Source organism: Cinclus cinclus, chromosome 7 (assembly GCF_963662255.1).
Source record: "Cinclus cinclus chromosome 7, bCinCin1.1, whole genome shotgun sequence".
NCBI classification, from domain to species: Eukaryota; Metazoa; Chordata; class Aves; order Passeriformes; family Cinclidae; genus Cinclus; species Cinclus cinclus.
In genome coordinates, this window is record NC_085052.1 from 23,136,109 (window position 1) to 23,424,466 (window position 288,358).

The window sequence follows — 288,358 nt, forward strand, 5'->3', positions numbered from 1 at the left end:
TGAAGCAGAGAAGATTAAATAGTATTTTCACAGGAACAAGTATTAAGGTGCCACAAATGCTTTTGGTCTGGACACCAGATTTTTATGAATATGGGAGTCAGATACTGAAAGTCTCATTATCAGAGCACTGAGAGCAAGAAAGAAAATAACTTTCAAAATTCAGTCTTAATTGTTTCAAGAAAGGATTTCTGTTTCTGAGTAGCTCCTTCTACAACACAGAGAACTGGAAAAGGATTTTAAGGGCCCATGACTTCCAACACTTAACAGTGGTTTGTTGCAGTTCTTGATCTTTCCACTATATTGTGTATTACAGACTACCTGCATCTTGAAATGGCTGACATTACAGAGGGTGTAAAATAAAAATTGGGCTTTAGGACAAGAGTAGAGTAGAAAAGAAACAAAATAAAAATGGCTACTTCTGGCAAATGCCAGCATTTTGGAACTCTTTATAAACTGTCCTCTTGTAACCCCCAGTAATACTCCAAGTGATAGCAAAACAGGTTAAAATTAGAGTAATAATAGTTCATTTCTACTGAAGGTCAGGCATCATTTGAGGATCTCAGTAATTTGCAGCAAATCAGTTCAGCTATACCTCTGCATACCTTACCAGTGCTGCGTTATCACAGAATCTGAACACTGCAGAGGGAAATCCAAATCAAAAATCCAAACCAAAGCCTCTCTAAACCAGCAGAGGCCACAAAATCTGAAGGCAGGTTTGTGGACTTGCTCAAGTTGTCTTCTGTTGCTTACCAAGTATGTCCTGCTACAAATGTACTGCTGACACCGCTGGAAACACAGCAAGGCATCACTTTCAGAAACTGCAGACAGGCAGACCTTGCTAAAAAATTACCTGAAACTGCTGGCTGCTGAATGCCAGAGTGGATCAGCCACTGCTGCTCACAATATCATCAACAGCGAGGATTACAAGTGTTTAAAATCAAATCAGTGATTAATACACAACCACATAGTATGCTTTGTGAAACAAAAAGACTTTACATAATGTCCCAAAATACCTCAGCATTAGATAACAGGGCGAGGAAGGGAGAGATTATGTTTCATCAGCAATGGAAAAAATATCTTTTGAGAGTTTAGATGTGTAAGTGAAGCATAAAGCAAGGAATGGGGCAAACAGGAAAGGCTGCAGTGAATGAGGGACACACCTTGAAAGATTTATCTAGTAGTGATAGCAAGACTGTGAAGCAAAGGGAAACTAAAGCCACATGTAACAGTAAAAGGAGAAAACTTGCAATGCATCCATAATATAGCTCTGACAAACTACAACCTCACTCCTGATCTGACAAAAATTTCAAGGAGCACCTGACAGAACTATGTCTGTGTATGGTTGCATAGCAGAAAAGGGGCTACTGAAAGGAAAAACACAGCAGCAACTGCTGATCAGAAATCCCATTTTGGCTCTGGAAGGCACAGAACTGCCCTATGGAGCCAGGAGTGGAAACATCTCGCTAGAGTTAACCCAGGTAAAGACTCAATGCTTCCTTCCTCCATGGTCAGGAAACAGCTCTGATCACATCCTGTGCAGGACAGTGGAGCAGTGTTAACATCAAACAGGAATTCAAGTGAACTCATGGTAGTTCAAGTCTTGCAGCTCCCAGGGAAGCTCTGCCATGTAAAGACCAGGAGGAGGGGGAGGATATCCAATTGATTTTTACAACTTCACTTGAATTATTTTGCAGCTGTACAATAGTCACTCTAGCACAAAATATGTGGTACCACCCTGACAAATGAGTTCTAAATAATTGAACTGAAAATCAGTCAGATCAGGTTTCAACAGATCACAATATAATTGCAGCTATTAACGACACATTTTTTAGTACAGCACAAGTCAGTGTATAAAAGTATGAGAATTCACCTGAATGCTAGAAATATATTTTCAGGCAGAAGCTCTTCAAGGCCATATAGTTCAGCAGACCCCAAATAAAAGAAATGCACGTTTGCCACCACGGGACCAACCTTGGTGGTTGCTGAGGACATGCAGTTTTTATCACCTTCCTGGAATGGAATTCAGCTCCATGTGTTTGGTTTCTTCAGCAATTGCACTTACTCATCTTTGCTTCACAAAAAAACGAGCAATTGCTGGTACTCTCAAATCCTGTTTTCACAGCAAAGGACAATTTTCTCTCTCTTGCCTTAGGTTCTTTTGGCTGACTTTGTTGGAATTATCCTCTCAAAGCATTATAACTAACAGTTATTTTCATCACAAAAATATAAAACTTACAATCACATTTAAACTCCTTGCACATATTTAGATTTTAAAAAAGCATTTTCAGCCTTTTATTTCTTACACCACCCAAAAAGACAAGTTTGAAACCTAGTACCTTAAGTTTATCATAGTTTATCACAAATATCATCTCAACTTGGTTAAAAAAATCTGATGATTGAGCTAACTGCTGAATGCAAATGGCAAGCATTTGTGGACCAAACAGATTTGAATGAAGGAATAATTTTAATTGATCACTGTTATTGCTAACAAGGTAAGATTAATCTGCAGCAAAATTAGGTGCAAAAGTTGTAAAAAAAGGGGTCACCTTCTATGAAGATCAGTCACCACCTTCAGAAAGCTGCTCATTCCCTGCCTTCAGAGGAACAGCATAGGGAATATTACATAAGGAATGTCATTAACATTTGCACTGAAAAAAACTTCAAAAGGAAAAAAGCCATTGCAAATACAAGTGTGATTTTATCAAGAAACAGATTTTTATTTTTCAAGCTGTTGAAAGAATTTAACATTTTGACAGACTTGTTTCTAATTCTGGAGAAATATGAAGTATGTTTGTAAATTAAGTTAAGAGTAAACTGCTGTCTTTTTTTAAAAAATGAAATTCTAATGTATCTCAGGAAGACAGGAAGGACATGAAGTCATAAAAAAGCCAAATTGGACACTTTGGACTTGGGGTTTGGTGGGAAGGGAGGTGTTTTGTTTTGTGCATTGGGTTTGGTGGGGGTGGAGGTGTTGTTGTTTCAGGCTTGGGTTATTTGTTTTTCTTAACTAACAGCAGCAGTGGTGTAGCTCTTGGACACTCTTTATAGTGTGAGCCAGGGAAGGAAAAGGGTCATAAATGAAGATACTGTATCTTTGAAAGCTTCCTCAGCCCTCCGTGCTATTTTCATCAATATGGTAGACACAGAAAACATCTCAGTGAACACACACCTTCAGCATACAAGGTCCTGTTAATAAAATATATCAATAACATATCATTCACCATAATATGAAGTAAATAGGTAATATAGTACAGAGATTTTTATAGCTTGATTCTTGAAAGTTATTATCTCTCTTCCATTTTCCCACCTACATTTTTAGAACAAAGACTCATATTTTAAAAACTTGTGTGTAGATGTGTCTTAAAAAACCACCTAGAAATTTACACTTCAGACAGGGGGATAAAACCTCTTCATCTTTAACAGGTGCATTTTGTAGAGAAAATAATTGCTTAACTGAATGAGATCTAAGGAAATCTGAAAAAACTTCAATATACATATTCTCACTGTTTTGCAAGCGAGTTAAGTAGTAAGATTAAATAATTTTTTTAAAAAAATTAAAAACCCAAAACATCATCCACACTGAAAATCTACAGGCCAGCTCCAGACCTGAAAATGTTTTAAATTTCTTTAGTCACAGCATGCTTCCACAGTTAACCAGTTTATCCACAGTTTGCTTTAAAAAAAGGATCCATGTGGACAGACAACTGATGAGGTTGTCTAAATAAAAACTTACAATCCTCATCTAAAATTACAGATAATGTAAAAAACAACTACTCTTACAAAAGCTTGTAGGGAATTGTTTGATAAAACAGAGCTGAACAATCTCAGATTAAGCTGGTACTTTCACACTTAAGTAATAGTATCCCCTGTTCACCTGGTTTTTGGATTCATGCTCACATTGTTCGTGTTGTGTTAGCAAAAGCATCTCGTAGTATTCAAAGAGAGAAAGAAGACAAATTGAATAGCTGAGAATTTTACTACCAAATATTATGAAAAATGTACTTTTTCAGGTAAGAACATCAAGACATTTTCTAAACTAAATGACACAGAGTTCACATTGGAAAAAACCAACCAAATGAGTAAAAAACTCACACACATGGGCACAGCAGCCTAAGAAAATTGACAAGAAGAGGCCAAGTACCTTTTCTCTGCTGTTCAGCTTCTGTTGCAGTTCTGGAACCTTCACTGCTTGTTGCACAAAAGTCTGATCTATTTGGTATCTGCATTTTTCACAATATTCTCTTTAGTTTCCAAGCCAGTGCATGATTTTCCAATGTCAGTCTATTTTAACAGAAACTGTCTATGTGAAGTGTAGGCACAGAATTGTAGAAATTACATGGAGCCTTAAAGGTAAGTCCAGAAGAGGTTACAGGATTGTGTTTTAACCATGAATACATCCACCAGAGACAGACCTAGGAGAGCTGTTCAAGACTGCTTAAGGCAATGCTTGCATTCACTACAAAGGATTAGGATATGGCCTCCAAATTTATCAGGCACTGAAAAAGAATCCTTGTCTGAGGTGGAGAGGTTGACAGCTGTCACAGGGTAATTTTGGATCAGGCAAGCACTTGCTGTGCAGTTCAGGTCAATGTAAAAAGAATGCAAAGGTCTGAAAGCAAATAGATATTTGTCAACATATTAACAACAAATCATATTATAAGGTCTACAGTATCTTCAGCCATTTTATGTCAGTTTAGCTGTGGAGAAATAAAGTTCAAAGATTTTTATTTCTAGTTAAGTCTACCTGCAGCCACACATGCTCAACTGTGGCTTGTAAGCATAAGGGTGACATTCTCAGAATTTTTGCTTCTAACATTACTACTTTGAAATTATCTTTAAAATATCCACATAACTACATTCTTTATTTAAACACCTGGACAGGATTACTCTTTCCAGAAAAAGGGGCTAAATTTATGTCTGGCATGAAATATTATAAAAGAAAATGGTATATCAGGAAACTCCTGATCTGAGCAAAAGGCATCTCTTTCTAGTGTTCAATCATGACTTCAGGTCTACTTTGTTGTGACCAGAAGATATGCAATGTGTGGCTGTTACTGACCTGCCAGAACCTGCCTATTCTCATTTTCTTCATCCTCTATTAGACAATGTTACCACGGTGTGGTTTTTTCAAGAGCAGGTAAGGTGCAAGTCCTGTCTTGGGACTAAAGGCTATTACTAATTATGCAAATTACAAGATTTGTCCATCCACAAACTGAGTTCATGCTGAAATTAACTATCTGGCATCTGAGAATAAAGAAAACGATAAAGCAGAAAAGTTAGTACATAATAATTATATTCCCAAGGCTTTCAGATAACTCAATGAAGAGGCTGGACTGCCTGAAGTGTAAAAACTGAGAGCATTCTACAATGTGCTTTTGAGCTAATACTCTCACTTTTCCCCAGTGACACTCCCTAGAAAGTATCAGTGATAGACTCATTCTTCAGTTAAAGCCTCCATCCAATCAACTGCATTTCCCTTTGAAATCCTTAACACCAGTGGACCAGAACATTAAAAATGCTAACACCAACCAGCACCTAACTTCTCGTGTCCTGCAGCTTTTGAACACCTCTGGTATTTATGCATCCAAGGATACACAAGAGCACAAAATAAACTTGCTCTTCTCAAGGTGGGTGTTTGAAACTATCAGGTGGATATGCCAATTTTAGTCAGAAATTCAAACCTTACATGAGGACTCAACTAAACAGAGTCAAAAAGAGCATGAGCTCTACGCACCCATTACACACACAAATGAAGTTACAGAAATTGACCTTTATTTAGTAATCAGTTTCTTTAATTTTTCTTTTTTGATACAAAGTGACATTTTCATTTAGTACAGAAAAATCCATGTCAGAACAGTACCTGTCTGTTTCAGTTGTACCACTGGAGTCTACTCTGATCTCAAACTTTAAAAAACAAACAAAACAAACAAAAAATTGAGATTAAAAAAAAAAACTTCTGTCCCTCACCATGAGAAGAACTTGGACTACTAATTAATCCATACAATTTCATATTTATTAATTTATATATACAGTATTATAATAGTATGATATAATACTGTATAAAATACCATATATATTTTAGATGTTTTCATAGTTCAGAATACTGTATATAGTGTGCAACTACATAAATACTATAAAAAGTATTTTGAACTATAAAATAACAACTGTAAAACAGAATTTAAATTTAGGACCAGATCTTTCTTGAAGAGCTGGGCAAGAAGAATCCCTTTTAATTATAAAAGCTGCAAACAGAAGCAAAATTCCAGCCTGTAGTGTAAAACTAGAAACCGTACGTAATGAAATGTTAGAAACAGTGATGGAGAAGCAGGTCTACTCAAATAGTATTTTAAAAACAATTAAAATACAGTACCCAGGAAATATGGCACAAGAGACAGAAGAAACAGGTACAGAACCTGTGTTAGGAACACAGAGTCAGAAGTGCAAAAAAACCAAAAAGGGAACCGATATAATAGAGTTTGGTACAACAAGTAAATAAGTATTAAAACCAAAACTAAACTTCACTTATTTTTTGACAGTGAAAACACTAACAATTTAGTACCTTTCTAAAGGCTTTTAATCAAAGCCCTAAAACTGTGTCTGCTCTTAAATAAAAACAGTCTACGTGAATGCTACACACTGAAGTACAAAGCTTAAGAATTACCCTGCAAAATTGCACCAACATAAGCTTTCCATATTTACAGTATCTGAAAGTGACAGAAACACAGCATGCTAGGCCTAGTTTATGACTCTACCCCACCAGTACTTAATCCAGGCCCAACAACAAAAAATTATTATTTGCCAACATGTTAAGCTTGGATTGCTTAGATACATTATGACGTTTAAATATTAGCTTCATGCATGAAACAAGAAACGATACCTTTGACAGACAAGCATTGACAGGATACAAACAGTGGTCTGCCCTGTGTAGGAGTGTACTTCCTTTTGAGCTTACTCCCAAGATGTACCGATTCGATCCCACGTTATTACCCGGTGGTCAAGTCAACAATGTGCTTAGAAATGGCCAAAATTGTAACTAAGAGTCACATTGCGCATAAACTCATGTCCGCTCATACTGAGTATTTCACCCCATTTTGGAGAGTCACCTCATTAAGTGAAAGGACAGCAAGTTAAAAAATGAACAAAACAAAACAAAAAGACATTCAAGTAAACAGCAAGAACCAAATACTTTGAAAAGGTTTTTGTAAACGTGTCATTCTACAGGGTTTTGCAGCATTGTTAAATTCATTACTCGTGGACAAGTACACATAGGTCACAGCCCTAGTGACAACTGTCATGTGCACACATACGACGTAGAAGACAAGCTCGGTGAAGTGATCTACCCCTTCCCACATGCCTCGTCAGGTCCTCGTGTGTTCAGTGTTATCATTCCCCTTCATGAAACAGAAATCACTTATGGGTATCTTTATGAAGACAGAAATGAAGGGAGTCCGTTGGATAGAAAGTTGGTTATTTACATCTGGAAAGCAGTTTCACAGCAAAATAAATCTACAGTGGGCCAGCTGGGATCCACAGGACCTTGTTTTGTTCTTGGTCAACGGTCGTCATAATCTGAGTGCAAATGCTTGAAAGGGCTCCTCCCTGGACAATGCCTGGAGAAGAAGAAACCCCACACACAAATGAGACTGGAACAAATAGTGATGAGCAATTATCAAGAGCAGTCTTCTGCATTTATCTGCAAAGTGTTTATCAACAGATCAGAATTAAGCAACTCAACTTAGTACCTGACAGATGCGTGTCTCTCAAAAAAAAAAACAAGCAGAGCAAAGAGATCAAGCATTCAATACACAATTTCTTCTGCTAGCTCCTAAAACAATCCAGGGAAGTCAAGGAACTGATGGCTATAATCAACTAAGACAACTGTTTCGTAAGTGGCCTCCACGTACTATTTTAAGAGGCATCAGGTGGCAAAATTTAAGTCTAAAGATGGTCAGAACCTGCTATAATAAACCTTCTCTGTTCAACATGTGGTGTTAAGAGTTTTATATTTACGGCGTAATAGACATAGAGACTATAGCTGTAGCAACTACACTATTTACAAATATTAGAAGTAAATTATGAGCAGCTCACAGATTGCTGAGCTAAATAAAACAGCAGCGGTTGCTACTCCAATTCTTATCATCGTCTACATTCAAGGAACAAAAGGCCAACAGCAAGCAACTCCCTGAAAATCAATTCTCAAGATAAATGAACACCTTTTATTCTACCCTTGTGAAACATAAAAAGTAAAATGCCACCACTGACACATGAGAGGAGAACATATTGTCTTCAATACTTAAAAACTGAGGAACCTCATGACTTGAGAAATATGCCAGCCAGCTAAGCCTCTGGCTTCAGCTACCACTGATGTTGAAAAAATATGGAGTCTTACACAGCTTAATGCATAATTTTTCTGTTTGAAAAGAGAAAAAATGATGTCACATAAATTTATAATATTTGTCTCTGCAATATATACTACAGTTAATGATATCAGGTGACTTTGGATACAGAACACAGTAACTGAAAAGGTCTATGAAAAGTAACAAATGGCAGGGAAGAAGTGATTCAGATTACACACAGTGTTCACAACTTGGTAGAGGAAGCAAAGCCAACTTGAAAGTCATTAGTCAGAAGTGAACCCCATGAAGGAGTTAAAGGGCTCAGTCGTTAGAGTGTGACCCCTAGCTCCATGACTAACCTACCAGGTACAACATTTGTATCTATCTACTGGCTTCTTTTATGCACAATATTTTAACTTCAACAAGCTTCTATGTCAGTGCAATTTGAACACCAACCCCCTCTGACTACCAGCATCTGGAAGTGTTGATGACAGCTGGAGCCCACTGCACACTGGCACCAACAGAAGGAGGTCCTTCCCACGGGGCATAGGAGAAGATACACGTAAGATTCTCTTGGACTGAGTGCCCCTTCCACTGTCAGGGTGAAACTAAAATGCCACAAATGCCTAAATAAGAAGCAGATGATAACATGTGGTGATGCAATCTGGCCCTGTGCATGTCAAGTTCTCTGTAGGTTTAGTATGTACCGTGTCAAAAACATTTGCATGACTCTTATGTAAGATTTTGTTGAGAACACATGGCTTCTCTCAGAATGCACTATGAGCTCTAAACTAAACACACCCTTTTGTCTCTGCACTTGGCACTTATGACTCAAAATATATCTGTAAGAATCCCATTCTTCAGGGGATGAAAAGCTAGATTTTGGCTAGTTTAGGGTGTTTGTTCTTCTATTTAAATTTTGTTGCCATGCACATCAAGATACATTCAAAAGATTAGAGATAATATTCTAGGTACATGGAACTGCATGGAAATATACTCTGAAATGAACAGAGACAGTCTCCAAACACTGGGGTTTTTTGGTAGTATTTTAGTAGTAAATATACTACAATCCAAGACTGATTTCATAATTTAATATAGTTAAAAAGGCTTCTAAAGTTGAATTTAATTATTCCAAATTACAATGCATGCTCAAAAATCCCTGGACCTTTCTTTCCATTGTTGCAACATTTAAAGTATGTCTCACAAAATCACACAATTACAGAAGGGTTGAGCTTGGAATGGATCTCTGGAAATCATAATTTGTTAATTTAAACTACAAGGAGTTTCTGTTGTTTTGTTTGATTTCTACAATTTAAAAAACTTGTACTCCTTACGTGGCATAAGACTGACAACACTATGTCAAATCATCAAATCTTGACCACACTTTCTATACTACTGGCTAGTAATAAAACCTTTTCAGAAGCTCTTTAGATCATAAGATTATAACATTCAGAACAAAGGAGATTTCTATCTTGACATTTCCTCTCCCGGTAAAATAAAATAACAAATAAAATAACAAAACAGTTATTCAAAAGGGAAGGCAGAGTGAAAAGAAACAAGGAAGGAACACTGACCTTTTGAATTAAAATATAAATGGATTAAATTACCACTGTGTTCCTATTGCAATTTTGATTAAATACTAACCTGTAAAGTACTTGCTATACTCCTGTTCTATTTTTTGAGCTGTTTCAAATTGTTCTTTGGAATGCTTTTGTGTAACTTTGTCTCTCAGGAAGATTGGGTCTTTTTGCTCTCTGGAAAAAAAAAAAAAAAACAAACAAAAGAGAAAAAAAAAACCCACCTTGTATAAGAGTAATTTTTTTAATGGACTTGAATCCATTAAAAGAGTGCCTCTAATTGGGTGAATAGGAAAGGCCAAGTCACATACAAACAGACTCCAAGGCCCAGAGTGCCATCTACTGTGCTTCAGCAGTACCAGCAGAGTCATCACGATCATTTCAGTGCTAACAAATTTATTTGCTCTCAGATCAAGAGAGCATTTCTTTTACGTTTCAGAGACTGGGAAGCAATTGATGAAGAAAGAATATTATTTTTTCCAGTTCATATGAATTGGATCATCATCTCATATACATGCCAGTGCTCCTTACACAAAGCTGGGCACAGCACTCACACCAAGGGCCCTCTTCTAAGGCCTTGTGAAGTATCAAGCATCAAGTAAATACAGTATTTCCATGTTATCAGATCTATGACACATTTTTGAGATGCCTCTTTTTCTATTATAAAAGTTCTTGAAAATAAAATATGAAAAAAACCAGATAAGTACAAATGCTAAAATAATTTTTTAAAAACATAACTACTAAACTAACCTATCACTGCAGTAGAGCATTTCAGATACCGCCAATAGAACTTGTGCTATACCAAAAGGGGTGTTTGGACAAACTTTTGGTGCACACAACAGACAGCCACAATGTGCCACTGCAACTTATACCAATGACTGCCAGAAATCCTTGCTTGACTAGTTTGACATTTGTCACTTTCAAAAAAAAGGAAAAAGCTGTAATGGTCACCATTTCATTTCCAAAGGGGGTCAAGATATGACAGCTCCATTTATCATTTAAGCTCAAAATCCTATAGTGGTAATGAAGTACATCTCATTGCTCTATGTCCTCTTTCTATTTTAAAGTAGTGATACTTATCTTCTTTACTAAACAGATAGTAATCAAATTTACCTACAGATCAAGAATATAAGAAGCCTTCAATTTAAAATACAAAGATAACAGAAGTACAAGATCTCTTAGCAAAAGTGTTTTGCAATATTCACATTGGGACATTCTGCCCCTTCTTGCCAAATCAATCTATCAAAATGTGTGAAGGCTTTCTCAAACGTCAGGGGAGGGACTGGCATTTGCACATACTGTGTTCTGTTCCTGGCTATATTCAAACAGGTATTTCACAATTACTGAAGAAACATAGCCTGAGAAGACCACAGGATATGCCCTTTGTGGCAGAAGGGACTTCCCTTGCTTTGTTTAATGGAGAATGAAGGTGGGAAAGCCGAGGTTATGAATCAACTGGCACTGCATCCATACCCGTGGCCCTTCTAAGATGAAGAACAGCTCTCTGTCATGGTCAATGCTTAATCCTCAATGGATCTCACCCATATCAGTCTGACAATGCACCACAAAGGCTAGCAGGAAAGATCCTCCTGTAGGACATTCAGTTTGGTCTCCATGGATTTCTTTGAAAGATTCACTTAATTGTCATGCAACCCAAATGAAGTTAAGACCATACATCTCACAGTGGGTTTTATGAGGATTAATTTCCCCATTTTACAGAATCACAGAATGTTCTGAGTTGGAAGGGACCCAGAAGGATCATTGAGTCCAGCTCTTCAGTGAGTGGCCCATATAGGGATAGCACCCACAACCTTGGTGCTATTAGCACCAGGCTCTGACCAACTGAGCCAATCTCAGTGGCTGTTTTAAGACATTTAAGATTACTAGGATGAAAGAAACAATAAAAGTAAAACAGACATATTTTAAGCTAGAATAAACATCCCTGAACTATATCCCTCACAGACTTACTTGATTTGTTTAGCATTTTTGTAGCGAATAAAAATTACAATAGGGTAGATATGAACACTGTGGAGCCGTTCGATGGCATGAGGAGCGATGTCAAGCAGACAATGACAATCCTAAGATCAAATGTAAATGCAAAATATTCATTCAGTTAAAAGATCATAAGGACACATGCAAATCCCCCATTTCTTCCCCTACTTAAATCATTGCAACCCAACAGAATTTTGCCATACATGTAGCATTCTGGGACTACTGAGCAATTTTTACCCAAAGGATTTATAACTAAAGAGAAAAGATGAAAAACTGCAAGAAATTGCTTTCACAGTACCAAAAGCATGCATTGATAGAAAAAAAAGTACTTGGAGAACTAATGAAATGAAAACCCAGATTGAAATATATGCAATACGTTTTTTTCAAAGTTCAAGTATTCCTATTAATTTTCTCTTTCAGAAATCATATGCAAACACGAGCATTAATAGGACTTTTCATGTGGTTTGATTGAAAACTGCAAGCAATTAAGAGATTTTAGGTAACACCTGACTCCAGGATTATGATGATCTTTATTATTCTATATGACTGCATTAAATGGAATATGTAAAAAAAAATGAAATCTTTTCTTTGGAGGGGGTAGAGGATGGAATTTAAGATAATTACTTCTAACTTTATTTAGCAATACTGTAGAAGAATACAAACATTTCTAGTTTCCATAAAGGTGAGCTCATTTTAAGTAGTCACATGCAAAAATAAGGCAAAGTTTATTTTATTTAGCAGCCTGGGGAACAGTTCTCTGAATGTCTTAAAGGATGACACTGCTAACATAATTTCCACCCCCCGCCAAGACAAGTATGCAAATTGTACAAAAAACAACAGCATTAAAATTGACTCACCTTTTCTGTTATCTCTTTTATTGAAGCTACAGTTGTCACATCAAAATGTCCACTCCTCCGTTTGTAATCAATAAACAGACAATCCTTCACACCTCGTTCAATGGCTTGCTGGGAAGCTTTCATAACCTCTGTTGCATAGAAGAGATCCCATTTCATTACTATTCCTTAGGCACAGAACAAGGCTAAGAAGACAACATCTGCAAATTCAGATTCTTGGGGTGTTATCTATGTTTGTGTTGTCATTTAGTTAATTTATACAAATATTACTATCATATATTGTAAGCACAAATAAATTAGCTATATTTGCATACTTACCAAGAGGGCATCTGCAAAATTTTCCAGGGGATTCTTTGACCAGCATGTCTTTCACAGCATCAAGTAAAGGTCCTAGAATAAGGACAGGCCTAGGGGAGGTACAGTCCACTTTCTGGACACGCTGATAAGCCAGACTTGCAGAATCTACACACACAGAAGATATTTATTGGTATAAGCATACATTTCTTGGCATTCCTCAAATAAGCAGAAGCATTCTTACAGGAATTATAAGAAGACCTCCTCCGCAAGGGTAAAGGGCCCTTGACAAATGGTCAGTCATTATTGGAATTTTTCCACTAGCTGAAACTAGACATTTTTTATAATTTAACCTACTGTTCAATTAAAAGATTTTAACAACTCACCTTCCCCAGTTATCCCTAAAAGAGTAAACAATACACAATATTTGATATCTCTGGCTTGATATAAGCATTGCAACCAACATGATTTTTCTAAAGGAATGAAGAAATAAAAGTGAAGATTTGGAGGGGTGCACAGGATTTCTGTCTAGACTAAGCAACCTGGACAGAAATTAAATAGTTGAAAAGAAGATCAAACCATGCATCAAAAAGAATCTGCCTCTCCTAATGAAATAGTGATGCTAATAGGACTAGGAAGAAATTATGAAAATATTATTTTGAAACACACTGGCTTGTAATTTAACGCAAAAAAATTGATATTAGAATATTAGAGATCACCATTTGTATTCAGAGCAATTAGAAATTAACATTATTTGTTGCACTGTGCTGATTCAAAATGAAAGAGAAGTAAAGGCAAAGCCCTCCCAAGTGTAACAAAGGTACTTGCCATCTAAGAAAGGAATTGAGTCTGTACTGATTGTATCTAGAGCCAATAAATCTTTTCCATCTTTGGAACCACTTCGCTTATGTTTATGCTTTCTTCTGAAGAATGACCTCCTTGCTGCTGCTGACAATGTCTTAGATGAACTGTTTTCATCTTTAGCCTCAGACATGCTGTGTCTCCTGTAGAATTCCTGATCCATCCTAAAATAAAACAGATAAAATGGCTGGTAATGAAAGTTTTATTTTTAAAATTTTTTGACAGTATTGCAGCTGGTGATGTTGTGCCTGATGCGCCCCAGGACATTGTCATTTCTAGTTTACTATTTAGCAGCATTAAAACCAACTTGATAGAGCAATATATTTAACTCAATGTATATTAAAATATGCCATCCCTAAGATGACATATCTAAGAATTACTATCTCCCAGAAAGAACAGAAGCAAACAAGTCCTTTATACCACATCTCACTAGTCAAGACTTATAGAGAGAAATACTTTTTAAAGATGAATACTGTAACCGAGGTCACTTACATATATTTACTGGGAATCTGCCCTCTTTCCAGCTTCTGAGCATTCTCATCTAGCTGCCAAGCCATCCAACAACCAAAATTTCCCTGTGGTAGAGTGTCATCCACATATAAAATGTCATCTTTCTTAAAGCTTAAATCCTGTTCCATCTCTGCCACACGGTCATAAAGTGTTCTGGAAAGGAAGGCAAACAGACTCTGCAACTGGTCTGCAACAACTCAAGGAAGAACACACCTTTTCTGAAAAAGTTAACAGATTAGTGGCATTCTCTACATCTCAAGAACACAGGAATGAAAAGTGAGGACTTGCTATACTAGACTGTGTACTCACTGTCAGAGAATAGCTGGATAAATCAGTAAATTTCATATCAAATATGTTCTTTCTCTCTCTCATATGATGGTCAGCATATTATTCTAACAGCCTTATGCTGTCATTACCAGTCAGGCTCAAGTACCTGATGTAGAATCCATCTCCAGGAAGCTCTTTTATCTTATTGAACTCTTCTATTCTGTACTGAGTCTTTATTTTGATGTTTTCTCCAGGCTTCAACATTTCAAGATAAGCTTCCTCAGCTGTTTTATTTCGCATGTCAATAGACCCATACTGCAAAACACAAAAATAAATCTTTAGATGTGAAATTGTATTTTAACAAGCAACAGAACTAGGTGAGCTTGTAAAACATGCAAAATGAGTTTGTTTTTCTCACTTGCAGGTTATATATATATATAAGTCTTGTCATTTAACTCTAGTACAGTTTGCACCTTAAGATGTCTAGCGGGAGACTGAGACATTATAGCAGAAAACAAAAACCACAAGTGCAAACAGCAGACAAGTACTGTGAGAGAGCACTTCTTGAAAATGTTTTCCAAATGTAAGATGAGAATTATAATATTCTCACTGAAAAAAACTTGATATTTTTAGGGATAGCAAGTGGTCTGAAGGAAGTCAAACATGATTACAAAGCAAAATCCAGATACCAGAAGTTCAATGGGAGAGTCTCAGTGCTCACTTGTATCTGAGAATCTCACAAAGACTTGTATTTATAACCTTAACACTCCTGACAAGTAGATAAACTTGCTCATTTCAGATACAGAAAGCAGAGTCAAAGATACAATACATGGTTTTTCCTGAACTTTCTTTAGAATTTCATAGTGGTAAGATTAACACTGTTCTCCGTTTTACAGTATCTTTCATATCCTTGCCTTTCTCCTACACACAGCAATTGGATTCAAAGCTTCCCATTTAGAAGAAGGGAGCAGGTGTTAGTAATTACAAGTACACATATGTGAGTCCTTCAAACTTTGGGGTATCTTGTGCTATCTACAGTGATAGTTCTCCAGGATCACATCATCCAGCTCTCATGTGCTGCAGCCAAAATGCAAGTTGGCTTTCTGACCATTCTGACCTGGGTTTTGTGGCAGGAACTCGACACTCACAGAACAGTCCACACTGCAGAATAGCACAGCACTTAGCACCTCCTTCTTTATGCCATCCCAGCCATTCATCGGCACACTGCAGACATTTCTGAAGTGCTTACCTCGAGTATCATGTCACCCAGGACTAGTCCATCAGGTCCTTTTGCTGGGCTGTCATCATCTACATCTGAGACAAATATTCCATACAGGTTTCCACCACATATCTGGATCCCAAGATCGACTTGGGACTTTTTAACAACAACAATTCTAGGTTCAGGGGTCCTTTTGTTTGTGTCCACAGGGCCCCTTTTGACAGAAAGAAGTAACACATGTACTAGAATTGAAAAACTTGCCATGCATGAAATCTACTTTCCATCTGAAGAATATATATTTATATAAACATTATTCAGAATAGGTCACCTACAGAGTCTTAAAGGACAAACGTCACCTTTCCAACTAAACCTATCTTGCAGATAACTTTCTTCACTCACTGTTCATGGTTCAGAAACAGTCTGAAAACATGTACATTTATACCCTGGGGTCCACTCAACTTGCCTGCTGACTTATTCCAACCAGACACAGCATTTACAGAAGTACAATTCCTTTTTTAGTACCCTTCATACCCACCCTGACCATTTATTTTCCTTTAAGACAGAAGTTTCACTCTCTACCTTAAGGAACACCGGGGACTTGTGGTTGGAGTGGTTTGTTTGGATGGGGGTGTCATTGTTCCTTCATCCTGTTCGCTCACAGTGTCGATTACGGAATGATTGTCAGGCGTTGCAGCTCCGCTGCCTTGAGGGGTGGAATGATTACTCACAGGTTCTAAACGAGAACTATGACAGGGGAAAAAAAAAAAATAGAAGAAAAGACTCGTGGGTTAATGCCAAATATTTTCCACTCAAAATTTTTAATTTGGCTATAAGTCAATTTTAAATAAGGGAGATAAAACCCAAACCCTACAATTCAAAAGAACATGCCAAAAACCATATGTTCACCATAAGTCTAAAAGAAAGAAAGCTATGCTTTGGGATGGGCAATTCACAAGGTCATATGCCTTCTCTAATTAATATTGGAAATTCAGATTATAGAAAAAGAAGTAAATTTTTTTTTAAGTATTAAAATGTCATAATCCTAGGAACAAGTCACCTTTGATCTTAGTTTAGTAGATTTAAGGATTGTGCCCAAATAGAAGAGAAAATATATTTGCATGCATCAAGCATTCTTCTTTAGACAAACACAATTTTCAAATCAATCACACTTATCAGCACACATGTGCTCACGTTTGCAAACTTATTAAGTGTACAGAAGTTAGCTACTAGCTAAATAATTGTCTGGACGGGAGAGCTGTCTTTTTCCAGGTCTAGCCAGCCTTACCTTGACCTTGAGTGATTGCCAAGCTGATACATGTGTGGGTTATACTGAGCCAGAATAGTGATGGTGTCACACTGCTGCCCAATGATTAGTCGAGCCTGTTGCTCTGTAGCATTTCTCAAATTTATTCCATTAAACTATGGAAAAATTGCAAAAATTAGAATGTCAAGTCTTCAAATGGAAACTAGCAAGATCATTCTTCCAGTGTCCTAATTAGTGTAATGTCTAAATGCTCAATTATTCCCACTGGAGAAAACAGGAGAATGAAAATGTTGCTCTACAGTGATTTCTAGGGTTTATTCCTTGGAAGAAATCATCATAACTTTCAAGTATTTTGTAATCTGACAAGGAGTTTAACAATATTTTCACTGTTAGAAGACATATGTATTCTGAGCTGTGCTATGATTTTATATCACTGATTGAATACAAGTTGGTTCAGATCACCAATATGAGTAAATTCAGAATTTAAAGATAAATTCAGATCTATTCAGGTCTATTTTAGTATCAGAAACACACTGTGCAACAGAAGGTGCTTTAACATGATGTTACATTTACAAAGCAGCTCTGTACTTTACAAAATTCTACTCCATGTGTTCCTCTAACACAGCAGGCAGAAACATCATGGAGCCTACATGAGAATTTTTTTAACCATCTCAGCTAAGAATATGGCACAGCAACAACAGCACGAAACTTGGTAAAGGCCAGCTGCTTGAAAATGTACCCCCTTACCAGGCAGAGTATGGGATTAGGACTACTTTTTTATCAAGTACTGAAATTAATTAGCTTAAAATTTAATTATAGCTATATAAGACAGGATGCAGATACACCATCAAAAGACATTATTTTTATTATAAAGCCTGAAAATGTCACAACAATTGTAGTTATGGAATATTACAATAGAGAGTACTCTTTGCTACATCTCACAGTGCACAAGGTTTCACAACAAAGTATTTTTGGGGAAGGCAGTTACGGCTGCAGTCATACAAACTGATTTATTAAACCTTAGCAATAGTAAGCAAACAATTACCTCCAGTAACTGATCACCATATTCAAGGCCAGCTTGATGGGCAATGCTCCCACCTGTTACCTTAGAAACAAATATTCCACCATTTTCTCCGCTCACAATGGAAATCCCGAGTGGCTCAGAGCCCTTCTGCACTTTAACATGGCGTGGCTCTTCCATGTAGGGCCTTTTAAGGAGAGAGGTAAAACTGAGTTGGAAAAAAATGTACTTCAGCTACACAATATCAAAGTTACATGCAATATTTATGCCTGTCTGAACAGAAACAATAAAATAGCTTTGAACACTTACTTAAAAAAACCCACTAATTGTCAACAGTCTTAAATGCATTCCTTTAACACCATGCAGTGTACAGTGGCAGAAGTAAATGTACACCAGGTACATGACTGCTCCAAAAATGATGGCAAATATGAATTAGAAATAGAATGGTCATGAAGTTGATGGGAAAAAAGCTTCCAGATGCATATTACATGAAAGTAATTGAACCACTGTATATAATAAGTCATTGTCAAACCATATTCCAGAAAGGTATGTTACAAATACAAATGCTGGGACTCTTCACTGCCAGTGAAAATAAACATAATGAATACTAAGGTGGTAAACCAAAGGACAACAAAGCACAAATATATTTAATATTTGTATGCTGAGAAACACAAATTAGTAATGAAAATTAAGCAGTTGCAAACTCAAGCCATTAAGACAGCAGTTTGCATGGTAGCATTACAATTACCATGCAAATTCTCCTCAGGGCAATTATCCAAACGTAAAAAAAGCACAAAGTGCGCAATACTGCTCGAGAAGGACAACCTTAGATCAGGCCAACCTCAAACTCCTTAGTGATGAGAACCTAGGCCTAGGAGCCACAGGGATTCTCAGAAAAGACCTATTACGGAACAGATATCTGAAAGATGTAGAAGATTTGAGAAGACAAGAACACTTAGAACAGGACAAACAGTAGTAAGACATTAGTAAGTATAACAAGAAAAAGGCTTCTCCAAAACAAAACCCTGATACACTCCCCTTTCCTTCCCCCATACTTGGGATGTACCTGCCTGTACACATGGGGCTGGTCCATTCATGATGTGTATGAAAAAACAGCAGCCTTCTAAAAAGTCCTGGTTTTCACTATTATAAACTTAAGAATGTCTACACAGCAAGAAGCATTACCAGGCTTTAACAATTGAGCTCACCATGAATGAAACAGTTTGTGCACCAGGTGTGGTATATTTTAAAACCATTATACTGCATTTGACATAGATTAGTTTGAATGTTTTCTTTCCTAACATTTCATTATACCATATAGATGTTCTCTAAACTGCACCAACTGCTTAAACTATTTTATTGTGCTGTTCACAGACCAGAAGGGTTAAATAGATTTCACTCACTACCACTGAAGCGAGCGAGGCTGAGGAAGAGCATTTTTGGGAAAAGTAGGATTTGGGGCTGGGGACAGAGGGAAGGGGACATTGTTTCATAACTATGCATACTGCCAGCCTTTGAAGGGATCCTTCTGGTAGCCTTCTGCAGCAGAGGCATAATAGTTTGCCAGCCTATTAGTGCATACGAGATAAAAACCAGTTAGCTGCTGACAGGAATGCAAGTCTGGAACTCAGCCACCTTACATCACTGTTAGAGGTAATGCCCTCAGCAATTGCTTACCAATGTAGTGAACTTATTACTGATGCTCACAATTTTTGCCTGCAACCTAAAGTAACTAAATTCTGAACTTGCAGAGAACTGATTATTTTTTCACTCACTTATGAGCGTATAAGCAATATTATATGAAGTTTCTTCACATCATAAAACTTATAAAGGTATATATCTGCATTAAAAGCTAAAACTGCATATTTCTGAGCTTTTTGTATTATACCTTCCTGCTTTTTCATCTACCACACCCATTTTTAACTTGTTTCAGTTTGGAGTAAGAAAGAATCAAACTATGCAAAGCACACAGGGACCTATCTGAGAATTCTAGTAAGTACAGAATGACAGATAACTATGCCTGTATAGCAAATCAGTAATAAAGTAAAAAAAGGGATAACATTAAAAAAGGTATTTTACTTGATAAGCAGTTTTAACAAAATCAAGTGAAGCACTTTTCTATAATATTCAGACTGCCTGCCAGAATCAAAACTAGACATGGAGTAGAGAAAAAGTTTTAATTGATGAGATCTTTTAATTTTCATTTAAATTAAAATCAACAGAACAAACAGTAACATTGAATATTTTCCATCTACATAATTACTAATATCATCTGGGGAAAGGCCAAGTGAACTATTTGCATTTTGTGGGAAACAGAAAGTTAATAAAACCGCCAAAAATTCAAACATTTCTTAGGATAGATTTAAGTAGCTACTTTCCTAAACTGAGAACTGTTCAATAGTTCATTTTGTTTTAAAAACCCACCACCAAACTTCAGATTTATACTCCTTTTAGAAAGTCAATTCAGACTATACATAAGAACAGCAAGAGTGATGGGGCTGGAACCTGGATGCACTTCAATAACACAATCAACATTAACAAAAATTGTTATTTCCCAGAGCTCAGAACATGTATCTTGTGCTCAAAGACACAAAGGTATAGACTGCCAAAACCCCTTGTTATTCAGCTGAACACTCACTTCATTAGTCATGTGAAAGAGAAAAGACACTCTGACTTGGAATTTGCAAGTGACAACCAGAGGAACATTTATATGAGAACACAAGTTGAGTACATGTAGTACAAGCGTCACACTGAACTAAGAATGTAAATTTACAAAAAAATCTTTACATTTCCTTTCAAAATAACACTGTTCTTTGTATACAAGACATTCTATAATTGCTACAATAATTTAATTGCAAATTCTTCAAACAAGACAAAAGTTTCAAGTAACATCTCATTGATAGCTTTTTATTACTACCAGAAAAGTTAGAATACAGAATATCCTCATAATTTTATCATTCATCACATTTTTATGGTCAGTATTTTTACATAAGTTAAGCATACAAAGGGGTCTTGAAGTCAATAGAAATGTAATCAATTTCAACACATCAGAGCTCCTTTACACTGTCAGAATGGAATTTAGCTGCCTTATTAGAAACAGAAGTGTGATTCAAATTTGTGCCTTACTGTTCTATGCTTTGAATTTGTGTAAATCTTCTCATATATTCAGTCCAGCCAGATCATAATAAAATGAAAACAGACATCCAAGACTGATACTATAAGCAGCATATCTTTGAAATATTCATGGTGAGAAATAAAGTCATTAAACACAAAGCATATGTTTTTAAGAAAGCTATCACATTAGATTCAAATTTTGCAAGCAGCTACACATACACTGAATGTTATTGCTAGCAGTGGTCCATGTACAGACAAAGGGATCAGTCAGAGCAGTGAAACTGTATCTGTACATGTTCTGCACTGTTTGCAGTAAAATTGTATCTGTACTGTTCTTCCACAGTTATGTGCTCAATTTCTCATGTTATCTGGTTATATGGAACCGAGGCACAGTGGTTGGAGCACATATGTATAATGCTAAGGCACCTGACATTTATCTACCATGTGTTACTAGGTCTTAATGTTGTTTAGATTTCCGGAGTACAGAACAAGGCTATCATAAATAAGCATGTGAGGTAGTTGAGCTGAAAGAGTATATTCCAATTTAGACTGGTCTTACTTGGTGTGACCTTTAGTCATCTTTATGAAATCACTTATTCTTAAAATCCACAAAAAGGTCTGTTACATACTTTCTAAATAAAAAACCCATTCAATAACAGGATTTGAGATGCACCTCTGCACCTATATATTTTTCATTTAAATTCAATGTTCATATTCCTTCAGCTTAATAAACACACAAAACTACCTCAGACATATTTGCTTTAAAACCAAAAAAATGTAGGGACCTTACCTATCTTTTCTACGTTCTCCGACAGATACGGGGCTGATGGAAATCCTAGGTAATGTAGAGAGGGAGTTCTGAGACTGGCTGCTGGTGAAGGAAGACGTTTCCAAGTTAAGAGGTGACTGGGGAGGAGTTATCAAGCTGGGACTGCTACATTCTGAGTGTGACAAGGAGCCTAGGAAAAACCAACAGTGGAGTTTTAGTACCCTGCATCTGTCATAGTCAGCAGATCTACCCAGACACAATGAAAGACACCACAGACATCTGAGAGAAGAAAGAGGACTGACTGTTCACTGTCTATCAGTCATGTAAGGGGCTTAGGAAGAGCAGGAAACTCTTTTCAGACAGTGCAAACTTACTGTCCTTAATGACTCTCTCTTAAATCCATCCTAAGTGTGCAAACAACTACTGCCATTTTCAACAGGAGACAAGGTTAGAGACAAGCTACACCATGAGCATGTCTGAAAAGCACGTTAAAGAAAAATAAAAGACAGGAAAGAAGTAAAATAAAAATCTAATATGCAGGTTTGTTTTCAAATAAAGTATTTATGTGCAGCTCTTCCCTTTACATAGGAAGTATATTATGCAACACCTGAAAAAGATAACAGAAGTCCAGCATGAATCCTACACTGAGAGAGGAAAGCTCTGAAATTTCAAACAAGCTTGACATGACTTAGTTTGTATCTTTGCCCTGGTTGTACCCCTCCTAAGTCATCTACAGAACAGGTGCCCTGACAGTTTGGTCCCTTTGAAAAGCTAGAGAAAATAAACCTCAAATTATTAATCACAAATAAAAGATATTTTTCAGAACTGCATTTGCCCAGTTGGAAAAAGCACTGCACACAATACATTAAGGCTGCAGAACATCTGAGTGATGATGGCAGCAAAGAGTTGTTGATTGCTGTCAACAAATTCCTGATTCCACACAGCACTCCATCTACTGCTTGTCTTCAAACATCTTCCACTAAGCAATTCTGAGTGAAGTACTGAAATATTTTCATTGCATTTCAAAGTATAATTTACAATCAGTGATTCAACAGTAAGCAAATAATATACTTAAAGAATGAAAAAAAAATGCAAGTCAGCTCACTGTTAAAATTTTCAAGGCATCATTCTAGAACAAACAACGACTATAAAACATACAGCAATGCTTATTCTTACTTTTGTCTGCACTTTTACTCAGTGATCCAGTACTCAAGTCAGCTATCAGAAAAAATAACTTTCACTAGAACATTTCCTTTCTTTTTTTAACATTTCTCTGGCAAAATATATGTCTTACTTAAAACTGTGGCACAACATGATGTAACAACTGAAAGGGCTTGGTTTTAGCTACCCTGAAAAGAGTATGACTAAAATTTCTTATTAAATAGTTCACCTCTGTCAGAGCCCATCATGGACCTTGGATATCTTGGTGTTAAAGGGATCTTAATTCGTTCTGCTCTGTATTGCAAGTTACTCGAAGAACCTATTTTTAAAACAAGAAAAATTAAAAAGACAGAAGTAAAAGCAACTACAATTAACAAAAAAGTACATTTAGATTGAACTTCTTCAGTGAGCATTAAAGTGGCCTCTAAATGATCAAGGCAAAAGCTTTGATGATTACCCTCATAATAGTGAATGCCATAATTATAGTAAATTATCTTGATTAGAGTGGCAGCATAAACAGAGCACAATGTAGCTACGCAGTACATAAGCACTGTTCCGTTTTTGCATGAAAAAGTATTTTTAGTATTTTCCTACTAAATTAAACTTTACTCCAAGTCTAAGCAAGAATCTAACATTTCTGTTCAGTAAGACTCCATGGAAATTTGCAAAGGGCCTTTAAAGTATTCTGATTACATTCTGCTTGGATGAATACATCACTGATACTGGTTGCAAATTCTTATGCTCCTTTTTGCTGTACTTATAAAGTTACCATGTTCTACTCAATCTTAGATGAAACACAGGAATGCAAACACATGTAAACCCCCTACTTATCTGATAATTTAAAATTTAAATATATTTTTAATGTTAAAACGTCACTGCTACAAACATGCATTTGCTTTGGTATCATTAGGCTAGGCATAAAAAATATTTACATGTCAATCAACTACACTTAAGTATAACTGATTTTCCAAGAATACAATTTACATTTGGCCATTAGTCATCCTTGACTTTTTGTTCAGGGATGCTCCTTTTCTTTCTTCTCACCAGCTCATTGAACTTCAACCTTTGGCCCTGCAACCCATCTCTCTAAGGATATTCTTAAAGAGTAACAGGCATGGAAAGAAGAACCCCTCACACAGAGAGCATTTCAAAGAGACTGTGAAGAACAAATTAAACACAGCAACTTCAAGGCAACACCTTTAGTCATAAACCACAAGAAATGAATCAAAGGAACACTGGAAGCCTTTAGGCTTTGCCAACCATGACAATCCCCTAACGTGGCTACTTAAGGAGTTTGCCATTTATAGTTTTCTCCAACATACAAGAGTCCCACAGGAAATAAATCAGAAAAGCTGGTTACCAAGTCTGGCACTAGATGGCAACGAATTTGAGCCATGAGATGCTCTTGTACGTGAATTTTCAGGGTAGTCATTGGAGTGTTTATGACTTAGGTCCAAACTCAGGCGACCTTGATGCTGGGAACTACATCAAAAGAAAAGCAGAATAGGGCAACAGTTAGAACTGGGCAAAGAACATCAGCAAACAGAAACCAGCCAACAAAAAATTTTGGTTAGCCCATGTGCTGAATGAAACAAATGCTTCTCTTGTTTCCACTTCCACATTGTCCCATCATTTATGAATTATGGGAAGCCAGAAGAAAAATAGCCTTGAAGTACTACAAAATATGAGAAAGCTTGGTTTTGGCAATGACAATAAAAATATCAGAAATGAGTTGATTAAAAAAATTAATTTCTTTGTCAGTATCAGTCAGTGGGGCAGAGGAAAACCTAATGAAAGACATGAAAACAACTGGCACATCATTTATATGCAGTAATGGTTTTGAGATCCCTGCATCAAAATAACACTCAACAGCAGCATGTTTCACTCTGTACTCTACCAAACTACTAGAAGTAATTTTATCATAATGAAAACAAAATTTTAGAGAGATATAAATTTTAAAACACCTGGGATGCAGATGCTGATGACATATTTGGCTGGCAACTGATGGGCAGTTGCTGGTGTGAACTCGATGGCTCCAGGCAGTATAGATTGGATTTCTCATGACAGCAGTCACTGCAGGACACGGTGCTAAGCTTCTTGGTACTGTCCCTGCTTCAGATGATAAAAGCATATTCTTATCAACATTATTAGCATAGAAAGTCCAGATTCCAAATATACCTTAATATTTTATAATTATGTATTTTAACTTTTACATGTATTATAAATAAACATATTAGCATACAAATACATTATTAAGCACCATATGACACTTTTTGATAATACATGCATGTTTAAAGCCTTGTTTAGAATTCTGTAATGAGTCAGTAACAAAGTGGATTACATTACCAAAAATGAAGGCATCACTGCATATGATTTTAATATGTGCTAGTAAATAAAAGATTTTCTGTTTTTCAAGTACAGAAATTTTAAAACCAGGAATGAAAATTCTGTATTTAGTCATCCAACCAGCATGCAAGCTTTTCTTTGGCACTTGAACTGACTGCAGCTATAATTATTACGTTTCCTCTCTTTTGTTGCCTCACAGAGTCCCACCTCTAGTGTGACTTTAAATTTTAGTATTTATTTCTGAAACTTATTACTCAAGCTACTTTTGTAAGTACATTCATCCTTCAGTACTAAACCAAAGCCTACCTTCATTTCCTCTTAAATAAATTGGTCGCATAGAACACAGTAGCAAAAACTTGTTCTCATTTCAAGACACAGACTCATATTGTCCAATATTGTCTAAAGCAGGTTTGACTAGCCTCAGTTATTGTGCAAAAGGAGGATGCTAAGATAAAAGTTAACTACAAGGTTAAAAATAATACTTTTAATACTTTTTTGACTGCCATTAAGAGAGAAAGTGAGAGAAGGGTAAAAAATCAATGAAGAGCAAAAGCTTCTTGGTGTGAGCTACTCTTGAGCATGTCTTGTCAACTGATTGGGGCACCATTGCCTGAAGCTGTCCATTGTTCCAGATACACAGACTATTACATTCATGTTCTCCGTTAAGAATACAATCTTCCATAACTTCTAGAACTTACAGGAGTTTGGAGCTTTACAAGAAGAGAGAATAAACTCATAAAAATCAATATCATCTGATTCAAAATTTAAGATTAATACACAGCTGCTGAAAATTGAAATCTAAAACTACACACTAAAGACTGAGCAATGTATCTAACAACACATTTTCCAAATGCTTCTTGACTATTTCAAATTAACTAGCATACAAATATCCTAATTACCTCCTTAAGCACTCCAATTAGTCAGTTCAGCCAATTCAAAACCTGCTAACATGAACTTCAATAACAAAAACTGTTCAATCATATGATACAAAACGCTGTTTTCTGTTCCACCTGATTATACTGATATATATTAAGCTTCTTGTGAGTCCCCTCTTCAGTATCTTAATACCTCAAACACACTCACATTTATCCTTTCACTTAGATTAAGATCACAGCCACTTTGGGCACTCAACGTCAGATACCCCAAATGTTTTCGACAGGTACAACTTGATCTATTTCACATCCTGAATATCGGATTTTTTCCCCTGGAAGAACTTCAGAAATGAAGCAGTTAAAGCCTGGGATACCTCCATTTACTTTCAAAAATACTGAAAATTACTTTTTTTCTTACTTTTCCTCCTAAAGGACAGGCTACACCCTCTTCTGGACTAATATATTCAGAACTTCTCTGCACAGAAACTCATGAAACATAAATCCTTCAGCCATAAGTTGCTGAGTTTCCTCAGTGATTCTTAAACCAGCTGCACGTTTTTACAGTTCAAAAGCCCAGCACACCATGTTCAGACTACAAGGGACCATGGAAATAGGTTCTGTGAGTCGTGTTTCTTCTGTACTTAACACGATTAATCCCCAATGTGGATAAGTGCCTTGGGGCATTCCTAGAAAGCAGTCTGGAGTTCTGTCACTCACCTGCTGACATGCTGCCAGGGTACAAGGCAGCAGCCACAAAGCCATCGCTGTGCCTAGCAGAACGTTTTGGGGAATATGGCGCCCATTCCTGAAGCTCTGGAGACAGATGCTCCTCACTAGCTGGAGCATATTTCTGCACCTACAAGAACACAGAAATTTGAATACAGGAAGTAGAATATTGAAAAGAATAAAACAGCCAAACTGTGGAACAAAAAGCAACATCAAACTTTCAAGTGTCTGTTCCAGAAAGCGCCACCACAGGGCTTCTTAGACATTTGTCTTTTGATTATGTCCTTCTATTAATTTTCCTCCATCCTACTTTGTTACTATATTTTATTACTTTGTAATCTTCTTAGGCCAATATTTGAAATTTAACTGATACCTTTTGCATCAAGGAAACACTAAGCATATAGTTACATTTCTCCTTTAAAATAACACTTTCATAGAATATTTCAGTCACTATTGTTGCAAATGTTTGCTACAGAAAATCTGGCTAAAAAGCCAGAAAGCATTTTCTTCTAGGCCTGCATTTCCAGATACATGTGGAGTAACCTCTCTTCAACATGCAATTCAGGTTTTAGAACCTCACAACTTTTGTTCTGTATGTAACAAGTGTACACTAGTGAGTTAAGCACATAGGAGAATAGCTCAAACATTGACAGTGATGCAGGAGAGCTACAAGTGCAGGGCTCAGCACATGGTGTTCACACATTTGAAACCTACTACACAAAAAGTGCAACAGATGCACGTAAAAAAATGAAAAACAATTATTGAAAATGTACTTACAGTTTTTATGATAGCAGTATTTTAATTAAATGAAGAGTTACTGAGAGCACAAAGACTCTAAAAGGCAGAGGTACCTTCTTAGAACCAGTACTTGATCATTTTCACGTCTGCACTAGTAATTGTTCCACCTGCTATTCAGGAATTAAGCACACCTAAATTTATCAACTTATCGAAGTACACAAAACTGTGTATATACACATCTAAGTTACATGACAATACCCAATATGGCTACAAATTAAACTACACTGCATTTTGCTATTACAAATATTCTTTCAGAAGTGAATGCACATAGACTGAGCACTACTGTCACAACAGCCTGATGTAGTTCCAACTAACAAGGGCAATTTCACCAGAAAAAAAATTAACATAGTGATTATGCTCACATTTTGAGGCACAGTATCACTTGTTCTCTCCTGCCAACAACTTTAGAGTTACAAAGCTCTGCCTATTTTCTGGGTGGACAGGGGAAAGAGAAGAAAAATAAAAAAAGAATCAGAGAACCTAGTTTTAATTTAATTTTAGAAACAAAAATTAATTGAGACATAAAGTAACCTTAAAAAAAAACCAAAAAAAACCCCAAAAAACCATCATTGTAATTCTATCCTATAATTTTCTTCTTTACCTCAAACCAACACCTACTTGCCACCTGTAACACAGCTTGGGCAGCACATCGACACAACCACAATATGTCCCCAGATATCCTTTGGTCTCTTTAACAGTGAGTGCCAAAACCACCCACTCTGTTCCAGCTAACAAATCTCCTGGGCCTAAGTCCCCACCTACACGTGTCCTTGTCACAGCTGGCAACTCTTGACTCACTCATTCCTCACCATACAAACATTGCTACAATTATAACCAGGGCGGTGCACACGCTCATGGCAATGCATTACAGTGAAGAACGGGACTAGCACTGCTAATGGAGCACCTTGATATTCCATATGAAGCAAACTCCTCCTATTCAAATGTGTTCAATATCTTGATCGTGTTCTGCTGTTACATACATGCTAAAACAGGACATGGGAACATGCCTTCTTCCACTTCTTGCAGTGCAGTTCTTGTGACCTTTGTGTTAGCCATACTGCTCTTCAGACCAAATCTGCTGATAACAGCTACAAAATTAAACTCTTATGCTTTTCTGTCATTTGTTGTGCTGGACATTGTTTATGGTCATAGTAGCTAGTATGGACTCTGCTTTTTTTGTTTGTTTGTTTGTTGGTTTTTTTTGTTTTGTTTTGTTCTATTTTATTGTGCTGGAAGCACTGCTGGTAATAAAAGATAAGTTTTCCTTTTTTTCTGAGCACAAATTACATAGAGGCCTAAAGCTCTCTCCATAACTATTTTTCCCTAAAAATGTCTAGGAATGCATAAGGAATGGAAATAGACAAAACAAAATGGAAGCAGAACCCCCCCTCCCAAAAAAAGGCATAAAAACGTGCCAGTTGTCCTCTTACACCAGTATTTCTGCAGGATATGGCTCTAACCCTGCACTACTTCCAACTCAGCTCTGTATTGCTCCTAAAACTCTCTGAACAAGGTGGGATTATTCAGCTATAAACAAGTAAGGGAAAAGAATGTGAAATTCTAAGTCGTAATGATGGAATTACATTTTAAAAAATAACACCTCAATAAACTTAGGTTTTCAGTTAGAAAATAATAATTTAAAAAATCTCCATCTGCCAGATGAGTACATCTGAGGCAGTAGACCTGAAATAATATAATTGAATATATATTTATATACTTATATATTTTTGTGCTTCCCAGAGCACAAAAAATATTTCTTTCATCCACTCTGTCAGGACACGACCCACCATCTTCTCAGCAGGGTTGTTTATTCTAACAAATAATATGCTGATTTTGAACTTGCATCATATTCTAATAAACAGTTCACCTTCATAGTGTAATGGGCTGAACACCCTTTGAATTTCAGATAAGATGGACAAAATTATTTTCACATATAGAAAGACTTAGAAAAAAAACAAACACTATGGGTGATACACCTTCTTCCACTAAATTGTACAGTGATCTGGACAACCAATCTGACTTTCATAAAACTTCAGAGACCCTATTTTCAGTTCTTCTAAAGCTGATGCTTTGTGTTTTTATTTATGTTCTTTTCAGGCTGTCAAAAACACAGAGCCCAAATATTGCAACAAGCAGCATTAAAACCTCAGGTATGGCAGCTAAGCAGAACACTTTTGGCGTTTGGTGGCAACCACTGCCTGTTACATACTGGAACTCCACATACTGGTTTGTATTTTGTGATACTGCCAAGTGCCAACTGAGCCTGAGTTCAGAGGACCTGAATTCTGAGGATGGGCTACACTTCTCCTGCTCTGGTACATAACTGGGCACTCAAAACCACACTACTAATACACTTCAAGGTTTCTAGTTTTGTGCTTCAATATAACAAGCTTCTACCTGAAGCGCAGGATTAGGAATGGGCACAGGGGTCATTTTATGCCTCAGAGCAGGAGCTGATTTTGGCCGCGGTCTTTTAATCTCTGGCTCTTCAACTCTTTGAAAGCCAATGTCATCTTCACAGGACTTCCTTGAAGACAGGTGAGTGCAGTCGATTCCCTCCTCCCGATAATAATGCCCAGCATTCCTGCTGCGCCCCTTGAGAGTAGCAGAGTCCTGTTTAAGTGCCAAGGAAACTGGAGCTTGAGCAGTGGCTGGGCTGGTGGGTGGTGATCCTGTTGTTACCGTAGACTCTGATGCAGAGCTTGCCTGCTGTTTATGTTTAAATTTGATAGAGTCACTTCTCTTAGGAGGAGTTGGAGGAGTTGAAGCCACTTCAGCTTTTGATGGCTGAGGTGAATGCCCTGTCACCTGATTAGGGGAAAGGTACTCCAGTTTGGGAGGAGTTGGTGGCCTTTTGAAAGTATCAGGGTCAAAGATAGATTTCCTTTGTTTTGGCTTTTTATACACAGAGAACTTTTCTGTTTCAGTTGCTGAGATATTAACCATGACTTTTGGCCAGGTACCACCACTATGCTTAGTTCCATGACCTTTGTCAAACGCTGTCTCAACCATCATACAGTCAGCTCCTGCAGCTTCATAAGGCAGCCTCCTGTTGTCCAAGTCAACAGCTCCATAGCCTTGGTCCCCATATGTCTCTGGGCTGAAGGAGCTGAGACTGTGTTCTGAATTACTATGGCAACTGTGCACCGTGTTCCTACGAGAGTCTACTCGTAATGTGTTACTTGGGAAAGGTTTGTGATCGCAAAATGAAGCGCTGCCCTGATCACCCTGGTCCTTCTTGCCATCCATGATGTCTGGATTGAAAATGTCAGTCTGGGTTGAGCTGTTGAGCTTCAGATTTCTTTTATTTTGTGCTTGTATCTCTGATGCATGAACTCTACAATTTGATATTTTTTCAGAATCCTTCAAATTTTCAAATATATTTTGACCACTCCAAGATGAACTCTGAGGAAAAACCTAAAACAAAAACCACATGTGATCACCTTATTATCATGGCTGGTTTCTCTTTAGTATGAATCATATCCCTGCCTCCTTGGTTTACTATAACTGAATATACACTTAATGTCTTAAAATTCAAAGCACAGAACATCAGATGAAATGAAGCTTGAAAAAATTTTATAATATTTTCAGAACAATTCCCAAAGGGCAACTACACATGGTACCAAAAGTACTCAACTGCACGTGAAGGGATCTGCATTCTACTTCTGCCTCTGCTAAGTGATGCCAGTAAGACAACTTTCATTGCTCATTTCCCCTCACACATTTCATCATCTTACTTTCTTAAAACCTAAAGCTCTCTAGATCTGAAATTACGACTCAAAATCCATGTGACAGGCCCAGAAAAATGGGATTCTAAACTCAAAAAACAAAACAGAATAATATTTTATAGAAATAAGCCTGAAAATCAAAGCCTTGTACTTAATTTTCATGACAGCAAGAGTTCAGTTTTCTCCACAAGTCCCTCCTGAGTAAAAGCACCTTTCTTTAGTCAACAGGCAGTTTATGTTTCATGTACAAAAGTACTGCAGCTCTGAAGCAAAATCCAAGAAGCAGCAAGCAATTGTGGTAGCACTCATTTCATGTGACCAGCAAACAAATAGGAAAGAAGACAGTAAATTAGTCTCATTTCCAACTAGATGGCACAAGAGCCTTACTTTGGAAATAACTGTTGTTGAGGAAGTGTACCACTAGAGAAATGCATCCAGACAAGACAGTTGTCTTTTGCCCCTTTTGATATACTTTTTTTTTTTTCCATTTACTCTTCCTTGAACAACTAGAATAATTCTGCAGAAGCTCAAGAGAACTCTGCAAATTTAGCTTCTGCTACTCACCTTCATGAGTGACAGAGTAAGGGAATCCCTACAGTTTCGTAGCAGAGCTTCACATTCAGTAAGGGACTTGTTATCTAGTGCAATGCCATTGATCTGCAGACAAAAGAAACCACAAGAGATCTGTAAATCAAAGGTAATGGGTAGGGAGGAGTTAACGTAGAGTATCCCTGAGAGAGGGAAAACACTAGTCTATACATATATATGTGACTGAAGTCTGGTTGATGTTCGTGCATTTTCAAGAGTGGAGAACGGACATCTCCTGAGTCCAACCTGCTATTCCTGCAGGGACACAGGGTACCACCACCAGTTCACTACACCCTCTGGGCAGCTGTACCAACAGCAACCATCTCCCCTTTGACAGTGCACGAACCACACCCACCCTGTAAGGCTGCAAATGCAGCCCGGGACAGACTCCCTTCCAGGACAGATGACAGCTGTGATACCAACATTTACAAGACAAAGAATCTCTCATCCAATGAAGGGATGCCTTTTTGGAACTAGTCAATATAAGAATCACAGATTATCACATCATTACATATATAAAAGCCAAGTGTGAAGAATAAGCTAATGCTTCTGACAAAAATGAACTCGGGAAATAAGCTGCACATTATATTCATCATTCAGCATACAAAAACATTAATATAGAATAAATATTCAGTGAGTTTACAAAAAGGACTTAATATTGCAAAAGTAAAAAATTAGACTGTTTGGTGTGAGTAGCATCGATGAAAACACTTCAAAATAAATAAAAATTTTAAAAGGCAAATGCGTTTTTAAGACTTACAGCAATTATTCTATCTCCCACAGTAAGGGAACCCTCTTTGGCAGCTGGGCTTCCGGGCACAACAGCAGCAACAAATATGCCACTTTCTAGACTGACACCACTATCTGAAATACATAAAAAATATTTTGATTCTGCAATTCGAATATATTGCTCAAATGGCATGTTTGACCTGCCTGCATTAGAAAGAAATATGACTACCAATCCACCTGAATTTCAATTTCTGAACACCCTTTCAAAGAAATAACAAGACAGGGAAAACAAAGATTTTGAATATCCCAAAAATTAATATAATCACACAAAAATGGGGTAACTGTGTTTAACAGATGTGTTTACACTCCCATGAACATTCCAAACAGGCAGCTAACTAGAGATAAGTATTTTAAAAAAGAATCAACTAAAACCCACTCAAGGACAAAACCAAAACCTTACTTATGAGAGGAAGCTATTATCAATAACAGCATTCTTGGTTTACTTAAAAAAAAATGAACAAAAACTCCTCTCTAGGAGGCCAATAACATGTAAATGTGATTCAAGCAAAGGCTCAGAGAACATGTATCTTTATGTCAAGCCTTATTTGGCTGAACAAACATGTACCATTTACATCCATCCTTTATAGTTATTACCTTTATGTCCAGAAACATTGATGTGAAGAGGTGTTATCACTCGCCCACCTAAAGACTTCCTTCTTCGAACCACCATATTAATAACACCTCCTCCATTTAGAACAGCTTTTATAACTTGCTTTTTATCCTTATTGGTAAGATCCACATCATTTATCTTCAGCAGCCAATCATTCACTCTGGTAGATATACAGAATTAGGCAGGTCAGTTATAAGCACACTTTGCTGGACACAGCACATGAACAATGTTCCAGGAAAAGGCATGCAACAGAGCTGATCTCAATAAACTCATCCTTCATTATCTGGAGTTATCCATTCCTAAAAAAGCATTAAATAGCAGCTAAATGAAAACCAGGACTGCTAGTCTGCTCTTCACTAGGAGAAGTATATTCTCAAATCACTAATGACTACTTGTTTAAAAGCAATGCTTTTAGAGAAGAGTTGCTAAAAAGCTTCTATCAACACCAGGAATAGCAGATGGTGCCAAATGACCCTTTGCTCTACTCTCCTGTTCTCTTGCCCTCACTCAACAACTTACACTCATGCCTTTCCAAAAATTTAAATAAATAGATCTAGGTTTGAGGAGATAATAATAATGGAGTAAAAAGGGTAGAGTGCAAAAAAAGAACATTTCAAATTCTTTTAAGTGCTGAGTCATACAGTGTTTAAGTTCTGTAATGCTTTTAGGCATCAGTCATCTCAGTGTGATTTCCCTACCAACATTAATAATATACACATGGCAAATGATAAAGAAAAAAGAACTTCAAAATATGAAAATCATGAAGACAATATCCAATATGCTCATATTTAGTTGACTGTGATCAAAAAACCAACAGGTGTCCTCCCAAGTCAGACCCTACCTTAACCGACCATCAGCAATACTTCCTTTGTCTACTTTGGTAACGAAGATTCCGCAGTCTCCAGGGAGGTACGGCTCATTCACACCTTCTGCCACATCAAAACCAAGTGCTTTCAAGTCCATATCATCCTAGTAAACATTAATGACAAGTGATTCCACTGCATTACTGCATGTTTGTGCCATGTACTTATATTTACAGGGTTCCTGCATCAGATAAGTTTTTGGGGCTTTTTTTGTACGTAAGTATATAAACTCCCATTTCCATTAGAATGATCCTTCTCTCTCACATTAAGGCTTAAATAATACAAATGGGGAACTTCACCAAAGAGCAACAAAAAAAGCAGTTGAGCATGTGAAAGAGCCCATTCAGACCCATATAAACTGTTTTAAGGTACAATGTTGGTTGTGTAATTACAAAACAAGGACATGTTTCCCAAGAATGGGGTAAAAAAATAATTGCCAAAGTAAGGAAACAGCATTATGTCCTAGTGGTGAAGTCAGGCAGACCTTTGCTGTGCTATGACTGGAGACCAGAAGTAAACAGGAAAGATGGCTCTAACATTATGGGGGATAATTTCTCAATACAGATTTAGAGGTGGTATTCTACCAAGCCTGACCCAAACCAAATCATTCTTGATATGAAAGGTGACAAAAATCTTCAATAAAGAGATCATTCATTGAAGAAAACAGGGAAATTTTAATGTAGTGCTTGTTTTGGTAAATGATAAGGTCACTGTAAGGAAAAAACTGATCCAAAAGATGGTTAAATTGGTATCATCTGACCACAAACAGATTTCTTATTGCTATTTTCACTGTTAAATAACACACTTCTAACAGTTAGAGAACTCTGCTTGAAGCTGTCTACTGGATAAACCATCTCATCATACTGAAGGGTGATAATACTTGAAATTTAAAATCTAACATGAAAAAAATAAGTAGAGTCAAAAAAGCAGATGTGTAAGTATGGTTCAACTTATCCCCTCAAAATCATAAGAGTGTAATGTCTTTAGGGAGTACAAAAGATGCCTGATAAAAGCTGAAAATAAAGCATGCAAAGTGATCGTGATCTACCAGAAAACAAATTGAGTTAAAGCTGACAAAATATATTAAAAATCTTAAGATTCTTCCAAATATCCTATGTAAGACAATAATTTCCTAGGGAAGAACATGATGCTACCATGAAATAAGGATCAAGTAGAGATAACAGTATTATTACACAGCATCAGTGTTGAAAAGTGATATTATTTCTCTCAGTTTTGAACTGAGTGATTATGTAAAACACAAGTTTAATCAGACAGGTAAGGTTTAAGCAAAAATAAAAGGACTGAAATGTATTCAACTCTATAATCTTGATCTTGGAATTCAAATGCTGGTAGCTCAGCAAAGATGTTTTTCCCTATATTTGATCACGGTTGGCACAGTATTATTACTACAATTTGATAGTAGCAAGTGTAATCCCTATGTTTAGAAAAGAGAAACACATTCAAATGATAAAGTGACATATTTGATCTCAGTGATGCAAACATGTAGAGCAATCTTTGAAGTAAAGAATAACTAAAAAACTGCACATGAATGGAAAATTAATCAGACTGCAATGTTTATCACAGGCACATCATGTGCTAGGCTTGGTAATTAATTTAACAGACAACGGCAAAGCAAAATTATTAGTTATCAGTTAAAACAGAGGAGATGGCAAGGAACAAAATGGATGGAGCTGATCAGAAGTGCTGAAAAATCTTGGTGAAAGGGAAATTATTATCCCAGAAAGAATTTACAGATGGTGATTCTGATGGATCCACGCTGGTACTCAGTTCATCTTATCTTTTCAATATGTATTTGTAAATATAATAATCTAAATATTTTCATGTCAAAAAGGAACATATTAGCGATTTTGTAGGGATGCCCTGTCAGAACGCAGACAGATTGGAAGAGCATAAAAATAGATGAACCCTGAATACTGCAGTAAAATAAAAGGGATTTAATTTGACAGCATTTAATCACTTAAGTTTGTCATTCAGAAATGACAAAGAAATTCTAGTATATACAGAAGCTGTTGGAAATTAATCACAATCTGGAAGATTACCTATGTATTTTATGCGTTCAAAAAAGTTACCATTAACAATGGGATGTACCAACCAAACATTTCACACAGAAGAGTATACCAGAATTACATATATTGCAGCAAATTAAAAGTTTTAGACTACAATGAAAAAAGTGAAATTATATGGAGGGAAATACTAATAGGATAATGGAAGAAAGTAGAGGTTATCTGGATTGCTCAACTTAAGAACTTTACTTAAAAGTGATTTAATTTCCTCTATGGACAAGCAAGAGATTAGCATCTTCTTTCACCCCAGATTTTCAAACTGAACAATAATATTACCCTAAAATATGTGTTTACCATGAATAAGTACTTTCAATACTTTAAAATTTCTAACCAGCAGACCTGAGCAAAAGTAGGAGAAATAATTTAGTGTAAAACATTAACTATTTTATGCATAGATTTTAAGTGTTATTGCCAGTAACAGATTGGCCTCTAACACCACTGCTTCCTTCACATCTTAGGTTTTGGCTGCCTTAGCACTGCCATGTCTGCAGTGAATCACAAACTTAAAGACCACTATACAACATGGACCAGGGTACTCTGCAACATTAGATGTGGGAGCTATTTTTATTTATAATGCATGTGAAGAAAATTATAAAGCTTGTATATAACAACTTGGTTTTATCAAGTGCTTTCATGTAGCTGTAACTGCACTTGCCTCCCTGTGCACCTACAGAGCTCCTTGCCAAACCATACAGAACTAAAATAACCAAAATCTTATTTTAAACCTTACCTAGTGTTTAAAAGACTATAATTGGCTTCAGAGCTATCCAATACACAAGACAATGCAGTGTATGATTTTACTTACTCTGTCTTTTTCAAATTCTACCACTTCTGTTTCCCATTCCAGAGAATCTGTATCTATGGCTGAGTCATGGGAACTATGGGCCATCAATTGACGAAATCTGGCCTCCTTTTCCAATTGATTTTCCATCTTTTCCCTAGGCAAAGAAAATTATTACTTGCAAACACAGACAACATCATTTTAAATCAACTGAAAAATAATGTTGTGATTGTGATAGACATTATATTTGGTTTTCTAAACCAAAACTCCAAGCTGTGTCAAAAATTTCCTTCAGCTTCTGTCTTTCCAATATTCTTAGCCTGCTACCAAATTGACTTTCTATTTCTATATATTGTCTTAACATAGTCTTACATATTTTGCAATATTTTTACATGTACTAGTGCACAACTAGGTTTCTCACATCTTCCAACATGCATTTAATTTATGCTCAGATGAGCTCTATCAGTACGTAGGACATGATAAATACCAGTGGCAAAACCTCTCCCATAAACCAGTGAGCAAACAGTTGAGATGAGCTATGCTGCAGTTAATAGGACTTCAGCAAAAGGATCCCAACATTACTTAAGCGTATCTCCACAGCACAAAGCTTACACTATGAGTCTCATTAGTAAGATAAAACTAATGCTGTCCAGCATAATAACTGAAAATATAGGCAATGCTTCCACACACAGTAACATGGATGCCTGCTGCCCACAGCTGCAACAACAGCTGCTCACTTACGAGCACAGCTAACAAAACAAAGTTTTCATCATAAACTTCCATGCAGCTTGGTCAATTCTCTAACATACTTCAGTTCCTTCAGCTCACGAACAGCATCATTTTTCTGCTTTCTCATGTCATCCAGATTGCGAAGAGCTTCAGCCAAGTCACTCACAGCTCGGTCTCTCTCCCTCCTTAAGTTGTCACACAAAGTTCTTCAAAAGAAAAAGATTGCAATCTAGTTACTTAAAACCCTATGAAAGTAAACTGGTTTTACCACATTGTATAGTTAATGTAAAATTTCAAAGAACAGTTTCAAAAGTTTTCTATCTGCAAAATAGAAAAGGATAAGGAAGAAAAAAATTACATATGCTAGGTCTTAATTCTTCATCCCTTCATCCTTTTCAGAACCTTATTTCTACTTATCTTCTTTAAACTAGCGAGAAAAACCCTTATTTAAGTATTTTCCTTAGTTCCTTAGATATATTTAGTAACAAATATGTTGGATATTTTTTTGTGCATGCCCCCACAAGCAAAGAATTATGTGCAGGACTAGAGCTACAGCAGGATTATTAGTATAGCATGCCTAAAAGATTGCACAACTGGCTGTTCCCACACAGCAGTGCTGTTAGACTCAAGGGTATTTGCTAGAGCCATTTTGGTTATGAAAGCACAGAAAACGACAAAGATCTTGTAAGGAGCCCTCAACATAAAAAAAAAAAAACACCATGTGACAGCTAAGGCAGAGGAAGTGCTGGCAAAACCCAGCCACGGTAGAAGTGCATCAGCTGCACACCAGGTGTTACAGAGATCACTCAGGTACCATCTAGCAAGTGTTTACCGTATGCTTTCCCTTTCTGCAACAATCTTATCCCGCTCTTGAAAGGCCCAATCCCTCCTACACTTGGCTACTTCTGCTTCCTGGACAGCTTCCTTTAGTTCTTGTGACATAGCCTCATATTGCTTCCGAAGCATTTCAATTTCTTTGTTTGCTCTTTCTATGTCTAGGGTAGCAGAATCTTGTATCTAGGAATTAAGAAACACAGATAAGTATTTTAGGTACAATTTTTAGGTACATATGCACAAACAGCTTCTACTATCTGTATGTTGCCTGATGCATTCCATTCTAATGATTTCATGAAAAATACTCATTTATTTTAGCAGCAACTTTGGGGAGAGGGTGGGAGGAAAGATAAAACCTACTGTAATGCATTTCATCCAGTAGCACACAAATTTATACAACTACATGATGAAGAATCTTCACTTCAAAATAACATCAGTGAATGTTTCATATTTCAGAGATTACATTCTGTCCCTCAGTGTTGTTCTGCTTAGCAGACAGAAAAAAAACCTGCAAGTATACTTAGAAATCAGATACACTACCATATGCAACTGCATATAGTACATATATAGTACATATAGACAACACATTTCCCGCATGAACACCCATTATTTACCCTGAGCAAACAATCCCAAGACTTGGGATTCATACAGGTCCCTTAATTCCAAAGCAATGAAATTGAAAAGAAGTTTTTATTTAATGCTTCTTGTTTTAGATAAGAATTATTTTATTCTTAACTTGTCCCTCCAAAATTCCCTGTTTTGAACAAGAGAGATGGTGACAACAGTAAGACAAATACACAAAGAAAACTCCAAGCTTGCAGCACAGTAACACAAGCCAGCTATAACAGTACAGCCTACCAGAAGCTCTGGGCTTGCAAACAACTTGCTTGCGTGTGGTTAATTTCAAGAATATAAATGAAACAAATGAATCTAGATTTATTGACTTACAATTTGGTTATACAAACAGAATCTTAACATGAAGCAAAACTGCATTTCTTCCAAACAAGAATTTCTGTCAGTATGTCCTGAAGAACATACGTGCATGTGGTTTGTTTTTTAGAGTGACTTGAGGAAAAGAGGGGAGACTCCCAATGTGCCCAAACCTTTAATCTCCTGCAAGTTACTGCCCTAACTAAGCTAAGAAAGAAAAAGACATCAGTGAAGACTTGCAATACCTGACGGGCTTGATAATATTCCCTTAGCAGATGGTCTCTCTGGATGATAGCTTCTGTTCTCTCTTTCCTGGCAACATCTCTTTCTTCCTTCACTGTCTCTATATCCTTGCAAGCTTGATCAAGTTCCTTCTGGGCCTCAGCTTTGTCCTTCACTTCATGACAGTATTTTTCCAGTAACTCATTCCTCTCACAAATTGCTCGGTCTCTTTCCACTAGAGCAGAGTTTAGTTCCTAAAACAAGATCCATTGTTTGCAGTAGGTTAAGTTCAGAAGGAAGTAGTTCATCTTTCCAATTCAATTCATGTCATGACACCTTAAAAGCCTAGAGAGTTTACCACTAAAGTTCTGAAAAAATGGGGGCAGATCACATTACATACAAGTAAGTACTAGCAAAGAATATTAAAAGCGGTATTAAAAAATATCACACCATCACATGAGCACAGTGCTTTGTCAAAAGTAAGCAAGTTTCTGGGAGCGCTGATAGCTTTGAGGAACCTAAATGAGATAAGGTTATTAACCAGAAAGACTTGGTGTTTCAGAAAAAAAATGTTGTTAAGTGTGGCAAAGGGTAAGAATACACTGCTTATATTTTTAAACAACTGCTTCAATTTTACAGGACTGAAATAATGTAGATAACTCAGCTACATATGCATCTTACAGCTTCTCCATAAGTATTAAAGGAACATTAAAGTTATATGCCGTGAAGATACCAATGTGCTACTGAGTGTTGAAGATAAAACTACAGTATTCTATAAAGCAGAATGACAGTGTATATTAAATTAAACTTCGCATTAAAAGAATGGGTCTTTGAAACAATCCAATTTCATGCCACTACATTTTCAGATGGCTCAGGTCTCTAGAAGCATTCAGTCAATGGCTACAAAGAAGTCCTCTTACACATAGGCACTCCTTGCTGGAAACTACTGATGTTCTCATTGCTAAAAGTTCACCAGAGACAGCTGACATCTCAAAAGCAAAATAAAGAAAGGGCTGAAGTGCTTAAAGATAGAGAGACACCATGTCATAAAGTGATTTTCATGCTATTTACCTTTACAGGTGGCAAAGAATAAAATGGAATATTTAAAGCACAGATGACAATTGCACTTTGCTGTGCTAACAGAATTGTTTTTGAGTTGCATCTAATTAAGGTTAGTCATACTATTAACAATGACATTAAGAGTGCCATTGTTGCTGTAGAGTAGCAGAGGAGCACTGAATTAATGACTCACTCTGTAAGTGAATCTCAATTACCATAACAGCCAAGTGCTTTCAACACCAGTAGGTCCTTCCTTGCTCAGCAGCTCTGAAGAGAGAAAAATCCCTGAACTGCCTGTTGGTGTAGACAAGTTTTAGTACTGAAAACAGCATTTTGCAAAGTTTAACTACAGTTTGTATAAAATGCGCATTCAAACATGTGTATAAAACACAAAAATATTAAGTCTTTTCTCACAAGCAGCTGAGATGAAAGTCACTAAGGCAGAGGGAAAGTTCTCAGCAAGACTTTCACTAAGCAATAATTTCATTCAATCCTTTGAAGTGACTGGAACAAATACACACTACCACAGTTTAATCCAGCATGCTCAGTATAAACTATCTGAATAGGAGCAGCCATTGCCTCCAGTGGCCACTGGTAAAATTTCACCTCCTTTTCCTATGGCATTTGCACAAAATTACAACTAAACAGCACAGAGGAATGCGCCATTTGGCACTGAGTAGAACAGCTTCTGTTTGAAAACACTAGAGCAGTTTGAGTTGAAGGATTCTGAATTTGTGAATTACTTTTATGTTTTAAGGAAGTTCTCACATCTGAATATAACATAAGGACAAAATATAACAGATCTGTTAAACTGAGGGGAAAACCAACTATCACTGAGATGAAACATATCATGATGAAACATAAGTATTTGCCAGAGCAAAAGATTGTGGCAAACAAAAAAACACCATTGGAAAAAGGAGAGAGGGAAATCTCTTAACATCCAATCCCTGTGAGCGGGTGAGTTCATGAGAACGTAATCCAAAATTGTCCATTAGTACAACAAAAATGAGATTTCTTCTCTAACTTTTAAATACCAGAAAAGTCACACATTTTAGATGTCTATTGAACAAATAAGTTTGGGAACGTGTGACTAATAAAAGCTTATATGTCTACCTTGGAAATTAACTGTCTGAACTCATCAGTAGTTTCACAGATACAATGCTTTAAAAAACCAACCTCTTCTGCATTTCAGGTGCTTTACAATTTCTCCGGGATACCAAAGCCCCACTAGCAAACACAGGCTTCAGGGAAGAAACTACATTTAAAATTACCTAAATGAGTTCAGTGCTGTTTAAAACAATCAATGACCACTACATAATAGGGCACTTAAAGGTGCCACACACCACAAGAAGAGTGAAAACCATTAAGCTGCCTTTCCAGAGAGCACCAGGAAAACTGCGCACTGAGAGGATGTACCCACTTACAGAGGACTTATTTCAGGATACTATTTCAAGTGAACTGATACACTGATCATACACTTTTTTAGTGTTTCAAACACTTTCCTTACCAGATCTACAAAATCCCTTACACATTGAACAAGGCTGCAGCAAGCCAGTACAATGTGACACAAGAAATACCTATTTACAAGCAGAAGAGTCATAGCTATAGGAAAGGAAAATGGGAACAAAAAGATGACCCAAGTATGGCTATTTTACACCTTTTAGAACATTACAGCAGCAGTTATTTCTGCTAACTGAAGGACCAGTTCTGGGGGTGAAGTGAAGCACGTGTCTCTGCCCTGTCAGCACCACATGCCCCAGTCCTAGGCTCTTGGCTGATTCCTGTTCAAACATCCCTTTAAGTCAATACCCATGTATTTAAAATTTTAATTCTCTGCCCCTTAAGGCACTTTGGTAAATTAGTCATAGTGCCACAATGACAGATGTAACAAACTGGAGCAGAATGACTAACTGTGGCTATTTCTGTGAGTATTCCTAACCTGATCCCACTGAAATTAATAGGCATTTCTATTGGCTTAAATGCTTTGATCAAAGTAGAAGAGGTATGAGGCATATTAAAACCTCACTCACTATAGAGCTGAATTACCGAGCTGACAAATATGCAGGGCTGGACAATACAATTTCTTAAAACCAGAATTTTGTCATACTTAGAAGCTCTGATGCCACATGTCACAGTACACATGTTCCTCAAAAAGTGGTGTTATTTATGTAAAAGAAAGCTCCACCCTATTTTTTTTTTGTGAGAATATTTTGTTCAGAGGTAATGTTGTGAAAAGAATGAGATTTATAGGCAATAGAATACATTTGCTTGTATCTATTTCATGCTGAATTAAGCATTTGTAAACCAAAAGTCAAGTGAATGCACGTCAGAGGAAATGAAACTGAGCAGCAAACTGTGTTCTGTAAATCACAACGGCTTCCTTCTGACATGGCTGTGATATAAACATTTCAAGACCATATTGCTGAAAAATAGGAAATTCCGGTTTCATACACTTTAAGGTGTGCCTGAATTCTAAAGAAAAAAAAAATCTTCAAAATATCCTCTAACTTATAGGCAGTAAAAGGGCAAATGAGTAAGAACATGCATGTCAGCACAGGCTCTGTATAAGTATTTGAGATGGCTTGATCATGTACGTTCTTAAGCCATTACAGATAGTATACCACTACAGAGATATACTTTATGTAACCACTGTAGAGGTTAAAGGTTTAATATAGTGAATATTTAGAGCTATATTATTATAGAGAGCATTACTTAAGAAGATATAAAAGACTTAAAAAAGACTATAAAAGACAGAAAGGAAAGGATTTATAATATGCAGGACAGAATTAAGTCCAGTGTTCAAGCTAACTTCAACCAGCAGGTACACTGTTCAAACATGGAAATTGACAGTAAAAAGGACTGGCATAAGAAAATATCAGAACACAATTTTCTTTTTGCAGTGGATTCCTATTTTCATTCATCAGTCACACATTCCTGATTCCAGCATCAACAACGTATACTCATTTCCCTTCTTCACTAAAACAATAGCTTAGTACCTGTCTTAAAGCTTCCATCTCTTCACTGGCCACTCGCTTCTCAGAGGAGGTGTTCTTCAGCTTGGACTCCGCAAGCTCCAGCTCTGTTTGAAGCTTATCTACCTCTTTGATTACTTGATCTCTCTCACTCATGATGAGGCGGTACTCATTGAAAACCGAATCCCTTTCTTCCTTGTACTTTTCTGCATCCTTGGTTGCTTTCAGCTGCATTGTTTTGAACCTTGTCACCTCTGACTGTAATCGCTCCATCTCTCTCTGCAACTCTTTGTTTTGTGCTGTGGCGCTACTTAGTTCCTGCTGTACTGATTCAAACCTAAAAATAAGCAGAAACACTGGTAAGACACTTGTTACTCATTTTCATGCATTAAGAATTTGGCTGGGTAACCAAATGTATTGGTAAAACATAACCATGGAGGTTACTTGTTAGAAAATGTATTCTCTCTCTGTGCTGCAAATAACCACTGCTTCAGGGATGTTAGTGAACCTTAAGGAATATTATAGAACCTCTTTAACCATAACAACTATATGGAATCATTTACAAACGTGGAGAAAAATATTTTTTGTTTTGATCTGTGGGAGTTGTGTACCACCTCTAACAGTCAATGAAAACATTCTTAACACACCCATGGATGCTCTCTGCAGTCCTCGCATGTGCTGATGCCCTTCCTACCCCATATGGTTAATTGTGTAGGCTTGGTACCAAGGAGCAGAGAGGGGGCAAGTGTGCTGTGAGTGTCTGTGCCCTTCTACTTGAACACATGCAGCATGTGCGGCAGCACCTTCTCAGTGAAGCAAGACACCCAAACATCTGCAGCCAGGGAACTCTGCCAGCAGCCCAAAGCCCTGTCTCCCAGTCCCCCATAGTCTGCAATTCTGATGCCATGAAAAGTTATTTTAGGCTTGAGATGATCTTTATTTGCAAAACACCTTTAGAAATTATATTCCTCTATTGATTTGCTTTTAGTATTTAAATAAGGAGATACATACACAGGCTCACCATGAGTTGTTTGGAACAAAGTCTGAGGTTTAATAAAATTCTGATTATATTTGGCTCCTATATCTACAACTAAAATTAAACATGGGTTGAAAAGCAGAGTATCCATTTCTCATACAAGCTAAACAATGGTTAAAATTACTCCTACAATTCCAAAACAGTAAATGGGAAACCCTTTCCTAAAGAAAAGGCACCATTTCTCCAAATCAGAGTCCCCACCACACATTCTAGAACCTTCCAGAAAATTTTATATAAATGAACATGCTTACTCATCACAGCAAGATTACATACGCCATAGGAAAATTTCACAAAAAATATTAGAAAGGTGTTTGTGATTTAACACAATGGAAATAAGATTCTACATTAGAACTGGTAAATCAAAGGTATCAAAATTCGGTTCTACCTCCTAAGAGAGGATGAATATTGCTGCTGGAAATGAATTGCTGTGTCCCTTTGCTTCATTAGCATGTCAATCTGCTTCTGGAGACGTCTGTTCTCCTCCTCAGCCTGCTCCAGGCGGCTCAGATCTGTGTTGTGGCTGGCGATCTTCTCGTTGTAGCGTTTCCTCAGGGCGTCGTAGTCCTTCTTCACACCCTCCAGCTTGTCCATTGCTGTATCATAAAGCTTATTCAGGATCTCCGATGATCCATTTTGCTTCATAACCTTAAAAAAATGCCAGAAACTCTTATCAATAACCTTTAATGTTAATCAGTTCAAGAAATTTGATTTAAAATATATACATAAGGAATAAAATTAGGACAAAAATATATTAACCGATTTTAGCAATCATTCTTTTTAATGAACTGAGGAAAGACTGAGCCTCTTTTAAGTGCCACTGTTACTCTAAGCATTATTTCATCTGCTTTCTGTTGAGTTAAAATTCTGCTTTATCACAAGGGCACAAGTGTATGAAAATCTCTCTCTAATGGCAATTGTTATTTTACATGTTATTTGACATGTTGTTTTAGAAGTACTTGCTGTTTTAACAAAATGTAATCACTACTTGATGACCAAGATGATAGTGGCAATTAAGGAGATGCCCACAAGGTGGCATTCATGATAGGTCGCTTGTATCCTCTGAATTAATTAAATAATTAAAAACATTATGAGAATAAAATCTACCCAAAATATCTTATATACTCAGGCATATTCTTTTAATATTCATATATTTCATACAATATTTCATCTGAGAACTTCCCACAGAGGTTTGTGTTTCAAAAACCATACATAAAAGATGAACAGGAGAAAAATCCATTTAAACATGAATATAGCCTGACCTGAATCTCAGTTTTAAATTAATTTACATCAACGTAGGCATCTTGCTGTAAATTGCAACACTGATGATACATGACCAGCAACAACATAAGAAAGCCCTAATGAGTGTCAGCCATTCTAGTCCTTGTACATTCTCAAAAGAGCAAAAAATATGTCTAAAATAATGCCTAAAGCCTTTTTCTTTTTTTTTTTTTTTTTTTTTTTCAAATTCTATGCTCCTTTTTTCTGGTTTTGTCTTTTAAATTGAAATCTGTCCCTGATGGAGCAATGGGAAGAAACAGGAATGCTCTATATAGAGAGGTCCCAGGAATTTTTTAACTCTTGCATTAGTCCACAGAGATAAGTCCCTAACTATCTGAAAATAAAAAGTATTAAAGAATTAGAAGAAAAACAGAAGAAAACATGAGCTCTATAAAAATTTGAAACCCAACACACAGGAGCTATCCTGCACAATTTGGCTCCTCATTTTTGTGTCTTGACATAGTCGAGTAAGGACCAGTTCCTGAACACAGAGGAACCTGGATGCCTGCAGACCAGAAGGGAAAGGGAGAGCAAGAGGCTGCCCACTCTTCACTGTCACTCAAGAAAGCCATTTTCCTGAAGACTACTTCCCAAATGAGTTTAAGAACAGGTTTGAGAACAAATTATTTAGGAATTCAAACAAAAACAAACCACTTCTCACTGTCTAAAGCATATATGGAATGTATTTATGTTGAAAACACACTAAATAATTAGAGAAAAGACAGACTAATACACAAGAAATTGGATGGAATTCAGCATAAACTTGCTAACACAGATTTGCCAGAGGAAGATGGACACACCAGTGCAATAAATGTCTCCCATTCAAAATCCCAAAGAAAGAAAGTAAATAGGCCCAGCTGGCCCAAGGAACACAGCCATGGCAACATGAAACTCCATATGTGAGCAGCAGAAACTTAAGCTGGTCAGCTGCTACACAGCAAATCCATGACAATCCCACACAAAGGGTAATTTGATCAAAAGCTTTTGCTCTCTGAGGCCACCAAGACGTATTTTGTTATGGACTGACAACAGAACAACACGTCAGAGGGATCAGCACAGAGTTAGACTAATTCATACGAGAAATTACAGGGACAAGATAAGACTTTTGGCACCCCTTCAAGACACCATGAATCATTCTGACAAGCTGAGAAATGGAGTTGCACAATTTTCCCACTAAGAGTCACATGCATCATTTTCTTTAAGGTTTAATCATGATGTTGACATGAGACTGGATTTCTTTAAATCAATCCTGACAATGACACTTCAGCCTCCTTCTGTGCTTCCACATAATTCCAAATTCAGGACAAAATGGCAAAACGGAATAGCCTTCTCTGAGAGGTTTTGCATCCCTGCTTTGCAGACTAGGAAACAGGCACAGACCTATTAAGCTATTTGCCCAAGCTGACACAGTAAACCATTTCTGTTATCTTCTGAACCAAGCCACTAAACAGCTCCACAGCAGAACTCGCAAGACTGTGTTAGAAAAATGGATAAAAAGGAAGAACAAATCTTCTCTCTTCTTTGCACTACCTTCAAGCACCTCCTTAAAGTACCATTCAGCACATCCAGCTTGCTTTGACCTTTGCCCCTCCTACCCTGGCAAATAATTATTTTGGCTTGCATAGATTTTGCTTCTGAAGCCTAATGTTCGACTTGCAGGTTTGCCGTGAATCAGCCTACACACAGAGAACCCAGATACTCTGTTTAACCATTCCACATGTCACTGTAACAATTCTAGCTAAATGAACACACCTTTTCATAGATGGACTGTGAACCTGATACAACCAGTCGCTCCTTAGCATTACACTTTTTTAAATTTTCAGAATATGTGAATAACACTGACCAGAAGACAGCCTGTGTTATAAAGTTCTGAAATGTACAACTCTTCCAGTCCTGACAATTTCGTCTCTTTTTGTTTCAAGTTCAAAACATTAATCAACCTTTTGTGATTCTTCTCAAAAAACCAAGAACAAACATAGCATGCAAGTTTATAGGAAGTCCTGTCCCATAAAATACCCTAGGAAAACAGGATCTTTTTAATCACTCTGCAACTTTAATCTAGATTTCTGATGCCTTTTACCCATTTTAAAAAATATCATACAAATACAATCTTCATGTACACTTTTTCATCTCTGCATTTAAATACTCTTTTTTTTTTTTTTCCAGCTAGACGAAGAAAATGAATTAGTAATGAAGATGTCATTTTCTCCCCTAATACTGTACACGGTAAGAAGGCCGTTAGGGAACCAGCAAGGCACTGAAGGCCAACGCCGCACGTTGAGATTTCTCCACGCAAGGAAGAGGGCTCCATCTGTTGCAGCACACACTCCGCAGGCTGCGCTCACCTGCTGCTGCTGGCTGCGCAGGTCTGTTATCTCCTTCTGATCCTCGTCGTGGAGCCTCTTCATCTCCTCACAGGACTGCTGCAGGTGGTTGTGCTCCCGCACCAGCTGCGTGTTTTTCCTTTTCAGGGTGTCCATGTCCTCCTTCAGCTGGGACTGGTCGCTCAGCAGCCGACTGTGCAACGTGCTGTCAGGGCACACAGAAAACACTCTTAGGGGCCAGCTCGCAAGGACAAAGTCCTGGAGTCATTCGTCGCAAGCGTGAGTTTCCTACCAAGAAAGCAGGTCAAACTAACTCAATTCTGCATGTTTGTGTATTCCAAGGACCAGGAACAAAATTAGAAAAACAGGGACCTAAGTATGAAAACATACAGACATACACAGCGCTCTTAAACCTGATCAGAAGAGATGATGGATTTAAGCAACCTGTCAATGCCATTTCACAGCTATTAAAACAAACACAAATAGCAAAATATGATGATTATTGAGATAATAGGAATTATCCCACCAATCATTTCCACTTTCTCCCTTCCACTTTCATCAGCCCAGCAGCAGCTAAACAAAACGCAGATGAAAATGCCAAAAAATCTCCTTGAGTGCTACTGTTTTAAAAACAAATATACCCACCAAACTATCAAAAAAATTCCACAAACAACAGAAACACGCTATGTACGTTTCAACTACACTCAAGATAAAAATTCCCTCCAAAGTTCATTATGCCAGCTATAATTATTGAAAGAAATACACTGTCACTTAAACAACTGAAAGCCCCATGAGGAGGTCATTATTCAGATTAAAATTCAAACTACACGCCTAAAATTAGACTAAAACAATGCTGGAAAAGAGCAGATAGGTCAACTGAATGTATTTTACTTCTTCAGATCAAAAAAGTAACTTTTGGATACTGACAAGTATTTCTATTGCTGAAGCAGAATTCTACTTAAACTCTCATACTTGCTGGTAAATATTTAAATATGCATTTATACATAAAAAATTTGCATTCTGAGATACATTGTATTTCTTCCTTATGAAGTGAAATACCAACATTTCCTGCACAGAATGACTAAATCATTAGAAATTTCCTTAAAATTAGAACAACCTGCTTAAAAGAAGCATTTTCACAAATCATATTCCCACAATTAAGCATATGGAATATTTACATGTAGGTTACTAATCTGCTGTCATTCAGATGTCAGTAGAAATGATAAATTCTTTAGAAGGCAGACTTTTTTTAAAGAAAGAACACAAGGTTTTAATAACTATCACAGGAGAAAATAACGGTCTAATTAAACCTGGGTTAAAATTTCCACAAATTGTCACGAGAGCTATCACAATCTATTAAAAGAGAGTAAGAAATTCCATTCTCTTGTATTGTATTCTGCTTTCTAGCCTGACAGTAAACTGTTAGATTGCAACTTCAAATCAGTAATTGGGCTTTCTTTTTTTGATCCCATGAAGACACTGGGGATTTCTAACTCCTAAAAGTAAAACAGGCAAACCTTGATCATTTCAAACGGGCCAGAAATGTTTTATCTGATGCAAGCATTGATCTTGCAATTTAAGTGGAAAAACAGCAATAAAAAATTACTTGATTACCATGTTCTAATACTATTTGATCTAGCACAGAGTGGTAAACTCTTACCTTGTACAGCTTTACTAATACTTACTGATAAAAATCTGCCTCTTTTGCTGCTTCTTCACACCTTTTCAGTGTCTTGGTGTGTTGGTTCTGCAGAGACTGTAGGTCTGACATGGCCTTCATACACTGAATCTTCAGCCTTTCATAATCATGGTTTGGTTTTGGACTAGGCCTAGCACGGAAAAAGAATATGAGACCAAACATCAGGTACTAGAATGAATGAAAAGCCTGGGAAATTATTATCCAATTAAAAAAAATGCTATCACACAACTGTTGATATTTAGGTTATAATATGCATTAATTTAAATACTGACCAGTTCCCATAAAGATGCAACCACTAATAAAAAGTCACTGACTTGAACTTAAATTAGTTTTATATTGTGATGTAACATCTAATAATGGGATGATTTTGTCTAATTATCATTAACATGGCCAAAAATAGTAGTGAAGCTGCACATCCCTCTCTTCTGAGCAGCAACCCTACCACAGACCAGAAGCTCCATTGATACAAGAAGAGTCCATCCCAGCACACTCTGCTTTCCTGTGCCACCACGTTCAACTCACAGTGACAAAGCCCAGACCTGCAGGGAGGGCAGGGCAGGAAGAGGCTGCCCAAGTCAGCTGGGTGTGCATGGAGACCTGGGCTAAACAAAGCTTCTCACAGGCAGCAGCTGGAGCACCTTGTCCATAACTCCCTAGGAAAACAGTCAGGCTTGAGAGAAAGACTTCCAGTGGGATATCAAACACATATCTGTGCTGGCAGAGTTCGACCTGTTAGACCAAGGCATTGTGCTGAGTTACACACCTGATTGTGCTCTACCATATTCTTTTAAGCTACTATAAATAATGAGAAAATATGTCAGAATCTACCTCATATTTCCATAAGGTAATTATTTAAACAAAATTCGGGTTATTAGAAATCTCCAAAGCAAGATCATCTCCAACAATCATTTTTCAGTAAACTGAACAAAACAAAAGCCAAAAATCAGTCAAAATAAACTTTTTACTCAAATTTCTTTTGGATGATTAGGAGATAATTTTTTATAAAATAATCTACATGGTCAAACAATTAATCATCATAGATTATGTCCAGAATGTATGGTACTTGTACATGATACATTTATTTGTAGATTAGAATTAATTAGATTTGTATATCATGCTAGAAACTAAATTAGCAGGATTATATCTTCTTGCTTTGTAGCACTAAGCTTCTATAGGAGATTCTGAATTGAACTGTTCCTCCTCTGAACAGTCACAGGATTTTTGCACCATTGAATTTTCTAGTTTCAAAAGAAGCTTCTGACATCTGTCTCTGTATTGTCTCCTGGGTATCTTATAACCCCACAGGCAAGGAGAAACAAAAACAAGCAAACCACCAAAAGAGAAAATTAATGACTCCAAAAGAAAACAATTGCTTTCTAATTTAACTCTGCTTGTTCTCATATCAGATTTGCTCCATTGCTGCACAGATGACTCTTCTCCCCTCAAACCTCGAACTCCCCCAAATGGCGTCTCTGCAAGCACAGCCTGAAAAGCAATCAGAGTTTTCTTTGCTTCACACAAAAAAAACCAGCAACATGGATTCTGGAACTGAAATGCAGCTGGAAATTGAATCAAAGTGAAAATAGTTTTGCACCACTGCAGTGGTAAGAGTTGTTAAAAAATGATAATGAAAGACAAAACTTAAAAAAGCCAAATGCCAGCCACATCTGGTTCACAGATTTTCAGGGGGTGTGTGTATGATATAAGGTACTTTTTAGAAACTCGGTTGCATCTGGTTGCTGAATAGTGAGGCCCTCAATTGTAATTCCTCCTTTTCTCCTTTCTCTAGAGAAGTGCTTCTGGGGGAAAACAAAACAAAAACCCCTTCCTTGATTAATAAACTTAACCAACAATTACGACCCAAAATCATGTAAAGTAACCAAATGTTCAAGTCATGTCTACAGGGGTGTCTTTTATGGTATTTTTAAATTAATTCTTTAGGGGTACCAAAAGTAGTGTTTTACTCACACAGTATTGTGGACATCACACCACAACTAGTGAAGGGTTATTCTTTTAAAATACAGATATAGTTAGCATAAATTAAACTTGATTTGAAATGTTTACACCCTTGACAGAATCACTAAAACCCAAGTTATTGATTTAAATTAGACCTTAGGGTGAAATTATTGAAAGTAGATACCATCTGTCCACCACAGTCTTAAATGACAGCATTAACTGGAGTACAGTTTAATTCTCAGCTGCAACTTTAAGCTTACTGAGACCTATTAACAGATGTTCATATTAAACTATTAGACCAGTCTGAAAGCTATGGTGAAACCTGTTCTACAAGTCTAGCATCCATCACATGTGTTTCATATACTGCTGAAGTAACACTGACATTATTCTTAAAGAAACAAACAAACAAACAAAAGAACAAAAAACAAACCAAAAAAACCACAACCAAAACTAAACAAGCAATCAAAACCCAAACCAACATTAAAATATCCAACAAACCACCTATAAACATATGGAGACCATGTAGGTAACTACACAAGTTAGCCAACCTACACAGTGAGGAAGGACCAACAATGCCACCAGTAACATTCTGCATTCTACCTCATCTACAGGAAATAAAAGCCACATGGATATCCAAGGCCATATGTTCCACACTGCTGTTCCAAGGCTTTATGTCTCAGCAAGAAAAACAAGAATAAGAGAAGGAGGAATTCTGGTCAGAAGTCAAAAATCAAAACTGCTGTGAGACAACAGTCCATTCAACTGCATGTAGTGGCTGACTTTTGTTTAAGCAAGACCAACACAGTTTTATGCTAAAATGCTCCAGAAAATGCAAAAAATTATAATTTCAGTAAAGGAGAAGTATTAGTTACTGCTTTGGAAGCACTTGTTCAAACATTAACAAAATTTAAAATGCTAGTGTCAAAGGCTCAACTGTTTTTCTGATATTTGTATAAGAACTGCAAAAGTCCTTCATGCTATAGTGGAATTACCCAGGCCATAAAACAGGGCCACAGGGAGACTGACATTTACATGTATCTGATGCTCACATAAAAGCTAATGCCAACCACAGGTCCAATTTTGTGGGCAATCCTACCTAACAGCTTCCAAGGAGTTATCATTTACTACTGTAATTGCAACAATTACAGATTACACACAAAATAGTCTTTTAAGAGAGACAATTTTTAGGAGGTTTATTTGTGGTTGTCTTGTACCTTAATGTGAGTAATAACAGCAGGTTTAAGTCTATAAAGTGCAACTTGAGCATGCTAAATTATTTGGTCAAATCTTCACTTAAGCTCCAGCACACGTGCACACATACAGTCACTGTCAATCCACAGGCACAGCATGAGCAATCCTACTCCTCTCCAGCAGGATGGCACATGCTGATCTGATTCTGCACCTCACAATCCACGGCTGTGGCTCCTCTACCACTGCTCTAGACTTAGTCAACATTTGCTTTGGAAGACAGCTCTCTGTTTTTCAACCTCCTGAGCCAGCACAGCCCAGACTGCAAATGTGCTGTGAGCTGTTGTGAAGCATCCAAGCTGATGTGGTGTTAAGGTCTGCTTCTGCACCACCTGTGTTTGGTACAGCCATAGTTGCAGCAGCACACACAGCCAGGAAAATAAACTCAGGGTAGTAAAAGTCACCCTCCACATAATCATCTCTCAGCTTTCACACTTCATGTGAAAGCCCACATGTCTGGACTTTGACTTCTGGAAGGATGAAGATTAGTTTTATAAGAGGAAAGAATTCAAAAAGCAAAACAAATACCAGTAAGATTTCAAAAAACCATAAATACGTATGCAGATGGGAGCAGTAGTTACTTTTACACTAAAGGAAAAGAACGTCAACTAATAATCTTCATTCATTTCCCACTCCTCAGACATCTGATTGTTTGGAAGCCAGCATTCTTAATCTCATATGTACTGTCCAGGGACTGCCCAAATACAAGGTTTTTTTTGATGGGTTGTTCTTGAAGCTGTAAACATTCATGTTTTATCCAACATACAAATCCTACACTGAAAGCAAAGGGTTGATTTGACAAAGAGAAAGCTAGGGCAGTGTAGAGGACAGCTCATCAGAACTTTATTAATAGCATCCGGGATTATGCAGAAGATTATTGTGAGCTATAAAATCCTCTATGCCTAAGCTCTAGTAACTTCAAAGAAGAAATCCTTCTATTTAACTAAGTAACTGGAAGCTGTGCAAAAGATGTTGACATTTGACAATCTTTTCCTTTCCCATCCCCGCACTGCTTTGAAATGGTTACAGAGAACATGATGCTCTTAAATGAGCCCTCAGAACTCAAGGAGGGGGGAAGGGGGCATTAAGATGAGAAGCTACTGAGTTTATAGCATCTTCAGATTCTCTCAATGCCAGTCCACAGGTTCAAATCTTAACCTTCTCATACAGACAAGAAGTTTCATTAACCACCTGACCCCATACGGACGCAGTTGATTAAGTAACGAACAAGCACAAAACATTAAAGTTTAGAAAAGGTACACATGATGGCAACACCTCCCAGAAAATCTGTTCTTTGCTCTTATTTCAGATTCAGTGACACAGTTTTTTTCCAAGGTTCTATACCTGTACAAGCAAAAAGTGCCCTGTGTACCCAGACACATTTAAACATCAGCAGATCTTTCATCCTTCAAATTCAAACTAATTCTATTGCCAACCCTTATTTACAATTAACTCATACTTGGAGTATTGTTTTCCTCACAACATACCAGCCCCCAAATTAGAATGAGCTAGACAAGCCTGCAGGCTGTTAAATGACTTAAAAAGCATGTTTAGTGGAGGTGAATTCCTTATTCTTTACATATTTCTGCTACAAGTTCCCCAACATATGTATACCAGAAAGTTGATCTTCTAAAATATACTTACTCCACTCAGCAGAAATCCAAACCTCTCCCTCCTTGTACAGGAATAGCAATAGGAATAGCTGAATTTTTTTTTTTCCTCCCCTCATTTCTGTTCTCTAGCCAAGTATTCAGGGCTATTTCCCTTTCTTCTCTCTTGTTTTCAGAACACTAAATACTTCATCCACTGTCTTCTTTCTCTTGCTACAACTAAGCCCACATAGAGATGAAACCTTCTCCTCTCAGTCCCACAGAATTATTGCTGGACAAAGTGGGAACAGGTACTCAACAAGAAGCTCTGAAACATGGATGTGGCCACTTCACCAGGATGCAAGTAGGTTACAGGCAACATATACATTGCAAGCTCCTTAATGCCTCCCAGGCAAGCAGGTGTCAAGACACTTGAAAACACTACTGAAGATTAAATGAAAATGCTGCATTTCCTTTCTGTTTACCTGCAGTCATCGAAGGTTGACCCAGGAGATGAAAGTGCAAGTTGCTTGCGCAGCTCATCCCTCTCTCGAGTCACCTGCCGGAGCTGATATAAAATAGTCTCCAGCTTCTCACTCATTTGTCTCGTGTCTATCACGGGTGGGGGAGATGATGCTTTACCAGTCGTACCTGATGAAGAGATAAATACTTGGCAGTGAGCAAATGCCTCAAAAGAACAATACAACTCCACCAAAAAAGTTAACACTAATTTTAAAAAATCCTCCTATTTCCATCTGCAGAATCCAGTTCAAAAATGAAGCAATTCATGTAAGTTTTCATTAGTGACTTGAAAGAAGAATATCTCCAGTCAGTTCCCATGCTAGCAGAAATGCCCTGCATTGCAAGTTCAGTTTGCATGGGGAGGTCCCTTGCTTACTCAGGAACTTAGAAACAGCTTAAAAGGCAAGGTAAGTTAGCAGTAACAATTGCAAAGACCTCAGAAACTGACATACTAACAGAAGGCATAGGTAAAAAAGTTATTTCAAATAAAGAACAATGCCCATACTTTTAAAAAAAACAACAAAAAACCAACAACAAAAAAGCCCCACAAAAAACTAGTAAAATTCACCCGCATCAATTTATTCCAGTGATAGTAAAGAAACTGCTACAGCACAGAAGCTCTTTTTCTAGAAGCACTGAAATACCATTCTGCCACGGGCTACAGATAACATTTACTTTTAATACAATTCTGTGCTTTCACATGTCACAATTTTTCAGTCTAGCATGTGAAGTTAAGGATTTCACTTACCAACAAATCATGAAAACTGGCTTTCATTTTTAACAACACTGGCTAACACAAGCACATTACAATCACTGCAACTGGACTACACATCAAATTTCCTCTAAGGGGCAGTGCATTGAAGTGTTTTGTGGGACTTTTTAATTCTCAGCTTTCCTAATATCAGAGCTGAACAATGATGGCTACTGTCCTCTCAGACACCTGTGAGAGCACAACAATGTCTCCTTCCCAAGAGAAGAGAGTGTGGTATATCACTTACTAACAATTGCTGACAAGTAATTCAACCCTAATTTTAGTTCTACTCATTTAAAATTAAGTTATAAATGCAGTTTTATAAGAGCAGACTCAAAGATACAAGTCATATATGTGAAGGTTAAGGGCTTAAATGTATACAGTGATTATTTTCTACCCAAATGAGAAGCTGTAGAAATAGTTTGCAAAGTTATACAACTTAAACAAGTTGCTGACATAAGTATTAACTTGTTAGTATGTACCTTTATTAGGCCTTTTTTAGTTAATTAAGCAACAAAAGAATAGAAAAGTAACGGTCTCCACTCACTGTCTTTTCAAAGAAAGAAAATCACTATTATTCCACTGGATCAAATGTTAATGAATTGCAAGGATTGGTTTTGTATCCCTAAACCCAGTTCTTGAAGGAATTGAAGAATGTAAAAACCCCTTCCAACTTTTCAGCAGAACTACCTGTGTTTTGAAGTTCCCACACCAAAATAACTGCAATGTAAGGGCTATCATATGTACACCATCTACAATAATAAGATCCCTGTTTTTATACCTTCCAACAGCTACTGTAATGAGAATTTACGAGCACAGACTGCTCTTTTTAATCTAACTATTGCCTAATAATGTATGCAAATGCTGTAATAGCAAAGTGAAGAAATAAAAAGTAGCAGGAAGAACAGGCATTCTGGAAAAAGACACAAACTCACATCACTCTGAAGAATTCTCAATGGAGGCTGCTTTTCCTACCACTTTGTTTCACTCCTGCATCCAGACAAAGCCCCTTTATCCATAGGGACTAAGGATTTCACACTTCCAAAATGGAATTATCCTTTCTTTTAGATGAGAAATATTCTACGTATTTTTATGGCAAGAAACCAGTAATATTAGACATGATACAGGGGATATAGAGAATAAATGAAGGAAATTACTAAATAGATACGAAGAGTCAGAATATGTGTTCGTTCATTTGAAAGAGTTTGGAGACATCAATGAAAAAAGAATTTCATAAACAAACTGAAAGGTAAAGGCAGACAAATCAAATGCAGGTACTGAGAAGCTGTATGGTCTCTGATAAAATCAGTGGCAACCTGCACATCATCTCATTTGAGCTGACACATCAGAGGATGTGTAACATGGAAAAAATCCCCTCCTCATCCTTACAGAGAGGTTCAAAAGCTTGTATCATCCTGGGGCTACTTGCAAGCAAAACAGATGAACAGGATGCAAGAGGTCAAGAGGAAGGAGGAAATGAATCAGGAAGGCTGCTGTGCTTTACAGGGAGGGAAGGGATGAACAATGCCCATCACTACCAGTGCTAACACAGCAACAGTCCCACGGACAAGGTCTGCTGCACAAGACCTAGACAGGCACCCAACAGCTGCCCTGTAAAAGCAGGCCAGAGATCTACTCCTCTCTCTGCTCCTCAGCCTCCCCTGACAGCTTTAACAGCATCCAAGTGACAATCTTCTTCAGGCAAGAACATTTGTGCACAGTCGCAAAATTGTGCCAAGAAAGAAACGTCTGCTTTAAATAAAGACGGGCTAATTAGCCTTAGGAAAGAAGCTTTTTCATGATTGTGAAATCATTTGTCTTAGTACCAAAAGGGGCTATTTTTCATTACTTGTCAATTTTTACAAGTACATCAACAGATACTTTCATCTCTAATGCAATGATGACACACCAGCCACAAGATGTACACCTGTTGAGTGCTGTAAAAACACAGATCAATATAATCCAGTTCTTCCCACTCCTATCCTTAGAAGATTCAAAATTTACCTCTGCTTGATTTTCCATCATGCTTGCATTTTCAACAGTTGTACAAAAGGTCTTAAAAAGCTTTAATCAGATTTCTGAATGCTTAAAATAGGCACATACATTCAGTAAAATCCTTTTTCACCAGATAAAATCCAGTCTTGGTTTCTTTTAAAGGAGCTTTTATAGCTGACTGCTAAAATCCTTTTATTGCACCTGACATCTTGATGCACAGAAGGAAAGTGACCTGTGCTTCCAGCTTCATATTCTTTTTCCATCTGACTGCGTATTTTACACATAAGTACTTCCTTTTTGTACTTCAACCAGTCAAACTGATCTTAAAATGCACAAGCCTGAAGGCTAAATCTCCATTATCCAAATTATGCCACCTTTCAGTAACTCACCTTCTTTCTCAGACAACCCAGATTCCTGAAAAGGCATTTACACTTGGCATGTCCTGCCAAGTGTAACTCATTCATCTGCTTTGATAAGCCTCAAAACTCATTTCTCAGGTGGGTTGCACTCAGGTTCTGAGGATTTGACTGCCTGGAAGTCCCTCCCTGGGCAGTGCCCAGGTGAGCAGCACTCACTGGGTCCTGGAGCAGCTGACAGCAGGGGTGTGTCGTGGGGAGAGAATGCACTGCACCCATAATGCAGCACAATCCCTAAGACCTGGGTCTGCACTGACTTAAGCCAAAGGGAGACTTTGAAGGATTTCCCTCACTGGTTGTATAAAAGAAAAGCTTTAAAAACAGAAGCTAGAGCAATTATATCATCCCCATTATAGCCCAAACATTGGACTTCACAGAAACCATGAAGATCCATTACTATACCACATAATGAATATAACTCTTGATGATTATTCTAATCAACAAGGATTGAAAAGATAATACATCCACATAGAAACTACTGCTTCAGAGGTTAACTTCAAATGTGGGGAAGGGGTAGCATATTTTTTGAAGAATAATAGAACATTTTAACAGAAACAGGGATGTAAAACTTATGAGCCTGTCCAAAATGTATCATAATGCCAAATTAATATAATGTTGAGATAAGAAAATGGGTACCACTGCATAAACAGCCAATTTTATGAAATATCATTAATGTATTTTGAATTATAATAAACTTCTTGGTCTTTGAGAAATACAGTTGTATGACAGATTCAACTAATTCAGAAAGCAAACTGTCACAAGCTAACAGAATACCTTAATTCTACAATGGTTTTTCTTAAACAAATAAATTTGTACTCCTTTCCGCTTGAAAACAAACAGGAGACTATTCATTGTACAGTCAAGCCTTTCCAAAATCAGCAGAGATATTCAGGATATTATTTCTTTACAACCTCATAAATAATGACAGAAAATGTTAATACTTGGAAGGTGTATTGCAAAGCATGATGAACAGGGTGTCTCCCCAAGCTAGGGAAGGTATCAAAAATAAAGATTTGTGCCTGGTGTAGGAAAATGCATTCTAAAATATTTACTGTCCTTCAATAATTTATGAGAGCTAGAAGAGGGTAACATTCTAAATTACATTCTAGTTATCATTTAGATACATTTCTTCAGATGTATCTTTTGAAGTGATCATGAAACAGCAGAGAGCACAGAACAGAACTGCATGCAGGTAAAATAAAACATCAGAAAAAACAAGCAGCAGTACACTGAGGAAAGAAAAATGAAAGGTAAATAATGAACTGTAGAAACAACTTCATCTGACAGACAGAAAACCTAATAGATTATGGAAGCAGTGACAACCACACAAGGACAAAAGCATGGGTAGCATTTCAGTATATTGTTTTAATTCAGAATATAAAAACCTAAACAAAGCCAGCAGCCTCTAAAATAAACTTTCTACTTCAGTAAGTTTAAGACTACAGAAAAAAACTGAACAGCTGTTCTAGAAAGGTCAATGTGAAAAAAAATCTACAACCTAATACAAAAACCCAGTAGAGGAGATGGGGGGCAGCAGGGGAAGGGCAGACACATCCATTTGAAAAGTCCTTGTAGGATTTTGCTGAGCTGAAATACAACTGAGAGTAAAATCTGTTACCATGACCAAAGCATGTACAGCTGAAGCTTCTGGGTTTGAATTTACAGGAGCACTCTGGCTCAAACCCTACCTTTGTCAGGCTTAAACCTGAATATATAAAGACTGGAAATACAACTCACACTGAAGTGTCCACACTGAACCCAAAGGGGACAGTGGCAATGGCCACCAGCTGCACACCAACCAAGGGGATGAGACTCCTCCAGCACTCCATCCTCCACATCTCCTGTAGCAGTTGTGAGCACTGACTCACCCCATCAACCTCACAGCTCCAAAAGAAAACCACTATCACCAAAAGGATTTCCTAAATGCACAGACTGATAAAGGGTCTCAAGGAGTAGTAAAAGACACCGTGCTCCAAAGGTGCTGTCTGGAGTGCAGGAGATGGGTATTCACATACACTATTTCCATTCAAATTATTGCAGACCAACCAAATCTTCAGAAATTCCTACATGGACTTGCCAAAAGTTAAGAAGATACTATAAGAAGCAAAACACCATTATGTGGTCAGCTCTTTTATTAGTGATTCTCTCACCACAAAACTCCCACTGTCCCTTCTCCAAGACTGCATCAGTATAAATGAGCAAAGTTAACTTTTTTATTGTTACACTGGTTTTTTTTGAAACAGGGCATGGGTACCTTTGAAGAGAAAGTAGTTGAGAGAACCCTGTGCATGACTAATGTTGAACCACAGCTGCGTGCAAATGGACACCAAAGAAGACAGCAATAACACAATAAATATATACAGAATGCTTAATACTTAAGAGATGTTTATTAACAAACATACTGAAAATCACCTAGAGATTAAGGATCAATCCTAGAGACAGTTACATGATTCACAGAGTAAAATCAGAGAGCAAAGTTTACTTTAAGTGTGTGGAAGAACATTTATTTCAAAGTTAAAACTCCTGTTTTCAGCAAACTAAATAGGTAGTTTACAATATGGGAAAAAAACCTATATGAAGAGTTTAATTCAATCACTGAGACCACGTTTTACAAGAAAATGACTTCTGAATAGAAAGAGTGATTAGTGAGGAGGCAGAACTAGAAGGCAGTTACTGCTGTACAGAAAAGGACTGATGTGGTGTACTGTTAGTGCTCCTAGTATCTTTCCTTAGTCATTCTTGGCCTTTCAACAAGTGTAATATTGTCACTTTTCCCTTGGTGTTAACTGTTGAGGTGTCTGTAGCAAATATAAACTTTGTGTCAGTAAAAAAAACAAAAAAGGCAAATACAATGAGACACTACTATAGGCTGTCAGGGAAAATAAATAACTCTTTCAAGCAAGGATAGACTGTTTATTTTTGACTGCAAGGCCATCATAAACCACACCTGCAACTGCACAGCCCTGTGAATAGTGAAAACAATTACTTTGTTACATCCAGCTGTAGAAAGTATGAAGCAATAAACCGAAATCACAACATGAAAGGACACTTGTGAAAATGGCTGACATGAAAATGAGGAGTGAAAGACTAACATTGTTGGGAAGGAATCTGATGGGAGGGTGGGAATATTTGCTTTGGAAGTAAGAATTACGGCTCTCAGATGACGCAACTTGAAATGCAATTAGTAAAAAATTATCTGTAAATAGCCTATCAGGCTGATAAGCTAAAAAATGTTAAGCAAGGAAATAGTGTCAGTTGAAGTCAAAGTTGGACAACTTGGTAGAGACAGATCTATGAGCACCTGATGGCTGCAAGGAAAGGCATAAAACTGTAGAACCAGTGGTGGTGCTCATTACAGATTGCTGTCCATGGCACAGGGCTTCAAACTAGACGATCTTTAATGTCCCTTCCAACCCAAACCATTCTATGATTCTATGTAAGCAAAATGTAGCACAGTGATATGAACAGAGAAGAGTAAGAAAAAACACTTTTGATGAAAAAGCGATACCATTTCCAAAGAACTGAACAGCTGGAAAAATAATAGTCTGTAAACAGAGAAAGGTGCTAATATGCAATGTGGAATGAAGAGGACACAAGACTGGCAGCTGTAATCAAAACAATGCAAAGAGGTCTGGCTGTGGAAAGAAGAAATTTACACATGTGAAAAGATGGAAGGTCTTTTCCATTCCAAAATTCATCTAACTACGAACTCAGTATACTTTAAAAGAATGGGAGAGTATGCAATGCCTCTCCGTTAAAAACTCATAATAAAAACTAATATGGAGGATCTTGTCAGAGTCACAGCCTGTCACCTACATGCAAGCTGTTGTGTTCCATTAAAAAACATTTCCTAAAACCATACCAGAACAACCCCCAAACACCTGTGCATTGAGGAGGGGACGGAAAAAACATTTTAAAAGCACTAAATAAAAACTGTGAAGCTTCATTACAGTACTAGGATAGGTAAAACAAATGGCTTGATTCTAGAAACTATAATCCTGTCATGGCATGAAATGTCAAATTATCAAGTGCACTATACAAACTGACACTTTTAAAAATAATTTTTAAAAAAGGGTTCTTGATTCTGTGTTCTATTCCTCTCTGTTATCGTGACTGGTCAAGTGGGAGACTTGCCAGGGATTGTCACATATTGTGTTACTGGTTTCTATCCAATTCCTAAGGGACACTGTTGTTCTGTGCTTGGCACAACAGGCACTGAGTCTCCATAAATAATTGTTCTGATATCAGACACAGGACTGTAGTTCTGTACAGAGAGTTTGCTGGGCTCAGGGAGTGGGCAGATGAAGGATGCTTTTATTTACACACAAAAATCTTTGTCATTGGCCAAGAGCAAAGGGAAAGGAAATATAGATAAAGACCATGACAATTTAAGGAGGATTTGCTCCTTTGAGGGGACAAAGCTGTGGCTGACAGACAGTGGTGGTATCACACCATTGCAGCAGTTTATATTGTACCTCTTTTGGAAATAAATTGTGAATATTTGCTCTCCATACCAGCAAAACTACCTGTTTTACATGCATGGCATGAATTTTATTAATATGTCAGAAAGAAATGGAGGCAAGCAAAAGAGAAAAAATACACTGCCATCTAAATTAATTTTGAACAATGAGGAAAATACACAAGAAAAACCTGCTGTCACTCTGCACTTTTATTTACATACAGATACAAATTAATAAAAAGGCAGAGTTTCTCCTCCAAGGCTGCTAATTTGCCATTACACAGGGAGAGAAACTGGCTTCCACTCAACTGCTTATGCTATCACACACATATGAGGATGGAAGTTCATTCTTACATCCCTCATTCTCTGCAAGCCCCAAGAGGCAGGGAAAGAGAAAAAGCTTGGATGACAGCACAGTACTCTGAATAGACTAGCCCTAAGCTCATCTCTGAGTCACATTAGGCAAACTGCATCACTCCTTGCTCTGCTCCTATATTGACATTACTGAAGACTAAGTCCAGAATATCCATTTGCTCCCCACACAGAAGCTGCTGGATTACTGTTCATTCATCTATGCTGCTCCTCTTCATGCTTGTTGCACTCTTGGCTTTCAACTGCAAATACACCCAGGACATGGGTACACCATGGATTTATACAGTGATCAAACTATGTTGTCTTATCTTTCTCTCTTCCTTTCAAAATCCTAACACTATGCTTTATTTATTGGACTGAGACTGAGCCCATGCTCAGAACTATCTTTTAAAAACAATCTTAGTTCTATGTGAGATCAGTTCTTAGATCAGAGTCTTTTTCTGGAGAATAAGCCTATTGTTCTATACCTTAGCTTCATCAATTAACTCAAACTCAGGATAGCTGTAAAATGTATAACAGCATCTCCATTTCGCAACTTCCTGACTTCCTTGGATGTATTTCAGAAAATGATCATTTAATTAAAAATGCTGGCAGCAGAAACCATCTCTAACAATAGCTATGGTAATTAAGGTTTGGGAAGAAAAGACAAAGCACATGGACATATGAGTCTCTAGTTACATTTATGAACTGTGGAGTCTAAGGACTACATATGAAAGATGTTATTATTTCTCCTAATTAAACAATCCGAAGCTTAACTATCTGAAGATTTATCTGGGTGTAATTAGTGGCCTCAAAACCTTCTGCATTTCCCCTAAAAAGTCAAATGTGCCAATCTGTTTCTGATCTACTCAACAAACAGAATCACAGTATTAATTGCAAACCAGTGTTTTGAACATAGCTATAATAAAATAGATCCCTCACCTTTCCTATGAGGAAGGTCTGTGTGAGTGGGGAAGTAAAAATACTCCTTTATATACATGCGTGTGCACATAAAACTATCAATGTCAAACTGAACATATTCAAAAGCTTGCACTGTCTCCAGACCACGATGTATTTACCTTTTTTCACTGATGCATTCATTTCATAGGTTAAACTTGCCATGTACACTGCACAGATTTACCCTTGCAAAAGTTTTTTCATTGAGGTGGACAGAGTGGGGGAAAGATGCATGTGAAATTCCTAAAATGCTACAGCACCTCAGTATTTGCTGGTATTCCATTCAAACAAGCCATATAAAGCCTTAGGGGAGCTGGCACGCAGGCAGATTTAGTTACGATGTTTTGTCATTCAATAAATCAGTCAGTATTAAAATAATCTTTGAAGTGACTTGCAAAGATGTGTATTAGTATATGTCAGTTATTAAGCAATTTTTATATTGATACTGGACCACAAAAAAATATTGTTTCTTCTAGAACAAGGCGTGAGGGTGAGAAAACAGTTGGAGCAAAAATCAGACTCATTAATAACAAGTCTATAATCACACCATAAAATAAACATGCCAGCTTCAAACAAAGAATTCCCCTGGCTGTTTATCTCTTACATATTAAATACTAAGATCACATGAATAATTTGAACAAAACAAAATTACAGAGAACAGTAGATCACAATTTTTGTTTATAGCAGGGCACTTAACTTTCAGGTCATAAAACAACTTTGATTACTGCAAACTCCAACAATATAAATCAATTCTGAGAACAGCCTCTTATGTCAAGTGCACAAATTCAGTATGAACTTCAGGATCTTAAAATATGAACAAAACATAGTTTGAGGGAAGGACTGTAAAAAATTAAACAAAATTAGGATTTAATGTGCCGCTCCTTTTTAAAATGAGGAATATGGAACTAGAAAAGACCATCTGCATTTCTCCTATCTCAGCCATTACTTCATCCAATTATCCCACAGACTTACTGGATTTCATTTTAGAATAGTTATCTTCTTTGGAAGGTGCCTTTCTGAGTCTGGTTGCCCTAAAAATTTAGGAACTTTTTACTTTCTATTTCCAGTCCCCAGTTTATTCGCAGCAAATTAAATCTACCCTTCCTTCAGGTAGCAGCATTCCAAGTGTGGTCTTGATTAAAATCCAACCAACATGTCACAGCTTCCAGTATTTTCAGTAAACAGTTCATTCAGGGCTAAAATCTTGTTCCTGCTTGCTGGAGTTAAAAGTTCAACTCAGTGTCTGCAACAGATGTCCACCCACATCCTTAAAAAGACAACTGACTTGCCTGGCACTGTCAGGGAAGTCTCCAGATGCCTGACACAACACTGGAACTTTAAATACCCAAGAGCCTGCATTCCCTATCCAGGGCAAATGACTTTTACACGGATTTCACAACAGAAGGTATTTGTAAAATAAAGATGAGGAAAACTGACAGCTAATAGAGCTGCTTCAAGATCGTCTTGTGGACAAAACACTTCTAATAATGTTTCCTATACCGCCAATTTTTTTTCTGAGTATTTTGCCTTTCCTAATGATTTTTAAAACAGAGAAAATGAAGCAATTAATTCAACACAGGAAAAAAATACTAAAGCTTGCAGCCACTGTTAAAGGTTTAGAAGGCTATGGCCGTGGCTAACATTATTTATAACTTCTCTGATGCTTTTGACTCTGACCACGGTTTTCACATCTACATAAATACATACATACACATATACACAAGCTCATATATATTTTCATATGCCCAGACTTGTGTAAACACAATGTTGCCATTTTTGAATCATTTTACTAAGTAACACAAATATAGTTACATCATTTAATATATCCAAATGTAACAGATTTTACAGGCAGCAACTGCAGCCAGCCATGGAAAGGCTTAGCTTGCACTGCACAAAAGTACACTTGTTCCTGCTGAAGATGGATGGTTACATCTTATAGTTGAACTCCTTTGATTTTACAAGCAGGATCCCTCTATCTTTCCCTGAGGCAACCTTAAACTTGCTGTCCCAGTTCTCAAACGACACACCAAGTTCTTATATTAATACTTGACTCACCAATGCTGCTCAAGGAACTGCTGCTTTCAGAGTCAGAAGGCATTATGGACAGCACACTGTAAGTAGACCCTAGAATCAGGAAAACAAAAGCAGTATTATTTTTTCTCCCTCTTTTCCTCTCTCAAAACAGAGCTATGATTCATTTCCTTGATATTGTAGATGTCAAATAAATTTACTAAAATCACTAAAATTTTTCAGATTACTAAATTAGAACACACATTGTTGAAACATAAAAGTCAAACAGGCGAAGGAAGTACAATCTATAAATGAACATTGCACTGTGCGCTGGGTAGAAAATCATTTTGGAAAACATGGTAAGAATGAGTTCAGCAAAATATTAAATACATCGTTTCTTTCAGATTGAATGAACACACAAAGTTTCATGAGTATAATAGGAAGATCAGGAGTGATACTTGTGACAATAGTGGCCATCTATTTTGGTATGGCATGTCTTTACATGTACCAACTCCTAATTTATTGTGTAACTGATTTGTATTCTTAATCTCAAACTTCATGCAGGTTTAAAAATTTCATTTAATTTGTAAATAAAATTTGCTTATATCCATTTGCAACTTTCAGTATCTGGTCTTAAAAGCAAGGACCCACAAAGCAGCAAATTTTCTCATGTATAAATAGATCAACAGACAGTGAAGCCTTTCATTTTAGCTGTTTTAGAAGTATGCTAGATTTTATTTACCAGAAGAACTAGAAGGACAGGTCCTACTTCAAAGCATTAACTAAACAGCTCCACCATCCCTCACAGACAGGATAAACACACCATAGAAACAACAGGGAATGATTATGTACAAAAGCCATTAGAAATCCAGTCTACTTTCAGCACTCTCTAGGATGCAAGAGCTGTCCTCACAACAGCCAAGCTCTAAGACAGTTGCAATACTTTCAGGAGCCTGCTTTCCTATAGTCCCTCCTTCTTATATGCCACTATTTCTTTCTTCTAATTTCTTTTAAATTAAGAAATAAAAGCTGAGAAGCAGCAGGAGTAATTGCACAGAATAGACTGAAGGAAGGATAGGCTAATAAATAAGAAAGAAATTGGGTTTTGTCCATCTCCTCTACTTCTTACTAGGGAAAAGCACAACATCTGTAACTACTATGGTGTTAGATGAATGAAAGGCAAGATGTGATAAAATAATTCTACTAACGCAAGTAATAACAAAAAAATCAATTAAAAAAAGAAAAAAAAAGAATTGAAAAAAGTTGGAAGAGCTGCATCTGAAGTAGATTGCTTCATCTGACAAATCCCTACGGAAAATTATTTTAAATATATTGGTTAAAAATAATTCTATTCAATTGTAGGGAATGTAATTTTTTTGTTTGGTTCAAATTTTTAAACAAAACACAACAAGCATGTCACTGTCAGGCTTCAGAAAAAAATTTGCACATTTTTGCTTCTATTTCAGACATTTTCAAATAATAATAATTTAAGCTGTATTCCTACTTAATTAATGCTTATTGTAAACAAAATAATTTCCACATTAGTTATATTTAACCTCCTTGCATATTCTAAACTCATATGACTTGCAGCATTTCAAGTCTGGACCTATACTGATTAGAATCAGGAAAGTTGAAAAAACAAATCAATATATTAAAGAGAGTAGGACATCTTTATGACAGACAACGTGTACTGAGATCCTACCAAAACTGCGTGGGACTCAGGCACAACAAAATCTTGTGCCAGGAAGTGACACTTAATTATACTCAGCAACTAAAGGCAAAATCGCCCAGTTCCTCCAAGAGATTCCATAGGAGTTCCACACCTAGAGAAACCTGTAGTGATTGTTAGCTGCTTTTGCTTTTAAGAGTGAAGAAATAAAAGGCTCAAAATCTCATCATCTTAACTGATCTTCACTTTATTTATCTTCAAGACACTAATCCTCTCTGTCTTATTGTCCTGCATTACAAGTCAGAAATGGGACTTAAAATGAATTAAATTTTCCTCTCTGGAATGGACAGAAAGGTTTTGTGAAGCTGACTTCATCAGTGGAGAAATATGACTCTCCAAAGCAGTGCTCTTAAACCATTAGCTCATATTTGTAGACGCAAGATCCGGTATGCATGGCACTCTATCAAGAAAATCTACAATTGTGAAGAGGGGAGGAATCATCTGACCTGTTCATAATTCCTCACTTCCAACAACAACAACACTCTACTAATATTGTCTAGTTTTGTTTTGTTTTTAAACTACACAGGGTACAAGTTCATTATCTGTAACAAGTGCCACCTTTGTCATCAGAAGCAGTATTGGTAAGTGTCAGCAACAACAACCAGAGGTCTCTACACAGCTGTCACAAAATTAAAATTCATCTTTAGGTACTGTAATGACACACATCCTTGTACTAAATCCAGGCAAAGTGGCATTGTGCTTGGCATATTTTGGTTGATCAAACTAGCAATACACCATTGGTACCTGCAAATACTCCAATAAATATTTCCCCACTCATTAGGACGCCTCTTCACGCAAAAGCAAACACTCAAACTCATCCCAACAGCAATTCAGATATGGGTTTTAAAAAAGAAAAAAAAAAAGAAAGAAAAGGCACAGGCTACTTTGTACAACCAAAGGCACTGGAACATCCTGTTTATTTGTGAGCTGCACATCCACGGTATTCTAATGAATTTGTTGAAAAATCACCCTCCCTCAAAAGAATTTTCCACCTTTATTTCCCATTCTTAATCTTTTCTGACTGCCCATCTTGTCAAATTGCACAAAAAAATATTGAGTTTAGAACACTAAACTCAATAAGAAGCTATAAATACTTCCTTAGACAAATGTTGAAAGTGCTTCACACCTAGTTCATGTGCCTTTCACCACACTTTTCCAAATAGTTGAATTTAATATTTTTCTGCCAGTATTCACTTTGCATACTAAAATCCCCCAGTGGTAAAACTTGCTACATTTGATTTCAATTCACTGATTTATAATAATTGCTGACATGTTCCTAAAGTTAAAAATTGCACCTTGAAATGACAGGATTCTGAGAAACACGGTAAAACCAACACCTACTTAAAAATAAAAATAAGAAAAAACCCCAAACCAAACAACTACATCAACAAAAAACCCAAACCAATCAAATAAGAAAAGAACCCAAAAAGCACAAGCAAACCAAAAGGCAAACATATCTTCTTCAGATACACATTCATACAGAAAGGGAAAATACATAACCATCCTGTCTTTACATGGCAGACTTGCTTTCTCTTTTACTCATCCAGACATAAGCTTTGGATCAGTCCCCGGCTGTATTAAACTGCTTTGGCAGAGCACAGGGATTTAGAAACTGCTACAGTATATACTTGAGAACCTTAAGAATCTCATTTCCTTCTATTTTCAACAACTAGAGCAAGTCAAATTTCTTTAAGTTATTACTGTCTTCATTAATCAGATTATAGGAAGGCCACTTAAGAACTCGCAAATCCAGGAAAGGAACTCATTGCTTAAGTGTGGAAGTGATCTCCAGGGACAACACAAAACTGTGTTCCAGTTTGCCTTCATCTTTCACACAACAGCCACACAGAAAGAGTGACATGTATTCTCCTTGCTATGAAAGACAATGATGGAAGAAAGAGGAAAAAAAAGAACAGAGAAGAGTTGCATATCCTAAGAAGACAGCAACTGTCTAAACCAGCAATACCCTCATCAGCAGTACCAAATCAAGACTGGTAGAATTAAACAAGTCACACAAAATTAAAACAGAACATTTCTCTCTTCTGTCTTTCTTGCTTCTGAATTGTGAAACACCACATAACACTGGACACCACCTGCTCTTCAAGGAGAGACTAAAGAAAGCCAAGTCAGCTAACCTCCAAATAATGTCTCCAAAACAAGCTTGTAATTGGTGCCTTCTGTAAGAAAGTAGTACTAGGGATCAAATATCGTATCTTCTGGGATCTTATTGAATGACTTGTGAGAAAAATTACAGTGTTCAAATAAGAGAGAAGCTGTCAATTGCCAGTACTACATAGCAACTGTTCATCCTCTATACAAATACAAATACACAGGCTCTGTTCATAGCTCTAAAGCACAGTGCATCCAAAGGGACAGGAGTAGCAAAAGAAGGGATAGGGATTCATCCTTACAAAATTCATTGCACATATGTTTTCAATCCTCTAACTCTTCCCCCACCCCCCCTTATCTATAATTCAACTCAAAGAAGGCTATTTCTTCTTCCAAACTCATTACATGAAGTACCCTGTATTGCAATAGCTCCTCTCTCAGAGAAACACGCTCAGCACAAGGCCAAAGAGACAAGTATACTGAACCTGCTTCAGTGTGTGAAGAACATGGGCTTTATTCAAGGAGCATGAGGTGTCTGATCCAAGATGGGGAGTGCTCAGATCTTGGCTGCACAGCTCTTGGTAGGTCATCCATCTTTAGGGAGTGCACTTAGATCTGCAGTATGGCTGACTCCTAAATTAAACATGATTTCTAACTAGGAACACTTAGCTTACTGTAGGAGCGAGACTGGAAGGAGCCTTTGCCTGTGCAAATTTCCTTCACTACTTCTCCATGTTTAAAGATGAGGTTCAACAACCCTCCATGCTCCTCTGCTGCAAAATTCCATTGTTAATTAAATTCTGCTCTTCCTCCCACCTCCCTTTGCAGTGCAGTGACCATCAGCTGATTCAACTTATTGTCAGCAAATTATTTTTGTGATGGAAATCCAATGTACCGGATGAGAGGGCAGCACAACAAACATTGCTTTATCCACATCTCCATGCACCAAACCAAACTGACATTGGCAGGACTCCTACACGCTGGGGGGGAGCAGTTGTTTGACTACAACAAAATTCTGGAAATCACCCAGAATTCAATGTTCCCTTTGCCTTTACAACAACAAAATTGCCCAAGGAGCTCAAGAGCACATGGATCTGCCATGCTCTGTCTCTGAAGATATTCATTCTTTGGCAGCCTGTGCAGTCAGGTTTGTCACGAACTACAAGGCATGGTCACTGCCTGCAAGTTGTGTGACATTCAGACACCAAATTCTCATACAAAACCTTCAGTTGCACATTTGCTTCCATCTGTGTCACACCTATTTCAGATATTTCACAGTCATTTACCTTGAAGATATGAGCAACTCCAAGAACAAAGGTACAAACTTAGCTGCAAAGGTCAAATAAAAGTAGATGCCATCTTGCCAAAAGTTTGCTATTTCTTCCCCGCCTGCTTTTAAACACAGCTTTGGTTTTTATTCTGCATATTCTGTCTATTTTTAGGACACCAGGAAAGCTAAATGAATGTGAAGTGGCTTTTTAAATAATTAAGCAGGTAAAAAAAAAAATCACATTTTTTTTATTTCCCATATAGCTCAGTCTGTAACAGTTTTACAGAAATGGTGAGGGTCAAAAAGTTTTTTTCTTTTTCAACAGAAAAAACTTCTTAGAACAAGCTATCAAGTAAATATTTAGATGTTAATATTAAGAGTGTCATTTGGGAAAATACAGATGCTTTATTTTTTAAGTCAATCTTGAATTCTAAGTGATTGAAAATACATTCTTGTTAAGGACAAAACACTCCACACATGAAAAAGGACTGGGGTATCTTTCTCTGAACATTTAGTAAAATGAACCTAAAATGAGGTTTAAGTGATAATTATAATTTGACAATTTATGTTAAGGCCTAGATTCAAAAACTTAAGTTACCTGCCAGAGGCCAGAGACATCAGTAAAGATGCCCTGAATTCAGTTCCTAGTTGTTAGTCAGTACAGCACTGGATCTTCAGCTATTAAAAACAACACTAGACAAATACCCATAAAATTCCTATTTTCTTATCAACATCTGAACATGAGAAATATTTACTTTTATAGGGTCATGCACAACAGGAAGAGAAAAGAATAACTGATTATGGATTCTTCAACCACAATGTTTAGTACAGACAGGAAAAAATTGCATTAAAAACCAACTTTTAGAAAAAAATCCAGTGTGGGTAGGTGAAACATTGCCCCATATTTCAGCTCATGTGGATTGCACAGGTTATACAGCTCATTATCAATGCAGCAGTGCTGTCTTCTAAAACATGAACATTACAGCTGACTGTAATCTTGTCCAACAACTACAGATATTTTTATGAATTATTTTTAACACAAATGCTTTAACAATTCCCATTAACGTATTCTGAGGAATCCATTCAGCTTCACTGGTAAAAAGGGAAAGGTATTCATTTTTTCTTTCTTCTAGCTTTCAGGAACGTTTCAGTTGTTTGCTGGAATATGTATGATAAGCCAAAGATGAAAAATAAAGAAAAAATTATAAAACATAATAAAAAGGGCTTTTTTTTACCCTCTCCTGATACTATCTACCTTTTCTAAACTCACATGAGTACAACTTAATCTTATAAAGCTTTTTATCTCCTCTGAATATCCTGGTTTCTACAACCCTAGCACACTGACATGGGCCAAGCTTCTTTTTCTAACAAGAACCAGAACAAAGTAGTTGGAACGCTCCTCTCAGGAAGCAGCCCATTACCACTGGAGACCCAAGGCAGCAACTGATTCAAGAAGTTACTTACACAACACCTCCTCAAACCAGCCTGCTCTTTCTAGTCTGGAATCTCCATTTTGCTACAAGTTCCAAACCAGTTCACATCTACTGCTCTCAGGACTTCAGCAGATGTATCAACACAACCAGTCAAATTTGGACTGTGTGGGAGGCACTGCTGAACGTGCCTCCTTTGAAATTACAGTCATGTTGGGAGATTTGACTTTTCCAAATCGTGCATCTCTCAAAAAAGTCGTTCATGTTACTTCGTGTGAAATCTGGCATAATGCTTGAGAAACTTCCTTGCAACCTTGAAAGGAGACACATACTCACCAAGTAAACCTTAAAAAAATGAACTCTCCTTATATTGCTCTTTACAGCATGCTTCAATATTCAACCCTCACTCAGAAAAATACAAGAAGAAAAAAATGTCCCAAGATGGTTTCATTAAGGTATGTTACAAAAGGGTTTTAAACTCAACTTTATTGTGTTGTTACAATGAAAAAAACTACACACATTGTCATACAGAGCATTCATACTCAAGGTTCTTTGTCTCTGTTTACAGCAGTTCTAATTTAAAGTGCTAAGAGAAAAGATATATCTAAGCTAAATCATTTAATTTTGAATCTTCGTGTTGCCTTGGCAAGTTAATTTTATTTTTCAACATTCAACTTCACTTAAGATAGCAAAAGGAAGAAGTAAAACCTGTTATTTTTTCCCCCTCCTAGAGCAATAGATCAGGAAATCCTACTGCCAGCAGTAATTCCATATTAAAAAGATATATATTTCTTCTGTAGACACAGAGTACAAGACTCTGCTCAGTAAAAGAGATGTCAGTCCTTGTTACCCACAGACTTCAGGCCCAAGTCCTTTTCAGGACATCTGCAATTACTGGGAGGTCATCAGAACTGCGTGAATGCTACTTGCACACACCAAATACCACAGACAAAGGAAATTTCAAATCCATGGCTAAGTGACCAAGACCCCTCCCCAAACCCAGATTAAACAGATTGGAGCAATCATTTTTTGTGCATCTTTCCAGAAACGTATCAGTTTTCACAAAGCTAATAGCTTAACCAGACAACTCTTGCAATTTCCAAGCACTGCTAGGAACTCAGAAGAAGGGGTAGACAAAGTAACAATATCAATTAAGAATATACTTGATCCACAGACTCTCCTTTTTCAGAAGACAAACACACAGATACAAAAAAGAAACTGCACCTACGCTCTCATTCAAACAACACAATCGAGTACATCCTCAATTGCTCTGCTGTACTGAGTGATTATTACAGGAGCCTATTTACAAAAATAGTTTCTTGCAGAAATCCTCAGGTGTGAACTTCATGCCTCTTCTGGTTTCAGCTGCACCACCCACAAGAACTCATCGCTCATCAGAGGTAACCTTCAGCTGTGATGGGGCAGGAACAGCCCCATAACCTCACCCACTGGCACAGGCACCGCCAGCTTGTGTGCGAGCAGAGCGCTCCCTGACACACACAGGGAATACACAGAAAAATAGTGCTTATGCTTCCTAAAGGCAAAAGTAACACATGTAACTAAACAGAACAAAAAGCCATCCTCCCCCAAGTACCAGAGCGCTCATGCATACAAATGCTCACTCTACCTGGGAGCTAAGAGCAGAGAGTGCTGGAAAAAAGGGAACTCATCTGGAAGCAATGGTAGCTCCAATTCTTGCTTTCTGCCTCTTCTCTGGAGGACAGAGTGCTGCTACTTTCCCTTCTCTAGGTCACAGCAGGACAAGGAGGAGTCAATGGTCTCAGCCTCTGCTGTGGCTTGATAGAGAGGGGAGGCAGCCACACGGTGCTTGCAATGCTGAAGGAGTTTCCTTGCTTAGACATAGATATTTCTAGTGGCATCTTCTAGCTTCTTAATGAAAAGACCCTGTTTGGAGACTAAATCCATTTGAGTGTCTAGAAAGGATTTTTCCTACATAGCAGGGATGTCGTGCTAGATGGGTCTTCTAGCCTTTTTGCAGTTATTATTCTGGCAGAAAGCAAATGTAACTGCTGTAAGCGCAGCAAGTCACCTAGTGGCCAATGACTTACTTAGGACCTTTTAAACCAACAGCTCTGGGTTACCAAGCAAGCAGTTGCCAAGTGCTTACAAGGAATAGGTGGGAACTTGAGGTCGTAGTGATAGGCAGGAAGATCTTACTAAGGGGAGGATTTTTAGAACCCAAATTTTGACCCTAAGAGTAACTGTAAGGGGGCAGGGGGGAAAGGGGGGGGCAATGCCTGCAATACAGGAAATATCAATTCTGGAAAAAGTTCTAAAGCTTAATGCACTCACAGTGTACTGATAAAAGCCTGAAATCATACTCTGACAGGAAGCAGTAGCTTTAGCATTACATGACAGCACACGCTGAGCTATATGGAGTGTAGCCGACTTCCTTGGAGGCTGTGGAAGAGACACAGGCTAAAAATTCCGCAAATGCACTTGACGTACAGCATGCTACTCCAAATGCAAATATAACACCATAGTCCACTAAGACAGTGACAGGAGAGAAGAAGAAAGAAAGAAAACAAGACTACAACACAGAAGAAATAGAACACAGCATATCAGAAAGCAGAAGTCAGAGCTGCTGAGCAGGGAAAGAGTGGCCTCTCACCCAAGAGACGTGACTAAGACAATGAACAAGTCAAGGCTTGTCCTGATTTGGAAGTCACCTGCCTGTTAGAAAGGTCTGATTTCTCCTTAACCATCTCTCATCTTCATTTTGGAGCAGAGGAGCAAATGAAGATGCTGCCTCCACATCAGCATCACTTGTCAGGCATGAAGATTGAGTGGGGACAGTTTTAACATTCAGGTTCACCTGACTGCAGCACAAACGTGCCCTAAATAAACATGCCAGATGGCTGGGAGTAGCAAACTACAACACTTTGCAACCTCTTCATTTAACCAAATAAACAGCCACATTTCACTGATTGCAGAGCAGCAACAGAAGAGGCAGTAAATATTGTGTCTCCAAAGGCAGCCATGAATAGGCTTTGCCATGCAGGCTTCACGGCTGGCTTTGACACCTGTTCAGAATATTGGCTTTCTTTACACCTTCTTCATTCAACAGTTCTGCAGATACTGGGGATTTTCCCAAAAGAGGTGGTGTCAATAAAACCAGCTGCCATCAGGATCAAGTGTTCCATTGTGCTCCCAATTTCAACAACAGCTATGAGAATAGTGATGTCAAGGGTGTGCAGAGGAGAGAAAAAACATGAGGAGCATGGCAATGAGTTTAAGCAAAAAAAAAAAAAAAAAAGGTAAACATTCATTGCATCCTTTGTTTTCCTCACATACACAGTTTCCAGCATGAACTCTGACACACAGTTAAGCACTGATTAAACTATAATCAAAACCAAGTCCTATTAACTAAGAAAAAGTTTCCCCCTAAACTTGAGAAGGATCACTGTTTACCACAGGATTAAAACCTCCCATCATGAATTACAGCCATCTTTGATAATGCAGCTCCTCCACATTTTCACCACGTTTTTCTTTATTCTCTCATAGTACTGCTGCTGTTACAGAGATATTCTTATTCTACACTATCATTAGATAAGTCAAGAATATTCAAGATACTTAAATTACAAACAAGTAGATTACATTCAATCACAATTTTTCCACATCCACCTATTATTAAATTGCTGCATGATTTTAATATTAAGAATACAAAGTAGAGAGAGGAAAAAAAAAAAAAGGAAAGTCTAATTCTGAAACTGATGTAAAAGCAAACAGATGACTGGAGCTCAGCTCAACACCTCCATCCTTCCTAAGAGTGCTGTAAATGACAAATTCCTCATGGGAAATACTACATCTTCTCTCAGCTTGGATAATATCTTCCAAAAATTGGCATTTTGAGTATGTTAGAAGATATATCAAAATCAACTGTGAATATTAATTTGGATCCATTAGAAAGTAGTCCACATTTCAAAATCCACAATGCAACAAATCCCAAAAGGGTTTTAATTTGTACAAAAGCATATAACTATCTCTTTTCTTTCACAAATAACATCACAGGAAAACTTCAAAGAAAATTTAAATTCTTCAACTGAAAAGAGGATTGATAACTTATAGCTCTTTAAATCATTGCTCTCCCCTCCTGTGCTACCCTTTATCCTGATGGGAAAATAAATCCTGCAATTTTTAACTTAAGGGATAAATTTTCTTTTTAATTAGAGATGCTTGTGCTGATGATGTTTTTTTTAAAATACAGAGATCCTTCCAGAAATATTTAATAAATCATTACTTCAAAAAAAATGCACAGAATTAAGATAATCGAAATAAGTGAGGGAAAAGAAATCCAAGCCACTGCAGAGATCCTGAAAGTAAAAATCCCAAAAAAAACAAACAAAAAAAGCCAAACACCCAACAACTTGTTTCCAACCAGAGGAAACATTTACAACTTCACAGACCTTCACAGAGGCCCAGACTTTTTTGATCAGGAGCAAAGTCAGATTACCTACTGCTACTAATGCTACTGTCTTCAGCATGAGGACGATGGGATGAACCAGAAAGATTTAATTTCATGAGCACTCATTTTTTTGGCATGTTCTCTGTATGTATCCAGTTACGTATCCTCACAGGTGAGAGTCTGAGGTTCATCATATTTATTTATCTTTCAGCTTCACAAAGCATGCTTTTCTCCATCTCTAGAAATATTACCAGAGGGAAGGGTCTCAATGCACAAATGTACATTAACACTTGAGAAAACAAACAAATAACACCCCACACAAACCCCCTTCACCCATTCAAATAGAGCTCCTATCTCAGTCCCCTGCACTATTAACAAGTCCAAGCATCACAGTCCTATAATACAATAAGCAATATATTAAAGTTGTTACCTTCAGGTAGGCTAATAGTAAAAAAAAAAAAAAAAAAAAAAAAGTTGGTGACTCACCACCAGCTCCACTTACATAAAACCCTGGAGCTGATCAATATTTGCAACTATCCAAGACACAGTGGGCAGAAACACCCTTCCAGGCATACAAGAAAAGATTTACAATTCAAAACCAAGCTCAGTTTGTATATAAGAACATCTGGAACATGTTCATTCATCCAGAAGTTTGAGTGCTTTTTTGATGATGTTATCAGACAGCAATTATGATATGTAGAGAGAAGCCATCAGGAAAGAAAGTTTTGAAAAATTAAACCCTGAATATCTGAGCTACCATGGCCCTTTGAAGAGATAAGCAACACCCCTTTATTAAAAATCTGTATCTGGGAAATATTGCTTAGAACAGTAAGAACAAGCCCTGCCTGGTTGCAGAACTTAACTCCCTCCTGCCACTTCTATGCTGAACCCCTGTAATCATTCCTAGAAGTGCAAATACTAACCACTACTATTAATCACTTGACATTTGGGCATAGTAGATCAGCATCATCTGGTTTTTCAAGGCAAGATGATTCTAGTCACAACTTAAGTGTTTTTAAAATGCCACCTCCCTGGTTCCTCAGCTTGAACAAAAAAGGACAAGCATTTGCACAGATTAAATGATCACTCACTGATTCATGCCTGCATGGCAGCTAGTGCTCCCTGGCCAGAATTAATCAGAAACAAAGTGTGGGTGGATTGGGAATTGGGATGCTTTGTCACACACAGAGACACAACTGCACATTTATCACCTACACAAATTAAGAGCAGATACAAATAAAAGCAATATCCAGCAAATAAATAGCAGTGATAATGGACAGCTAAAGAGAACACAGAATGATTCAAAGAAATTGTGGAGAAAAAGCATCCAGACTGAAAGACTATACACAAAACAACCATTATGTTTTACTGACACATCTGGTGAGGCACTGGAATTTGCTTTGTGTTTTCAAAAGTACAGTGATCTCCCAAAGCATACCCCTTCTATTGGATAGGAAAAACAAAAAACTACTAGAACTAGTGGAAACAGGATAAGGAAATCCACATTGGCAGCAGCAAAGTTATTCTTGGTCCATTAGGACACTGGAAAGCAACAACCACGCTCCATGTTCCCCCTACTAGTAGGAATCAGAGCCCTAAGGAAGCTGCTGACCCCAGAACTATTCTCATCCCTCCACAATGAAGGCATATTCTCTCTCTTCCTTACATCTCACTGCAGGAACCAATCTCTCCCCGCTCATCATCATCTTTCACAACTGTCTGAGACACTGTTTATCCTCTTATTGAAGCCAATCTCTATAATTTTCCTACTTTTGATTTCTTGTTTGTCTTAGCAAAAAAAAAAAAAAAAAAAAAAGAATTTTCATTATTGTGGTGAGGGGGAGCTCTTATGATTTGTATTTTTAGAGAAGAGAAAGAAAAGCTGCGTTCTGAAAGCAAACAGACCAACTTTTATAGGACCAGAAACATATCATATGATATGTTTCAAACATATGATAATGCTTCGAACACCCAGCACTTCATCAATATCCCCATTTCCTACCCAGAAATCTAGTATTCTATTTTGAAAACCAGAAAACATGTCCATATCTTCTACTTTTCAAGAAATGAAGTAAGGAAAACACTTGCATACCTTTTCTTGTTTTCTGGGTTTTTTTTTGTTTTTTTTTTTTTTTGTATTTTTTTTTTTAATATATAATACTGTACTTGGAATGTATGTTCATTAAGTGGAAAAACTGAAGTCTTAACTGGCAACAAGAGACAGCACAAATACAGGTGGATTGCATATTTAATTCCATTTACCAAGGTGTTTTTTCTGTGTTATGAGTTAAACAAACAGATGTCACTTGGAACAAATAACAACAATTTTCTGTTGCAAGCCTTGGCACAGAAGAGTAAACTGGGTTAATTTCTTTAAAACTAAATTACAAATATAATTAAGAGCGTCACTGTCACAGAAGCAAGATTATGTTTAGGCATACCTTCCCAAAACTATGAACTGCTAAAAAAAAAGCCAACCTCTATACTTGAGGTCAAGATCATCAGTATCTTATGCCAAGTGCTGTAGTCTACGCCAACAAGAGCATGAATATGGATCTAGTGATGACTGAAAGCATTATTACTGGTTTTAAAATTCCAGATTAGAGTTTGTTAAAACACACTATGTCCATAGACTGTACATATATTGTTCTTCCCACAAACAATGAAAATGAATAAGGATAACAGATGGGTTTCGACAGCCAGAAGTTTTAGCCAGGAATATTCAACATGAAAAGAGCAGAAGTCAACCCTAACAACAGTTAAATTACTGCGTATTTTCCCAAAATTAATGGGAAGCAGAAAGGTTTCTGTGAAACAGAATCACTCCTAGTAGCTCAGTCTGTTCTCTAGTGGCTATCCATATACCATGGCATTTCAGTGGGTGACACAGGCACAGAAAAAGAGGATAAAAAAGAATGGGGAATAGGGTATTTGCAATATTACATGCTAATTAACAGCAGGAATAGGTCTAGAGAAAATGGTGGGGTGTGAAAGAAACTGTTCACCTTTTGAGGAGTAATACCAATGTTAACACATTCTTTAGTGATTCACTCCTTATGCCAAACTTCCAGGGCATTGAAGGAACCTCCTGTGTCCCTGTGAACAGAAGGTCTAAGCACAGATGGCATGAAGTGAAAGTAATGCAAAGAACGAGGGCAGGAGGGATAAGTAGGAAAGTTTTCTCTACTGCACTCTGAACTGTGTTGTGGCAGAAGAGCTCTCCTGCCATTGTGACAGCTCAGCCTGAAACACAGCTCCCAACTTCACACATCCACAAGAAGCAGGTATAGTATAAGAAAAATCCAGAAACCAAATCACAGTCACGTAAGGCATGATAAATCTTTAATTGGTTGACACCTTTTTCATGCAGTTTGGCATTAAATTAAATTATGCTAACACCTAGACAATAAAACACCAATTTGAAAACCAAAAATTAATGTTAGCACATTGACTTTTTTCTAGTAAAAAACTTCCAGCAAGAAAAAAAATATCCAGGATAGAACAGCCTACAGTTGCAATGTAGCACGCATATGTTCTCTATGAGTCTAGTCAAGCAACATTAATGCTCTGAAGCGTATTTTGAGAGGAATAAGATTCATGACCCAGAAACCCTAAAGAACAAACCACAACTTCGGTTTTTAAAAAGTCCTGTGTTTAGGTGTGAACGGCAGAAAATCTGTCAGCATGGCTTGTGCACACAAAAAAGCCCTGGAATGATACAGCCCACTCTTGTTACCAAGACAGAAGCTCCAGTATGGCAGTATTGTGGTTGTTAAAAAGGCAGCCAAATAAAATTCTGCTCATTGTCTGAATCGAAATACTACAGAGGAATGTTGCAAAAATTTTCTAAAAAGGATATTTAAGAGTGTTTTTAAATTGCTGGACAAAGGGACAAAGTTGAGAACCCAGAGAAACATCTCCAACTGGAGCCAATGTTAATTTGTCTCGATATTCCTGTTTCTGCTCAAACAACAAATGCTGTAATGCGAAACACAGCAAAAGCAAAATTTACTTCCCAAATAAATTGTATGTCTCACATAAATTAAGTTCTATGTCAGTGAAACAAACAGTAAAGGCACATTAACCCTGTCCTTGCATTTCCCTGCAGATGGAAAAAGCTGCTGACCTCAAATCTTAGTCTTCACACAAGGTGGCTGAGATCCCCATTCTATTTATTTTTCATCAAAACAGACAGATCTCTTTATAACTTGCAGAAGACACAGGCTCCTCGGAAGCTGAGCCTCAGCACAGCACCAGCAGAAGACAACTGCTGTGCACTATCTAATGATTATTTTCATATTTTTCTTTTCTTTTTTGTTTTGTTTTGTTCAATGTGGAATAAGAAGCTAATATGCAGGATGAAATGGTACATGTTTCAAAACTTTGAACCTTGTTAATTTATTGCAATTTGCTCATTTTGAAATATGTTCTCACAACTGAAATACTGCAGTAATTATTGCATCAGTTAAAGAACTGAGAATGGGTATTATTTTGGCTTCATACATCCACTAAAAGCATAATCTCCTTTGTCTAAATGTCTCGCAATGGTATACGTTACAGATGTGTCTAAAAACCTGTGTGTGTATATACAGTTACAAAAAACTCTGGAAAATGTTTCAACATCAACTACACATCTCACTTTTCTCATTAAAATTATATTTTAAAGTAAGTTCAATTATGAATTACAGTTTCATAAAAAAACAACAGCTCTGAAGTGCAGCCCCACTTATGCCCTCAATACACCAGGTCTTCTAGAAGAGCCTGGCAAGCTTCAGAATTGATGATTTCAGCCATGCCCCATTTGACAAACACATTGGTGCAGAACCAACATTGTGCCAATAAATTACTTCCACAGCAAAAGTTATGCCCCTCACTTCATCCAAAATATAGGCTGTAGCATGCACAAAACACAGCAACTTCCACCTGATTCTGCAGCTGCAAGCTCAAGACTTCCTTACATAGACTGCCAATTCAAACTCTCCCATGGGATTTCCAGGAAAAGCTCCACAGGATTTTAAAACAAATAATAAAATAATTGAGGGTGTGAGAATGATGATACAGAAATGAAAACACCATGTCTGAGGATAGTGATTCTCAAAACCTCTATCTAATTACAACTCACTTCAGAAAACCCAGATGTCAAAGCTAGGTTTGCAATGCTTTCATTTTCCAGCCTCACCTCCTGATAAGACTATATCCTCTATATGTGATTATAAATGGAGCAAGGTATAAATTGATACATCACACTTGCATGTCCAGGACTTCAGCATCACACTTAGAAGGATCTTTTCTTTCTATCAAATTCTATATGACACATGCAGACCAATGACATGCTTGAATTTTTGACATGCCATTTTAGCTATTGGCAACCTGTTACCAGAAATCACTTAGTTTGTCTCTACAAAAGTTGACTGCCTAGGAATCCACCTAAAAAAAGCTATCCAACTGCTACAGGTTCTCTACAAAACTATAAAGGTAATGTGGTTCAAGGAGAAATTACTTCGCAGCACATATATGATCACAGAACATATATCCTGCATTGGGATGGACACAACACAGACACAAATAGTTGTCTTGGAAGGGGAAAAAAAAATAATTTTTTTCCCCCACATTTTGTTTTTGAAGAGTCTCCACACAAACACAGGAAGCCCAGGCTGTTGGGACTTCAGCTGAAGAGCTTCCCATGCTGCTGACTGAACACAGAAAGAGGGAAGTAGGTTATGACAATACCACAATCAAACCACTAGAAAACTCCGATTTTGGCCACAAAATGTTTCACTTCTTCATTCTGCACAATTCTTCACATGAACTTTATAAAGTAAAGGCAGGATTGAATATTCAACTTTAATTTATCAGTCAAAATGTTCTTCCTTCTTTAAAGGAGTTTTGGCAATTTATTTCCATTAGTTTCTGATTGTAAACAGCAATTTGCTGTATTTTACAGCCAACTTACCACAAAATATGGCTGAAATAAATCTATCCACTGTTCATCTAATCACAGATCAATGGTATGAAAAATCAAATAAAGGAATTACAAAAGAAAAAAAGAAACATCACTCCAAATTTTTCTACAACCTTTAACCATTTCCCTCCCAAAACCAAACAGAAAGCCAGAGGAATACTGACAAAGAACCCATCAAGATACTCAACACCTATGCAACCACTCAACTTTCCAATACCTTTCAGTGAAGCTTTCCAGTAATCCATTTCTGCTCCTGCTCTCTTCCAGCTCATCTTCCTTCTCAACTCCAAAGATTACAGGTTGATCATACAGACAGTATCTCATATATGCTGCTCCCAAATCCTCCCAACCCAGCTAAGCTTTGTCATTATCACGTTGTTATTGTCTTCCTCATCAAGTCCATGTTCCACAAACAGGTCCCTGATTAAAGACAGACAAATTTGCTTAATAACCATAGTCATTATCACTTGGTTTCAGGTGCTGCCTGCGTAACACTTCATTTTCCTTATTTCTACTGTGTTATAGCTATAATTGTATTTGTTGCCTTCTTCAGCATTGCTTTTGGGATAAATGACATCAGCAAGCAAGCTCATAACATGAAATAAGCCTTAAGATGAAGTAAATACAAGCTTGAAAACAAGTTTGAATAAGAAACTATCAAAAAAAGCACACAGGAAGTGTTATTACAAGCAACCATATCACTTTTGCCAAGCACTGTGTATGTACCAACATATATTCTATGACTATGCTCAAACAATTGAGCTCAGTCCCTGTGATTTAAAAAAATAAACTAATGCTGTGGTGTGGAGGGGGGCTAAAGAAATTATAGCTCTGTATGCTCAACAACCAAGTAATACTGGAACACTGCTAGTCAAGCTGCAGAATGAACTTATATTCAAGTGGCAAGGAAGTTATAAAATCAGCACTGACAATCCTAACAGCAGTGTCTGAATAAATGAAACACAGATTCATGTCTTGCATGCCAATCAATTTAGATACAGGTTCAAAATACTTCATGTGCTTCCTGGCATGGCAATATTCTTTTAAAGTAACATCTCTGTAACTATCCAGACTTTTGGTTTCCAAATACTTGGAATCATAAGACAGTGTGCATTATCAACACTTTTCTGTTTAAAATTTTATTCTTGATAACAGGACATTTATCAACACAGATCTGGAGAAGGCATTTCAATATTAGTTTTAACTATAAATGAGTAGAACCCTTTGTCCAAGAGTGGCTGAGGAGAAGCAAAAAACCAACAAACAAAAAACAAAACCAGAAAAAACCCTCCGAAGAAACAAACAACAAAACCCCCACCCTAACTAACTAACCAACCAGACAAACCCAAAGCACTTTCCAGTAAGCTTTTACAAGAACCACCAGCGGTATAAACGGAAAGGTAAGCGGATGTGCTGCAGTGGCACAGACTGAGGAGTACTAGCGGCGTGCTGGAGGCAGCGCGGAACCCGCAGCAGACAGACAGACAGCCCCGCAGCAGGCAGGCAGACAGACAGACAGCCCCGCAGCCGGCAGACAGACAGACAGACAGCCCCGCAGCAGGCAGACAGACAGACAGACAGCCCCGCAGCAGGCAGACAGACAGACAGCCCCGCAACAGGCAGGCAGACAGACAGCCCCGCAGCAGGCAGGCAGACAGACAGCCCCGCAGCAGGCAGACAGACAGACAGCCCCGCAGCAGGCAGGCAGACAGACAGACAGCCCCGCAACAGGCAGGCAGACAGACAGCCCCGCAGCAGGCAGACAGACAGCCCCGCAGCAGGCAGGCAGACAGACAGACAGCCCCGCAGCAGGCAGGCAGACAGACAGACAGACAGACAGACAGCCCCGCTAGGGCCCGGACCCCGCCGCCGGTGGGAAGCGGCCGCACGGCGCAGCCCGGGCACAACAAAGGGCTCTTGTTCCAGGGCAGCGGCGGACGGCGGCTGAACCAGTTGGCCCAGTACCCTACCGCGGTCTGTGGGACATCAAAGGGCGGCTGTGACCTAAGCAGACAATCAGGATGTGTGGGTGTAGAGTTACAGAGCTCCAAGAGGTCACTCACGGATGAATTTTAGCGCCGCAGCACAAGCCCTTTATAAAGCAGTTACTGGCTTTGCGCAACCGGCCTGAGGGCTGACCCCAGATCCGGGCAAGCGACTGCAACTCTGCTTCAGTTCTTTTTCTGCATAAAGTTTACTGCAAAAATAAAGCGCAAATCCTGAGATGAGCTAAGTAACTTAAATTTAGCTAAGTAACAATTTTAGTTTGCAAAGGACAGATACTGTGTTACCTTCTCTCAAAGAACCACGTAACCAAGTTAACGAGACGCCGATGAGAGAAGGAGGGAGCAGGGTAATTAGCAAGGACAACAATCACGCCCTGCTGCCAGACACCCGAGCCGCAGCAGTAAGGTGCAACACACCAGCACAAGGTAAGGCTTGAACAAAGTCAGTTCTCCATGTACGGCGTAAACCAAAATTCAAAAGGTACCTCCTTCCACAGAAGCCCAGCTGTGCTCTGTCCCCTGCTGAAGACACCACCAGCATCAACACGATCATCCCACCACACTGCCCTGTCCTTCTCACCACCTCAGTCCCAAGGTGCTGTCACAGGACTATTTCCTCTCAGTTCTGCTGCTCCTTCAGACACAACTCTCTCCTCGTTTAACCACAGGATCAAATATGCACGTCAAATTAATAAAGACAGACATGAAGCAAGAAAAACTTGGACCAAGTTCACAACACCTCTATACCATACCAGTCATTTAATCACATAAAGATGAAAAGTTCCTAGATGATGCTGGAGTAAAAATATCAGACCAGATTTTTTCTTTGCTCTTACTACGGCTCTAGCAGTACAGCTAAAGATCACTTGCTAATCAGAGATTGGTTTGAGTCAGGTTCTCTGAACAGTTACACAGCCTTGTGGCAGACCTTCGTACAATCCTGTACTTGGGGATTCGTAGTGACAACAGCCCACATAGAAATCTGCATATTTTTCTATTTTCAAAATACATTATCTCTGGGTAAAAAAGCAATTAATTTTCCCAATTAAAAAAAATATTAAAAATTATTATCCCATAATTCAGGTGCTAAACTAAAGTTTTAAATAAAAACACTGAAATATTGAGGTTTGAAAAATATCTTCATGCTTTTGCTTCAGTCCAGCATCTTCTTTCACATTTAAGATTATTCCCCTATACAGTACTCAACAGCAGCAAGCAGTCACCAGCCAGGGCATTTAACTTCCAAATGCTGCCAAACTGGAATGCAACTGACACTATGAGAAAGCAAATTTTGTTTGCAAATTATCGTATCAGGAACTCGGGCACTGGTTTAACAACATTAGGGTCATACTTAATCATCTTAACTCACGCAAGCAGCAGTATCTGAATACAACCCAAGAGACAAAGTGTGCTCTTGCTAAAGAGGAGCATATGCTCATGCACCTCGTTAAACTGAACTGAATCTTTCAAGTGGTGCTGTTTGAGGAAGGTCTCTAGGACTTCTTCCTTTTATTTTTCTTCCCCCTCTTTTTTTTTTTTTTTAAGAAAGAAGAAGTGATCTTATTGAAACTCACTTCAGCTGAAGAAAAATCTCTAGGGACCAAACCACTGTTTTTACAAGTAGAAAAAAAAAGAAGCAAATAAAACAAACAAAGAAAAAAAAAATCCAACACCAAAGTTACATTGTAGCACTTGACATGAGATTCATCAAAATGAAACAAAAGTGTGTATTTTCCTCCTTCTTCTCTTCTTACACAGCTCACTGAAGTGGACAGAATTTTCTCTGTTTTCACCAAAATGCATCCTGAGAGTTCCCAGAATGTTGTAATCGTTAATTCGTGCACATTTCATTAAATATTTGCAAACCATGACTTTTAGGAACAGATCTATTTCAGTCAGGACACCATCAGATCATAAGAGTTAAATGTAACAACCTTACCATGGATAGTTCAAGCCCTGTATGGTAGTTCAAGAACTGAACCATACATTTGTGAAAAACATTTTATTTTACAGAATAAAATTTAATTAATTTCACTAATTGGACTATTATACACCCAACTTAAAGGGATTTAGTATGTTCATGTCAGAGCTATGTACAACAGCAGTAAATCTCAAAACATAGAACAGTACTATTTCTCATAGCATTCAATAACCTTTGAAATGTTACTGTGATCACAAAAGTAATTTCTACTGCTTTTAGCTTTAATTAAAAAGCCAAAGAGCAATAAGCAAGATGACAGAAGCCAAGACTAAGATGAAGAGAGAAATAAACCAGATGGCATGAACATATATTTATATATACTTAAGTTATTCACAAATTATGAAAAAAAAATATCAGAATCTTTTCATTTGCCCTATAATCAGTGTTCTTTTCTAAAAGAGTTTTCCGATATTTTTATGTAAAGAGGATTGTGAATTCTAATTAAGATATAGCTGTCAGCCAGGATCCTCCATCATACAATTAACTTTAAATCCAGCCTCTAGCTGAGTGGGGGACAGATGGAGATAGACAGTTGTAATTATAAAGTCCATCAGCACTAAGCCACCGGGAGAGGCTGCAGGCTTTCCTGTACTTCTGCTTTGTATAGGGTGGTAGGCTATTTTTATCAAAATATACCAGGAAGACACAGCTACTGTGATGGAGTCACAGCACTTTTATCTTGAGCTTGCATCTTATACTTTAAGGCACTAATTTTGAAAAAAAAAAAATTACAGCTGCATTCTCATTTCTGCAGGCTGCACTGTCTCACAGAGTGCTGGAGTAGATATTGCATTCCTAGCTTCATTTCTGTCCTTCAGAATCAACTCAAACTTCCCCAACAGTAAAACTATTTCACCACTATTCTGAACCTGTAAAGTGAGATTGACTGTTGAAAAAACATAACTTTGAACCTAAATTCTTAAAAAGAAAAAAAAAAAAGTTGAAGGTGCACCTTGGCACATACTTTCTGTTTTTGTAACACATGTTCTGCTCTGCCATGGTGTTTGCATGCACATCATAGTTTCCTCCAAATGATGGAAACCTCTCCACAAGTCTTCAACTCATTAATGTCACTAAAAAACATGCATTCATGGAAAATCACAATTTTTGTAAATTTTGAGATAAAAGAGAATAATATCATGATCCATCTAAGAATCAACTTTTCACATGAATTTCATAATCCTAGATCTAAACATGGTATATCTATCCTTCTATATCTATCCTTCTATAATTTCTTACAGCAAGAGTAATGAAGAGGAATATCCAATAGCAAAGCCTAAGACATAGTTTGGCATTTTCCACTAACCACAAACCTACAAACAGTTTCTGCTTAGTGTCTGAAAACAGTACTAAAATTGCACATTTTAAACGTTACTATATTTCCATTTAAGACCTGCAAGTAGCATTTAAGCATAGCAAAAAAAGAATATTTTATCTTCATATAATGCAGTCAACTCACATCCCACCATCATACATTGAACCATTTGCTTATCTGAAAGCAGCAGCAGTGATGAAATTTGCATTAACCATTTTACACAATTATCCCATCCAAGCTGGGGAAATCAGATACACCTCCCATGTACCGCAAAGAGCTTTCTTTAGGAGTTTTACACAGAAATTGAGAAAGGAATCATAAAATAGACAGATGTAATGGTGGTAAAATGTTCAGGCCCAAACTCTTAACTCTAGGGTCATGAAGTGACAAATTAAAGAACACAAGAGTTAAGGGTATTCATGCACATTTTAAATTATGGATTACTGAGTATCTGACCATGCCGAAGACCTGGACGACAACACATCCTGACCTTTATGTTCAAAATAATACACTAAAACCTGATGTACTTTACTAGAGTGGCAACTTTACAGTACAAGCTAAGTAAAAAGCTCTTTAAAACATTTATTATGTGCGGTAAGTAATTCTTTGTGCAAACTCTAACTTTCAGTGAGGACAATCTCAGCTATTTTAACTGACTTGGTATCAAAGCACACGGGAGAAGTTCATAGCCACCACAGGAGAGGAAGTTCAGCAAGTTTGCTCTCACTTTTCTCAGCCTTCTTCTCCACATCTCAGCCCTGAATCTCTAGAAAGATCACCACCACTCCCCCCATGCCGCAAACCTCAGAGACCCCGAGCCCAGACCTGACCCCGAGCTCACAGAACACCTGACTTGCAAGGCAAGTTGAAAACACTCAAATCCCACCCAGCCTGAGCCCATGAAAGGTCACTTAGGTCTTCCAATGAACTCAGGGCTGAATCAAGCAGATATCATTTCCCATTATATATTTTTCCTGATTTTCATACGAAGGAAGGCAGTCCTTTCCATCAGTGGCCTCATACTTCATCAACAATGCATTGTTCACATCCTGCTCTGAATACACCTCCTTTCCCTCTTCTCCATGGCAGAGAAGTCCTTCAGAGATGATCATTCCATGAACAAGATTCTCACACTTCGCTCCATGATGTTTATTCCTTATTTTTGCACTAGGAAACTAAGGCACAGCAATTACCATCAGTAATGCTGGATGTTCAGCTTAGACAGTCACAGAATGGCTGAAAAACAATCATCAGAAGGCAGCTGGCAAAGAAAGCTTCTCTCTGAAGTGCCATTTTTAAAGAGCATCACTTGAAGCTGAAATGAGTTTTCATATTAAGATGAAATGAGAATTTTTTCCTTAAGCATTAGCCAGTTCACTCTTAATGAAGCTGTTAATGAACGCAGACCTAGAGCTGTTTGGAAGACTCAGAATGGCATGAAGCCATTTCCAGACAAAAATGCAGATACACACTATATCTCATAGTGTGTACAGATTTAAACTTTTTAAGACTCCATATTACTTTATTTAAATCCTAATCTTGATCTGAAAAAAAAATTACAGGGAGAACTATATATATTTTGTTGTTTTCATTATGATAATTAGTCTATGCTTACTGAAAACTAGTCTTTGGGTAATTCCTGTTTAGGAAGAAGTCTGTAAATTTCTCGAGGCTGATATAAAATGAAGACAAAAAAGTGCCACAAAGCATTTTCTTTGATGTGTTTTGAAAAAGAAGGGAAAAACCCCCTGTATGTTTAGCAAGATCTGTGATAGGAATAAACATTTTGGCAAACCCAAGTTTTACATGGAGAATGCTTCAGACATGCATATTTAAGATATGCTTATTAAAATACCCACACGATACAAATAAATCTATTGGAGCAGAAAGAATACCCATCATAATTCACTTCTGTTCTCTAATAAGAGAACTCAAGATAAATTTTATTTCTTCAAGGACTTTCAAAAACCTTTCAGGAAATGCCTAGCCCCTGGTGTACCTTGCAATCCAATCATCAGACATGGGTGATTTGTTTCCTCTTCCCAACATGCCATACCATTTATTACGTTTACTTATAAATATACAGAACAACTCCAGTAACCAAAATAAGTTTGTAACATGAATATCAGAAATCTGTGTTCGATGTAATTTTCACAGATCAAAATTTACATATTTTACAGAAAATGAGAACTTTTGAATCTCACTGAAGAAGCTGTGCTTAATATAACGATGTCTCTTAAGATAATATGGAGTTATTTGTCCCATTAGGCTCTTTCTTATACATTTATCTCCTACGAAGCATATAGGCAACAGAGGTAACAGGTCCTCTACCACAACCATCATGAACAGACACCAAGTACTCAGTGGGAAGACTGAGAAGCTGTCTTCACAATATACCACATGTCAACTGAAAAACACGAGGACAGCAGAAAATGGAGAACAGAGATTAGCCAGCCAAATGAGACTCCTCTCCATGGGCTAACAATGTTCTGTTGAAATCAAGCAAATGAAGCACACTCTTGATTATTTTCTCAAACAGATCACATACAATGCAGATACCATCTACATTAGACACTACTTAGAATTAAATTAAAGGCCAAGGCCTCATGATCTAATCCATAAGGTCAGAAATCCAACAGCTTCAGTGACCCAAATTCACCTCCTCTCGTTGTTTTAAGACCAGGGAATTATTCAAGAACATGTATAATCTCTCAAAAGCTGTTATTTCACCACAATGTGCAATAAAATGCTTTTAGCTATTGCTGTGCATTTGCATCCTACACAAATGCATGCCACCATACTACAGCCAAGCCTTAATTTAGGGGTGCACTGTAGGAACAAGTCAAAATATTTTGACAGGGGAAAACAAGTTTTTAAAAGTCTTACCTACTTTATATATATATATATATATATATATATATACACACACATCTATTTTAAAGTATTTCTTGTTAAAAAAGAAGCACATGTTAAAAATTTCCACACGCCAATGTACACATACAATACAACTGGTAAGATGAATTCATGTAACTTTTTATGTGGATTTCCTCCATCAGCTACTACAATTCTCAGATAGGATCCAGTTCATGTGCCCATGAGAAAGTTAAACAGATACAGGGCAAAACCAATAAACCTCACACTGTATTGTTACAATGCAGAGTTGCAGAAGAAGAAAAAGAACTTTCCAGAGACGCTGGTAAAGTGTGGTGTAGCACCCTGAAATTCCTTACAACAGAGCACAGGGCAACAAAGTGGTGCTCACCACTGTAGCCAGGCAACAGCCACTGCAATCCTTCCAGTTCCACCAGTGTATGCCTTTACCTTCTGCAAATCACGGGTACAGAGGAAATCACGGGCACCAAAAGACAAGCTCAGTATTAAAACCATACTAACAACCTGGCATTTTGCAGCACTTAAGAAATTTGCTATAGTTGGCTCTAACATTAAATTGAGATTTGACATTCTAGAGAATATAATGAGGTACTCCCTGACAAATGAAATTTTATGCAAGTCATGTATGCACAGCATATGACTGAAAATCAACTCAGCCAGAGATAGAAAAACAGCTCAGCATTTACACTGTCTTTTCTTCCAGTCCAGCACACACTAGACACAGGTTTCAGCTGAACAGTGTTGTGCAGAACAGGACTGACACCAGCCTTGACAGACAAGTTTTTCTTGTATGTTTTTACTGATTGTCATAGTAATACCAATGCTCCTGATGTCCTACAAAGTCCTAAAATCCCGAGGCAAAAAGTATCTCTGACCTTACTGTCTGAAACTACTACTCCATGTTAACAAGGAAAGTTCTGCTCAGCCAAAACACTGCTCTGACACCTGTAGCAGTGCAGCCCTTGAAATACTCCTGATTACCTCAAAAATAGGAAAACAGGAAAGGTTCATGAACCAGGATAATATGGGAATATATCTGAAATACAGCATATCTTCAAGTGCTGGTCTACACATTTTCAAGGCCAGCAATTTAGAAAAATATCTCACTATATATATATATATATATATATATATATATATATCTCAAAGTTTGTCTGCAGTCTATACCCAAGCCAGCCTTGGGTTTCTCAATAGGGAGGGAGGCAGGGTTAACCCATGAAGGCAAATTAATCAGACCCTTAACCAAAAGTGCTCAATGCATCTTACAAAAAAAATGTCCTTTCCCAATATGCCCTAAAGGTAACTAGAAGCCTCAAAACATTACATTTCCCCACCAAAAAACAAAAAGCAAGGACTGATTGTGCACTGTCAGAGCAGCAAAGGAAAGCTATGGCAACATATCTAAATAGAGAGGGGAAAATAGGCAGCCTGAGCATCCTAAGATTGATTATTGCCAGAGAAAACAGAAAAGGGATTGAACAGGCTAGATTTTTAATATACCCCTCATTAAAAGAGGGGGGAAAAATACCAATAGCTCAAGGTGAAAATAACAATTGAAAGTGAATGGCCTCTTGAGAACACCTCTTTTGTGATCTTGAGAGGGTTGAGTACTGCTTTTTGTGCTTTCATTATTATTAAAATACAGGTACACCTACAGAGTTTGTTCAGAGTCCAGCCCTACATGAGAAGAACATGATGGAACAATAACAAAGCAGTTTATCAATTACAAAGGAAAGCCTACTGTTATGACTTTTTGTTGGGTTGTTGTTCGTTTGCTTTGTTTTTCTTTAAGATCTTAGCATTTTATACTCTTTTTTAACCACACCTACTTAAGTCAAATGGCCTTTAAACTCAAAGAACAAAAACACACCCTACATTCAATTAAAGCTTAAGCAAGCTCTCAAATAACATCATTCTCTCTCATAAAAGCATTCAGGAAAAAAAAAAAACAGACTAGAAATTCATGACTACTTTAAATATTGAGAAGTGAAGTTAATAACTGGGTATTTTTGTTGTGCTGATGCATTTAGCCTAGATAACCTGATTTCACCACCATTAAACACACACACTTGCTCACCACCTGAAAAACACATCATCATAACCGAAATGCGAATTAGACCTCCTTAAAAATCACTGCAAGTGTTCAAAAGATTATGCATGAAGTGTTTAAGAGAACTTTAAAGCTCAATATCAAGATTTCCTGAAAGAAGCCATTAAAACAACATCTGTCAATCTTCTGTCAACTTCTATTTGAAGAACTCCCAACAACACAATCAAGCCCTCTTTCTGCAACAGGATCATAACTGTGGAAGGCAAACTCAGATTACATAAGTGCTCCAAAAAGAGCTAGATCACATAGTTACCCAAGCCTCAAAATTCCCCCTACAGTGACTTTTCCACAAAAGCACGTAAGAGAGGAAAGCTATCCACAAGAAAACCAAATACAAACAAGGAACAGAAACAATAAAGAAGAAAAATACAGTTTTATGCTTATTTAAAGACCTCATGAACATCTATGTAATAATTTAGGCAGCTTGGTAATTTTGATAAGGATATGTTCTACACCAGCTTTATTTTCCCTAACCCAAAAGTTCTGATTGTTCTACAGAAAATCATACTTATACTTGTCAGCTGGTCTGTGTCAGGAAAAGAGAATATAGTTGAAAAGGGATTTTGGTGCACCACCATCAAAAGAACACAGTTCACTTATACCAAAAGTGAGTTCACAATTCCCACTACATTTTACATGCATCTTCAAGGAAAGCACCTTTCTTCCTACACCCCAGCTATTTCTTCCCACACAAACTCCATTTTGAGCACTACAGAGCAGAAAACAACCATCAGCCTCACTTTCTGAGGTACAAGACGTACATTACTGGTGACATTGTTCCACTCAACAGAGCTTAGTATGCAAGGCCTGGATTCTGCCAACATTTGCACATGCCCAACCTGATACATAGAAACGGGGATTACTCACATGCTGGAAGGTAAGCACATGAATAACGAACGTGATCGTGAATCAGCAACGATGTGCAGGTATAATAAAAAGCTGAAACAAATGAGATTTTTAGGAAAATTAATTTTGAAGTAAGTTTAAAGAACATTGGCTTCGAGGGTTTGGAGGTGGGGAAGAAGAGTTTTTTGGTTTATCATCCAATACATAAAAGGTCTGCAAAAAACCAACCCCTCAACTCTCCAATTGAAACACAATGGTTTTACATTCTCACTTGCTTCTTATCTCCAGCTTCAGTTCAGCAAATCTTAATCGGGGTGATACAGCCTATTTAAAATGCAATGCTTTCATCAGGCAACTAGAAAAAAAAATATTGTTTTCTAAAATACAAAGAGCAGCTCTCCAGAACAAAGATATTAATGCTGTGAACCAGCAAGCTGCTGAGCAGCTCAACCCATGAACTGTGAAATTAGAGGTTTTGGAAGCTGGGAGGAAGATGAAGGTGGTGCTATAGATATGAAACAGACTGCCTTTAACTTCCTCTGACACCCGTTTGGGTAAGAAGGGCCTTACAGCTGTAGTATGTTACTCTGCACTGTCCAGTAATCATACATTGTCAAGAAAAAATATTGTTCAGTGTTCACCCCAAGTGGCCAAGTGCTTCCATCAGTTCTTGCTATCACCACAATCTGAAGCCTGGGAAGGTACCCCATGGAGATCAGAGTCTCTTGCACAACAGCTGATGACAGGAGTTCCCAGACTTAACCTTATTTGTTAGCTACAACAGGAGCGGATGCTGGTATTACCCCATCATCACCAACACACCTGCCAGTGCACCACCTGTGACAAGCAAGTATTGCACACCACACATTGTGCTCTGGCTACTCTGAATTGGTTTCTAAGTAACAGCACTATGGTGCTGTTATTGAAGGATCAATATTTTAGTGATTCTGTCTTCCATTGACAAGAATTAATATACCTGAGTATCACTGAGAGCTCCCACATATGGCCCTTTTGGAAGAGCCAGGCTCCAACATTAGAGACAGACTAACAACACTGATCTCTTGAGAGGACAGCATCCTTCTTGTCTGCTTCTTTTAGACAAGCATTGTTAGCCTCGAGCCAAGCTCAGTCACTGCAAACTTGCCAGCTCCTACATCAGAATGATTCAGTTCTAAATTGCCACTGTTCACCAAAAAGCAGCCAACAACTTGCATCTTGAAGGTCACAAACAATGTTTCACCACAAACTACTCAATATAATTTGGTAGCCTAGATGTCTCAACTACATGACTACAGCTCTTGTCACAAAAAGGTTATATCCACTAACATGTTTTTCTGTCTCCATCAATACTACGAACAGTTTACATAAAGAAATGTTTTAGCATTAATATATGTACAGCATTTTACAATTCTTCTTATGAAAAGAACCCACAACAGGAACTAATTGCTCCATGCTAACACCCAGTATGTGCTGGTGACTTATCATGGTTTAACCCCAGCCAAAGCCAGCATTGAACAGCTCTCAAAGATGCCTCTGTCCTTGGGATTTTGCAACATAAGGAATCGTTACAAACAGTTTATCAAAACATAGCAATATCTTTCTAACGATTGGAGTTTTGAATAAGGAATTTTAATGCTAGAAAATAATTAAAGTAACAATTACCAGGAGCAAGGAAAACTAACAAGTAAAAATAAAGAAATGAAGGTAAAAATACCCCAGAAAGTGGCAAATGCAAGCAGTAAATGGGAAAAGAAAAAAAAAACAACAACAAAAACCAAACCAAAACAAAAAAACAACAAAAAACAAACAAAAAAAACCAAAAAACCCAAAAAAACAAACACTTTGTTCATGTTACAGACTGCTGAGAGAACTGCAAAGCCCAAGTCACTACTTGTGTAGTGGCTTGGTTTTCACTAGCTAGACAAGGGGTCCAAAAAAATCTGAAAAAAAACAGGACTGGTAACAGCTACAAGACAACAGTGAGATTGAGAATGGTAGTTAAAACAAGCTAAAGATCTGAAACCTCTGAGACAGGCAATGTTCAAGCTTTAACAAGTAAGTAGCAAGTTACAGAAAGCTCTTGGCTTTCCTTCGTGATCATGTCTAATTTTGTAAGACACACCAAATCCTGCATGTGTCCAAAGCAACTTGATAGCTGGATGCACCAACACCACAAAAATGGTTATTATTCCATTCACTCTGGTGAAAACAACATCCCCAGGAACTTACTGTGGCCAGCTTTCTTTCCAGTCCCTCCCTGAGCACAGCAAAAATGTAATTGAGAACTACCACTCTTGGGATTTATGAACTACTAAAACATTCATTTCCTTCTTAGGAATTGAGAGCCTACTTCCATGAACTTACTACTATTGGACGTTTCATTGGGAATACCCATCCGGACACTTGCCAGAATCTTCCCGCATTTTTTCAGCCCGGCAATTCCACAAGATACCAAGAATCTGAGATCATCAGAAGACACAGGTACTGCTAAATTACTGCTGGGTATTTTATCAGTTTAATTACTGCTCAGTGCTGCTGAGAAGCTGCACTCTTCCAAAGGTGACTTCTGAACGCTGCCTGCTTTTTCATCAACATGACTTAAGAAATGCTGCAACACGACTTGCGTAGCTACCCTGGGAACTAATAATAGGTCTGGAAAAACCCAAACATACTGCTCTACTTCTCCCACTCTTCAATTTTCAGTGACAGGAGGGAGTATAAATTGTACTTAATTGCAAAATTGTCAGTTCAGTCCTTGAGTCAGTAAATCATGTTTTTACAATTTCTCCTCATTCTCTCCTCTCTCCTTTCCCAGGGAATGCACACTTACAGCACGAATTCTCACCTCCTTGAGAAGAGTGTCTTCTCCCCCTACCTCACCCCAGAGCCTCCAAGCTCCCCTTCCTTCCACCTCGCTCCTATAGGAGAGCACATCCTGCCTCCCTATCTCATATCCTTCCTCCAGAGCCTCTCAGCTCCTCATTAGCACAAATTCTCATTCCAGCTCCTTTAGCCAGTCACTGGCCAATGTTTTGTGGGGACCAGTCAAGACTTTGTGGGAGATGGGAAACAAGAAACAAAATGTGGAGGTCCCAGCACCAGGCCCATGCAGTCATTATTCCAACTCTTCAAGGTCAGCCCTGGAACTACTGCATCTCCTGTAGGTCTCCTGTGATGCTGCCAGAGAAGTGGGTCCCAGCTGCCTATTTCCTAAATCCATCCTTACAGAGCTTGTCTTTTGTGTTTGGTTTTAAATATGCTGAAAGACTTTGAAATATTTAAAATTTTGTGATTTCAAATCCCACATTGTCTGAAAAAGATGGGTCATTTTTTATATACAAAGCAGACAGAAGAAGTTGAGATAATCCTCTAAAAAGAGAAAAAGGCTGAAATTTTTTTCTCTACTCCTAAAAATGCACATTTACTTTTTGACTGGGAATTAACACTTTATGTCTGACCAAACACAGTTAGAAAAAATAAGTCTTAATAAATAACAGAAGAAAAATTTTCAAAGTCAATCTACAACCATCTTCTTTCTTTTCTGCTCCTTTAAAGATATTTTTAAATATGCAATCAATTTTGAGTTCTAAAACTTAAATTCTCATCTTGAAACTGGTAAAGAAAACACCTTTAAAGCCTAACACATGCTCACTGACCTCAGCTGGAGGGGTACAGAAGACTAACTGCTAATAAAAAAAGAAAACTGTGAACCTAAAATTTTAATAACTGTGCAAGCTGCAATGAAGCTTTTTTTTCAGCAACCTACTCAGTTTCAAGATAAAGTGCACCTCTGTAGCCCCACAAGTTCATCTTCAAAACAAATTCCAAGCTCAACAACCAAACATGCCTTTTCCCCATCTTTGTAATAGCACAAAAATATAAGTACAAAGCTCTATGTTATCTGAAGCAATTTGAAGACTACATAGCTTCCTCATATTTCTGTTCTGGTCTTTTCATTGCATGTAAAGAAAATACATCTTCATAGCACTTGTCACAGTGAAGTACTTTCCACTGCATTATTGTCATGGACACTTTTTACAACACAAAATTCACATTATAGCAATAGTAAGAATGAAACATTCTCTGGTTAGCAAGATTCCTAAGAGACGCCTGAATGCTCAGAAGTAATTTATTTCCATCTTAGAAAGGATATGGAATTCCATCTGGATAAGGATTTCCCAGACGTATGATGGAGGTCATTTGCCAAATCAGGTATTTAATGGCAATATATAAGTTCAGCCCCAAGTAAACAAACAAAAACACTTGGCATACTACTTAAAGAATTCATCCATGTGCAAAATACCAGCCAAGAAACCACTCTCACACAGGCAGAGCCAATTTCTGTCAAATGGTTACAAAGAAGTGCAATGTAGTAATCAAAGGTTTTACTCAAGGAAGAACTGAAGTGTCCAAACATGATTAAATGAAACAGAAAATCCCACTTGGTTTTAGCTTCTGCTTTACAGAAGGTGATTTTACACTCTTAACTAACATTGTTGGCATACTTTATTTCTAATTTGAGAAAACTTTAAAAAGTTACATTTTAGTGGAGAGACTATACAGTTTTAGGTTTAAAATCAGTAATTAGAAGGTCCTATAGAAGACAAACATATTTAAATGGTGACTGAACAGGGGGAAATCTTTTTTATCTATATAGATAAAAAAGCTCTTTGTAAAGTAGAGACAGAGTGAAAAAAATCTTTCAGCAGCTACCAAGACCCCAGTTATTTCCCTTGAGCAGTCTGCCCAGCTGTTTACTTCCCTCTGTGTGGCACAGATAAATACTTATGAAAGTGTCAGCTCTACATTGTCCAGCCAGTCACAAGAGCTGCTGGTATAAATAACAACCTGAGCTCCCATCAGAGTTCACACAACACCTTTAAAGCTCAAAAGGAGGCAATATTTAAACTGAGAAGGAAGAAAACACAAAGTAATGGTACATGTTGCACACATTAAAATGGATGAAGAAACACTCATCCTACTGTAGTGAGTGGTCTGTATGCTGACTTCTCAAACTTTGAACAAAATTATGTTGCTAAATCATCTTCTCATTTCCCTCTCAACAGCAGCACACTGGAAAACAAGAAATTAGCGAACACCACTACAAGACATTATTGATTATAAATAATTTTCGTCTGCAACAAGTATTCAGCTGACATGCATTTTATTAGCCTCCTCTTCCAAACAGTACTATAATTATGTGCACCACTGTAAGGTATCATTTTTACATACACTAATGGTAATATAAAAAACTTATTCAACTATAGGATCAATCAAAGGGATGTTTGAGACATATATTTCTGCTTTTAAGAATAAAGGCATTTTACATAACATGGACTGCTTCACTTTGATATTTTAAATACATAATCCAACACTTCTCACTGCCACATACACATCTTACTTCCTGCCAAAAAACAAAAAGTAACTTGACTCATCCACCTACAATATCTCCAGCGAAAAGGAGTAAAACTCCCAAATGGCACAAGAAGAGCAGAGGGGTGGTCAAACTTCCTAAAGGGAGATATTAGAATAAAACTGATTGCAATAAAATGGCCAAATACATGTTCAAACAAGAACCTTTCTATCACAGTTATCCTCAAACATTAACTCTTTGTAAAACACATCCAGGACAAACTCCCACAAAGACCAGGAATTACCAGAGACTTTCTGTGGACACACAAGCAGTCCCATGACTAATTACCATGAGACCCCTTCAGGGGGGTGCTGGAATATATACAACAGTATTTGAAGGCTCAGGTTCATTACCTTTCTATGGTTTACTATTAATTAAGCCTAGTGTCATCCATCTCCGGTGAACTAACTTTTAAGCATGTTTATTACAAGGATAACAAATCCATAGCTCTTCAAGTTGGCTCTCTATTACTGCTGATAAATGAAAGCAATAACATTTTGATACTCATTACATCAGAGAAACACCCTTCCTTTTCCATACAGATGTTAGTTTAACTCAGATTAAGCCTCCTGAACACACTCAGTCAAAGAGGATACAGCTCACTTTGACAATCAAACTACTCTTCCCTCAAAAACTGAGCGCTGTGAGACATTCTTCACTTCCAACTTGCATTTTTTAAATGAAGACTATTGCTACATCCAACATATACTTCATTTTTTTTCTACCTTTCATGTTTTATACCTTTGATTTTAAGCCCAGGGAGCACTGGTAGCCTGGTACCACTAATTAATTCATCTTCTCAACAGGACAAGCATAAGCTTTACTGTAACCATACAAAGTTATCATGGGTGCCATTCTGGAAGGCAGAGAGTGCCCTCATCTCCCATTGATGTCAGACCACAATGTTTCAAGTATTGAGGTCTATTGTTCAGTCCATTTCTCCCCCACCATGTGAGGTCCTGCCATACATGAATTAGAAAAGGCCATACACTACACCACACTGAAATAAAACAAAACCTAAGACCCCCAAGCATTTGTGTTTATGGAACTCTTACCATCCACCGCATAATTCAAGTAAGGGCAGAGTACACAGTGCAACCACACATGCAAAGACTATTTTCCAGACAGAAGCAGCTCTTAGATAGCTTTATTTTCTGAAAGAAATTGCATAGTTTGTAAGAGTAAGGAAGCCCTCCCAATGCATTCACGTCGGTAAATAGGTAGTGCCCTGTAAATCCTGAATCCAGTAACAACACCAAAGAGAGCCCCACATTTCACAGTCAACTTGGTCACACTGGAAAAGAATACCTACCTACACATCGCTATAATACAGAATTACCATTTATTCCAATTTCTCATTTAGAAACCAAGCTGTACTCGCAAGGCCTTAGGTACTGGCACCTATTATTATTTGAAAGCTTTGGTTTGCACACACAAAAGTAGGCTGCGACTTGTTTTGGAGAGAGGAGAATAGGGAAAGACCTCTGGACCAAAGCCCAGCTTACTAAGGGAGGCATTTTACACCCAAAATATTCTCATCTGAATTTGCAGTTAAATCAATGTTCTAACTTTTTCTGTTCAATGCTCTTCCCTGTTCTAACCACCAAGAACACTTACAATAGTATAGCCTCAAACAAACACATGGCAGTCCCGAGGAGAAGAGTTACAATATTTACTCAAAGGCACATCTGCTGGAGTCCTGCCAGCCGACCAACTCCGGCAGAGGGGCTGCACGGGAGTTTCAGTTTTGCCCGGTCAAGAAGCGGCCGTGTAACACCACCGGCGCTGGTGCTCGAGGGAGAAAAGCCCCCTTCGGGTTCGGTTTCCCCGAGCCCCCAGGCGACACCCGACTTTGGGGAACGGCAGCAACAGCAAGAACCAGGCTAGGCTGGCCTCTCCAAAGGGCAAGGAGCAGCATCCGCGGCACCTCTCGGGGACCAGCACCAGCTCTCCCGACAGGAGAGAAAGCGAAAGGGTCGGAAGCACAAAATAAGCATCGAGAGCGCGAGAGCGAACACGGGACAGTTTTATTCTCCACCGGAAAAGGAGGACCCCCGCCCGCTGCCTTCCCACCTGGGTGCGGGGGGCCCCGAGGGGCCCGCGCTGCCCCGGCGGGGGTGGGCGGGGGCAGCCGCTGATCTCCTCCCGCTCCCGCCCCGCGGCCCCGGCCCCACTCACCCGCCGTCTCGGCCGCGGCCGGCGTCCCCGCCACGCCGTTCAGGTAGAGGATGGAGAGCAGGTGGGGCTGCGTCTTCTCCAGGGCCACCCGCAGGTCCTGGAAGTGGTCCCGTTCCTTGCCCAGCAGCAGGGCGATGAGCAGCTCGGCCTTCCCGCCGCCCGCAGCCTCCAGGTCGCGCAGGTCGCGGGGGCCGAGGGCGCCGGCGGCCTCCAGCAGCTCCACCACCTTGTCCACCTCGGTCATGGCCTGCGCCAGGCTCTGCCGACACTGGGCGAGCAGCTCCTTGTGCTTCGGCTCCATGGCCGCTGCAGGGCCGCCGCCGCCGCCGGCCAAACTTCGCCCGCCCCCGGCCCCGCCGCTCCGCCACCGCCGCCCCCGGGGAGGCGCGGGCCGAGGCGGGGCGGGCGCCGCCGGCCGCTCTCCTCCGGCACCCGGCGCCCCCGCAGCGGCCTCCGGCGAAACTTAGTCCGGAAAGCAGGAGCGGAGCTGGGCCGAGGGCGGCTTTGCCTTCTCCTCCTCCTCCTCCTCCAGCAGGCGGGGGGCGAGCCGCCGTCAGGGGCTGCTGCTCCTCTTCCTCCTCTGTCTGGCGCCCCGCTCGCCTCCTTTCCGCCCCCCCCGGGCGGCGAAACAACTTCTCTTCCTCCTCCTCCTCCTCCTCCTCCTCTCGCCTGCCCGCGGGAGCGGACCGCCGGGAGCGGGAGCCGCGGGGAGCGCCGCCGCTTCCCGGCACCCCGCACCCCCGCGGGGCAGTCGGGATAACTTCTCGCCGCGGCCACACGGCCGGGAGGGGGTGCGGGGAGACGGGCTCAGCTCCAGGCGCCTCCTTTCATCGGCGGGCGCACGCAGCCATATTGGCTACACAAAGCTGCCGCCTGCGCCGAGACGGGGCCGCGGCACCGCATCGCCCGCCGTTCCCCCGGCCCGTTCTGGCCCGGCCCGGCCGCCGCCCGCCCCCCGGCCGTCAGTCAGGGCCGCCCGCCGGCCCCCGTGCGGCACGGAGCGGGGCGGGCCGGGGGAAGGACCCGCGGCGCGGCCTGCGGGAGGTTCTGCCGCTCCTCCCTCCGGGGCCCCGCCGGGCCAGGACGGGGTGCCCGGCCCGGGTGTCTCGGCGGCGAAACAAAGGCGGCGCTGCCGCGTTGGTGACGGGCCGGAGCCGGGCGGGCCGCGCCGCTGCCCTCTCCCGAAGGCGGGAGCCGCCGCCTGTTGAGGCTGCCGGCGTCTGCCCCGGGCGGCAGCTTCAGGCGTCAAGATTTATTTCGTCCTAAACCGGGAAAAGCTAAACATCAAAATAATAACGGACTGCTTAGGGGCTCCGTCCGTTAGAATTTGCAAAAACAAAAAGTTTGCAAGCGAGATCTGAATACTAGTAATAGCTGTTGGCTCATTTTCCTTGTAAATTTCTTCAGCGTTTCATGAATGACCAGACACCAGGTAATTTACAAATAGATGTGGCCCTACTCAGCCGTAGCAGGACGCAACTTGATGCAACTGTCCTTTTTTAGCAGGACGCCAAACGTTGCTGTTTAGCAAAGAAATAGGAGAGTAACAACATTTTTGCCAGAAAGGAAACGGGCTGCCAACATCACTTGCACCAAATGTTGCCTTAGTTTGCAAACAGCAAGGCAAACAGACTGCAGAATGACCACAAGCAGTTCTCATCCTAAATTTACATTAACACACCCTTTGGAAGAATTCAGGTGCTGAACTGAGTTTCAAGCTACTTTATGTAGCTCAGAAGATGATGATTTCTCCCTCGTGGAAACACCTTGGGTTACATGCATAATTGTGCTATGCATTCTGCTTCTGGTGAAGGCTGCTAGAGAATAAGGGGAGTTGGGGAATTATTCTCAACCTTAAGTCGTTATTCACAACAATACTTGAAAACTATGGGGAGATTTTGAAACAAGTATTTTCACATTTGGTCCATTCATTTTTATTTAATGCTCTTGTAGACTAATTTCTTCTAATTTTGCATCCATGTTTTTTTTTCAACAACCTTCTTTGCTATACAAAATACACAGAAATTACCTTTGTTGTCTAATTTCTAATGTTGCAAATTCCTGCAAACTGTGTTAGTTCTAGTCTATTTGAATTTATCAGAAAATCTGCCTATTTCTCTCTCTAGTAAGTTGGGCAGTTTAGCTGGTCAAGTAACTGTACATTCCACAAGTTCTAGTTAACCAGTGTGCATTAATTGTTGGCTTCACAGCACGGGTAAGAAGTGAAAGCTGCCTGGTGTCACCCACTGGAGCAGACCCTCCCCTGGCCAGTGCCAAGGGCAAGTCCCTCTGTGCCTGCCACAGGACACTGTGCAATGGAAAGCTTTTGGAAGGCACATGCACAGAAGACTGAAGAAAGATTGCACATTATTCAACTATGTCCTCTTTTTAAAGACTTTCTAATCTCAGCTAATCTCCTTTAACAACATTGTTTTATTGTGTATGTGCTTAAATAGTTTCCTGTACAGGAAAGGAAACATGCCATCAAATTTCATTATGAGGTATTATATAAAGAACCCTGCTTTAGGTCGAAGCAGCAGTTCTCTGCTACTTGAACTAATAAAGACAATCTTGGTTTCTGTCCTCTGCCTGACTCGGCACTGAAGTGCACCTTTCACCAGGGGTCATACAGGAATGGCATTGTTCAGGCAGGGCATAACTTGGCTATCTTGAGTCTCGTTTCAGAATCTAGAGGGAAGTGTTGGCTCTGGGTATAACTGCTCCTGACTGTCCCAGAAGCGTGTTTTAATCCTTTGCCTTCCCTTCAAAATAAAACGTTCATCTTCTCATCATGCCTTGCCTGCCCCACCTTTTGCCTGCAGATCCACATTGCCTGCTGTCCTTCTCAGGCAGTGCCAGGTATCAGGTAAATCCCTGTTGTACCGGGCTTCTTTCTTTCTTTCTGGCAATGCAGTTTCTACCTTTTTGTCATATCTGAGTCTCTAACACTCCATTTGTCCTGTGAATGGTTAAGCCTGCTCTCAGAAAAATTCAGATAAATTTCTCATGGCATAAATGTCTCTTCTATGGGTCCAGCTGTAAGACCCTTGCCTGTCTAAGAGATGGACCTTGCTGTTACCTCAGTTTACTTAACACAGTGTAGACCTTCTCTAGCAAGTGCAGGGAAAGTCTTCCTTTCCATATGTAAGACATAGATATACTCTGAAGACTCAAATTATGAAATGGATGCAAATTTATAACGCCAAAAGTTTGTACAGTGACCCAAATTCAGGTCACTACAGTACCCCAGAATGCTGGTATTTTCTGATAGGACACCCTTTAGACATATCTAGGCTTTAAAACAGCTTCTTACACTCATTTTAATGGAACTTTTCATTGGATAATAGTCTTCTATGCAAAATTAGTTGTCACTCCTCAAACATCTCCTCCTCTGCACCTGCCTTCTTACTGCTGCCCAAGTCTCAGCAGCAGCTCTGCTGCTGTAGGTTTCCTGATAAATCCCTCCTCAAAATCCTGTTTAAACCAATCACAGATTCTAATGGCCAAAAGTAGAGGGCTTTCTTTAAGATGAGAAGATTTAAAATTAATTTTAAACACATGGGAGACATTTAATTTGCTTTCTGGTATTGGAGCCCTTAGGATACAGGTCTTCAGGCTCCAGTGGCAGTCGTGTATCCTAGAAATGGCTTTGTAACAAAAGCTACACTTTTCATGTAATCATATGATTCAAACAACCATGTTTTAGAGAAAAATATTGAGAGATTTATCATAAGTTAATGGAAGGAAGGTTATGCAATCTGCAAGATGGGCATATGAAAAACACAAATAATCACCAATTTAAGATTAGAGCTCTTCAGGTACAACATGAACACTACAGAGACTTTGCCATGGGTGTAACACAAAACACTAGCAGCTAAGCAGTTCTCAACAGCAGCTTATTTTTTTCACATTAATGTAACTGATGGAGAATTAACTAGCACTTGCAAGATAGTAAGGTGCTGGTTTAACATGCCAGCAGATGAAAGGATCTCATTTAGCCATTAAAAATCCCCCAAAACCATAATGTGAGCAGTCTGGGCAGAGCCCAGGCAAAATATTTCACCTGGCAGTATTGTTTCCAGGAATGGGCTATGCCCATAAATTCTGAGATCCTCAAAGCTCCTGCTGATGCTGCAGACTGAGGGAGTTGCTGTTGGACACTCACAGAAGCACAGGGATCACTTATCTTCCCAAACATGTGTAACTGTGAACTTCAGGAACATGGTTGAGCTCTTTCTCCACTGAACTTCTGTGACATGCCATATGAGGGAAAACAGACATTGCCACTTTTTGACTTTGTTTGTTTTTGTTTGGTTGAGTTGTTTTGGTTTTTTCCACCTGCAGCCATAAAACCTACCAGTCACTTCATCTTGAACTGCACTAGGCAGTTTTCAGATAAAAATTATGGTCTTTTCCCACTCTGGGCAAATTAAAATGAAGATGAGACAGTTATTTCAGTCAGCTTCAGCAAGCTTCAACAGAAAGAAAACACAATCTTTTCCTAAGTTTTTAGAATTTCCCCATGGCTGTTCGAAAAGCAAATAAAAAACTTGTTTTACTTAATCAACTTGTTAAAAGAGAGAGAAATAAAAGGCCTTCTTCAAGGGCAGAATAGCTGGCAGGAAGGGTGTTTTTTTGGCGTGAGGAGGGGGAGAAGAAAAGGATAGGTAAATCTTTTCCTCCTGGAGTTGTGAATACACACAATCACTGATTGTGAGATGATTTATACCAATCATTTGCTTTTACTTCTTTTAGCACTAACGGGGAGATAAAAGCAAATGGGTGCCCTAAACATCCATGGACAACTTCTATAAACAAGCCATGCACAAACCGGGAGCTTGGAAGGAGAAAACCTGCACTGCAGTTGAAGAAGATAGTCAAATATAATAGTAAAGATTCCAGAGAATGCCTCAGCATGTTTTCGTCATCTTCATTGGTTTTCTGTCAGCAATGAGTATTTTCAAACTGGATTTGAATCTATAGGCTCTTGAAGAAGTAAAGGTTCCATCTCTCAGCTCTGCTAGGAATTACATGTGTACTTTTAACAGCAAGTAGTTCCCCTGGTCACTGATGTACAAGGGTTTAAGAATTGAATCCATATCAGTTACAAGGGAAGTTTTCCAGGGACTCCAGGGGCAGTGCTTTGATCATGGCACAACTGAAGTCAAACAACATGGCTCCAGAAAAGTCAATCTTCCTAGAAAATTCCAGGATAGTCCAAGTATCTCTAGTCCAAGCCCAAAGGGCTCCCTGAGGGAATGGAGACAGGCATGCATGAGAAGGGATGTTCTCTCTGTTTCTCTAGATACCGTACAAAATCTGTCCTTCCACACATGCCTGAAGAGCTCATCCCACAGCTCATCTATTTTGCAATGCTTAAGCCAATGGGATAACAGAGGTGGCAGCCCATTTCCTAAAAAACCCCAGAACCCAGCAGATCCACATTTGAGAACAGACCAATACTCAGACGTGGTTGGACTACAAAAAGCTCATTATGTGTGGAAAAAGATAAACAGAATTGTAGGGAGCTGGAGGGGATTATTACTGCTTCATAATAAATGCTCTAGCATTCTGAATTCATCTGGTTTATGATACAGGAGAAGCATTTCTAGTGTACTTTCATGAATTTTTCAGAGTTTTACAAATGCCTGTAAAAACCAGACAAAAGTAGATGGTCAGAACATTGAAAAATATGCTGGATTTGCAGCAAATTTTGTGTTACAGTCATAGCAAAGATTTGAACTACTACTTGACAGTAGCAGTGATATATGGATGTGTTTACATAAATACTGCATGAATTCCATATGCTTCTGATTTGAGAAGAAATTTTTACTTTTCATATTGCAGTATATTCCTTGGGCAGGAGACAGAAATTATTTTTGTAGGAGAAAAACAGAACACTGGGATGACAGTGATAATGAAGTCAAAGAGAAACCCTTGTACAACTTGCTGTAGTCAATTTGCTCACACAAAGCAGACCATGGACCAAGATGAAACTTAAGACTGAATGGTGTTTAAAATGGAAAAAAATACTGGACTTAACTAAAATCAGTTCTGAAAACAGTAACGAATGTGAAATGAAGTAACTCCTAAATTACACTCTCATTTGAAAGGCAAAAGTACTACCACCTCTGCTTCAGCCTACATGCCTCAGAGGGATGGGAAAGCCATCAGAGAGTTCCAGAATGAAATAATGTCTCAGCTTGGCACAGTGGCAGCTGCATTACTAGCTTCCACAAGGTTTGGTCATCCAGTTTAAAATGAACTACAGATCTTCAACCTACCTTTATTTTCCCCCCACATAACACAAATGTAAAAATTAAACATTCAATATTTCAAGTTAGTATTTTTTTAAAAAAGGCACAAAAGTAATTTAGAACTTATATTTTTATAAATACCAATATTTGTCAGAATTGAACAACAAACAAACAACTCCCAAAACAAACAGAAAATCTCTACCTCAATACTAAATGGAAAAGAGCATATCCAGCATGGCCCAGAATAAGGAAAAACATCTAAGATGAAGTCCTGAGTGGCATGGAAGCCTTAAAAAGATTTTAGGTTAAAATTTTTCTTTTTTAATCAAGTCTGCAGCAATAATATTTAGAGATGTGTTGTTCAACTGTTTGAAGCATATAAAGATGCATTAACTGGTGGGAGTTTGATGGATAGGAATATTTAATATAATGCATATATCAAAGCTCATCCAGTTCTGAGTTCTCTAATTGGTTTCCAGGGGACTTGGATTAAGCCCCAGTTTGGTAATAAAAAGACTGTGCAAAAGAATAACTGAAATAAAAAGTCTCCAGATCTGCTAGGGATATTCCATGAAGGATAAATACACTTCATCAGCAAGGCAAGCCAAATATTATCCTTTTTACCATGGGCTATTTGTACTTTTAGAATTTTTTTTCCCTTAATGCATCTTCAGAGCTGCCACCCTCCCCTTCCACAATCCTAAATGGCAGCCAAGAGCTCCACTGCTTTGCCCTCTCCTTTTCCATCTGAAGTCAGTGTGTGTCTTGCAGGGACTTCAAGAGCACCAACTACTAGCCTTTTTGAGTTTCTTTGGAAGATGAAAGAATGAAAGGAACTATACACAGCAGATGCTAATCACATTCTTTAATCCCCACATCCTGGCAATGTTATTCACTAAGTACTACTCATAACATGTCTGTTTTCACAAGCATAGTCCCTTCACTCACCTTGATGATTCTATCATCTCCTCTCACAACCATATCGCTCAGGACAGACTATTCTAATTTAATAGTCTTTAACAGACTGAATCTAATGTACAGAGACTCTAAAGAATTCCCCAGGTTTTATAAGTCTTTGGCAGCAACAGTTAAATGATTTTACATTGTCAGCTACTTCCCAAGCTGCTGTGCTACTCATCCTTCCCCACACTTAGTTTCAACAGAATACATACAAGTACAAGCAAGGGTGAAGACATTTGTTCCAGCGAAGTAGGAAGGCTGAGGAATAAAGCAGAAACAGGCTAAAGACAAAAGTAAATGGAGATCTAAAGCCCTGGATTCAGTTTTTAGTGCTTACAAAGAGCCACACGAAGCAGGCAGGGATGCCTTTCATTTCAGTTTAAAATTCAAATATATTACCTTATTATATAAGGTCTTTTTTTTTTTTTCAAAAGTTATTTGACCATAGCTGTAATTTTGATGGCAGTAAATTTCCACATCCAGATGTGCTGAGGAGATGTTTCTTCCTTGAGTGGTTTAATTATCCTCCAGGCAAGTGTTCACAGTAACCTTGCATGGCTGAGCTGAACCCAGCCAGTGGCATAGTATGGTTGACACAGCACTGCTGCAGGGAAGCAGTGTCACCAGCAGTGACAGTCACTATGGGTCCAGAAGGGACGAATCTGGGAGAAACAAGGACAAGGAGACAGAAATAAATGCAAAGGGAACTAGAAAATGCACAGCAGTAGCTTAAGTCAGAAGAACTATATATCTTCTGAAAAATAAGTTTAAAGAAAATCTCTGATGTAACTGGGAAATATCTGCAGGAGTGGGAAAGCTGGGAGAATGGCATATGGGAAAGGGAGCAAGTTACTGTGTGGAGTTGTCAAGGTACCTACACATACAGGAGACATTTTAACATCACTGAACTGGAAAACTGCAGCAGGGCAGAGTAGGGGATGAGATGTGTCCTTCCTTCCCATTAGAGACCCCTACCCACTGCGCCCTACAGAAATGAGTCACACACTGTCCTTGCTTCAAGCCTGAACCATGACATTGCCAGAGCCATCCTCATCACTCCAAACACCATCAGTGGTTTACCATGGGGATGCTGTCAATCAACCTGAGCCAAAGAATCCCCTGCCTGTGACACATCAGGATGAATCACACCACACTAATCAATTCCCAGAAATCAAACAAACCCTGGAATAATAAATCAAGAAAAGCAATTTCAAAGTCTCACAACTAATTCTGACATTTCCTGGGACTCATGAAGTTTACCAGCAAAATTTCAAGATTTCTTTTGCATTTTCTTGGCAGTTAATTTTATTTTGCTTTTAAAAATCTAGTAAATTTAACATTTAAAAGGGATGCCCACTGAGAAAATTGCCGTATGTATCAAAAAATTAAGCAACCAACCTACACTTTCACAAAAAGGAGAATATTATGCCTGTGATTCATAATCCAGGTACCTGGATTACTTTTGCAACAGCTTCATTTCTGGCAAACACTGTCTCCACCTGAGTAAACACCTCTATCATGGAGGAGAAAGAACTTGGTATGAAATCTTGGGGGGTACTCCAGCTTTCTGTGGACCCTGAAAGTCACAATGAGAGGGGTACCTGCACATCCTCTTTTACCCATGGACTAAGATTCCTCTGCACTATCTGGTTCTGAAACCAACATAAAAATGAAGACAGTTTGGAATGAATGTCTGCCACCACAGTGCTACGATCAACAGCAAAAACAGAGAAATCTACATAGAATACCTTTCCTTCACAGACTTCTTTGCATTAACCTGTCTGCTCTTCATAGAGTCTGCTTTCTTCTAGGAAGAGACACAACAAAATTAATCTAATGGATGCAATTTCTGTCTCTTGCCCCAGTACCACGACTTACATATTTTTAAAAACACCTCAGCTAAGGATTTTCCAGGAATATTTTTGATCCATCTGCAGGTATCAACACAGTTTAAAAGATTCCTCTTTGCCTGCTAATTATAGCAGGCACATGAGCTGCACCAGAACCCATCAGGAACAGCAGTTTTTACACTTAACAGTAGCAATCACTGTAGTTCAGCAGTTGTAATTATGCACAGTTGGTAGAAAGAGGTTTATAACTAAACAGATACAATATGTGAAGGAATTAATTCAGAGTTATTGCTCATTATTAACAGTCATCTACAAAATGAATGATGATTTAACTGTTATTTGTCACAGCCACTAAGAGCAATTCCCATGACAAATGACAAAATTTTGGTTCTCAGGAATGAGTGAATACCTGTCTTTTGCCCAGCTATTTCCATTACTTCACTAGGACTCCCTAAAGAGATTACGAATATCTGTGCATCACTTTACCCAGCTGCCTTCTGTTTCTTCCCCAAGCAGATCTGAAGTTCTACTCTGCTTCCATACACATTTGCTTATTTCTGCACTTTCTGTCTTTTCAGCTTTTTTCCCCTCTATCCTCAACACCTGCAGAAACCACCATATTCCTGTACAGCATCAGTCCTATCTACTGTCCTTGCTTCCAAAAGGAGCATGCAATTATTCCTGATCCCAAAGTCTTGGACTCACAGGACAGACTCTCGGGATGCAGAAACACCTTTTACCCTCTGATGCACACAAGTAAGGGTGGTGGTTAAGGCAATGCAGTCAGAGCTGCTCAAGGCCCACAGCACCCCTAAGCACAGCCAGCCAATGCCAGGTTCTCACCACTGTGAATTGAGTCACAAATCTGACAGGAACTAACAAACTACAGGCACCCTCGTGGCATTCAGAGATTCGAGTGGAAGTCATCTTTCATAAATCTTGCTGGTTTGAGCTGACTATACACAGAGAAGACCACCTGTTTTATATTATTTCCAGTCCTAACCATTGGTTTCTTGCATCGATCAGCATCACCTTCTGTTTTTAAAGCAGCCTTGCCTTGGAGCTGTGCAGCAGCTGAAGGACGTGAGACACTCCCGAGCCAGCTGCCAGAACTTCACGCTTCAGAGCAGCTCTCAGAGCTGGATTTCAGCGCTCGCTGGAGACCGAATGCAGATTGGAACGATCTCAGCTGCCTGGAAAACGCTGCCACAGAAGACACGGCCCCGCTCACTGCAGATTCACTGCTCCATCACTTTCCAGGAACAACTCAGAACATGCTTTTAGGGATGACTAGAGCCATAAGTACTGCTTGTGGTTTGTTTGTTTTTAAAGCCAGATAGACAAAAGATAGGCAAGTGAAAATTTTACTAATTAATAAAAAGCATATATGGACTCTGCTCTCTCCTTAAGAATAAAGTCCCTTTATCTCCTTCCTCACGCACGTAATTTTAACAGGTAGCTTTCCCTCTCGTAGTTACATCTCAGTCCTGATATTGCAAAAACCCCATTTTTAATAGAAAAAAATAAAGACGCTACCCAATAACTCTTTTCTCAAAAGAAAATGCTGCTCTCTAGTGGAAAATGACAACGTGATCTTATTCCATTAGAAGGAATGTTATAAAATATTCATTTTATCAGTTAGAAGAAACTTTGATTCATTTTCACAAGCACTGAACAAAAAAGTAGCAGGGATGGGTTTGTTTTCTGAGTCTTTCAGACTGGCCTGTGAGATTCTGGTATTCATTCCTCAAGAGAAACTTGCTATGCATTTCTATCACTGGAATAATCACATCCAAATAACCTGCCAAGTTAAAATTAACATATAATTTGGTCCCTTTTAGATTTTCTGTTCTTAGACAATATAATAATAGGCCAGTTTTTCTTATTTTTTTTTCCCCCAACATACTTAATTATCAACACTTTCCCAGGTCTGAATACAAATCTTAGCCAACCATTTCGAAGACAGATTAGTTACCCACACAGAATAATTTAGGCAAATATGCAAATACTATGGAAATCTTTGTCCTGTTTGCTATGGGTTTCTAAAGACATTCCTGTCTACAAGCACAGTGATACAAAATTGAGAAATTCCTGTTGCAGTGGTTCCTTCAACTTCTGCTGAAACAGTGACAAATGGTCAGACATCAAGGAGTATTTCTCCTGAAACAGCCAAATTTTATCCTGCTTCTGGTTTATTTATAAAACATAGCATTCATATGGTTTCCTTTTCTTTTTTTCTTTAAGCATAGAAAAGCAAATAAGAGAATAGCACCTCTGTACTAAATTTCTTCAGGTTATGGACCAAAGCAGCACAATTCTGGATTTACTTCCAACATTCCATAGTTTTAACAGGAAACTTATATAGCATGCAGAGTTGTTTTCTTCTCTCTCTGCAGATAAGAGACCTGCGTGAAGCAGTTTCCTGATAAACACACCAAGAAACTACTTCATTTAATGAGAAGTTAAAATTTGTTTTAAAACAGATGGAAAAAATGAAGAGGATGAGAAAGCAGGATATGGACATCTGAAAACAAATTTACTTCTCGAAAATTTACACTCCACTAATTTCCATCAGCACAATAATTAGAAAATAGAGGAAAATGTGAAAAAGAGTATTTATTTTTAAAAAATTGAACCCAAACTAAAGCTAAAAAAATTTAATAAAAATGCAAATTTTAATATTCCAAAGTTCAATTTCTTGACTGTTAAAACTAACACTTTAGAAAAGCTGCTTACAAGTGAAATCCAACAGATAATTTGTTTACTGACTGTACAGAGAGCTCAAACAATAATTACTAATTCACAGTGCTCTTGTAAACAATCTATTTTTGGTTGAAACACCCATGAGGCTCAGAGCATGCTCTGAGGACAAGACATAGTAACTTTAAACAAGATAGGTTTTATATTACTTATTCATTTATGTTCTCAATACCTGAGATTTAAGCTTCATAATTCTCTTTCTTACTAACTAAGCAAATAAAAGAAATGGAGGTTAGCTCATCCATAAATTAATTATCCAGCAATATGACAGCACTCATAAATAAACACAAGGTTCATACATTCTTTACCTCTGCCTCTTTTTATTGTCATATTTAAGACAGTGATAAAAGATGTAATTTTATTCTTAATTTTAGAACATACGAGAGAGTGAACCCACCATTCAAATAGCTTATTTTTCTATATTTACAAAAAAATCCAAAACCAAACAAAAAAACCTCCCAGACCAACCAACAAAAAAAAAAAAAAAAAAAGGAAAGATGTGGTTATCTGTTCCAATACAAACTCCACCCATTTAGACCTTGAGAAGAATCTTTATTCACAAAAATGTCAAGCACTGTCAGTAGAATTTCCCATGATACAACAAAGTACTAACCACAGGAAAGGTTTATAGATCTTCTCTCCATGAAGCCCCTACTCATGTTAAATTTACACCTTGTAAAAGAAATAGATAAATGAGTAAGTGGCAATCTCACTGAGATCACAAAGAAAACTTGAATTTATTCTGAAATTTCTATGGCTAAAACAGAGATAGCAAAAGATACGTAGTTTTTAGAGCAAATAAATGCACTACGTTCTCCATCTTCACCCTGCCAAAATCTAGGCAGACATAGATCTTAGCATCACACTGAAAATACAAATTAATTTGAGAATTGCTGTGTTGAATATCAGATCTTGTCTGCATGGAGGGTTACTTTAAAAACAGACACAGTGGTACCTTAAGACTTAAACCAATAGATTTACAGTCTCTGAAGGTAGCCTTACACTTTTGGTGGACATAAAAACTGCAGCACAAACCTGTTCATTTTGAAATGCTAGAATACTCAGCAGCATCGTTTTTACTTCATGAGGGCATAACTTCAGCTCCTTTCTCTACTTCATTTCTCTCCAACCTTGACCCATGTCATGGGCATACTGAGTATCCAAACACTGGTGGCTAAACACTGAAATTATTTGAGATCTATATTCATTCTGAAAACTGCTTTAGTGGACTAAAGCTGAAGATGCTTCCAAATTATTTCATGGCAATGCATAAAAACAGTGTCCCCTCCAACTTCTACTTTATATAATAAATTCAAAGTAGGTTGCTCAGATGATCCTGCTCAATTAGGAAACATTCCCAAACCTAAGACTGCTGGAAGTTACTGATTCCAGCAGTTAGACAGCTGCTGTCATATGAAAAGCTAACTGTAATTGGCAGTATTCTAACAACAGTCTTCTCAGAATTTAGTAGTAACCACAATGTACAGCTTCCTATAGATATGGTCCCAAAACAGAATCCTGGGGAGGAAAATAATTTACTGGATAATAACTTGGGATAAAGAAAAACCAATTAAAACTACCAAAAGCAAAGAGCAAATATTTCAAACACTTTGAACAGCACTCCTGAATTCACGATGAATTAAAGACTCAGTTCCAGCTTTCTGAAGTTCCTGTTCTTAACAGCTGTAGACTGACCTTTGCAGCTCCTGTTGAAAGGGCACTTCCAAAAGCACTCTGGGCAAGCTCTCAGAATTCTCTTGCAATTTTATTTTTGTTTTTTAGTAAAATCTGAACACGAGTGTAATAAATAATGAGTTAATAACAGCTTGCACCCATTAACAGTAACAGGAAAAGCTAACACTATCACATGAAAAAGGAAATGTTATCAGGTGAAATTCACTTGAAATTCGTTTCCACTTTCTGGTGCACTCTCTCCTTTCAGGGTCTGTACTAACCACAGGTGGTGAACAATTGGGCAATTCTTTTGATATTATTTAACTTACCAATTCAGTTATATTGAGATACACAGAACCAATAATACACTTTGTTTAATTTAAATTATGTTTGCTTACTATTTCTTGGTTTGCTATCTTTTTTTATGTCCAAGTTCTACGTAACAATGGGAATATGAAATTCATTATGATCAAATATCAGAGGCCGCCTGGGAGGAGTTGATTCCTTATCTGCTTTGTGTAAGAGTTTAAAGAGTCCTGTTCCAATATTCATTGGAATTCCCATGATGATGCACTCAGAAACACCTAGGAAAAAAACAAAAACTCAGTGAACATTTTGAACAGTAAGGATTTATAAAACTACTTTCATTTGCTCAATCTGTTTTGTGTTGCCTAGAAAATGTTGAACTTGACCTGTAAGGACCAAGGCCTCTTCACTAGACAAAGTTTTAAATGCTATGGTCATCAGACCAGTACTTTAACAGTGTTAAATTCTATAGGAAAACTCAACCTAACCCAAACATCTTCTCCAGTAACAAAAGCCCTTCAGAAGGTTTGTTTTTAGAGAAGACACGTTCCATGCAGTGCTCATAGCAGAAGATATGAGGCAAATTTACTTCATGTTCATTCTCTGAGTCAGTGCTAAGGCTTCAGTCAAACATGGCAGGGTTCCCTTGAAACCTCTGCAAGTTCCCAGTGAGAAAGGCACAGAACTACTTGAGCTATAATGCTCCTGGCATTTTCACTACTCAAAAAGTGCTTGTTTTAGAGGGAAAGATGGAGTCTGTCCCGATGATTTTTGGTGGTTATAACATTTTCACTGAGATGTGCTGACACATTTATATTCCAGATCTACCAATGTGCACTCCTCCAGCGAATGTTCCACACTCAAAACAAGCTCTCAGATACCAGTGTTTCTCTCTCAGCATGCTGTTATGATCTAAATGTCATTTTTGTACATTCTCAGAAGTGTAACTAGATCATCCTTCACATAAATGTTTAAAAAGGTAAAAATAAATAGCTGTACCTTTGAATGCACAAAGGATGAAATAAATTTGTTTAAAATTCTGACTTGATTCAAAATTGAATGTATATGAATGAAGATTCAGAAAATACTGTGCACAAAGCACTGTTTGAAACTGGCTACACTAAGACTACCTAGACATACACACAAACTAGTTAACTTTAACACATGCATATTTCTATACTTCATTAGCACCCAGAAACGCCCAATGAGCAATTCCAGCTCCAGGAGGGTAGGCATTGCATAAATAGATCTTGAAAAAGGTAAAACCTGCTTTATTTCTTTTCTCCATTTAACCTATAAGACAGACTTTTAAACAATTCAGTCCCAAAATGTATGCAGCTTAAAGGAGAAGAAAATCTGAAATGAATGGGGGCAAAGGCATTAAAAAACCCCAAAATTATTTCAATTCCAAATATTAGAGCACATGGCAAAAATACAAAATAAAGAGACAAACAGAATGCCAGAACTCATTTACTGAGTTTTCTGTTTGCTCTATGTATGTGGACATGCATACACTTGTGCACATGTAGCCACATATTTTCAAAATTTACCAGATTCTTTCATGAACTCACTAAGATAATACAGTGGCTCTAACATAATTAAAACTCAGGACCAGATACATTTAAAAAAAAATTTCTGACAACAAGTATCTTGTCTGCTCTTAATGAACTGAATACTGAGCAACAAGACGTCTAATTAAAAAACAAAGACCCACAATTTTCATCGATTTAGATTATATCTAAATGAAGAAGTGAAGAACTTAGCTTTTCTGTTTATTTCTAGGTGCAAGTGCCAAATTACCTAAGCAAACAGGTAAGAGTATAATCTTCAGCTAGGCTGAGATATACCTGTCTTGCTACTTCTTAGCAGGAATGAAAATGAAACCAAAATACTGAGTGAGGCATTAGATTTATTCAACAGCTCTAGGTGCTGAAGATACACAGACTTTCACAACTGAATAAACAGAATCATTGATAGTGGAACAAATTTCCTAGTATTTCACTGAGATCTAGGGTGAGAAGCAAAGCCAAATTATGCAAAGTCTACTTTAAGAAACATCCAACAAATATCCAACTGACTTAAAGATCTCAGTCGGAGATTACAAGTAGAGAAACATCCAACAGACTTCTAGAAATTCCAGGACGAATTAGCTTCAGACCTGAAGTTTTTGACATACCAGCTGAACAGGAAGCTTAACAAAGACAAAACTCCAGTGCTTTGAAGAGGTTTACAGGTGTTGGGTAAGGACCACAAACTGGAATAGATTTTGCAATACCTACCACAAACAGAATCCTTCTGTCCAAAGTAAGCAGCATCAAAGAGATGGTCTGCAGTCTTTTCAAAAGAAGCCAGCATCAACACACTTTCCTTCATTTTTGCCAGGCCAAACCTGGTAATGCCCAGCACTTCACCCTTGATTGATGGAAAAACCCAAAGAGTAAGCCTGAGTAAATAAAGAAACTATCTACAATACAGTATTGTCATAATACATTGATCCCCAGTTGAACATCCTGAAGGTTAATAGTTTGTTAGTAATCAATATTTACATAAAACAAAAGTCATTCTTCATATACAACATAAGCTGCTATAAATGGCTAATACATCTTGAATATTGAATAGACCTCAAGTATTGAAAAAATTGAAAGAAACATGGCCATGAGAAAAACCCCCACAGTTATAAGCTGGCTGCTGAGCTATAAACTTCAGTGGGGTCTGAGAATACTATGCTGAATCTATTGCCTATTATCTTCAGAAAAATCTGACTTCAGCTGTCAGGAGATTACGGAAGATGCTAAATCTTCACTTTTTCACTCTCCAGAAAAAAAGGTAATTTGCTTTTTAAACTAACTTGACTTATTTGTGCCTATGTTTTAGAAACATCCTAATTATATCAGATTGTATGTAGAAGCCTAAGTCAGAAGTACAGGCAAAAGAATACATGGTAGGAGCCCACCCAGTTTAAAACATGGCACTCTGACGTCCTTTTCTACTGCTGTGCTGCAGCTTCACAAGGTCAGCCCTGGGGACTGCTGCAGCTCAGTACAACAAAACTCTGCAGTTTTGGAACAAATCAGAACTCCACCCATTTCACCCAAATTAAACCCTTACACTATGGCAGGCAAATTGCAAAATCTTACTTCATTACGTGTACTCAACTCTAAAAACCATACTGGATGTGAAAGAAAGAAAATCAATCAGTAGAAAGCAGATATGATTTTGTACTAGCACGTTGTGTAAGACTGTTCATGTCAGCTGATTCTATGTGATGTCTGTATCCTTTGCCTCTCACATATGGTGCAGCTGTTACAAACTACCCCCCATGGGGTTTTCTGCACAGCAAGCCTTAACCTGCATGCATGGCTACCCAAACAGTTGTTTGTCACATCATCACTTTCAGGATTCCTATTTTCAATATGACATTATCATTCCCTACTCATTATATCAATTTGTTTTCAGTCAAAGTAGATCCCCCCTCCCCCAAAGAATGACAGTAATTAGGCATTCTGTGTAAAATACAAATAACAATATTAGGACAGTCGAACTTTGAATTCTTTAAGTCCAGAATGAATTTCCATCTCCCAAGCTCACCTACCTTTCTATACAAATTAATTTTATCATGTTTGAAACAGGCCAATGTAACATTTAGAAAAAGCGTAGTACAAACCTTGTAAGTCATTAGATCAGACAATAACATAACATGTCTCCTGTCAATGCTCATGCCATGGTTCACCATCGTATATTGAATCTCGTTGATAATGGTGGTCCGAGCAGCTTCAATTCCCAGAGTTTTCTCTACCTACACAAAACAGTGTTACGTGATTCTTGCATGTTACATGAATGAAGAATCAAGTGCCTGGAGCAAGTATATTCCTGGAATAAATACCATCTGATAGCATACTGATATTCCATTTCTATGACTACCCTTTTAAATGTTTCCATGTGAAAAATATTTATAGAAACAGCTTCTTTGAAGTGAACAGCGCTGCCAGTGAATTACTCTTTTGTGTTAATGCATTCTGACACATATTAGTGCAATCAGGCTTCATTCCATATCAACTGCTGCATCTGAGCACATAAAAGCACTTATAATAAAGATGCTATGGGGAAAACCCCACAGCACCCATTTAGACATTACCTCGTAAGTGTTGTTAGAGGATGTTTTTATTCCTTTCACTCCATGAGTAGCCATAACAGCTCGTAGATTATCACCTTCAACCAGAAGTTTGTATTTTTCCTTTCCACTTTGTTCATCAACATGAATAACAGCTCGGGAAACCTCTGGTATGCCTTGCACTACAACCTTCACAAAACAAAGAAACCCCTAGTAACTTGGATGTATACAGTATCACAGTATTAAAGGGTGACACTTACTGCATTCAAACCTATTGAGAAGGTCTATTATGTGGAGTAAAGGCTCACTCAAAACATATATGAGTAAGATTTCTTGCTTTTAAATACACTAGTGCAACACTAACACTGTACTATAAACCTTACTCACTATCTACATTTTTTATTTTATGTCAGATGTTCCCGTACTCAGGTTTGGGTGTCTGAATGGTGGCAGACCCATACAAATAAAAGGGCAAGCTGCTAACAATAAAGGTTCACTTATCTCTGTTTTTAAAATCCAGAGTGGACAGTCTCCTCACATAAAACTGAAAAAAATGCCAGATACTGTCATGTAGTTCAATTTTAATGCAGCTGGAAGCATATGTAACTATTTCATACAACTGCTGCGCTTGGAATGCTTCAGTAAATGTTGTAAGGGAAGTACCAAAGCTTCCATTTTATTGGCAAATATTAGTAAAGGATGGCTTAGTTTCAACAGCAAGGCAGTGCCACCATAATCTAAGAGTTACTGACCCAGCCTGTCTTCCCCACCAATACAGACAATAATTATTTCATCTTGCCACCAGGGAACAAATTATTACTACTGATTACCTCCCACGAAAGCATGAGACAGCCTTTGCTTTTACCTTTGGTAGTTCTTCCTTGAGGGACTGCAATACATAATACATGGAACTCTTGCTATTTTCACGAGGGGTCACACATACAACTGCTTCTCCATGGACAGCAACATCCCCAGGCTTCACTCTGAGTTTAGAGATGCAAATCGAGTAGCGCACAGTCTCTGCATTCACCTGTGGCAAAAGGCAACCAGCAAACATCAGGGTTATTGCAGCAGGTATCAACATGCTCAAGTAATTGGAGCAGTCCTTCAACAGATGATAAACAGGGAAAATGCAGGGAAAAAATCTCCAGATATTCTCTTCTAAATTAATCTTCTAAATTGCATGAAATAGTATCCTATGCTGAGGGTACCAGCCTGTACCAATGGACAGAAACAGCATCCCTGTGTTTAGCAAGACAAATGTATGTTCTCTCATTTCCAAATAAAGGGGAAATTACTCACTTTGCAAGGAAAAAAAAAAAAATGGACCCTTCCAGATGTGAAGTAGTCACATAACATCCATCATTCACTTCCTTTTTTTCTAGCTTCCCCTGGTGATTACTGACACAGGATTAAGAGACCCTTTGTAACATATCCAAGGTAATATCTGTGCAAGAACTGAACAACTCACCTCTAATCTCAGTAGTCTAATGCGCTCTAAAGACAGCTTCACTAGGATGAAACAGTCATCTGGAAGAAACACTTCCTCAATATATTCAGAAATCTTTAAGAGACAAGGACAAAACAGTTAGCAGGCAAAAATGGCAAAAATGCCCCATGGCAATTTGCTAAGGCTTACGTTTAAAGCATTAGCAATAATACAATTTTCTTACCTCTCCTAACAAAGTTTTCTCAATTCTTCCTTTTACCAGACGGGCAAAATCAGGATCATCATCTTTGTCCAACTGTGCTGTTATAATAGGGGTGCTACAAGAATAAACACACACATACAAAAACCCAGCTAGGAAATTGCTTGGCTAGAAGACAGATGGCAACTTGAATTACAGCCTGCCTTATGGAATTTCTCTCATCTAGAGCAGTATTTAGTAAGATAGAGAGACCTTCAGCTTCCTCAGGTGTAATTAAAAACAATGACTGTTCAGGTACTTCAGGCTGGCAAAAACAAGCAAACACAGAAGTACTAGTGACTGTTTTCATGGCATATGTTATTCTCATATTATCTAAGCATGGCTTCACACATACCTAGAAATAGGTATGCTTCAAGTACTGCTAAGCACCAAAGCACTTCACAATAGATGAGACATCTACGGAAATATTTTACTTAACAAATAATCACTTTCCTTTATTTGATTTTCTCTCTGGACTTAAGTACCACAACTGGGCAGACACGAGATTTTTCTTGTTTGAGTATTTGCACTGAATGATGTCTAGTATATTGCTGAGGACAGGGAAATGCTATCATGTATTGCAAATTTATCCATTAGGTTTCACTTGGGCAAAGGAAAAAAAACCCAAACAAATCAAAACAATGCTAGTACCTAATAGCCTTTGAAGCATTAATGATTTCTTTGATTCTTGGCACACCCAAAGTAATGTTCATTGAAGCAACACCAGCAAAATGGAAAGTCTTCAGAGTCATCTGCGTGCCAGGCTCACCAATACTCTGTGCACAAAGAGCTCCTACTGCTGAACCAGGCTCCATCTGTGCCCTGAAAAAAATGATAGAGGTATGGAACTGAACAGGATATAAGATCCCAAGCAAGCAATGACGGAAACTATTCTGGTAGATAGATGAGAAGTTTCTTAATAAAATATTTTAGTAAACAAACAAATGAGAGGTTGAAAGGTCACCAATACTTTAAGACTGATCTCACGCAAAGCAAGAGGATGCCCTGTCATATAAGGATTCCACAAATGCAGTATAACTTCCACAACAGATTACAAAATGCTTGTCCCCTTCCTCCTATGAATGAAGCACTAGATCCAGGATTCTCTCTTCAGGTAAATCCCACATACTAACATCTACTTATTACAGTAAAAATGATAATTCACGTCTAAAAACACTGAAGACAAATGTAAACAAGTACTACTAATAAGGGAAAGCAAAAAGCTAGTAATTGCTTTAAAATAGTTAGGAACTTAACATATACATGAATTTTCTAGAAGAATAAACCTTTAGGAAACAATTGATGCAGGTGGCCACAAAGGAGAGACCACCCATGGCTGCATGTGAATGTATAAATCCAATGAGTTGAAATAATCTAAGTAATTGAAATCAATCTCAATGGATAAAGAGATTAGAACAGCCAGACTAGCATTATGTTGGTAGAAACCAAGAACAACAAACAAAAGGATCCTATGAGTGCATAACAGATCAAAGAACATTTTAGAACAAAGTGCAGTGTAACTCCTCAGACTGTGTATATCATGAAAAGCTATCAGGATTCATATGAATTTGAAACTCGTCCATTTAGACTTGGTTCTGCATGGATTTATTGAAGGGTTTCAAAAACCTCCTGCAAGAGGGGGAGGAAAGAAACATGTCTGGCAGTGGGTGTAAGAATGTGAAGTGTTTAAACAATATCCTCCCTTACTCTGACTCCTACCACTTTTGGCTTTTACCAGTATCTGCTGTCAAAACACAGTCTGTGGATATAAGTAATGAGTAGCTAAAGGCTAAAATTGTGCTTGTTGGTACAATTACTACTACTTCAGAAGGAAGGTTCTTAAACACAAGCAGATAGCTTTGCATGCTCAAGAAATATAAAATGAAACATGAAGAATTTTTTTACAGTGAAAAGGACACCGGACTCTATTAATGAAAGATCTGATTTTTACTCAAGACAAATGTAAAAAACCTGTCAGACCTCTAGAACTTTTGTACAAGACTCAACTCTGCCTTAACAAGCCCACCTGTAGACAGTGATGCCTTTTTTTCTTTTTGCATCCTACCTTTGTCTTGCAATGTTTATGTCATTGGAGCCAATTGTTTGTAATTTTTTGTACTGCATTCACAACAGAACCAACATTCATACAGTAAAAATAGCAAACTAAACCCCTACATTACCAACAAGACAGCAGCACTGAGAACACAGCAGGGTAAATACTCACCTCATGTATTTGTCTCTACAAGTCTCTAGAAACTTCTCTAGTTGTGTTGGAGTAATCCTATCCAACTGATATAAAACTCTTGGCTGAAAAGAGAATGGAATAGTTGGAAAAGCAACAACCTATGATGATTAAAAATAACTACACCATTACCCCACTGGAACTATTTACCTCTGTTGTGCCATTGTCATTAATTCCATATTTGTCCCTAGTTTTTTTTATCTTCTCAGAAACGCTTTTGATGAATTTTTTTATTTCCTGAAATCACATTAAAACCACAGTAAGAAAAGACATGGTCTCCATTTTGAAGTCTTCAACACTAAGTTATTTACTTAAAGCTCCAAATATTTACAATAAATTAATAATGCACAATAGGAAGAGAGGAACATCAAAATTTAGACAAACACATAAATTAGAGTTCAGCAAACCAGATTCACTTTCGTGTAGTAGTAATACATAAGGACTATGGTTCACACTGAATAAAAGAATCCTTCCTGAGCACACACTAACAGGTGAAGATATCTGACTTGGGTTGATCCTTCCTACCTACCCACCACTTAATCAAAGTGATTTAAAAACTTAAAAAAAAAAAAACAAAAAACAAACAAACAAAAAAATAAACAAAAAAAACCCAACTCAAAATTCTTATTTTTTGGTGACACAAATACATTCTCACTCTTTTCTCAACATTCAAAATAGTCAAAATGGAAAGACTGTGGCAAGAGAGGAAGAATATATCTGCTGGATAGATTCCAGAGATTTGAGATGCACATTATTTGTGAGAAAAACAATCTCAAAACCATTATATACATGTCAGTCTCTACCTAATGTAATTCAAATAACTCTATGGTTTGGAAAGATCTTGTAGATAATTGCATTTAACACATCATAGTACATAGACCTTTCAACCTCTTACCAGGCTTACCCAAAAGAAGTTCTAATAGACTTTACTGGAACAGAAACTGAAACAATACTGTTAGAAAAATATCCAACATTTATTCTATAAAAGCTCATTTGTTCACTACACTTTCAGTATAGACATGTACACTAGAAGTCATGAAATATGAGACCTGTGACTAAACTCTTTCACAAATGTGGACTCAGTGCAAGTCATTACCATAGCACAAGGTTATAAAAAAAAAAATAAAAAAAAAGCGAGGGGAAATCCTTCCCATCTATTTCAACCACGATTTAGGAAAGCCTCCACAGAGAAACAAATACTTTGATTATTTTTAGAGTCCTTTTAAACTCCTTCTAGCCCATTTGTCCTACCTAACAAACACTGATGGATTCACCTCTTCTGCACTGGGTCCTGGACTCAGTGCAACCACTGCAGTCAGCTGAGCACTGACAATTAGTTCAAAATTGAGTTAGTATCTGAGGGATTGCCTTTTGTTTTCTTTCCACAGCTGAGTTTACAGAATCATTATGAAAACACTTCTATTACATTCTAACAGAATTCTAATTCCTACTGGCATTCAAGGTATTTCCAGAGGGTATGTTATTTTCTGTGAATACCAGAACTGAGTTCAAAAGGAAGAATGGACAACAGAAGTGCTGCTGGAATGGATGCTTCAAAGTTACTTCCCCACTTGGATGACAGGATGCATTCTTTTGTTTTTGCCCCTTTTTTTTGCCCTGCAGTAAGTAGCATTATTCACAAATAATATATTTGGACATTTTAAAGGCTTTTGACTCCAAAATACTTGCAAAAAATTGATAATATGATTTACTTCCTAAAATAATGATTAGGCAACAATACAGTATTAGAAAAGCTAATCTTTTCACTACAGGTACATAACAAAAAGGAATGTTGCAGGACTTGCAGAAGACTTTTCCTCTCTGACAGTGCCAGAGTTCCAAAGTACTCAAAAAAAAGTCAATTGTTATATATAATTCTGAATAAGGTACTCAAACTACATGTTATTTCTATACACCAGAGCCAAAAGGTGGAAGACAAATCTCTAAAGACATTTTTTCATTGTCCAATTTTTATTCATACAGAAGACCTTAAAAGAGGAAATTGCTTATTCTGCGCAGCTTCCAGATATCTGTTGGCAGTTTATCCAAACTATGGATTAATTTTTGCTACAAATGGAATAAAAATATAGCTCACTCTTTGCTCAGCCTCTCTCTTTCTCTCTCTGGATTTATAATCTTTAGTGCAACACTGTATTCTACGAGCAAAGCTATGTAACTTTCAGAGTGGACTCATAAAACCATTGGTTTTTTTTCACAACTTCTAAATCCATGAAGTGTTAGTCTGGAGCAGGTTAGCAAAACGGCACCACATGGGCTGAGTAAGATGTAGCTCAACACAGGCCTTGTCAGCTCCTACAGAGCTGCTGCTCAGCTGGAAGGGCAGCCCAGGGTGCAAACCACGCTCTCCCAGGGTTTGTATCAGGTGTCCCAGCAGCCAGGTCAGTGGGATCACATACACACCAGCAGCACTGCTTGTACTGCAATCCCAGCAGTGAAGAAGCCACTGGAATACACAGTGACACAAACAATGCCATGAGATTCAGCCAAAATCTGCTCCACTTCAGGCAGATCCAGCAGGCAACTCTGCATATGGCAGCATTGACTGGCTGTGTGCTGAGTTTTCCTGTGTCTGTACCACATTCCCAGCACTCCTATTCCATCATCTCAAAAAAAGCACAGAAAAATGACTGACTTTTTTAAATTGTGAGGGCTTTTAATGATTTCCCCAATTCCAATGAGAAAAAAAAATCCCTTCACCTGCACCTTATTATACTCAAACATGTTAAAACATTAACATTTTTAACTGTGCCAACCAACAATATATTTTCTCATCAGCTGAATTCCCTCTAGCAAGTGCAGAGTGCAGGAAGAAAGAATGCTGCCTGCTTGGATGAGGCTATTTAGACATACTGAGCTCTGGACTGGAGTGGATAAGCCCATTATAGGAACCTCCTGCTAAAATAACAGCACTAAGCAGCATCTCTGCTCTGGAATGGAAAAGCAGAGGAAGGGAAAGGAAAATATCAAAAAAAGATGCTCACATCCCTAGAGACTGAAAGAATGACTTTTAGAAAGAAGTGTCAAGTACTGAAAGAAAGCTTCCTCAAAATCCTTCAATTTAGCAATAGGTATTAATTAACATGTCAGTTTTCACATTAAGAAAGTTAAATAATTGTGATGAACACCTATGCCATATTTTAACAAGCAGTAATGGATGTATGCTAATCAATTACATTAGCACTATACACACATCTTCAGCTAAAAAGCACTAACATTAATGCTCACACAGTGCACACACATGCTAAGATTACCTCATTATATTTTTCATAACCTGTCTCAGTTAATGTCTTCAAGGATGAACAGATAAAAAAAGGAAGAAGAAAAAGTGACTATCTAAAACTTAAAAATCTTAAGCTAATTACCACTAAGGTTACATAGCCATATTTACGCTTCTGAAATTACTAATTATTTAAACTTTCATGATATGATTTAAAAGACGTATACTTCAAATAACAGCTTTATCCCCAGACTCTGATATTAAATTATTTGATTTCTTTTCCTTCAGACTTGCAGTTAACATTTACAGCATATTTCAAATATGGATATAACTACTTTTTCAACTCAACTCTGTCCATAGAAGTGCAATTCAGGTTTACCTTGTGCTCTGAAACACTCTGATCTATTAAAAGAAAGGCCTTCAAACACAGGTCATTAAATTAATCTTGTTCTCATCACTGCCAGTAATTAGAAAGTTAATTAAGGTAACAGCTTTTTGTGGAGGTAAGGTTAATTCTACAGGCAGGTTATTCTACACTTTTGATCAGTCATTGTCAAGGAAGTCTTGAGAGTGGCTGCCCTCATAAATATTGAAATTGCCCAATGCTCTTTCAAAGAAATTGGATTTTACAATTCCATGTGCAAGCAGTCATGTGAACCTTCACTCACCCTTAAAGGCCAGGTAAGTAGTCTCCAGACAGGCTAAAGTCCTGTCCTTAATTCATAAAGAAAGGTTAATGACAGTGTGATAAGGAAGTGAGATAACTACCTGCAGAAAGCTGTCTTGGCAGCAAAGAAATTCATTCTTCTTCATGATGGACTCAGATGTTAACACCAATTCATTTTTGCTAAGGGCTGGTTCACTTCGGCATGGATAGACCGCCTTCACAGGAAAAAAACACAACTTCTTCACACACAGCACATGCACAAAAACTCCATTGCAGAGACAGAACAGATATGTAGAACTGAGTAACAGCATTCTTTATTTCTGGTTGTGTCTTTCTGTAGTTTGTTTAATGGGGTTTGTTTTTGGTTTACTATAGTGTATTAGACTACTGTGAAAAGGAGAGCCACATCCACTCCTCCTTATTTCTGCAAATCTGAACATATACACCCAGACATTTCTAGATCTACCTATTGATTACACTCATATTACAGAAATCTAAACAGTTACTTCAGCAAAAGGCTTTCTCTGGGGGAAGGGGGTCACAACACACCAACCATCCAACCACAAAACCAAAACTGAACAATACAAGTCTTCAAACATCACAGTATTACTGAACAACCACCAGCCAGTTCAACTCAAGGAACATTCACGTCTTGATTTAACAGAGAATTAACCTGTGCAATGTATACCAAACTAGTACCCAAATAAACCAGTAGTAATTTATCTAGTGAGCTGGATATTAGACCCTAAAACTATCTTCAAGAACACAAAGAAATTCTCTGTACACAAATTGCTCTGTTTCACCAGAAAAAAAAAAAAATCTATTAGCCTTAGAATACACCTGCTGGAAGACTGACCAGGACCATTCAAAAAAGGCAACTTGAAAATAAACACTTCCAGTGAAACAATTTTCCCCATTATTTACTACTTTGTTCTCCATGCTTAGCAGTATTTTCACACTTTCAAAAAGGATTTCAGCAATTTTTACCCTGATATTGTCTAGAACTCGCTTGAATTCCAGTGGTTCATCCTTCCCTTCCATAGCTGCAGGATCCAAGCCATCTCCTCCATAAATAAATTGTATAATGTCACCAGTAGAACTTCTGACTGTTAAATCATACTGTGAGCAAAGATCTTCAAGGGATTTCACCAGACGTCTCTGAAAGGGAAAAAAAATATACAAGGAAAGTAAAATGGATCCTTTTAAAAACAGCTGTTGATTTTTAATACAAGAAGTACAGAAAATGGACTTGGGAAATAAATCTGACAGTGATGAGCAGGCATGAAAACCTATTTAAAATCATATATTACCCCTCAGGCTTTACTGTACATTTCACAGAACATAAAAGTCAACAAGATTTCACGCAACAACACAATACTCCATATTTAGAATTTCATTGTATAGAAAACATAATGACCTAATGCTAAGCTGCAAAAACCTATGGTTGTTCGAGGGACTTATTTGGGTTTGTTTTTTTTTTAACATAACACTCATATTCTTCCAAGCAGATTTATTTCTCAAGGGGTACAATACTTTTACAATATGAAAGCAGAACCACTCAATGTATCTGCTTCTCCTACATTAACTCTTTATATTGGCAAGTCCCTTAATTACCATATTCCTTCCCAAAAAGAAAGCACGCTAGGAAACATTTCAGGTTAAAAACATTTTTACTTGAAAGATGGACTTCATTGTTCCTTGAAAGCAAATTAGATCACCTAAACGAGACCATAAATTGGTATTTTTTTCTCACTGATAAGAAAAAAGGTAAGATAAAATAAATGTTAATAGACTTTTTTTTTAAAATTTCCAAGTCTAAGCGCTACAATTCATTGTTATAGGAAGAAAGTTGAAGAGAAAAAAATATTTTGCAGGTTGCTTATTATGTTTATATATATCCTGCACACATTACAAGATTACTTCATTAGTTCTGGAGACAAATGGTCTAATTAGTCACCCACCTGAAAAGGTGGGGTCTTTTCTGTCTTTGTACAGTTACTTGTGTATCTTGGAATGTGCTCCCAGCCCCAAACTATCTTGGATTTTCTACTGTCTGTTACACTGGGAAGAAGGCTATAATTTAAATACTACTTAAATGTTGGAACAGAAATTTTAAGACTGCACGTAACAGCAGGAAGCTTTGTTGGAGGAACATTTATTTATAGCCAAAGACACCAAAATCTTGCAGAACCAGTCTAAATCTATATGGCCAAAGTGCCTCTTAAGTGGAGAGAACAGACACTGAAAGGGAGCTTTAGCATTTCTGTTACCACTCACATCAGGTTTAAGAACATGCTACACAGAAAGTAGTCGTCAACAATTGCACAGAACAAGGATTTTTACAACCCATATTCAAGAGGAAACAGATTAATACAAGCATGTTATTGCTACCATTGGCTGAGGTCTCATTTACTAACTCCACATCTCCTGGAGAACAGATCAAGCCATGTATTTCACAGTACAAATTACTCTGTCACACTGAAAACACACAATGCTTGCTCTTCTCCCTGACCTGTCACTTCAACATGCACATGAGAAATACCCACATCTTTCAAGACTGATAAAATCCTCACTCTGCTGACGGTTACCTGCATATACCCAGTTTCAGCTGTTTTTACAGCTGTATCAACCAGACCTTCTCGACCAGCCATTGTGTGGAAAAAAAATTCAGTGGGAGTCAATCCAGAATAGAAGCTGTTTGCAACAAAGCCTTTTGCTGCAGGGAGCTGCAGAGAATAGTGGAAAAAACACAGTTTAAAAAAAATGCAATGCACATTCTATATGTCACAGAAAGACATGGTGCATGTCATTGAAATTCCTTCTGAAAGTTAGCCAATACCCCCAGCAACACAGGACAATCATCTCAGCTCTCAAGTTCCATATTTGTATTTTAGATGTGAATAAAGGTTTCAGAAACCCTTGCCTAGTTCTTCCAAACTAATTTTAACAGTTTCCACTTCCTCCTACAAAACTTGTCACACTTCCAGGTATTCCTTCCCAACACTACACCAACACTTCCATTAAACCTGCAGAAATTGAAAATGCAGTTAAGAACATTCATTTTGCTACAGTAGTGCAAAGGTATTTGCTGAAGACTAAGGATTCCAGGAAAATACAACTGGAGAAAAATTCCAGGAAAATATAACTGGTATACAATTATTTTTTTGGAATGGTTTGCCCTCACCCCTGAGCAAAGTTGATGCCAATGAAGTTTACGCAGGCATCCCTTCAAGTCAAAAATCACTTTCTGTTGTTATTTAACAGTCAATGCTTTCTAAATCAGAAAAAAAGCTAGAGCTAAATTTTGTCTTCTCACCTAAACCATTAGATGTTGTTTCTTTTTCTACTTAATCAGTATGTTACAGAGCTCAGAAGTTGAAATTTGGAGATTTAGTCACATATGCAAGTGTCATAGCTATCACCTGACACTTAGCTAACACACTATCTAGACTATGGGCTTATACCAAGAACCTTTGTTAGCATTCATTAGATTTTAAATAGCACTTTAAAAGAAATTAATCTCACTGAATTATATTAACAAGTGCATGAGAGTCATTACTGCTTCATGTAGGACCAAAATGAAGCACTAAGAGTAAGCCATGGTACCTACCCTGGTGGATAATGAGAAAAACCAGAATGGTTTATCTGGCATGTCTCACCTGTTTTTATTATAAAGACACCCACACACATTGAGCAGTTTTCCTGGGAAGTATTAGTGCAGTCAAACGTAACACCAGTGAGAAACCTTAACAAATTATTTTCAGAAGTCTCAATAGAACCAGAAATGTATCATCACTTCACTTTAATTTTACTAAATTAGAAAGGTCAATGCAAGGCTTTGCTGTAAAAAGTCAAGTAACTAGATATCCTATGGCAGTTCAGAACACTGTTGTTAACTCCCAAATGACACAAAACATTTTACATTGACCATATTTGATCCTTCTCCTTCAGCACATCATGACAACACATTTTCTCATGCATTCTTCTCAAAATGGCTAAAGGAAACTTGTTTCACTTCCCTTCACAGTCTGTTGTAAATGTCCAGAATTACCTTAGAATGCTTCTCAAAGTGAGGCAAGGACCTGTTCTCAAACCCATCGGGAACACGGGACCCACTGATGGCCTGCTGCCCTACACAAGCAATCATCTGGGATATGTTAATGAAGGAGCCTGCAAAGACAGATGGGAAAAGAAAGCCCCTCACTCACAAATGAGGAATATATTGCTTCCCTCATTAGCTATCTTCACCTCCACGAAGGTCAATTATTTAGCCTCATAACTGCTCAACAACACAAAACTGCAAGAGTTAGAGAAGCTTTTCTGTTACTCGTCCTGTTCATTGCAGCATTTATGCAAAGGCTGGCAATTAAGTCTATGCTACAGCCAACAACTTTCCTTTTTTTTTTCTTTTGGGTCATAGACATTCAGTGCCATTATTTGGCTCCAGTCATTATATTATCCTGTCTTCTATTACGGATTGTGTTTTATACAGCCCTTGATCCTAACCTAAATATTTTGTTTCATAATTTCTTCAAAATACTTCAACATATTTTTCATACAGGGTTCAGTGTCTACCAGGACATCTAGAGCAACTTAAGTCCCAGAGAATTAAGTCACTAACTCAGTTTTATTTGGTGAATATGTTTGCAAACAATGCCTCCCCATCACCCCCACAAAAACTATGCACGTAACAAATTTGTATTAGATGTCAGTACTTTTTCAGAACACAACATGTCGCTATAAGGCTTTCCACTATTTATTAGACAGCTAAAAAAGGCAAAAATTATTTCTTCAAATTCTTAAAGGAAACAAATGAAAGCTCACACAAGAATTTGAGAGACCCTGTAGCACCTTCCAGTACCTAAAGAGGGCCTACAAGAAAGACAGAGGGACTTTACACAAGGGCATGTAATGATAGAAGAGGAGGAATTACTTTAAACTATCAGAGGGCAGGTTTAGATTAGACATCAGGAAGAAATTCTTCATTATGGGGCTGGTGAGGCACTGGAACAGGTTGCTCAGAGAAGCTGTGGACATCCCATCCTGGTCTGGTAGAAGGTGTCCCAATCCATGGTGGGGGGGGATGGAACTAGATGACCTTTAAAGTCCTTTCCAAATAATTCCACAATTCTAAGAAATGTTAGTTCCAATACTAAATGTATCATTTACAGATGATTTTTCTATGTGATAGAAATATTTGAAGTAGAAACACAATTGAAAACTTTTTACTCATTTATTAGTTCAAGTCCTAAGAACATCCAAAATTCCAACAACATGTTTTGCAACTTGTACCAAAAATTAAGACACAAGAATATCAGAACATCAGCTTGATTTTAACTAACTATACCCAACCTGTACTTAATGAGCCACTTATAACAGCTATGATATGAACTTGCACAACGGACAGTATAAAACAAGCTATAAAGATGGAACCACTAAGTTTCACATAAGTGAAAGAGTGAGCAACCTACATGCCAAGTTCAGCTGTCCCTACCTTTAGAACCACAGAGAGCCATAATCAGGGGACTGTTACTCTTGTCCAGTTCTCTAAGACAGGCACTGCCAGCATGATCTCTGATAACAGACAGTTCTTTAAGGATTAAGGCCTGAAATACAGTATTTTAGAGGTTCAGAATTTGCTAAAAATCACTTACACAAACATATCACTCCCAGCAAAACCTTCAGTAGTCAAAGGGAACTCAAAATACAATAAAGACAAAGAAAGACAGCTGCTGTTTCAAGTAAAACAATGCTGTATTTCAGTCTGCCTAACTTGCAATTTGCTGAAGAAAATGTCTTTGTTGGGATAAGACAGGGGTATCCAGGATCATGATATTCTCTTATCAGCATCAAAAACATCAGCTAAATCGAGCATTGCACTATGCTCTAAGTCGCACTGTACTACATGGAAGATGTAAAAAATCTTGATCAATGTAATCAACTCCATTCCAATTACCTGTGTAATTCTATTCTCTTGTATCAACCCAATACATCCTGGAGGATTTCAGTTGTTCTGTGTTTAGCTAACATTTTTAGCTGCATACAAACACTTAGTCTATATGGACTTGGCTCAAGTTACATGTCTAGGGACTGTATTTGCTTGTATTTCTAGGTTTCAAATGACAACTTTAGATTTTGCAATGTCTAAGAATATATTTGTGAAGCCCCTACTCCAAATGGATAGTGAATTAAATTAAAATTTTTACCTCTAGTGTCTCCTCTGCAGTACAACCAGGTTGCTGCTGTAGCTTACCAGTGTTCAGAGCTTCAATATACTCATCACATTTCTTATAGCCAGCATTCAGGAGCTCATACTTAGCTTTTAACAGGCCCTGCCCAGGGGTTACATCACCAATTCCAATTGAAAAGCCACGATTAGCTATTATTAAAAAAAAAAAATAAAAAATGATAGTCCAATCTCATATAGAGAAAAACAAATTAAACCCAGGAAATATTATTGGGAACTTTCAATTTTGCCTCCCATCATGTGACCATCACAAGCACTTGATAATCACAGTAAGTTGTTTCACTGTCTGCCAGCTTCAAAACAAGCTTATTCTTTTAGAAGCACAACACATCATATTTGAAGCAAAAATCTTGCTTATTCTCTATTTCTGCATTAAAGTACTATTTTAAAAGGAAATGTACTTACAAAGATAGACTGGAGCAAGTCTGGCCAGACGTGACATGGCATCTGCAGCCTCCACCTGGCCCCAGTCCCTCAGTAAAATGTAGAAGATGTTGTTCTTGGATCCTGACCCCAGTGTTCCTTTGTCCATACTGCCACTCATTAACTCGCTGTTTTGAATTGTGACATCTAGAAATGAAAAGGCAGAAAGAATTCACCAGTTTTCTAAAATATTCACTAACCACTAATAATCACTTACAGAGAGAATTCTTAAATGGAAGTTCCGCCCATGCTCAGTATTTTCAATGTGGTGAATTTAGGTATCTTCTTGAAGCACAAGTCACTGCTCTATCACTTATTATACCAAATCAAAACATGATACCAGATTTTCTTGAGAATTTTTGAGAATTTGCAGAGAACTGTCTAAAGAGAACTATTGTGTCTTCAGCAATGAATTTTTTTCAGAGAACTGAACACAGCCAACAACAAAATCTAAGTTTTCCACATCATGTGCTCGTTAAATTCAGAAAATGGAAACTCTTCCTGTATCTTCTAAAATTCATCGCCTGTGAAATAAAGATGTCTTATGTTCACAGGAGTGTGAGGAGGATTGCTTTGTGCCCTTTTGTCCTACAATATTTAGAGGCTGAAAAAAAAGTTCCACCATGTCTACAACCAACATCATAGCACAGAGTGTTCATCTACAGAAATCACTCAATCATCTGTAGAGTGGACTTGAATGCTAACTGGGAAATTCTTTCTTGAGGCAACATTGCATGACAGAATTAGTGTAAATCAATGGTTCCTCAACTTACACTTGTGAGCAGCAAGGAATCAGCCTAACCCTGCCTGCTCAAGTTCCTTTCCAACAGTCATGACATAATTTAATTAATTAAGAAACTAAATTAAATTAATTTGATTAATTTCTAAGCAAAGTCTTGCTCATCTCCTACAGCCTTTTCAACCGTGGTGCTTTGCATTCCATCTGCCACTGACGTCCCTAACTGGAAGGGCATGAATGGCTTGATATCCTAGGGATTTATCCTCCCTGCATAATATAACTCTTTTCAGTGTTTGACTTCCAATCCCTGCATTACTACCCTCTGTCAAGAGACTAAATTTTTCCACCTGCCCTCTGAACAACACCTCCCAAGCTTTGCTTTCCTCTCTCTCACCTTCAAACACTAAGTTAACATTGTGACAAGCTGAGCTCAAACAAAAGACATTTTAGTTTAAGAAAATTTGTTTAGCATGACTTCAACTCTTGAGAAAAACGGCAAGATTTTATTTTTCATTTCGAGAACACTTATGCAAAGTACTGCTTCAAGGCCTACAATAAGATCAATCATTTCTATAATTTCTTTGAAGACTTCCAAAACATGGCTTTAGAAGTGTCACTCACAAGAATCATTGTAACACAGGTCTTCCCCTTTGCCACAATACTGTTTGCCCTTTGTTCGTAAGTTGGCTTTTACAGGACAATCATCACTGGGTTTGAGAATGAGGCTGAAAACCTGTTTTCCTGTCCAGAGTGTTACAGGCTGAGAGAAACAGAAGAAGAATAAAGATTAAAAGTTTATGCTACAACTACAGAAAAAGAGCATGCAATAATTTAATTGTAAAATTGCCTAATACACTGAATAGGTCTACAGAGAATCATGCTTGTAGAAATGCATAGTAGCACTCCTTTGAAAAATATTATCATCTTTCATAGATTTAAACCCCCAGAGTGCTGAATGAATATCCTTTACAACAGGGTACGTGCACACACTCAGAGACATGCTCCATTGCTCCCTCTTACTGCCATGCTCCCCTTTCTGACTAGAAAAGAGAAATAACCTCAAAGATGCTGCTGTCATTCATTTCTCAAAGAGGCTGCAACATTCACAATTACTTCTTTATGAAGCACCTTTGATTTAAAACTTGAGTTTAAAGATTCATGTAACATCACCATGGGTCAAGAACACACATAGAGAAAATCTTAGTAACATGAAAAAAATAGTTTGACACACCTTCAGAATTGCTGGGGGTGGAAGACGAACTTTGATCTTTTCATCCTTGCCTACCAGGATAGAAGCAATAATTTGACAGGCTTTGGCTCGATCAAAAAAGGTATCTTTCAATGTAAGAAGATAGGCACCTGGAATGAAAAAAAGTATTATGACAGACTAAATTTAGATTCTGTTTAAAAGCTATTGCATACTCAGTGTCAATCATTTCATTCTAACACTAATCAGCTACTTACTATGCAAAACAACAGTAGTTTAGACAGCTTTAGTTGCAAATCGCTTCCAGAATTATTTTTAATTGCTCCAACTAAATGTCTAAAAATTAGGAACTGTCTATTTCTGTAACCTGCTCTATTGCATTCAGACTATTTCATAAGTGAAATAAGGCCTTAATGTTTATTTTTGTACACTTTCTTCCTTATGTTCATTGAACATTTCCCAAAGAATTAAAGACATTAAAGGTACATACTATAGGCTAAAGCTAATGTTTGTTCAGTGAAATCAACTCCTCTACCATAATCATAAGCAGTTTACATCATGTACTGAACGCAGACAAAGATCTCAAATACTCACTTGTAGAAAAACACAGAAAAATACACTCAAAGGTAGTAATAACTGCAGCTACAAATGTAGACAGCATCAGAAATTATTCTGAGGGCATAATTATATTTCAGGAAAGCAGAGGCCATATTGAATAATGTCATTTTGACTTGTGAAAGGAGAAAGTTTTTAATTAATATAAAAAATCTCTGTAAAAGGGAAATGATTCTGATGGAACAACTGTTAGATCACACAGCTCTGAAATAAGCTTATACACACCTGTGAGGAAATCCTGAATGGCAGCAATAAGAGGTTCTCCATTTCTTGGTGTCACCAAGTTGGCTTTAGTCTGTACGACAAAATGATATGCACTTGAAGACACTGACGTTCCACTTGCTATTCAAAAGAGAACCTACCATTTAAGGCATTTATTTTATGGTGAAATGGTCATATGTTATGGTCAAAGCTTATTCTAAATCTAACTACATCTTTCTTCAAAAAGATAGAAAAAAATAAGCCACAAGTTTCAGTTCACTTCAGTTCATGTACATCTATTGACAATAGACTTGAGAAAAGTTACTGGAAATTACATATTCTGTTTCCGTAGCAGAAGTGCCAAATAATTTGATGTGTTTTGGTAGGACAGGGAAGGGAAGACCAGCTAGCTTTGAGAACAGAGGAAAGGAAAAGAGATGTTACATTCACTACAGGGATCTACTGGAATGCTGCAAGTTGTGTGGTCCCTTCTGATGGGTAACAATAAGACACCTCTAGCCCCATGATCTTATATTTTACTCAAACTACTGCTCCAGTTAATCACCTCCACCCACGGAGCAGTTTTGTCTGAACCCATTCCCACACAGATCTGAATCACACACTGGGGGTGTTCTTTTTAAGCTCCCAAGTCAGATCTGTGAACTCCTACAGGCTGCAGCCAACAACTGTATGGGTACATCTGAAGCAGGAGTGGCATTTGGTAACCCAAAAGGAGCAATGGATTGGTGAACCCTCAGCTTGGTGCTACTGACTCACACCACAGACCACAGCTTGCAACCATCACATCCCTACTTATCTACCTTCCCTTCTCCCTTTTGACCCTGCCCTATGAGCCTACTCTCTCCTGCCTTCTCTAGGAAGCTGCCTTCTCCAGTACAAGCCCAGTATCATTGCCTCACTTCTAGCTGGTCCGTCTATCTGCAATTCCCAGGTTGTCAGATCAGAAGCAAATGATGGATCTGCTGGTAACAGAGCAACCCCAGCCTGGCAGCAATCCCTAAGGACAGTCAGGCAGAAATATACTGATGACATTTCCCCCAGACTTTAAGCCTAAGGCTATTAGATTACCAGGGTCTAACAGTCCTAATTTATTCCGAAGTTCTTTATGCAGAGTTTTCAGGCAGCTTCAAAGTTGTAAATTACCCAGTAATATCGACAGTATTTCAGATTTCACATACAAGCTAAGAACTAAAGGGCTTAGCCCATCTGCCACCAGCAAAATCCCAACATGAGTATTTTATATCTACCTACCCCCATTAAAACAAGTGCTTCTGCTTTTGCTTCTTCTGTCTGAGGAAGGTGAAGGTTCATCTCATCTCCATCAAAGTCTGCATTGTATGGTGTACAGACACATTCATTGAACCTGAATGTCCTATGAGGTTTCACTCTAGCCTGGAAAAGGGAAAAAAAAAAAAAAAAAAAAAAGATGCACACACAGTTGGGCATGGCTAATGAAAAACCAGTGCTTTCATGCAGATATTATCATTATATTACAGATGAGTCAAAATTCCTGATCACAGGATTTCACTCAACCAGGAACTGACAGAAACTGTATTCATGTTATATTACAGAAATGTAGCTAATAATTTTCATTATGAAGAATTTATAAAAAGCACAGAAGACAACATGCTTTGTAGAGATTGCATCAACTCCACAAGAACGAAATGCTCACACAAGAAGAGATAGCGAGGTCAATTATGGCTCTTGGCAGAAGTGTGCACACAGCATCCTGCCTGTGCACACATCAATTCCCATGCACAGGCACAACTGCACTGCATTCATCCCTGCTCCACACACCGTTTGAGCAGGAGCTGTGTATTTTTGATTGTGCGAGACAGAACCAAGCAGTGAGGGCCAAGTGCCTAATATTCCAGGCTGCACTGTCTGTGCCAGCCTGTGTGCACTCACAATGTGAGCCATGATGCTCAGCTTGTGCAGTGAGGGCTGCCGGTTGAACAGGACAATGTCACCGTCTATCAGATGTCGCTCCACAATGTCACCAAACTTCAGCTCCTGGGCCATCTTCTCTCGGTTCCCGTATTTCAAAAATCTTCATAGCAAAAGATCACAATGCAGTCAGAAAATACACAAACAGCAGACAGAAAGACAGCTGAAAATTAATTCTGTGCTTATAATGCCAACTTTTCCATTAAATGCCGGAGTATTTGTATTACAACAACCAGAAGATGCAACTGGCATGGATTGAACAACAGTTGCTGTTATTATAAGCAATGAATGTATTTTGACATTAGTCAACAAAGCTTCACTGATTAGAACATTAAGTAAGAAAAAAGTCCATTTGTAAATAAACAGAATTTATTTCAATTGTATCAGAGCATAGAAAGTTTCACTCATGCATTACCTGTTCTTCCTACCCATATACTGACTGCAGATTAGCTCTCACGTGAAAACAGCCAGTACATCTTGCCCAAAACCACCTGTCTTCACTTGTGTCTATACTACACCCTCTATCACAGTTAAGACACACAGTCATAAAAGAATATAAATCTAATTGCAGTTCAGTATCATTAGTATGTGCACTTTAATGCAAGAGACTATTTAAAAAAATTGTACACTAAACCTGAGAACATAAAACCAACTCTTTTTCTACTGCCCTTTATGAAAGATTCTAAAAATAAATTTTAATCTCTGCATACATCACTGCCTTCACGCAGCAGCAAGAACAAGTTGATGGGGAGAAATAAAAAATTGAATCATTACAGATAAACATGATACCTTTTCATCTGGGTGTGTCTTTGCTGTATGAAGTTTGCTCCAGGATGAACATCAGGACCATTACAGACAAGTTTCCTCATAAAATTAATGTTTGCTTTGTTCACCTGTTGCACAAAGACTCCAATCAGAAACAAACAGAATATGTTTCAGGATCTTATTTTTACTGGTAGCTTGTATGTTCTCAATGTTTAGGCTCAACTGAAAATCTCCGCCCCAGCCGCTGAGGGGAACTCACAGAAAGGAATAGAGGAGAAAAACTATCAGCTTATCTTTGAGCAGAATATTAGAGGGAAATTAAATTAAAAATATGGAAGGGAAACTTAGAAATAAAATTACCCAACCACTGCCTCATACAAATCAATGAATGAGTTGAAAAAATAGGAAGCAAAATTCTTAATTCTAGAGATCTAACTCCTTACACCACACCTTGCCTATATCAGTCAGCACTTATAGCTGATACAGCACTTGCCTATATCCAGTACGACACATCTTTATTTGCCAGCAGCAACAGAACTGGCAAAGCATCATTAAATGACATTTCAAATATAAGGCAATACATTCACTCCCTTCTAGAGTGAATAAAGAAACAACACTGAGGTCTGGCTTGGAAAAAAAGAAAAAGAATAGAAAACATTTTTGAGTCCTACACTACTTACCTTTTCAGGAAACGTCAATATTTTAGCAACATGAATAGGCACTGCTACTTCGTCTATTCTTAAGTTAGGATCAGGTGAAATGACTGTTCTGCCAGAAAAATCCACTCTCTTTCCAGACAGATTGCCTCTAAACCGACCTAACAAAACAGTTAAAACTCTTTAAATAAACGTGGTTTTCAATATGTTATGTGTTAAGACAGCACATTAGAAGCTCTTTCAAGGCACAGCACTGAAGTGCAACACAACAGTAGCAGAGAGACACTTTGCAATAGCAAAGATTTGTGGTTCAATTGTAAAAAAAAAAAAAAAAAAACAAAAAAAAACTAAAGCAATTTTTTAGACAAACCTTGCTTTCCCTTAAGTCTCTGAACAAAACCTCTGGTCCATTTTTTAGGTGCCATGTTGAGGGGTATTCCAGAGAGCTCACTATTAATGTACAGGGCACACTGCAGTTGAAGAAAATCCCAGTCTTCCATAATCATCTGTGTTTTAGCTCCTGATATCCTATGCTAAACAAAATAGTCATCCAATTCAGAAAATAAATATAATATATATTAAACTAGCCAATAACTTTTTGTTATGAGTACAACTCTACCTTTGCAAATAATATCATGAAACTTCCATTGATTGGAATGAAAAAAGGAAAATAACTCTTAACAGGATGCATAATGATATAGCATAAAGCCCATCACAAGGGAACCCAGCAAAAAAAACCTTAAGTCTTGACTAATATGGGCTTTGAAGAAATGCTCACAAAATTAGGTATTTGTTTAAATTACATTTTTCCCAATCCACTTAAGTTTATATAACTTAACAGACAATAAAATCAGTAGTTAATAATTTTTCAGTCATGGAAGAGTTTGTACTCAACTCATTTTGTCTGCCTGCCAAAGGGACAGTTTTGAAAAGTGTGAAAAGTATTATTCTGGTGAGAAGTGCTCTTCTAAACAAATCATAAAATGTCAAATTATCTATTAGTCTCAATCTGATGACTATGCTAAACGAAACCTGATTTCTCAAGAATAGATGGTGGAATAAATAAAGCACAAAGATGTAAAAAAAGAGGAAGGTCTAAAATAAAAAAAAAAACAACAGAAATCAATAGGTGTAATATTTTCATTGTAAGTGACTACTCAAGAATTGTGACAGTCATGGGAGAAGAGAAAAAGAAAAAATAAGAAAAACAGTTAACAGACCAGAGCTGAAATGGAAAATCATTTCCCACAAGAACCCCAGCAGGCGTTCAGCAGATCTTACACTGCAAGCAGCCAGTCAGTCAGCTCAATCTGAAGTGAGCTTCTCCTATCTTTCAGTAAAATGGCCAGTGACAGAGAAATACAGCACCAGACTGTAAGCACTAAACCCACTTGCTATATTCAATTTGACACAAATCTTTCTGAAGGTAACAGTCTCGGAGCGTGAAGGCTGACTCACCTTTTTTATTACATCATTGAGGAAAATGATCTCTGTCAGTTTCATGGTCAAATCGTCCTCATTGGTGCCAGACTTCAAATCACTCACAACTGAGGGTCTGATACACAGTGGAGGCACCAGGAGTCGTGTGAGGATCAAATCTGAAGGTTTACCTGCTTGTGGGTTCATCAGAAGTAGAGGGATGTCTTCTGCTGGGATTCTTTTAAAGAGGTTCAATACTACCAAAGGATTCAAGTTTTCCTACAAAATCCATTGGGAAAATGGGGAGAAGAAGCGATCATGTCAAGTTTCAATGCTTCCCTCTTCCCCTTATTTTACTCATGTTCAGAAATAGCCTTTTCCAAAGGCAAATAGAGAACTATTAGTGCAAACAAAACTATGTTTTAGCTTATTTATTCTGAACCAATGCTTTTAGCATCTCAGCTGTTAACTTGCTAGAGATTCTTTCCTTCAATTTTTTCCCTAAATATGTGTGTTCACTTCTTATTGTGTTGCTCTCCTGTCTCAAGAGTCAATGGAGAGCATTTCATCAGTAGACAAAGCAACTCAATTAATATCCTACAACAAACTTACAGTACGTTGTATTCATTTTATTAGTAAAAGATCACACAATTACCACACTTCCTAGACATTTTTCAAAGCCTAGTTTTTCTCATCTTGGTACAGCTAGTGCCACATTCACTACTTTTTCCATCCAAATATGTACCTGGAGATCTTTGCAGCTTGCAAAGAGCAGAAGGAAACAAAACTGCATACATTGAAAAGCTAATGAAACAAAAAGTTAGCAAATCAAGCCTCCTCTCTCCTTCTCAACATTAAGAGCTTCTGAAGAAAAAAATGTGTATACTGGAATTAATAGCAGAGTTACAGTGAATCTATTCATACATGCAAACTTTATATGGTTTTCTTCCGTGTTTCTTCTTTGTCTAGTTTACAGAACCATAACACACCAAGAACATCCTTTTCTTTACAGGCAGATCATGATGTATCAGAACATGCTAATAAACAATTTCTCATTTAGCAAAGTCAACATTATTGCACTGGATACAAACATTTCATGTATATTTTGATACACATGTATCATATTTTTCATGTATATTTTTGATACAAAATTCTTGGATCACCAGAAGACTTTAACTGATACATTGCAAACCTTTAAGGAGTTATTTTTCATGCACACAAAATGGCAAAAAATTTAGGTTATAATAAAATTCACCTGAGCTCTTCCCAGTAAGGGTTCTACTTCTTTGTTATATTCAATGGCAGTTTCAAAGGACTGGAGAAAAGTAGATACTATTGGATCTACAACTTTCTTATTTGTCTTGTACTTTTCATGTATTATTTTCAACAAACCACACTTCTTCACAGTTCCTGCAAGCAATTAAATACAGATTATCTTGGGATTTTATTTCAAAACAACAAAAACATCAAACAAAACAAAACACCACCAAAACTTAAGTTACAGTTCAAAAACAAGCTAAACCTTCAATGAACACAAGAACAAAATAAAACTTTATCAGCTTTATTAACCAGTTTCCTGAACTCACAGAACAACCAAAGGACAATCAAGTTATACCTTTTTATATGGATGGCTTGGTGTATCTACATGGTGGTGCATCTGCTGAGGCTGAAAGTAGATGGTTTAGCCCACACTTAAATTCAGCTTCACCTTATTCACAGCAAATATTTCTAAAGCAGAAGTTCCCACACTAAAAACAGGACTAAGAAGGCCATTTATGTATCATACCAGTATCTTCTGAAGTAATTTTGGAAGTGAATTTTCAGAAAAATCTGACAAGTATTTCCCTGTCATGCAGGTAATGTTATTCATGAAACTTCCACAGTCTAGTCCAGACATTCAATTTTTTCTACTGAAGTGTTCTGACCCATCACATAACTTCTCTAAATGCCTAGTGTTTATGACCCCTGTGTGTAGATATGGCACTTACGATACAGAAGCTCTCCTTTTACTGAGTTGTTGAACATTTCAACAAAGAACCCACAATTTTCATGACTTGAAAGTTCTAAGTTATGGATTAACCATGTGCTATGATTCTGTAATACTTCAAGTCCTTAAAGAGCAGTAACACATGATCAGTGTAGATGAAAAAAAGGACATATTTTGAAAGCCAGATACAAACTCTTACAAAAATACTCCACCCTGAAGAAGGAATAATCTTAAGTAAGATAGCACAATGATGAAAAACAATGCTCACTCAAAATTACAAATGCTACCGAATGCATTGATCACTGCCAATAGCTCCCAATATTTTTAATGACATGTTAAAAGGGGTTTTTTGGTCATTATTCAAGTATCAAATATTGGTTGAAGCATGAAATAATACAAGCAACTAGGAAAAATGTCTATATCCACACAAATGAGATGTGAACAAGCATGTGTCTGGCCCTAAAATGCAACTGCCTGTTTCTTAACGAAGGCCAAAGAGAACACCCATTAGCTGTGCAATGAACAAGCATATTCAAGATTTGGATCCTAACACAGCCATCAAGGTGAAAACCATCAGAGCAGAGAACTTCACAAACTGCTCATGTCTATACTCACCATTAAAGGCCCCACAGTAAGGACAAGTGCTTTTCTTTCTGCACTTCTCAGACACTTTCTTTTTTAGTCCTCTCTTCTGAAGATATGTAAGGCCAGGTCGTTTTAGGTAATCTAAAAACTGCTTTCTTTCTTCCACTGACAGCATGATGCGGCAACAGGTTTTGCAGATCATCTTAAATGTAAACATGTATAAACATGTTTGTAGTTGTTTGAGAGACACATTCAAAGATGTAACCTCTTGAACTACAGCTTAAATTCTTCAACATAGTGCATTTTTTAAAATTAAATACTACTGTCTTGACTGAAAGACCAATTCACATATTGGAATACAAATTAAAAAACACACGAGAAAAAGAAAAATACAGTCAAGGAGGCAAATATATAATTAAGCTCTGCAGGACCTTAAAAATCATAGAAAGCTAACAGAGCTTTGATTTACTGGGATGTTCTAAAAGGCAAATTATCCTTCATATATTTAATTCAAACTGCAGAAAAATAATAGATTAAATTTATCAGTCTGAGATTACATAGAACATCACTAAAACTAGTCTTTAAACACATGTATTTTACAACAGAAAATGTACATAAAGGTAAATTAATAATGCAACCTTATTTCTGTCTTCTCAATTACTTTCAAGGCATCATCTTTCCTGAAAATGTCCTTTTATAGATCATGTTTACCTGTAAGATGCCTATCACAGCTTTGAAGTACCCAACATGAAAACATGGTAGTTCTAAGTCAATGTACCCGTAATGCCCTAAACAATCAGCCAGACTTTTCCCACAGGTTTCACAGGGACGGTCTTTTTCACTGGTTCCCTTTGGGAGAAAGAGAACACACACGTAAAGAAAAAAAAAAAGATAGCTGTAATTGACAGGATAGATACAAAATATAACAGTTCAGAAGCTAATCAGGAATGCTAGTAGCAGAGCCACTCCTTTCCCCCAGCATCAGAAGCACATTATAGCATTACAGTCACTCTGACCCCTAGTGAAAATATTTTTTATACACAGCTCCTGCTGACACCATTGATCTGGACTCACACAGCTCTTGCAAGTGATCTGCAGCCCATTAATCTACATTGTGGCATTTCGGTGTCCCAGCAGTTTGGCAGAAAATCAAGTTACTTCCTGCCTCAAGAGACTAGTAGTCTATGAAATTCAAGCAAAGACTCATGCTCAAGTGAGCATGATTACTTTGGACAAACAGTACATTCCAGTGACCCCGACACTTTTTTAACCACTTCAGCAATTCCCCAGAAAGAGTTTGGAAAACAAAATGAAGGTTCTCACCATGCGATGGTCCAGCACTCCATACTGCAGCGGAGAGTGATGGTTGTCCTGACTATACAAATTTTTGCTGACCACTTGAATGTGAGCTTGCTGCCGCATCTCCTCTGGAGATTTCATGCCAAAACAGATGTGGCTTCTAGAACAGGGAATTTCAGATGTATGCATGGGCATATATACATATGCAAAACCATTTATAACAAATGACAAGCATACCTACATGCAAATATCACAGAACCATAGAACCAATTAGGTTGAAAAAGACCTTGGAGATTACTGACCCCAACCTATGACCAAACATCGCCTCGTCCATTAGACCATGGTAATTGAGAGCAACATCGAGTCTTTCTGTAAACACCTCCAGGGACGGTGACTCCACCACCTCCTCTCTAGGCAGACCACTGAAAGCCTAACTACCGTTTCTGTGAAGAAATTCTCCCTGATGTCCAAACTAAACCTTCCCTAGTGCAACTTAAGGCTGTGCCCTCTCATCCTGTAACTGGTTGCCTAGGAGAAGAGACCAATTCCCAGCTGGTTACATCCTCCTTTCATGTGCGTGCAGAGAGTGTCACCGTCTGCCCTGAGCCTCCTTTTCTCCAAGCGGAACACCCCTGCTCCCTCAGATGCTCCTCCTAGGGCTATTGTTCCAGACCAGCTTCGTTATTCTTCTCAGGACCCCAAAGAATGCGAAAACAATGCAAAAGTGTCTAGGTTGATTCACAACATTGCTGAAACAGGTTCTTTCCACATAACTATATAAAAAAATAAAGCTGCATTACGGGCAGTTGGTGGGTTTTATCTGAATGATTTATCGACCTTCCTGGGCATCCTCACAGCTAGACACGGGCACAGCCACCCGTGTGGGAGAACCCAGCCTATGCCAGCGCTCCGAGAAGCGGAGCAGCCGTGCCGTGAGCACACCGCGGCCCTCCACGCCAACACTCTCCTCCCAGCTGCGGCTACAGCGGTTCTGCCCCCCGCGATCTTGCTGCTCCCCGCCTCAGCCCCCAGGCACCGCCCGGCCCCCACTCACATTTTCTTGGCCACATCGGTCTCCCTGAACTGCTCCTTCACCATCGCGGCGGCGGCGCGGCTGGGCCCGCGCGGCTGAACCCGGGAGCTGCGCTGGGCCGGGCCGGGCCGGAGCGGTCAGCGCGGCCTCCGCCCGCAGCGCCCCCTGCCGGCACCGCCGCTCCGGCTCAGCCCGCGCAGCCCCTCCGGCACCCACCCTATTCCCGCGCGCGGTCCGGGCTCAGCAAAGACAATGCTTCTCGTGTGCAGGTGCAACCGCCTGACCCTATCACCCTCGGGCTATTACCCGGCACCACGGAGCTAAACCCGGCTCCGCTCCCTGACGCCTCTTCGTGTCTATGCACGTGAATGGGAGTCCCCCTCAGTGGTCCCCTCCCGAGGCTGACAAGGCCCAGCTTCCTAAGCCCTAAGGAACTCCTCAGACAGGGCTGCGCCGCCACGTTCAGCCCGTGGCTCTGCGTGTCCCCACAGCAGCCTGGGGACCCGCAGGGCGCCCGCGGCAGCGCCAGCACACGGCGGGACTGAGCGCGGCCGAGATGGCCACGCGGCGCTCACAGAGCTGAGCCGTCCCCTGACGGGACGCAGAGTACTCCCCGCCCGGGCTCCCCCACCAGGCACACAAAAGGCATGCCCACCACTCCTTGCTGCCCGGTCCGGCCCTAAAAAGGACAGCCCCACATATAACTCCACCCCTGCCGGAAGGACCCTGCGCCGCCTTATGATTGGCTGCGGGGGGGACCCCGATCCTTTTCTCTTCCGGTCGCAGGAGCTGCCGCCGCCGCCATGGTGAGTGTCTGGGCCGGGCCTTGCCATCCGTCCCGCGCCTCCGCCATCCGCGCCCCTCCGCGCACCCGCACGGCCTCGGCCCGCCCTCCCGGCCCGCCTGCACCCGCCCGCGGGGGTATGGCGGGCACCGAGCCTGCGCTCCTGTGGCCGGCCCGCCGCGCGTCTGTGCCCGCTGGTAGCAGCGAGCTGCGGGGTGAGGGCCGCACAGTCTGTTCGGGTGCGCCGTGTCCGTGCTCGGTCAGAGCAGCCGCGGGCTCGGATAGTGCGGCACCGGTGCGCTGCTGCTCTGGGGGTGCTAGGGGGCTGCCGTGGGTCACGCCCGCCTTTATCGCGGCTGCTCCGGTCTGAAATCCTTGTGGAAATGGCGATGTGCAGGGTTTTGAGAGAAGCTTGCTCATTGCGTTAGAAAGAGCATGGCCAGCAGCTCGGGGCAGCTGATCTGCTCTTTTTTCTCAGCGTGGTTTCCAGTTTTGGGCTCGTCAGTCCGGTACAGACATTGAGCTCCAGGAGAGTTCCAGTGGAGGGCAGTGAGGATGACTGGGGGGACTGGAGCGTTTCTCTTAGGAAGAATGCCTGAGAGCGCCGAACGTCTTCAGCTCAAGAAGAGATGATAGGAAGGCGACCTTATCAGTGCCTATCAGTGTTTGAAGGGAGGTATCAAAGGATGGAGCCAGACTCTGCTTAGTGGTGCCAGGAAATAGTAGTCTAGACAAGGGCAGAAACTGATGCACGAAAAATTCCACCTGAACGTTAGGGAAAGCTTCTTTACTGTTCCACTGCATGGTCACTCACTGACTTTATATGCTCACTTCCCTTTCACCCTGCCCTTTACCCCCAACCCTCTGCATGTCCTTACTCTGAGGTCAGGTACTAACACACCAAGTACCATGCCAAGTGTGTAATGTACTGAAAAAACTCAGTAAGCTTATGTAACACTAACCTGTTTTTTCTTTCAGCCAGGAGCATCCAGGAGTCTTGGGTGCTCCCTTGTCTTTGGGGTGGGAAGCCTTAGAGGTGGCAACATTTGGGCTTAGAAGGAAACTTCTGTTGTATTGTTACGTACTTGGGATTGAGATCCATGTCTTGTAGTAAAAGCTGCTTTAGCTTTTCACAGGACGGTAGCAAAGGTGTGTATATTGCTGTGGTGATGCTGGGGATGATGTTGGATGCTGGGGATGAGTTGGTCAGTTTCTCACTGTATTACCTAAAGGTGTTTTCTGTGGCCCAAGATCAGCCCACTTGGGTTATGAGCTCACTGTCTGTATCTGAGGCTCTTGACTGTTGTGGTACTGTGCATTATTTATGTGTGTGTTAAGCTTCTCTTGCATTTGTAATTATTGTTTTGTTTTATTTAATGACACAGAATGACACGGTGACCATCAGAACCAGGAAGTTCATGACCAACAGACTTCTGCAGCGCAAGCAGATGGTAAAAGACTACAAAAGATTGCCTTTATTTGTTTGGTGGTTCTGGGTGGGAAGAAGGTTTAACCACTATTGATATGAGGCCCTTAAAATCTCTATAGAGTTCTTAAATTAAGAATTGTAGGAGCCTATGGGTTTAAATGTGTTGATGTGTGCTCAAGGTAAGGCTTGATGGTGAAGTTGTCCCAGCTTGAGACTGGATGTTGGGGAAAATTTCTGCACCAAAAGGATTATTAAGCATTGGAATAGGCTCCTCTGGGAAGTTGACAAGTCATCCTCCCTGGAAGTATTTAAAAGGCATGTGGGTGTAGCTCTTGAGAACATGACTTAGTGCCATTGAGACACCTGATGGGGTTGGATTTCCTATTGGATTTAATTACTTTAAAGGTATTTTTCAGTCTAAATGACTCAGTGAAACAGGAAACTTTTGAATGCTTTTGTATCAAATGAATAGTAGTTTCTGCTGCTAAGGTGGGTTTAAGTGTTGAACTCATGGTGGGACTGTATGCTGGATATTGACCTTTTATCAACTTGTTAAAATTCTTTCTTAGGTTATTGATGTTCTTCATCCTGGGAAGGCCACAGTCCCCAAAACAGAAATCAGGGAAAAGCTGGCAAAAATGTACAAGACAACCCCTGATGTAATTTTCGTCTTTGGCTTCAGAACTCACTTTGGTGGTGGCAAGACAACCGGTTTTGGCATGATCTATGATTCCCTGGACTATGCAAAGAAAAATGAACCAAAGCACAGGCTTGCCAGGGTATGTTGTTTTCTGGTATCTTGAAAGAAGGACAGTTTGGAATTGTTCAGTTACTCAGGATTTGCATGTGTAAAAACTCTTAAGGTTTGTGAAAGTGTGGATATATGAGACCTCCTGAAATAACACGTTACCTTTTGCATTTGCAGAATAGGCTAAGTGTGTTTTTTTATTCTCTATTACAAGGGATTTGGGAATATTCTATATTACAAGGGAAGGCAAAACTAGTACCAGAGGTGTTTAGCAGTAACTTTTAACAGAATACTAATAGAGGTCTAGAATAAGCATAAGAAATGGGGCTGATCCATGTGCTACTTCAATGTTATGTGTTGAATCATTCATTAGTTAATGATCTTGCTATTTAGTTACTATTTCAAATTTAAATTGCCTTTGAACATTTGAGAAATCATTGGACTTGAAGTGTTGTTAGTAGAGAAACAATGTTAAAAACACTTTGAACTGTTTTTTAATAGCACGGCTTGTATGAAAAGAAAAAGACTTCCAGGAAGCAGCGGAAGGAGCGTAAGAACAGAATGAAGAAAGTCAGGGGCACAGCCAAGGCAAATGTTGGTGCTGGCAAGAAGGTAGGATGAGAATATCTTTTAAGCTAGAGTGAGCACATGCCTTTGAAATGTTGTTTAGGAATTCTTCAACGGAATAACATTGTTTTTCTTCTATTTTTCACCTGTTCTGCTGGATAACAGAAGGTAAACTGTGTGTTGTATAGCTTGTCATTGGCTCAGTAGCTTAGTTTTGCTCCTCACTGCTGCCAGCCTAGCTGATATGAAATGAAACAATGCTTCCTAAATTACTGTTTCCTATGTCACTTGAACTAAAGTTAAACTTCATGATTCTAACAATATTGCTCTAATCACATAATTCAGTCTGGCAGTACACACATGAGGTAATGTTAACACTTGTCACTCAGGCTGCCTAAACCCCTCATGCTTACTCCACCAGTTACTGTTGGTATGTTGTTACTTACTGAGGTAAGTTTGGTACGGATGTGCGGTGTAGGCAGTGAGCACTGTGTGTAAATAGAAATGAGGTAGTATACCTTGGGGTTTGAGGGACTGACACCCATGGCAGTGCAGTCTTTATCTGGTGAGGCTAGAGTGATGCAGCCCTCCTGGGCTGTGGCTAGCACGTGATACAAGCAGGTTGGAGGGAGGGCAGATTTCCTCTATCATAAAACAGAACCAAAACTGAAAATAGGTTGCGTAGCAAGCCGATGGCTTTCCTTTGGTGTTCCATCTTCTGATAAATATTGGATAAGCTGTACAGGCAAGTGGGTTTTTTTCAGGTGTTTAAACAAGGGGACAAAGGGTAATTGATTTTAATACTTAGTTCTGTAGCTGTGAAAATACCTTGTTATCTTCAACTTTAGTAATCTTCACTTCTGCTTTTTTCCTACTTTCTTGGAACTCTCCATCAGAAATGAAGTATCTGCAGGTACTGGAAATGAGCATGGATTTGGTGCCTGATTTATGCATCACTGAAATGTGTCTGTCATTTTAATTGAAGCACTGTACTGCCTTGTATGCATGTTTGATTTAAACTTCAGATCTGTAGTGTCAGGGTTCACTTAATTACATAATTAATTTTATTCATGTGACTAGGAAGTAAAATTTGGCTAGCAGCAAACCAGACTTTTTGAAACTAGTTTGGATCAACTTTAACATAATTCCCAGTGAGAAGAAATCCAAGAAACCCAGTGTTGTTGCCTTGAGGCATTGGTTCTGTCAACTCAGGATCTGATTCAAAGTAGTACAGTGCAATTGCATGTGGAACTTGATCGTTGTGTTAAAGTAGTGTTGTACATGAAAGCTAAGTCACATCACGCTTGGTGCATTTGAGATGGTGCTTGGAAATAGCACAGTTGTCAGTTGTCAGCACTGAAGTGTATTTAACTATTGCCCCTCAGTATTCCAAGACACAAATGATGGTGGAGTTGGAAATCTCAATGAAATTAGATATTGTAGTTAGTGTGGAAGTGAAGTTCTTGTTATCCCTGGATGGAAAGGAACCAGTTTCACTGACAGTTACTAGATCAGGGAACTACTCTACTAGAAAACATGAGGAGCCTTCTTCCTTTGTGCTTTAATGCACAATCATGAAGTCCTACAATGGTTTATGGCACAAAATCAGCATTTGGTATATTAGTAACACCTAATGTACACACTTCTGTCAATGGCAGAGGAGTCATTTCATGTTGCACCAATCCCGCTCGTACAGAGGAACTTCCTCTTTTAAGATTTTTTCACCTGAAGGTAGCTGTTGTGGAGTGTTAATAAAAAGTGAACAAATTACTTGAATTATTAATGGTGTCCAGTTCATAGAAGCTCTCTTAAAGCATATCAACAGTTCAGAAATTAAAGGCAAGGATCATGCCCCGTGGTAATTATGTAGGAGATGTGACTTGTGTATCAAGTGCTTGTCAAACTAACATGCATTCTTAGTAGTAGGTGAACTGTCAGAGATCTTTTGATGTCTGTTAAAATGATCTTTCAGTTAATAGTTCTGCATGTGTTAGATGTGACTTGTTGACCAGATTTATTAATCTTTGTTGTTGTCACTTAGGGCAAATTATTTCGTGCACTTCCTGAACAACTTACTTGAGAAGAATTCTGTGTTTCATTATAAAACATTTGTGAAGTACACTAAGTTTTGTCTTCAGAAATGCATGTTCAAAGATCATGTTGTGGTGTTGTTCATCATCCTTATCACACCTATGTGGAGAAATTTTTATTAGGAGCCCTGGAATACATTTTTGAGTCCCCTTAGAGAATAACCTGAGAATTATTTTATCTTGTAAATGTGCCAGTACTTGATTCTGAGAAATGTTCAGGCAAGTGTATATTATTCTAAAAGTTACATATGATGTAGTCATGAAAAACTCAGACATAACTATCCTGATGTCTTGTTTTCTTTCATGCTTCCTTTCACTTACTACTCCTTTAGAATTCCCATTCTGTTTTCCTGCAGTTTCAAGAGAAGTGTTTTAAAGTATTTTGTGTTACTTAATATATTCTATGGCTCTGGAGCTTGCTGAGCTTGCTAAAATTTTCAACAAGTATATGTGGGTGTGCCTCACCTGGTTTTTGCATTCAAAATAGTGATACTGAAAGGCAAAAAAAAAAAAAACCACCACCCTCCTTTTAATGTCACAGATGTAGCTGTGTCAGTCTTTGAGAGGTGTGGCTGTCAAGCAGAAGTGTGCATGGATAAGCACTTTGAAGCCATTCTAGCTGTAGGTCTAATTGAACATGCAGTTAGTTGCATTCTGAGCATTAGTTAAGCTCTAAATAGCTGGTGAGTTTAAGGGAGTAAGTGAAATCTTAAGTCTTCAGTCTCTGCAGTAGCCAAATTTCAAGGGTTTCCTCTCACATTTCAGTGTTAATTGAAAGAAGCGCTTTGAGTGTGACTAAAATCCCTCAAAGCTCAATTTTCTACAGTAGTAGAATTTAGATGAAATTCTTACTAATTGATGCTTTCTCTTTTTCAGTAAATGAGCATTCTTCGGGTGGAAAACGGATAACAGGTATGCCTTCAGAATGCTTTGTAAGGGCAGGCATTGAGCACTGCAGTTATTGTGATTACAAGTCTGAGGTTGATTTATGCAAAGACTGTGATACTTGTGCACATGTAGAACCCAGTGCAAGAGTTTAAGGCGAAGAATATTTACAAATCATTTACACTTACTACTGAGTTGGTACCTCATGTGACTTTGACTTGCATGACATACCTGATTAGTATAAAGACTGAAACAATGCATCAAGTACTTCAGACTTACTGTTACTCAGGTTGCTGATTTAGTCTTACTGTGAACAAGGCTTATGTTTTTCACTTGTAGGTGTGCTAAAGAGGATAGACGTTTGAGTTTGATTGTCTAAAATAGATTAAAGTAGCATGAGACCTAATTTTTGGAATGGATATGTGTTGTCTTCTTACAGGCACTCATTTTGAGTAAAATACATACAAGCAAACAGGATACTCTTAACAGACAAGTCAGACTACATTTTTATATCTTTACTGCAGAAACCTAAGTGCTGCGGTCAATAACTGCCCCAGAAAAAAGCTTGGTTTTATTACAAATGGTCTGAGTGACTCAGTTGGAAGGAACTTAAACAGTATGTCTGAGCTGATATAGTGAGTGTGATGTCTTAAGCAAAAGCTGTCAAAGCTTGTTGATCTCTTCTACAGAATTGCTATAATTTAGGCTCATTTATTACCATAGCAGTGCTGGGAAATTTTGAACTTTATGCTCTTACAAGAAGAGCAGTGTGGTTCACTTCACTTGTTTGGGAAACGTTTCAGGCTTTATAAAAGTACAAGTGTAAAAATTGTTTTAATTGTGTATCAGTGGTCTGTTTTTTCCTTTACAGGCAGCATCATTCTATGAAGAAGTATAGAATGAATTATTCTGGAAAGCAGAAGCTGCTCATCTGACTTTAACATCAAATAAACTCTTGTCAATAAAATACTAGTTTGCCTTTTAATTTTGATTTCAAAGCTACCATTTTGTAAAGTTGGAGAAATTCAGTGTAGGTGTACTGTTTACATTGGATTAAAATCTTTTCATAATTAACCAAGTCTTGTTTTGAGTATCAATTTGCAGTGATCCACAGCTTCCTACAGGTAGTAGCAGGAGCTAATACCAAGCAGGCAGTGTTGGAGGTAGACATGCCTTTGTTCAAACTGTGGTTTGGAAAGTCCTTTTGTTTGGCTGCCTGTTTTATATAGACCTGTAGAACACAGTGGAAGGGAGAACAAAGCATGCAGACAGAGACACCTAGAGCTGCCTACTTGCACAGTTAAGATATTCACTAATGAAGGCATTAGGAATTGTCTTTTGTTTCTGGGTTGTCAGAACAGGCTCTGGGGTCTGTCTCTGGCCTGCAAGCTATTTGGCACACCCCTAAGTTTTCATCTGGTACTGTTAAAGGAGCCATTTAAGATAGAAGTGTGGGCAATTGGGTGAAGGTGATTTGAGGAGTATCGAAAACAGAAATTCTGTACTGGAAATAAGGCTCTGACTTTTTATCCTAGATGCAGTATTTTTGATTTGCACTACTTTTGTACTGGGCAGCACGCTGTAAGACAGGTAAAGTGCTTCTAGTGTTTGAGGGAGAAAATCAGCACTACCACAGCTAAGAGTTGCTCAAGGGTTTGGAAGGGGATGTTGTACAAGATCTGCCAAGTATAGAGGAAGCACTTAATGCCTCTTGTAGTACCTTCAATCTGAGTTTTGAGCTAGTGGGATTGCTGCTGTCTGTGTTCAGCATCACGCTGTTAGCTGTACAGCCCATAGCTGTAGTGCTGCAGTAAACCCCATATATGATGTTGAGCATGAAAGGAGAGAGGAGTGATGCTGTTTAGTGTAATTGAACAATCACTAGGGGGTGGTGTGAACACAGCAATACAAATACAAGGAAGACATGCAGCAGTTTTTCATAGAATAGGCTGAAAGGAGGCCAAGTTGTCCCCTGCCAAAGAGGTCAATTTCTTTGAAAACATGCATTAAAAATAGTTATGTGAGGGAGCTGAGACTTGAAGTGATATGCTTGTTTCACTCTTGGTTTGAATTCAGTGGAAACCATCTGTTTCAGTGACGAGCATAGAGTTACTGTTTTCCAAATGTTTACTACTTGGAAGCTGTAGAGTGCTGGCACAAATTCTAGTTGCTCTTTTCAGAAGCCACCTTACCTTAGTTCTATGCAGTATAGAAGGGATCTATAAATAAGTACTTGCATAAAGGTATGTGGCATAAAGTGCCATGTGTAGGATTGATGTTTTGAGTTTACATAGTAAACAGTACTGTTCCAGGGGTGTCTGCCTCTAGAAGAAATTATGTCTGGAATTGGAGTACTGAAGGTTTCCTTCTTCAGCTCTGTAATGTCTTAGATTTTATTTAATACAGATTTGTGTATGTGGGTAGTACAGTAACTGTGAAGCAGATGGATTGAAGTAGTTACAGTGTGGTGCCATATTTTGATATTTGATGCCCCATTTTGATTGGAGATTGATAGCAAAAAAAAAAAAAAAAAAGTGTAGTGGCTCCATATAGCAGGTGAGTCTTGTTGTGTGGTTAGGTTATAACCTCATTATCCTTAAGCTGTCTTCTGGTCTTGGAATGTGAGGCAATAAGTGCAAAAATTAGGGAAGGGGTCAAAATGACATGGGTCTAGAATTAACTCCAAATCACATCAGGCTCTTGGGGTTTTCCCTCTTATTCTGCAGCATTCTCTGTTGCCTTTTCTCCTGTGAGTCTGCCTGGAAAATGTCAAGCAACCAAAGAGCTGTCACTGGAATCTTTGTGCTTCAGCAGTTGGGAATTTTACACAGATCTTCATGTGAGGTTGGCTCTGCCAGTGTTTTTCCTCTGCACTCCAGTGTAAGCAAGGTGTAGCAGGTGTTCTGTAATTCAGAGGTTTAATGCACGAGTCGTGCTGTGAACACTAGGTTAATCCCCTTTCCTGTGGGAGGTAAAACAATTAAGTGGAGCAGGAGTCTTCACTTTTTTCTGCTGTGTGCTGAAGGAGCCCTTTATTTCCTGCGGATCCTGGCACATCCCATCGTTTAAAGGTAGTATTGTCACTAGCCTGCTTGGCCTGGCCCTCATATTTCAGTAGCTCAAGAATTTTATCTATTTAACAGCAGTCTGGAACCAGATTAGAAGATTAAGGAATTTTGGAGAACAACTTTTAAATTAATACGGTGGCGAGCAATCTCAAATTTATATAGGTGGGAAGACTTGTATTAATCACTGTTTACAGGGGCTAGGGCTTGTTGGAGTTGCAGGCAGAGAAAATGTTGGTCTTTTCCTGTAGGAAGGACTCAAAATTACATAGTAGGTCTACTAAGAACAGTGATTACTGTCTTGGCTGTGCAAAAAAAAAGAGAACTTTGATAACGATGAAAGATGGCAAAATTTGGCACCACCTGGGTGCAATGAGGTGGTTTTGTCTAGGGACCAGCTTGTAACAAGTTTGAGAACAAATATTGAGGGGAAGAAGTGAAGCTGATACCAGCAGTGGCTTGAAATAAATGAGGCATAGTATGCTTTTGAGAAGGCTGCAGTACCAACAGCTGAATGGGCAATGGGGGTTCTTTCTATTGATAGACAATATGTCATTTAAGGACTGAAGTATGTAGGTCACTATCAAATCTGTTTGTAACAGGCAGAAGAAATCAACTTGTTCATATTATTCTGGTCAGTTCCTATAAAAAATAATTTTAATGCCATTGGTTTCTTATACAGAGGAAATAGAACATTGTCCAGTAGCAGCTGTTGATATTAGATTGATACAATAAGTTTGAAATTCCTATTGTAAGTGCTTTCTGCTCTATGTGCTTCTATATGAGCAAAACAAGATCTTAGCAGCTGTTGATATTAGACTGATACAATAAGTTTGAAATTCCTATTGTAAGTGCTTTCTGCTCTCTGTGATTCTATATGAGCAAAACAAGCTCTAGTGAACATTTTTGGATGGTTATTTTGATACTGCTAAGAGATGAGGTAAGAATAGTTCATTATTTTTCTATGAACACTGGCAAAATTTCATCTGAGCAGGTGAATTTTCTAATATAGGCAGCAAAAATTTCTTATCAATGTCCGTAACAGAATAGCAGTAAGATAAAATTGGTTCTATGAACATATTTGTTGTAATGCATCTAAGGTGCAAATCAGAAAGGTTCAAGTAAACTTTTATACATCAGTGTCAGGAGCAGGCACATCCAAGTACATTTGTGTCTTTGGACCCCTTTGTTATAAGGGGATTAAATGGAAACTTGGGTTTGTTGCTAACATTTTTAATTCTAGTTATGTCTTAAAAATATTCCCTGTGGAGTTTTGTCCACATCTTGAATTCTGTAAGTTTCCTCTTAATTTATTCCTCTTTGTAAAGGCTGTGGCTAATGAAACAGCTGCAGAAGTGGCTAAAAGACATCCTGTGTGCTAGAAGGTAACTGTGATTTCCAAGAGCTGGCCATTGGCAGCCCAAAGTTCCATCTTCTTTCTGTGGTTGCTGTTCATACACAGAGATCTTGGGTAAAGTCAAGTAATGTGCTGGAGCAGAGGATTCAGAGCACCTGTGCCTTCTCTTAATATAGGAGATGTTGCACAGCCAGCGAAAATGAAGAGTGCAATGCTTCACTGGGGTGGATGATAAGGGTTTGTGCTTGTGTTCATTGGGTTAAAATACAGCTGTTATTTAATGAAGCTGGCCAGGCTGCACACTGACCCCCATTAGGAGAAACATGCTTCGCTGCCTTTCATGATGATCTGATTTGATTGTACTGGAGCTGCTACCCTGCTATCATTTTCTGTCAATTTTTGCTAGCCTGTTTGTTAAGCCAGGCATCATTTGTGTTGATTTGATAACAGGTTTCAATCACTGATAATAAAACTTTTCTGTGACAGATGACCTCAGATCCATATCTCCTGCACAGTGTTGGTTGCAAGTAGAAAATTGGGACTGACACTTTACTTTTTCAATGTTTTCTGTCTGATTGAACAGCCAATGTAAAAATAACCATCAAAACAGCTTAATATTTTTAAAGTAAGAGAGTGGAAACAGTTGAATTTTTAAAATGTTAGTCAGTAGTTGTTGCATAGCTTGTTTCCTATTCTCTTCATAGTGTGATGGATCCTGCTACAGACAAGAGGTAAAATTAAGCTGCCTTTTTTTTAGGTAAGTAGAAGTGTATTAGAAAGTATGAGAACTGAGAAATTTCATGGTTTATTTATAATCTACTATTTATTTTTTATTGTAGCGAGGTTGATTTAGGCCCTACTTCAGGGATTTACAAAAGGAAAGAATAATGTAAGGACCTAGGACTGAGAGAAACTGCTTCCTATTCACACATTAATATTAATTTGATTGTTTTTTGAGGACTTAATCAAACTAAGAATATATTATTTTTAGCATTGAAGTGCATAGTGCTTGTAAAAACAAACACTGAAGGACTGTACTCATGCATAAACCACAGAAAACAGGGTGAAATTGAATTGTCCAGGGACTAAGAAATGCTGAAAAATAAACACCTGTCTCACTAATGCATCTTGTTTTTTTCATTTTTATTGAACATGAAAATCTTCATGTGTGTTAATGTCTATTAGTTGCCTTTTGTAACTTTGACTTGTGCTTTTGACAAAAATAAATCTCCCCTCAGCACGGTGAATGATTGTTTAAAAATGCTTTATTTTGGTTCAACAGTGTGTTGGCTCCTGGCAATGCTTTGTTGGTATGAAGTGTCTGATGACCTAGCTGAAAGCCTCAGTGTAAGACTAAAGGATACTTTTACAGAAGCTTTAACATGGGGTGCTGCACGGACAGACTTTGGGGAGCCTCCTTATAAAATCCTGTCCTGCTGAAGGCAAGCGAGGCGCTCTGGTGGTCCTGGCAGGATGTCATTCAATGGCCTTGCAATTTCCTGGACAACGCCCCTCATACCTGCTTTAAGGTCAGCCCTGGTCAGCCCTCAGTCAGATCATTGGGCAAGATGATAATTGTAATTCCCTTCCAACTGAAATAGTCTATGCTACGTATTTGTACAGAAGTGTATTTGCACTTACGCCTTTAAAACAGAGGTACTTAAAAAAATATCCTCCTACTTTATTCTTCTGTGCTTTGTGTGTGAAGTGGGAGCACTGGAACATTCCAGATGTACTGTGTGGGGGGTTAATTTTTGTCAGTGATGATAAACATAATTTTTTACCCTTTTAGCCTCACAGCTCAGCTGTTCCCATATCTGGCTGCCTAACTAGGGGCATTCTTCTCTGAGGTTTGTAACTTGAGTCCCTGTGTTCATTAGTGGAGTTCACTGGCCTATAGCATAAACACCATGTCCTTTAAATACTTGGTGTGATTACTGCTGATTTGAATGTTTTAGAAGTGGCAGAAGCTAGTTAGTTCTTCAATCTTTGATCTTGTGCTGTCCCCTTAAAGACTCCAGAGGTTTCTTTAACCACTACTTAGCCAAGAGAATATCTTGTCTTTGTTCAAGCTGCCTGTTGCATATGGACCCAGTGGCTTTTTGTTTATTTTATTTGTACTGCTTGCAGGTGCTTTTTCTATCTTTACCTTCCCACAGAACGTGTAAGAATAATAATAATAATAGCAAAGCTCATATAAAGCAATTTATTTATCAGTGTCTTTCCTAGTGGTTTATCAGTGTTCCACTGGGACCTCTGTGGGTACAAGTGCCAAAAAACCCAGCAGAAACCTGAGACTGCTGTCTGCAGGGTTGAGGGAAGTTTATAAAGCATTTTGTACTGCTGTTACATGGATGAAAGGAGATAGACTTCCCAGGTATATCAAGATACTTCACTTCTTCAGTCCTACATTACTGTGTTATTTAGCAAAGATAACAAAATAATTTCTGTTGTAGAGAAGCTTCTCTTGTTTACCTGAGCTTAGTTCTCCTAGACTATTTTTTTCTTCTTTTTTTTTTTTTTTTTTCAATTATTTTACCACCTAAATAGCTCTCTTGGGATATGAAGTGCAGGAGCATGTGCAAAGTTTTTTCCATGGGGCTTGCTGATTAATCAAACTGTTTTTATCTGGCCATTTTTAATCTATACAAACTTCAAGAGCAAACACCTTGCTTTTCAGTAAAGGCACATAAAACAAAACATCCTAGATTCTGAAAGAAGTTGTGCAAAGTAATCCTTTAGCCAGCAGGGGACTGTAGAACCACGTATCACACAGTTAGGCAAAAATGTTCTGTCACAAAGGGTAGGGGAAAAACCCATGTACCAAACTATGTAGTCGAGATAGTTCTCTTAAATATGGTAAAATACTGAAAAGGGAGGGCGCTTTTCATTGTTTCTTTCTCATTAAGGAATTTAATTTGCCTCAGGTTCCCCTTGTCGATGAAAATCTATGGGAATTTTGTTTACATTTTGAAGCACATTGCCAAGAATAGTACTTCATATGGTAAATATACTGAACCTTTTGGGGAAATGACAACACTGCAGAAATGGTGGCACATTCCCTAAAGGAAAACATACTTCATTTGTAATGAACATTATGTCTGCAGAAACTAATGGCACAACCTCCTATTCAGTTTATGTAAAATAAAACAGGCCCATATGTTGCTGCATTTAGGGTTTGGATGTTTAAATTAAATGTTGTTTAATGAATATTCAAGTCCATTTGCTCAGAAGTTGTGCACAGCGTAGCATCTTTCTCCTCTGTCTTTGGTCTTACCTAGAGTATTAAACCATTTCAAGAGGGTGCTAAAGCTGAGGCATCTGTTTCTAACTAAAACTTGGGTGTATAAAACATCAGAGCAGATGAGAGGGTAAAAGAAAGACATACAGTAAGAGGATCATATTATTTTCTGTTTTGTAATTAAGACTGAGGATGGTTTGATATACATGGCACCCTCTTAAGAAATGGGAACATTCACTGTTCTATTACAGCAGCTGCAGTTTGGGTATTATTGTGGCACGTTCACTCCCCTCCCACTTCCTGCAGGAGCTCATTCAACTTCTGTTTGTGTGAGCAGATGCCGGGGCTGTGCTGGGATACCTCAGCAAACTGCTTTCCAGGGACGTGTGTGTCTGTGTGGGGCTTTAGGGCTCTAGGTCTCCACGCCTGCGGTGGGCACATTGACTAGAGCACTCCATAAAAGCTGGAGTTCCCATACTGGCACTAACAAGGTCTCATCTTTGATCATCTACCCCCTGCTCAAAGTCAAGTAGAAATAGTAGTAGTCTGGAAGAATTCCTCTGGAAGCCAGATCTGTCCTTTTGTCTGCCCTGAAATACATCAGGCATTTATCATCAAAGGTGAGCAGTTACTTTGAGTTAGGGAAGGAATGACTTCTATAAAGGGGTGGTTGAATTCACTCTCATTGTGCATTTACTTGCTTCTATTTGATCGATTTTTTAATTCATGAAGGCACTCCTAGATATGTTTAAATTAATATCTTTTCAGGAAAATTTCTCAGTAAGAAAATGTGACATATATACTTAAATGTTTTCATGAACTTTATCTCTGAGTCCAGAAATTGACGGCCCTATCCTCTTTTCTTAATGGCATGGAAAAAAAATGTCATTAGAAGACAGCTGGAATGTAAACACAAATCACAATAATTGGCTTTTATGTATTTTCATGAGGGTTCTTCAGATGCTTGTTTTTACTGCACAAGTGCAATATTGTAGATATACAGTGAAGTCCTCTTCAGAGAATAATTGATACATGGATAAAATACTCAAAAACATTCCTTAATGCTGTAAATCCAAATGAAGGCTGATGGTACTATAATATGAGAAAAACAAATACGCAAACTCTCAAATTCTTTAAAATTCTGTTATTTGCTACATCTTCCCTGGCCTAAAGAATTACAAGGTCTCTTCTGAGCTGAGTTGTAAAGCATTAGTGCAAAAGAAAACAAGAAATTGCCTGTCCAAGGAAGTGTCACCTGAAGATAGTTAACCTGTTCTGGACATGTCTGTACACAAAAATTCACCAGTTACCTGTATCTTTTAGAGTATTTGTTGGGGATCTCCAATTAGAAAAAGAAATCTCTACGTAGATAAAAAAATGGAGTTAACGATACCATCACCTGCAATGTGAATTTCTGAGATGAACCATACTTTAATTCTACTTAATCTCTAATTTAACAGGAAATTACTCTGACTACTGCACAGTAGTGAGACACAGTTCTACCTTGAAATACTGTTTTTAGTTTGCATCTCAGTTCTGAACTCTTAAAGCTTGAAGTACATAGAAAAATATCTTTTTCTTTTAAAACCTTTATATGATAGGGAAAGCCTTAGTAGGATAAGTACTTATTTTTAAAATGTATCTACATGTTAAATATTTTTCTTATACGGTCTTTCTATGTATATTCAGTGAGTATGTTGAATCACTGCAGTGCAAGAGTTCTGGATTTTAGCAGCTGTTATGTCTTTGGAGCCAACCTAGGACCACAAAGGGAAATGAACTGTCCCAAGTTTGTCATCAGTGGGACTGTTCAGTGGTTGCCACCAGCTACTAAGCCCTCTGTGTGCACAGGGACAACCAAAAAAATCCCCAGAATGCTGGGATGTATTTTGACCCAAACTGCACTGCAGGTGAGTGTATGTGTGCATGCTAAAATTTCAGGTAATCTGTTCCTTTTGGCTGTAAGATAAATACAGTCTGGGCCATTTTATATTGATAGGATCATGAAGTACACATGGCCTGAAAAAAGAAAACAGCCTTCCAAATTTCCAGTGTCTGTTTGACTTCAAGTTTCTAGACCTCTCTACCCTACACCATACTGGTGATTTCAGAATTTAACTGACGATTCCCATTTTGTTTTTCTATGTTTCTTCTTTTGAAGGACTCCCACCCTTCACCAGTTGCAAGCTGTTTAAATTGCAGAGCAAAGTATTCTCCAAACACCAGGAATATATGAAAGGCTCGCCTTTTTTTTTTCCTTCTGCTATCATGCTTTAAAACAGACTAGCTCTTTCTTCCTCACCTTTCTTCTTGTCAGCTATAGCAAACACAAACTGTCCCTAAGGAGAAAACAAACACTTGCTGTGGTATGCAAACACTCCATGACTTCATGACATCAGTGCTAACATGGCTTGTTTCAGCACCAATTTAAAACTCATTCTCCTGCACCTTATGCCATCTCTTCCTGCCTATCTATCCAGATTCTTTCAGGTTTGTCATATTAATCTGGCACCCACCCCTTTGAAAGCTAAAATGCGTTATCCCCCCCTTTCTGCAGTAGTCTGCATGTTAAAACATGGAAATATTTCTGCATCCTCCTTTGCGCTCTATAGGAAAGATGAAAGAGACCATGGAGAACAATTGTACATCATGGATCTAGCCCTCAGGATAGGAATGGTACTGATGACAACCTGTCAAAATGCTAAACTTGTGTTGTTGTTTGGATGAAAGAGAGAATGCAAATGAGGGATAAGGAGAAGATAAAAGCTTCAGGATGGCAAAGGGGATTTTCCAGCAACAGAATAGCAAACACTGTCAGAGTACTTGTGATTACAAGTCATATAGCCCTCCACAGTTGGGAGCCAGAAATGTCTCCTCCTCATTTACACTTCTTCCCAAAGACTTTGTAATGCCTGAAAGAAAATAAATCTAGACAGATTCCACAAGCTACAGAAGGAAGATTGGCTTTTAAAAGTCTTAGAAGAGACTCATGGAGCCTGTTGTGTACTACCTGCCAGGAGCTCTCTGCTGTAGACTATGAAAGTTTATGAATTTTCAATACGTTTTGGGCTTGTATATATGACAAATTCACATAATTTAAAAAAGAAATTGGTGTGTAATTGAAAAAATTAATAAATTGGTAAAGAGATATAATGACTTCATGTTGGTGCTCTTGCTTTCAGATCAATCTCTAAGAAGTTAGCTATATCAGACAGTTAAATCAACACTGTTTTCTGTAATAATGGTGACCTTTAGGAGTATAACTGACAGGAGTAGTAAGGCTGCAGTTGACTGCTTTGGGAGACTAAAAGACATAATAATGCCTAAATTTGTTACATGTATTTTCATGCTTTACTCTAGACAAGAATGAATATGCCATAAAACTTAGACTTTTTTCTGAAATATTGTCAGTAATTATGCTACCTATGAAGAAAGCCATTCCCTTGATTACATGGGTACTTTTAGGGAGGGAGGAATTCTGTTTCCCACCCAGCTTTTAGGCATTGCAGAGCCAATACAATCAAAAAGGGGTAAGCAGCTCTAGGTAGAATCACTACTAAAAGAAAAGCAGATTCTCCCCAGTCCTATCTTTGTCTGTGCTATTTTTCCCCACTGCCTTGAAGCTAGGGCATTAAAAGAAGCTGTATACAAGGAACTGAGAAGAATCAGAGCACAGCAGTCTTTCTTGATTTATTATTTCATTCATTAATCCATATATAAAAAGCAATCTAGGATAAGGTTCAGAAATCCTCACTCCTGACAGGTTCACACATATTTGATAAACGATTTCGGTGTAAGAGACTTGTAGGGCATCTGCAATAAGTTCTGCTGAGATCTATTTCTCAAAACATTTTTGCGGTTTCATATCAAATTAGAGGATATCTCATAAATGGATGATTGAATTTCTATCACTTGGATACAGGTGGAGGAATATAAACAGCCAGCACCTTAAGAAACCCTTAGCTTCAGGACAGTCAATTTCAAAATTTTCCTTGGAATAGCTTCCTGTTTCCTTTCAGCCCAAAGCAGTTAATTGCCATTGAGAGGTTTGACACAAACTTTTGTGTCAGCCACAGAATCTCATTGGAACAAGTTGCTTAAAGAAGCTGTGGATGCCCCATCACTGGAAATGTTCAAGGCCAGGTTGCATGGGGAATTAAGCAACCTGGTCTACTGGAAGGTGTCCCTCCCCATGGCAGGGCTGTTGGAACAAGATTATGTTTAAGATTCCTTCCAACCCAAATTATTCTATGATGATGCTAAAATCTGAACTTTAAAAATAAGCATTACATTCATCTTCTAAGTATGTAAGACCCAGCGGCTCAATTTTATCTCATTTTTTTTGATTTCTTTGTTGAGGCAGTGACAGTTAAATTAGACAATTCTATTTCTCAAAAAAATTGTTATAAAATGTCTCCCTGAGATGAGATGTAAACTCAGGGATCCTGGGTTCTAATACAAGTTTCGCTGTAACATCACTTCTATCTCTGCTGTGAACATGGTGTGCTGTAGATCTCAATCATGTGTTTAAATTCTCTCTGGATTTACAGATTATTGCTGTTGTGCAGAGGAATTCTTTTTACTCCACTTGAGTAATATGCCCCAGCCTCATGCAGCCAGGCAGTATTTAGCAGAAAGTCATTACAGCTGTTTTGTTTGCATATAGCTTTCATTCCTCATATTTTAATGCCTGGACAGTATTAGCTCAATTAGTCTAATGAACAAGTAAGTCTTCTGATATTTACTATCTAGTTAGTTTATTGGCCTAGATGTAACATGCTAGGTCTATCTGTGCAGTGTATCTAGCCAAGTCTCTTCTGATGAACTTTTCTATTTTGGCTCAGCACTTTTTGCAAAATAATGAATGGGCTACATTTTGCATCTGTCTTCCTAAAGGATGTCAAAGCAAAATATTCCCCTAGAAAAGTTGATACTCTTGCCCTTCTAAACTCCCAACCAAACAACTCTAAATCCCTTCTATGTAGGGCAATCTGCATGTGTTGGATTACTAAAATGAACTAATATAAAGAGCCATCTTTTGATTTCCAGATGATACATAGCATGCAACAACACTATCAAATATATACCAAGGATCATAAAATGCTTTACTATATGCTCCTCTTTCTCCAAATGGAATCAAAGAATTAATGCTTAATAGATATTAGTTCTATTACTATTATCTACTTGGAAGTGCTGAGGTTTTACTGAGAGGAGCTCATACCAAGACACATGCACTGTGTACAGAAACGATGAGAAAAAATGTGATATGGAACTAGAGTACCTCATACTGTCTCTTAACAAGCAGAATGATAAATTCAATCACACTTTTTTTTTTCTCCGTATTTGTTCTATGAAAAATAAAATAGGTATTTTAACAAAAACCTCCTCCTCCTCCCTGCAGGCTGAAGACCCTCACAGGTTGGCCAGCATAGCCCCAAGGCGAAAGCTGGTTGCTCCAGCAAGTGCTGGTTCTGTGCCAGGCCCAGCTGATGCCCATTCCCAGGGTTAGCAGGGCAGTGATGCAGTACACCTGCTTTTCATCACAGCCAGGTGAGGCAGGGAGCTTTTCTTGCTGCCAGGTGGGGGGGCTTGGCTTTCCTACCCCGATGGCTGCTCAGACCCTGCGGGCCCCAAGAAAGGAGGAGCAGGAATGGGTAGCTGAGCATTCATGGGTTCATTTCTCCTGCATAAGAAGGTAGAAGAGTGACTGCTTAACTAAGATGTTTCTGAATGCTCTTGGGATTAATCATTTATCCTGAGATTCAAGGAGAGCAGCCCTAAGGAGTCCTGAGCACAGATAAAGGTAGGAAAACTCTGGGATTTCTGTTTAAGACTGTAGGAACTTCATTGCTTTTATTCAGGAGTTGGAAATGCTTAAAATAGAGAGCAGAAAGTTAAAGGTGTGAGTGCAATAGTGTCTCTCCTTTTAAGTTAAAAGAGGCTGTTTGTCTTGCCTCTAAACTTGAACTTGTCCTTTCCAATGTCAAAAGTGAGCAAATCAGCAGGTAGTAAAGTAAAAAGGACGTGATGTTACATGAGGAAGTAAATATATTAGGAAAAAATATTTCTAAGTAAGGCTGCTTTTAGTAAGTTGTTATATACTCACTGGGGCGGCTGTGTAGCTTTGCTGCAAGTTGTTTTAGTTGGTGATGCCCTGCAGAACTGTAGGGTTTAAGCTGAAGACATTTAAGAATTAATAGTTTAATGCATGGGTGACTGCAAAATTACTGATTCCTTCCTTCCCCCCCCCCAGTGTTGCAAGGAGTGTTGCGAATTCCAGGGAAGTCTCAGGGTTTGCTATATGATGTTAGTGCATGTGGTTTAATGAGTTTGCCTTGAAGAAAATTTCTATTGCCTTCTGGTCCTGATTTACACAAACAATGAAAGACATCAAGGCTCCTGAAGATGGAAATTGGATATTTCTTGGATTATATTGGATATATTGTGGTCATAGGGGCTAAAGTTATGGTTAAGCCCTGTAACAACTACAAGGACCTGTTCACAGAACTTGATAGTATAGTCTGAAAGGTGCCCTGAGCAAGGGATGCACTGCATATTTTTTTATTGAAATAGTTGCTAGAGCAATTCATTGACTCACTCATAAGAGGCAATGGGCATAATGGGCTATTTTAGATTTGGGGCCTTTTTCTGCTCTACATCATCATCACTGGCAGTGATGCTGAATGAGCCATCCCAAATAACTAGCTACTAGAAGCTAAAGCAATTCGTGAATCCTCTCAGAAATGTTTGGGGAAGCCTTGGGTAGAAGTGCAAATAGGTATAAGAAAAAAAGCAGCCTCTTATTATTGCATATATTATTTACATTCATAGCCTATGAAATTGATTAGTGTGGTGTCATAGTTACTTGTTTGTGCCACACTGATGAAATGAGAAAATGCGTAACTGAAATGCAAAAATGGGAGATAGTCCTTGGGTACCTGTTGCTTCCTGGCTTTTGGGAAGTTATTTATACTTTGGTAGGAGACCAGAGAGAGACCTGGCCTTTCATATTACTAAGTCTAAGGAGTCTTGACATTAATTATGTCAGGTCTCAGCTTCACTAAATTGTTAACTGCTGTTTTATTTCACGAAAGTGGATAATATATACTGAATGACTCTGCTGTTAGGGGTAGGAATATGATACTGTTTCAGGTATTCAAATAATCATTGTTGTGTTTCAGGGTTAACATATCATAGTAAGTGGTTAGAAAAACAGCAAACAACTGTCTAAACTTTTCTTGTAAAATTTCAGGGAACTAATTCAATCATGATACACAGTTGAATACAAAGTTCAACCAATGAACTGAAATGAACCTTTGTAAACGGAGAGATAAGAGGGAAAGTTTTATCCTGCTGATAACATTTTGTGAAGTTGTATGGTGTCCTAAAGAGGACAGCCTATATTGTTAGGTGCTTCTAATGTACTGCAAAATCTGGTAGTGTGTTTCATTCTTGTACAAGTGCTCCTTTTTATGGTGTGCCAGCATGTCAATGTGTTGGAAAGCTGTTCTGACTGCTGCACTGGTAGTATTGACTGACTGGGATCAATAATGGTGCAATCAAATAAGAGTACAAGCACTGCTTACCCTTCAGCTTCGCCTCTGGCTTTGGCAAAATGGAAACATTTCCGTTTCTGAAATTTTCACTTTCAGGGCCTTTCATTCTCAGCTAGTGCTGCTTTTTCTTTCCTCCTGGAGTTCTCTGTCAGCTATGGTAATACACCTCTAAACCAAGTCTAAATCCTGCTTTGTAAACATTTATAGATGTTTATAAATTTGCCCCAACATTTCCTGTTGTTTCTGTGTGTTAATATAGTAATTTCTGATTTCTTCTACTTCATCAATATACACTCACATAAATTCATGTGGCAGTTTAGAACCAATTAAAATTTATAAGCCACAAATAGTGAGTGAAATTCTGAGGATTAATTTACTCAGTGAAGTATTAATCTGTGTAATGTAGTAGGTTATCCTTCAGTAAACCTGGTTATATGGAGATAGGGAGATAGATTTCCTTGCATGTTTTACTGTAAATGCAGTAATTGGTCCCACTGGGCTGTTGAACTTGAATGGTTACAGCCAGCAGTACCACTGCACCGTTGGTATGAACTCCAGGTACAAGAACCAAGTTGTGTTTATCTAGCAGCACCCATCTTGCTTATTCATTCCCCGCTCAGACTTGGAGTTCAGGGGAAAAAAAAAAAAAAGTTAAACTTGAAAACAAATGAAATCTTTGATGTGAATATCAGGAAGTACAGCCTGTTATCTTTACCTGCCCAAATCTCTGCTTTTAAAGAAGCGATGGAGAAGGGATTGTAAAAGGGCAGCAATGATCAAAAATTGCATAATACATTTGGCAGAAGCAAGTTCCTCCATAAAGCTTGTGAGTTAGGATCCTTTTACACTTAGAAAACCTAATTGATCAAGCCTAGAAAATCTGACTTTAGTTAATGGGTTTTTAACTATCATTTATTCAGCTAATGATCTTGCTGATAGGGAGCAGGGACAGAAAGAGGTTGTAGTTTATGAAGGCTCACAGGAAAAGCTAGTGTCTTATCCAATGGTTTAATTTAGATCCTGTCCTTTCTGCTTCAAGATGTGCTTCCTTTCATCAGCTTCTGCCTTCTTCCTGAGTTATTAACTGTGAGCTTGCAATGGTAAACCCACTGGAACTCATGTGTGTTTAAAAAAAATATAAGCTGGGGAAAAAAGGGAGTCTGGAAGGATAATTTTTTCTTTCTTTTGGAAAGACCCAGCCAGGGAAGGCAAATGAATAAATAAATATGCTGTAGGAACTTGTGTTTTGGGAGCCCTGAGGTTTCAGGATTGAATTGCAGTAAAATTCCTCTTGTAAAAGAGGATAAGGATAGTATTCAGCCCTGTCTTCATTGCTGTTTCTGGCTGTGATTTGGAAAGACAGTATTCCTGTTGTCTCACTTTATTGGGTTTACCTGCCATATTCAGGTAAACAAACAGGGGTGATGCTGAAAGACCAAAATCTACTGGATTGCCTTTATCTGGATGACATGTGAATTATTCATGTCCAATCCCATAGTTGTAATTCTGGTGTGTGTCAGTTCATGTGGAGCAGAAATACAAGTGTAGAAAAAGGCTTTCTGCAGGTAACTCCATGTCAGCTGAGAACCATTCACGGGTTCTTGGTGAGCCCTGGGCTGTTTCCCAAGCTGTGCCTCCTTACAAACCCTCCTTCCCAGGCCCCAAATGTCAGGTTCTTGGGGAACTCTGTCCCTTCAACAACCTGAATCTCAACGAAGGCAAAAATCCCAGTCTGGGTACTGGGCTTACCAGTCCCTCACTGTCACATGACAAAGCCTTGTTAATGATGCACATCAAGGAAGTGGGGGAGAACTTGTTGGTCTGATGTCTTTTCAGGATCCACAATGGAACAGAGCCCAGAATAAAGGTGTAGTATTAAAAGGGGTTTTTTTAACTGAAAACCATGAAGCTGAACTCTCACTGGGAGACCCAACTCTAAAAAGATTTAAGAACTATGAAAATAGGGTCATATATAACAGAGGCACTTTTGGGGGAGAAAAAACCAGCAGCTTGAAAATGTGTACCACAGAATCTGCTGTTAGGAATGAAAATTACTTATTAGGTTTCACATATATATGGTAGAATTGATAACTTCTGTACTAATCAGATTCTGGTTTTTAACAATACTTTTTGTTTTGTACTGTAGTGGGTTGACCCTGGCTGAATGCCAAGTGCCTCCAAAACTGCTCTTTTTCCCCTATTCTGTTGGACAGGAGAGAAAAATATAATAAAAAGTTAATGGGTTAAGATAATCACTCACTGATTACTGTCATGGAGAAAGCAGACCCAGCTTGGGGGGAACTGATTTATTGACAGTCAAACCAGAGTAGGGTAATGAGAAAATACAACCTAAATATTCAAATGCCTTCCCTCACCTGTGTAATCTTCCTGGGCCCAGCATTGCACCTGATTTTCTCTGCCTCTAAAGTGAATTGGTTTCCTCACTCCTCTTTCCAGCTGCCTTATCCTTTCCCTCATTTTTGGATATGCTGACTCAGGTGCTGGTGCAGCACCTGGTGGTGCTGTCTTGGAGCTGCCTGGCCTTGGCTCTGTCAGACACAGGAAGCTTCTCACAGAAGCCACTTCTGGAGTCCCTGTGTGACCAAAGCCCTGCCATAAACAGGATACGGTGGTAGAATTCAATTAATCTGGAGGAGAAAGCTACCTTGTTTCATACCATGCTATTTCTAAGTTGTTAATAGTAATTTTCTCCAGCCTTCTTTGTCTCCAGTTACTGAAGCTTGCACATATCATGTTTTTGTGTGCACTGCTTTAATTATCTGCTATGAGCTATTACTATTATATTCCTTCAGAGAATAATAGGAGTTATTAGAGATTAATAAAATTCATTTTAAAACCCTCTGGTGAATGTGGGGAATGCATTTCTTTTTGTTTTAGCTTTTAGATGTCTACCTCCAGTCAAGTAGTGGCATTCAGGAGAAGGGGATTTGATTAATATAGTTCTGCTCCATGGCATTACTTTCATGGGAGAGAGTCTGCTAAGAGCTGTCTTCTCAAAAGCCCCCATCATAAAGACTAATGCTTGTTCTCACAGTTCTTCATAATTGCTTTGTAATTGTTGTCGGTTTTCTGTTTTTGTTACTCAAGTCACTTCTACAAATTTTTATATTGAGAATTAAAAAAGGATCCTCACTTGCTGTAAATAAAAATGGAAGGAAATTGCAAGTATGCAAAAGCAATTGTAAATACTGTGGTCTTCATTTACTCTTGCAATTATTTACTATAGTCAATTTTATTTGAATGAATCATATTTTTTTCTTGATGACCTGAACTGAAATATTCTCTTACCAAGGGCTTTCCAAGACTTTTACTATGAAGTAACCTATGAAACAAAGATTCTTGCACTTCTAACCTTGAGCCTGAGCAGTTGGTTAGCTTCCTTATTGGTGAATAACTGCCTTTTATTTGGTTTAGATTTTCATTCAGATGTAGCAGGGGAAGGGACCATGACTCTGAAAGCCTTGGCTGGCCTTAAAGGTATTTGCTGTGGATTAAGATGCAGGATGAGCTGGCTGATATTGTGCTTGGCAAACATTGCTCTAGTAGCCAGGATGAGGAACACATGGAATAATGGGCTTTAATCCCTGCTAATAATACAAATGAAAGATACAGGTCAGCCAGTCTCGCTTGTTAGAAGAGCCTGATTAATCAAGCCTTACCTTTTTGGAAGCAGGTGTTGAAGACTGATTACTGCTTTTTGTCCACTGATGTTTGGTTTGTGTTTATTTTGTCTTGACCTTCATTTCTGTGAGCTTTGTAACATGTAGCAGACCTGCATGTGGTCTTTTACGTGTCAGAAGTGGGTTGTCAGGCAGTATTTCTTCCTGGTTTTTTTTTTTTTTTAGCTTTTATTCCTGTTTGTGCCCCAGCACCAGTTCTGTACTTAGGTTTGTGTAAGGAGGCATTTGTTGTAGCCATAGGTCTGTGTGTGTCCATGTGCTGGGGAAGTTGACACACCTGGTGCCCAGTGTGAGCCATGTGCTCTTCGCACTGGGATTCTCTGGGACAGCGGGCTTTGCCTACAGCCATTGATGAGTGGGAGCTGATATCCCTTCCTTCTACAGCCCTGGCTGGGCTGCAGAGCAGAGGTCCTGACTTGGAAATTTCACGTATACTTTCTCTTTGATCATGATGCTGTAGGTCATGTGGGGCCCCTGTACCTTGCCCCAGGCCCATTCCAGCTCTCTTGTGCTTCCCAGCTGCAGGCTGGAGTTGAAGTAGTGGGAGCAGAGCGCACCAATGCCTGAAGCTGTGGCAGTCAATTACCATCACGATGTTTTTGCTGCCATGTCCTTTGCTCTCCTGGGATGGAGAAGATGGTGCATTAACCAGCTGTTTGGGGCTCCTCTGCTGTCTCTTGGCTCTGCCTTACTCAGCTGCTGCTCACAGATTTGCTGTGAGGCATGAGAGAAACCCCTCACAGCACTCAGACCCTGTGTGCTTCTGTGTTCCTGCAGTCTGGCTCCTCTACCGTCTGCTGTAGGACACAAATGAAGATCATACAGTACTTTGTACTGTGATAACAAATGTCTCCCAGTATCTCACCTCTACCAAAGAAATTTAAGTGTGTGCACATGGGAAATATATATTTTATCAGAGCTTGCCAGGCAGTATCCATGTAATTATCTTAATAAAAATGTATTTTTAAAGTCTTTTAAACAAATTTTAATAGTATTTTCAAAGTATTCAAGCACAGTGGTCTTCATCTTTTGCAAATATGCAAAAAGATGCATATTTCATGCAGACTTGTAGTGAAGGGGAGGGAAGGCCAGCTTTGTTTTTCAAGCTAGAGCTGTTTCTATTTACAGCGACCACAGGATTTAAAGGCAGGCTTATTTTACAGGCTGGGTCATGAACTGCTGTGCTATATCACCAATAGCAGCAGCTCTGGGTCTATTTCCCATGTTCTAATTTCTTGCATCATAGAGATCCAGCCCCCTTTACACTTTTCCTAATTGTTTAGGTGACTTCTGGAATAAAGAAAAAACACCACCACCAAAAACTCCAAACCAAAACCCAAAAAAACCCTAACAAAACCAGCCCCAATCTAAAGCTGGTTTGGGAAAAAAAAAAACCTGTGAACTCCTAAAGCTTTTGTTCTTGATGAATGATAATGGAATTGCATATTTAATGTGAACAAATTACTTGGATTTGCTGCTTTGAGCCTGCATGCAGGGATGAAATGGGTATATTGCAGTGGGATTACTTGAGAAGTTTTGCTTGAACAAAACCCAACTTGTATGTACCAATGAGTGTATTATAACTTCTACCTTAAGGCTCTGTATGAGGCCTTTCAAAACTATTGTTGACTTGAGTTAGAGGCTGGCTTTTTAGTTCACTTCCTCTACTGCATGTAAAGTACAAATACAAATATGGCTGTTGCAGAATTGTAGGATACTTTGTCTTCTGTAGGGGCTTGTGTATTTAGCCACTGTCAGCTTAGATCACTCTAATCAGAAAGTGGTGCAATCAAGTCTGGCACCTGGGTAAGTGCAGAATTCCCTACTTTTGAGCCTCAGGCTGCTAGTAGCCTCAAGCTCAAATGTCTTACAATTGTAACAGTTTATAGATTTGTTTTAGTACATGCATATGTAAGGGTAAAAGAGAATTAATTTACTTCTGACTTTTAAAATTAGATGCTGGGGAAGCCCAGTGACAAAGTAGTGCAAGCTTTTTTTTTTCCATAGAAAGGAAGGCATGGCTGTAGGCCTTTCCAGTCTCCTTGTGAAGGCCAAACCCTGATGGCCCTGGCTCACACCAGCTAGGAACTTTAATTTGCCCGTGGGCTGCTAGCATACCTGTGCTGTAGGCTGTGTGCTCCAGCAAGTCTTGGCCATACCAGCTCTGTGATCCTGTTGGCTCAGGGAAATCATGTCTTGAGTAAGAAAAGTGTGTGTGGGTTCTGGAGACACCACAGCACAGTGAAGTCTTAGGAGCAGTTTAAGCTGGTGGTTTTCAGTGGGATTGAAGCATTATCAGTGAGTAGCTTCTATGTTTAAGTAATTATTTCTGTATATAAATTAATATCATTGCACTTGATCAGTTATTATGAATATGCATGAGTGATGGTGGCTGGGGAAGGCATGATGGATGCGGAGCTCCACACAGCTCAGGCACATGCTCTTGGCACATCCTTCACAAATGGAAATACATCTGGGTAATGTGTAAAACTGCCTTGTTCATTGACTTCTTCAAGGAGTCAGCCACGTGTGCAGCACAGCGGAGCTGTACCACTCTGAGTCCTTGCAAATTAATTCTATGCTGAGCAAAGGTCCCGGAGATATTCTGGCATCCAGCTTTCAGTGACTAAACACTGCAAATTGAAGCTCTACCCACCAAAACTGGGGTTCATTGTGCATTGCATTTCTGGTGAATCTTGGGTGCAGTTTGAGGAGTGAGATGTGCCTTTTTCTGCGCTGCCTGTGGCATGTCCCAGCGGTAGTCACGACTTCTTAGCTAAATCCTCTGTGGAGAGAATCACTACCCCATCTGCTGTCCAAGCTGTTTGTTTATTTTTAGGTTCATGCTACACTTGGGCCCCTTCCCCTGCAGCAGGAACACATTTTGCCTCTGTGACAGAGACTTAAAACAAGAGAGTGACAGTTCTGGTTCACACCAGGCAATGGTGGCATCGCTCTTTGCCCTGACTGTTCAGCATGTTCTCATGGCCTGAAACACTGCCTTGCTCACACAAAATAAATGTATGCTCACATGGAAATCATAGTAAACACTTTCTGTCCTTATTTAGGGAAACCCAGATTAATACCCATCAGAAAGGTCTAAACATTTTAACTTTTTTACACTCTCTGTTGTGAACAGACATAAGCGGACAATTTTCAATCTGCAAGAAAATTCACTTTGTATGTTTTCACTCTTGACATAGTGGCAGATAAACAGGTCCATATTTGTCTGCCTTCTTAATTAATTTCTTAAGCAGTAGCATGGCATGCTGTTCTGATGCTCAACCTTTACAGCATGTTATGTAAGAAAATAAATGTAAATATTTTGTCATCATAAGGATTCATCACGTTTAGGTGTCAAATGATTGTCCAGTGTTTTTCTCTAGGTATATGTTAAAAATATAGAAAATTCTCATAATAATCCTTCTTGGATGCATTATTATTTTGGCATTATTATAGAGGGGCTAATTCACTTTTTGGAACAACCTTAAGGAGACTGTGATGTAAATGTTAATTGTTTTTAACTTCCCATTACGTGATTTGGTAAAATTAATATTTAATGGAGTCAGAAGATTAATGCTACTGTTTATTTCATAAAAGGCAGATGCTGCAGGACAGCCTTTAACTTTGCTACTTGAGAAAATATTACCAAGGAAAATATTCATGCTTACAAATATTCCTTTCCTTTCCCTTGTCTCTCCTGAAATCTTTCTATTCTCTCATTCCTTATTCCTAAAAATAAGCCATAGGGCTCTAATAGAGACACTGATTAAATATGCTGCTCTGTAATTTATGCAAAAGTGAATCCCAACAGGAATCAGGGACTATGAAAATCTGTTGTGAAATAATTATCCTGAATGACATTGTAGAAATGGTCCATGAAGATGTTGTCAATAATGCATTACATAAAATTTGTTTGAAATAAACCTTGAAAATTACATGATATTCATAGGAACCTGAAAGAATTACCAGTAAACAAATTTAATCAGCCTGATGTTATGCATACCACTCAACTTATTATCTGATCATCTAGGTTTTAGAATACTATGGGGAATTGAATGACAATTAATACTGAGAGCTGTAGGAGCTCATGTAGTGGTTGCAGGACTTTTTTCTCAGTTTTTGCTCATCTCTGTTTATCTGCAATAATTTCTTGCTGCCACAGTTTTCAGTGATGCCCACTCCTAGTGTCCTGGCTTCTGTTGCACCTGTTCCCCTAATGGGAAGGCACTTATAAACAAAGAATGAACCCACTTGACAGAGAAATTCTACTTTTTCCCACTTATGCAGAAGTGTTTATGCCAATGTCTAGACACTTCTGGTTGTGATATTCAAACTGCGCTGTGAAAATGGAACTCAAACTCTCAAGTCAAGTGCAGGATAAACTATGCATTAGGTGATGTAGAGGTTTTTGGATGCTTCTTTCAGGAAAAGGCAGGACCATGATCAACTCCATTGCATGTCAGTTCAAAAGAGGTAATGTCCACTCCTGCTTAATGAAGCCAGTAAGAATTTTGCCACTGACTTCACAAGGAGAAATAGGACTAGAATTGGATTCACCTGAACTCAGTTGTATTCAGCTACTGCTTACATCTAGCAAGTTTTCTATAAGGCAAAAAAATATGCTAGAGGACTTGATAGGAGCTTCAAATCTTCCTTTCAGTAAATGGGAAAGCAGTGCAGAATTCTTGAGCCTGTCTTTCTTATTTAAGGTCATTGGTTGCAAATGTGCTAGCCTCTAGGACAGAGTTGTGGTTTCCACTTTCAGTTTTACATGTGCATTGCTTGAAGGGATCTTCTGTTCTGTGAATGTGTTTGGATGAAATCATTCGATGTCAGAACTGTGCGATGTTGCACACAATGATGTGCAAAGACAGTGTTTCACTTCATCTATGAGTTTGGAATATACAGGTGAGAATACCGCTATGGAAAGCGGCATCATTTCACAGAGAAGCTGTAAGATTTTAATGGGACATTATTCCTTCAGACTGCTTCATGTCAAGATGGCATAAATGCAGCCAGATGCAATTGTAAAAAACTTGAGGATCAGCAGTAGGCAAATCAGCTATTATACAATGTTTTCTAGCTTTGAGCAAAGACTGTCTAATGGTTAGGCAAGTCACAATAGAAATTACTTCTGCAACTTTAAATGGTGACTTGGTGATTTCTGAAAATTTACTTTGTTATTGATGTTAGCAAGATGTGTTCTAATAATCCTTTTGGATTCTGAAATATATTTGAGTCACTAAGGTCACCACAAAGTGTACAGACTATCTTGTATTTAGAAGTTGTCATATGATAGTTTGAAATAATTTTTCTTGATGGTAGGTTTGTGAAGGAACTTAGAATGGAAAGAGAAATACTTTTACCTGTGATCCTTAGCTTGCTGAAGCAGGACAGTGTATGTTAAATGTGGCACCTGTCCATACTGCATTTCAGTGTGTACTAATCTGGATGAATATTGGTAAAAAAAAAAATCTGCTTTACAGAATCTTTTATTTCAGGTTTTTTATTTGCTTCTATTTTTGTTTTCCATGTTCAATAGTTTTACTTTTGCATCACCTCAGCTGAGCCATGGAAACTTATAATGAAAGTTAAATGCTTAAGGAAAATACCTATTTTCCTGTTCTTAGAACACTGAAAAAAATTTGTCATTACATTAATTTAAAAAATTGCATTACTTTAGGCCTAAAATTAATTAAATTGTGATGGCCAGGATACCATTTACTAGGTAGATAAAAATCTCTTAACCTGTCTCTCTGAGGGATGATGGCAGAGGCCAACCAGTTAGTCTCAGATGTGATTTAGGTCTAGTATAACTGTATCTATTTGAAGTGGTGTCTTTGCTTAACTGACACAGATTCATATTAACTGAGGTAATATTTAGTGCAGTCCACTTCCAGGTTTTGCTAAGAAAACCTTGGTGTTAATAAGAAGGGAGAGATAGGATGGGACTGCAAGCATTTAGCACCAGGTTACTAATTTACTATCACCAGAATGCCTTGCTAGGTTTTAAGAAATCCTTTTGAGTTATTATTTAAGTTTGGAGTAGAGAGTTCAATGACATTTAGACTCAAGAATTCTAGATGTCACCCAAGATAGATAAACTTAACTTTGAAGAAGAGAAAAACTGTGGTTTGAATTACAAGGCTTTTATTTTATATATATCTCTATCAAAATCCAACAGCAAATTAGTGCTGTGTTGTTTTGATTCCAAGCTCTGGGTGATCCACATGCTTGGAGTTAAAAGGTGTTTGTTAGCTTTTGCCAGGAATAGCAGTTCATGTTTGCTGGTATCTTTGGAGTAAGAAGTTGCATGGAAGTTTTATTGTGTCAATGCATGGATTGCACTGTTGAGATAGTAAGGAAATCTCTAATAACCCCCTTTATTCAAGTGCTTTAATGAAACAATTGGTCAAAGCCCCTCCTGTGATGGTTGGGGTTGATAGGTCAGTACTTTGCAGATGATAAGGTCTACAATTTTCAAGCCTTTTGTATGACTTAAAATGTCTACTATTCTTTTTTCGCCCCATCTAAACTGAAGTGCTCCCTACAGAAATGATGTGAAATTAGGTGCTCCTATCTTGTTGGCATTCATTTTTGTGGTGTGCTGTTAAAATTGGTTTCCTTGCTGGTAAAATAACTATGCTGAACTGCTTAGTTAACTATGCTCTCTCAGATGTATTAAAATTTGGAAAAAAAAAATCTTGACTGTGAATATAGATAGATGAGGTTCCTTTCTTTTTCCACATAAGTAGGAGAAACTGTGATTTGAATCCCAAATAAGGTTCGGGACAGGCCATTTAGCCTAAGCTGTTCCATGTAATGTGTTCAAAATCAAAACTTCACCCATTAGGACCATTTAGAAATATCTTGTTTGGTGATTAACCTTTGAGTTGTCTGGTGTTGTTAGAGAACACAAGTCTTAGACTGGGTACCAGACTCTTCTCACTCTGCAAGTACTTTGCTTATCAGAGACCTTTTTTATTACCTTGTTAGCTTAATGAAGTTAATCAGACTCGACAGCTCTGGCACTATGGTGAATGAGAAGAACCTGCTATCAAGGTCATGGCTCACTATTGCATGAAACCTGAACATGACATCCTATTGCAGAGTGTATTAAACACAGCTGAAATGTTTGGTTTTGATATGGAAGGGATGTAGGAATTCTGTCTTGAGCAGAACAGTGTCATCTTCCTGTTTTAAAAATTAAATTTTCAGTTCTTGAATTTCTCTTCCTTCCCCCGGTCTTGGCAATGCCACATTCATCAAATTTTATGCATGCTTCCTACATACACATTTTGCCAGGCATCAAAAGGGAGCACAAGAATTTCAGATGCTGGCAGGCATTCACGTGTTCTGTTCTTCAGTTTTCCTGGACTTGACTAAACCCTTTTGTCTCCCAGTCTTTGATGCCACTGTCAGTTGGCCTTCCTGCTCCATTACCTTCTATTTGACATCCTGAAGCTTCTTCTCTCCTTCAAACTGCCATTAGCCTTTCCTGTAATTTCTCTCTGACCTTCCCTTTGGGAAGTAACTGAATCCAGCAATATGTCTTCTGAGTGAATATGTCAATTTTTCAAGGCATATCTGTTACTACCTTCAGTATCATTCAAGTACAAGGTCTTTGATCATCTTGGATTTTTGTTTCTCTTCTGTAATTGTTATAATTACCATTATCAGGATTGGCCTCAGCTGAAGAATGGGGAGCCAGGGTTTGTGTGTTGTAGCCTCAGAAGGGCTGTTAGCTTGGTGTGCTCTGCCCATCAGTCACCAGCCTGTGAAACTCGCCATGAACACACCCTGCTCGCCCTTGGATCTGAGAGCTCACCCACGCACCAGGCTGGTCCTGACACGTGGGCTTTTGAGGGCAAGCTGCTGTGATGGCTGAGGTCAAATTACAGGCTCAGGGGATGAGTGAATCTGCCTTTCCAAAAGTCAAACTTTCAGGCTGTGAGGTAGTGCCATCACTTGGGGATATGATGGGAGCTTTTTTAGTTATGCAGATTTATTTACTTTCTGCTTATCTAATTCTCTGTTTGTCCATAATGTTTGTTCTTGTTTTGATCTTATCAAACAGGTGAAATTGGAACTGGCTTCATGCTTTACACCTTTATCAGACCTATTTGTACACATCTTTCAGTGATCAGCTGAAATTTAATGCATTCACCATGGCATAGTCAGGCAAAGCATTGTCCTTTTCAGACAATGAACTTCGGAGTCCAAAGTAAATATTATTCAGGCAGTCATAGCTGATGCACTCCAGGAAAGCTGTGATGATCAAACTTATTGATGGAAGCCTAAACTATTCAGCAGATTCTTGTTATTAGCAGACCTCTGAACAGACGAAAAAGCCAAATATATGTAAATTCATAGAAAAGCTATCTGTGATTACTCAGCAACTTGTTCTCAGCCAGTAATATTTCTCCAGCAACTGTGTGTTGTATCTTCTGTTCTCTGACCCAAATAGTTTGTCATTATATTCTCTGTCTGCCTTAAAATAGCTGCTACAGTCAGCTGTGAGATGACCACTTCTGAGCAGTGGGTAGAATAAGTTCTTTAGATGTATATACTGAATATTAGTGTTAAATTTATGTGTTTGAATGACAGGCTACATACACACACATTTAGGTAATAAATGTATATAAATTTGGACACACTGACATGAAACCTAATCCTATAAGCACTTACTAATGCTTCTGTTTATCTGTGAAATTAACGTGAGTAAAATCTCATAGTAGTGAAAACTAAGGCTTTTTTTTTATGAAGGCTTGCATCATCTGTCCATGAGTTTTGAGGACATGTGCCATGCTTTTGAGGGGTGACTGTGCTGAGCAAGGGGAGTTAATGCAGCCAGTGGTAGTGAGTGCCACAACTGGCTCTTGTCCTCATTATTGTCTCACTGAAACAAGGTTTTGTACCTTGTGTGTATCCAGTTAAAAGTAGCCATAGATAGATAAGGGCAAGCATCCCATTTCTTCCACTTCAGTTGGTTATGATTGCTGTTTGTTAACTCAGAAGTAGATGCCATAGCCATTGATATCACCTGAACTTGTGGACTGCAAGCAGAAATACTTGTAGCAGAGCTGGCATGTTTTACTCCAGGTTCACTTTTGGTTCTTTTGTAAAAATACTGCTTATGTGTCAGTTGTATTGTTCCACATTTTAATACGAGATGGCTAGAACATTGAAGTGCTTCAACCAAATACACAGGTCTTGAGGGTTTTCTTACTGGCACTGGCAGTGCCTCTGCAAGAGAACTTTGGGGATGAGAGCTACGCTCTTGGTCAAAACTGAGCTACTGTACAGGGATTTATAGTCCTGTGTAAGAATGTAATCTTTTTCTTTGGGAGAACAGAAACGTGCTAGTGGGCTCAAGTGTCACTTCAGGAAAACATGATGACATTAAATGTGGCAGTATCATGCTATTTTTTTTATCGGCAATTGAATTTCAAACTGCTGGGGATGTATGAAGCCTCAGTTTTGAGACTGTGTTGTTCTACTGCCAACATAAAGTTTTCTTTTTCTGCTGCACAACATGTACCTTTGGAAAAATGATGGACTAGTGGAGGTAAGGCACAGCACACTGTGCTTCTGTTCTTGACATATGCTGTCATTTGTGGAGTTGGTGATGCAAACATCTGCATTTGCAAAAGCTCACAAGGTACGATGCTTCCTGGTCCTTGTGATATACTGTGAGAATAAGCAATGCATGCTTATTGAGATCTTTTTGACCTGAAAATGCTTGTGAAACCTAATAAATGTGTCCATAATCCATCTGAATTATTTGCCATGGTAAATAATGTCTTGTAAATTATAGAATAATTTAGTTTGGAGAAAACCACTAAGATCAAACCTAAAGGTTAACTCAGCACAAACCCATGTCCTTGAGTGCCACAGTTACATGTTTTCCCCTTCAGGGATGGTGATTCTGCCCCTTCCCTGGAGGGCCGGTTCCAATGCTTGGTAACTCTTCTGGTGAAGAAATGTTCCCTAGTATCCAATCTAAATGTCCCCTGATAGAACTTGAAGCTATTTCCTCTTGTTCTGTCACTTGTTGAATGAATGATACAATGAAGTCTTAACCAGTGTGAGGATTTTATTAGTGACTGTGGAACTTCTTGCAAGGATTTGACCAGTTACCAGGTCAGGTAATTATATTAGCATTATTTATGATGAATTTATTTATGACTCTTGTTTTTAGTACTTGAGAAGTTTGCTACCAACTGAACTTATAGTAAAATATTTTTCCACTGATGGGTAGTAGTTGGTTTCCCTACCAGATACAGGATGCTCAAGCTACAGGAAAATACCGTGCTTGCTAAGGTGAAACTAGGCAAGTTGGAAAATGGTGCAACAGCCAAGAAAGTGGATGCAGACACACAGCGTATCTTGCTCTAATTTCAGATCCCAGCAGTGAGGTGTAATGTCCAGGCAGTTCAACTGAATTTGAATGCTTACTGTCAACAGCACTTGTGTAAGATGTGTTTCATTATGGCACTATGAAAACAAAACTAAAGTCTTCTAGAATTTAGGACTCTTTGTATTTTGAGGCAAAATAAATATGCTGGGGAGGAATAAAAGCCTTGTTAGAGTGATTGGAGATAGTATCAGTCTGATTCTGATCTGTGACTCAGTTCTTAAATGAATAGTTTGCAAATCCTTTTTCAGACTTGTTTTTGTACAGATTTAAAAGCATGGACAGATTGTGTAGTTTTTTTTATTAAACCCCAAAAGCTGAGGGTCCCATATCTCATTGTGGTATTGATGAAATCTGTGCCTTATCCATGTTCTTATAGGAGGAAAGAGTAACTTAGTTATGTACCTGGGAAAGAGAGAATGTAAGGAAAACATGACTAACATCCTCTGAAATGTAGCGACTCCAAGTGCTTTAGAGATGGTATGTGATTGAATGGTGTTTTTATTGTCCGGCTTGCTGTTTTGTATGAAAAATGTTTCTGCGTATAATGTGTATTACACACTCAAATATACATAGGTACACATCTGAATAGATATTTGTATGCATTCATCTGAGCTGTTAGTGATAGTAACTACATTTTTAATTAAGTTAAACCCAGACTGCATAATTGGTAGATTTTGCTAGGACTTCTCACAGGATGATGTCAGGATTGAGAAATATTGGAGGTGAAACATGCATAAAGATGTAAATTTTTCTATGAATTCCCATATTATATATCCTCTCCAGACATTCTCTCAAACATGAATTGTAATTGGATTCTTTGGCTATGCCTTTAGGAGGAAGCGATACATCAGATTAATGGTACTTTTAAAACTGGAGTGCATCAGGAGCAACTATGAAGCCTTTCAAAGGCAGCACCCTTGAGTGAAAACAGAGGTTGGGTGGCAGAACAGCTAGGTTGCTAGTGTGTGTTTGTTCATCTCATTCTGCTTGAATGATAATTCCACTGATCTGTTTTGTTCCTTTTCCCCCTCTGTCAAATAGCACTAAGTAGGTGTTTTTATTTCAAGAAGCAGTTGAGATACTGACAATCCTATCTCTTCGGTCACAAGCCTTGTAGGAAAATAATCCACTACCAAGTTAAAGCAAATGAACATGAAGGTTGGGTCGTGTTCCATAAAATGAGGTAAAGTTAGCATGTTAAAACTGGGAAACAGAGTAGAGTGTGAGCAGTCATTAACAACAAACACAGCCCAATGGAGAATATAGGAGCTGCAGGAAAAATTTATCAATAAAAGGATAAGAAAGTTGCTGAGGCAGGAAAAAAGAAAAAGAAAATGAGTTATAAATAAGAATTTAGGTTGGGTGGGGTGTTAGAATAAAAATGCCTAATAATTACTGGATTTATTTTGTTATTAAATTTAATGTAATTGAATTACTTGGTGTGGTGTGTGTAGGATGGTAGAAAAATAACGAGTTTTGTCTGATTTCCAATTGGTATTACAGATTCTGACTATTTCCCACAATTCATCAAGCTCATGGCTTGGCCATTACACTGGCACTAAATATAGTTTAAGATTTCTTCTGTTCCCCCCTAGGTATAAGAGGTAACCATTTTTACCTTCAGAATTGCTTAGGGACTTCTTTGTCTCCACTTCTCAGGCCTGGCTTTGGAGGAAAGTTGTTTATGAATCCAACAGTGCTTTGGGGATTGTGTGGTCCCCAGCACAGTGCGTACACATCGCCATGGACTTCATGATCTCGCAAATCCTGCAAGACAGCAAGAGAATTCTGGTAAGTAAAACCCTGTGTATTTCAGTTTCTTGTTCAGCATCTTGCTGACCTGGCATCCTGGTTCATTCCTGCAAATTCTTTTGATTCACTAAGCAAAGAAAATTAGAAGGTGAACAGTAGAACAAAGTAAATAGTGGTCTCACGTATTCTTGTTGTCATTGCATGCAACAAAGCTGCAGGAGGAATAAATCTTTTGTGGCGAGGATATTAGTAGTTCTAAAGGGCCAGAAGTCTGTAATGGCCGAGAAAATGAATTGGTTGAAAAGGAAATGACAAAATAGTTGGTAGTTGCATTCACTCTTGCCTCTGAAATGTCAGGTTTGATGCTTACTGCTAACTGTTCTGGCTTTATTTTGTGATTAAAAAAGCTTGGGAGTCTGAGCCTTTTTGGTAAACATAAGCTTTCTGAGTCTAATATTTTGTAATAGAAGCACAAAAATTTGTACATCTTAAAAGCTGAAATGTAAGCTGACAGACGGAGCCACAATATTGTCAAAATCAGTCTTGGGAATCTTTGATCTTGATTTGGATTGATGGTTTTGAAATGTGGGATCTTCCAATCAAATCTGACAGGGAAATCTTTTTATGCACCTGTGGCTCACTTAACAAGTAAGAACCTTTTCAGTGAAATAGGCTGTCTCTGATGCATCTTCTCAATTGAATTGGAATGAGAATGTAACTGAGAATGGGCCCTCTTGTCCCCCTCTCCATAGCCATACTTGTTTAGACCACTGCTCTAGATTGGAGCAAGCTCTGCTTTGTCTTTGACTCAAATTATTGGAAGCCTGAGGAGGGTACTTTTTTGTCAATCCCAATTGTTTTAAATAGTGCTATGATCTTACTCAAAAGCTGAAAGAATGTATAGTGGTTTAGACCTTGCCTGGCACATAGGAAGAACATGAATTCAACTTGAGAACTGGTGTATGTATACTGTATCTTCATGGAAAACTAGTTGTTGATCTGCTTGTTATCTGCAGATGGTAATGTCTGTCCCTGTTTCTATCTATAAAAATATTTCAAAAGCTGATCAAAGACTGAAGAAACCAGGTGAAAGGGGCCCAGAATTTTTGGCAAAATGCACCCTGTTATCACAGTTAGCCCTTCTGGCAATACTAGTTTTCCAGGTTTAAGCCATGCTGGACTTGCTCTTCCCATCACTGCTGATAAATTCCTTGTTCCTGAGGGCCAGCAGCTTGCAATCTCTCGTGGTTATTACATTCTCCACTGAGTTTTCAGAGATGATTTAGATATGCATACCAATTCTAATAAGTCATTAATCTATGTACTAGTGTTCCACTGTAAATTTTCTACATAAACATTTACTGTGAAGTTAAGAATCATTCTCTTGTCTCTGCTGCTAAATGGCTGTGAGTGGGAACTCAGATGATGATGCATGGATTTAAGTAAAAAGAGGAAAAGTGTCAATATGTTACCATGGTGCACAAGTTGATTTCCTCTACTTTGCAACAGACCTGCCACAGAGGTTGGTTCAGTGCTGCTGCCCAGAAGGGGAATCCCTATGTGGGATGGGGCTGTAGTTGAGCTGTTAGACTGATCTGTTCTTTCTGGGCAAATCTCAGACTTGTTTGCAGTCCTGAATACTTGTCTTGATATACCAATGTAATACTTAAATATCAGTCTTGAAACTGGTATTTGACAGTGCTAAAACCCTACAAGTCACTTGCAGACTGTGTCCTGGATCCAAGATGCACCTAAGTCGAGCTTAATGTTGAATTTCATAATAGTGCAGTCTGTCCTGGAGAAAAATTTTTGTCTCACATAGTTGAAGGCCAGTCTGTTTTTTCTGTGAGATGTAGAGGCTTTTGCCACTTGGCATATAGCAAGTGAAATGGTAAAACTTGGGGGAGGGTATTAAGATAAAGAGAGAAAAAGCTTCTGAGTAGCTCTTGACAGATGGTGCTTGAAAATGAGTATCTCTTTGGCACCATGAATGCTCCCTGAGGGGTTCTTCATTCTCCAATTCTTTCCCCTTTATTTTTTCCCTTCGCTTGCTCCCTGACACTTCCCTTCATTTGCTGTAATTTAAATGAAAGTGCAGAAAAGGCATATTTGGTTTAAATATGTAAAGAGCTACTCCTGGGCTTGAAGCAGCCATTTAACATGCAGGTTGAGTGAAAAGAGAAATGGAGGCTGGCGCTGCTGGCTGTCAGTTCCTGCCACAGCAGTCGCTGCCACTCCTTGGCTGCTATCAAAGATTCATCAGGGGGGAAGTCTCTGCTTTGCAGACAAAAATAACAGATGGTCGTTCCTGTTTGCCTTACTCCGGGGGCCTCGCCACAATACACGAGGTCCAAGAGAATTTGAATTACTGGGGGTGGCTGCTTTCTCTGTGTGTGTTCATGCATATTTGAACAGATTTTTTGTTTTTTGGATTTTATAAACTTGCTAATGAATTTAATGATGAACCTATAGATTTCCTGAGATGCTTACATGATGTGTTGGTTTTGAAGTGAGTTTTAATTAAATTTTCCAGCACTCATCCACAATTTAGCACTGTTCTGTTGCAAAACAAGCTTCTTGCCACAGGTGGCAGGGCATGGATGTGACTCAGAAAAAAAACTCTCCCTGCTGCCAACTCAAATAAACATGGTTCATTTTGGAAAAGTACTGATCACATTTTTTGTCTCCAGCAAACTCAATACTGTATAGGAAAAATAAATGTCTGTTTCAGTATAAGGCAAGTAGAACAGCATAGGATAATTAAGTTTGGAAATATTTTTATCTCTTTAAACTTGGAATATTTTTCCTTGAAACTAACTGGCTTAATCTTTACAGAGAAGTTCTGTTATGTAAAATTTAACATCAAACTCCTTAAAAAGGTACCTCAAATACTGTGTATGGCCAAGGAATGTGACCTTTAGCCATTTTGTCTTCTGTTTTTTCAACATTATTGCTTCAAATTAAGTGACTTATTTGGTTTAAAAGACTTAGGTTTAAAAACCAGTCATTACCAGAGAGCATATGTGAGTGTTCAGTCAGTGTGTTTATGCTGATCAAGTACAAAGATCGTGAATTGCAGAAGCACTGATGAGAAGTCAACTTAAGATCTAGACCCAGTCTATTGCTTGGTTCCAGAAGGATTCTGAGACTCAAATACCATCTATGTGTATTTGGTCAGCTTGTGTGCACCATGCTGGCTGTTCATGTTTGGTACCCCAACGCAGGGGGTGTGGTGGTCGTGTGTGGGACACCTCTCATACCAAGGTGCTGTATGCCAAGGCAGTGGTTTTTCTTGCTTTATTGCCTGAAGAACACTGAGCAATGGTTGGTAATAACAGAATATGCTGAGTTGGAAGGGACCTATGAGGATGAAGTTTAGCTCATGGCCCTGTACAGGACCATGCCCAAGAGTCACATCGTATGCCTGGGGGTCTTGTCCAAACACTCTGAACTCTGTCAGGCTTGGTTAAAACCCTGTACTAAAAATGTCAATTTGTTGTTACCAAACAAGAACAAGAAGGCCAGGTAGCCTGTTTGGATTCTGTGGGTCCTGGCTCTATTTGTCTGTTTTTGCAGTTACCTGGGCCTGGGAATCATACAGGGAAAATTCTATGTGCAAGCCCACTATGTAGAATATTGCATGTTTGTGGGATGATGTTTTCTTCTCTCAAATGGCCAGTGTGGCCTCAACTGGCCACCTCGCTTGCTTTCTTCAGGGCAGGAGAGGACATGGATGCGCAGATAACTCAATGGTGGTTGGCTTGCTTGATTTTTAAGAGTGAATTTTATGTTAATGTAGTGGCTATTCAAGCATGACTGAAAATGCATGTAATTTGGCTTAGATTGTTTAATATGGTTGGCTGATTCTCAAGTGAATTTTGCTAGATGAACTGTGTAATCAACTTGTACTACACTATGAGATGTGTACTCTGTGTATAGATGTTTGGTAAATAAAAGTTATTACTGTAATTTTGAACTCTGTAGACATTTTAACGTCAGAGAGCAAAAGAGGCTGGTTCTGTGGTGGTTGTTGTGATGATGGCCAAGATAATCTATCAACAAAGGTCTTTGGATTTTAATTTTCAATTTGCAGAATCATGGCCAACTGGTAAAATGTTTGTTTTGTTAGTCAAGCTTTTTGAAATCTGTGAACAGACAAATTAGAGGACAGCAAAAAATAGCAAAGTTGAAGGCTTGTTTGCCCAGTGATGAAATTGCATACGCTTCATAACAGTGCTGTTTTATAGAGTTTTCTCAGTAATCCTGCTCTAAATCCTACTTCTGGCTCACACACAGTGATGGTCAAATGGAAAAATATTATTAATAATCAGACTGATGTTTTGTAGCAGTTAACAAGTGTAATATTTCAACAAATATTTTCTGGCAAAATACTAGCTTTGATTTTTAGATGACTACTTAGAAACTTTTCAAACTCTTATGCTGATGAAAAAATTTACTAACATCCTGAATCCCAGACAAATTCAAGTAGCCTTGAGTGTCAGTACTCATTTGATCCAAATATGAAGACAAAACACTCCACAGCAGACAAGAATATGGGTACAGTTTAGAATTCAGACACTAGGATTTCATGCGTCCCCTCAAATAAGGCAAATTTGCTTTTTGTGTGTGCATGTGTGTACAAAAATTTCAAGGAAATGTCTAGATATTGGTTGGGTTTTTTGTGGTTTTTTATTTGTTTGTTTTTTGTTTTTTTGCCTCCAAGAGTGATATTTTTTTTTATTCCTCTCCAATTGGAAGTTATACTAAACCCATCTGCACACAGATGATGATTCTTCATGCATTTCATGATCCTTATCAAACAGTGTTGGCTGTCTTAATATTTAAATGCTTAAGAGTATTTTGTGACCCTGAGATGAGAGGATTTTAAGTGTAGCTTGGAGTAACTTGACCGCTTATGCTGTGGCTGGAGATGAGTGCTCAAGAGATCTTCAAAGAGTTTACAGGATTCACTGGTTTGCTATTTAATTTTTTTTCTTATTGTATGTAAGACATAACGAAATGCCAACCCAACAAGTTGATCTGTTCATGCAACTCAGTTCAGGCAAAAAGTGTTTGGTGGTGTAACACCCCTTTATTTTTTCTGTTGTTTTCATCTGCCAGTTCTACAATTTCTGCCTTTTGAGAATCTTATAAGAGGGTTTGTGTATTGGTGACAGACTGCTCTGGGTTCAAGTACCAGTGAACAGTATTTATTGATCTGTTATTTGGGGATGGTATTTGACACAGTATATTTCGAGAAGTTCAGTTTATAATATTTATGACCTGAATGCATGGTGGTGAAAGGGTCTGGCAGAAATAGTTAAAGGCCTTAAGTTCTTCCCTCTAGACCACCAGATGATTTCCAATATGCTAACAAGGATTGGTAGATTAGCAGGTGTTTCATGCAGGAAAGCTAATGAGGTTCATTGGCAGCTGGGGATATGAAACAACAGGGGAGAAGTTAGGAGAGGCTGGGGTCTGGAGAAGAGTGATGGTGAGGTTTCTGGCTCAATAAGATCACCTGATCCATGCTACAACTACCTCTTTTTTTCTATAGTAATAGCAACGTTTTATATGTATATTTCACTGGTATGCCACTGCTGACACATACTGAGACGTTTTCTCCTTGCCTGTGAATACTGGTTTCTGTGAATTAATTTCTTGGTCATCTCTGGACTGCAGTTTATAGTTTAAATGAACTTTTGTATAGCAGTATTGCCTGTGTTTGTTTTATCTATTCTGTGAACAGCTGAGAGTACTGAGATGGTGCCCTAAACTACCAGTGACTCACCTTAGTGGGGTGGGCTGCAGATGGTGCAAGTTTCTCTTCCAAAGTTTCTCTGCTCTAGCTGGGCTGTCAGGGAGAGTTAAACAGAAAAAATTGGTCAGTGCAGCCAGGGTGATTTTGATGGTAACAAAGTTGATCCAAGGAAATAGCTCTGCCAAATCCCTAACTATTCAGGATCTGCCCATCCTCTCCCTCAAGAAATAAGTTTTAAACCTTCTTACTTTTCAGGGGTTAACTTCTGGAGTCAAATGAAATTGATTTTGCTCTCTTCCCCACCCATATAACGGCAGTTCTTGAAAAGAATTTTGTAGATGTAGCAGCTTTATTTGGAGACTGTATGAAAATACAAGTCATAAGAGAGTTATAAGATGTGCTAGCTGTGCAAGTTGACCTACAGACAAATATCTGACATGGATAAAGCTGTACTGCCTGCCCGGTTTCTAGAGTGTCTGGTATATTTGCATTTGTTTAGATTGCAAGGCATATTTTTTTGAAAAAATTCAGAATCATCTGATATGTAGAAGAGTATGTTTTGAAATAGACAATGGTAATGAAGAGGCACAGTTTCTCTTCTAATTCAGCCATAAATATTGTTGTTAGTCCCAATCTGCTATGTTGGGAACCAAGTCAATTACTTGATTTAGCTTTCTTCCTTTTTTAACCAATTATGTCAAACCACCTGTAAGAAAGTGGTCCTGTTTGTTTACAAACTAATGGACCTTTATTGAATTTTGGGGGTTTAGAAAATGGGAAAGAATAAATTTTCATTGCTAGAAGATGAAGAAAAAAAGTGGTAGGTAAACCCAGGAACAGGATTTAGAACAACATTTTCTGCAAAATGCTTGTGGTGTAATTATGTGCTGTGTGTGAATATAATCCCTTTGACTGGATACCTGCCACTCCCCCACCAGTGGGACTGGGGAGAGAATTGGGAGGGTAAAAGCCACAGAACTCATGGGTTGAGATAAAAACAATTTAACAGGAAAAGCAAAATCAATTCTGCACTTCCTGTGGGCCAGCAGGCATTCAGCCGTCTCCAGGAGAGCAGAGCCCCATCACACTAAAGTTGTGAATACGAGCACCATCATTCCACATATTTCCCCCTTCATAATTCTTCCATCCACTTTATCTACAGAGCATGATGTCACATGGTCTGGAATATCCCTCTGGTCACTTTGGCTCACCTGTCCCAGCTGTGTCTCCTCCCAGCTTCCTATGCACCCCCAGACTCCTCACCAGTGTGCCAGTGTGAAAAGCAGAAAGTCCTTGGCTCTGTGCAAGCCCTGCTCAGCAACAACAAAAACATCTTTGTATTATCAACCCTGTGCTCTGCACAAAGCCAAAACACAGCCACACACCAGACACTGAAGAAAATTATCTGTACCCCAGCTGAAACCAGTGGACATATTCCAGGAAAAATAATATACTGTTCAAATTGGGTTATTCAAATATTATAGTATAATATATATAATAATATATTATATACTATATTGTTCAAATTGGGCTCCTCAGACCCAGGTCTAGGGATGTGAAGTCTTACAGAGCTTTGTGGTTATTGTTGAGATACATAATGTCCTTGGGTTAGTCCTGAAGCCTTGTTGGATTTTTAGGGTGTTGTGGAATGGACAGAGTTATCTAGGCTAGAATTTAATACAGCTACCTGCTTCTGGGCCCGAGTTTGCTGTGTGGCTCAGATTGCTGAGATGACCCAAAAGGATGGGAGTTATCAAGGTGGAGGAAATAAAGATGATGTACATGACCTATCTGGTTCAAGTGACTGGTACTTCTGTGCTGCATGGCCTGAATATAGAAACTGTGTAGACATATAAAGTTGATGATGTTAATGGAAGGTGTCAGTTCTACATCTCTAGTGCCAAGTGCATTATTGAATAATTCAGTCCCATGTATTGTACATTTCAATTCATTTCCCTTGTAAAGGGATTTATTATTTGGCACAATAGTTCTACTGCTGTCCCTGTCACAGTTTGTCCATAGGAATGCAATAAGGTGTGCATGGAAGTAAGGAAAGAGATTTATAGGAGATCAAAGCTACTCTGTTCTCATCTATTGTAGACTCTATGATAGATCCTTGGAGCTAGTCTAGTTTATAGCTGAGAAGGGAAAAAGTGAGAATGCCTGTTCAAATCAACTCCTCATACAGCAGTACTCCGTAATGCATGTTACTCAGATTATGAACTCTTGTAAGGAGAAGTTCTTTTGAGTGTGAAAAATTGGTTCCCCAGGAGTTTTTCTTGGTACTGAATATGAGCTCAAATTTCCACCTACCCAACTCTTTGTGTAATCTTCAGGGTTTGCAGTAAATTTGGGCCAAATGTAGGATGAGAACCCAGGTGTCTGAATGCAAAGTAATCTAACAGTTCTTTTGAAGCACAAAAATCTTACTGGGTTCTGGCTTGGGAAAAAGCACAGTAGATCCCACAGTTGAAAAGGTCACGCAGGAATCTTCAAGACCTATCAGGTGCTCTTTCCAAGTGCTGAACACGTCTTGGAAATATGCTGGTTTTTTTCTCTTCACTGCAACTTACTGACATCTTTTTGTATTAGGGAGGAAAGCAGGGTTTGTGTTCAAGGTCGTGGCTTTAATTCTTATCCCGCAGTGGCCACAGGCTTAATCGCAGCAGATCATGGGATCTTATTTGTACTTGCACTTCACAAAGGGCTCTTGCAAGGAGCATGTGCATTTAACTCTATTATAAAAGTACAGGTGTTGCTTTAGATGGTGTTGGTGCATTCATGTTTTGCACAGTAAGCTTAAATGATAGTTAAAATTGATGGAAGGAGGTCCAGGGAAACAGCTCAAGGTGCTTGTGACTATAGTGCTGAGAGAATACTGTCTTACAGCAATTCTTAGGCTTTACCAAAAGTTAATCAAGTTATGGTGATTTCAGCACTTGCAAATAGGGGAGCAGTGTTCTTTCTTTGTTTTCTTTGTCAGTAGTGATTGGCTGTTACATGCCTTCGGTGCTGCTAATGGCAGTGTTTTATCTATAAGTGTATAGGTTTCTACAATTAGTTTGCTCGATTAACACCATAAGTGCTCAAATTTTCCTCACTTTTTTTCTATTCATGCGTTTTCAGCTGGCTCCATACATCCAACTCTGAGGCTGTATCTCTTACTTTTAGTAAACAAGTGAGGAGATGAATTTGAGTTATCCAGGGTGGCATTTGGCCATCTGTTCAACAGGATTCCTGGCTTGCAGAATTGCTCTCTGCTGATGACCAGTGGTTTGTTTTTCGCATGAATTTTTTGATAATAGGGAGCATCTTACAGTAGGCAGTCTCATGTTTTTCCTGATATTACACATCTTGGAGGGAAGTGCATTGCAATAAGTATAAGGGGGTCAAGACAGCATATGAAATGGCTCTAAGAACTTGGAAGGTACAGAAGCATGTGGAAAAGAGAACAACGTTTCCTCAGGGGTAGATGGAAAATGGCTGAGAACTGGAGAGGAGCGTTATAGTGCTCAGCTGTAATCCTCAGTTGCACTTCCTACAGCCAGGATCAGAGTAGTGCCTCTTATGTGGAAAAGAGCTTTAAATCTTACTATGTTCAATTGCTGCTGGCTGCTGGGGGGAGCAGAGGTAACCTGCTAGTTTTGAATGAGTGAGCTCAGGTATTGGAAGCAATTGAGGCACAGAAGCACAGAGCATCAGACCTGTGAAGAACCTTGTTTCTGGTACTAAACTAAGTATAGTTTAGTATACTGAACTATACTACTTAGTACAGTTTACTATACTATACTACAGAATCTATATATACAGTATATACTATAGTACAGAAAATACAGCTTCTTAAATGCAAGTTTGTGTTTCCCCACTAAAGGACATTTTGCAGTTTTGACTAATACTCAAGCACATGTTTAATTATCTATCTACATAAGGGATAAGTGGCATAATGAAGAGTCAAGAAGAAAAAGCATTCTAGAGTAGTTCACCTCATATGGTGACCAATGTCTGTTCAAATAACTGTTTTGTTTTGTTTTTTTTTTTTCCTATGGTGCTGGCAAAGTCAGATGTTGAGGGTGACCTAACCCATGGTGAGTGAATCAGGAGCTGTGTCCTGTAGAGCAGTGATTGTGTGAATTGAGAGCTGTTCTCAACAGCACTGGTTCTGTGGTCATGGTATTGGAGCACATACCAGGTCACCAATCCTAGTGTGCTGTGGTGCAAGATGTCCAATCTGAACCTCAAACAGGTGAAAAGGGGAGAGAGAACATCATTTAGGGGATGACCCTGTGTCTTTGTGCACAATTTGCCAGTACTAGAATGCTTTGCACTCAATCCAAATGTACAATATACCGAGGGGAGGAAGGAAAAATGAAGATGATGTATTTGGAGTCTGTTTTAAGGATGTGTTTGGGTGGTCAGAAGGATTAAGCAGTACCTTGGCAACTATGTTGTGGTACCTTCACTTGAAGGAAATTATTCTTGAAAAGTACTTATTTCGTATAAATAAACATAGATGTCTGAAAGCTGAATCCAGAAAAATTCAAATTAAATGAGAAATTTTTGCAAGGTGAAGTTGATTAACTGTTGAATCGAGATGTCAAGAGAACTGTGGAGTCAGTTTGCCTTAATTCCCTTAGGTAGAGACTAGAAAGTATAATTTGATCAAACAAGTTTCTGGCTTAAACACACAGGCAATTGGTTAACATTTTAAGTGCTATCTCAAGCAGGAAATTATATTACTCTGTAATGGCATTCTTTGTTTTTAATATGTCTAATCAGATGGTGGAAAAAAGAACAGAACATTTTTCTCTGTCACTGAAAAATTAAAATTCATTAGAATTCGATCTAGAGAATAAAATTGTTTTTGTAGCTTTTCATGTAACATTTTGTTGCTGAAGAAAAACAGTTTCTGTATTTCTGCAAAGACAGTCCTATGTCATCAAAAGATAATGTCCAAATATAAGTAGCCTGTGTGTGCATGCATTCTGTGTATTTTGAAAATTCATTTCAAGAAATGATGTTGTAGCAGTGGATTGTTGCGTATCTGAAAGTTTAAGATCAGGAAGAGATGACTGAAGCTCCTCGGTGAAAGGTGTATGGTATTTGTTTACCACCTACTGCTGTTCTTTTGAAACACATCTGTGAGCAGAATATTCTCAAGGGATGTTTACAAAATAAGCCAGGAGCCTGTCAGCTACTCAGCCTTTTCTCTGTGTTCTGGTGAATAAGTTAAATTTCCTCTGTTTTCCTCTCTCTCTTGTACCACAGAAATAATCTGAAATCCACAGCAATGCAGACAGCTGGGAACCTGGTGGCCCAAGTATACTTTTAGGAAGAAAATAGGGCCTGGGAAAAAAATCCTGGCAGGAGCAGGGCAGGGTGGGTGTGAGGGTCCATCCCTGGCAGGAGCAGGGCAGGGTGGGTGTGAGGGTCCATCCCTGGCTCAGGAGCAGGACAGAGCAGGGTGGGTGTGAGGGTCCATCCCTGGCTCAGGAGCAGGACAGAGCAGGGTGGGTGTGAGGGTCCATCCCTGGCTCAGGAGCAGGGCAGGGTGGGTGTGAGGGTCCATTCCTGGCAGGAGCTGGACAGAGCAGGGTGGGTGTGAGGGTCCATTCCTGGCCAGGAGCAGGACAGAGCAGGGTGGGTGTGAGGGTCCATCCCTGGCAGGAGCAGGGCAGGGTGGGTGTGAGGGTCCATCCCTGGCAGGAGCAGGGCAGGGTGGGTGTGAGGGTCCATCCCTGGCTCAGGAGCGGGACAGAGCAGGGTGGGTGTGAGGTTCCATTCCTGGCAGGAGCAGGACAGAGCAGGGTGGGTGTGAGGGTCCATTCCTGGCAGGAGCTGGACAGAGCAGGGTGGGTGTGAGGGTCCATTCCTGGCAGGAGCAGGGCAGGGTGGGTGTGAGGGTCCATTCCTGGCAGGAGCGGGACAGAGCAGGGTGGGTGTGAGGGTCCATCCCTGGCCCAGGAGCGGGACAGAGCAGGGTGGGTGTGAGGGTCCATCCCTTGCAGGAGCGGGACAGAGCAGGGTGGGTGTGAGGGTCCATCCCTGGCAGGAGCGGGACAGAGCAGGGTGGGTGTGAGGGTCCATCCCTGGCAGGAGCGGGACAGAGCAGGGTGGGTGTGAGGGTCCATTCCTGGCAGGAGCAGGGCAGGGTGGGTGTGAGGGTCCATCCCTGGCAGGAGCTGGACAGAGCAGGGTGGGTGTGAGGGTCCATTCCTGGCAGGAGCGGGACAGAGCAGGGTGGGTGTGAGGGTCCATTCCTGGCAGGAGCGGGACAGAGCAGGGTGGGTGTGAGGGTCCATCCCTGGCAGGAGCGGGACAGAGCAGGGTGGGTGTGAGGGTCCATTCCTGGCAGGAGCGGGACAGAGCAGGGTGGGTGTGAGGGTCCATTCCTGGCAGGAGCGGGACAGAGCAGGGTGGGTGTGAGGGTCCATCCCTGGCCCAGGAGCGGGACAGAGCAGGGTGGGTGTGAGGGTCCATTCCTGGCAGGAGCGGGACAGAGCAGGGTGGGTGTGAGGGTCCATTCCTGGCAGGAGCGGCACAGAGCAGGGTGGGTGTGAGGGTCCATTCCTGGCAGGAGCGGGACAGAGCAGGGTGGGTGTGAGGGTCCATCCCTGGCAGGAGCAGGGCAGGGTGGGTGTGAGGGTCCATCCCTGGCAGGAGCGGGACAGAGCAGGGTGGGTGTGAGGGTCCATCCCTTGCAGGAGCTGGACAGAGCAGGGTGGGTGTGAGGGTCCATTCCTGGCAGGAGCGGGACAGAGCAGGGTGGGTGTGAGGGTCCATTCCTGGCAGGAGCGGGACAGAGCAGGGTGGGTGTGAGGGTCCCTCCCTGGCCCAGGAGCAGGACAGAGCAGGGTGGGTGTGAGGGTCCATCCCTGGCCCAGGAGCAGGGCAGGGTGGGTGTGAGGGTCCATCCCTGGCAGGAGCTGGACAGAGCAGGGTGGGTGTGAGGGTCCATCCCTGGCCCAGGAGCGGGACAGAGCAGGGTGGGTGTGAGGGTCCATTCCTGGCAGGAGCGGGACAGAGCAGGGTGGGTGTGAGGGTCCATTCCTGGCAGGAGCGGGACAGAGCAGGGTGGGTGTGAGGGTCCATTCCTGGCAGGAGCGGGACAGAGCAGGGTGGGTGTGAGGGTCCATCCCTGGCCCAGGAGCGGGACAGAGCAGGGTGGGTGTGAGGGTCCATTCCTGGCAGGAGCGGGACAGAGCAGGGTGGGTGTGAGGGTCCATTCCTGGCAGGAGCGGGACAGAGCAGGGTGGGTGAGGGCCCGGGGCAGGTGTGGGGCTTGCGAAGGCCGGTCAGGGAGGACTGGGCTTGTGGGCACCCATGGGGTGCTGGTGGTCTGAGGGCTGGCAGAGGGTCTGTTGATAAAAGTTGGCTGAGCTGCTCTGAAGAGATGAAAGGGGGCCAAAGTGTCTTGTCCCCGTGAGCTGGGTGGGCTGGAGCTGCCTGGTGCTGCTTTGTCCTTTAGCAGAGCCCTGCTTGGCCTCACCTGTGCCCTGTGGACCGGGGCTGGAGCAGTCCCTGGGTTTCCACTGACCGCTGTGCTGTAAACAGGAACATCAGGCAGACTTGGGCTGTGCAAGTAAGTTGGGTCCTACTTCTTTTATGGTGCCTGTTAATGTATAAATCCTCTGTTAGGATGTCCTGTGTTCCACTAGAGTTGTCCAATCATCTGGGAAAGGACGAGTGTGAAAGCAGTGTGTTCAAGTCCTTCTTACATGTCTATTGAAAATGCATCATTGTTTGCCTGACCTTGTTAGCACAGATATGGTTCATGAATCAGGTTTCAACCATTGCAGATGTAAAGATATTTTTTATCAGAAAAACAAGGCAAATGGTTATTAACTGTGTTGTACAGAGTGTAGTTCTTTTCATTAACTTCTCATCATTTCTGTCAGGCATTTTTGCAAAGGCGTGGTGGGATTCTATGTCTTATGGCAGCTGTCACGTGAGGTTTCATCCTGAGGTTGTCCATGTGAATATATGTTGTATTTAGTGCCAAAAGTCACAGCTGTGTACTTACTGGACAATGAAGAGTACCAGCACTCATGGGGATGTCGCACTTCATGAAGCAGCTATTTTTTGCATTGGTATCAGAGTTTTTCACTCCATTTCTTTTGTGATAACACATTAACAGCAACTCAAGTGAAATGTCCGAACTCTCAAGTTCTACAGAAGTTCTGGGGCAAAACCACAGTAATGTTATTATCTCTATCCCATCACAAAAAAATAAATATGTAGACTATTAAACATTCAGCATCTTGAAGGGCAGAATGAGATGTGACTGCAGGGTTATTAAAAGGTTTATCAGAGACCTTTTGCAGGAAATGTTGGGTGCAGTAATGTTGGGATTGTTGCTCTCTTTTAAAGAGCTGGGCAGTTGCTATGAAGTTGTTTACTATAAAGGCACATCAGTCTCGAAAGGCAAAGAGACCCAAGTGTTAAGTCCTTGCTAAAAGTTTTCTGTATGGAGTCCCAAATAGGTGTCAAGTCCCAGTTAGAAACAGAAGCAGCTCTCCTGGTGCAAAGCCCTGAGAGAACCGAAGTTGCAGCCTGTTACGCAGTCCTGAGCAGAGGCTGCAGCCTGGTACAGAGTCTTGACAGGCAGATGCTCCCCGGCTTTTTCTTTTTCTTCTTCTTTGCTCCTTTTACTTCTTCTTTTTCTTGTGGTGGCAGTGATGGTGATGATGGTAGAGTGAGAGAGATCTCTCACTACAATACACGGATTCTTGTTTACAATTTTAGCTTACCCAATAAGCAAAAAACATGAATTTGAAGTGTTTCTTCTAAACCTATTAGAATTCTAGTTTCTTAGTACGAAAGTTTACATATAATCTATGCACATGGCCTATCTGCTCTATCTGAAAAACATAAGCTATATTCTTATTATATTTGTCTAAAACCATGTTTTGGTGCTCTCAAGGAGACTTGTGTTTTAAGATTTGTTTTCAACACTGATATCTAGGACAATGTTTTTGAGCTCTCACTGCAGCTGGTTGATCTGTCTGAGGAACTCAGAGAGGCCTCTGTTTTTCAGGCTCCAACACAGTAACACTATCAGTGGCTTTAGACTTCCCTGCATTTTAGTTCTTTCTAATTTACTCGCCCAGGACCCTGAATTTGTGCAACTTAACAATTTCAGGACTGTGTTAAGGTGGTGTATCTAAATTACAGGTTGAGCATGACCTTCAGGGCTTTTTTTGCCAATACAGAAGGGAGGTATATAATTTTAGAAAGGTTCACTTGGAAGGAAGCAGTGCATCAGCCCCAGCTTAGCCAGGCCCTGGTGCTTCCTTGCAGATGTGAACCACTTTACCATACTCTAACCTCTATCACGGTAGAAAACTGCATGATGCAACTTTTATCATTGGAGAATGGAAGACATTGTTTCTGGGACCCTAAAAAGGCTTGTACTAGTGCTGCGAACCTGGAGCAATGAGACTGATTTATGTTCTGTACATATGCCTGCTATTCCTATTTGTGTGTAGAAAAGCTCCAAACAGAAATTGCATAGGCAATGTGCAGATGGTGATTTGTGAGAAAACTCAAGATCACAGACTTTCCGGGAGAGAATTTGATTGCTAAATTAATTATTAACTCAGTATTGGGAGATTTCTGATGTATAGGATTAAAAGGAAGATTTGGTTCTGTGTAACTGAAAGAGTATATGGTACTTTTTACTTTTGAAGATGGTACCTGAACTGGTGAATCAACTCACAGTGGCGTTATCTGTTCACCATTCTATGAAAGAAAACATATTATGCAGTCTAAAAGTATTCTAGTGACTCATTTTCCAAGGATTAATCGTTGTTTCAGTATGCAGTTGTTGCCTATTATGGTGCTGCAGTTTAAGAATACTTTAGACACTAAATATTTCAAGTTACAGCTCACAGTAAATTGTTTTCTTTCAGTTTGAATGGTTTGTAGAAGGACTTTTATGTGGTTTTATTTGACATATGGTGTAGAAAATTCTCTTTTACAGTCTAGGAAAAGTTATGTGAAACCAGCAAAAAAAAAAAAAAAGAAATTACAAGAACACAAGCTCTTTCAGGAGTCGATTTTGATGAAGACTGAATTTTTTTCCCCTGTGCCTTTGACCATAATATATCTGAATTGTTGGCAGTTAAGTATAATCTTCATAAAGTTTAAGACACTATTTCTTTTCCTGCAACTCACCTACCCACTGAAGATGCAGTGCACTCTAGAAGGGTAGTCTTCATTTTCAATCCTCAGTGTATTTTTTTTTTAAGTTAGTGAATAGAACTACTGTTGCACCTTGGACAATAGTTCCTGTATCTAATGGCAAAATTAGCCTGGCATACCTAACAAACAGCTGTGAGAGAACACATGGTAGCTAAAGCTTCCAGTACTTTAAGTCCTGCAATTCCAAAACAAGTGCTGTGGCTGTCTAGATCTGAGTGTGTGAACAAAAAGGAAAAATGGATCTGCCTGCCCTGACCTGATGCCTGCCATCCTACTCTTGCTGGCTGCTAAGACCATCATAGTCACACACACACCCTCCTCCAGTCCCAAAAGGATCTCAATGGTACATTTCTATCACATTTCCCCCCCACTCTATTTAGTCTGTGATTTCCATCCACTTACCATTGCCTCTTCACATACAAGTCCATTCAAAGTATGTCCATGTCACTTTAATTTCTGCTGGCGAGGAAATATTTTAATCAAAATACCTGGTGATTTTGTTAACTTTGAGTTGCTGCCAGAGTCAGCAGGGGAGGGTTTAAATCTTTTGTGTTGGGAGCAAAATGTTAATGTGGTAAGTACTAAATATTCCAAAACTCCTTTGATCAGACAGGAAATGACCTGTGAATTTCAGAAGGTGGAATTTCATCTTTCCTATGGGCCCTACATCTTAAACTCTCCTGGTCACAGCAAAGTCATTCCATCAACTCTGAGGTTATTTGCTGGCAGATAACGATGTTCAAACCAAGTATATGAAGTGGCTTTGTAAATCAGTGAGCAGACTTGGTTGCTTGGAATTGTTGCTCCTGCACACAATGGCATTTCCTGGGGCTCCCTAGAGCAGGGCCTCCTCCATATGTTCTTGCTAGCTGCAGGAACCATTCTTGCAATGGAGAGGCTGTGCTCCTGACTGGAGACCCAGATGGAGGGCTGAAGAAGAAGTTACTGTTGCAGTCAATGTCAGATGGAAAGAACTTGGATCAATGATTTTTCCTGTTTTGATATGACTCCAGACAATCATTTGTTGTGAACACAAACTCTTGGACTCTTGAGACTATGAAAATGAAACATTTTGGCATAACAGACATGAGGTGGAACAGAGAGTGGGCAGTGTGCTTGGATGTGAAGGACCTTGACCCAAAGGCTGTGGTATTGCAGTGCTGTTTTGACAGCTTCTTTGACTTAAGGAAGCATCAGTCAGTCTTTAATCTGCCTCTGGTTGGAGAAGTGTTCTTGGGATGGGAGCTGGTTCCAAGAGGTGCAACAAGGGAGCTGAGATTACTCTGTGTCACAGGTTCTGAGATAAAGGCATGTTTCTGCATTTCTCAATCAGGGCAACTTCAGATGAACTTGGTATATAAAAAGAAAAACCCTTTCTCTTTTCTTTTCCTGACTTGGCAGCATCCCTTACTAGTCTGCTTATAATATACAGGTAAGCCTGTGTGAGTGAATTAAAACAAGCAAAGCTCCTCAGGGGAGGACTCCTCACCCACTTCCCCTGCTCCAGTGTGCAGTTCCTCCTATGGGAGAATTCCTTCAGGATCTTCTGGAGCGTGGGTTGTTCCCATGGGCTGCAGCTCTGCAGAGACTGCTCCAAGTCCTACCAGCAAGCCCACTCCAGTGTGGGCTTCTCTGTCCACATATTTTCAGCAGATCAAGTATGTCATTATGTCAAAGTCCTCAAGCATGTAGGTTTCAAATACAATAATAGTCTTATCCTGTGTAAAGGCAACCTTAAGTCTGAAGGTGAGGCTGATTTTATTTTCTGTGGATATACTTTGATTTTATGGCTTGAAAGGTCAGAAATCTGTCACTACCTGTTGTGTATGCTTGTTGATGTTGATGCTCTGCAGTCTGTTTGGCCTCCTATCTTAGAAATGGAAGCTGGTGAAGTACCTTTCTCAGTTTACTGGAGTGGTAGAGGGTTGTCTGTAATCAGTAGACTCTGACATAAGTTTTATAAAACCCTTGCTCTCTGTGAAAAGAAAGCTTTTCTCTTTGAGGAGGAGTAATTTTTCCAGAAGGTACGTATAGAGTTATCACAGTCAATAGATGTCAAATAGCTTTTCTGTACTAGGGTTTTCATGGCAAGTAACAATTTTTCAGTTCATATGCTGTACTGACAAAGCTTTTGCAATCATGAAAACACCACTCCTTATTCACAGACCCTATTTAATTCCTGGTGGTCCTCAGGCTAGCTGCTTGGTCAGAAGGATTCCTGTTATATATCCCCTGATATTACAGCCTGTCTTCTAGTGTCTGTGCTGGCTATTTTGCTGTGGCTCATGTGTGCTTGTTAGTTGAAGGTTTTATAGTTTCAGTTCAAGTTTCTTTGTGATGAGTGTTTTGCCACTTTTCACTTTAAAGGGATTTTTTTTTTCTTCCTATAGATGTCTATTGCTTATCCTTTCCTTATGAGATGTAAATACATTTTCCTCATGCAGTTGCTGTGCTGCGTGGTTGTTAAAAGACTGGTGAATCAAATGTGTTAAATAGCAGTAGCAGTAGTGCTGCTCTGGCTGCTTTGGGAATGCGTGCTCTCTTAATGCCTTCAAACTGATGTGGTTTTCTGTGTTGGGTCTGCGTCTCACTGGCTGAGAAGGAAAACTGTCTAACGTATGTGAGGGTGACAATGAAAATGCTGATTATTTCACTTTTACTAATTTCCTTTTTTTTTCTCCCGACATTTTTTGGTCAAATTCAACTCAGTTTGTTTTTCCTGGTTGGAAGCAATAAAGACAAAAGCCACAAAGGAGTCATCTCTGAGGTGAAGAAAATGTTACTTGCATCTAAACTACCAATGCATACATTTAATCCCAAATTGTGAGGAAAACCAGGGCAAAATGAAATAAGATGGGATGAGGGAATTTAAAACAATGCCTTCTCCTGTACTTGTAGCTCTCCTCCAGTATTTGCTTGACAATACTTCAGGTTGCTGCTGCTTCAGTATATTTTCCTACTGAGTGTATTCAAGAAGTGTATCATGTGGGGATTGTTCTGTGGCACTAACACTTCTGTTAGGATGCTAGGACAATAAAACTAGTATGTAGATTTAGGATTTAATATCTTCATGGATTAACTGTTTATTCTGTTAGTTGTAAGTTACATACACGCTGGTACATAATTTATCAAGATTTTTATGTATATGAAACACAAAAAAAGAAATGTCTGCTTAACATAATAGAAGTTATTTTTTTGATCAGTAATCAGTTTAAGCATGTTTGACAAACCTTTTTAAATTCAGTGCTTCAAGACTATTAGACAAGTTTTCACATGGTGGCAAAGATGATGAGAAAACATATCACTTGTAGTAAGAAGTAGTGCCACAGTACTGAAAACACAGTAGCAACTCAGTGATTAAATAGTGTTGGTACCACAACTCCTGCTTTGCAGCACTCTTTTATTTATTTATTTAACGTGTCACACAATGCCATCACTCAGAGGCTAAGAGGGAATGTAAGTAGACTGCATACCTGCAAGAGAAGCAAGAGGCCTGGAATGCTCCATCTGGGAAACAGTATTTGTAATACAAAGGCAGGATCCTATATCCTGTGGCCCTGGTGTCCTTGTATTTGCATCAAGGCACCAGCACGGATCAGTTCACTGCGGCAGCAGTCCAGCTGATGTGACTTGCATTTTTATCAGATACCTGATTGCAGTCTCTGGATGGATGGAGGGGGGAACGTGAGGAGCATGACAATGTGTGTGCTGCTGCTGTGTGATAGTCATCTGTGATGAGGACAGAGGCTCACTCAGCACTGCAGAGAAGTTTTATAAGGACATGATGAAGCTGCTTTGTGAAATTCTGCTTGTTGCTGGGATTTTCAACTCTGGTGTTGTGCAGGTGTACTGCCAGCTTGTCCAGAAGGTGTTTTGACAGACTTATTTAGGCTGTGCAGAACCAAGAATGTACAGGGTTTCAGGTCAGAAATTGAAGATTTCTTCCAACAGAGACTTAATACCAAATTTGAGAAAAATTTTTGGATTCCAAGGCTAAAGTAGTTGAAGTGTTGGATTCTAGTGTGGCTTTTCATGATTTTTCTTTTAAAGACTTTTAAAGTTTCTTGCGTAATGGTGTCTATAAAGTTTCCGACAACATTCCTGGCTTCTTACGTGCTGTGGTAAATTGCTCAAACATAGGGTCTTGATTTTGTTTATTGATCATGAATCTTTGTGGTCTTACTCTTTTCGGTGGAGCAATTCCTGGCCCGCAATGCTAGCAGACTGTGCAGTGTGGTATTCAGAAAAATACTTTTCTGAACTGAATGCAATTGCCAAAACATATTTTTCGAACACTTCTTAGGAGTTAGTAGAAGAAAAATCCTGTTATAAGGTCTTTGCCTTGATATTCCTTTTGAAGGATGACAACAGGATAAATAAAGAAAAATAACAAAGAGAAGGAAAAGAGAAGAAAATATGTAATGGCTTTTATATTCACAGCAGAAGAAACTTTTCACATTTGTACAGCAGAGCAATGCCTCAAACTCAGACGTACAGAAGTCCTCAGTATAGTGGAGTACTGCATGTACTCTGTTGGCCTGAGGGAGCCAGTTAGTGAAGGATATTGCTGGCTTCTGAAGTGGTCTCTCAAACACCTGTTTAAATCAGGAATAACTCACTGAGTAGAGAGAGGACAAGCCTGCCCCCCCCACCTTGTAGTTGCAAACCACTCAAATTTGCATTGAAAATCCCCTTGTATCTCTTGTGTGGGCTGATACAAGAAATTATATTAGATATTCAGAACGTGGAACAGTTATCTGGTAGGAGGAAATAAACGTTTTAGTGTTTTGTTTTACTGTCTTAGACTTGTGTAAATTATTCAAGTGCATCTTCTGTCATGATACGCTCTAAGACAGTTTTATTGCTGTTTGAGAACAGCAGAATATAGGTGGCAAGTTCTAATCCTCTTTATCTTGGTAAAACTTTTTTTTTTTTTGTTATATCTGAGCCTGTGTACCCAAGAGCAGTGTCTTACCTGCTAGGTGAAAATGTCAAGAAGATACAGAATTGCATATAAGGAGAATATACAACAAATGGCATGGATTCTGAATTAGGTCATTGTCCAAGACAGTGAGTGTTGAAGATGACATTTGTTAATGAACAAGACTTAATCATAGCCCTTATACAGAGATGAAAACACTGGAATGGGACTATGAAGTTGTAGCAGTCATACTACAAGTGTTCCTGTTGGGCTTATAATAAATTTCTTATTATTCTAAGCAAGACATTTATTTTTTCCTTGGATTCATTTGCCCTCAGATGTTTTCAATTCTGTCATTTTCATGAAGACTTTGTGGTGTCCACTTGATGAATATGACAGTGTTTGGACTGTGTTACAGCAGGAAAAGGAGAAAGCAGTCATGTAAAGATGTTTCTGTCATGATGACTAAATTGCTGCTTTGGCTGCAGTATAGTTTGGAGGTTCATTAGTATGTATTTACCATTGGTTTGGTTTTTTTTTCTCTGATAAAACTGCAATTTTCCCTTTTACAGGTGGAGCAGAAGAGAGCACTTCCATAGGCTCTAGGAAAGAGGTTTCTCTCTAAGACATAGGTTTGGTGGGTTTTTTTTGTTTGTTTTGTTTTTTTGAGGTTTCCCCCCCCAGAATTGCATAGGCTGTAGATTTGAGTCTGAACAAAACTTCACTTAATTTCTAGGAGTTAATTTTCAGGTCTGTTTTCAAGTGCAAGTTCCATAAGACTACAATGGCTATATTTTTGAACTCATCCAGTTATTGATTGTACTGTATTTTGAGTAGATAGTAGAAAACACCAAGCTATGTTCCTTTGAACAGGTGCAGAACTAGCACACCTTTTCCACTTGTACAAGTATACTGTATCACAGTGAGCTCCCTGGATCACCCATTCTCTGAAATGTCCTTTGTGAGCTGCGCTCTGATTCTTTGCTGAATTATTCATATCTGGATTTCAGCATCCCCCTTAGACAAGGCACTGTAAACTCCAGGACTTCTGTTGTTACAGTCATAGTGACAAAGTGCAGGATAAAACCAAGTGAAGCTTTCATAGTAAAAAGTGAATTTGCATTCTAGTAAAAGAAAAAGAGAAATGTCAATGTATTCGGGATATTAAGAAGAAAACCCCATTCAATGGAAGAAATTTTGAATTTCTCTGTGTTGGACAAAACCCTATTTTATTTGTAAAAACCATCTAGTTTGTCAAGGTAGTGTTTCAGCGGAATGCCTTTTTTCAAAAGTAGGGTGGGACATTTAGACATTCTTCCTAGTGTTTGCTCTTTCTCAGTTTTTACCTAGTAAATAACTTGTGGCTCTCAATGCTTCTGTCTGTGCTGATGAGGTAGCATTTAAAAATAAGCTAATCAATGTCTTCAAATGGGATGAAAATGCCTTCAGGTCTAGTGAGGTTGTCAAAATACAAGGTCCTAAGCATAGCACAGACTTAACCTTAGACATAAATTAAACTGGTAATCAATAGATAAATCATGCTGATAGCTGAAGAGAAACCAGGTGCAGTTGATTGTTTTGCTTTGTCAGTGCAGACTTGGCATCCTTAATTGATATGCAGAGGGAATTTCTATCTTGTAATAAGAGTGAAGCTCTGTTATTTAAAAAATTCAATACTATGCTTGATCAGTATTAGATGCTTCAGAGAATGGTACTCCTAATGTTATAATGTCAGCTTTATTTGCAGAGTGTTTTGAGAGTACGTTACCTACCTATGTTTCTAAAAAAAGGTACTAATGAGTACAATTAGGTAAATTCCTATTTATTTAGCTAGCAGGATAATAAGTACCTTTCTGTAAGTCACTACTTCAACTGACAGGCAGAAAGCAAGAATTCACCAAGTAAGTGAAACATTTTTTAGTTGCAAAATAATTTTTAATGAGGTGCATTTTGTCTGCTAGGAAGAGGATTGAGGAAGGAAAAACAGAAAGCACAATATACAAAACGATCTTTGTGTTCTAATACTGACTGACATGAGAAGATTGCAAAACAAAACCAAATCTTTTGCAATGGAAATGAAGTGCAGGCACAAAGAAGGGACCAAGGGTGAAATGGAACTCAAATGAAGTTGGTCATGTAGTTTTGTTTGTATCCGCTAAAAATGAATCCTTCTATTTGACAGTTAGTAGCAAGTTGTATGCTTCAAGAATTACAGCTAAACTGATGTGGTCTGTTAGCATTGGGAAAGCAAAAAGCAGCAAAGCTGTTTCCTCAGCAGTACTCTTTCAAATCTGAGTGTTAGTTGGGATCTTGGAGTTGGTTCTTTGGGAGGGCAAGCCAAGTGGCAGCACAACAAAGACCAGTAGAAGTGGCTCCTTGCAGGGATTAGAACAGATGTTTCTGCTATCACACTGCAGATACTCTTTAAAGAGTTGTAGCTTTGCTAAACTGTGGTTAGTTCTCCAGTGTCTTCATGGTGTTCCTAACATAGCAGTTGTACGGAAAAGCACGCTAAGAAAAATCAGCATCCATAAAGGAGACAGAGGAGTCCTTCAACTTTTTTCAAATAGAGGGAAGGAGGCTGGGGCAAGTTCCTGCAGGGTTTTCTCCATTGAGGTTGCAGAGGGCGCAGCCTCCATTTCTCCCAAATTCCCAACTATGTGTTGCCCTCTTCCTTTCCCTTTTGGCTGAGGTACCAGAAAGGTACAGCCTTCCTGACCCACGTACCACATATTCCCCCTTCAACCTGTCGTTGTACCCCAAAGTTCTGGAATTTAGGCTTGTGCAGACCCACTTGTCTGTTTCAGGAGTCTGCCTGCTGCTTGAAGTTAGTAGAGACATTAAGCCCCATTTCAAAGAGGTTAACACCCATACCTTCACCTATGGAACTGTTGGTGAAGACTTTATCACTCATCTTCCCTATCACAGTGAGCAAGGACTGTTCACTGGTATGCTACTTGGCTGTTTCTTTGGCTGTGAGACAGATATGAGGCTGTCTGTGTTTTGTTTGAAAAAACAGTTTGAAATTGCTGCAACAAGAGGCTGTTTAAGTTCTTGGTTCATATCACTTGCTTTTAGATAGTGTACTAGAGAGAGACTACTCCCAACTGTGGTCTCATATTTTGCCTTGAATTGAGCAGTCCTTTCTGCAGTCCTACTTTTTGGGTAAGCTTTTTCTTTGTATGCATGTGTAGAATTCATGCTTGATTTGGGCTTGTGAATGATGCTGGTCTTGACAGCTAATTAGTGTGACAGATACACATTCTGGTTTACAAAGAAATAAACCTGTTAAATTTGGCTGTACCAGGTTTTAGAGGCTCTTAATTTCTTTTGGACAAAAAAAAGGGTAATTGGGTCAACTGAAATGTGGCTTAGATGTCTGTTTTTTCAAGTGCAAAGCCTTTTATTAACACAAGGTAAGATTTTTTTTAAGCAACGACAGTAATTCAGTCAAGTGGTATCTACATAATCTGTTTTAGTGGTTTCAGGTCTTTTGTGACCCTGTTTTCTTGCATAAAAATTCCAGGAGTACTGATGAAGCTCAGTGCTCTTATTTTGGCACAGCTGTACCTTCTTGAAATTGTGCTTTTTATCTATACATAGTAATAACATGGCTGTTTGTGTGGTATATTGGGATTGGTCTGCACTGTCTCTGTTTTGAATGCTGTTTCCCTTTGGGTGTGCTGTGCTTTTGGATGCTGCAGCTGCTGGCCTTTCCTTAAGTTCTGCATTTTAATTCCTCTGTCACATGATGGCCCCTAATGCAGCTTGTATTAGGTTCCTTAGCCAACTTGAAAGAATGAACAGGTGCTTTGAACAATTTGTCTCTTATGCTAACCAGAAATTGAATATGTAATTGCCTTTACTGTTTCTTGTTTTGCGCTTGTGCTTCAGTGTTCTGTGTCTTTCTGGTGGGGGGTTCAATCTGGTTTGGTTTTGGGGTTTTTTTTCTTCTAAAACCTATTCTATTGGACAATGTCTGCTATCCTAAATGAGGACTAAAGCTGGATCATCTCTCATATTTCCTATGTTTGTATGTGATGAATTATTGCAAATGGTTTTGCTGAAAGAACAGCAGCTAGTTCCTGTCTCTCAGATCATTAGTTTGACTGTGGAGTTCAGATTCACTGAATAGAAATATTAAAGCTTTGCGCAGCTGGCTTTGAACTGTGAGTTTAACTTTGCAGATGAGAGTTTAGTAGGAATCCCAGAGAGTAAGGTTTATTTCAAAAGCATATTTAAGAATAATAAGAACAATCAGATAATGAATTTAAAATATTTCCTTCAAGATACGAGTGTATTACATTAGGATATTCTATAATGTGAATTACTACTCAAAAAGTAACTTCTCTTTTCTATAAAGTACTTGCATTCCTGTGCTCTAGGCCCAGACTGCTCTTCACAGTGTTGTTACATGGCCTTACAAGGTCCACTTGTTGACCAAGATCTTAAACCTCATGCCTTATATTGAAACTGAGGTTTCTTGGGCTGCAAGCAGATGCTCAAGAAACATGTTTTGTCACCTGACAACAGGATATCTAAATCTGATCCTGTCTTGCAACAAGTCAGTTAAGAAAAATGGTTGTAATTCCCTCCTTTGAAAAGCCTTAGATCACTGAAAGTAGTTTTAGAGTGTGAACTAATAGGGTGCCAAAAACTCTGAAGCTTTCTGATTTAAAACAATGCCGTCAGCTGTGTCTGTTTAATTCTAGATTGCTACATTTAGTTTGGGTTTTTATTTGTTTGTTTTTTGTTTGTGTGGCTTTTGTGTTTTGTTTTTAATTGCAAGCAGCAGATTGTTTTCTTAGACAGGAGCATTTCATGGCAAGTAGAGGTGGTGTTTCTAGGAGACACGAGCTGATCAAGTGTGGTAGATACTTGTTTGCTTGTGGTTTTGAATGCATGAAAGTAAATAGCCAACACAGCAGGAGAAAGTCCTAGAAAGTATTAAAGATATCATAAGATGCAATAACTTAAAAAAGGAATAATTTATAGTTGTATTAAGAAGCATTGTTTAAACTGCATGAAGACATTTGAAGAAGCTACCACGAAACCTTTCCAACAAACGTCTTGCTGAGGTTTTCCTGAGTTGAATAGAGATGAATTATTGTGTTTTTATTTTCAAAGAGAAATGTCTTCTTGGTGGATAGAACTTTTTTTCTGAGACTATGGCACCTTACAGTAGATTGTAGGCTTGTCTTGAAGCAGAAGTAAATAACCCTAAATAGATGATATAAAACATTAAATTGTTGAGTGTCAGTCCTTCACCACAAGAACACAAAAATTCATCTTGCATGCCATAGATAAAACAGTGAAGCAATAAGCTGGGGTTTTTTGGACACTTGAACACCAGACTGAGCTGGAAATAAAGAATACTTCAGAGTTGTTTTATCGTTTATCTTGGGGACCAAATAACTCTCTGCAGAGGAGAATTAACTTCAGATAAGAGCTCTGACAGTGATATAGTATGATATAGTATATTACCACTTTATTTTATAGCATCTTTGGTGAAAATGATATCTCAAAGTCTTTGTGTGGTTAGATAATACAGATATAAATTTAAATGGTAGCAAGGGGAGAGAAATTAAGACTTTTAAAGAAAGAGGGGGCGATCGGTTTCCATACAGCATTTAGAAGATAGATGGTATATCAGTACTGCAGAGGCTCTTTTTTTTAAAAAGGAATGTTTTCCTAGATGTGGCAGGTAGAACAAGAAAATATCTATTTAAAGAATGGCAGGCAGCAATGTGCATGTGTAAGCAGGCTGCTGAAGTTGGCTCTTGCTTTCCAGTATCCATTTGGTAGTGCACAAGCTGACTTTGGAAGTTATGTAAATAACTTTCTTCCCTTAGACCTAAATTCATCAAGTTATATTTGTGCTTATTGTATCTGAATAATTCCTAAGTTGTGCTGATTTAAGTGAAGTAAAAGTAGACTGTTTTATTCATGTGCCTCATTCTTTATGGTGAGCTTTAGCTTTTGCTTCCCTTCCTCAGCTTTTTTGTACATTTCCCTACAAGACTGTCCTGGGTGAAACAGTCTTGTCTTGGAAATTATGCCTTTTTTTTTTTAAAAAAAAACTCAATTTGTTGCTGGTTAACATGATCTGCACTTTACACCTGATACAGACTATTCCACCCTTGACCTGGAGAGGTTTTTCAGAAGCTTTTGTTCAGCATGACAGTGTGCTGCATATCAGAGAGCCTCTTTAAAACTGAAACTGGATTGTGCTGTGGAATCTAACTTGGAGAAAAATGAGAATGTGTTAGAGAGGAATTTATTTACCCTCCTGTATCTTGCCCTTCAATTTGATCCTAACTTACCCGAGTATACCCAGCAAAGGCCGCGGTGAACATGATAATAGTCTTTCAAGCTGTGCAAATGTGTGAAGTAAATGCAATGTGTGGATGGTCAGGATGTGCACAGTATTGCATCCTGTGGCTGCAACTGCCCACAGGTCTGCTGCTTGCTTAGCAGAAGTTCAGGTCGTGTGGAATGCCCTTGGTGTTGTATGTCTGTTTCCCTGTTTTTGTACTGGGAAGGAGCTTCAATGCTTCTGTCAACAAACTTCACCTGGAGGACTTGTCCCAGGACTGGTTCTTTCACCCAGTGCACACGAGGCCAATCCCCACATAGCTGAGGTATTTGAACAGAGATTAGCCAAGCTTTGCTGATGAGGTACTAGTATCTTTGTACACCTGCTTGCATGAGCTGCAGCCTTTCTGTTAACATAAGAATTTGGAATGGATGCTTACTTGAAAACACATTTCAGGAGAAGTTTTTCTTCTCTGTACCTTCATGTCCCAGCCGCTCACTTCTTCAGTGTTTTATGAGAATGTCAGATTCTGCACTTCAACACTGTAAGGAATTCTCATGTGATTTAGTGGCAGGAAGAGTGAAGCCCGGAGCCAGGGTGTATGAAAGAAAACTGTTGTCTCTGCTATTTTAAGAAGCAGAAGTATGATATTGTGCTATTTCAAAGCCGTAAATCACTGATAAATATCCATGGACACATGTCATTTAAATTCCAGCTGTTCATTTCTCACTGAATGCTCAATTTTGATAATTTGGTGTCAAAAGTTGATGTAGAAATTCAGTTCATTAAAGTAAGATTCAAGTGTTACAGCTGTTTCCCAATGTCCTAATGCCTTAATAACGCAAAGGATGTAGCTAATATTGTTTGTTCATTTTCCTCTGTGTACTCAATCCAATCCCTACTGAACCTCTGGAAACTTGCTAGCATATCAGTCTTGGCATAAAAACATATTCACCAGGTTCTGTTTGAATACAAATATCCCATTCACTTCAAGTCAGTAAGAGTACTGCTGCTGCCTCAAAATGTATCCCTGGGGCCAAACTAACAAAGGATACCTGGGAGACATGAAGGCAGGGTTTAAGTCTGGCTGATGTAACCACATCTGTGCTCTTTGACTGACATCCTAGTTCCACAGCTCATGTTCACCCCTGACAAGAGGGTGAGCATGGCACGTGTTTTGTGGAGATGATTGTGAAACCTTTTGATGAGATTCTTGACAAACTAATAAGGAAAAACACTTTTTCTCACATTTTACCTATTGTCTTAGTTTACATAAGGCTGTCTAGATTTGAAAAGCAGAGTGCAGTTTTAAAATTATTACCAAAATATTTTTTCTCCTGCAATTTCTTTCCAAGAAGAAAAACTTGGGATAGAGTTGAGAGTAATCTTTAGTGACAAATGGATAGCAATGATCAGATAGACCAAGATCTTCTTATAACTAAAGCATATCTATCCAGTGTTTAGCTATAAAGCTTCAGTGCTCATAGGTTCTTTTCAGGAAATCAGATGTTAATCTGTCTAAAGATTAGCATTCTAGTGATGGCTGGACAGAAAAGAACCAAGTCACTGAGAAAGCATTAACAAAAGATAACAGTAGCAGATTGCTGTGTATATTATGTTGAGTATTTTCTGATTTGAATAACACGAGAGAGAGGGTTTGAGTGCTTTATCAGAATGAGTGAACATTTGAAGGGATATAACTTTTTTTGGTAGTGCCTGATGAATATACTTTGTATATGTTGTTCCTCTTATACCCTTTATAAATTAGTACTATTCAGAGTATGAAGTCTAAATCATGTAGAAAACTTTTAGGTAATCTGTCACTGTTGTAGTAGCCCTGCTGATGCTGGTATCAGTGTGAGAGTGAATGTGCTAGCTGTTGGCACATGAACTATTGTGCTTTTTAGATCCATCTCTAAGCTTCAGTGGGATTATCTTAACTCATGCACACTTCTTTATGGATTGTGCAGTTGCACCAGTTAGGCCTAGTACAACCTCAGGAAGTTGCTCTACAAATGTCAGGGACTGAGCATGTGTCATTCCATGTGAGCTACAGTAAGGGATGCTTTTTGCCAGTTCTGCCCACAGAGGAGTTCACTACTGTTAGTATAAATAAAAGTTATCTAATTAATCTAGAGGAAACTCTTAATACTTCACAGACATAATCATCTAAAGAAGATTAAAGTACCTTCATGCACTTTCAAACATTTAATTTGAAGATTTTCCAAGGTTCTGCAAACAGAAGAACTCTTGATGTGCTATTTTTTGCCCTAAGTGCCTAGACATAATGCTCTTAACTTGAGAAAATGTACCTCTCTTTGCCAGGTTCTCATAAGAATGATGAAAGTGTATCCCAAACTATCGGGGCATTGTATCTGAAATGTTAAATAAGGCTATCCCAGCATAGTATATAAATATAGGTTACTTCTAAATGTCTATTATAATAATAAAGCTATGTTGAGATTATCTGAAATGACTGAGGTCTGACTTGACAACCGTATTTCTGGTGTGATGGCACCTGTACTCTGCAAAACACTCAAAAGAATGAGTATGTTGTTGGTATCCTTGTGCAGGGTTTATCATTCTGTTGAAAAACTGTTCTTGGGGTTAGTTTTAGTGTGCTGATAAATGATTTCAGATGTCAAAGCAGGAACCATATCAGAAAGTAATAGCTGAGCAGTCTCATTCTAGATGACTCTGTAAGTTTTCATAATGTTGAACAGTTTGAAATAGCAGAGGATGATGATAGAAAAACAACCTCAAGTTGATATATATACTGAAATGCAGCATTATTAATTGACAGTGAGAATGGTACATGTGTATCTGTAAATTTGTTTAGCATTTTTATTCCTATTCCTAAATGCTAAGTGAATGTGGCTATCCTGTCTACAAATTCAGACGTGCAAATAAAGGATGCTCAAGGCGAGAATTGAAGTGTGTAATTGATAAGGATAGTTGGACAGATAGTGAAATTTAAGTTACTTATTGTGCATGTTCCTGTGCATCATTTGGAAGGGTCTTTCTCTGGTTCCCTAAAAATGGAAATATATAGGTAGCACAATTATTATTTTCAAGACTATTTTTTTTGTAATGCACAGACTTAACTGGTATCTTCATTCACAGTGTTAAAAAAATAAGATATAGGTACTACAAACAGATCTTTATCTGGCTTGATGAACCATTTGGGGATCTCTGGAAATAGTATTTTTATGGCATGCACTTAACTGGCAACAACAAATCCTAGAAGCAGATATGTGATCTACATAGAAAAGCAGCTGCTCCACATGTTGGGAGGAATACAAAGTCTGCCTCCATGTCTTGCATTGGTGTTACCTTCATTTTCTTTTTCGAATTCTTATTGTCTCCTGGATCTCATTCAGGCAAATTAATCAAGATTCTAAAGACTGGAAAATGACAACATTCCCCAAAGATGGATGCAGAAAGGAAAAGGAATGGTTGAGGGGGGCTGCCTTGGAGTAGAATGCAGAGGGAATGTTGTTAGGAGAAAAGGATGACAAGTTTTGATCCCAGAAATGATAACTACAAAAGATAATATCTTAAGTGAGCTCAGAGGGAAAGATGGACTTCTAGTACAGAGATACTGAGTAGAAGAGGTTTGCCTATGAGTAGATAGGGCAAGGTCAGGATAGCTTAATACATTATTTCAAACATATAATTGACAATTTCCCCTAATAAATTAATAATAGTTGGCTGACACAAGCCTTGTAGCCATAAAACTCAAGATTCCCCCTTAATAGCCAAATGAGGGACTCAGAGACAGCATGTAGCCCATCTTCATTTTTGACCTTGTGCCTAAACAAAAAACAGCTAAAAGGAGGGAGGGAGTAGATACTTTGGGACACAAATTCAGCTTAATGCTGAGTAGGATTGAAACTGTCTCTGTTCGTAGCAAAGTATAATCTCCATAAGGTCTAAGAATAATGATGTGTTGTCAATTCATTTAATTTTAATTTTAAAAGCTCACTCAAAGGTAGAATTACTAGAAGCACTTCGGGTCTCTAGTGTGGCTCTTGGGTCTGGTTTTGTTTTTTAACCTACGGACTCACTGGGCAGTAATAAGAGCTCTGGCTTTAAATGTATAACAACCTGGGTACAGATTGTGTTACTAGTGCGGAATCGCCCAGAGCAGAAGGCACATTAATTACTTCAGTGGTCTGTAATTTTCCTTTGTAATATGTTTGAGTCAAAAAAACCTTAATTAAAAAAATAAAATAAATACATATATGTATACCCCTGTGCACTTATATCTCTTTAGCGTGGAGTCTAAATTCTATCCATACAATGGATGTGTAGGGCAGTAGTAGAAAAATGAAATGTAACCCATTGTCATAGCAGGCATGAGCTTGCAGCCTATATAATTGCTTATCTCGAGCCAGGCTGAAAAAAATCTGCAACCTCAGAGTGAACTCTAACCCTAGACCTCTACACTAAGAGTAGAGAAATGCCATGCTCCAGCAGTCACTTAGATGAAACACAGTACCAGAATATACTCTCATAGTCTGATTTCCTCCTGAAGGCGTGGACACTGGTTCTTAGCTTATATTTGAAATGTAGTTTTCTACAGATGACAGTTTTCTCAATGGGTTCCTCTAGGCTTTAGAGGTTATTATCATGCTATTTTTAGAAAAGTATTGAAGTATAATTTGCTATTAAAGGCAATTATGATCGCTGCTGTCTGAGAATAGTTATTCTTGGAGCCTACCAGCACATTAGATATTGCTGTTAATGCTTCATTTCCACTATAAGGTCTCTCACTCATCCTATTTTTTCTGCATCCCAGTCTTGTGTGTCCCTCTATGCCGTTTTGATACAGATGCGATAAAATCTTTGCTATCAACTTTGCTTTGGTTTTGGGTAGACCTTTGTGCATCTTCTTTCTGTACCGGACTCCAGTAGTCGTTATCTTTGACTAGTGACAAAATCCATTTTTCCCACCCAGTGATCAAACCTTTGTTCCGTGCAGTGTTCCTAAGGTGTATGAAGGGGTTAACATGTAGCAGCGAATAATTCTTTGGATTTTCTTATGTGACTGGGCTTGTTTGCCACCATTAGTGGCCTCAGCAATACAGAGAAATTTGGGTAGCCTCAACCAAAAGGGAAACTGTTGTCCACCTTCCACCAGGGACAGGTTTCTTAGAACCTTCTCTGTGCAAGCCATAATGCTGGGGAGGCTATGATTCTGCTTTTATCAGTTCTTGGCAGTTTAATTGGGTGTTTGCCCAAGAGATGGCATGGAACCCTCAAATTTAAGGGTGTAGCTATTTGGGATGGCTCCTCCTGGGCTCTGCCTACCTTTTGACCTTATCGTTTGTGATCCCACCTTTGCTTGCACCCAGGGAAATGCAAATATCTGATGGACTTCTGGTCTTCACATTAATGTTGTGAAGCAACAGTGAGTTAATTTTTTTTCAAGCAATAAGAGAATATCATGGGAAAGTATTTATTATTTACCTGATTTACTGCTGATTAGGCCTTTAATTAGCACTTACAGGTTATTTTTTCTATAGGTTTTCTTAGAACAAAAAGCATTGTGTGGGTTTTCACACAGACTGCTTGCATTCAATCTCATGTACAGCTGTAATTGCAGTTAATTGTGAACACTGTTTAAGTGAGCGAGCTATGTTGGTCCAAGTTTTATGACAGATAAATGCTGAAAGTTAAAATCCTCAGAAAATTCATGTGCATGTAACAGCTCACTGTACCTACCATAGAGAGGAGTAGTGATAAAGTAACTCAGAGATTAAGAAGTTATATATACTTGTATTACATACCCCTGCTAAGCTTCTAAAGGGACAGGTATGTCACAATGAAGGTATGTTATCATGGCATATAAAGTGTTTTGTTCAGGGAGGACCAGGGGCCAGCTTTCTTTCAAATGCAGTAGACTGCAGTAAGGAAAGAAAGGTATCTGAATGTAATTCAGTAGTTCTTTTACTTCTAGCACCAACCCCTGTTATAAGTGCACTGCTGGGGTGTAGAGGGTTAGATTTTTATTTTTTTACAAGGCATTCATTAAAATATTGTTTTATGTTAGGATTTTGATGCTGTTGTACACTGATAGATCTTTCCCTTAATGTGTTCCAAATGCCAGAAAATTTTGCATTCATTAGAAGCTACAATTTAAAATCTGGTAAGAATAAGCTCTGTTAGTCTCTTAAAGAAAACCACTGCATCTCCAAGAGCTTGGAAAAGTATTGAGACCAATCTTGCATCTTGCTATGCTCCTAATGTGCCTCATTAGCCTGCCCCCTGCCAGACCAACACAGTGTATTGGCTGCTGCCTGGGAAGGGCACCTGCCACCTATGGAGACAAAGAAGCAATCACAGATAGCTGGAGATGGGCAGTTGGGGTCATTCTGTGCCAAGAAGTGGTTCTGCTTTATATTACCAGCTCTTTTGAGATCTGCAAGTGGCTCTTGTTTTTGTCTTTTGTCCTGCAAAAAGACGAAGAAAAATTTTTGTTATTTGAGTTTAACCTAACAGCAACCAATTGACCACACCTACTTTGTCCTAAAAGTCATAATTACTTGTGTGACTGGTTACTGGAAATATCTTTGAATATGTTTTATTTCTTGAGTAGAAAATCCTTGCTTCTCTATTTAAAATATTGGTCCCTACTGAGGCTTAGCAACTCCATAATGAGCAAGTCCTCTTTTTTTTTTCTTTTTCTTTTATTTTTAGTCCTGTCTGAATAACTATGAAGAGTAAGTACACCTTACATGTCTTTCATAGAAGTGACTCAGCAGGGATGTTCAGTTCTTTGACCTCTGACAATCCCTTAAACTTGTGTAAAAGAAGAAACATTTCCAAATATCCATGTTCTCATGGTGGATTTTTATAGCTGCTACTCTACATGTTTCAAAATGGTAACTTCAGTTCTTAATTCTAAGGAGAGGATCAAGTGACAAGAGAAGTGAACTCTGTACTTAACTTGCAGCAACCTTCTGGAATAGTTTTTCCACAGCTTGATATTTCCCTTATTGTAAAATATACCGTTTCTCATGCATTAGGCTCTTTTAATTTCAGAAGCCTGCTGGGATTGATGTTTCGTAAATCCATCTACATGTGTAATCCTTTCCTATTGCTTGGATAAATACTTTGACTTTCCTGCTCCAAATCAGAGAACTAGAAAAAAATGGATCAGTTCTTTCATAGGAAAGGACAAAGTCTCTCTATAGACAGAATCAGTCATATCTTTCTAATCTTTTAAAACTATACAACTGAGTAATATATTTGGGTTTGTTGGATTTTTTTTTAGTAGAACTGAGACAGAACTGGGAAATTATTTCTTAGAAAACCCCCTATAAAGCCTATAAAGTTAGGAGTATTTTGCTCCACCTTCAAGGGATTTTAGATCTGTAATGCAATTTTAATACACAGACATCCTTGTCTAGTCATCCCATTGTTGCTACAGGGTGTGTTATGCTTTCATCAGAAAGCTTACATCTCATAGACTTGCCTGAGCTTGTACATTTGAATTTGAGTGACTTTAGGGGTAGCTATATGTACCAGAGCTGTGGTAAATAGTCTTCTCTGTAAGTGCTCACTAATTTGTCCTTATGTAAATATGAACTGAAAGTAGTCCCACAGTGTGTTAGAGTATACTTTGCAAGACCATTTTTTTTCAGAGGTATTGTAATAAAGTATTTTCTAAATTCCTGTCCTTCTCAGTACTGCTTTCCACATAACAAGTTTGTGAACCCTACCCTAGATAAAAAGTGCCAAAGCCCAATACTCAATCACCTTCTTAACATGTTTATATCATTAGAATTTGTCTTCAAATAATTAAGGCTAGCGGGAACTTAAGGTGTATTTTCTGCTTGTGCCATCTTTGTTTTAAGGCTTATCTATCCATAGATGTACAGATGGGGTTTATCCCAGGAAAGCTTACATTATTAGTTGCATGGTAGTCAATATGTAGCTGGAGCCTCTTTTTGCTAGGCTCTAGACAAGCCTAGAGTAGAAGAGAATTGGTGGCACAGCTAAAAAAAATTGACAATTTGACCTATCAACTTCATTTTTCAAAAGGCTCAAGTGGCCCCTTTATCCTTGTTGGGTGGCAGCAATACTTCCTGTACTTGCAGTGTGATGTGTAGAATGCTACCTGGGGACAGTTACAGGAATGCTAGAGGTCAGCTAAGGTAGAACTTTCCAGAGAAAAATGAAATATAAAGGATCGTATTGCAGGACTTGTTTCAGATATGCTTATGTAAACCACATAAGTGGCAGAGAAAATGGGGGCATTATTCTAAACTCTCATGGAAAAATGGGTCATGTCTCTCCCAGTTGCCACCATCACTTGATGCACTTGAACTACATGGTGTGTCCACAAGTAGACTATGTGCTGGTTTATATGCAGCTCTCTGAAAAGGAATTTTATTGTTCTAGAGTCTAGTTTTCACCAGTATTAATATCTGGGCTGGCTTTGTCTGGGATAGAATTCATTTTCTTCATAGCTGTTAGTATGGGCTGTGTTTTGGATTTATGCTGGAAATGGCATTGATAGTATAAGAACACTTTTTGTTACTGCTGAACACCAATTCCTCAGAGTCCTTTCCTGCTTCTCACCCCACCCCACCAGAAAGGAAGCTGGAGGTGCACAAGAAGTTGAGGCCACAGCAGCTGGCTCCACTTGATCAAATGAACGTTCCATACCATATGGTGTCATGTTCAACATATGAAGCTGATGGGACAGGAGGAAGGAGAGGCATTCAGAGTGGAGTTTGTTTTCCCAAGTCCTCAGGTATATGATGGAGCCCTGCTCTCATGGGGATGGCTGAACAACTGCCTGCCCATGGGAAGTGGTGAATCAATTCCTTGTTCTCCTTTGCTTACATGGTGGCTGTTACTTTACTTTTTATTGAGCTTGCTTTATCTCTGCTCACAGGTTTTCTCACTTTTACTCTTTTTGATTTTTCTCCCCATCCCATTGTGTAAGGGAATAGATGAGTGAGTTTAGTGTCCTGCTGGGGTTATACCACAGCAACATTTTATGAAACAAAAAACCCCCAAACATTAATAGTTAGAGGGAGGATGCAATGTTTTGCTAAAGGATGGTACGTTCCATTTGTTCTTAGGAGATGTTATAAATCAAAGAAAACACAAGATGAATGAAGGTAAAAGTTTTATATTTATTGTGTATAACACTATTGCCAAAAGGTGCCACTTCTCTAGTCCATCTTCTGTGCCTCAAGATGACAGTAATTAGGATTAATGTAATAAAGGGGACCCTGAAGAATATTAAAATTAAGCTTGTGCTAAGCTTTATAGATCAGACCTAGCTAGCACTTTGAGTATCCTTTTTGAATGAGAAGAGTCCTGTAATATATAAAGCATCAGCTTAAAATTTGCCCTCTGGGGAGAGAATAAACTTGGATTTTTTGGTTTTGATTTTTGCAAGGCAAAATGCAATGGGTGAATATGGAATCTGAAATGCTGCTCTGGGAGGTAACACTGTACTATTTTATCAAAAATTGGTTTTGGTTTTTCATCTGTTGCCCCCTGCCCATTGCACATAGATTTTGGTGAGAATGCTCTCCCTGAATTAGTGAAATTGGAGTAAAGATTTCAAAATCAATACGTGGCTTTATCACAGAACAATTATCCATCTCAAGGTTGTTTTTGCCTCACAAACAAAGGGTTAAACTTCATAGGAAGTTTGGCTGTGAGTTTGGATGCTGTAGTCTAATTGGATTTAATTTCATGTGCCCATTAACATAAGCTGTAAGTGGGTCTGAAGCAGTCTAACTGATGGATGGCTTTTCTTCTGAAAGTGGCACGTTGCCACTGGTGCCAGAGACTCCTTAATGCACTGGAGGAGATGTAGCAGCTGCCATGGTCTCGCCAAAGGCTTGGAATACCTGCTCTGTCTGGCTGAAAAAGAATGGATGTGTCCATGCTATGTCGTGTGGTTTCTAGCATGAATCCTGTGACAGTTACTGTTTTTAAATATGACATGCAAAATATACTTTTTTACCAGGTACTGAATTTTCTTCTAAAGTACATCTAATAGCTGAAACTACTTATTCCCCTGTAGATTTTCATTTGCTATCAGCGTTTTCCACTTGGCTGGCTTAGTCACAAAATAGGCAGACAGAATAAAGCCAGGAAATGGTAGCCAAATTGGCAATATCCTGAATCCATTGCCTGCATCTTTTACATCTGCCTTGAGCTTTTGTGGCATCAGAAGTTGTATGTGTGCTTTCTGAAAAATTATGCCCTTTTCAAAGAAAAAAAAAAATATTAAAAGCCTCCTGGAGTTTATTGGAAGGCATGCGCTTATAAAAGGTCCTAGGACATGACTTCATACCACTGGAGTTTGAAAACAAAATCACACACTCCCCCCCCCCAAAACAAACACCCTCCCCCAACCCCCAAATTTTTTTCTTTGCTAATTTAGGCATATCCATATGGCATCAGTTGCCAGTTTGGAGTATTTTTAGAAATAGGAAGGCAAAACTGTAAAACTGTTATAACTAATTATAGTTAATAATAATTAATACTTTTAATATAATTAATATATTAAGATACAGTTATAACTAGTTATAACTAATGTTATTATCAGAGGGAAATTTCAGCTTACCATCACTTTTGTCTGTTTCTAACACTAGTTGCTGATAACTGAATTTCTACTTCTGGTAATTTACTCAAACTACTTACTAATGCTAAACCAGTGAGTACCTAGATTTATTGATCTATTGGAGTAAAGCTCTCATCCAAACATAGAAAACATAACGTAATGCTAACTTTTGCATCTTGTTCTACAGTGTGCATAAGGTTAACATAATTTTCTTTGTTGCTAACTATCGAGCAGAGAGGGAGAATGCCAGAGGTGATATTAGGCATTCAAAACTAATGTAGATGTATTACATTTACAACTTGTAATCTGAGTATCTGTGGTCTTCTGGCTTGAAGATGTGCCAATGTTTATTTCAAGAAATGGGTGTGGAATTTTTTTTTTTTTTTATGTCCATGGACAGTAAAGTGGTGAAGAATTCTGCCTGTTTGCTGATGATTTTTTGGCCTTGAGACTTATGATGTCCCCATGTATTTTCTGGGTCATTTGGCTGAACAGGGGAATGTGATCTTTATGTGGATTGCTACCCTCAGAGGATACACAAAGCTCATTGCTTGGAAAATATGAAGAAAAAGGACTTGGAATGCTTGGAAGGAAGACAATGGGTGAATGAACTGTGGTAGAGGTGTTAAGTGAGAAAGTTTGGTAAAGGGAAAGGTGAAGGGTGAGAAAAAATTGAAATGGGAAGAGGAGAAAAAGAGAAGAATTGAGGTAAGATGGCAAAAGGACAAGGAGGATTGACAAGAAGTAGATGTGTTTGTGCCCAGTACTAGCAGTCTCTGTCCTAGGCAGAGAGAAGGCAGCAGTGTGGTGATGTAAATTAAGCTTTATACTTATCTGGTACAGGAATGGATTGCCCCATATGCTGTTGCTTAAAATTTTAATATCTATAGTCTTAAAACACAGTAAGTGGTCAGAATGTGCTTTTTAGAACTCACTTTGGAGTCATGTTGTCTCTGTTCATAATCTTCCAAGTTGTTTTCCAAGTTCTTTGAAGAAGCACAGAGCTTTGCAAAGGATACACAAACCCTCATGTTCTTATTTTTTTTTTTTCCCCAGAAAGGACAATTTCTGCCTCATTCTTTTTCCTTTTACTCAAGCCTTTCAAGAAAGCAGCTGTTGGAGTGTGCATTCTTATGCTGCTTTGTAAAGAGCCAGGAATCAAAGAAGCTCCTTTTGGCATGCATAAAAACATTGACGAGTGTTCCCTAATCATCACGGATTTCTGTTGTAACAGAAAAGTAAATATTAAGTTTGTTTGTGGTTTTAAGACCATAATCAGAGATCTTGATTTGTAGCAACTGAATATGAGTTTGCAATTAAAATCAACTACTCTAACACTATTTGTATCTGGAAATATATTTTTTGTATTTGTTAATAAACTGATTTCTTTGAACTGCTATTTACAGTCAAGATGAGCATTTTAAACTATTTTAGTACAAATCATAAATGTGAATCATGGCTTAAATGGTAGTTTGCTGCATTTGGTGATGCCCCTTGGCTGCCAGTTATCCAACTGCAAACTCACAGGATTTTCAATTTATTTTTCACATAGTGCTTCAGCAGTGAGAGAAAGAAGTTTGCCACAAACAAATCAAATGGGCTGATCTTGGACAGGCACTGTACATTTTTTTTGCTGTGAGATATCTGGAGGTAGTTCACCTTCTGAGGGCAGAAATTATTTCAGCCTGCTAGTTGTTTTTGAAGCTACCTGCCAGGTGATTTCTCTACTAGACCATAGGCCTCTTGTAGGAATGAGTGCACAGAAAGCACCATGCTCCATAACCACTCTCTTCTTCAATAACTGACTATTGAAAAAATAAGCAAGTTTGGGGAAGGACTTTGAGAATGGCTCACCAAGGAGCTGCCTGGTAATTTTAAATAATTTTAAAGTGGATATCTAGTTGAGAGGAATCCATAGACTTTTACACACATGCATATCCACGTACACACAGATATATTTATATAAGACATAGTTTCCATATGATACAACAGTAAGAAATACTTTATCAGGACTGAAAATATACACGTATATATTGCCTGCCAAAATGTGAGACGTGTATGTAAGACAATAGAAGGGCAGTAGCATACATCAGCGATCCTGTAGTGACAATGGGTTTCAATGGGTTTATTAATTTAGTTGCTAGATGTTTGGTTGGGTTGTAGCACTATAAAAATAAGAACAACAACAAAAGACGACCAAACAACAACAAACTCCAAAGTGCAAATGATCTCTGCAAATATAATCTTGACAAAGAATATTATAGATGGAATGGTCTAGGTAAATTAAATTTTAGCTCTAAGAGGAATATGTCAGTGTCATAAAAAGAATCAGTGCCCAAGTTCTTTAATGAGCTGCATGCAATTTCCACTTGTTCACAGGAAGTGGTTTTCTTCCTCTTTTACTTTTTTATGCAGAATTGAAGCTGTGCTGTCTGTGGGAGAAGGGTATCCTCTTCAGGTTTCTGTAGGTAGCCATTACTGTCCTGATGCAGGGGATTCATAGGAGCAACCATAAAGAAAAAGAAACAATAATCTAGTTGCATTTTAAGTGCTCTCTTCCAGAGGCCACATCAGATCCACTTGGATACAAACACGAAGATTGTTTCTGTCTTCAGCTTAAAAGCAGCGCTAGATTTCTTGTGCTAGCTACTCTGAAAGTACTCTTGCAGGACTAATTGGGATAATATTCGTGACTAAAGCAAAGCCATTTCATCTGCAATCTGTCTTAAGTGGCTTTTATCCCTCCTTGATATTTATATTATGGAGTCAGATATTCTGTCTCAGCATTTCTTTTTCTAACAGAATAAAGCTCTTCACTCTTAAATACTCTTTGCTGACACTCCCTTTTTCCTAATGACTGTAACAGGTCCTCTTTGAATTTGTTCCAATTGAAATTGGTTTTTTGTGCATAAATGTGGCAAAAACTATGTACTATTTTAAGTGACATCTTACTGTAGATGTAACAAATAGTGTTCATTGGATAGGTCTGAAAGTCAGAGTAATAACCTGCTTATCTCAAAGCCAGCTTTATTCCTAGACTTCAAATGAATACATAGAAATTGATCCTAGGTGGCATTCAAGAATCTGTTATATTTAATTGTTGAATATAAATGGATATTTTTGCAAGTGGTGCAGAGATGGTGGCAATGTGGATTTTATGCAGCTGTTTAGCTTTTAGGTCTCTGTTCTCTGTGCTGATAAAGGAGTATGTGATTTAGGCTACTATGGGTGGCAGCTTAGTCAAAATATTCACAAATTTTAGCAAAAACTTTTTCTTGTTCTTAGTCTGGGATGTATCTGGTATGTGTTTATAAAAAGGGGTCAGTCTTTCAGTTATTTTTTTCAACACTGGGAGCATGCAACACTCGGGGAAAAAAGGTCTGCTACTTATGCCAGTAGTAATATTGTTTGAATCGGTGTAGCATAATTTATTGCAGTTTGAAACTTCTTCCTTGAAATCCAGTTGCCTTGTATAGTAAGAATAAATATATTTTCATTACAATATGCAGATTTTGTCAACTGAGCTTTTCTAAGTAACACTGTTTCAACACACCCATACAATTTCATTCCCTTATACACACCGTAGATATCAGCCTTTTTTGTAAATACACTCGAAATTTTTTGCTTTTTTTTTTCCTAGGTGGCTGGGTGAAGGTGATTTTAGTGTGACAACGAAGGCAGCAATAAACTTTTATATAGAGGGTGACACCCTGAGCAAAGGTTTTAAGCACGAGTTTGTATTTCTTCTATCAAGTTGGTGTAGGGAAGGATTTAGGTACCTGTGTCTGTTCTGGTCCTGTTGGCACACACACTAAGCAGGAGGAAAACACTGTAAGCTTTTCTGCTGCGTTTCTACACACATACTTGTACAGGTATAGGTAATAATATACCCTTATATGAAATTAGTGTTCTATCTTGGGACGTTTTATTAATTACATTAGATTACACTTTGGCATTCCTGAATATGAGAGGCTGTGGTAGTTGCCAAGTGAGTCCTCTTTGGATACAGCATTGTGTGATTTCTGAGTCACTAGTGCAGTCAAAAATAAAAATAAAATAAAATAATAAAAAACACCCCAAAAATCAAACCAAAACCCCAAAACACCAAAACTTGATGTTTGTCTTCTCAAGGTAACCTGAAAGCTAAAATTATGGAACAGTGTTCTTTGACTGTGTTTTATTATTTCTTTCATCTCATTGATGCTTCAGACAGCATGTTGAAATGGTGTTTTTTTTAATTGGGGGTTTGTAACAGCACTGGATTTAGGAAATTTCACCACATTTTGTTCTGTAAGGCCATGTGTTCAGTCCTTGTTTAAAGGCAGCTATTTCCTCAAATGCATGAATTAGGATTTGTACTCTTCATGTTACCTAAGGTTAAGGATGCTGCCATTAATGTTTCAATGCCTCATCAGTTCATCCATCTGTAGGAAGACATTAGAACTTCCTTATTTTATGAGGATGTTTTCAGTTTTAATTCCTTTAATGTCTACAAAATGCTTCCATAATCTTGTATGTAGGAGATAATCAGTGCCAAGTATTAACAAGCACATATTAACACTTCTGAAACTGTCTGGTACTGAACTCCAAGTATGAACAATGCACTCTTTATATTCTGAGTTTCCAAGGAAATACTGCAATTCCAGGTAAACTGTGTTGTTTGGGTTTTTTTAATGTTAATGGAAAGGCTAATTTCTGTGCAAACACTAACTTTTGTATCATAACAGTATGAAGTTCTATACTCGGTCACAGCAATAGGACTTGAAAGCGTGCAGAGACATGGAAAGCCTGAAGGCTTAGATCTCACCTAGTGAAGAGATATGAGAGCTTAGAGCTTAGTTATTCAGAATATGAATAACTGTGCAGGGGATATTGTAGCAGCCTTCAGTTTGGTATCTGCCTGATTTACAGTTCATTTGCAGTGAGCCAACAAGAAGGGCTCCTTAGGGATATATGAAAATCTGGTCCTCCAGTATTTTCAGCTGATCTATCTTTTTGAGTGAAGTCAGTTCACGAGGTGGAAAAGCAGTGCCTTAAAAAAAAAGGGGGGAGTAGGGGGGAAGAAATGAAAAAAAAATTACATGATAAATGCACAAGTAATTAATGGATACTTTTTCATTACTGACATGACTGCTGTGACTTTTCAGTTTTTACCTGTGACACAACACTTCGAGCTACAATTTCATCATGATTTAGAAAAAACAAATCCATCAGCACTTAATATATTTTTACAAAATTAAAAGTCATGTAGACATGTGATTCAAAAATTAGTGATAAAGTAGCACAGAAATATCATTGGTTCTATTAATAACAATTTACATTAATGCAGCATTTTCCATTCTTTTTCACTAATTTCATTCACATGGTATTTTGTTAACTGCTAGGTTGCCTTGCTTGTATTGAGCACTTGATTGACCTCTGAGGCAGAGGTGGTGATCAAATGGCTTGCAGCAATTGCAGAGGTTGGCAGAGGTGGAACTTTTGGCCCAGGTAAAGAAAGGATCCAAAGGGTAAAAGAAAGAACTGAGGACTACTCTGTTGTGATTAGATGGGATGTCAGCCTGATCCTTTTGGTCAGCTTCAAGTCTAAGACCCTAAGGAAGGTTAGAAAGCTCGTTTTATCCAGATGTGGGCTGAATATGGTATTTCAGTATAATTAGCTCACTTGACTTACATTAAGGTGGATTTTATCATCATGGGGATGAAGAAACCTAGCATTGATTTTTACTCTGTGTGTGAATTCAACTGCACCAGTTCATCTTTCGCTGTGTGAACTGCTATGCTTGTTTTTTAGGATCCTGTGAAAATTGTAGGAAGACCACCTTAAAAATACCCTATGTCTCTCATCTCAACTTCGGGTATTTTAGGAATTTATCATATTGTCTTTTTGGACGCATTATAGGTATCTTCTGAACGTACTTCAAAAAGTTTTGACTAATTATCTGTCTCTTTCTCATCACTACACAATATAAATACCCAGGTTAAGGTTTCCTATCACTGTCTTATAGTTTACAGAGGAATTTTATCTTGGTTGTTTTTGCATAGTGTAGAAGCATCTTGGGAGTTGTACTGTTGATACACAGGTTGTAGCAGGGCAATTTGTTCTGTTTCTTCAAATGCAAAACCATCAATCTGGAACCTGTAGGAGGTTCTTTTTAGAATCTCAGTATTAATATAGCACACTCATTAATGAACTGCTCATAAATTAAGCTCCTAAAGGCATTCACATGTGAGCCTATCAGTATTTGTATGAGGATTTTTTTTTTGGTGCAGATTGCTGCCTATTCACTGTCACTACAAAAGCAGGTAGGCACGGGAACAACAGACCATTTACATCACTCTGAATCCAGCGGAGTTCTGTTAAATGATGTTTCTTTCTTTCTTCGTTTCTCTCTATAGCTCTTTAGTCTCTCCTTCGAATGAAGGTGTTTGGCTGTGCAGTACTTGCTTTTGGGAGGTGGAGATCAGGGCTGCTGGCTGGCACTGTTGGGCAGGTTACAGCAGGTGGCACTATTTGGTGACTTTTGCTTAACACCGGTAATTATTTCCGTGCACACGTGTATGTTGATACATGACTATTTTTTCAATTGGATTTTTATGGAAACACTAAATAAGGTGGCCATTCTGAAGAAGCAGCTACAAATATCCTTTCTCCTAAGGAATAGTAACAACTTCCATATACTTCAGTGTATATAAAATGTGTCTATATCAAATGTGTTCTTTGTTTATGTTGTTAATAAAGAAAAAGACTTACGGAACTAATTTTTGGACTGATGGTTGGACTAGGTATGCTGGACTCCTGTGGAAAATTCTGGAGCAGTGATCATGCTTAACTTCTATGTTTTAAGGGTTAATTATTTTTAAAGGGCCCCACCTACTGAAAAAAAAAACCGCCCCCCCCAAAAACCAACAAGAAAAGCCCCCCAGTTTTTACCACATAGCTTTGTGTTCATGTTGACTTTAATTTTGCCATCACGTAATGAGAGCTAAAGCAAAACCTGGTCTTGTGAAGATGATGTCTCTCTCTATGATGGAGAAGAGATTTGTTGTTGCATTGCTTTTCCAGTGCGATAACTCACACAACAGATGCATGTTTTTATTAAATACACAGATGAAAACTTGTGTCTAGGTGTCTGCCTATATGTATTAATTTTTAAAGTCACTCTTCCCTTGCTAGTTTTGCAGCTGGGCGATTTCTTTCAGCCACTTGACTAACAGGGATGTCAGTAAAAGCAGAATTGATCTGATTAGATCTGCACAAGAAAAAATAAATGCAGTTTTCAGCTTATTTCATATTAAGTATGGCCATTTAACAGCTATGTTAAATGTGTCTGAAAAGCTACAGATAAATTGTTTCTATCAAAAATAAAAAATATTGTCTCTGGGGGAGAGAAAGCAGTTTGCCAGCAAGCCCTGGTTTCTGCCACTGCTCTTTCTCTAATGTAACAGAGTTATTTTTAGCACCAGAAAGTGCAAAAGATGTTTAAGAGAAATAGGCTGGAAAATGTGACATTGCACAACCCATCTTTGTGGGTGGATGAGGTTTCTCTGTCTGGGTTGTGCTGTTTGCTCTCATTTGCATTCTCTCACTGAGTGTTATGCTCTTATGAATTACATATGTGTTTGTGGCTTAGAAGCCCTATGTAAGCATATCGATATGACTGGAAAATACAGTTAAATGGTATAACATACAAGCCAGTCATGTTGTTACAATCAATTTAGTAAGAAATAATTCCTCATGTTTTCACTCAATAGTTATGTTTTGTTTATCAACCTTAAACTAATAGCAGAGTTAGACTGAGAAGGATACGTTTAACATGGTATTAAAATATATTTAGCAGGAGTGGGGAAAAAAAGCACGTACTTCATGTTAATTTATAATTAAGAATCATACAGAAAAGAACAGGGAAAGGGGGACTCAAGATTGTGTTTTTCCTTGCTGCCTGCCACTATTCTCAGTTCTGTTGCTGGCCTCTTGGGATAAATGTTTTCATTTCTGTACGAGTTGCATTCCTTAACCTTTAAAATGGGAATAGTGATTATGAAATTTTTGTTTACCCACTTGTACATGTTTGGATGAAAAGCATTGTGTAATGGTTTATTAATTCTCATATGTTTTGCTTCTACCATCTGCCTATTTGCTGGCCTGCTTATTCAAATGGAAGGACCTGGGCTACACCCAGAATTTTTTCATCTTCTCTTCACTGTGTCCGAAATTGAGAGTTTGGATGATGCTGATGGACTTATAACCTAATATTAGGTAGAAGAAAGCAGTTTGTCTGAGGACTGCGTATGCAGTAGTGGCCAGAAGACTGGGGAGTACCCAGGTTGCCTCCACTTCTTCAGACACACAGTAAAGATGAAGTTGAGAGGGAAGATTTTTGTGTGTATGGCATCTGCAGCTCCTATGATCTTCTGGTCAGAAAGGGAGAATTTGCCTCCTAGTTGCAGATATAGCTGCTTCCCTCATTTACTGATTCACACCCTGTTAATTTACATGTCTTCCAGGTTATTCTTATGATTATTCCTACTAGGTAGAAAATGGATTTCTAGTTTGAGCCAGACACTGTCAAGTATTTTTCCTGTCACACTGCCAGTCACTCTGATAACTTCAGATCATTCTGCTTCCCTTCCCTGTCCCCAAGAATTCCCGAATTAAAGATATTTGAGCTCAGTAACCTTAGATACATTTGACCACAGTAGTGAGCTATTAAGTGCTTCTAGTCCTATCACATCACCATCAGATGTTTTCTATTCAGTTGTTGCAAAAGATAAGTACAAAGTTTCTAACACTCTTTCTAAAATAAGATTTTACTTTCTTCCCTCTCTGTTCTTTATCTACACACACTTTTCCTTTTTGGAGCTCTTTTGTGGGGAGGAGGGAAGGACTAGTAATCTCTCTACTGGGAAAAGAATCAATGTAGCTAATTTCAGTTTTTCCTTGGGAGAGTTCAGAAATAGGGGAGTGACATTTGAAAGCAAGCTTTGGTTTGCTTGATCAGGAATAGAGATGATTTACCATAACAGTATTTAAAAAGACCCAAACAACACCCATACATAGACACAAGTAAGACACCTACCAATTGAAATTATTTGCTCAGGCTGCCTTCATGCCCTGATTGGTGAATACAGGGATTCACAAAATTTCTATCAAAAAACCTGCTCTTTTGCTTTTTAGCTCAAATGGAGGTCAAACTAAAATATGAAGAGACACAGAAAATGTGAAACATTGGTTCCTGTCCTATGTTATCCCACTGGAGTAAGTAGCCCAGATAAAAACATACCCTGGTTTTGTACATTTGGTTCTTCCTGGGCTGTACCGTAAGAAAAGCAGGCTGGGATTGGTGGTGATGTAGACAATAGGCAGTATTAGAGAACTAATTCAAAAGATTTTTCAGTAGAGAAAATATTTATTAAATAGTAATTGTAGACAACATTAGGAGCTGCTTTTTTTTTGTTTTTCTTTGCTTCTTTGGGTTTTTCCTCCCTGGAAGTCTAATCTTTAGTGTTAAGAATGAAGTATAATTACCACTACACACATTAAAGATGTTTCATAAACTGTTCTTTTCCTTAAAAAAGGGATTGAATAAAAAATCACCTGCTTTATTTGCTTTTTAGTTTGTGCAGCATTTTGCAGCCAAATATGCCTGTTAACCAGTGCAGGAATATAAATGTGTAAGTGTCCTGTTAGATGTAAACTCACACAATCATATAAGCTCAATATAATGTAGCTCTACAAGTGAAATTTTTAGTACTGAACTGTTAAAAGCATATTTCAATTTCAAGATGATTACAAGTTACTCACAGAAGGAGAAATAATCTCCATTTTGTGTGTAGAATAATTCAAATTATCTGAACCTTAATTATTTCAAAATTTGTCAAATTATTAACTGTGAGGAGCCATCCTTGAGTATCTGAAATCTAAATGTGTCTGTTGGTTCCAGTGACTGAGATAATCAAGGCTGTAACTTGATGTAATTTAGACACCTGGCATTTAGGGTAATTCCTTGTGATGTCTGAAGGTTTTCACATAAAAAGTCTTTAGGGTTTTGGAAGAGACTCTGACCATGAACTTATACAGCCTTGATTAACAAGACTCAGGTTTCTAGTGTGCACCTTGGCAAAGCTATCTGAAAAGGTGAAAGTCTCTGGACGAAGTGCCACAGTGTGTTTTCCAGGTTGACTGGGTGCCGTTATCATCTGTTCACATTTGGGGGAAGTGATGTTTTTGTTGCCTTTCCATTAAGTGGGGTTGTCCAGATGCTGTTTTACATTTAGTGCCATTAGCTAAAATCAGAACAGAGGTATCTCTGAGGGAAGTGGGCAAATAAAGGTAAAATAAAAAATACCAGACCTCAGAAAATAAAAATGTTTTTTTCTTTTGTATTTAAATTCACACCATGTTTCTTATTTTAACATGCAGAATAGTTTGGTTTTTTTTAGGTGTTTTGTTTTGTCAGCTTTGGATACCTTAATGTCTACCCTTGCCAGTTTGTCAAGGACAGATGTTTAGATCTTACTGCAAAATTAGTGTCTTCAGTTGGGTGCTCAGACATGCTTTTAAATGCATGGGCCTTATAACGTTGCTCAAATCCATGATTCAGTTGCCTGTTTTCACAGCTTTTATGAATGATTAAAACTCAAAAGAATAAACTGACAGAGGTTTGTTATATTAGAGCCATTTATAAAATAACTACTTTGAGATGCTTTATGGTTTACATAGCGTTGTGAATATTAGTATGAATTTCTCTTTGCTTCTGCAGGTGCTGCAGAGAAAAATATAACCTCCAATTCCCAGCACACTGATCTGTCTAAACACAATTTGACATGCATTGCTATTAGCTTAGCACCTTATCAAATAATGTGCCCTGATAGAGATAAAAGGTTTTACAACCTTACTGCCTTTGTTTCTGTGTGCGCTCACCCACAGAGACAGCTCTGCAGCAGCTCATAATTAACGCAAAAGACAAAGACAAATCTATATGGCTCAGTGTTGGAGGGTCCAGTGTGCATGTTAAGCAGCTGGGGAAGTGACATCTACAGCAAGAGGGTCTAAAATGGGATCTTCAAAAGAGGATTTAAGATGAATTCAAGTTGGGCTTTGTGAAGTCTCATTTTGACATGATGGAGCCGATGACCGAGTGTTGTCTGGAAATCAGCATGGTTCTGTGTGTCAGAGCGTTTACTCAAGTCTTCAGAGAGGCTCTCGCTTCTCTGTTAGCTGTAACTCTGTGTCACTTTGCATTCCAAGTGTAAGCAAAGTGTCTCAGGAAGGAATGAAGTGTGCTGAAAAAATATCACCAGGGTGATATAAAAATGTTCATTATTCTGAACCTTTCCTTCCTTGTTAACTTTTGTGCCTTTGTGGGTATACACAGTTTTAAGTGGTAGCTTGGGGGACTAAACACAAGGCCATGCTGGCTTTTCCTGACTAGTTTTCATTCAGAAGCCAGTGAGGGCCCCTCTCATTTTCTTGAGTCATCCAGCATCTTTAACCTACCTGGCAGTAGAAGTGTCATCTTAGCCAGACTAGATCTCAGAATGGGAGCTGTACAACAAGGTAGCTGGTCCAGCATTTTACAGGACAGTGAAGCCATTTGGTTCCCCTCTCCTTCCAAAATTTAGTCAAATACTTCAAATTAGGAATCTTATTCATGACTGCTAAAGCTCTATTTCATTGCCTGAATAAATCTTTAGCCCCAAGTAACTGAGAACATGGGGGTTTTAGTAGTTTTAAAAATCAGATCAAAATTCTATCTACTTGTAAATATTGTTTTGTTATTCAGGAAAATCAATTCAAGCCAGATTTTTAGAGATATTTGACAACCGAAGGGGCTTTTGAAGCTCAATAACCATCCATTTATGTTTTAATGCTTATGAATGTCTCTACAGTTTGAATCTGGGTTCAATTCAAAATTTTCTTGACTATGAGTTCAGAGGCATGTTATTCTTGCTCCTATTACACATGAGTTATCAAAAAAACCCCGATGCTTAAATGTCAAAAAGGATAATGCTGAATTGAAACAAGAGAAACATGGAAATATGTGACTTTTTTTTCTCCTATCAAAATGATTAGGAGAAACTTCTTATCAATTGTACTGGTACTGAGTTTTAATTTATCACTCTACCAAAATAAAATGAAGCCAGAATATCTAAATGAGTTCAAATTCCAAGTGTCCACAAAGAGAGTAGGAAGAATAAGTCAGAGAGCAGAGAGTGATACTTGAAGGATGTCAACAGAATGGATGTTTACTTGAGAACATTGTGTCATGCTGATTTCAATATCCAAATCAGATTTGCATCATATTAATTTGGCTGCAATTTTTACAGGAAACCTATGGAGTTTTGGTGTCCATTTACCACTGGGTTTCAGTAAGTCTTTGTAGTCTTCTGCAAGTCTTATTGGGGCTGGTTTTTAATGCAAATTTTCCTGTAACACATCTCTGAACAGGTAAATTTGCATGCTGATGTAGCTTTCCAAAGGGATATTTTTCCTGGTATTTGGTGTTTGGTGTCTGAGGAAGATGCTTATGGATGTCTCATCTTACGTCTTAACTTGACTGGCAGTGGAGATAACTGGTTTTAATTTTGTGAACCAGCACAATTTCAAGCATGTTTGGTGTGCTGTAAATGTGTAATGGTAGGACCCAATCCTAATTTCTGTGGATCTGACAAATGTGCAGTGGAAGCAGACTGTGCTATTGCTCATGGCCTGATTAAAACTGATTTCTCTTGTGTGTGTATGTGAAAACCTTAGTAGTACAACCAATGTGCCAAGCTTTATGAATTCCCCATCCCACCAAGGGCAATGGTCCATGTTTATCAGCAAGATTAGGCAAAATGGTGAAAAAAAGGCCTTCTTAACAAGGTCTTTTTAACTGTCTGAAATATAGCAGTTTGCCCTCTGTTTGCTTTCTAAACCATTGAACAAGATTCAAAAGATTGCCAAGCTACCAAAACCTCCATATTCATTAGTCTTGCCTGAGATGAAAAGGAAAATGGTAGAAGACTATATGGGCCTGAGTAGGTGCTACCCTGTGATTTAAGTGTTCAGCAGCTGCCTCTTCCTAATCACTGAAGTTACAGTTCAACAATGTCAGGGAAGGGAGATGGCTTCATAAAGTCAAGGTATAAAACACAATCTGTACCCCTGCTCTTTGTGCATGCTGGTAAAAACAGGAAAGGGACGAGGATGGAGAACAGGAAGAGATCTGCAAGAGCAGTGTTGGGCTGGGCTGATGACAGGCTACTGCCCTGCACCTTCTCTAATTGTCTTAGCTTCAACAATCACTAAAGTTTTCCAAACTGTCCAGCAGTGAACAGAGGCCAAGTGTCTGAAGCCTCCTCAACTGTTATAATTCTCAGTCAGTTCCTTTATTTGCAAAAAGAAAGCTTACAGACTAATACCAATTTTTAAAATAATTTCATTGATATTCATTATCAAGGTGGTTACGCACCTAAATTAATATTTTATTAATACGACATTAATGTTGTAATATTTTCTGTTCCATTAGCTGGTGAAAAACTGAGGTTTACCATTTCTGTCTTGACCAACCTGAGACACTCGCATCTTTCTTCCTGATTTATAGCTCACAGAATGAGGATAGGTAAGTCACAGAGTTGAGATTGTTCCTCTGCCTGGCCCTGTTCTGGCAACCTACCTTTGTTTCAAGGCTTTTATTTTGGGTGTGTAGCTTTTTGGGAAGGCTGCTAGCAAGTTGTAGCATGACATTCTTGTAACTCAAGAGGTCCTCTCACATGGTTTGACACTGCAGAGCAAGGTGTGCATTGGAAGCATTCAGTCCAGAGAAGATGAACATTAGCATTGATTTTTATTTGCATTGTAAAAACTTAGAGGTGTTGTTCAAGTACAGGAGCCCTTTTGTGAACAGCACATATGTAATAAAAGAGTAACTCCAGCATCTGATGATACATTGAGGCCACAGTAGGTGAGTGCAAAGTGCTGGATGAGAAATGCAGCATAAACCAGAGGCAGTAAAAACTAGTGTAACAGCAAGGTAGAGTGAATCTTGTTGCCTGAAAGGTAGCAAGCAGTAAGAACAGAAATGGAGCCTCAAGACCTTCCCTGGAGACTGCAAAATGCAATCTGAAGCAACAGTTGTGCTGCTATCTCATGGAAAGTACAGATGAGGATGGCTGCAGGAGGACATCATGTGTCTCTCAACATCAAGTCTCTCTTGGCAAACAGCCAGATCACATACCTACGGCTCTGTGTCCTAAGTGTTCAGGTTCCTCTGTGATCTTGAGAACCTCCCTGGAGGATTTTAGGATAGTTCTTACTTTGAAGGACTAAGGGAGGAAATTGCAAACACTACAACTTTCTTCTTTTGTCACTTATATTTTGTTTTGTTTTTCATTGAGGAATTGTTATAGTTATTATTTTGTGAGATTTTTGGTGGATGCCCAGCGCCACCTTGAGCAGTCAACTTTGGACTGTTTAAAGTAATTGTTTTGAGGTAGCACACAAGCAGAGGTACAATAATAGGAACTAATGGTAACTAACTTGGATGTTCCTGCTGAGTTTTAAAAACTATTATGTTGAGCAAGGAAGTTTTGATTAAATTATGAAAGACATGATCTCTGTGCAAATTTTATGATTTGTTGCATTTCAAATCAAGTTAATTCATTCCTATGAATGCTTCTTGCTTTAGTATCTTGGAGTTTCACAGGAACAGTTTTGTGACCATTTGCATAATTATCTAAATGGGCAACTCTTTGTCCTCCATCATACTTTCCCCCTCAGGATTTCTTGATTGTTTTTTTTTTTTCTGCAGTCTTTTGAAGTCCAGCCCAGGACTTCTGGGCTGTAGGTATTGGCTTGATTAACTTCAAAGCGCCCCACCGCTGACAGTCACGTTAGCTTGTCACTTGGCCTCCAGCAGACATTGCAATTGTGAATGGAATTGAGTAGATTTACTGGAGCTATATATTTTTTTTTTCTTTCAGAGCAATGGGAAAATAAGTATAAAGGTTCAAAAACCTCACTCAAGTGTATGTTCATATGTTAGCTGATAGTATCTGCTACAATTATAAATGTAGAGAGGTATATGATGCCAAAATATTTTTGTCTCATGTTTACTCTTTTGCTGCCCCAAGAAGAACCCAGAAGAATGTGGTGATTTGGCAGAATTGTAATAAAATCCCTTTCCCAGGACTTTGGGGTTTGAAACAGCATGAGATGCAGATTTATTTTTTTAATTTTTAATGGTAAACTAAATTTTGATTGATGTCTAATAAACAACTGTGTCCCTGTTTTTGTGCAGTACTAAAGATCCAAAAGTCAATGCAATGTATGTCATTATGATCAAACTGTAAATTATCAGTTGCATAAAATAATTTTTATAAATTACATCCTCCTGATGTCAGCTATATGATACAATTACATTTCTTTCTGTACTAGTTTCCCTACCTTATTGTTGTAATTAGAGGTCTCAAGATATCATCTGACCCTGGTAATACATGTCTCATAATGATTAAATAGCTGTGGTAATCTGTGAGATGTGAAAAGTTTTCCTGAAAGGTTGAGAAGGATAGCTGCAAGTTTTTAGGGAGTGGAGACATTTCTTGGTAGAAAATATCTCAGTATGGTGTTTTGGGATAATATGGCTGATTCTTACTTTTCTTAAGAAACACTCTTTTCTGTCTTAATTTCTGTGTGCAAATGAAAGGTACCCAAATGCAAGCTCATTTAAACAAGACTAGATTGAAGGTCAAAATGCACAGACTGAGAAAGGTTTGTTTGTCGGAGATCCAAAGCAGACTTGCTAGTGAGCAGCATTAGATTTATTTATTCTTTGTAATGTGAATTATATCAAGACAATAAGGAAAAACACATATTTAGAGTTCCATGAAACTGGGTATGTCATGTGTTCTTGTTTGGAAGGTTAATACAGAAGCCTTTAGAAGTATTATATATGTTGGACGAGAGACATGAATAGTACTCTCAGAAGGGTATATTTTGTTGGCAACTAGAAATTAGTGGAATCTGAGTTAGAATGATGGATCACAAATGATCTCATGATATGAGAATTTGACCAATGAGTTTTATAGGGCACTTGAGGTATAGATGATAGAGATACACCCTGACTGCCTCTCCATCAGCTTGTTACTCATTTGATCTATTCCAGTTATTTTAGAAAGGCTCTCTTGCAATGCAGTTCCATGCCCTCCATCATTTGTGGTTTTCTGTATGAATGAAAGTGTCCATGTTATGCTATAAAGTCCTGTAGTTGACATCTGTAGTGAAAGGGGAAATGAGAAATTAAGAATTCAGTCCTAGGAAAGCACTTGCATGTGTCATTCCAGAAACCAGGTCTAACATAAAACATTCCAATTAAGAATGCATACTGCATATTATTTGATTACAATTCAGAAAACTTTTTTGGTAGGTCACAGTAGGGTGGCTTGATTTAAATCACCAATTTGAATCATGATTTAAGTCAACAAGCAGGAGCCCAGTATTTGGATAATTAATTTTAATCTGTACTTAATTATTTTCCTTAAGAAATGTGTCTTGTTGGTAGGTATAAACAATTAAAACACACTGATTTGCAAACAGATGCAATCTTATGGTAATAATTGGTAATATATTTTGGTAATAGAGAAAGTATATTAAATACATATGCAAGTAATTACATCACTTCATATACATTCATTAATATTATTAATTTTTACATTTTCTGGTATTGGAGAATGGTGAATTAAATGATTGGTTAAGTTACTTAAGGAAAAAACATATAAGGAGATGGACACATGATTTAAAAAAAAATAAACAAATGTGACTTAGCTGTCTTGTTCAGTAACTATTGAAAATACATTAGCTCTAGTGAATATCTCTGCTCAGCACACTTTAAAGCTCAGCACATTTTCAAAAAGTGTAAGTGTTTCAAAAAATCCATCAACCTATCTTTAGATGTCTGAAGAACTTTCAGTGTCTTTGACCATATATTTCAGAATTTTAGTGTTTGCAGTTTGTAGTTTTTTGCATATTTTTTAAATTTACAGTTGAAAGAGAACACTTTCTCTTCTGACAGTAAAATTTACTTAGTTTAACCCAGTGAAGAAAACATTATTGCTGTTTTTGCCATTTTTAGTAGATGTTAATTAATTTAAGTAAAAATGGGGCTTTAATATGACTGATAAAGAAGGTTGAAGTTATTTAATCCTGCTTATTAAAAAAAAAATCAAGAACACCAAGAAAAGAGCATGTTTTTGCAAAAACAAAAAAAAAATCCTCAAAGGTTCCTTCAAGAAAACAGCTCTTCCACAGCTGTTTGTTATGGCAGTAGCCAAATGAATATAGTAAAAATGTTTCTACAGGGAGCATATGCCATGTTAGTATATACCAACAACCTATGAAATAAAGATTCCTGTTTGCAAGTGAGACTGTGGCACCTAAAACATTGTCATGGATAGACTGGTTTAATTATATACGTGGCAGAAATACTGTGGTTGTACTTTAATGAGGAAATAATACACTCTCTCTGAAGTCTTTTAAATAGATTTATTCATTTATTACATGTGTAATTAAGGAAATTTCAAAATATGTCTAATATACTGTAGAAATTTTTAAACAAAATACTCCATTATTATTTAATAGCCAGTGTTAGATTAGCAACCACTAAAGCAAGGAAATGAAGTAGATTTTAAACCCAAGTTTTGCTGTAAATCACAGCTCTGAAGAAAAGCAATGGGAGAGTTTGTTACAGAGAGTTTGTTTGTTTGTATTTGGTAGGCTGAATGGCACAATGAAATGCTTTTTAAAATCTTTTTAGATGACATCAGAAGAAATAATTTCTTATTGCGTTGATCTTGATAAGAGAGCAATGTTTGAGTTCCTTCTAGACACACAGATGCTCTAGATCCTAGAGAGAGGGCTGCACTGAGGTGGCTCTGACCTTTCAGTCGTTGTGTGCTTTCTCTGCAGCGATTGATTCCAAGAGAAGTCCTTCCCCTCATACCCAGGAGGAAGGGTTTGCATCAGGGCTCACTGCTGTCACCCATCATGTCTGCATCTTTCACCTTCTAAGCTCTGCAGCCTTGGGTGGAACAGAAACAGATCCGTGGCACATATCTAATCCTTCAAGTATCGCTCCTGCTGCACGATGCCGTCTCCCCAGCCCAGTTTTATCACTGTTACCTGCTAATTGGAGTGCCTGGGGTTTTGGGCAAAGATGTGCATCTTCACAGTAAGGGAGCCTTCCTTTAGGTTGGTTGTGTTTGCCATTCCAAAGGAATTGTACCTTTTTTCATGAAGCAGTGTACTTGAAGGGGGTGGGGTGGTAATATTTTCATCCTTCTTCCCTATGACTCCATGAGAAGCCAGACCAACTGGTGCTGATTTGATCAGTCCTGTGAGGTGGGGAGGAAGGCAAATCTGCAGTCCCTGCACTAACACCCAGGGAATGATCTCAACTGTCATGTCAGATGAAAATTCCTAAGTCTATTCTGTCGCAATGTGAGGCAGCATAATAGAATATGGTCTCATTGGTAAAAATTTCTGTTTTCTTCCCCCTGCCACTTGTCTTTTTAGCTATTAAACAGGGTTAAGGGTCCTCTTGTCGCTTTTGTTAATACAGAGAATCTACATCAAGGAGATTTTTTTGCCCTTCTGTTCCTTGACAAGTTTCTCTCAATGCTAGAATTAGAAGTGAAGATGAAAGCGGAAAAAAATAGACATCAAGAAAAGGGTAGATATTCAGTGGCTCTCTTTCAGGAAAGAAAACTGAATGGAGATTATATATGTCATCAGATAATTTAGAGACACTTCTCTTTCCTGCTGATTTACAAGAGAAGTGAGATGTAAACAATAGATCAGTGGCCTCACCACAGAGCATGTTAGAATAGACTACAGCCTAAATCCTTATCAAATGATCTTGAATATTAGGAACTTGTTGATTTCAGCAGCTAAATGATTGCAGTTATTACAGGGATTTGCTCTTTAGATTTCCTAGCTCAGGGAGCTGAACTTTCCTTTCCAGGAGGATTACCATTAGGTCTATAGGACCTAATCATCATAAACCTTCAGCCCAGCAGGCAGGTGTCACAGTAGCTGTTAGTTTGCAAGGTAAGTAGGTACAAGATGTGAGAAGTTCAGAATTAGTAATGCAAGTCTTCTGTCATTTTTATCATTGGACCCTGCAGGGAGGATCTGATTAAATGGATATTCACCTCTCTGCATTAATGTGAACCCAATTTTAATTTGCATATAATTAACAGCACAAAAAAGTATAATTTTATTATTTGCTGTTGAAAGCAAATCTGTGGTATCAAGGAGCTACATATGGTAGCTGAAGTGTGATATAATTTACTTGATCTCATATGTCTTCTTTCTTTCTATTTCTGCTTCCTGAAGCATATTGATTTTGTCATCTGTTTTGTTTAGTATGAAATGCAACATCTAGATTTTTCTTGAACTAAGTTGCTTCACATGTTTCTTTTTGTAGGTCAATGCTGTAGACATGGAACTCTTCAAATGCCCTGTATAATTTCACAGAGATGTGGTACAAAACATAGCCAAGCAACCCGATTTGGATTTCAGAGGGCATTAGTTCTGTCCCCAACTTCTGACATTGATTTGGGAAGTGACAGGGAGCAAATCAGTTCACCTCCCTGCACTTTGGTTTCCTGTCTCACTGTGGCCTAGCTGGTCCATTTAGACTCTTTAGAGCAGGGTTAGAATAAGAAAGGAAGAATAGCTCCACTTAGATGTTTCTTAGATGGACCTCTGGTTACTGTAGTAACCCGAGTAACTGTAGTAACTCAATTACTGTAGTAATTGAGAATTCAGTTATTGAGTTTTCTACTAAAAGGTTTTTGGTTTATCTATTAATCCATAAGTTACATTTGAATCTAAATGTGAAATTTGTCTCGCTCTTTTTTTATTTTCTATTTTTTTTTTTTTTGTTCTGCAATGCATGCTCCTATGTCTGCACTGGATAAACTAGGGCTTCATTTCAATCTAGTATGGCATTTTTCATGATATTAGATTAAGAGCTATAGGTCCTTCTACTTGCTGCCTCGTGAGCATGACCTTTTGGCTCAAAAATCATATTCCAGAAATCCATACCATCAAGATTTCTTTAATGGGAAGCTGTAGAAGTGCTATGAAATCTGTGCTTTTCTCTACCAGTAGTGGGAAATGCTGTATATCATCAGGTAGCTGAAATGAAATGATAAAATGTAGAATCATTTAATATATGCTAACTAGATGTGAAAAACAGCACATCACACATGTATTAGTATATACACATATCTTGAACTAACAAATGAACCAATATATAGCACTGTTTCAGAGAACTGGATGTGTTAGGGATCAAAGTTTTACTAGACTTGACATATGATAGAGAAACTGTAACTTAGATAAATTGAATTATGTAGAAGAAAACTTTTCCACCAAAGTTTATTGGAACTGATTTACACCAGATATTTAGTCGAAGGTTTGCATGTTGAATGTTGTGTCCACCCAGATTCAGTAAAATACAGCACAAGAAGTATCTTTCTGTAATATTGTGTTGAAGTGAACCATCTGGGGAGCGAAATACACCAATACATGGAATAAATGCTAATTGATGAACGGCACAACTTTGTGTTCAAGTTTAGACTTTTCTTAATCCCAAATTTGAACAGTGCTCATGGATGTGTCTTTCCCTTGCATATACTGTAAAGTCATATGCAAGGGAGTAGACTCTAGTCCAGTAATTAGCACTTAAAATAGCATTTAGTCTAGAATGTGGTGATCCAGTACCCTTTTTAGCTGACTCTGGGTAAAAATATAGATACATAGTGTCTCTTTACTTAGCTACATTCTTTTGTGACTGTTTTTCTAACAGAGTAAGATGGATACAAACCATCAGGCATTTGAGTGTTTTGCTCTGAGACTGGAATGTTTAAGTTGGCAAATAGAAGTTTTGCAGTGTCTTAGAAGCTGAAAAGCCTTAAGCCATCTACTTCCTAGGCAGTTACAATTCTAGAAGCTCCTTGCAAGGCTCAGGGGTTAGTTCAGCAGCTGTTGCTTATGTAATTGTACCAGGATGCTGAAGCTAATTATGGCACTGTGACGTGAAAGTGTTCTAATCTGGTTGCATTGATTATTTTAAGAAACATCTGTAGCACCATAAAACATTTCTAAAAATTTTTGAAGCACTTGCAGTTTTAATTTGTGCTGTCTCTCTCCAGTTTGGGTATCCAGGACATCTTTCATTTATTAGCATATGGTCTTTGTATCCTGTTTAGTGTATCTTTCCTGTGTGTGCCAGGCTCTAAGCAGAAGCAGCAGATCACTGCTGGAAAGGAATTACAGTAATTGACTTGTGGGGTCACAAACAGTTAACTCTGCAGGAGAGGTGTTAATGCTAAATGATTCTATAATGGCATTTCTGCTCAAATGAAAGATACCAGCCTAGCAAGGTTTAGAAGTAGTTTCCAAATGGCCAGGAAATGTGAGTAAGCAAGTCATAAACTGAAATGTACGTTCTCTTAGCAACAAAAAAGCTGTGGCCTGCTACCGGTGGGGCTTCAGCAGTGAGCAAAGGGTATAGGTGGATTTTGGAGGAATGCAAGTTTCAGGCTTGCTGAGAACGGACACAAGAGGCAAAAGTTGAATTCAGGGGCTTCTCTTAATATGTAGGCTGAAAGCATATACACAAGAGAGGACTTTGGGTTGTGCAGAGTGTCCTTCAAATAGACAGGTCCTGTTACAGGCAACAAAGGGTGACACTGATTAGACTGACATTAAACTGCTCCTCTGAAGGCTTTTTCCAGCAGGTACATTCCTCATCCAGTGCCTCTTATTATTGGTACAATAAGGTATGTTATAGACAGAGTTGGCTCTCTGTCTCATAGTCCAATGTACGTATGTGCTTTATATCTGTTGGTGCAGAGCACAGTGAGATCGTCTCCCATGGAAGGGAATGGGCACAACTGGAACGTTTTTCTTGTGCAGATGTTCATGGACGCTGTCCTTTTTCGTCCAAGCAATTGCCACCTACCTCTGTAAAGTAAAGAAAGATTTTTAGTTCTGTGTACTGCTGCTCTTGGGTTGCAGCTGTGTATGAGACTGAAGGTAGAAGAGGTAGATATGTGTAATTGCCTGTTGTCTTCACTAGCTTGTTACTTTGATGTGACTGGGATCAAGCTGTAGCTGGACGTGTGGGACATGACAGCCTTTTCTTTGTCTAGTTTTGGTAGGATACTGTCAAATTCATGTACCCAAGATTTGTCGGGTTCATGACTTATTAGCCATAATTTGAACCTAAGTGTTTAATAGTTGGTAGCAATTAGCTAGATATTAACTAAATATTAGAGTAGTATTCAGAAAGTCTTTCTTTCCTGAGGCACTTGGAAAGCTTTAGAATGTATGAACACAAGTTGTAATATAATATAATGAAAAGGTATCCATCCTATCCTTTGTCCAAGAAGTAGTTGGGCTGGGCTGAATGTTCACACTAATATACTGTTTTAATATAGTTCTCAATCAGTGGTAAGTAAATAATCTAAGACGATCATAGTGGCTGGCTACACTGAATAAAAGCAAGATCATAATGAGTAATTTATACCATTCTACACCAGAATATGATGCAAATTTGGTAGGTGTACTTTATATCTGAGAGATTAATTGTATGCTTTCAGTCTCCTGCAGGCCCTGAGAAACCTGTGGGATCCCAGAAAGATATGACTTATGAATAGAACTTGATTGGCTTTGCTTGTATGCCTTGTGCAAACATTGGGAATGCTGTATTTCTCAGCAATGCCTGGTCAAATACTCACTGTGTCCTTGAGGTTTCTCGCTCTCCTCTGGCACACTGAGCTGTGACTTTTGGTCTTTTGTAACCAATCAAAAATTTATTAGCTTTTTGGAAGTATTTTGTGACTCACATTGTAGCACATGTGATAACAATGTTCCTCGGACTCTTCTAGCAAAAAAAGGAACGTGTTTGCTTGTGGCCAAGGATGGCCTGGGCAAATGCTCCCAGGCATACATTCTTTAGCTGTATGTGACACAGGACTTTCATAAACAGAAAAATAATTTGGGAACATGGAAAACCTTTAGTTGAAGCTGTGTTCTTGGAACAGAGGGACTCTTTGGAAATGCTGTTTTTAATGGTTGGAAATATATTTTTCTTAATAACAGGTTCTTATGCGTAGCTTTAATTAAAAAAGCTATTTGTTAAACCCTTCAAAAATATTTGTTTTCTGTATATTTTCTGCATGTAGAATATCTGCAGCTGCAGATGATGGTGGCAAATTCAGTCCATTCAAATATATTGCAATTCTATTTGAATAAGAAACAAATACATTGCATTTGGAAATCAATATGAGCGAAATACTACAAAAGTTCTATGTATTTTAAAGTACATGGGATAAAGCAGATGTACTTTAACTGCAAAAAGTCTAAGACTCTGAAAAATCTACAAATGAAATGTAATAACTTTTTTCAAGATCTGACTGAGGAAAAAACCACATTTTCTTCCATAGTCACTATTCTAATTTAGTAGAAGGAAGCTTTTACGAGGTTGTTGTTGCCAAGGTAACCACTTCGTTCACATCCATGTGTTGAGCATATGTGTATCACTTTATCTCGGCTCTCAGAGGCAATATCATGGCACTGCATTTGGGAAATGATTTTTTTTTTTTTAAGCGTATAAAACCTCTTAACATTCAGAAGATTGATTAAATGTTCTCACTCAAGACAGACTTAAATAACTCTTTTGGGGTTCTTTTATGCTGAAGTTCTGAATGCAACTGAGTCTTGTTATATCTTCAGACTCCACACAGATGAAATTTAAAAAGTAAACAAGTTGTCAATATTTCATTTCAAATGCATGTGTACCATGATTCATGTATTATATGTACACACAGGCATATATATGTATATATAAATGAATTGTATTTATATTTGTGTGCAGGAAGGACTGACAAAAAGAACCTAAAGAAATCTTGCCACTTGATCTTTCTTATGGTTGATATATGTTGGAGCTAAATTTTATTAACTGTGTAACCACCTGGACCCACTTGAGACAGAGTCACTCAGGCCATTGATATCAGACAGAAATATTAATGACATGAGCATTTGTGGTGCTGTAATGATTTTAGGGAAACCATTTAAGATTTGTGTATGTGTAGATTGCATGCTGACCAGCAAAGAATGAGTGCTTTTGCAAAATTCAGTATTTGCTGGTAATCTTCAAAGTGCTTGGCAGCAGAGTTAAAGTAGAAGTTAAAAAAAGCAAACAAGGGTGGGGAGAGAGGAGAGACTAAAAATATGGCCTAGACAGCTGTATTGTACACGTCATTTGGAAGATCAACAGTATCATTTTCAGTCGTGTAACATCGGTTCCTAGATATGTAGTAGATGTCCTTTTGCTGCTGTGTAGTATACTGGGAAAATTATGCCCAAAGGGAATGTAAATTTGCTGTGTGATACTGTCCTTGGTTTTTACTGCTGTTCAATACTGAAGCTGTGTTAATTTGTGCATTACTAAAAAACCTTAAGTGGAAGCTTTGACTTATGTTTAACTTTTTATTAAATTTATCGTCTTTAACTTTAGAGGTTTTTTTATTAAAGAAAACCATGTTGTACCATCTTTGAAAGTGGTCAAGGTGGCCACTTGGCTTATGGTTGGGTTTATCACACGGGGAAGTTTTCTATGGTCATAACTTTTTGCAGAAGGATGGGGAAGACAGTAGAGGGTGACAGTGTTAAACCAAATTGAGGTAGATTTGCTGGAGGATATGTGGCAGAGACTCAAAATTTTGTGACTTATCTTAAAGGCCAGAAGAAGAAAAGGACTTTAGGTCTTTGCTAGAGCCTAAGAATGTTGGTAAAACATTCAGAAATGCTTCTGAAGAACACAAACTCAGCTATTGGTAAATTGCACAAAGTGGGCTGGCTTTTTCCCTGCTGCTGTTTTGAGATTTGGAGAAGAAGAAAGCCTATTCCAGACAGATCTTATTGCTAAATAACAAGACAATGAGGGATGGGAAATAAGTTGTTTTTTTTCCTGTAAATACCAAGTGTATTTCAATAACTTTTTTATGTGTGGAATGTGTGCCATCAGAACTGTCTTTTAACTCTGAAGATATCAACTGGAAGGAAATTTGCATGGCATAAGGAAAGACTAAATATAAAGGAAAAACTGAGAGCTTTTATTTCAGAAATATCTTGTTGCTATCTTTTGTGTAAATTAAACAGTGGTGTTGACAATTATGGCAATGTAGAAATAAGCCACCACTTTTTGTAACAACTACTGCTTGGTAGTTCACTGTTTGGCTCTCACAGTCAGTTCCAGACCAGCTTTCCTCCACGATCCCCATTCAGCAGGTGCTTGACAACTTGTTGAACTGCATGGCTGGCATTCAGAAGTCTAAGCAGTTCTTACTCTGCCACCACCACTCAACTCGTGCTCAATGTTCCCTCTGAAGTTACAAGAGTTCTTGCCAATCTTATGTGACTGCGTATGCTTCTGTCTGCAGTGTTCAGTACTTGGTCTGAGGTCTATTTGCACATGAGAGTATGAGATCCGTGTTCCACCTACAGATCCTTTAATAAAGGGAATCCTCATGGGGATGACAGTGTAGCCTCTAATGGAAGTGGGAACAAGATATCCCAGTATAAAGCAAGATTTCACTGATGCAACTTCAGCTACAGGGGGTCAATGGCTGAAGAGTGAAATAATTCAGAGACTTTGGTACAGGAGCAGTGTCCAGACAACAGTTATGGACCCAGATCTTGATGCAATGATCTGAGTACAGCCATGAATGGGTGTTTGCCACTGGCTTGTACAGATTTGGGCTCGAGAACCTGTGCAAAGCTCTGGGAATACAGGCACACACAAAATAATTGCCAAGACCAGACAAATGTTTATTTTTAAATGAGGATGAAGATGGCCATCTGCTTGGCGGTTTGTTGGTTTTCTTTTTTGTGATGTTCTTTGGAGTTGTGCATGTTCTCCAAAGCTGCTTCAGCATTGTAAATCATTGCATATAGATGATTCTATTCTTTTGTTTGTTTTTCTTTGATATTTCAAGATTTCTAAGGCATATTTTATAAGAGCAAAAATCCCTCTACTGGGTAATCCCAGACTTTTGCTCTAATGCAGTTAGCTAAAAAACTCATGATGTTTCTGTAGTTGTAATTACTGAAGATAATAAGTGATTATTAGCTTAAAACTAATACCACTTGGGATAAAGAATTTAAAAATGGGGATCCTTTAGGCCAATATGTAAATACAAATCCCTTAGTCCCCAGTCATATCTCCCTACCTGCCACTTCATCACGGAGACATCCGCAAAGGATCTCAAAAGAGCTCTAACCAGGCACCTGCACAGTTCTACCTCCAGTATAAAGGGTGGCCACCAAGGTTAGGCAAACAGTTTAGAAGTAACTTAGTGAATGCATTTCCCTTCCCTCACTCACTTTCCTCCTCCTTTTATGGCTTCTTTAATAACAGGAGATTTCCATAGCATTTTATGTTTAAGAAAATCTTGCTTAGTATTTCTGTGGAGCAGGTTTAGAGTACAGTATTCATATTGAATGTTCATTTGAATATTTTTATTTTAATTGGCAATTTAGCATTTTGGATGACAGTGGAAGTGCCAGATCTGATGCTCTCTTACCACTGGGAACTTGATAAACAGGAGACTTGTTGTGGTTCCTCACTAGTAGAATAATAGGAAAAATAGTTTCATTTCAGCCTTGAGAATAACATTTCAAGGTAGCTTTAAATCTCTTTCTGCAGTGATTCTCTGTAAATAATCATGAAACCTGAGGTTTCCACCAACACAATCTAAAATGAAAGCAGGTGTATTAAGATGACTGCAGTATTTGGAATACTGTTTGATCATATTTGGGAAAATGGAGACCTCTTCAATTTCTCAGGTTCTCTAAAGACTTGTTTTGTTAGAATGGTATGGAAATAGTAATGATCTCTGATTTTCATGGTGATCTGCTGGGACATGGAACTTTTTCTCTGACAAATGAAGCTTTCCAAAAACATAACTTTTCCGAAGATGTAATTATAAACAGCCATTAACAGTGTTCCATATTTGTATTGTTGTAAGTATTTGTGTCTTGACTTATTTGTTCAGAAAGGATGCATTAGTTTTTTTTTTTTTTAAAGGAATAGCAGGCTTAGTTTGCCTAAGCTGTATGGAAAATGGTAAGGTTTTAGTACAAATATGTTCTACCTTTGATAAAGACTGATATATGTGGGTTTGGAAGAAATAATATGGTCTCAGCAACAAAAATATTGGCCATTGAATGTTGGCTTTTTTTCTTTATTACTTGACAGCTTTCCTTTGGATTTTAGTTTAGTCTGAGAATCTCATGCATTAATTGAAGAAGTTAGGTTTGTACCGGCTCACTTCATTAACAGCTGTTACTAATTAGTGGAGCTTAGTCATTAAGGAAACTGCTGGGGTTCGAGGAGAACAATTTATATTTTTTCATGGCATTTAAGCACACAATATGCTTGTGAGTGGAAAAGTTTCTTTTGGGAGCACTCAGTTTTAGCAGCATTAGCATATCTATGGTGGGCTAGACTTGAGCTAATATCCCAGGAGCAGGGGGGCATGGAAGAGCCCCTCTACTTGAGTAGGTCACCAGGAGGGGTTCAGAGCAGCCTTTAGGGCTGTAGCTGTGCCTGTGGCAGGAGGAGTCATGGGGCCTGTGCTGTTGGTGCATGGTTTGCACCAATCATTGCAAGCTTTAGCCTCAAGCAGTCTTTGAACAACAGTTTTTATTAAGCCTCTCTATCTGGACAACATGATGTCTCATAAGAGTATGGGGGAAGAGAATTGCCTCTACATGGGTTGTTCAGGGCAGGCAGGCTGGGCACGCATACTGTAATCCATTAGAAAGGTGTAGGCTGATTTCCCTAATTAATTATTTTTGTTTTGTGAAGCAGAACCATTTTCTCTCCTACCTTAATCTTGCCTCTGCTTCCCATAGGAAGTGGTATGCTTTGTGTCTGTTTCTAAAGCCTGTGTTGTTAATAAATCCCAGTATTAATTCCAGGAGCTTGGAGATTTTTTTTGGTGTATGTTGCTGTCATGCTTTTCTGTACAAGTTCTGGTTAAGTTACCCTGTGAAGTGTGAGGACATCAGTTTTGATTAGTTTCTCTGCTGGGGAGAGATGAAAGATGAAGTGTTCCTGTTCCTTCCTCCCCTTGAGTAGCTGTGTAGGACAAGTCCCTCACTATTGGGCTGATGTCAAGATTAATGTTTTGCCTCTTATGAGGTCTCTCTAATGTCACCGTTTAATGTACTTGATGACATTCCTGGGTCGGTTTTCAAGCTTTTGCTGATGGACTTCCAGATCCACTTGCTACACTGGATTTAAACATTGAACAGATTCCTAAAGTATGCTGTTGCATATCTTCACTGATGGTATGCATGTAATAAGGTGGTTGAGTTTTTCCTTGTACAGTTTAGTTTAATTAGAAGCTGCCTATAGTTCTATTGAAGTATTTAAACTCCATATATTAGAAATGCACTGCAGTTAGGTGCAGCTCCTAGATGAATACTGACATTCTCTCTGGGTAGAGGCAGTGTTCATATACCCAGCTGTCTAGTTCTACTTCAAGCTACCAACTGAAAAACAAACAAACAAAAAACAAAAACAACAACAAAAAACCCAAACAAAATAAAAAACCCCTGAAAAAAAATCAAAATTACCAGAGTTGAGCTTGTGATTGAACACACCCATTAACAAAAAAGTAATTGAAAAATGAATTAACATTTTTTGTGACTGTGCTTGTACTACTAATAGCAGACGACTCCAGTTTTCTTCTCTGCCCCAACTTGCAGACTAATCTCTTCCTACTAAGTCTCTGCAGTGTGTGGCCATGTGTGTGCTGTGAGAAGTGACAGCTTGCTGCTGTTTCTTGGCTCACATAAGGGCTGCTGGAGGTCACAACAAGATGATGAGTCCAGTGCCATACCATTAGCTGCAGGAGGGTAAAGCTGGACAGTAGATTTCTGTTTAAAGAAGCATTTCAAAGCAAACTGAAAATAGAAGGCTGTTGCTAACTAGAAATTTGACCTATTTCAATCTGGACTATGTCAAAATATTTTGAGAGAATGGGAAAATCCCCTTTTCCTCTCTCAGCAATGTGTTCCAAGAAAACCCCTTCTGACTACAGGGAATTGATTTTGCCAATTATTTCAGTTTTTATGGGAAACCAGAGGCAGTTTAAATTTCTGAAACTGGCTCTTCTGGGAAGTAAGTTGGGGCAGTGGAGCAAAAGGATAATAGGACCTACCAATGGTGAGGAGAAAATAGGTGTCTGTCCTCATTTGTTCACATTTCTGAGTGCCACATGAATCCCCAGCCATGCAGCTGCCACTCGGGTCAGGTGCAGGAGTGACAGATAATTTCTTTGCTGGGAGTAGGGCCTGGACTTACTTCTGTAATTATCTTCTCTTGCATCTCCTTAGGGTTACCTCATATGTCTTGTGGAGGACCTCAGCTCTCAGGAGTTTCAGATTTGTTACAAACTATATGCTGGTCATTTTGATGAGGATGCCTTGGCAGGAACCTTTTCCTTGGGCACTAAACTCTTGAGCAAGGACTGAATTAGTTTCGTTGGGTGTTAAACCTGGCTGTCAGATTGTTTTAGGAAAGGAATATAGAAAGGAGGTGTATTTCTCTATGCTGTTCTATATTGCTGAGTCTCTTGGACTTTGTTTGGCTCTCACATTTTGCATCTTCAAGGGAAAGTCATAGAAACATTGGTGCTTTCTATAATATTGCTTTGTTTTTTACCTTTTGTTAAGATGTATTTAAAGTCTAAAGTTAATACTAAGAATAAACACCTGATCTTATGGAAATCATTGCAAACTTTGTCTTTAGGGGCAGACTTTCCCAGTAAGAGTTTCTTCTTAAATAATGTTAGGTACTCAGTTATCTTGATGATTGTGCAAGGTCACAAAGTACACTTCCCATATATTAAAAAAAACCAAAAACCACAAACAGAAATCCTGAAGAAAACCCAAACCCTTACATCAGAACCATCAACAAAAAAACATGAATTCTTAACTGAAACAGTCGTACTTGCCCTTGTCATTGTAGACTCACTGACAACCTAGCAGCAGTTCAAGTTAACCATGTGGATAAGAATGTTGTGCTTAGAGATGAGAGGTTCTTCACATGCTGTATAGCACTTTAAAATGCTAAGCACTTCCATATTTGGAAGTACTTATCTTTTATTTTCTACAATATCTTATTTTTTTTTAAATGCCACAGAAATAATATTAGGTTCTCATAAGTGTTTGCTTTTATATTAATAAACCTTCAGAAAAATATATATTTTTTCTGATTGATTTTATAATTTGACACCTGCTTCTTATGATTTTAATTTAAACATTTAAAAACAGTACTAAGCCATCTCTCCTGCTATCATGTGACAGTAACAAATAACCATTGTCTGGCAGTAATTTCATTAACATTTCAAGTTAAAGAATATAAGAGCAAACTTTATTGCAGAACATTTTTTCTGGTATTCTTTTCTTCCTTTCCCTTTTAAGGGTACTCTAAAAGTAATTTATAATGTTGCTAATCTTCCTGTTATGGGAGTGAACTTCCTTTTCAGGACTTCAGAAAGGAAATGACTGCTGTGAAATGTGCAAGATTCACAGAAATGTAAGCAAAACAGTGGCACTGGATGACAGAACAGCAACCCAGAGGCATCCGAAGTACAGAATTCACTCTTAACCCTGGCAAATTTGCCTTGGTGTGATCTGATGGGGAGAAGGAGGTAGCTGAGCCTCCCTTGGATTCAGCCTCTTGGTTCTTTGTTGGAGCTGATAGTACAGAAATGATCTCACAGTGGATTAGAAGCAGTGTTTTGTGTGCAATGCGACTTGTGCTCAATTCACTCCAAGCCCTATATCAACAGCCTTCAGAGAGGTCTTCAATCTTTGCAATCTGAAATAGCCATAAATCTTAGAGGTGTTTCTTTGTAGCTAAGTAATGGTAAAGTAATACTTTGTTACACTGAACAGACATAACTTCATTGAGAATTAACAGATGTGTAACGCTGAACTTGGAAAAAACAGTTGAACAGTCAAAATTTCCTCAAACAGACTGAGTGGGTATACTCAAGTACCTGCTGCTCACATTTCTGTTCTGGAATCAGCTGAGACCTGCTGGCAACTTGGTGCTCTAAGAGTTCTCACACAGTGATATAGATATGAGGATTTAAAGTGTATAAATCTGGTTTGAATCAGCTGAGAGCTGATGCGTTTTTTTTTTTAACTTTAAAATGAGACAAGTTCATTACATTCAGATTTTGAGCACTCCTTTTCCTAGGTCTTTCATTTCATGCTATCTTTACTCAAATTTTTTGAGTAAAGTCTTGCGAAATAAAAATGTAACTTCTACACCTGTTTTTCTCCAACTTTATATTTCAGGGTTGCAAATTACTTTGGGATATTTAAGGTAAAAAAATCACCTTAAATATGCACTAAACATAACTGTGGCAGATAAATACCTCTGCCTAATTGATGTGTCACTGTAATTAGCATGTAGGAAAAGCCAATAAGAAAAATGCAGAGTTTAGTGCAATGCAGTTGTTCTATTTATTAATTGGACAAAGGCTTGGTTTAAAAATATATTTTATGAGAAATTGAGGTGAACGTGTGCAGTATCACAAGATCTTATTTACCAAATGTAAATGAACTGTTGAGCTGTTTGGGGAGAAAAAGGAAAAAATACAGGTGCAGTCAAAATTTATGCCAAATGATTGTCTTCAAAATGAATTTTACCAAGTGTTTATTCTGTTTTACTGTGATAGAAATATCCTTAACAATCATAGCTCAGCAAATGCCCATCTAGACCAGCAGAACTGCAAATTTTTCTGACTTTGCTCTTGAAACACTTCATCTAAAAGGATTTTCTTTAAGTGGTGTTCACCAGGTTTCCATATCTTTGAAGATTACTGGTATATTTTCTAGTTAATAAAAAAGGCTTCTGGGTTTAGCTTCTGGGAATAATGATCCCATCTAATTAATCCATTTAAAAGGAGTGAGATAATTCTGAGTTCAGACCAGTGTTTTGATTGTAAATAACTTGGAAGGTGGTGTTTAACTGAGATGTAAATTACTTTTTGAGGGAAAATGCCTTACTTTTGTGCTCAATAAAGTAATATTAAAGAAATACTCTAAAATAAGTAATTGTAATACAAATGAATATTCTTTGAACATGAAGGCTTTTAAATTATTTTATAAAGTTACAAATGAAGATCTTTCAGAGATTGGTAGGGAGGTATTACATCAGTTTACCAAGTGATGCCACTTGGGTCCTGCTTTTCCTACCTTTACCTTTAGTCCTGTCAAAATTCTTTAAATATAAGTGGTAGCAGTGTGCTGGGATTATCACTCATCCCCTTGGAAAAACTTGTGGTATCCCAGCAGAGCCAAACATGAGGAAGAGCCATAAAATGCTTCCTCTGACACAAATAGTTAGAGTTCTAACAGATGGTTCCACACGTGTTCGCTTATCTGGGTTTTCATTTCTGAGGCATTTACTGAAATAAGCTAAGAATGAAATAGCACCTGTTCTGACCAGATGGTAAATTTGTGGGATTTTATCAGATGCTGAAGCTGCATGAGTGTTTTGTACAGAGCTGGAGATGATCACTTACTCCCAGTCTCACTCCTTCAGCATAAATATTGCATAGGGTTGTGGAGCTTATTAAGCATATGCATAGCATATTACTGAGGGTTTTTTCACTCAGTCTAGTCAGTAACATGTCAGGATTGCTGTTAGCCTATGTGGTCTGCTCTCTGTGTTTGCCTTATTTTGTAAAATGCATGGATAAGAGGATGGAATTTTAATTAGATGCATTAACATGACTTTAGAACCTTGTACTGTTTTTGACTGGGGGGATGCTTATGTAGCCAGCCTGACTCATCTCTGACAGTGGCCAAAAGTGCATGCCCTGCAATGAGTAAGAATGTGGCAAGTGGATGTCATATGTTAGAGGTACTTTTGATCTTTCAACTTGTTCAGATGTTTGTGTGCTCATTTTGTATTAGTACTTCGGTGTTTTTTTCCTCTCTGAAGTCGTGCAGCCTTCCCCTTGAGTTGGATCTCCATGGTTCCTCTCCGTCTAGGAGTCACATTTGCTACTGACCAGTCTTTAAGTGTTATAACAGTTTTAAGCAAAACTGTTAGTTTTTACTGTTAATGATTAAACTTCTACTCCAAGTTCCTTTTGAGTCCCTGGCTGAGTATAACCTAATCCTGGGAATTTGACCCTTTGTCTAGTTTTTCCTTATTTTCTTTAGAAGTGTTTTAATTTTAGAGAGACCCTTAGAATGCATCCAAAGTTAAGGACCACAGCATGGGAATCTCTCTCATGTTTTCCGTGATCAGCACTGATTCAAATGACTTGGGTTTTTCTGCTGCACCTTTGAAACCTTCACATGCATTGTGATCATCACCTGGCTTTCAGATCATCTGTTATTTTTTGTGTTCCTACTGTTTCTCTTATAATAGTCATGTTCCTTATATATGTGGAATATTATTTATCTGCAGTTATGAATCATCCTGATAATATCTTTGTTTGAATTTGTTTTTTGTGTACCTTGGGTGGGGGTGGAGTGGGGGTGGTGGTTTAGTTTTACTTCTTTTAATCCTGTAAGGGTTTTTTAAACTGATGATAGCCCCAGCTTTCTGAATATCTTGATCCAAAGAGGCTTCCTTACTCTTCTGGTGTGCCATGCTGTCTTCATTCTGTCATTTTTGATTTGCTGATAGACTCTTCATTGGTAAGATTTTGAACCACACAAAGCCTTTTGAGGTTGCTACAACATGAGGTTTGTAACTTTGATTTTTTTTTTTTTTAGACCTCTAACTAGAAGGCCCATGAAGTATTTCTTTATAAGTCTTAAATTTTGTCTCTCAATTCTATTCAAATGGGTCATTTTCCTGAGGTATTTTCCTGTTTACCACCAAATGGATCAGTTGCATTCCTAGGGCAAAGGAATTTGATTCTATGCAATTCATTTAGAATGCACAAAAATACTGCAAAGATATGAAGGTGGCATTTAGCAATGAATTTTCTCTCCTGATTTAGAACTCAGATTCTCAGCCTCAGTTTTCAGTTTCATGAGAAAAACATGACACATTTGGTTGGAGATGAACTCCACTGTACACACCTCCTAAGATTCATAGGAAGCAGCCTTCTTTGGCATTCAGGTTTCTTTTTGCAGTGTCTTAGGTGCAAAGGTTTGGGACAATCCGCTTCCTGATGTGCTCAGTTCCACACTTCTTGTTATTCCTGTACAGGGGAAGGAAAAATAAAATTACATAAGATGACATGTAGTTGCAACACATAAAAGTACTCATTATTTAGGTAAGAATAAGTTGCTTGCCACATGGTTACCCTAATAGTCTTTAATGCTTTTATAAATAAAACATAACTTGAATATTTTTACTTAATTATGTAAGTATATTATACTTAATTTTTACTGAATTATGTAAGGGTATATAATTCATTTTGTACCCTTTTAAGATGTGATGTTCTTCCTCTCTTCATCCTAAAGAAATTTCATAAACCTTCGAAACTAGAAGTAACATTACCTCATGGTGATCTTGTTTTTTTTTTTCTAGGCATGCAGTTATGAAGTTGCTAATCCAGTCTTTTATCTTGAATTCAGCCTTATAATGTCAAGATTGAATAATCTGCCTTTATCTCCAGGGTGACAGCTATATAAAAACTTCAAAAGGGGTAGTTTTGCCAGCATCTAAAGACTCTTGTTAATTACTACATCTTGAAGTAAAGTGGAATAAAGGAGGATGAAAAATTATATTTCTCTTTGACAACCTTGTAAAAATATCAGTAATGAAGCAGTATGTTATAAGTATTTTGAGATCAAGACCATTCTGATTGTGGTACAAGTTAACGTGTACAAGATACATTATAGGAGGATGTGTATGTGTCACTGATGGTTTAGAAAGCTCTTAACTATGAATTAAATATTTTGTCTCTATTTTCTTATTTAATCGATTGAGATGATTTAGTAATGGTGTTGCTTTATAGCTGGCAGAAATGCTTGTATTGTTGTCTTCCAAGTAGAAATAAGCTTGTTCTTCTGTTTCATATCCCAACTTTACCCTGTTTTCACTGCTGCTGGCCTTACACAACCTTATGTAAAGCCAGATAGAGTGTAAACATTATGACCTGTGGCAAGCACTGTGTTATCAGCAGAGAATGCTAGTAGTGAACTAACTATGTGTGTTTTCAGGAGTGGCATTTGAGGTCTTCTGCACTGTGTCAGTTTGTCTACATCCTCGTTCTGGAGATCAGGGCTGAGTGGAGCTGTGTGGGTGAGTCAGTAGAGGGATATTTGCTCCACAGGAAAGAGTCTTCATATCAAACCTGTAGGGCCAGGCAGGAGAAGTTGTGGATCAGTTCTTTTCTTCTAAAGGGTTGTTATACTCTTGTCTCTGAAAATCTGGGGAAAGTTCATGCAAATAAATCAATTAATCCCTTATTAGTACCAGGTTGTAAATAAATCATATAGATTCATGAGAAATAAAATCAGGCTCTGGTTTTCAGAAAAATTGAATTTTTTTAATGTGGTTTAGTATGCAGAATTTATATCACAAAATACTCAGTATAAACCACTGTGGATAACTAAGTAGGCTGAACTGGTGGTGCTAGAACACTGCTTGTTTCATGAATTTTAACTTACTGAGGAGTTGTAGCATTGTGAATTTAATACTGCATCAACCATGGCTTTGAGTGATACTCAAATAACAACTGTTACACCAGATTGGTTGTCAGTCCAATGGCCTTGAGTTACTGGTAGACACTGGAAGATGTTTCTAAGGAAGGAAAATTTTACCAGCAGTATAAAGGCTGAAGTAATTCTAGGGGCTTTGGCTGGCTAAGGGGATAGGATCCTGATCTTTGGTCACCACAGTTTGCATCCTAAAAATATTTTTCTCGAAGGAGCTATAATGCAATATGAGAATTCTTTGTATTAGGTGGTCATTCCTGCTAACATTTGATTTCAGCAGTGCTGTTTGCCATGAGTATTAACCTGTTTGTGCTGCAATGGTTCACTGTGACATTATTAAAATAAAAAAAAAAAAAAGAGAAAGGAAATCTATACTATTCAAGGGAGGTAATATTCCTTCTTTGCAATGCAAAGCAAACAAATGTGGTATTCCTTTTGTTAGCATAAGTTTCCAGTGGTCTCATCCATGAGCAACTGCAGTTATAAAATCCCTAATCCGAGGTTTCAGTCTGGGTGTCTCCCTAATGCTGTGTGTGTGGCTTTGTCCTTGTGTATCGATTTCCTTATTCCTTTTACTTGTGTCAGAGAGAGACCTCTGAAGTGGAAGTTCGGTAGCTGGATAATTGTGGCTAAATGAGTGGCCCTGAGGGTTTTAGGACTGTTTTAAGGAATTAACTTTAAGGTGCCATCAAGAAATCTGTGTGGTTAAAATGAGCCTAATGTGATACCAGGGACATGGCAGCGTTTGCACATTTCAGAAAGGAAAGCTGTCCATTAGTGTGGAGGTTGTGATATATAAAGTAGGATTTCATGTCAAATACAATGTGATCTGTGGGATATGTTTCGGTAATATCTAAAACTGAGAATCTTGGTTATTGCTTTAGGTTGAGATGAAGTTATTGTTTACTTAGTTATTTTCAGCTTCTCTTTTAAAAATACTGGGAAAGTTCCAGTGAGGTGCTGAAGCCCAGAGGGTTTTAAGGTAGTTCTAGTATCTGATCAGCTTTCAAAAGTGCAAGTTTGTATCTGGAGGACTTTGCAGTGCAAGTGTTCTTTCTGAAAGTAGATGTGGAAACTTAAATCACTTGACATATCCACAGCAGTGTCATCAGGAGGAGAATCTCCTAAAAGTAGTCCTGGGACTAACCCGCATGAAGCCACTGTGAGCATATCTGTGCTAACCTGCAGCAAAAGCAGTGCCTGCAGTATTTCCAACAACATTTATGGTTGGAAGCATTTTAGTATTTCTGTTATTATAAAAATTGTTATAACATATCAGTAACATACCTAAAAAGTAATATGTCTTCAATTATTTTAAGATTTAAAATGCTGGGTATCCTGCACTTTCCTGAACCAAAAGAATGTAGTCACTGCTGAACACTATGCTGTATTACTGGTGCAAAAATTACAGTAGTGACTTCAACAAATTTCTCTACAGCTACATTTCTGGGACCTTTCCAACTAGTTTATCTCATTCAAAGGAGAAGAAAAAAAATGTTCTATTATCTTTTCTGAAATTTCATTCAGCTCTTAAAATAATGAGCAGAATATAAGCTTATTTCTGAACAGAAGTTTGGGAGGGATAGGGAGTGAAGCATGAAAAACAATCAAATCATATGAATGGAAGCAATTCCCAGTGTATGTATTATAATTAATAATACTGCATTTTGAGAAAAATCTGTGGGTTTTCAGTTGCTGTTCTTTTGGTTCGTCTGAAACAGGAGGCTGGTAACAGCATTGCATTTTCACTCAACAGTGCCTCCAGGTCTGGAGTGGTTCAGCTGAAGATTTTGGGGAGGAATTTGCTTGTTGTGTGGTCCTCTGTAAAATTATATCTGCTGTAAATATCCAGGCACCTAATAAATCTGAAGAGCGTTCTCTTGTATTCCTTTGTATGAATTGATTCACAGTTTAATTAACCTGTCTTTTTTTACCAATATACTTTTTTGAAATGCAAAAATTATAAATATTTACAAGATCCATTTTTGCTAGGTGCGTCTTTTGGTTTCTAATTTTTTTCCTTATATATATATTTCCTTTCTTCTAGAAATGTTATCTGATTGAGAATTTCTCAATGTAAAATTACCAAGAGAGGCTGTTTCTGAACTCTTGGGGGAGGGGTATGCTCTGTATAGCCGAGTATTTTCTTTCACAATCAGTCTCCCTTCCTTTTTAAGCATCTTGGGAGAGGATCTGTGTAGAGAGCTCTGTGTATTTCAGACTCCAAATGCATGGTCAATAGTTATCAACTCAGTTCTGCTCATCTGCTATCAGAAAATCTGTTGCAGGCTTATTGTTTCTCTTGAGTAGTTCAGCAAAAACTATTGTACTGGCAAGTCCTAGCCTGAATATTTAAATGCTGAAATGTTTATTGTAGTAATTAACATGTAGTAATTAGATCAGTTCAACAGTGCTGGCCATATATAAATTTAGTCCATGAATACTCAAATCCAGCACAACAGTTCCGTGTGATCCCATTGAAGTCAATGAAATTGAATTTAGATACATCCTTAAGTGCTTTTTTGGATTAAGGCCTAAATATATTTTTATTATGAAAGAAAATTCTGTCCAGTTCCTGCATCTTAGATATTCTTGCTCATAAAAATAAAAGTTGTAAGCTAAACTAGTAAATAATCATGAGGTCACTACTCCCAGTTATTTGTAAGATGACTTCATGATACAGGTGCTGGTGGGGGAACAGACTGCTTTACTTGGGAGAAAGAGAAACACAGATCAACTTTGTGCACACAAGTTTTAGGTAAACACATGTCATTTTAGAGTAACTTGTATTTTATCTTCCTTTTGTTTGATCCCTTGTTGCAGTCAAGAATCAGAAAATCTTCCTTTTAAATGCTTACTTTCCTGCAGGAAAATGCTTCCGACTTGGTCATGAACAGCTATTCTAAATAGCTTAAATGAAAAGTAGAGAATTAAACACCCTTCCCTCTCAAAAGCAATACTGTGGGTGAGATGCTATCACAGCTACGGGTGAGTGTCCTCCTCTGGAAAGGGGTTCCTGAATAAGGAAAGCACTGCAAAGGATAGTACCTGAGGATAGAATGTTGTGTGGATTACAGGGATTAGACAGCAGAGAAATGAGATTTCTTGTGTGGTTTTATGGGCTTATTCTTGGTATTTTTCTCTTTCTTCTCTTAACCTTCTTCTTTTTTTATGTATATAATGCAAGAATTTACTGTGAATTCCAAAATGAAAGTGCTTTGGAACTCTGGAAACTTACTTTTTGACTTTTAAATTCTAGTTGGTGTCTTCAAGGGACTCTAACTAGATTGTTGTTAATGTAGATCACAGGATCTTGCAGAAATGTTTAAGCATAAGGAAAGACAAATATAATAAATGTAGTTGACGTTCTTCAAGATATATTTCACCTCAAGCATTTTGCTTTCAATTCATTAAAAGCAGCTGCTTTGCTTGCAGGACAATGTATTTAGCATTCATGTCCTGTTCCCTCTATCTTATTCAGAATATTTTTTTCTTTGGTTAAAACCATAAGTATTTTCCACCTATATAAGATTCTATTATGTATTTCTGTTGGTCTGCCAGGTTTTATCCTGTTTTTTCTTTCATCTTTGCATCCTGCACCAACAGCTTCACCACCAAGCTTTTCTGAGAAGCTACTACTGCTACATTCTACATTTCACAGTATGCATGGTGCTTCAAGGACAGGGATTTTCTCATCTGTGATATTGTTTTTCTGAGTAGCATCCCTGAAAAATTCCCAGGTGTAGAAGCAGGAACATTACAATTTTCTGATAAAATTTAAGATGAAACATAATGCAAAGCTCTTGACATTGAGGAAGGGCTAACATGACTAAATTCAGATTTAAGAGCATTCTGCAGCAGCACTGGAATCACAGCTAATGACTGCCCTCAGCTTGGATGGGAGGCACAGTGCTGTCACTGTGTCAGTCCTGTATTCATGACTCAAATAGCAAACCCTACCTATCCTGAAGAGCTGGCACTGCTGGATCTTTGGCAGCTGTTGTAATGCATAATTAATGCAGCCCTGGGATACAGTTTCAAACACTCCGTGTCAGTGCATGCAGGAAGCCTGCAAAATGGGCACTACTTTCAACAGTCAAATATTTGTTTTTAACTAACTTTATATTGGCATACAAATTTATGCAAAATTGGGTGAAAAGAGGAAGGGCTCCCAGGTAGTTTGGGATTGAGAGATTGCAGTGGAAATTGTCATTTTCATTCTCTACAGAGAGCAAGGAAAAGATTAATTGTTTGCTTACTCAGTTTCGGGCAATACACAGCATAAACACTAAAATGAGTAAAGAAAGAAACTTGTAGTTGGTTATTTTTGAATCTAAGTAGATAAAAAAATATACTGGATGAAGCAAAAATTTTATCAATGTTTGGGTAGTGTGATCAGAGGTGGTTTTCTGAAGCAAGCTGGTAGGGGAAGAATTTTGAAGAAAACACTTTAGTCAGCCCAGTATGTCGTTTTGATATTGACAAGTCCTTTTCTGGAAGGTTGACAAAAGCAATAATGGCAGTTAAACAGCATTTCCCTCTCTACATGCTGCAGGCCTTTGCCTTTGGATGGGAGCAGTCTTGTCCTTGAGCTGTGGCTGACTCCCCAGGCCGAGGATGCCCCTGGAGCAGGCGCTTGGGGCTTGTGTTCTCACCCCTGAACCTTTGACCGCAGTAGGGAGTTCTGCAGGGAAAATGTTTGAAAAGAGCTGATATAAAACTGATCTAAGCATGCGTTATGCATTTGAGTACCTTGAGCAGTATTATGTAGCAGTAGCAGACAGTCTCTGGGTGGGGTAGTAATTACACTGGGTATACTTCCTTCGGGTTTGATGTTCCTAGGAAAATATAAACCGCTGCTCTTTGAAAGATCCAAACGTAAAAACCTAATATCTCTCACCTTCAACAGAATTCCCTCACTGCATGTGTTTTTACAAGCCCATCCCTTGTTGCATATGAATTATGTAAATAACTTGAATTATGTTCCCAGTGCCCAAAGTGGAAAACCTGCTTCATGTGTGAAATTGAACAGATGAGAAGTAGAAATTGATTTTGAGATTTTGATCTTTCACCACTTGCTTTAGCACTTTGATTCAATTAGTGAAGTCCTATGAATTTCAAGTAGCTGAGAAATTATAGTATCTTCTTATAGATAAAGGCATCTAAATGTACTTTTTGATAGAATGTCATTTCAGGACATGCTTCTTGAAATTATTTGAATCTAAATCAAATATGAAAACAAAACCTGAAAAAAATTTGATTTTGTCTAAAATGCCTAAGTGGTTTTTATTTGTTTTTGTTTTTTTATTTTTAATTAGAGGTCTTTGAGAGATATAATGGTCATTAGCCTTTATTTCATTCTTTCTTTAGAACATAAAAGAGCATGACTAGGGACAGCAGCCCAACCTGAAGTTAAATGCCTTTCTCTCCACAAAAATCTTCCACTTAACAGTACTAATAGGGGACAGTATTTTCCTCAATTTGCTGTATGCTACTTTACCTTTAGAATACTATGACACTGTATGTGAAAATTTGTGATAGCCACAGAAAGAAATCAGCTAAAGAAAACTAGTGCATGTGTTATGGTGAACTTAGGTTCTTCCTGATGATAATGATCCTTTTCTGCACCTGAATAATTAGATGGTTGGTTTCTCCAAAGACACTCAGTCCAGTTCTGAAAGACTCTTTTGCATAGGTATTTGTAACTAGTGGAATTAGTAACCAGGTCTGTCAGAGAACTGTTTAGCTCTGAAAGATCTGGAACAGTGAACGATAAAAGCTGACTGTTCTAGTAGGTAACTTTCTAAATAATGGTTATGAAAAACCTGTACAAATGTTTATTTTTAGGATTACAAAGGCTCTGGTAAACATGCTCCCCCTGCATAAGGGAATGATGGCTAATGGACTTGCATTGAAATGTGTGTTCTCAATCTGGCTAATGGTTGCTGCCTCTGGATTGTGAAACAAAGAAATCATGCATCAAATGGAATAGCTGCAATTTTGCCACACAAAAAAGCAAATTGTATAATAGATGTCTGCTGCAACTAATTTATGTATACATATCTAATTTGTTCCTTAGTAGATTTAGAGACATTTAAACAAGAGCTAATTTGAGACAGAAAACATCTGAAGGGAGATGGACTGCATTTAAAATACAACTGTTGTCTCAAACAAGCCGAAACCAAAAAGAGGGAAGACCTCTATTAACATACTTTTTTGAGTTTTAGAAGACATTTTTGTGTTAATTATTTACTTTTTCCATAACTCTTGCAGACAAACATATGTTGCCTTGCTTACAGAGGCTGCACACTGTTGAGCAGTATCTGCCCCATTTATACGAGTAGGCTTGTATTAATTGATTATACTTGAGCTGGATAACATAACTTCGAGGGAAAAGAAGAAATTATTTTTCTGCAGAGAATAATCCCTAGTTAAGAGATGGGATTTTTATTAATAGTTATGAGGGAGTAACGAGATGCAGTTTGTTAGCCACAGACAAACATGACCTAGCCTGAGAGTCACTTGAAATAGGTAGGGCACTCCCCATCAAAGAGGAAAATTAAGAGCTTAATGCCATGTTATGGTCCTGGGTGATGCTTAAATGAGCCAGAACAAAGAATCTCTTGGGAAAGAAGTTACATCAGGATTTGGTCCAGTTACTTTGTTTGTGTTCCTTTTGTTGTTAACCACAGAAGGTGATCCTGTAGTGGGTGGCCCTGTCAGCGACCATTTAGGTATAACACAATCTCGTGGTAGAAATGCAAGTAAATTTTTCATCTACCAGCAACAATGAGCTGAAATGCTTGAAGGGAGGAAATCCAGACTAGTTTATCTCATTTATTTATTTATTTTGTCAGAAAGGCTGGGAACAATTCTGCAGTGCAGTTTTGACCTTTTCATACACATAACTAAGTGGTAAGGGAAGCTAGGCTTCCTGTCAGCCCTTGCAAACTGCAATTTCTCTCCTTTTTCTTGTGGTCAATACTTGGCTTTTCTGTAAAGCCTCACTTGGTTGTTATTTCAGTTAGACCATCAAGACCCTCACCTGCCACTGCCAACGTGTTTCCTAGCAGAAATAGATTATCTCAAATGACAGAATCCAAGCAAAAGTTCAACTTTAATGTCTGATGCCTTATAGAAAACTAGCAGCACGCAGTACATGACTTAGCTGCACTGCGCCATCAATATGTGATTTATTCAAGATTTGCTTCACCTTTCCTTAGAAATAATTTTAAATGCAGAGATAAAATAGAACCTATTTTGTGTAAGAAAAATATATTTCTGGCTTTACTCAGGAAGAGATGGCAGGAAAGGGCAGAAGAAAGCTACGGAAGGATGACATATAAAAGAACAGAAGTGAAAAGGATCAACTCAGTGTAGTAATCTGATTTGTACAATTTATAAAATTATTCAAAGCCAAAAGGGAAAGTAATGCATTGAGACTCACTTGTGGGAGCTCAGATAATGAGTAAACTCATGTGAAACCTTTTTTAAACTAGTAAAATTCTTCACATGTAAAATTTCAAATGGGAGATTAGTTGAAAATTTTGAGGACAAGGGACTGTGTTTTGTAAAATGCTTCATGGGTCTAGTGGTCATTACTTGGAGTGAAAATAAGGACTTAGTTTGAAAATGGTGACTTACAACTGTGTTGTAATAAAGCAACGTGAATATATACCCAAAGATGAACCATTGAAAGTACTGGTGGGTTCTATGACTTGTAATATGCAGCTCGCTCTCTGTTTCTGTGATACTGTAATCAAGGAGAATTATTTGCCAAGAGGAGGCCCTGTTAAGACTAATTCTGGTAATAAAAAAGGCTGAATTGGATAATCTTCCATTCTCTGAACTTCTTCCGTACTCTGAGCTTTTCTATGAAAAACCTTGTGAAAGATCAACAGCAAAAGCAAAGATTTATTGGTGGCTGAAGTGTCAGGATGTCAAAAGGCCTCCCGTGACCAACAGGTAGAGAATTCTGGCATAATTTGGAAAAAAAAATAATAATTGTTGGGACCAAAGCCTGCTTACTTTTCCTCTGTCTCTGAAAACTTGTTTTATGAGAAACCGCATTTTACTATTTCTGGAAAAGGTGCTTTAGGGAATACCAGCTTTGGGAACATGGACTTTACTAAAGGTTCTATGAAGATAAATAGTGAAAAACGTGTCTCTCTTGTAGAACACATTCAACCCATAGATTAATGACAGAAAAGGAAAAGAAATTGCATTAAGATGTGAGATGGTGTAAAACCTCTTGTAGTGCACTATTCTATGCAAAACTGCTATAATTAGATGGCACCTCATGCCATCCCAAATGCTCCTGATGAGTGAACTGATCAGCTGGGATGCAGGAGATGTAATTCTGATGTTTAGAATACATATATGTGTGTGTTTATGCCTGTGTGTCTGTACGTTTTTTTGTCAAAGGTATGTAAAGATCAGGAGCCCAAATGAAAGGGATTATAGTCTCTTAGGCCATCTGTCAGGCACAGATCGCTAGCTTTGGATTCAAAAAGAGAAAATCCACATGGCCAAAATGTGACAGGCAAGTGACAGGAAGATTCAGAGAAATGGAAATTTTATGTTGAAGGCGCTGTAGCTTTTTGGTAAGGAGAAGGATTAGAGAAATTGCTCCATTTCAAATAAAGGCCCTTTTTGTTTGGTCAGGACTGGCTGGTGATTTGAGCATGTTTACTCTCCCTACAGTTTTCTTTTTGCACTGCTCTAGTCATTACTCACTGACAATATCCTGCAGGCTTGGGGAATCACTGGAAGGCCGGGTCAAGGATACAGGCAGCAGATACTCCACTGAGAAGTCAGGACAAAGCAGCTGAAAAGACCTGAGCAGTGAGTATGAAAGAAAAGATGCTGCAATGGAAAGTGACGCAGCAGAAAAATACTCTGTAGTGAGATTGATTTAAAAGTATAGACATAGCTTGTGTTGTCCTACACAAATTCTTCCAGACCTTACTGAATGGCTTGACTGCTTTTCATAGATTGAGCTGTCCTTGTGAAAAACATGTTTCAAGAGAAAGGGCTTGGATCAGAGCATGTCTCTTACACCAAAGGGTGCGCTAAGGAAGTGGTACTTAATGTCTTCTTTTCTTCAGTCTTTACTGGTAAGGCTGATGTTCAGGACACAGGTCCTTCAAACCAGTCAGTCTGGGGGAACACAGAATTTCCCTCAAGTGGAAGAGGAGTGTGCTGTGGAACTCGTAAATTAACTGGATGTACATAAATCCATGGGACTTGATAGGCTACAACCCCAGCTGGTGAGGACGCTGGATGCTATCATTGCAAAACTTGACTATTCTTGACTGAGGCTGTGGCATGCTTGGACTACACAACACTCAAAGGTTTCTCTCCAACCTCAGCCACTCTATGATTTGATTATATGGAGCCTTTACTGAAGGTGAATGAAACTGTTTATGTCACACCAGCACCTGAAGTCTCACTGTTGGAGGAATGTATGAAGTAAGGTGTTACTGGAATGATAAGGCTCTTGCTGACAAGGACATAAAGCATTTTGTTTGAAAACTTGTCTACAGGGCTGCTTCTTAGATGACACAGATATAAGATGCTCTGTGGCTTATCCTGTACTTCATAAAATAGTGATTAAATTTCCACTGGGAATAGGATGTAACTGGTGAGCATAGGGAGGGCTACAATATCATAAATGTAGTTGTTGTCCTCTCAGAAGTGCCTCAGGGAACGGGGTATTTAAAGTGAAAATCTGTTTCCTACTTGGCCTGTGTTGTAGCTCCTCCTGAAAGCTGCTAGTCTTTGCTGATCCTTGGGGGGCAGCTGCTGAAATTGCAGTGGAATGCCCACAGATAAGAAATGCTGTCATGACAGAAAATTATTCAAATTCCTACTTTTTTTTTTTTTTTTTTTGCAATGAGTGGCTCAATTATATAGGGATACGTTGTGCTCTCTGCTAGATATTCCACTCACACTGTTCTGTGTTCACAATGTATAAATAGATGTTTTCTTTCCAATTTCACTTGTTCTGGTACATATATTCAAGAAACTTTTATAGCCTTATTGTGCTGAAGATTTCTTTCTGACCTCCTGCTTGTCTAGCTCATTTCAATGATAAGTTATTGAAGGCACTTTCTTCTCTATGTATGCAGATTCCTCAAAGTGGTGGTCTCTACATCCTGATGTAAGACTAAAGAAAGAACATGAAGAGTTAAATGATACCTGTTAGTCTATGATGTTTCCATAATATATGATTGGATGAAATTCTGGGGAATAGCAGCCAATCAGTCTGTGCTGCAGACAATTATTCTGTTATTTAAACTACACTTCTCTAAACTGATTGCTGTGTGCTTCTTCATCCTGGCCTATATCTTACCTCAAACATGGAATAGTTTGTGCTGTCTCTGACCAAAAGGGTACTGGGACTGGAGCAAGACTTTTTCAGAGAAGTAAAAATCAGTGAGATGGAATTTTTTTTACACTAGAATTTTGTAGAAGGTTGTGTTCTTTTTTTTTTTTTTTTAATACCTATAAGGGTGATTGCTATGAATCTGTGCAATGCTGAGCCTGTTTAGTCAGAAAAATGTGTTGTTATTCTTAATTTTGATTTTTCTCCTGATTTTCAAGTGTTTAGTTGTGAAAAAATGACACAATTGTTTTGATGTTACAGCAACACCAAGTTGATATTAGAAGGTTTTTTTAACAAGATTGTATTCTGCATATTATATTCTTGAATAGTTGTCAGAGAGGAGTTCTTTTGTACTTTTGTCTCTAGGCAGGAGGAGTTCTCAAAGCAGACATCACATTCATGTTCAGGCCTTGTTTACAGTTCCTAATGAGAATGAATGTTTGTGTTTTTCTATTTAGTCACTTTGCTTATCCTTAATTTGTTTATGAAGATGGACTAAATGTTCTGCAGCATGTGTGAAATATTAACAATTGCTTCCCAATTACATCACTGCTAAATAGAGCACTGGTTTTATTGCTGAGATACTTGTATATCTATGAAGAAAGGAAAAGTTACGTTGTTTTTTTTCTTCTTGGATTTTATTTTTAATGAAACACCCGTACATGCACACAGGTTTAATATTCTTAACTATAGTTTTAAACAATTGTTTAATCCTTTAAAAATCTCAACTGCATATCCTCATGCTTGAATTAGCCAGAAGTGAACAGGATGAGTGCAAAGAGACACTGAGAAGATTGATTCGGCTGAAAACTTGAGAGCAGCCCACCAGGTAAATTCTGTATTTGACATAAAGGGGTCAGGTTGTTACCATTCAGTCTCATGCTGGCTACCTGAGGAGTACAGGAAATCAATGGTGACTGACAGATGCTAGTTGTGGGTACAAATTGCTGCTTTTCAAAGAAACCTGTGACAATTTTTCTGCTAGTATAAAATTCCTTCTCTGTGTGTCACTTCTGAGCCTTGATTTAACTTACAAAGGACCAAACAAACTTGTTTTACCCCCAGAAAACTTCCCATGCCCCACACACCTCCAAAGGGTGGCATGTGACAATTTAGTGGTGGTTTATTTTCCCATTATTAGTTTTAGTGATGCAAGTAGTTTGTATACGGAAAACAAACTTGAATTGATTGGAAGTTTGGTGTAGCCAAACTCAATACTGTAAACAAAACTGTAAACCCAAGTTTGGAGTACCACTGACTCTAGCAGGCTAATTTGCTGGATAAAATGTCTGTGACAGTGCAGCTGAGCTGGACTTAAGCAAGTGGGTAACCAAAATGATGCAAATAGATACACAGAGAATTTCTCTTTCAGAGCTGTAATTTTGCCAGGAACAAACTTTGAGAAAATTAGGTTCTCCTAATTAAGGGCTCTTAATGTCATTGTATGCAGTGAAATGGACAAGTCTTTGTCATTACTTGGTTGACAGTTCAATATAGAATAAAACTTAGTGGCTTACAGAATCAAGAGATCAGTTGGGTGTTTTGTTGTTTCTGCTGGGTTGTTTTTTGTTGTTTTGTTGTTTTTTTTTTTCCCCCTGAGACACTGAAGCACCCATATTGGTTGGAAAATAAACCCTCCTAAGCCTTAGACTATTGGCATTCTATTACTAGAAATACAGATACAGGGATCAATTTGTTGTTATGTATATGTGGAACAGTGAGTCTTGGGCAATGAATGCATCAAGAATTTGACTGTTAACATTGCATTTGCTTTGGGGTTTTTTATTGGGACTTGAGTTTTCTGCTTGTTACTGGTTTCAACACAGTGGAGGACTACCCACAAAGAGATTTTTGTAGTGAGTTTCTCTTTTTTTTTTTTTTTTTCTGTTTATAGAGATTTTACTATTGCTGAGACCATGAGCTGGAAATGGCAGGGTTAGAGCAAGACTTGCATGTTAGTCAGTCAGACCATGACAGAGTCAGCTGGAAGAGGGCAAGAACACAGTCCTAGGGTTTGGGAAATAAAATATATCCCCTTGACACTGAATATTGTTAGCTCAGTAGTGCAAGATAAAGGCAGACTGCACAGGCTACAAGTTTGTTCAACCATGTTCCAGAAAGATGAACTCAAACAATAACAGGTAGACAGAATTACTATGAACTTAATGAAAAGCCTTGGTGAGAAGAGACTGAAAAGAAATTGTTCATTTAACTTTGGACAATGAAGCTGACTGGACATCAAACAAAGTGGAGGTAGTTTAAACAGAGAGGAAAAGGAGATGAGCTGCTTAATGTGAAGGACAGGCACAGGAACAAATGGTTATGAAGTAGTCAGTCATGAATAAATTTTAGATTGGAAATGGAAGAAGGATCCTTGCCATGGAATGAGTCAGACTTTGAAGTAGCCTTTTAATTAGAATAGCAAGGGCAAGAAATTACCAAGGAGTTGATATGATATGATGCTGCTGATAGGGAAGTGGAGTTAATAATGAGGTTGTCCATTTCAGGCTCACTTCCTACATGCTTTGTGATCTTTTCTGGGAAGGTAAATGTAAGCTTGTTTCCCTTTCAAGAGACAAAAATTAAAAACATGGTGTAGCAAAATCTTAGGGGTTTGAGACCTATCATAGAGAGCAGGCTGATCATAGGGATGAGAGTAACTCATTCCAGCCTGAGTCCTTTTGCTCTAAAACGATGCTGTGCTATCCCAAACGGATCTTTTGGTTATATTTCAGTTTATGACATAAGCAAGAAAGCTGCAAAAAATAAACATTAGGTAAATTTATATGGCAGTAATCAACATTAGTTCATGTTTTTACTTTAAATATTGAATCTTATGTTTTCTTATATAAAGACTATGCCACTGAGTCTAGCAATAAGTGCATACGTGTTCAGGGAAGGATGGGTTTGTAAAATAATAATAACTTAGTGTGCTCCCTGGGCCTCGCTGTCAGCTTGGCCAGGTGTGAGCTCAAGGTTTGGCCTCGGGTGACCCAGTGAGGCTGCAGACACCTTCACTCTCTGCCATCAGGCTCTCCTGTCAGCACAGAGCCATGGCAGGCCATGTGTCACAAAGCACAGCTGAGGAATTCCAAAGCCTCCTTCTGACCACCAGCTAGTTAGTGCTTTTCAGATGAGACTGCTGTTCCCACTGCATGAATGCTCACCTCTGCTCTTGGGAGGTGGGAGCAAAAGGTGCTCATTACAAGCTGCAACCACAGCCTGTCACCTCCTTGAGATAAGAGTCAAAGAAAATTTGTGCGCTGGGTTTTCTCAGCTGGAAAGGGATTTAAGTCATGCCTCTCAGCTGAGAATGGCTTTGAGTGAGTCCTTGCCAGCTCTGCTACCTGTGCATGTCAGTGTAAATAATAAATACTGACTCTAAGCGCACATTTTGTCTCTAGTTAGGTATATCAGGACCCAATCCCTAAAATTAATTAGTGTCACAAGGTAAGAAATTGTTGCAACAATTTTTGTGAGTTCTTTCAAGTTGTAGACACATTACTGGGACTCAAACAAGTGCACCTACACAACTAAAATCAAAGCATTTCTGCTCAAAGTCTTTGATATGACAAAACCCCATAATTGTATGGTAAATATTTAGCTTTTAATAGCATTAATGACCTTGATGGAAGTAGTTTTAGGAATTAATGAGCACCTGAGGTTAATGGAATCAGCTCCACCCAATTGATCATTAATTTGGAGCCTGTGCCCTAGATTTTGATCGTTAGAGCTAAAAAACAAAATCAATTTTACATGGTTTGAGGCACCTTTTGACCAGCAACATCAACAATACAGATTCTTAATTTTGAAAATGACCTTCCTGCTAGATTTTTCTCTTTTTCTTCCTTGCACGGCCCTCTGTTCAATAACATGTAAGCACTAAATGAAAATGCCAAATTTCAGCATGCTGTGTTTTGAAATGCCTGCTTTATTAAGTCCTGAGGCGTGTTGATAATAGAAGCATAACAGCTTTTTACATGAAGCACTTGCAGATTCCAAAGTCTTACAAATGGCAGTTCTTAATGGTTTGAAAGTATTTTCTAAACACTTTGGACACTGTTTGAATTAATAACTTTGGAGTTCAACATAGTATTAACTATGTGGGTTATGTGTGTGCCCAGCACCAGTAGGTGGTCGTTAAGGATCTGTGTTCATAAGCACTTGTGCTAATGGCTGTTTTCAGAAACAAATCTTGAACTTCTGGGAATTTTGAAAATATGAAGGTATATTTCAGAAAGATTCCAGGAACTTCAGGTTTTTTACTGCAGACCACATTTAATAGTATCCAGCCTCAGGGTGAGCAGAGAAGAGGCATGTTTTAGTATTGTTCTGGTATGGGATAAACACGCACAGAAAACAAACATCAAGAACCTCCTGAATTGTGTAACCCGAATACCTGTGTTAGAATGTGACATGTATAAATTTAAATGTACCAGTTCATTTCTGTGATGGTGTGGATGCTATGCCTCCCACCCCAAAAGAGAAAACAAATATTCTATAATTAAACCCCCTGCTACATGCAGATCAGATAAAGAAGTAGGAGAGTTAAAGCAAATTAATAAAACGGTCCAATTTTTAAAGTGAAACATGGGGAAATGGGGTTGTGTGTTCCAGTGCCACAAGGCATCTGATCTTAGTTGCAGCAAGATGTGCAGAAGCAGCAGCAATCTCACAGGATATCCAAATTAAATCCTAAAATCTAAATCCTAAAAACTATTTAGACCTCATTGTGAATTATCCCACAGTGTGTTTATGTATACATGTAGTTAAAATGAGGCATTTTCAAAAATTAATACTGTGCAAAAATGGCATTACTACAAATTAACATAAGAGCTATTTTTGTGTTTGATACAAAATACTCTTTTGTTTTACTGCAGAATACATTTTGGCTTAATTCCCTATATTTTGTTCAAAGTGTAGGACTGGATTATTAGCCCATTCAATGCAGTGGCCAAATATCCTTTATTTTCTGCGCAATTGTAATTAAATGTGAAGATTTTTTATCTGATTAAAAAAACCCCATGACCATGACAATCCCAAAGCGTAAAGGAATCTGTGAAAAATGCATCTGTCTGGGTATATGATCTTAGGGATTAAAAATGTTTTTCTTCTATTTTTGAAAAAAAAATCATCTTTATGCAGTGTTATATCATGTTAAAACATGTGCTTAATTTACATTTTTGGTTGGCTTGAAAATTCTGTAGGTCTCAGCTCTCTAGTAGATTTTACCTTAAATGTCCTCGAAATTTCATCTTCAGTATGCATGTTGGTTGACAGTATGATTTGTTTTTGCTTGGCCTAATCAGAAGCACCTAAAGATTTCAATTGGCATCTATTTTGTTTGTGTTCTTTGTTTTGTTTTGGTTTTTTTGTTGTTGTTATTGGATTCACCTTAGGAATACTCGAACAATTACTCAAGTGTAGTGACATTACTGTTGTACTGTGAGTAAATTTCTATCAGTTTTTGATTGAGGAGTATAACACACAACACCAGGTACACACTCCCCCACTTAATTCAGCGGAGTCTTATGAATGTTATTTTTTTTATAGCACTGTTATTTTTCATAGATGTTTCTCTACGTGATTTTGTTTACTGTTTAAAATACATCTGAAAATCTCATTCTAATAGATGCTTGGTCCTTCCCAGTGAAATGCTGGGGGAGGCTGGTGAGGCTGTAAAAGGAATGGTGAATGCAGGGGAGGTGCAGAGAAGCCTCTGCCCTGCGCTCTGCAGCCCCATAAACAACTTGCTAACGAGCACCGGCTAATGGCTGGGGATGCTAAATAATCTCTTTCCCTGCCATTGAGCGGACGTGTTTAAAATATGTTAGTTTTTTAAAATTAGTCTTTCTAGGGGAAAACAAATAATTTTCTGTTTGATGTACACAACCTTTTTAATAACATTTTACGGCAACACACAGAGGAGAAAACAAAATAAATTCAGCAAATGCAGAAATCGATAGAAAAGCTGGTATTTCCTCCGGTGCATAAAATCAATTACATCTTCATAAGAGGTGCATCTTTGAAGCACATTACCCCTCCCCCGGGGAGCCCGGGCGGAGGAGAAGCCCAGCGCGGTGCCCGGGGGCTGCAGGTGCCGCGGGCTGGGGCCGGGCCGCGCTCTCGGGGCCGAGCCTCCGCTCCCACGTCCGCCGTGCCCGGGACACGGAGGGCCGGGCCGTCGGAGGCGCTGGCGGCAGAAGGTGACATCTGGTGACTAATGGGCTCAGATGCGGGAGCCGTTCCCAGCGCTCCGTGGGCGGCAGCTGCGCCCCCGCCGCGCGGGATGCGGCGGCCGCGGGGAGCGGCTGGCTGGGCACGATCGATACCTTCTGATCTCCCGGGAGCCACAACCTGGCCCCACCGCAGACATCTCCCCAGCCCGGGGCTTCTGATGAAAGCACAGACCACCCAGCCGAGCGCGGCGCTCGCTGCGCTCTCCTCTTTCGCTTATCGGAACGCATCTACTTTTGAGGAAATGGCTCCACCTTATGAAACAAAGATGGACCCTTTCCAGGCGCGGTGCGGGCTCTGCGAGGCTCTGTGTCAGACGGGCTCTGTCAGACTCAAAGCGCTTTGCTTCCCGGCTAGTCCCAGCTGCTGATGCCCTCCCCCGCACGGCGCGCAAACCTGAGCCGGGGCTCTCGCTGGTCCCGCTCATGTGTGTGACGAGACACACATCTGTCATTTTGAGCTCTGAAACAAAGACTGAGCCGAAATGCGGGGCCCGTGTTTTTCTCATTTGATCTGCCGGTGAAATGTGGTTTATTTGTCAAATTCTTAGAAATGGCGGAGAGAAACGGCCGGGAAGAGCTCAGTGTTTCAGATGGGGGTAAAAACTGTTATTAGCAAGTGACGGTGCAAACCATGCAGTGGAAAGCAAACACAAATTCATAGCTGGAAGTTAAGTGTTTGCAGCGGAACAGGGGGTTTAGGAGGGGCTTTCTGGTGTGTGCAGGGGAGGGAAAGGGTAGGTGGGCTTTGAGGTGGTAAAACAGCATTGCTTAGTTGTGCCCATCCACTACAGCTAAAACGTTTTGGTGTTAGGCAGTCAACTGAAAAGAGCTGACAGAAGAAAGGAAAAACAAAAACTTGAGAATAGAAATATCTTGCTATTCGTGCATACGTATGCGCACAAATAATTGCATGATTTTCCATATTCAAACCTCTAGTGTGACAGAGGGAGGGAGGATAGTCACATGCATCAGCCCCATAAAATCTGCAACAGCACTGTTCTTGCTTCAGCCATCGGCTGTTCCGAGACCTCACGCAGAGAATTACAACGAAATTCTATTTTCAGAGTGACAACCCTAATGCTGCTGTGTCCTTATGTTTACTTCGGTTAACTGTCAGCCCTGATAACGTGCACTGTACCACAGCTGCTGCTGTGGAAAAGAAAACCCTCAGAGTAGCTGCTTTGGGGGGAGGTATTTGAGAGAAATGAAGATAGAAAAAGCGAGGGGGAAAACAAGGAAGGAAAATTTGATTGAGTATCTACACAATGTGAGACTCAAAACAGAGATCATCCAGCTCTTGTTTTCAGCAGGTTTCTTGGTTTTAGTCTTGGCTGATAAAATATTTAACAGCCATCTTAGCACTCAGCATAGCAATAACCAAAGAACAGTCAAGCTCTCGGCTCCCTCTGAGACAGAATTCCAGTGGCATGAAGTTTTCTTTTCCCCCTTCCCATATGATGTGTTGTCTAGCCTAGCTCCAGATTTAATGTAAAATAGTAAAAAAAGCTTAATTGCACCATACCCTCTTCCTGAAATATACCATATGGAGGTTACAAATTGAACTGGCGCTACTACATTTATTTACTGGTCACCTTACTGTGTTTGCCTGCTTTTAAAAACACAAATAAAGTTACTTAATTTCGGTCCCGAAGCAGGATGGAAATTCCCAGTTAAGATGGAATTTTTTTTTTATTTTTTTTTTTTTTATGTGGACATAAATCAGAATGCAGTCTCTACTCCCAGGAGTGTGCTTTCTGAAAAACAAATAGTAAAAAGTAAATTGGTGGAAAAAAATCAACATGGGAATTCTGGTGAGCAGAAGTCAGTACCAGGTAGAAGATTCTCGTTGTCATTCATTACTCTGAAGTCAGGAGCTGAATTAGAAAAAGCTACACTCCAGCATGTGAATTCCAAATACTAATTTCAAGATCACTGGAAATTGTTTTTACATGGGAGAAATTATAATTAAGAAGTTGCTTTAGCATCACCTTGCCTTGTGATAATTCATACAGAAATAGAGTAGATTAATTACTAGATGGTGATATGTGATGGGTCTGGATATTTCTGGTTTTGGTTGTTTTTTTTATTTGTTTGTTTGGGTTTTTTTGGAATTGCTAAATACTCATAGTTCCCAATATGATTGACCAGTGTCTTTCCAACATCTTTGGAGGGTTGGCCTTCATAGCCTTTTTGTAAGAGGGGGCAGTATCACTTCTTGAGATGTTTATTGGATCTGTCATGGGTTTTGTTATTTTTCTATGTGCCAGCTGTCAGAATCGGGAAATTGCACCATCTATTCAGCTGCTGTTACTAAATAAGTAAACAGACCTAACCCTTTCTGATGGGAAACTTGTAATTTCGTGAGGCTCAAAAGCTGCTCATCAAATACCAAGCTCTAAATCTTATAATTTGGAAATTATATATCCTGATGAATTTTGTCTATCTAGGTTTTCATACTGAATGAATCTTCGCGTTCAATTATTAGTATTAAAATTAGAATCAAGCATTTTGCTTAAGATTACCTCTTCTTTTTCCTAGGTGTTGTTATGCATTGCATGGAGTGTCCACAGCTTCTTGGAGTTTTCTCATGCCAGGTTTTATATATTGAGATGAGTACCTTTTTCTCCTCTGAATTCTAAATTTTAGCTTTTACTCAGAATTGTATCAGGCACTCCTTAACCCTGATTTGCCAAATCTTCAGTACGTGCTTGCTCTGGAGCAGGGGCTTTAAAATACAGGGAAAAAGTTGAAGACCACTGGTAGAAAGTCCAAAGATGAACCCATAAGGAGAGGGGAAGAGAGAAGTGTTGACAAAAAAAATTATGAGATGTAGGAAGGACAGTGGGAAGTAGCAGCCATTAAAGGAACCCTTTAGGAAAAGGAGTGTGAACTGAGACTAGTGTGGCTCTACAAACAAGGTGTTTTATGGTTTGTTATACTTAGGTTGTGACCTTAAAACTCAGATGAAGTTTCATGAGAAATCTGGCATATTTAGATTTATTAAATTAGCTAAAATTACACCTTTTTCCAACATCTGAGTAACATTTTATTATTATTATTGGCTGGGATAATTTAAGTTTTTTTTCAACAAGTTCCTAACACTTGAATGATAATGGAACTGCTTATTGAACTATTAAACTAAGCCTTAAGCACTTGTCTATGTATATAAATTACTCAGATTTTAATGGTAAATAAATTAACATTATAACTCAAGCTCATTTCAGCACCATTGATAGATTAGAGGAATATAACTGGTTGCTCACTTTCCCAAGGCCTTTGCTTTTCCATCTCTAACACATAGAAAAGTTTTATCAATTTTCATTCTCTGAATGAAATCACAGGGTTCTTATTTTAACAGACTGCTTAAAATGATCATCTTCCCAAAATAATGAACAGGTTCTGTAGGAAAGTAATTTTCTCCAGAGAGTTCAGGAAGGCACGCACATATGTTATTTGCCTTTCTGTAGAGCCTGGATAGCAGTCTTTCTAAATTTTCTGGAAGGTATATTGCAATATATTATAATAACCCTCGGAGCTTCATGTTCTAAGTGTGGTGTGTGTGCCTGTTCACTAGGGCTTTGTCTGACTGGTCCTCCTGCAGTCCCTTGGGAGCTTGTTACTCCTGTCTGTAAGATCTGGGGAATAGATCTGTCAGCCTCATGCTGTGTCTTCAGGTGCTGATCCTTGCCTTTTCTGTTTCTTTTTGAAGTAACAAGGGCTGAGGCAGAGTGGTTGTGACCATGAAAGCCTGTGTAGAAGGCATTTAGGACACAGCCAGACCTTCTGTATCTGTCACTAACAGCTGGAGAGAGATGGAAGAGAACTTTTGTTCCTTTCTGTGTGAAATAACTGACCTTGCCATGCAAGGCTAAAAAACTTGGTAAAGGGTGCTGAACTACTTGTAATTGAGATTTTTTTTTTTTTTTTTTTTTTTTTTAGGAGCCTGGTAGGATGATAAAAAGGGCTAAAAGGGTTAGGAATCAAGGAGGGTTTGTACAGTTTCCTGCCTGAACCTGGATCCACTACATTACCAGTTAAATGCTATGGTATTATTTCTGTGTCTATATTGTTAATACCCTACACTACTAAATGTGAACGAAGGGTAAAAATCCAGTTTGATTCTGACTGGATTTCTAGTAGCAGAGATTTTGCTAAAAATTTTGCTGTTATTAGGACTACTTGGTGCCTCTGCTAATTTTGTGGGAGTGGCAGGGATAGAGTGGAGGTAGAGCTACTCTCTCCAACAAGCGACTCAGTTTGAGGCCCACCTTAAATTAGTATAAGGGGAAAACTTCATACCAATTTGAGATTTTGCTGTGGGAATGGAGCCTTCTTATTACTTTGTATGAGCATGTGATTAGTTATAAGGAAGACTTTGAGAAGTTCCCAGTACTTCCTGGGCTGTGTTCGCTGAGATTGTGCAGTGATGTGATGCTTTGAATCCTTTCACTGAAATGTGCCCTTTCATGTGGAAGGAAATACTTCCTAAAGTACAGGCTGTGTTCAGTTGGGATGAAGGTAATTTTTTCTTACCTGAGCTGCTTTCTGTAATGTGTTACTCTCCTTTATAGAGCCTCTCCACCACTTGTGCTACTGCAACAATTAGAGATTACATACCTGAACATACCAACTCTCTACCTTGCAGTCATGTATGTTGAAGATGACAATGCACTGAGAGGGAACCTTCACTTTTCTCACTGAAATCTTGTTATTAGTCCTTGTGTGAAGATAGCTATAAGCAAATACAATGAATGACTTAGTTTATTGTCAGAAATGTTTGTGTTATTCTGCAGTTATGAATGCTGCACTGTGCTTTGCTAGACAAATTAACATAGTTAATAACACTACAATGATAACGCTTTTACTGTTTACTGAAAAACATTTGGCTCTGGTGTCTCTGGGGATTCATTTGGAATATCTGTATTTTCACAGCTGCAAAATACAGGTGGCATGGGCTGTTGTTGAATGAGTATGACATGTTTTTCAAAGGCAGAAAAATGAAGTCAACAGTCACACGACTAATTGACAATCATTAGTGAGTTGATCTTTTGCACCAATTGTTGGTTTAAGGCTTGAAAAATCTATCATTATCCCTGACAGCAAAAATTAGCCTGGTGAGATTCCAGCTCTCAGTTGACTAATTAACTTTTCTAATGCTGATAGACTTCCACTAGGTACACCTAGGAAATAATAGCTGTGGTAAGAATCCTCAGATATCCCTTCATTTGAATGCAGTCTCTCTTGGGACTGCAGTGCCAGGAGATCGGTGAGCAGTCTATCAGCATTGAAGGTGTTAAGTAGAGAGACAGCAATCTCTTGATTGCCTTAGAAAAGAAGGTGGTCATGCCTAAGCTGAAATATCAGAATTCCAAAAATGCTTTCTGAATTAGGGAGCTAGCAAATACTATCCTAAAAATTATACACAATGTTGTAGATGCTTCTGATTTGTGGTTTTTGTTCTTTTTAGTTCTTTTGTTCTGATACAGCAAAATCCTTTAAAAAAAACAGTGCTGCAAATCTGCTGTGTTTGCGTTTCTACCATAGCTGAAATTGAATTTGTGATCCTGTACTGTTTGACTAATTTTGAAAATTACATTTCTAATTTTGTAATGGCACAGTTCTTACTGAGAAAAACACTGTAATTAATAGAGATCAATTAAGGTAGTAGAGGTAGAAAGACTAAAAATGATTTTTCAAGATAATCTGACTATACCTTTATTTCTTTAAATCAGTATGACCAATTGATTGGTATTTCATAACAAGAATGTAGAGGTCTTTAAAGAGAAACCTGACATTTATTTTCTTGACTGAGGATGATCTAGCACAAATGGCACGTTAATAGTGGTAAATAGGGAAGTGTTACATGAAAGGCACTGTATGACACACAGCATCAAGATATGAGGCACATCCATTTTATTTCTTAGGAATTTGGTGCTTTATCTGGCTCTTCACTAAGCTAAGACAGAAACAAGGATATATTTTTGAATATTATCAAGTTATATGATTTATGCTCTGCACCCTGATGTCTGTCACATAATGTGTGCAGTAACGTGGCTTTGTACTCTAATCTGTTGCTATCACAGACTTTCACTGACCACCTAATGAGTTGTAATCATTTGTTTTATCTTCAATTTGACCACATCTCTGTGTTCTGTAGGGGTGTACTTTCACATAACTGATCACTCTCTCATGCTGTACTTGAAATAGGCTTTTTAGTGGAAATATTGGTATCTTGTTCAGATATGATAGTATCAGACTTTAATATTGGTTAACTGCAGAAGTTCAATTTCAAGAACAACTTAATAATTGCCTGCTTGTGTTTACATAATGAGAGAATAATTCCAGGCTTGAGTCCTGGGGTATTTTTCTGTTTCCTTGTGGTTACCTTCCCCACACCAAACCACAAGGATTAAAAAAGAAGCAAAAAAAAACCCACCCAAAAACAAAACCAAATCTCTAAACCAAGACACAGCCCAAGACCAATAAAAGCTAAACTGAACCTCCAAAACCAAAAAACCCAAGCCAAAACCTGCAACCCAATGTGACAGTTGAAACTTCAGGAGTTCCATTTAAGTGATCAGGAGTTTCTGGTCATACACGTCAGAATCCAAGCCCATGTGTGAATCAAGTGTGCCCCACATGGCTGACAGGTGGACGATGTGTCTTTCTACCTCAGAGCCTCTTGCAGTGAATTAAAGGGATTTCCCTTTAAGGACTCCGGTGATGGACAAGCTGAGAATATTTGTTTGTACTTCGACTCACAAAGCATATTAATGAAAGGACTCTTCCAGCACAATGTAGCAAAATTATACGTGAGAAATGGGAAGGGTCTGGACTCAACTGCCCAGGCTCCCAGTGCAGGGCAGGTCTTGCCCTTTGCAGCTGTAAAGCTGCAACAAGCTGCAGTAGAGAGAGCAGGACCAGCCTGGTCACCCTGTTCAAATGCCAAAGTATTCAATCCTCTATCACCTTTACACGTATATGTGAGTTTTTGATGAATAAGAATCGGCTTGTGTGTGCACTTAGTGTTAAGTACATGGTTAAATGCTTCTCTGAATTGTAGTTTAAAGAGTTGAAGGAATTGGTCTTCACGCAGTCTGAGTCACGAGTATGTAAGTGGCTGGTCTGTTACTAATGAATGGTTGTAGTCCTTTATCTCAGAATGGTGTAAAAGTGTTTCTTGTGCACTGAATTTTTTCAGCTCAGTGACTTTTCCATGTGTTTAGTGTATTTGCCAAAATCCCTACTGCAGAAGTGTGTTCTGCTTGTGATTGGTTCTGTCACTTTGTCCTGCAGCCCCCAGTATGCGTATTTCTTAGCATGTGTTGGAGTAGCTGATTTGGGTAATTTGGAAGCTCCTTTTGCAGGCTGTGGTTAAGCACAAAGTCTTATGTTGAAACCATTCTGTGAGTTAGGGGAAACCAGCATGAGGCCCTCAGCAGTTCCATATACATTTGACTTGCTGCATGTTAAGCATCAGTAAGTCAAATGCTCCAACACTGGTCGCACATCAAAGGCCTTTTAGAGAAACAAAATGTACAACATGAGAACTAATCCCTTCGATAATTGCAGATGCTACACTGCATCTTGTTTCAATGCCAGGAGTTTCTGCACTCCAGTGTGGGATACATCACTGACTCACAGTGCTGTGTTTTATAAATGTACCTGAAAAGTCTCTGTGAGAATCTTACAATCTGTCCATTTCCTCACTTGTAATACAGGATTTAAATGGTTTATTTCACAGGAAACATAGTTAAATTCATTGCAAAATTCTGTGCATTTCAAAATCTCTGTGCTTTAGATACTGCTATGTAACTGCAATATATGAAATAAGTGTGCCTTAGTTCTCATGCAGTACCAATCAACTGTTCTCTAGTTGTGGTATACCCTCCTCCCCCATTAATTAATTTCTTTCTCTCTGTGCTGGTTTAAAATTACCTAATTACCTGTAAACAAAGGGAAACATGTTTCTCCAGTTTTTAAATAGTAGAGTTTTATTTTTACTAATCTTATTATTTAATAATATTAATAAGACTTAACAGTTTTCATACAAAGAGAGAGAGTGCTCTATAGAAAACATGAATACATTTAGCCAGTGTAAAACAGCTTAAGCCGTTTTCATTTCCACTGTGTATTATGTATTTTTTTAAAGGAAAATCAGACATGGGAAAATTAATTTTAACTTCATGATTTATGAATTATTAATTCATCATGACTGGGATTATTTACATGCTGAATAGTAGCTAGGCAAAGAGCAATTAGAAAGGTGTAGCTTTATCAAGCTTTAAGAAACCAAAATACCAGGCTGTTGCCCACTTGTGAGGTTGTGTTTTTACTATTGTTGATTTTTGTTGGTATGGTGGATTTTTGTTGGTTTATTTTGACAGTCAAATTTCCATCAGATTTCCTGTATGGATATGTGTACTCTTAGATGTACTCTTGGAAAGGTATCATTTTAACTTTGATATTAACTGCTTTATATATTCCTCGAGACTGCCCAGTAACACTTCAGCAGTTTTGTGTGAATATATTGAATATATTCTGTTGGTATCTTAAATTCAGTATCTCAAATTCAATTGCTTTCGTGTAGCTCTGTTTCCTTTTTGTTTCTCAGAGTAACTTCTGTGATGCTGTAACCAACCCCTGCTCATTCTTTCAGACCTCTACTGACTGCCTGTTTGATTTTGTGTAAAATTTTATTCCATTTTTTGCTCTTCAGATTCTTAAATATGTGACTTCTTCCTTCTCTACTGAGTTTCTTCTAATCTGGACTGTTGCCTTGAAACTGTTTCTACAATTCTATAACCCACCTCCTTCTTGTTCTTGGCCCTTGGCCACATGTGGGAGACATTTACCCTTCTCAGATTGCTTCCATGGCTCAGTCTTTACAGGAAGGAGACATGGATATAGATCTTGGATCTGTTATATTTTACCACAGTTCTTCATAGATTCTCTTAAAAGAAATTGAAGTTTTTGTTTAAAGAAATGTACATGTTTAATATATATATATATATATATATATATATATATATTTCTGGTGATTGTGGGAGCAGTATTTGTCACAACTTGTTCATTAAAATTATAACTTCCTACAGAGAATCATAGAATGGCTTAAATTGGAAGGGATCTTAGAGACACCAGACCAGGAAGATATTCCTCCAAGTTGTCCTTGAATACTCTCATGAATAGGACATTCACAACCATTTTGGGCAACCTCTCCCAATGCCCCACAACCCACACACTGAAGCATTTCTTTCTAGTACTTGATCTAAACTTGCCCTCTTTCAGTTTAAAGCCATTCCCTCTTATTTAATGTGCCCTTGTCAGAAGTCCTTCTCTGGCTTTGTTCTAGGCCACCTTTATGTGCTGGAAGGTGCTATTAAAGTCTGCTTGAAGAGAGAGATTCAGTCTGTCCCATTTCCCCTGGTGTGGACTATCAATCGTTCCAGTTTTTATTTTCTTTAGTTTTGCAAACATTTATGCTCACCGAGGAATTTTGACAGTTTCTAGAGTTGATGGGGAGTAATGATGTTATCAAGTGCCACTGCTGTTGGAAAGGCCAAGTCTTATCTGAAGAACTTAATGCTGCAATATTCAACTCAAGTTATAAAAATGCTGAGACATTACTGACACTGTAATATTTGGGAGTATTTTATGTGATACGAAAGTACCTGGGGATCTCTGATAATAAGATCTCTAAAGCTATTCAAGACTTGTACTAAATTGCAAAGGAAAGAATCCAGGCCTGAATATGATTCCTTCCTTAATGCCTGATGGATTAGTGTTATGATAATGAATATCCAAGGAATTAAAAGTGATTTGTCACTTTTTGCAAAGGGTTGCCCAGAATAGTAATCCATCATGGCTTTTTCACAAAAGAAGCTTGATCTGTGAACACAATCTCAGAGATACAATGAAAGTGTGTTGCCATCATTAACAGAAATTCGGGGTAAGCCCTGGCAGTTTAGCAGGAGTCGAGATGGGACTGAACTAAAACTTGTAGTGAGATACATTGGTTTACAGTAATGGGTTAACTTTCTTCCCAGTTGCCGTCATGCATGACTATCCTGTTCTTCCCTGCAGTGTGCAACAAGCAGATGGAATGGTCAGTAAGTCAAAATATGAAGTGTTGGAAAGGTCATGGCATACAGGATGCCGCTGTCTTTCTCATCTGTTACAATTAGGGTATCTTGTTCTTGTAGCAAGAGTCATAATGAGGACTCTCATGAATACAATGTATATCTGTTCTCTCACCCAGAAGCTGAAAACAGAGAATAGGTGAATTTGTACTAATGAGGACCAGGCAAGACGGCTTTTATTTATGTGGACAAATGTTTCTCATTCATATGGTTGTACTTATATTTGGAGTTCAAGAGGAAAAGAGTTACTAGGTGAACTCTTGAATGAAGGGGGGGGGGGGGGTTGCTTAAAGACGGGTTTGAGTCTTCAGCTTTTTGAGGTTGAAAAGAATTTAATCAATTTGCATTAATAAAAAAAGACATTTACTCAAGATGGCAATGGTTAGGGTAATGGGCTTAGGTTCATGAGACTCGGGTCCTGGCCACACAGCTCATGTAGAATTTAGAGAAGATTATTCAAATACCATTGATGTTGGAAGATTTGAGACAATTCCTGTTCTACTTCAGAAGTCTTGTAAATAATATGAAGCAGTTGCTGAGGGAATTTCTCTATTACTGGGTATCTATGGGGATGGCAGGGTTGGATTATGTGTCTCTGTAAGCCTGGGACAGAAGCAGGTTGTTCAAGTTTAAAAAATTAACTATTCAAGGAGAACTTCCTCAGCCACCTGCTCTTAAGAGAATATGAGACAAGAGAAGAACAAACAAAAAACATAATCATCATCATATCAAGACTAAAACATGGATGGGATTTGGGTACAGTGAGAGATCATATTAATTCACACAAAGCATTTCTGCTGGAGCCACAGCAGTGCCCTTGGGTGAGGTGAGAGCAGCTGACAAATCTGTATGTAGGGCTCTGCTGAGTGGCTGCAGCCACACATGTGGCTGTTAGAGCTGAACTTTGAGGGTGTGCCATCTGCAAAGCTGCAGCATTATTTTTTTTTCCCCACCACCTTGCAGTTTATGGAAAGGTATGGATAAATTTATACATTCAGCCTTTATGATAGCCCCAAGATAATGAAGGTCTAGAAGTTGATTCAGCAACTCTGGCAGATCTACTGAAACTCTCTGTTTATGAAACGGAGCCTCACTTCCTTCTGGCATCCAGTACCAATGATGGAAGGTGTCTTTTCTTTAGTGTAAATGGGAGTAATGAAAGACTTCTCACAGCTTCTTTTTTTGTTCTGTTTTGTTTCAATACCTTGGCTGTCTTTTAAACCCTAGTTGCAGTAAATTTGGATAAATAGTAGCAGAGATCTATTACTACACATCCTGACGTCTCGCATAGCTGTCAGTCTGTGCAATGTTCTCATGACTTACCAGGTAATCTTCCAGTCAGGTGATCAAAAGCATAGAAATAGTGCCATGAAATGTAATTAATCTTTCAAGGCCCGTGTTGTCATTTAGGAGCATTATAGGATTATACTAGTACCTATTACCCTCCAGCAAAATTAATAATTATTGCCTAATGTACCTAAGAAGAAGTGAAGAAAAGCAGAAATGGAATTGGACAGCCATCATTATTTGCCCATGGTTACATAGCAGGTGAGTGGTAGAACTGAAGATATAATCTCATGTTTTCTTGTTTTCTGCTTTGGGTTAATGTCACTAATGTAATGTAAAAGCATCAGACTACACTGAGTTATACTGTTGTAGATTTTGTTTGTGGTGTATTTTTAACAATTTTTAATGATATAGTATAAATTCTTGCTTTCCCATAATTTATGGTATAAGTAGCACTAAAGCATGTAAAATCATGAACTAAATTTGGAAGACAATAAGCACAAGACAAAATAAATATTAGCAGGTTGATTGTTCCAGTAAGGAAAATGTTAATATTTGGGTTAAAACTCTTTAGATATCATTCATGGTTTATCTTTAGAGATCATTCATGGTTTTTATAGACACCATTTGAGCAAACTCCTCCATGCATCAGGGAATGCAGTGTACCTGGCTGAGGGGGCTGATCAGCTGCTTTGAGACTGACGCCCTGGAATGTGAGGCCTTTCTGTAACTGGATAAACATGAGTAATGGGGAAAAGCTATGCCCACTGAAATCTGATTCACAGTGGAAAATTTGTACAGTGATATTGTAAAAAGGTTTCAAGAGTTGTTTTTATGTAGAGCTGGACAGTACTGATGTCAATAGCAAAAACATAGGAGTTTTCCAGATATTTTTTGCAAAAACTTAATTTTTGGTTAATAATATCAGAAATGTACATAGATGTTCTAGTCATATGGTGTGTATTTTGAATGTGCGGTTCATGGGAGAAAAAATGATGGATGAGACACAAAAGTCACTGAGTTATGTTCTGCAGTTTTTCTGAAAGCTGTAGTGTGCCAAAACTCATTCTTGGTCTTTATCTCCTCCAGCTCACAAGCTGAATTTCTATGATTATATGTTAAATCTTTTGCATTGTCATCAAAATCTTATAGCCAAATCAGGTTGTATTTTATACAGAACATCTGAAGGTGAGTGCAAGGAATCTTTTCACTGACTTCTTTGAGTCTCACTGTAAGTCACTCTTTAGTGCATTACAAGTAGAAAGTCTGAAAGCAGGAGTGTATTTGCTTATCTCCTTAACCTCTTGAAATACTAGAGATGGTTGAATTCTTTTAACTTTAGACTCTCATGAGACTTTTATCCTTACTTCCCCTTTCCTCTTATCCAGTTCCCTCCATAACCCATTCCTCCCCAGACGGATTTTAGCCCTCATTCTTTTTCACCGTATTTTATATTTTTTCGGCTTTTTTTTCCCCTGGTGAGAGGAGGAAAATTATCTGATTAGCTTCACAAACTATGTTTCAAAAACAAATATAGGATGTGTGGAGATATAGAAGTTTAATATTTTGTATCTGCAAAAATGTCATTTTTTACTGAGTGCTCCTAAGTTCAGGATTTTTCATTAGAGCATCCTTTTAAAAATACTTAGTCAAGGTAAGTCCTGTAAAAATTAATCAGAGAACCAAGCTGATATTTCAGAATATTTCATGCTGTTAAATTTAGCACTGAAATGTCAAATCTCTCCAGTTTTTCAGGGATACTATGTGGGAATGGACCCCACTGTAGGATTTGACCCTGAGTTTCCATAATCCCTG

General features: G+C 38.4%; 3 protein-coding genes across 3 annotated transcripts; 1 reads left to right on the forward strand and 2 right to left on the reverse strand.

The window, feature by feature from the left end:
• Positions 1 to 5,755: 5,755 nt before the first annotated feature.
• DLG5 (discs large MAGUK scaffold protein 5) lies at positions 5,756 to 102,729 on the reverse strand. The gene is made up of 32 exons (XM_062496077.1): positions 102,429 to 102,729; positions 66,807 to 66,875; positions 55,786 to 55,951; positions 50,494 to 50,637; positions 48,830 to 49,013; positions 45,592 to 45,851; positions 44,195 to 44,507; positions 38,986 to 39,170; positions 38,234 to 38,359; positions 37,449 to 37,581; positions 34,538 to 34,665; positions 33,681 to 33,856; positions 33,058 to 33,161; positions 32,274 to 32,366; positions 30,379 to 31,398; positions 27,175 to 27,313; positions 25,204 to 25,348; positions 24,600 to 24,721; positions 23,469 to 23,558; positions 22,100 to 22,268; positions 18,220 to 18,382; positions 17,196 to 17,329; positions 16,502 to 16,654; positions 15,941 to 16,124; positions 14,858 to 15,006; positions 14,407 to 14,577; positions 13,882 to 14,078; positions 13,078 to 13,221; positions 12,763 to 12,890; positions 11,882 to 11,991; positions 9,981 to 10,090; positions 5,756 to 7,610 (listed from the first exon to the last, which is right to left on the reverse strand). The coding sequence occupies exons 1-32, from the start codon at positions 102,727 to 102,729 to the stop codon at positions 7,507 to 7,509; spliced, it is 5,814 nt and encodes a 1,937-aa protein (XP_062352061.1). The 3' UTR covers positions 5,756 to 7,506.
• An 11,826-nt stretch (positions 102,730 to 114,555) lies between these two features.
• On the reverse strand, positions 114,556 to 147,691 carry POLR3A (RNA polymerase III subunit A). Its single transcript, XM_062496034.1, has 31 exons — positions 147,347 to 147,691; positions 146,317 to 146,452; positions 145,705 to 145,842; positions 145,024 to 145,195; positions 143,677 to 143,831; positions 142,461 to 142,700; positions 141,373 to 141,535; positions 141,027 to 141,163; positions 140,371 to 140,474; positions 139,543 to 139,684; positions 138,886 to 139,026; positions 137,638 to 137,707; positions 136,822 to 136,949; positions 136,212 to 136,350; positions 134,834 to 134,998; positions 134,388 to 134,560; positions 133,676 to 133,787; positions 132,233 to 132,351; positions 130,770 to 130,907; positions 129,169 to 129,339; positions 128,283 to 128,396; positions 124,427 to 124,513; positions 124,259 to 124,341; positions 122,686 to 122,856; positions 122,020 to 122,113; positions 121,818 to 121,910; positions 121,212 to 121,376; positions 120,371 to 120,535; positions 119,900 to 120,031; positions 118,515 to 118,647; positions 114,556 to 116,513 (listed from the first exon to the last, which is right to left on the reverse strand). Exons 1-31 carry the CDS (start codon positions 147,388 to 147,390, stop codon positions 116,365 to 116,367), a joined length of 4,173 nt encoding a protein of 1,390 aa, XP_062352018.1. The 5' UTR covers positions 147,391 to 147,691; the 3' UTR covers positions 114,556 to 116,364.
• Positions 147,692 to 148,089: 398 nt separating this feature from the next.
• Positions 148,090 to 154,797, forward strand: RPS24 (ribosomal protein S24). Its single transcript, XM_062496508.1, has 6 exons — positions 148,090 to 148,131; positions 149,495 to 149,560; positions 150,108 to 150,317; positions 150,788 to 150,898; positions 153,820 to 153,855; positions 154,700 to 154,797. Exons 1-5 carry the CDS (start codon positions 148,129 to 148,131, stop codon positions 153,820 to 153,822), a joined length of 393 nt encoding a protein of 130 aa, XP_062352492.1. The 5' UTR covers positions 148,090 to 148,128; the 3' UTR covers positions 153,823 to 153,855; positions 154,700 to 154,797.
• Positions 154,798 to 288,358: the final 133,561 nt, after the last annotated feature.

Coding starts and splice junctions, on each gene's coding strand:
- DLG5 (XM_062496077.1), bottom strand. CDS start 102,729: ATGGAGCCGAAGCACAAGGAGCTGCTCGCCCAGTGTCGGCAGAGCCTG. Junction 22,269..23,468: donor CATGATGGGCTCTGACAGAG/GTGAACTATTTA, acceptor GGTTTTTCCTAG/GCTCCTTGTCACACTCAGAA. Junction 16,655..17,195: donor GGCAATCACTCAAGGTCAAG/GTAAGGCTGGCT, acceptor CCCCTGTCATAG/TTCTCGTTTAGAACCTGTGA.
- POLR3A (XM_062496034.1), bottom strand. CDS start 147,390: ATGGTGAAGGAGCAGTTCAGGGAGACCGATGTGGCCAAGAAAAT. Junction 130,908..132,232: donor ACTTTGAGAAGCATTCTAAG/GTAATTCTGGAC, acceptor TATTCTCTGCAG/CTCCCTGCAGCAAAAGGCTT. Junction 116,514..118,514: donor ACAGAAGGATTCTGTTTGTG/GTAGGTATTGCA, acceptor TTTTTTTCCTAG/GTGTTTCTGAGTGCATCATC.
- RPS24 (XM_062496508.1), top strand. Junction 149,561..150,107: donor TTCTGCAGCGCAAGCAGATG/GTAAAAGACTAC, acceptor ATTCTTTCTTAG/GTTATTGATGTTCTTCATCC. Junction 150,318..150,787: donor CAAAGCACAGGCTTGCCAGG/GTATGTTGTTTT, acceptor GTTTTTTAATAG/CACGGCTTGTATGAAAAGAA.